The following is a 246,668-nucleotide window of genomic DNA, read 5'->3' as shown; positions in this document are numbered from 1 at the left end:
CTGGGCTGCGAGCACATATTGCCGGCTCATGCCCAGCTTTTCATCCACCAAACATCTGTCTTAAGCCCTCACTGTTCCTCAATCATAACCTGATGTTTCTTTTGTAACAGACCTCCCAATTTCTCTGTTTTAGCTGGTTTAGTTGTTTTTTGTTGTTTAGAAGGACAAATGTCTAAGAAATCACTTTTTTTTTAATCAAGTTGTGCAACCTTGATAAAGTACATGTCTTACTATACACAGCGCTACCTCCTTGTGACTTTGAATGAAGAACTGGACAATGCTAAAGGATTAATCTCTTTTTGGCATGATTTCTCCAATGTCATTCAGGCTAACACACACAGGAGTGCACATGCAGTCACATGCCCTATATTGCTTGACAAGCTTTTGCTGGAGTTTTACTGAGCACATCTTCCTTTTTTGCTTTTAAGGTGTGCTCATCCCCGACAATGCTGTATCAAAAAAGTAGAAGCAGAATATGACTGAGCTAAACAGATCACCACACCAAAACTCCTCCAATCCCTGTAGGCAAAAGCTGAGGAAGCAGTGCAAACTCTGGGCTGAGGCCATGAGCGCTCTGCAGAGACTCGTGCTCCCATGGGGCAATGACTTGTGTTGACCACAGTTCCTCAAGTGGTCCTTCATTGCCAGGACTGGTGTCCTGGGCAGCGCTGGCACAGCTGCTTGCATGGCCAAGCAGTGAACCAGGTGAGGAAAGCAAGATCTGCTTTTCCCACCAGATTGATTTCCTGAGCTGTACTTCATGGCCACATAAACACCTGGCTAAGCAAAGCATTGCGGTGATGTGGAGCTGGAAGTGAGTAGTCAAGGGGCTAGAGGGTCAAGAGCTACCTAAGGCCATCTAAATAACACCAAATTTGTCACCAAATATGAAGCCACACAATCTGCTACACAATCTGCCACACCATACCATGCTAAACTTTCAAGAGCAGTTCTACAGCCTGAATTACAGACCAGAAGCACACAGGAAGCGCAGACAAATGGTGGAGCTCTGGTATCCTGTGCCAAACCAATTAAGCAGTCAGGCCCACTGGTAAAATTGTCTGGAAAGAAAACAGCTTTGTGCCCTTCCTGAGTACGGCACAAAGAGAACTGGGTATACTGCAGGGCTGGAAGGAGACCCAAGCCAGCACACTGCGGCGTGCTGGCTACACTGATTTCTGTCCCCTTGGTCTCCTTGGCTTTACAGCTGTAGAGGTCCCTGAATCACTTCCTAATAACTTTCTACTGAATGCTACAAAAACGAAACCTATGCAGTTTTTCTCTTGGTGATAGTGAAGCTTTTAAAACTTGGGCATCCAGAAATACAATTCTATTTTGTGCTGTGTTCTTTTCTGCTTGCAAGTGTGGTTTATGGTCATAGCAATGGTAGGAGAAGGATAGAACGTCCCTTATCTATTAACCACCAGCCTGCCATTATGAACACTAAGTGGCTTCCTGACTGCTTCAAAATAAAAAGCACCAGCAAATATTTAATGCTGTACAATAATTAGAAAAGTCTGGAATTGTCTCTTATTCATTAACCTTAATCATATCAACCTGTTCACATACATTAGCGTATCAAATGCCAAAAGCCTGCTGGGAACCCATCCCTTTGCCAGCTGGTATGTACTGTATTTGACCAGGACTTATTTTCGTATGGGAAGCAATGAAAGAACATCCACAGTGGTTTGACAAAAAACATGGAAACCAGCAAACACATCTGGAAGTTTCTGAGAACAAGCACACACACTGTGCGTTCATTTATTTTCCCACAAACAGGGAGATAGACAAGAGGATGTAGCCTGTGAAAGCCATGCTTATCTAGGACAGTATCATTGGGGCATCGTATTATATTACTGCAGAGAAAGCACATGTACTTCCAGTTTTCACCAGGGAGAGCAGCTGTTAGTCTTGAATGCACGGAGTGAGCCACATAGATTGACAAGGAATTTTGTTACCAAATGTTCATCACCCCTTGAAGAAGTTATGTGCTTTGCTGCACAGTGGTATAATTTTTTTTTTTTTCTACAGAAAGTGGAAAAAATTCAGTATCGTGGAGGAGCAGATCAGCAAGCAAGGAGCCCGGAGTTGTGCCCACAGATGGCCTCTGCACCCCTGATGGGGGAGAGGGAAAGGGGCCACGTTATTGCTGCCTGGCTTTGTACCCGTGCTCTGAGCCACATGGGTGCTATTACCCTGTTGCATGCCTTCCCTTCCCACAGCTGAATCATTTTGTGAACTGAAAATGGAGTAAATTCTACATTAGAAACTTTGTCATAAGACACAGCATTGGTAAAAGACAAGTGGCATGCCACATAATTTTATCACTGCATTTCAGTCTAAGGTTAAATTTAAACACATGTACTTAAATTTTCTAACTCTCACCCTTCTGGTCTTGCCTCTTCTAGCCTGGCCTGCTGGTTTTGCTCTTGACCAATATGCCAGCAGCTATTTCCCTTCGATTGCTGCTTTTTCCCTGGGTAGGTGAAGTGAGGTCTCTCTTAGCGCTGAATTCTGCACTAAATAAAACTGTCTTTTCAATAATGAATCTTTCACATTGTCTCAGGGGCCACGCACGCAATTAAGAACAATATGAAATTTAATTAACACAGGATAATAATAAGGGTATGAATGTCACAGCGAACTCTGAGTGAATACAGACCCCAACAGTAAATGGTTTGGGAACTGGAGTGAAAGCCAGCTGCTAACACTCAGGTCCCAGACACCCAAGTGGCATTTCAACACCTGACCTCAAGTATCAACATACTGGAAAGGAAGAAAAGATGACTGCCAAGCAATTAGAACCCAAAGGCTGCAGATCTTTATAAGGTAATGCTAAAACAGGGAGTTATACCCACAGGTGGTGATGGAGGAAGTGGAGTCCAGGCACCGAGTGCTCTGAATGCCTGCAGCCTGCCTGAGGCACCACCTGTGGGGGCACTACAGGTCACATCCAAGGAACACTGCTCAAAGGGTGCTCCTGTACTAGTCACTATGATGGTAACAGGCATGTCCTTTAAACTGCAAAATTCACTTCTGGTCACATAAGGTGTTATCTATCTTGCCAGTCTATCCTATGGATGTCTGTATCCAGACCGTACCCTGCAGTCCTGAAGCACCCCCAGACGTTGTTTAGGAACCCCAAAGAGTACACATTAAATAGCATCACAAGTACGATTTGTATTATCAAAACAAACAGGCTACTACAAAATAAAAAAGTAGTGGAACACAGAAAGGAAAAAAACGACTGGCTGCAACCTGTGTTTCCATTAGGGGAAAACACTTGCTGAGATTTAGATAAATCTTCGTTACAAAATCCAAGTACAAAGGTAGACATCTGAAATGTGGTTAAAGTATTTCCATCCCCTTGCTTCTCCTGCCTTTTCCCCTCTCCCCAAGGAGCCAGCACAGCTCTGGCAGTTCACACTGGCTGAGAAATGGGCTTCTATTCCTTAGACTGCAGTCATGTGCGTGCGTCTCCTCATTTAAGCTCTTCCATTCTGTTTCTCTCAGAGGCTGAGAAATCTGCTTTTGGGGAGAAAAAAAAAAAGTGGGGAAGCTCATTAGCAATTTGTTTAGAATTTGAATGTCAGCGTAGTCACTTACATCTAAGTGACTGAAAAATATATGCGAGTCCTCTGACTTTCAGCAAGAAATCCAGCGTTCTAACATCAGAATGAACAATATAATTACTGTGTGTATAAAGACATATTGGTCTTCGTATAATGAGGTATTCAAATCTGCTCTACTTGAATCAGATCACAGAGATATATTAAACACACATGGCGAAAGAATTCAGTGTAAGGGTAACCATGTGTTCTGCCAAGTCTTTCTATGCATGAATGGGCTGCCAGGGCACCATAGGCTACAGACAAAGTACAGGAGAGCTGTGTTCAGAGGTAGGGAAATGAGGTTGCAAAGGTATTTCCTCTTCATTCCCTCGAACATGCGAGTGTCTCCCATTCTTCTTCCTCTTTCACAGGCTGGTGCACCTCAGAAGCAATTCCACCAGAATTTACTGTAACATTACTGTATCATGGTTTCTTGGTACGGTTTATTACTGTGTATTTATAGCACCCGAGAGTGAGCTGGCTGCCTGAGAGGGGTAGCGATTGCAAAGGCTATTCTCAGTTTCAGTTGCAGAATTGTTTTCACAAGTTCGCAACATTCTGGAAAACATGCCTCCTTTTCCAGCATCGCTGCAGCTATTTTCAAGCGGAGGTGCTTGAACTTGCTGGCTAGCAGCAGCGTGTGTGTGTGCCTGATAGGTGCTGAGGATTGATTGACACATCAGAAAGCCGAGGCTTGGGCCCCTTGCTGTGCCTGAGATCATGTAATACTGTGTACAATCAGGAGCAACCATTGTCAAAGCATAAGACGTCAATTTTTTGGCAGTGTTATTTCAACATCCAGATACTATGAAAAACATGGTAAGATGAAAACAGTAGCTGTTTTGCTTACTCGTAGAATTGTCTAAGCGTGGATACCACAGCAGATTGAGTTACGCCCAGCTGCCAAAACAGACACGGGGAACGTTTCTGTGGGCCACAGAAAAGTCTGAGTGCCAAAGCATGCCATTCCTTGGGTGGCTGAGCTCCTGCAGAGACCTTGGTGTGACAGATGAGAAAAACAAAGTGAATCAAGGCCATGATTTCAGTCTCTACCGCTCACGAGTGAGTGTGTGGTTATATGGACAAGTTTCTCTCCTGGGAGTGCTGACTGATTTTAAAGGAAATGTCTTGCTTTTCGTTCCCAGGGCATGTGTGTCATACATGACATATTAAACGTACTTTTCTGTGGGTACCGGTGCTCGTATGCTGGTTGGGTACATGGGTATCTTCAGAGGATGCTTCTCTTTTCCATGAGTTGACGAGGCCAGAATTTCAGGGTGGCAGGAGCAAGCTGGGAAGGCAGGAAGAGTCCAGTCCTTGCTCCTCCCTTGGCAGCCACCGTGACTGCATTCTGCAGAGCACTTACCAAGATGAGGATGGCAATTCACACAGAAGAGAGGTTCTGGGGAGAAAGCACCGCTTCATGTGGCTGCCAGTGATACAAACCTGGGAAGAGATTTATCAGAAGCCTGGCCATTTTTAGGAAGTGAGAACTCGCTGTTTCGAAGCAGAAAAGAGAGTGAGACCTATCTATCTCTTCAGGGAACCACAGCTGCCAGAAGGAAAGGTGTCAGATAGATGTGGTTACCAAACCCAATTTTTTAGAGGCTTCACTGGTAGCTGGGGAAGGGGAGAAGAGGTGGAAAAGATTTAATGGGAATTGCGTGTGCACAACAGCTCTTAGAATAAAGCTCAGGCTTTGTTTTTTATTTCACTTAGAGATAGACTGTAGAGTTTACTTTTGCAGAATCAGTGAGGTAAAGATGCGTTTCTAGAAAAAAATAAACCATGGATGGTTCCTATCCTCTTTTGTTGCATACAACTCTTTCAAGTCTGTGTGAGGTTTCAAATACTAAGCCAAGATTCAAATGCCAAGCTCAGTTTATAATTCATGTTTAAGTTAATAGCTCAAACGTAGAGCTAGACTGCTGCAAGAACCTTTTTTCACAGCAGTGTTCTAATATTGGGATCAGCTATAACCCCTTCAGTGGATGGAAGTCTTACACCCTGTTTTATTCTGAAAAAGACATGTCCTGGCTTTTTAAAAGCAAATGTAGTAACATCTAGTTAGCACAATGGTAGATTTCTTCTTTCCAGGGTATGAGGCTTCCTTTTAGATTCAAAAAATGTATATCTGAAGGGTGTGAAAAATCAAAAAGAGACAAATAAGCAGATAGTTAAGCTGGATAGATATATTGACTTCATCACACAATGTCTGGCTAAAAATTCCCTTTTATCATTATGAGAGTCAGTTCATATCCTCACCCTGTGGAAGTGGTTAGCTTTTAATTCATTCAAGAGATGCTATCAAAAAAGAGGGAGTTATTTTTTATAAACCCAAACCCAAAATAATACTGCTAAACAATACATAATTCATATCTCTTCAGAATTCTGAATGTGGTCAGAAATAAATAGCAGCACAGGCATTTAAGAGCTATTCTCATTGAAAAATGTAATTAATTGGTGTTATCCACAAAATATTTCTTTAAGGGGGGAGCAGTGTTGCTTTAATTACAAGTAATTGTTCTCAAAATCATGCAGTTCATAAGTTTTGCAGGCTAGACAGTGATTATGCATCAATACACTAATCTATCACCTTCATTATTTTAGTCATCTGGGTGTGATCACCAAACTTTGGAGTGTAACCCAGACAAGAAACCAGACATATCTCATTCTTTTATTCTTTCCAAATTGGGTTGTTTTAAAAGAAAAAAAAATTGCAGTGGTGATGCAAATTTCAATGCTTTTGTTTCAAATGAAGAATGTAAATCAAATTAAGTTCCTCTTTGTACATTATTAGATGATGACAATGGAAAGGATGTTCTTGTGACTGCATGATGGCCTGGGGGGCTCAGGACACCCCAATATTTCTGCATTCTGCCACAGACTGTCTTTGTGGACAGAAGATTTCACTTTTTACATTTTGTACAGACTGCCTAGTGAGTGTACCAGGAACCAGCTACTGGAGACCAAGCAGGCTGACCAGTCCACTGCTCTCTTCATCTTAGACACCATAGTGGTGTGATTCTCCCACTGGCCACCTTTTGGTCGTCTGCCACCATAGAATAATCAGCAAATCTCCCAACTCGGGAATGCAGGGAGCCTTAAACCATTAATGTTTGCACAGCCTAATACATGATATATTGAAATGAAAGTAGCTACCTAACTGCAACTTATTGTCATTACTATTATTGTTATTATTATTACTAGATGAATGCAGAGCTGAGTTTGTTATTAATTGAGGTACCGCTCATCCCAGCCTTTAGTCATCCCTACCCGACATGCCACATAAGCACCCATGTAAATCAAAGTTAAGCAGAGGATTACGTGCTGTCCTGCATAAAGATGGCTTAAGTACATGTTTCCTGAATCAGGGCATAAGCTGTTATTTTACTACCGTCTCTGCAGTACTGCTTTTTCTACCTCATTATAATGAGAGGATGCTTGCATAAATTCCTTATATTGACACACAAGACTATGCTTGTCTCCCTGAGAATTTGGAGATTTCTTTCCTTTTCCCCCAAATTAATAAGTGCTGTCACCTGCATCGCTAAACACCAATTTGCTGCTTACCACTAACAAGACCTCCACGTAATGTAGCTAACAGTAGTATTTCAAAAATAGAGCTCTCCTGTTCCCAGCATGTCTGACAAGAATACATTAGAGGCACCTGTCCCTGGCACCAATATTTTGTTTTCTTCTCTATGTGGAAAGGAAGAAATGTAAAGCACTGAAATTTTCCTTGAAAGCAAAGCAAATGTGAACACAGGAATCTCTTTTCCCATCCTGCATCCCATCTTTCAATCCTCTCCAGCTGTAGGGAAGTTTTCAAAAGTAAGTAAACATTAGAAACATATCCACTTGGGTAAAGATCTAAAGTTATCTCTTTCTTAATGATTTTCATTTTAAAACCATCAGGTAGTAGGACATTTTTTTAATTACATTTGAAACTATGAGACTGGCTCTGCGCTCACCAAGTCAAAGACATAAATACTGCAAATATACCAGAAATATCAGCAATCTTTAAACAAGTCCATCATACCTGTTAGCTTCCCAGGTCAAGACCAGTCACCATGGTACAATAGAAACTCAGGACTAGTAAAATCTAGATGTTCGCCACCTCAAAGGGTGTGATGCTTCTGTATGCTTCGTTTGGACTGCAACAGCGGTTCTGTAGACTGTGGGATGGTCTCTTTCAGCCCTTAGCTTCAGACATTTGTCCTGTATACCTTGACACCTGAGGCAGATTCCTTGGATCCCTTCAATGTCAATAGAAGGAAACGGGTGTTTTGAAGACTCAATACATCTGGTCAAATGCAGATGTCAGCCCTAGCTGATGATGAAAAGGTACCTCCTAGAAATGCTTATTTCTCTGTATTGACTTCAAAAGAAGCCTTAAGTGATGTAAACATCTTGGATGGAAACATCTGTGTCCCGTTAGATGAATCCCAAGATGCTGGGTGCTCATACGCATTCCCAGACTTCACAGGTCCGCTCAGCTTCTGCTACGCTCTACCTTTCATCCATTGGCATTAGTTTTATTTGGATGTCTTCTATTAGAAAACTGATTTGTGCTTCTATCCCTGTGACAAAGATAGTGTAAGCTGACAAAGTACATTCATGCAATGAATGTCTCTCCTGTTTAGGGCAGTTTGTAAATGCTTTTCAGTTTTCCCTAGCACTTGAGCAGCAGATTTAAATAATCCTAGACATGGATTTAATGCTAGATCAGACTCAGTGAAGTTCCTATTAAAAATTATCTTAAAAATGTCCACTGACCAAGAAGGAAACCGGGTTGAGTCTCTTAAGTGTGCCATCATGAAGCCAACCAAGGCAGTGCTGTAAATCAGTAATACTAATTTCAATGAAACCCATTGACAGTAATTGAGAATATAGATGTAAAATAGTTTCCTTTCTTACTCACCTGAGAAATTAAACATGCTATAGGAGAGAAGGGAATACCCAAACAGCACATTTGTGGTTTTTTCCCTGTAATTTATTGGTGTTGCTGTCATGTGAAAAGACAGATAATATTGCCTCATCCTCCTTACGATTTATATGGGATTTCAAGTAGGATTTCTTGTCTTGTTCAATGTTCATTCTCAGCCCAACCCTCTGTTCAAATAATCATGGAATCATAGAATCATTTAGGTTGGAAAAAGACCTTTAAGGTCATCGAGTCCAACCGTTAACCTAGCACTGCCAAGTTCACCACCAAACCATGTCCCTAAATGCCACATCTATGTGTCTTTCATATACCTCCAGGGATGGTGATGCAACCGCTTCCCTGGGCAGCCTGTTCCATTTGTAAGAAGCAGCAGCAAAATATACTGAATAATCAAAGCTTTCAAGAAGATAACTCTTGCTGCGATTGTTTACCCAGATTTGATTCTATTTCTTCATACATGTCTCTGCTTAGCTTTTTAGTAGGATTTCCATATACCTGGCTTTCAAGCACCTGGCAGTCCTAAGACACTGCACAAACCTCGCAGAAGTAGCTCAGATAATTCCTTATAAGGTAAGTGTGTAACAGAGTGATCTCAGTCTGAAGTTTCCTTCTTGCTTGTTTTCTTGACTAAGAATCTAAATGCTGTTTGAAAAAGCTGCCCCTTTTTAATGAGAAGTTCACTTTATAAATAAAAAGGTTGTATCCATTGCTTTTACCAGGTTAGTCATCTTCTGAATATTTCATCTGCTTCTAGATCATGTAGTAATAAGGAATAAAGGCACTTTATGGACCTGATTTTCCAAACACTTACCTCACTGTACACCAGAAGTAACTCCCCTGTAGTCGTTAGGTCTGATTTCTCTCATACTTCATTCTTGCCTGGCTTCCAAAAAACAGGGGTGTGGGGAGGGGGTGTGTGTCTGGGTTGGGTAGCTCTTCTGTCCCTTTCCTCCTCAGGCTGATTTAAGCTGTGGCTTACAACAGTGTTGCCATCCTTGGGGATAACACCGGTGGAAAACGGCAGCAAGCGTCAGAAGTCCCAAGCCTTGGAGAGTCCCTTTTTTAACTTATGTACATGTTTTATGGTTACATGAAGTCTCATTAAGAAAAAAACTCTGCATCTTGAAATTAACACTATTTTGGTCCATCATCTTTTGTGTTCACATTTGTTAAAGAAAACAGGTTGACTCTTCACAAAAATGTTAGTTGGCTGGGAAAAAAAAAAGCAGCAGTGAAGTGACACTTTGACTATAATTAAAAACTTTTCAGTTGATTTAACAGTTCACTTTAGGCATTTTTTGAGCTATGGAAATAGCAGTGCTTTTAAGATAATGAACATTGTATGACTGCTAATGAAATCCACATATACATACATACATACACACATATGCGGTCTTCATGCTACGCATTTATCCATCTATATATGCTCCATACATATCCCTACATATATGCTCCTCTTCAGTTTACTTAAAAAGAAATCAAATGTGCAGGGAAGCGCATTTTTCAAATGTGGCTCTAATTGTCTTTTGTGCATGTTCATTACTGACTGTTTACAGAACCTGTTTGGAATGGCTTTACAGCAATAGAGAGAGTAACATACCTTCATTGTTTATAAAATGACAGCTCCTAATGGACCGTATTAGGTTTAACACAAACTATTAAATCCTTTTCATTAAATTATTCTGCGCTCCATTTTGGAACCTTGTTAGCTCTGGGAAGTAGGTGCAAACTCCTAAGGAAACACGAGCACACATTGAGACTATTATAGATAATGTTTATTAAATAAGCCTCTGAGGATGTTTTTCTTGGGTTGCTCTCAAGCATTTTGAAGGAGTCATGTTCCATGTTTGAGGTCCCATGTTTCTTCCTCTTAAACTATGAGCAGCTGTAGCACATGACCTACTTCTGTAGAACCCTGTAATGATTTCCTTCCTTCAGTGGCTTCAGGAGTCCCTCTTCTGCCCTGTGAAAAAAGGGACAAATATTTTAATCCAAGCAAAATGCTAAAGCAGGTTTTGTTGGTTTCAGGGAAGAAACTCAATACAGCTACATCACCGAGCGTAGGCCTCAAATTGGAACCATCTGGCCTGCAGAAGCACCATGAGATCTTTGGGGAAGGCATGGATATTTTTGCCTTGGGCTGTAACTCATACACCTGCAGAAGGGGTAGCCATGTTGGCAGACAAGCTGAACTCGTACAGCAATACAAGCCTTCTCTCACAGTGCTGTGGCAGTGCTGGAGTTTGGAAATTACCCTGACATGTTTAATAAATGTAATCACTGTACTGCATGCTCTCCAGATAGCAAATATTCAGCTGCACTCACTGTTAAGTTCATTCAGACAGGTCTGCACTCCAAAGCCCATGTCTTTGTGCCCTTCTTGCACAGACAGCCCCTTTGAAGGCAAAATAAGGACAAGGGAAGGAAGACGGTAAGCACAAAAACATGTATTACATCTTCAGGCTCCCTCTTGCAGGCGGTAGTCTCATGTGATATTCATGTGAACGGGATTAGATTGAGAAGAGATTCTTGTTGGTAAATATTACAGCTCTTTGGGAACACAGAAAGGTAAAAGAATGCAGGTGTCAGTGCAATCAGAAATAATCTATCCTCCTCGGTGGGACTTCTAGGATGCAGAAAGAGAGAAAAGCCACACGCAGACTCTGAAGGTCATGACTCTAGAAACTGTCAGAAAGAGGTGGTGTCTGAGCCCAGTCAGAAAATGAAAATGCACATCACAGAAGCAGGAGGACATATATCTTTTGACTGGAACATTATTAAACAATTAGGATCACAGGTTTTCCCGGAGCTCTGCACAGCACCCGGCTTTCTGCCTGCAGTCTGGTGGATGGCAGAGCAAAAGAGCAGAACGTGACATTTGCACCTTTGTGATCTGTAGTGGCGAATGCTATTTTGCACCTGCAAATTTGTGCCCTGACCCTACGGGCGCTCTTCAGACAAAACTCCAAGCGGTCCCTCGGGGCTAAAAGGTTAAGGCCCGCACAGCTGGACATCAATACCGTTATTCTCCCTTCAGTGATGGAATGTACACGGCATCCTAGGCAGAATTTCTGATGCTAGGCTAGAAAGCATCACTGCTCACATCATGCAGCAGATATGGTGGAGGGGAGCAGGTTTTCCCCAGCCTTCTCCCTCTGCCTAGAAACAGTGTTGACTGTATCAGTCTTTCCATTGGGAAAGTTTATACCCTGAATCTCAATCTGTAGTTTCCCATACTCCTAAAGGAGTTCAAAGAGAACATTTTGGCCCAACTCTGCTTTCAATGTACTCTATATTGCTAGCATCTGGAGTCATGTACGTGGGCTATCCCAATCCTGAGCCAGGGAATAAAACAGACAGAATGTGCACAAGATTGCAGTCTAGTCCTGTGAGATGCAGTATCCTAAGCACTGCTGGCTCCTGTTGTCTTCTCTTTAGGAGATGCTGAAGTGTTTTCAGAGCCAGATCCTGAAGCTGACTTTCTAATTGTTTCTCTGAGAGCTAGATTGGAGCAAGGATAAAGGAAGACTATGTACAGTGTGTAAAAAATCAAAGTCTCTAACTCTCCTATCCTGCACCCCTCTGTAAATGAGAAGCAGCTTGACAGAAGCCAACAGACCAGTGCCAGGGTAAAACAGATGATGAAGAGAACAAAAGCAAAGTTTTTTTTTTTTGAGATCCATAGAGACATTATGGAGATTTTGTGGACAGTCAACTAAATATAACAGGAATAAAGGTGCAGCTGTCTCAAAGTATAGCGCTCTGAAATGGCCTCCTCAGTTCCCAACTCAGTCCTGCCTGACTTTGGAAAGGAAATTGGACTTTAGCTACTGACACATAAGAACAATGGGATACAGTATGTATTGCCAGAGACAAACCTCCTTCTGCAATTGTATTTGATTTGCCTTTGCTTTTCACCATACGTTGGTTCACCTCACCTCACAGCAACTCCTCACTGCTGCTCACACATCCAGCCAAAGTAGTTTTGCCTAATACACACCTCCAACAGTTTCCAGCATGGTTTCAGCAACAAGATGAGAGTTAATGAGGCTCAACACACTTCCTACCGAACTTTATGGGGAAAACCCCTTGAGTGAGAGCAGGAAATCCATCTTGTAAGAGTTACAATGTGGTCTCAGTTCCTCAGCTAGAAGCTGAAGAGAATATTGATATTTTTCAAGATATCAAATACTAAATGTGAGGTTTCCCCAGCCAAATTTCCCTTTGGTTCAATGGGGAAATTTTTCATTTCAGTGTCATTTAGATTTCCAAAATAATTTATTATATACGTCAAGAATATTGAAAATTTCCTGAAGCCAGATTCTGCTGCCTCTATTTATGCAGGCTGTGTACAGGCAATCCCACTGCTGCTACGAAAAAAAGTGCTATTTGCTATGAGGGAGTGTGGGTAGAATCAGACCCTTCCTAAAGCCTTCTGAAAGATGGGGAAATGCAAAAGGGCCCATGTTTCAGTAAGTGCATTCTGACAAATAACTAAACCACCTTGTGATCCCAAACAGCAAACCAGGGCCTTGCTGAATGCCTGTTACAAACAGAAATTTCTTCATCGCATTCTGGGAATAACAACAAAAAAAAGAAAGCAAAAAAGGGAAACCTTTACGAGGGGAGAGCAAATGCAGCTGTGAACCTGGGAGGCCAGGTAAAAGGATATGCAAGCACATAAAGAGTAAAGTACTTTCCCTTAGCAAGTTTTTTCAGTCATCTGGCTCTTCCCGCTTTCCCCGCCCCAGTCCCGGGGGTGATGGTCCCTACAGCACACTTTTCCAGACACACACCAAACCCAACACACGCGCTGTAGCTGCAAGCCAAATGTCTGCTTCCAGATGTGCCTGCTGGCCCCAGCAGGGCTGCTCCCCCATCCCACAGCCCATGACCCCAGGTTGGCAGCTAAACTTTCCTGGGGTACCCAACAAATAAGTGACTGCCCAAATCCTGATCTTTCCTTAGCTCTGCCCCTGCTATGGTTTCTAACAAACACTGGAAAGATGTTCCTTATTTCCATCACATTTCACAGAGCTGACTGTCCCATCCTTGTCCAGACATGGGTGTTTTCTTCCCGTGGCAGCCATGGTACAGGACAGGAGAGAGAAGATCCATTTTAGACACAGGTCCCATCCCTGCACACAGCCAGGATATGGCCAGAATGTGCATCCAAATCCAGAAGCTGGCGAGCACTCCGGGGCCCCATGCTTTAGATGTTGTTCAAGTGCTGCTAGAGGAGTCATGCGTATGCAGTTTACAGAAACGCAGCTTTTTTATGAGATACTTTTCCCTTTCCATCAGTGAAGGCAATAGAGAGCTCTTTCTCCTTTGGAGCTTCAGGCCGTGGAGTTCATTTTGAAATGCGCGCAGCCTTCTAAGATTGACGGAATTCCAGCTATTGATTTCCTTGACTTGCTCATAAGTTAATATTTACCATAAACATCTCAATGAGAAAACAAAATAATAAAAAAAGTCATTTTCAAAACGGCAGAAGCTGGGGAGATAATGAAAAAGGCAAAACTTTAAACGTTATCTTAAAAAGCATTAAACCTTCCTTCCCTTTTTTTAACCAGTGGTAAAAAGAAAATATGAAAAAAAAACCCTCCCCAAAACCAAAAGGGTGATAAGCAGCTTTTATTGTTGAGTTCATTACTATGATTATTTTGGGAAAACAGACATTTTTCTCTTAATTTGTGAGCCAGAAATGAGCTCTTTGGAGGCTATCTCCTTCAAAATGACTGCACAAAGATGATTTTGCTAGAAAATTCCAGCTGGTTCAGCCATATCCATATGCCTGAGAAGCTTGATGATGGCTCGACTAACTCTCAGCTGCCCTCACCAATGCACAGCCAAGACCAGGATCTCCCAGGAGGCAGCATCCCACCAGCTGCAGCACAGCAAGCAGAGGATGCAATGGGCTGGGGTGCCATGAGCAAAGGCAAGCGGGGGTGTTGGCTGTGACGAAGGGCTGTGTCAAGGCAGCCTGACTGGTTGTCAGTGTCGGGGGACAGACTCACTCCCCTCCAGGCTGTGGAAACCGAGGCAGAGCTTGCAGCCCCAATGCAGGCTTCACTATTCTGCCAGCTGAGGGTCCCGTGCTTAGTTGTCACCACACTGCCCTGGAAATGGCAGTGAACGTAACTCTCTCCTTTCCCCTCTCCCCAGCCCCGTGCTGGGGAGAGCTGCTGACAAGCTCACTGGCGGTGAGGGCAACTCATGAAAGAAAACACAGAACCGACAGAAAACCGAAATGCACATGGCGGGGAATAATATTTCATTTGTGTGGTAGCAGCCCTGCGCGAGCAGTGTAAATAAAGCAGGTCACTGAGACGTGAATATACCACTGTTTATAAATACTAGCCCTTCTGCCTGGAGACGTGCGTGAGGAGAGCTGGACACTCGTGAGGTCACCCTGCCATATTTTATGATTTGCATAAATCATGTCAACACCGTTAGTAGGAGCGGCGGGCAAACGGGGCTGCATGAAGCGAGCCATTCAGCCTCCTGTCACAGGTCTTAAAACAGGTAGAAGCTGTTAACAGGCCCACCAAATCTCTTAAAATGCAGAGGGGATGAGGGATAATCCAGCTGGGGAAGCAAGGTATGCCCCCACCCTCCGTGTCTCAGCTGACAGAGGCCTTCCTGGGCTCTGAGGAGCAGAAAGCCAGCCAAAAATAGGGTGCTGGAAAAGCCCAGGAGCTAAACTTGTTATTAACATTCACCTTCACAGAGGGTAGTGTGTGCCACTAAGCAACTGCTCTTATGGAGAAAATGCCTGAACTGCCTGGTGAAAAAAATGCCCCATGGTTGCTGCGTGCAGGACCCTTCCTCCCCTTATTTACCAAGCCCGTGGAAAATTTCATTTTTTCTGCAGAGGAATCAATATTCTGGGACTAAATGGAAGCCCCTTAGTACGTTTGCCTTGCATCCCAGTGCCTGTGGTTTGGGGGCCAGAGAGGAAGGCAGAGCAACACACAGCTTCCCATGGATTTCATTCGACTCCCTGGGAGCTCCATGTCTAAGCAGGATCACACGATACAAGGCCAATGCTGCAGCTAAGGACAAAAGTGGCAGAGACAAACAGTTTTCTTTTTCCTTGCCACTTCACAACCATGTACCGCTACAGGGTTGTCCTAATTTCGGAGGACAGTAGTTCCTTTTGGTCCAAGTCGCCCAGTTCTGGAGACAGATGATGCCGTCAGGGTGGGTGCATGAAACACTGAGGATCTGGCTCGCAGTCTTTAACAGCTCTAATAACATGTAATTATGTAAAATAATTGTAAAAATTACAATTATACATGAATCATGTATAATTATGCAAAAGAAATGTAAAAAATATAAAAGCAGTACAAAATCCTTATGATACATTGCTGGTATATGGACATGTACTATTCACTACTCTTAAATGCAAGTTGATTTAGAAGTATTACTGTGACCATAAATCAACTGTGTTCTGTGCGATTCCTGTTGATCTACAGCTGTGACACGTTCTCAGAGAAGAACAGATGTAAATATTAGAGAAAATTGGGAAGTGTTCTGGGAAATGTTTTTCAGTGGAAAATGTGGATTTGTCAAAATCAAAGCCTTAGGGAGGAGAGGGGATTTTTTAATGAATATGCCATATTCAAATTGGAAAATGTTTTTTAAAATGATCAAAATATCCTCTTTCTATACTTTCAAAAGAAAAGATGTAATATTTAGACTGAAAGTAAGCTTCTGTTTTAAATAAGTAAATTTACACCAAAAACAACGGTAAAAACCCCTTAAGTCAAAATACTTCAAGGATTACCAAAGACCAACATTTCAAAACTAACTTCTTTTTGATCCAATATAAAATCCTGTATTGTATTCTTTATATTCATTTTTTTTCAAGATTTGCACTTTTGGGGCCAATCTGAGACAGGCAGAGTTCTTGCAGTTACGCAAAATATGGTAAGAGCAGAAAACCATTTTCTTTCACCTCTGTTGATCTGTAAAAATGTGCCTTCCGCAGACCCCAGACAGATCATGCAGCTCTAGTACCTCCTCCAGAGAAGTTTTCACCAAGCTGGAAATGGGAGGATCCTGGTCCTGCAGTGCTAGACCTCTCCACCCCTGGGGGCCAGCAGATAATCCCTGCTCTGCTTCCCCAGTCTCATTTGGACCCCAGGAAAAGCTTTTTTTCCTAAAGGAGAAATGTGGAGGTGCCCTGCAGCTAGTGCCTTCCCCGTCTACATAGAGGTGACACCATGGTAGGGTTGCTCCCTTGCATGGGGAGTGACCTCTGCATCCTAGTCAGGTCAAGGTCATGGCTTGAAGAAGCAGGTACCTGTTACTTGAAACAAAGCCCTGATTGAAAAATAAAAGATTTGGTTTTTTGATACTGTGCCTTCCTGACGGTGACTTTTCAGGGGCAATTAAATGCTAAGCATCGGTCTGTTAAATTTAGTGGCAATTTCAGACGTCGGCAGCATCAAGTCAAGGACAATTTCAATTTCAGGGCAGCTTTTATTTCATGTGTTGAAACTGAGAGTGCTTTCTGTCGAAGAGCAGCTTTTGTTTGAAATAATATAGCCCAGCCTGTTTCTCTGTGGCCCTGATCCTGCATCTCAGAAAGGACCTCACTCACAGCCAGAATCCTACTGAAAATCAGGTGTGTTCAGCGGGGAGACTGAAGTGCTGCCCTACACACAGACTGGGACTTTCTGTGCATGCCTGTCTCAGTGTGGGAAGGGTTATTAGGATCCAGGGGGTTTCTCCCACAAAGTCCCCCAACTCTGACCCACTGGCGAGACCCTTCGGGAGAAGAGTCATCTGCAGGATTCAGCTTCGGATGCAGACGTGGATCAGAGCTCCAGTGGTTTACAAAGGAATTTTATTTCAGGCATGTCATTCGGTTCCCTGCGAGAGAGGGTGTGCATGCCCACTCGTACATGCTTGTGTAGCTGTACTTCATCTCTCTACAGGGAAGAGCTTCCCTGAGCTGCCTTCCTTAAGACTCAGGTTTTATATTACCAGGTAAATTTCGTTTCAGCTTTATTTGCATGGAGCAAGAGTGACATTCTGTGGCCAGTTAGATTTATGGCAGCATTCTCTCGCTCTTTTTTCCCCTCCCATAAATACCTCAGGGTATAAAACATCCTCTGACAGTCTTTTGTTTTGTTTGTGGCTTCTATCATGCTTTGTGAGAAATAAAAATAGAGGAATTCTCAAACACATTTCTGTGGCTTAAAATCCTTAGGGACTGCTTTACCACGAATTCCTGACAAATTCAGATGTCTATGTACTGATTATTATTTTATGAGAGCAATGTCTGATCGTAATGTAAGTAACCAGAAGCATGAAGAGACTACGGCACGTTCCTCGGGCTCTGCTCTAGCTGGCTCAGCCCGTTGTACTTGGAAGGGATGAGGAAGCCATGTTCCAAAACCCCGTAAAAAAATAAAGCAGAGCACTGTTTAAAACAAAGCAGTGGGCTTTTTAAGCATTTACGTGCTCCAGATAATACACCAACGACACTAAATTGAACTCATTTAGCTGTAAACATGATAATACATTTGACAGTTTCCAGCAGTAAAACACCAGACAGTCCATGCTGAGAAGAAAAGAAAAAATATGCAAGGAGCAAAGCTCATCACAAGAGTAGCCACAAAAGGGCCAACGGGGAAAAAAGTGCCCAACAAAACTTCTGCATTTTTCAGTGGTTTGGAGTCATAACTCAGCTCAGACACACATGGCACCAAAAGCAACCTGCCCAGTTTAAACAGTGGAGAGCAGGCACTGGAGTTTATGTTGTTCCCCTGTTTATTAAAAACGGATGGGAGCACTTGACAGAAAAATCAAACTTCTGGTCACGGCTCATTAATCTCTGTTGTATCTGTCAGATATGTGTGTCTAGAGTTTCAACAAGGCTCTAGAATCGAGATTACTGCTGAGCTCTGTTTTTCTCTCTAATTTTGAATGAGGGAAAATGCTGCCAATCACCCTAGATGAGAGGGGAGCATGGGGCCATTGCCACAGCCCTTTGCAGTGGGCATATCCTTGCCCCATGGTTTGGACCTGATTTCAGAGGCAGTGACATCTCTCTCCCCTCCTCACCACAACCTGAGTTTTGGCTGGCTGCCTCCCCTCCCACTCCCCTGAAAACCAGACTCAGTGCTTGCCACCGAAGTGTATCCCAGTCGGTGTTAAGGTGATGACAGGGCAATCTGTAACGGTGGTGGTGGATGCTCCTTCATCCCTGGATTCTGCTCTCACACGAAAGTGTTAATCGTGTTAATCCACTGAAGACAGTGGAGCTCCTCCAGTGTAAAACCAGGGTAAGTGATGGGCTCAGCAGGCCTTGAGTGGGCTCAGCAGGACTGAGACGAATATGGTATGAAACAATTAGCTGCAGATGGTATAGGAATCTCGTTTTCTGGAAATACAGATTTTGCCTCAAGATCTTTCTATATATATTGGATTTGTCAAACTGATAATGACTTGAACATTTGGAGAGAGGATAACCCACTGCAGGGCCAGATGCAGCTGTGATGGGGAGGATGGAGGATGTATATTAGCCCCAAAATGTGGCTGTTTCCCCATCATGTCACCATGCCAATCCATGATAGTGGGAGGATGGACAAGGCCCTGAGCAGAGCAAGGCAGGAGAGCTCACCCGCTGCCTCCCCTTATGCCATCACTTTCCTTATTTGCTTTGGACATTGCTCATTTTGTTTGTTCGTTCTTTTCTTCTTCCCTTTCTTCCTTTTTTAATTATCAGTGATAGTGTTTGCAGAGCTAGAAAAAATGCCAGGCATTTTGAGGATGAGGCACAAGATTTAGCTCCTGCTTCACTTGAGTGCAAAGCAGGCAGCTGTGAGCAGACATTTCCAGCTCCGTCAGTCAGAGGACAGGCTGGGGACTCCTTTTAATCCTGATACCACTAGCAAGTCTTCAGATGCAGACAGTGGATTCATGCAGCACAAATATAGACACAGACAGAAAAATAACAAAGAAGATCTGATGCTTTACAACTGCAGGTACACCACAAAAAGGCAGTCTGACCCTCACTGCTTACAAACTGTAAACGGCAATAGCGGGACCGTGTAAAAGGCGTGTTTGCCAGCTCCCTTCTCAACGAAACACATGGGGTTTCCCTCGAGGGGATGTCTCTCCTGCCTGCCAAAGTCTGCCCTCAAGATCAGCCTTGCCTGCTGCGCCAACTGCAGGCTTGCAGGCATGGCTGCTGGGTGGCGCGTCAGATCATACGTTAAGCCGTATTCCCGGGGATGCCCAGGCATGCTGGAGAGCCCGCCTGCGTGGCAGTCAGCTGGACTGCGAGCGGGCAGTAGGCAAATGGCAAAAAGCAGAGCTTACCCTTCTCTGTGCTGCAGCTCACCATTTCTGAGAAGTGCAGGCATAGCTCTATGTTTCAACTGTAGCAGAGCTTGCCCATGCAGAACATTTCCCGAGAACCATCCTGAAGACCAGTTTTATAAAGTTTGACCTATTAAGAAACAGAATGTCCTATTAGATCTTAATGGACAGGGTGAATCCAGCTGCCCGCTAATCTACCTGCAGTGTGGCAGACTCTTTTAATCCCAAGGGTAAATTCCCATTGTCATAATGTTAGCTCCTATCACTTAGAATATTTTTCCAGTGGGGTTTTAGGAATCTGGATTATTGGGCCTCTTGATCTGTTCATTTTTGCAGACATGTGAGCAGCTACACGAGCTGGTATAACCTGCTGTTGCTCAGAGAAGCCTGTGCAGCTATATATATATTTGCAGCATTTCTGAAGTTTCTCTGTATTTAACACTTAATTTTTTTCAATAAAGTGTAAGTGACGTAGGAGACATTTTCAACAGTCACATCAGCACTTAAGCCCAGATCCTTTAAGCTATTCAAATACTTAAGATATATATACCTCAGTGGAAGTGTTTCAGACACCTCGGCGGGTTAGATGAGTAGCTTCCACTGAAATCTGCCCCCAGTTCCAGCTTCCCCTCAGTTGCTTAAGTTGTTCCTTTGGGATTTAGATATTGAGGTGACAGGTACCTAAAATACACAATAGCTGGATGACATGCCTAAGGTGAAGATGGGTGTTTGAACACTGTGGGATGCAAGATCAACTTTAGCTGAGTGACAGCTCAGGAAAAGGCCATCTCCTGGCCACAAATAGCCCTGGAGGAAAATTGTCAGGCAGTAAGTGCTGACAGCGACCCTCGAGGGTGTGAAATTTCTTATGCTGATACACAAGACACGGCACAGGGAAAATCTCCACACTAGTCAGCTTTTTGGGAGCTGAGCTGTAGAAATGAGCCTCTTAACAGAGAGCACTGAAGGTCAGCTTGGACATAACTGGGAGCAGAGAAGGGACCCACACACCAACCTGACAGAAACACAGATCTGTTTCATTGAAATAGAGAGTGGGGGCATTTTTAATGGCAACCTGTGAGGGACCTGGACTCTGTCCTCCAAAAAGCTGGTGCAGCTGCTGCCAGGCAGGCAATAGCTGAGCATCCTTGTTGGGCTGCATCACCTCCTAACTCTGTGCATCAGTCAAAGAAAGCTACAAACTATGAACCCAGGATTTGTTATCTTCTTCCATCCTTTTGCGTGCTAGCTTTTTTTCCAGAAGACACAGAGAAACCTGAGGTTACAGACCTGCTCCAACTCTACTCCTGTCTCCAGGACACAGAAGATACAGCAGAGCTTGTGTCCCTCACTCCATGGTGTGGCAGCAGCACTTCTTTTCTTCTCGAAAAGACTGTTGGATTGGAAAATCCAAAAAAGAATCGTTTGGATTGGAAGGGACCTTTAAAGGTCATCTAGTTGGATCCCGCTGCAACGAGAAGCCAGGAAGTTTCCTTGGGTTATGTCACTTGGTACTGCTGTGTACCACAAATACCATTTCTAAGCAGCTACCATGTCCTTTGCCTTCATGGTTTCCTTTCTGCTCTCTATTGCTCATAATTTTTTTGCATGCATCTGTTACTTGAACAAAATAATATATTTTCAAGTGTGTAAATATTCAAAAATAAGCTACTTGTAGTTTGCTGGGCATTTTAGTGGAAAGCAATTATAGATGTTTTTATGCTTAGCAAAATATGGCTGAAGATGTTATCTGCTTTGAACTGCAAAACCAGAAAGTACTACAAACCTTTTTGTTATATGAGACAATGCGTCACTGAATAAAGAATCTTTTTATGAAGGGAAGGCTAAAAAAACCCAATGATATTATATTCAGTTATACTGAAACTGCAACCTTTCCTTCTGCATCTCTGCTTCTACCATCAGCCATATAAAGCCCTTCTTACCACAGAATATATCAACTGCAGGTCTCCAGTTAACTCATGTGTGAAATGTGCTTGATACCAAATGAATGGATGATCATAAAAACAGCGTTGCTTTTTCCTGGAAACAAAAAAACAGTGGTGATATGTATTGCTTCTGTTTTCAGCCAAAGACTATAGTACCAGATGGCTAACACAACCGTAACAGCTAGCTGCATCTGGATTAAAAAGTTTGGATGGTGTGAGCTAATCTTTAAAAAATGCCAGATAACTTTTATTATCTTTTTAAATCATGTTACTGCTCTGTGTATTTCCTGCTCATGCCATCCTAGAACTGCTCAAACATATCTTAGACATGTTCATTAAGCATCACTGAACTGAACGAAAGGCTAGTAACTATCTTTGTCAAGTCAGAGGTCAGGTTTTGGGATATGATCCAGGAACCACTGAAGGCAAGGGAAGATGTCTCACTGATGCCTGTGGCCTTTGAACTAGGAGCCTAGTGGTTATTTCCCCTTGTGCACATTTATTACAGCTGCAGATGAAACTTACACTGGTTATGGAAAAGAATAGAGAAGACAACTTGTCTCTTTAGATAAAATGACTTGGCTTTTCATACTTAAATGTACTTTTTCCCATGAAAGCAAAGATGTTTGGGTAACAATGTTTGGCTAGCTGTGTAACCTGAATACTGAACAGACGGAGAAGAAATAAATCTTTTTGCTCTATATGATTATGAGATACCCAAACCAATATTTTGTAGGGAGGCCCTGGGCTTAGCTACAGATGCTTGCATTGCAACAGTCAGATATTGTTTCAAATTACTTTTAATTCAGTATCTTTCAGAATCAGCTAGAAATGAAATTCATACACTTTTGGGAGAGCTGTTGGCAAGGGCTTTGAGGAAGAAAGCACTTTGATTTTGTGACAGCAAGATCAAAATCTGTGGGTACAGAGGGGACTTACTTCTCCTCAGAGACTGTGCCATGGTACCAGACAAGATTCTGAGTGCTAGCTCTTGGGCTGGCTTTGTTTTTCTTTCCCCTCCCATTTTCTTTCCTGTAATGGTAGCAGTGTAGCTTAAAAATTCCACTATTTCCCACCCTAATCTTTGCCACAGGTCCCAGACACTTGATGGGAAGAGGCTCACAATTACTAAGTGTTTTGTGATGTCACAAGCATTCAAGTATTTTTGACGTGGGAACATTGACATAACTGCATGACTCACTCAGCCAGGACAGAAAAGAGAACAGCCTTGCAGTGCCTTATGCTGCTTCTTGAACGCTGGCTATCTTAATGGGGTCAGCGGTGGCATTTGTCTTGAAAACCATCCAGTAAGGAGGGAAGTTCTCACACAGTATTCCTCACAGATGGTGAGACCTGCCAGCAGTTTTACGGCTCAGCAGTGAATGGCTCTGCAGCTGTACGGGCATACCTGCTGGAAGGCTGCCTGAGTGATACAGCCAACATGTGCGTCAACAAAACCCGGCGCCGCTGGTGGGTTCCTTTGTTTAATCTTCTTCCAGCAAACAAAAAGTGACTTGGCTTCAAAACAATGGGAGGGAGGGAGAAAAATAAGGGGAGAGGGTGCTACTGAAAGATTTAGTTAAAGTCTATTCTTCTCTGGTATTTCTCAGAGTAGGGGTCAATGGTTTAAGTACAACAGGCTTGATTCACCGCCTAGATGAAGCAGATGGGGCAGATCACCAGGCAGCAGCTTCCAAATAAAAGCTGCGGAGGGCAGCTTTAACTTTTCTCGCAAACCAAAGGGCCATTACAATAGTGAGAAAGTGGGACCTGACCCTACCCACCCTTCACTTCCATCTGCTCCGGAGAATTCTTTGTACAGCATTTGGGTTGGAAGGGCGACCTGAACCAGCCCTCTCCTCCTCTGCCAGCGGCCTGGAGATCCAGTACAGGAACTGGCAGACAGTCTTCCTGCACAGGGGAGTACAGTGATTGGCTAAGTCTTATACTCTCACCTGGAGCCCACACTATACTGCAAAATGAGGTGCTGCATCAACAAATCACAAAAGACGCTCTTGCCTAAAAGAGGAGACAGACTAAGCATGAAACTAGAGTCATGCGTGGGAACACAGATATTGATAGGAAAACACAAAGGAAGAGTGAGCTGCCATTGTCCAGAACTGTGCTCAGGAGCCAGCTGCTTGATTGCCTCTACGTGTGCCGCAGGCATCGTGATGCTTTCAAAGCAGCGCATGAGGTCAGTTCACAGACATGTGCTGGGAGTTCCTCCCAAGAGAAATCTTGAGTGAAAGGATGGAAGTGTTTATTTGGAAGTGTGATAAGTGGGCAGTAACTGTGGTTTCATGGGACAATTAAATGCAAGAGTCAACATACTGGCAGTGCTGATAGGTCAAGTAGGAATAGACAGTGAAGAACCAGGAAAATGGAAACAAGCAGTTTAAATCAGTTGCAATATAGCAACCAAGACGGGAACCAGAAGAGAGAAGCAAAAAGTCAAGCTGCAGTATAAAAGAATTAATTTTTCAGCAGAAGTAAAAATGTATCTCCATGGCACTCAGCTTTCCATGATTTGACTGTGATGCTTGCACAATTATTATCCAAGACTCCTTTCCCTTCTCAAGTCTGGAGTAGACCCTAAGAAATCCCTCAGTGACCCCATAAAAGGCGTACCTGGAGTTAACATACACAGACAACTACTTCTGATTGAAGTTTTTAGCATCAGTGGTCTCTGAGCATCACTATTAGTCTACAGAGAAGTCTATGTTATGTACCTTTTCTAGATTTTTAGACCCTGACTCTGAGCTACTAGCACCCCATGTTGTTTCCCAAGCTTTTCTAAAGCTTGACTTATGAGTATGCATAGGCATAACAACATGCAGATCTGATGAAAGGGTACTGTACAGATTTTTGTCCCTTGTACAGAAAAGTGTGAATACATTTTTCCATGTTTCTTTGGGCACATATATTATTAGACAGATAGACAAAGAAATAAATCATTCCACATACTGTATGTCCAGAATATTCCACTGCCAGTAGTTATCTGCATTCCTGTAGTAATATTAATTTTTTTATTTGCTGATTCATAATCTTTTCAGTTCTTTCACACCATCATCCGTTTGTTTCTCGATTCTCTGAATAAGCACAGCATAACTGATGTTGGTAAGTCCAACATCTACCATTGCCTTTGCTTTCAGCCATGAAATTTCCTAGACATGAAACCAAAGCACTCTTCTGCACACGCTGAACAGCTTTGCTCTCATACATCACAAGCTAAGCAGTTTGTTCCCACATAGTTCGGTGCTCTACTAATCCAGAAGAAAACTACACTCACCCAAGACCAAAAGGATTCTAATTTGGGACTTCTTTTTTCCATGGGAATTATATATGGACCAGACTACAGATATTCAGCCACAATGCAGAAAAAGTGCAACCAACATATACAGGCCAGGAAAAGAGAACAATGACGGAGGAGTCTAATTCTGTGCCCCAGGGACAAGAGGGATTCCATGACCAGGCAAAGTAATTATTTCTGCCTTCTGCCCTGCCTGTGCACCTTATCATCAGTTCGTAATTCTTCAATTATCCCTGGATTGTTGTGATGAAACCTTGACTATTTTGACTTTAATTACTTTGAAGAAATGGGTCAGAATGCATGTGTGACAGATAACAAGGCGTAACAATAAAAGCAATAAAAAATGCAGAAGGCGCTAGTTGTGCAATATAGTGCCATTAACATATCACACCAGAAATCTTACTTTTGGAATTTCCTAAGGTAATTTTAACCATAGAGTCTTCACATTACATTAAAAGTCCTCCTTGTATAACACCCAGGGTCGGGTCAGCAAGTGTAGCAGGAATTGAAACGTGGGCTTCTGGGTTGAGTTAATCTCCGCTGCCTGACCTTAAAGATGGCAGTCAGGAGAGGCACAGAGTGCCGGCGTGGGCTACAACAGCATAGCCTTTCCTTGTTTGCTACTCACACCCTTATTTTCACAGGAGAAAAGGAAGATCAACAGGCCTGAAGGAAATTGGATATAAGTGTTCCTGGACTCAAAATAAAATAATAAGACTTATTTTGAGTATTAAGACACATATGTATACACGGGGGTTGAGAGTGAGGAAAAGAAAAATACTCAGCATGGGTGTTAAGGAGAGAAAAACCGTGTCTGCTTTGACGGTTAGTATTTGGTGCCCTCTTCTGCACCCATACATATTTTTAAAGTTCTTTAGAATCAGGAGAAGAGCATCTGTCTGTCGTCCATTTCTACATAGCAGTGCTTTGCTGCTAAGGGCAAGGGGTCATCCTAGCAGATGTCAGCCATCGTGGTGATGGGAAAAGCAGAATCTTTTTTTAGGTGAGAGGAATGACTTTGTTAATAGAGAATAGAAGGCTGTGAATAGAAATTAAAAAATATTTAACTGAGATTTCATTTATGACATCTAAATTATTATATTAATAGAAGTACATTGTATTTTGATTGTGACTGAATAAGAAACATACCATGTATATAAGGTATATAATCAGTTTAATCACACGCTGATCCCAGGACAATCTCATCCCAACATTTTATGAAATTACAAATAACATATAGTGCACACAATTCTTCATAGTAATTTAAATGTCACTTTGCTAAATGAACTTGAAGACAGATTTGCACTTCTTGAATGCAGAATCATTTCAATATTAATTTCTATTTTTTCCATTACCGAAAGATAATTTTATGCTAGAATTTCAAATACTTAAATCCAAAAGGTTCACTAATTCTGCTCTTAGCTTTTGAGTTTCAGCAGTACCAAATTCAATTGGAAAGCTTGTTAACTACCTTTATCTTTCTACCTTGAACTTGTATCTGCAGATGCACAAAGCATTGCAAATGTCTTACAGCAGTTCTCTACCAGTCTGCCACAGTCTGAGCAGCTCTTGTTTTCTGCAGGATTATTCATTTTTTTGAAAAGGGATGATACAGAGGTTATCATTGTGCCAGCTCATAGCTCCTCCACTGAGAACTGAAGAGAGCAATATCTAAATCATAGATGTTGTTAAGATCATGACAAGCCTCAGGTTCCCGTATGGCAGTCCACCTGAACTCCTGACCCAGGGCAGGGTTGCTCAGAAACATCATCTGAGCAAGAAGCAGAAGACTGAGGTCTGGTTTTACCCTTCCAGGTATGTCTCTGTTCCTGTTTATTGCTGGTTGACTTCATGAGAAGAAATCCATTTGACATTTTAAGATTTACTTTCTTGGATACATAGGTTTGAGCAGCTGCTGCTAACCTCCCCTACAGTTTTGAAGCCAGTTTGTTTTCAGTCAAGCTAAACCTTAGAGCCAAAACTGTCAAACTTGGGTGACTACATCAACATAGAGACATGAAAGCAATTGGCCAGATTTTTGAGGATGAAAAACATTCAGAGTTTGCATCAACTCAGCACCTCCAAAACTCACGCCATTCATTTAAGTGATTCCTATTTGGAAAGGCTGGCTAGTATTTTCAATTTCCTTCAACAATGAACTGCCATGCTTACTAATCTGTTCTGCAAACTGTTACCTTCTTCCATTTTTTTAACTTTGGGGAAGGGAAGGTAAGTCTTTAATGTAATTACTAAGTTTTATACGTATGTCAGAGGATAGGTAGAATGGGGTATGTCATAGAACAAGGCTCAGGAAAATATGTAGACTGTCACTCTGAGCAGACACCTGACCTCAAAAGCACGTGCAGACATGCTGCACCCAGGGAGCTCATCCCAAATCTGACATATTATTGTCGCTAAGCAGATACTAGAAGATCTGCATCTTATTGTGCGGGAGTGCAAATCCCAAATGAAGGAACGTCTCTGCAAAGCTAACTTTAGCTTAAATGTTGCCCAAGTTTAACTCATACATAGGATCCTAACTTCAGCATGGTGAAGCCTGTAGCTAACTGGCTGGCCCACTAATGGATGCAGTCTGACAATTGATCTCCCTGTAGCAGGGACATATGTTTGCTCCGTGGGAAAACTTCAAGGATATACAGTCCTTCAGTGCCTTCTGCTCATCTAAAGAGGTCACCCTTTTCTTATAAGCAATTAATCGGGGATGTTTTGGTTTTTTCCTGTTTTCCAGCTTGCTCCAGTAAAGATACCCATAGGATGTCCATCCACAACTCTCAGTATTACATACAAGCATAGTGTGGGCAAAACAAACTTAAGCGTTATTTCAGTGTGGTTACTTTCATGCAAACAGAGCTAATACAAACACTGTAATTCAAGCATGGATAATTCATGTTAACTCTTCACTGAAGACACATCCATCAGTGGTACACAGAAAGTGATTTTATCCTTGCTTTGTTTTCACTTAGGTTGCTAATTAAGAGAAGTTAATCTAAACAAGTTTGAACTGGATTCAAAGTATCATCCTCAGGGATTTTTTTTTTCTTGTTTACATAGATCAAATACAATTAATTGATGTAGACTTTTGTAATTTTTCTGGTGACGACAAGATCAAGTGCAGTAGCAAATGAGCAAAGACTGCAAAAATGGGTTCCAAAGCTTACTGCACCTCACTTTGTGGCGTCTTACACTTTTGTATCATATGACTACTTACAGCTAAGTGGAGCTGGCCATCCAACAAAGGGACCAGTCAGGTCACTGAAATATGGAGTTGCCCTTTGCTTGTATTTGGATAATTCTGATGGATAAAATGTTGTTCAACATTACTCTGGAATGACATCAAACATTTTGCCTCCATACACAAAAAATTGCAGTCTAGACCGAGAGGAGGTTTTCAGCATCCTTGTTTTCTTCTCAATTTTGCAGAAAATTCTCTGCGAATTCATTATTAAATAAAGGCATTTAAAAAAACTAAACCAAACCTGCACTTTAAACTCAAAGAAGGATGAAGCCCCAGTGGAAAGAGGAAAGAGATTTTCTTCCTTTTACTGCCGTACCTACAGTTTTTGAAGGTGATTAACTGTTGTATGCTCTAATATTAAAAGGATTTTTTTAAAGGCATTTTATTGGGAGGATTCCTGATTTAAAGAGGTGCTTCAGGAAGTAATCAGCTGTTTTACTATCCTGTTTAGATAGCTACCTCTCTGCCACTGTAAGCTCTAGTAATATTCGTATCAGTATAAGCAATGTTATGGCACACAATCTCAGGATAAACTGTGTGGAAAGTGGCTTCTAACACTGAATCATCTACATAGCAAAAATATATGCCATTAATAGAATATACTTAGAAAGACAACAAACAAATATCACAGGTAGGCTGCCTAGGAGAAACAGGCTTTATCACTATGTCATCATCATATTCCTCCAACCTAATATAACAAAAATAACTTTGATCAGTCTGTTAAGAACATGATTTCAGAATAAAAACACTTGGATCTCTTTTTTCAGCGTCAGTCTATGAACATCAGATCAACTGCTTCAGCCTTTAAACTGCTTGCCTCATGTCACACTGCATCAACCAAAACAAGCAGAGGAGCTTTTGCTAGAAGTCTCTTGTTTAAAAAGGACTCTTGCAGGGGGTGAATTTCAGAGGAGCTTCCCCGAGCCTGGAAAATGTTCCCTGTACCAATGAGTTTATCCAGGGGTGTTTTTTTGTTTGAGTCTGTCCATGCAGATTTCAGAAGCCAGTTGTTCTACCAGGTTTGACAACAAGGCTCTGAAAAACCCCACTTTTAACTCTAAACATCACCTAATACATCCAGAACCTAAAAACTCTAGCAATGTCCTCAGTTCAAAGGTCATGAGGAAACCACTGTGACCTGCTACCTAAGGCAGCTCAGCACCAATCAAAACACCATTGGTTCCTGAGGAGAAACAGCTTAATTAATCTAATTCTGAATCGATAGTATTCTGCTTAAATATACTGATAAAAGGATTGAGCCCAAGAGCCAAAGTGTTGAGTAGTTGTATCCTGAGAAAATAACTCAGATCTTACCTGAATAGGATGACTCTGGAAGTGTGTGCTGCCACCTGGCTCCTCAGATATCAGGGCAAATCTCACCTCACCCAGTGTCAACCACCTCTGCACCTCAAGGGAAAGAGTCATCCCTTCTAAACCCAGGCCATTAGCCTGCAGCATAAGGAGATTATCTCCCAGCAAAGGCAATATTTGCACAGGGACCTCAGGGTCATCATGAAAGGGTATCTAGTCAGTAGAGGTTTTCTCCTAAATATGCCTGAAGACAGGGCATAAAAGATCACACGCCTTGCTCTATGTCTACTTCAGCAAAGGGCAGGAGAGAAGTGGGCAGAAGGCCAGGAAGGTCTGGACTGGGATGGAGAAGGAAGGAAAGAATGCCTGAGGGAACTAGACAAGGAAGCACTGCTCTTTGCCATGCAGACCACAGGACCACACTTGGTGGGTTTGGTTTTGCCAGTACTCATCCCCTAGCAGAGCAGCAGGCAACTTAAACCTCGGCTGCATTTTGGGGCTGAAGCAATGTCAGGTTATGCCACAGTGCCTCGCTACACTGCATGCAGTCCTGACGGGTTCACCTGAGACCTGCTACACTGTTCTGGAAGCTGCTACTTGCTTCAGTGATGCAAGTGATTCTTGGGACTCTGTTACTGAGCCATACACACACACACACACAGACACACACAGAGTATATATACAGGCTGTATACTAATAAATTAAACAGTGTCAGGGAAAGTTCCTGGGCAGGGGAAGTCCATCAGCTATACTACAAAATTACACTGTTAGAATACTTTCAGGCACAGCTTTGGTCTGTGCCAAATAGGACTTTGCCAAGCATAGTTCAAGAGTTAGTGCAGCCCTGGCACCACTTCCAGCAGGTGGTTTGGATGTGGTTGCCCTTTGCTGAAGGGTAAGAACTAGTTGCAAGCCAATTTGTGACAGTTGGTCTCAATGCCAGAACAGGGCCCCAGGATGCTTTGCCTACCACCAAACACAGCCTTACGCCTGCCAACTGAAAACATACTCGGCCTCTGCAGAAATTCAGGACCAGATGTGAGACGTTGTTCCCCAAAGGTCTGCAGACACTGACAGAGTGGATGGTGAGCCAGAACACTTCACTCAGAACTCCAGGGCACTCTCTGACATGTCTCTGGAGAGCAATACCTCATGCATGTGTGCTGCTATTAGCCTGAGTTACATTTCAGTGAGGTAAGCATTCCTTTTGGTGGCTACGAGAAATGGAAATGGAAGCATCACAGAGCATGGGACTGCTGCTGTTGTAGGCAATATGAAAATTAAAAGGATTACACATCTTTCCACTTAGGTGTTCATTTCCATAGTTGTAATTTTCAGATGAGAGGGTATGTCCTGCTGCAGTCCCAGTAAACAAATATATGACTGTTAATAAATATATAAATAAATATATACTGTGGCCCATATAAAGTACAAATCATGTGCCTTACTACTATGCAATAAACCTCCTGGATTGCTTTAATTTAATTAATCAATGCATAGGAAGATTTTTATTTTAACATCAACTCACTCCTTAACTATTAGAGCTCACTCCCTGGAGAGAAATATCCCCAGTTATCGTAATTACTATATAGTTCAGCCTCTGCAAATTTTACACCATGCATTTAACTTTTGGTTTCATAAAATGTGAAGTGCAAAGTACGCACGATGTGCCTCCCCACACAACTTTATAGTAGCATTACCTACTTCCTAGCTTTGCACACTTTTTGTACTTCTGACATGGAATTACACAAACACTAGCCATTCTTCTCTGTTACCAAAGTAAGGGAAAGCATTTGTTTGCTTCAAAAACACTTGCTATAAACCACTCCTCCATTGTGGTAGCCATTCAAAAACTGCACACTCAATTCTTAGAAAAATTCCCAGCAAAATTCCTGAAATCATCACAACAGGTCAGTTTGTGAACCTTTCTTTCAGGGCTGACGTATAAAACTTCTCAGACAAAACTCTTCTGTCTATAGATAGATTAATTCAACTTGCCTGACTTTCTTCTCATTTATTTTTAAGAGGTAGGAGCTACCCCTGTTAGAATGGTACTGACATACTAGGACTGTAGGACTGCTCCCAGCAATAGCAATGTATTATCTAATTTCCAAGAAAGAATGGTTTCTCTGCAGCTTCTAAGTGGCAGCCTGATTGGCAAATTAGTTATTCAAGAGATTCACTTTCCGAATATACTTGTTCTCCTATTTTTTCTTTCAGAAGTCTTTCTAGATATTTACTTGAGGAAAGATCAGGATAGATCATTGCTTGAAACTTGAAGATAACCTTGCCACTTGAAACACTGCATTGCATTTTTTAATTAAATACAATTTATCTGTATCCGGTACTTTTGATATTAGATGCTTTGAAGCCCTGGTTAAGCAACCTGAGGATGTATTCAAGAAACTGTTTCTGTGCATTTATGAATAAGAGCTTTTATTATCAGTCTTCTTTATTTAGGTGTTTTGGATACACACCATAGCTTCCTTCCTGCCACAGGCTTCTGTCCCACCATCATCATCTGTTTATTTTTACTCCTAAATGCATATTTGGAATTGTGACCTAAGAGAAAGCCTATTTTGTTAACGTGCTTCTCTGTTCTACTTCACTCAGTTATATTCCTTTTATTTCTGTATCTTCACCTTCATTTATTTAGATATTGACTTAGAAATTCTTTAAATCTTAACAAAGAGAAAAACCAGACATCTTTATTGGTTTGTGTTAGAACTACTCATAATGTACTATACATACCATTGCAATAAAATATATTTAAAAATCAGATTTTGATCTAAATCACAAAAATCTACCATAAATAGGGCCATAACAGCTTGTTAGCAGACAGTGAGAATATTGCTGTGGCACAAAGGTTTCTAGGTTTTTCCAAAGACAAATTAAACAATGAGATAGTGGTATTAAAAGGAAGAATCTTCAGATATAGAATATGGACGAAGGTTCAAGAACATGGATTTGCTTGCAGCTACTCAAAATATTATCATATTCCAACAGTAATGTTTTTATAGATTAAAATCGTAAGTATAACTGGCAGTCTAAGGAGAAGTTATTTAGAGAAGATAACCATCTTATAAAATTGGTTTTGATTCTTTGAAACATTTGGCTTCCATCTGCTACAAATTATAAAGCAAGCACAGAATAGGTACAAAAGACAGAATATTAATTACTCTTTTTATTCTTGTCTTTGATTTATGGATATGAGCTTACTCGTGTTAGCATAAATGAATGCTATATATGTTGGTGTAATGATCATATTTAAGTAGAAATAAGACACTTCCCTGTCCACTCCATTTTTTTGGGTCAGTTTGTTCAGACATCTTTACTAGGGTTCAAAGAGGCTGCAAGCTGCATATACATAACTTCAAAGTGTAAATCAATTACTTATTGGCCAGCACCCACAAAAGGTTGCTAGAGCTTAACACTTAAACACTAGTGTGCTTGCCACCCTGACAAGCCACCTGATGACTCTCTACTGGCCAGACAGGCATCAGTTGTGGGGGGAAAGGCTGATTTCCAGGGCTCCTGAGGATGGTCCCTCAGTGTGGCAGAGATGCCATCTTCTACTGCAAGCTGAAAGTCCATAGCCTGAAAAAGTTCCATGAGCTGATCCTGGAAATGCTTAGGATGTGGTTTTGAAATCTCTTCTTGAATTCACCTCTTGAAATGGCGTGCATCGCATTAATAGTGTGTGCCATTAAAGGCAACAGCTTTGTTTACTAGGTGAGAAGCTCTTTAAAGAAATATGGCAGTCTTTGCTCAGTTCTGAAATGAATGTCAACAGAATTTCAAGTTCTAAAATGAATTTCAAGAGAACAGAATCTCCCCATTTTTGCAAGTATGTTCAGTCAACTATTCTCTGCCTTCATTAATGGTATCTGTTTTTCTCAGGGGAGATAACTGTTCTTCAGCTTCTGTTCGCAATTCCAATGCTTCAGGTTCAAAAAAATGCAGTTTTTAATGTTCAATTTTATTATAATCTTCCACTCTACATTTCTGTTAATTTGCTTCACTGACCTTAAACTTAACTTCTGAAGATTCCTAAATCTTATTTTTTTTCTGAATACCATATTTACTACCAGTAACAGCAGTGCCATTACTCAGTGAGAGTGACAAGTTGTTCTGTGTATTCTAACAGCTAAAACACATACATTACCATCATCTAGAACTCAACCTTAACTGAGAGACTTACCAAATATTGCAAAGAAGGTCTGAGAGTTTGTTAAGGTCCTCTAATATTTGAAAAGAGAACAATCATTCAGATATGTTGATTCATTTTGCCAGATTTGTTCTACTACTGGAGTGAAGAAGGGAAATATTTATCATCTAATTTCCAGTGTGAACATGAGAAGATGAAAATTTGCTTTCTCTTAAGAATTTCAAACAATTCCAATTTTGTACATCAAGTATTTGCATTAATCTGAGAAGACTAATGTGTGTTTGTGAACATTCTCAAAATAATTGGAATGTGCTTGACTATTACATACTGGCAGAGTATAAAAACCTCTTTAAATAGACCTAAATAAACAATTTAAAGTAACAATTAACATATAATTTGCAGAAAATTTAAAGGGAAAAAGTTAAAATAAATTTTGTTTTCAGAACCCTGGTCTTCATTACGAGGCCAATTGTTTGCAGGCTCCAATAAGGTGTTTACAAAGTGACCTGAGTACTATCCTGAGTGCACTTTAGCAAGTAATTCCTCATTTAATTTCATGTTCTTCAGTGTATAGTCCATTGTTTGAAATGGCACTGAGACAAATCCCTCACCAGAAAGATTTATTTATAAGTAACGTACACATCTGTAATTCTTAAAACACTCTATCAGTTTGACTAAGAGAGATCATTATCAGGTCAAGATGAAGGAATAGCCTTGACAAGATAGGAGGGAAAATGTCCGTATCAAGACAAGAATAATAGCCCTATCAAGAAAAGTGGTAGGAAAAGGATAGATCCAGGCGTGTAAGGAATATCTCTGCCAGCTGTATCTCTCAATCCTTTACTTTGATGTCAAGAAAAAGTAGTTCTAATGCAGGAACAATAACCAAATACCTAACCATGAAGGAACTCCTTCAATATTATTCACAGGAGTGAAGTTACTCGTTTGTTTGAGCATTTTCAGAATCAGAGCTTTTATGACAAATGCATCTAAAACCAGTATTTTCCCCCTGAAGACTGACAACATTAGCAGTTTGTCAGGAAAGTACATTTAAAAATAAAAGTAACCTTTCTTAATCATTCTGCTGTTTAGACCTCACACACGCAATGATACTTGTCTGTAATGGGATTGAAGTCCTGCTCTTAACAGTTGCTGGTCCCAGAACTGCTAAACACATGGTCATCTTTTGTTCTCCTATTTTAGCAGAATGAAAATCCAAGGAAAATGAACATATAAAAGCTACCTAGCCAGGACCTGATCCAGCAGCCACAAGATCAGAGTCATACATTCCACAGACTCAGGCAAATCCAATCAGTAAAGTCAAGCCTGTATAGGCAGATGAGTAAAGTATGGAGCTATCCCTGAAGCATATGAAAGAGCAAAACACCAAATGATGTCAGCTATTGCAGACAAGTAAGTAAACTTGCCTTCAAGTTCTGTTTCAGTGCTAGATTTATAAGAATGTAGAGGAAAGGGTACTGATAGGAGAGTCACACAGACATACAGAAGGGAGGCAAAGAAAAAAAAAAGTCTATCCTATTGATCCCACAAGAGTTACATGTAATTGGCTCCTCTACACTTTTATTTTTAGTGTATGAAACTGCATTTTAAAATTTTGAATAGTATCATATTTTCCCTGACAACTCCACTCTAAAGAAGATCTTTTTCTGAAGGTTCCTTGCATTAAAAAAATGTGTATCTCTTTCCATATTTGCTCAGAACCTCTAGATTCCAACATAAACTTTTGATGAAATTCCTGTTTGATTCTCTCTTTTTAATGTATCCGGAAGACTGGAAAACTAGCAAACACATCCCAAGGGACAGTGAAGTCCTCTGCCAAGAGATATTTAACAAGCTTTTTTATTTTGCCTTGCTTTTACTTAAGTAAATTGAAATAATTTAATATGATCTGTTTTAATCACATTGTATATATATCTAAGCACATATTGACCTTTCCATATACCTTTATAAATGACTGAGAAGGCTTGGCCAAAGAGACTAAATGTCTGGCATCCTTTAAAATAAGCTGGAGCCTACTTACCTCCATAAGGTTCACAATAATTTGCTGCCAGCCAACCATGTCCAGCTGGATTGTGGCAGCATGTTATAAATGACACGACTTGTGTCATCGATAAGTAAGTACATCTGTCAGTTTGTGACTATGCTTAGAGAAGTTGGAGATTCCTTCTCTTTTTTTCCTCCGAAATCTGCAAACTTTCTCTCCCCTGTTTTGCCTCCCTTTTTGAAACAGAACTAAATCATAATCTGAGAAATACAGTTGTTTGCTGCAGATGTTCAAATTTAGGCTGACATGCAGTATTAGATTCTCACATGTAAGGAGGTGATGATTCAGGCAGTTTCTACTGATACTTATAATAATCTTAATTATGTGTGCTATTTCACAAGTTAGCTCCAGACTGCATCATTTGCCCTCTTAAGCGCTTTCTTTCATGACTGAAAATGGCAGAGCAAGAGATGTCAAAACAGAGACTGCCTTTCTACCTGCAGGTCAGATGGTTGAGAAAAGAAAGCATTCAATAGCATTTCCTATTCTTCTAAGGATTATTTCCCGCAGTTGCAACTTGGCCTAAAGTGGTCAGTGGTTGACAGGCTCTCCAGGCTAGCATAAAACGCCTGGAGGCGGAACTATTTTCCAGGCACCAGCCTAGTTCTTGGAGAGCAGAGCACTACTTCTGCATTCAGGTTAGCTCTTCTTGCACTGATGTTCAAATGCTAAAGAAGCTTCCTGTGCTTACCTCCCCCTCCAACCATACCCACACAGGACTGCTGTGGACTAAGCTCTTCTTCTTGTGCAGTAGAACAACAGGAAGGAATCTTTTCCAGGTGTCACACTGACTGGGTCTTCAGGTATTGGCACTCACAGGGTAGACTGTAGGTAGTGCCTCGTTGCTGCAGTAAGATAAAAGCCAAAAAGAATGATCAATTCTTTTCTCAGAACATCGGGGGAAGACATCTGTATTATGTTAGATACTTGGTTTTGCTGGGCGCTTTATAGTCTTGACATAGATTCAATACAGGCACATGAATTTCTTGTTTCTGTAAAGAGTCCTACAGCAAGAAACTGCAGATTACTTTATTATTTGAATATAATGGTCAGAAAGTAACAGCAGTACTTGGTTTTTTTTTCTTAATCCAGATTCTATTTGTCATTCTCTTTCCTTTTTATTTCTGTGAAAGATGCACCGTATGTATTTCTTTAGACCACCTGTGGAAGCCCTGATGACTCAGAAGCTTCAGCTGCTATGGCTGTTTTAAAACCTGAAATCTTTTAAGTCATACTTTCTTGTGTTTCATTATTCACAGACTGGTTCAAAGCCTGCTAAAGTTAAAGATTCCTTTTCAGCTCTCAATTGGCTAGTATTTTGGTCATAATTTTCATTTTAAGGGAAGAAGAAATTTAATTCTGAATAACCATTCTGTCCTCTTTAGAGCATCTCCAAGAAGTATGGAAAAGTGTTAGGTGCTGGATCTGCCATTTCCTGAGCTCCAAAGACACAGAAAGGACCACTTTTATTCTTTAACTTTATAGCTCCCATCCAGCTTTCAGCACATGAACGCAGTCTCCTGCCAGAGTAGCTTGTGGCCAAGGTGACTACATCCTTAACAACGGGCCTCCTCAGCAGGAGTAACTTAGTGTCTGGGACCACAGCACTCTACGGGATAGTGCTTAGTCATTGACTGTCAGGCACCCTGCATGAATTTTAATTCAGCAGGAAAGACATGAGGCCACAGGAAGGTGCGTCCCAGCCTTAAAACCAAAATGGAGCTTGCAGTCTGACAAAGATACAGATGGAGTTCACAACCTCCAGCAGCATCCATAAACTGTACGTTGCCAAACTCCATGCATTGTCCCAGGAGGACACGCTCTGAGATGCATTTTTGTTATCTGCAAGGCAGACAGGACTTACAGTGTCTACTCTCTATCTAAACATGAATCTTGGGAAGAATACACATTTTGAAAAACTACTTTTTTCTTCTATTTATTCTGAATATATGTATGTCTCCAGTACTTAGAAAAAATCAATAATGAAAAGTTTATAAATCTGAACAGGTTCAGTAATGGGAATAGCAATAAATTTCCTTCTGTGTGATGAAGAGATAAAACTACTACTGCTTTGTGTCTATGGATGGGGGAGATAATTTGTATTTCTGGTTCTATTTTTGGCTGTTCCAAGCAGCCCTGCCATACAGGGAAGGTGGCCCTAATCAGTGCTGATGTGACTCCATCAAGGTCACTCCATCTCTAGGCCAGTCCTTAGGCCTCTTTGACTTAGCAGTATAGGCACAACTTCTGGATATAATGTCAGCTCTGACTCAAAGTTGCTGCTAGAATCAGTAATGACATTAGTCTTAATTATACAGATACAAAAAAGTCTGATGCAAACCCTAGCGTAAAGAACAGCTCAAAATGATTCTATTATTGAAATACTGAATCAGCAATAGCAACAGAGATAAACATATGGAGGCAAAGCGTATGGTAGACAAATGACAAAGATACATTACATAGTCTAAAAGCACTTGCCAACTAAAAATAGGCCCAGACACTGCACTTGGATCTCTTTGGGCTGACTCTGGCATCCATGTGGAATAAAACTATCTTCAGATGCCTCCACATTACAACCATACAAGTTCTCTTTCTTTCTGTTTGTAAATTCAATGGGGGTTACTTGACCACATAAATTATGGCAGAGCTGGAATATAATACTGCAGAAAAGAATGCTCCCCAAAATGCCTTGCAGTGCTCAATGATAGCCGTAAGCTGTGGAAAACTCCCCCAACCAACAACCCTCAGACTGTGAAGAAAAGACAAAACAGATGCACGGCTGTGATCCAAAGTACAGTGAAGAACTGGGTAACATCTTCTTTCATGGAGAAGGAAAGCTGTAGGAAGGAACAAAACAAGGGGCACTGCTTTACAAGCAAAGATATCTGGCTATTTTTGATTTATCTTTACTAACTCTGTGCTCAATCCAAAGCCAAAGCACTTAACTATAAAACGAAATATGATACCTCTGTATTTGGTGTTGTCATGTAAATTTGTTTTATATTTGATAAATACTGTTGGAATAATGATTCTTAAAATCTCTCTCACAGCAGAATTGGTTGACAGCCACCTAAGTGCTGTGCCTTTTATAGTGTATCATAATTGACAACCCTTAGGTAGCTAGAGTATGCAGTCTATGAAATGGAGCGTGCTTGCTCTACGTTTGAAGAAAAGTAGGTGCAATGAAATGGTTCTTATTACTAGCTTTTTAAAACAAAATTTATGTGTGTGCATTTACGAAAGCATGACTTCTGGATATATCAGCCTCAAGCCTTTCAATAGTGATGAAAAAGATCAATGCAGAACAATTTCTATGTCAAAAAGCACACACAAGCCATAAAGTATATATAAATTACTTAACTGGAACAGAGTTAAAATACTGCTGAATTCTCCACATTTTTAACATGCATTTTGTTTTTCCCAAACACATACTGATCAGCTTCTGAAACACAAAGCTTTTTGTCAAGCCACCCTTCTCCAGTGCTCTCCCTAGCCAAGAACTCGTTTGTTGTTGAACACTGGACTCAGGTGTTCCTAAATTTCTCTGGGTCTAACGAGAATCCAGACAATGCCCCTGGCTAGGCTTTGAGTAATGTTCTCAGCATGTGGATGCTCTGCCTAGCATCCTCAGGCTCTGCCACCCAACCACGCAGTCCCTGGACAAGCACTGGTGATTGCTGTCCCTTTTTTTGGCACAGGTGCCCCAGAACGTCAGCCAAAATACTTACAGCCTGAGGAAGAAAGGCACAGGGGAAACAGAACAGAAAATAGTTTATAAGAATAAGTTTAGTTTAGAATTCAAAACCAAATGTACTCTTATTTCTGTTTAGGGAAAACACTGAAAAACGTAGGCATCTCTTCAGAAGTGGATTTAATTATGGCATCCTGAGAAGTTTTAATTTTCCTACAACTATGTGCTTTGTCTTCTGGTTCACGGAGTCCCACCCTCTCTGCTGCTGGTTAGCTTGTTCTGTCGCATGGCAGCAGATCCTGCTAGATTCTCCATGAAGTCCTTGCCCTCTTCTCCTGTGCAAGTTTTTTGTATGTGGAAGCCTAAGATACTGCCTTCAGCTCACTGCAGGTCAGAAGACTTCATCAGGGAAACACCTCTGTACATTTGCCCTGCCTTTCTACTCTTCTGTAAGCACCTATCATTAGCCACTGGTAGAATGAAGCCATCACACTCAATGGACCTTTGGTCTGACCCAGTACTGCCATCCTTGCCACCTTCTTGTCTGCATCTATGGGGCAGTGAGCTGGAGATACATCTCCATCAGTGCCACTGGGATACCTGTTCCTCAGGCAACTGGTTTTCACATTACCCATACCAGTAACCTGAACTCATGCTATCTACAAATCTACATTACGAAAGGATACCCGAAATCTCACTGCAGGACTGTCCGCATGTAGGCTGGTAATGTAAGCAATCAGCAAATTTGGACTGAAGCTCAGTCTTAGGTTTGTGTTCAAGAATTTGCATATACTACAGATGTGCCCCTCAGGCTGTCCCCTGACCGATGCACATGGCAGGCTCAGCCTGGTTTCCTTATTTCACATTCAGTGACTTTTCATTTCAGAAACCTCAGGGCCCACACAAAAGCACCATTTTCTTAATGTCAGGCCATCCTTCAAAGACAGCACTCCAAAACTTTTATCATCCCAAATTATATGCTTACCCTCATTACCTAAGTCTTAAAACAAAAGCAGGTAATGTGCTGCAGGCAACAGTCCCCAGTATGTGATTGCATAGAGCACAACGAACAAGTTACATGACTATATGGGTAATTAGGTTCACAATTTGAGCAAATCCCCAGAGCTGAACGTTGCCCAGCTGGGCTCAAAAAGGACATTCCTGCCACACAAGAGACTAAAGATCCACAGAGGGCTTAGCAAAGCATTGGGGTAGTTTGCATGGATTAGGTAAGCATCTACTGTCTGTCAACTAAATGCAGAGATAGAAAAAGTCCTTTGGAGTTAATCTTGGGGTAAGTAGATTAAACACGGTTTTCTTGCATTTCCCTCCACCTCTGTCTCAAACTTCTGACAGAGATATGGGATGCAGGTGGTTGAGCATGTAAATAACTTCCGTTCATTTTTCTCTTACCTTGGCTTGTGCTAAAAACTGATTTTGAACTGGCAAACCCAGATTCCTGCCACTTGAGCAGAAGTGGCAATCTTTCCACTAGAAGGAATCTTTTTGGGACACATTAGCCATGCCCACTGTGGAAGTACATTTTCTTCAAAGCATCCCAAGTAATAACTACAAGCACTAGTTCTTGGCTATACAATGTCTAGAAACCAGTCACTGAGGCATCTCTGCACAAGTGTCTTCCAGCGACAAGCAAGCCCAACTAAATTTGGCAGCAGCAGGATGGCTGGGAAATACACCTGGTACTTGTGCAAAAATCTTCCATCTCGAAGGGGCAGCCATTAATTTCTAAGGGCTGACGACTCTAAAGATCCAAGACACACAACATGGCCCTTGTCGTTAAATGGCTGGACTCCACATTATACTAAGGTCTCCATTCAGCAATTCATGAGAATAATTTGTAACTTTAGACTGAAACCATGGACTATATGAACTGTCACATCACTGAAAACGTGCTGCAGACTGAAAAAGCATTTAGGATTTTTTCACAGTAGGCGTAAGAATAGATAGATTTAGGGGGTCAAGGGAGTTGGATTTACATCAACCAGTTTCCAAGTGTAAGTGGAGGATATTTTATAGGTGGCCCTGCTCCTCAAGTTCAATTGACAATTAATTACATGTGGGAAATGAAAACTGCTCACTCTAGCGGTGCTTTGTTTCTGTAGAGCTGGCAGGGGTGAGAGGTAACAATTGTTCAGCATGGTGAGGATGGTGCTCTGCTGCTGAACAAAGCCAAGTCATGGGGTGACAGATGGCAGATGAGATTCACCACAGGCCTTGAGGAGGCTGTACCATCTCTGGTGTTCTCCATCTCTTTCAGCTCTGCTGGCTGCTCCTGGAAGTAGGTCAGTGGGACTGTGACCTTAACCCAACCCCCTTTTTTGCTTTCAGAGAAATAGCTGAGAACCAAATGCCATCCCTATGCACCCTGTGAGTGAAAGTGCAGCTGCGGTTCCCAGCTCTTGTCCAGGTGTGCACAGGAGAGACACTCCACTGCTCTCCTTTGGTGTAGTGTTCATTGCATTCCCTTGCACGCATCCATGTCAATAAAGCTACTGACATTTTCATTTTCACAGTTGGTAACTGCAAGAATAAACGCACCTTTCCAGGTGGCTTCTACTCAACATCCCCACATGGATGACTTCCCTTGCCCATGGCCAATTTTCTTATACGCTCTTTCACATCCCAGGGAGGAAATCATACTCACGTCTGCATGGGGTGAGGCGAGAGCCACTTGTGAAAAAGTGAAAAGAAAAACCAACCAGGAAAAGCAGAGATTCACTTCTAGAACTTCCTCTCAAATAATAACTGTTCCTAAAGAGAAGGTCCCAATACATCTAAGGTAGAACTTTTAAAATTAAGTTTTTAATTAATTTCCACATTTTCTGTGCTAGAAAACACTACTGCCAAAATCCAGTCACCTCTAAGGGTATATACTATGCAACTCAGGGAAATGATGAAAACTGTCAAGCTCTCAGGGTTCAGCATCTAGATTTTATTATCACCGTGGGAGGTGAAAGCACTGATACCAGCCCCCCCTCAGCAAGTGACAACTGCTGCATCTCTAAAAAAATGTCATTTTTTCCATGCCCCCCCCCGCCCCCAGTGCTAGGGTGAAATATGCTTTCTGCTACAACTCTCCAGACATGTTGCAATTTCCAACCCTACCTGCTGGAACAGGAGCCTTGGTTTTTAGTCTTTTCTTTCAGAGTGGGGTTCACCAGAGCAGAGTCCACCTCAGGTGACTGGCACACGCCCGGCGCCTGCCACTGACCTCGTCCACAGTACGACCATAATGCCAATTGTGAACCACCATTTTAGAGATCAGGCCGAACGCTAACAGTGCTGATGTGTTTTACCTTTTAAATACATTCCGATACCGCGGCCGCGGCCCTCTCCCCCGCGGCCGCGGCCCGGCCACAGCGCCGAGCGGCTGCGGCGCCGGGCGGGCCGGGCGGCGCGAGGCAGGGCGGGGGGGGCAGTGCGCAGGCGCGGCTCTCGGCCCCGCCCCTCTGGCCCCGCCCGCCAATCGGTGGCGCCGGGCCCTGCCGCGCCGTGCCCTCCGCTGGCGGCCGGGGCGGCGTGTCGCGGCCATGGCGGCCGCCGTGGGGCGCGTGCTGCGGCTGGGCGGCCGGTGGAGCGTGGCGGCGCCGGGCGGGCCGCGCGCCCAGGTGAGAGCCGAGCCGGGCCGGGCCGGGCCCCTTCCCCGCCGCCCAGCGAGCGAGCGGGTGCCGCCTGCGTTGTGCCCTGCGGCTCCTCCCGCGGCCACCGCAGGCGGGCGGGAAGGGGGAAGGTGGGGTGGGGGAGGGCGGGGAGTTGTCTGTGTCCCTGCCGGGGTGACCCCGCGCTCGGCTCGGAGGCGCCGGTTGGGCCGGGATGTGGCGGCGGCCCGGTCCTCGAGGCAGCGGCCTGTGCGCGGGGCCGGCGCGGCGGCGCTGGCGGGCGGGTCAGCCTCCCGGGCGCCGCCGTTACTTCTCGCGGAAGCGTGGTTATGCCCTGACGTGTTTATAGCGCTAGAATTAACAGTCATCTCGAGACCGCAGCCAACGCAGAAATCGGGTACCTTGGCATGGTAGTTTTTGAGGTTGATGATCTCGACTGGTGTTTGGTCAGCAGGTGAGTAGGGAATGAAGCCTCCCAGTTCCCGCATGGAGAGAGAGAGAAACGAGCACCGGGAGTGCGGTGACTTCTGACCGACCGGCGTTGCCTGTCTGCTTCGGGAGGTACCGGTGTTCGGCCGGTCACCGCTCAGTTAAAAAGCGTAGCTGCTGCCAGTGTTGTGGGCAGCCACTGTGTCCGTGCGGTGGTATTTCATACACATGTATATCAATTTAATCAGTGACCAGCAAGTGGATAGATAAAAAGGTGTGCTCGTGACACTTTATAGTTACAAAGTAATTCAGGAGAATAAGGGCCGAAGACCTGTTGGGTGGCTGAACTCAACCAAACCGTGGGGTCACAGAAGGTAGATGCAGTAAGGAAATGAGAGGTAATGCTGGAAGGAACAATCTGAGCTGTTTATATTGGTTACTTCTAGGTTAACTTTACCCATTTAGGGATACAGATCTGGTGCTTGTGCGGGTAGTACTCTCTGCATCGCTCAGAAGTACACACGCCTAAGTTGTGCAGAATGAGAAAGAGAATAGGGCTGAAAATGTGCAAATGCTTGATTTCGTTCTCGGTTGGAATAGTTTATGTTACTTTGGTTGTCCTGCATCGAAGGTATGGTTATGATGGTAGCTTCATTTTCCTGGCTAGGCATCTGCTTGAGTTTGAGCTGAAAATGATTTGTGTTGTAAGTAAGGAAATGATCTCGGAGGAGGAGTCACTGTACAAGGTAGGGCTGGAAGGGGCTTTGAGAGATCATTTATCTACTCCTCCTGCCCCCAGGGATGGGATCAGTACCTAAGCCTATAGCTATATACAAATAATCTAACTGTGAACTAAGGGATATGAAGGGAACAAATGGCAGGCAAGGGCTCGGGAAACTTAAGAGACTGTTCTTTTCGTTAGGTGTGGTTAACCTGTGGAAGTATTCAATGAGGATATTCAGTATACCAAGCAGTTGTGTGAATACAAAAAGCAACGTAAGGAACTTGGAAGAAAATTCCAATGAGGACTGTTAAAAACAAGATATCAGCATGTCTTTGAATCACAGATTGCTGGAAACTGGGGAAGTGTCCTGGGAAAATTACTACTACTTCTTTCTCCTCTCCTTCTGCCCATGCCTGGCTGCTGTTGAGGACAGGGCAATAAGTTGATGTACCCTTGTTCTGACCTGCTGTAACTGTTTCTTATATTAAGCATTTACCTGTCCTTACTGTTAAGGAACTTCTTATGATGCCTATCTTAAAAATCTCTTGTTTAGGTCATTACTTCTTGGCTATCTTAGTGGGGGAAACAGTTTAATTTCTTGCCTTTTTTTTTTTTTTTTTTTTTTTTGCATTTGAAAGTGTCTGGTGTTGAGAGAGGAAATGGGAGAGAAGCTTCGTAATTCCAGTTCCCTTAGCTTTGACTGAGCAACAGGTTTAGTTTCTTATTATTCTAATAAGCAAACTGCAGAGATTTAGCACAATTTATAAAGAAAAAAAAAAGATCTGGCTTAGTTACTGTCAGTCACTTCCAATGTGTTTGAATAGCTGTTCTCAACAGAGGAGTACAGAGTGCCATACATGCTGTTTAATTTGATTGGGTTGGGTATTTTCTCTAAATCACTGTGGATGGTATATGTACTGATATCAAAAGAAGATGATAGAACTTTGGTGATGGTCTTTCAGGACTACATACTTGGAATAGAGTAGCTTTTTCCTGCAGTTGTTACTAAGCTAAAGTCGAAGAGCCTGTTAATATTTGATTCCTTGTGCTTCAGAACAACTGGATCTAAATTATGTTCCCTGTTATGCACCTCTGACACTTGCCATGTATCTATAAATTTACTATCTTTTATTTCCATAGTACACAGTATAAGCAAAACTTAATACATAGGTTTGGTCAAATATGCACAGAAAGTAGAATTTTTCTGGGTGGGGAAATGCCGTTTTACAGTTAACCTCTCAAGAGACTTCATTTTGAGAAGTTTTTTCTGATGAAGTACTTTTTGAAATTAAGTATAAAGATAATATAAAATCAGTTAAGCATATTTGCTGACACCTTGTCATACTTTCTGATGTGTTTTACAAAATCCTTCTTAAAACATAAACCTGATACTGGCTTACCTAATTAGTTTGTAGGCTGAATGGAATCTGAGATTCCGTAAATACTGGTCTAAACACCGGAAAGCCACAACTTGTCCACTGAACAAAAAGTAATTCTTTAGAAACTGGAGATGGGTCCACGCATTGACATTCTGTATGATTGCTACATAATAGGTATTTTTTCTTGTGCAACAAGTGACTAGAAGGCCAGTGTTTGTATCTTCGATGTCTACTGGGTTAAGTAGCAGTAGCTGTGCCAGTAATCAGGGCAGCTGTAGTCCTGCATGCTTTTGTGGTTAAACACCTCCAGCTCTGTGTCTCCTAGGGAAGCTTTATTCCAAAGATAACTTTTTAGTACAGATTTTTTTGTGTGCTGCGTGGCTTTGGAAGAGGAGATGGTTGAAGCCTGCCAGCTTAGAGCATGGAAGCAGCATGAAAATGGTGAAACTGCATGCCTGCCACATCGTTTGGTGTTGTCCTCAATCTGTGTAACTATGTCATGTTGTGAAAGAGGCAACGTTTATTCTTAAATTCAACCCTCCTGTCTCCAATTCTTCTTTCCTCCCATTCCAAAAGTACAGACATCTCGAGTCTTCTGTTAGTGATACGTGTTGATTTTATATGCATATGACTCCAAAATGGCAAAATGAACAGGAGGAGTAAACAGACAAGTCCTAGTTCTTTCTCTTCTTGGAAAAAATAGGCCACAGAAGTTGAAGTTGTCTGAAAATGCTTGCTTTTTTTTTTCTATGGCAAATTTTAGATAAGCTGATTTTCTATAAATTTACGGTCACCCTGGAAAATCAGGATTTGCCAAGCTAGGTTGCTCAGGAAGAAGTCAGGAGGTGAGACAATACCAAGGAGTTGGGTGCAGAAGTAAAGGCTTTCCTTTCCCCTCTATCCTGGTGGAAGAGGCTGTTATTTCAGGAGTACTGTTAATAAACATTATTATTTAAGTAATGATGAGGCTTCTGTCTGCAGTAATGCTTTAGGAAATATGTAGAAGTGAATGCAAACCTTTATGGTTTCCTCTAGAAAGTAGAGGAGCGTGCTTTCTTGTTTGACTGAAATGCCAGAAGCATCTAGCTGTGCTTTGCAGTTCTTGCCTGTACCACCCATGAAACAGTACTCTTATCCCAGAAGAGGTACCCAATACAATAGATATTAATTTGCATAAGAGGCTGTTTTCTAATTATGAACAGTTTGTGTGTCCAGGGACTTTTGATTAGTGACGAATTGAAACTAGGGAAGAATATGAATAGCTTGAGGGAAGGAGGACAAAAATGAGAAAATTACAATAGAAATTGACAGGAATAAAAGAAAGCAATCTTTAACTTTAAAGTATTCTGTTTAAAGCATAGCAGAGAGAAAGCAATTTTGGACCAAGTAATAAGGAATCATATGTTCATTAACATGAATTACAAATAATTAGTTACTATTAAGACAAGTAAGACAGAAGATGAATTGAATTCTTTCCCGAGGAGTGACTAGGAGAGAAGAATAGGGAATATGCAGATACCTCTGCTTTCCTTACTGCTTTCTAAGGAAATCATCAGAGCCTTGGCTGTGGAAAATGTGTAAATTTAAATTTTTGATTATTTTTCTTTTAATTCTGCATATGTCAATGTAACTTCACAGAAAACATGAATATAAAAAAAAGAAGGGGCAAACCAGGACTAGCATTGCATATGATACATATAAACTTTGGAGAAAATAAAGCAACAACAGGCTCTTCAGCAACAAATTCTGTCTTGGAGATGTTTTTAAATCTTTTCTGGCAGAAGTATTGGTTACTTTTCTGAGGTATGTGCCTTGGGGGGGCATATCTTTATATCAGGGTGTAAAAGCATAGAGGGTCAGTTCTTTCCATCTCGTGTGACCTCGTTATTCAGGGATTACCTTACCTGCTATATCAAACCTTACTGAATTCACAGAACCTATCCTGCAGCACAGGTATGTGGTGTGCATAGGTTTAAGGCAGGCTATTGTCGTCTTTATTCCAAATCGAAATTTTAGGTGGGGTTGTCAGATTTTGTATATTAAGCCTGAGACAATCGTGGACGGGTAAATGGATCCTGAATAGCTTTACACTTGCTTACGTGCAGCCAATTAGATGCATTGGACCAGCCAGCCTATCCTGGGCTGTCAGATGTCCAAAATACCACCTAGGCTCTGCAAAAGTATAAGAAAAGCTGTGTTTTATTTCCTGTTCACGTAGGAGTTGAAAGTGTAATACAGAATACCCAAAGCTTCTAGTCACAGGAGAAGTTCATGTAAGCTAACTCATGTTGCCAACAGAAGGTGGAAGTTTGATCTGCTGTAGTGTTTATCTTGCAAATATATCCGTGTAATCTTGTTTTGATGAGTTGTGTGTTTGTATCACTGCGGTTATAAATGGGTTTGAAGATTACTGTTGTATTAGTTACAGGAAGACAGCAAGTTTTTTATGCTATTCATACTAGCTTAACTTAGAATGGTAAAATCCATCAAAATGGTGAGCATGTCTAAATAGTGGTCTGGAGAAGACACTTTGCATGACATGGGCATTTAATAATTTCAAATACTAGCTTTATTCTGTTCCTTTAGAATAAGAACCCTAACTAGTTCACTTTGTTGCGTGTGTTTGGGTTTTAATGTTTGGCTAAAGGTAGACTGAGGCTGCAGCTCCAGGAGCAGCAAAGGCAATTTAATAATTTGCTGAAAGAAAGGAAAGAGAGGACTCTCCCTCTGCTTCCTTGCTCAGGGTTGTGTGGTTCAGCCGTCTTCTCGTGTCAGCTTTGGCTCTCCTCAGAGCCTTCTCTGAACTGCTCAGACTTACCCGCTCAGCTGAGAACTGGCCACTTGTTGGAAGTCAGTGTTCTGCCACATGTAGGGAGCTGAGCTGGCTTGCAGAAGAGTCCAAGTGCCAGAGCTGGCACAGGGTGAGTGAAGGGAGTGGAGCAAAGAGTGCTGGTAGGTGTGGGCTGTGAGATGGGCTCGCTCTGCCTTGTGAAACTGCACTGGCTGCCTACAAAGGCAAGCTGTGGCACGTTGGAGGGGCTGGAGAGAGGTGTTTTGAGGTACTATCTGGCAAATAGAACTGGGCATTTTTCTAATTCAGAATTGATTATTTTTCTGTCTCTGCTTTTGTCCCACACATACTTTTTTTTTTCTTGTGATTCCCGCTCTGCCCCTGCCCACAGAAGACCACACAAATAATCAGCTCTCATTCAGTTAAATAATTAAGCTGCAGAGGACTTTAATACTGATGTTGGAGAGACAAAATAGTGCATAATTTTGGCACTAGGCCAGCCTTGGGACATTACAGCTCTGTCAGTGAAGCTCCTGTTTGTCTGGCAGAGGGTTTGGTTGAAATTCGTCACCTTAACTACTGATTGTCTTGAGAGAAATAAAACCAAACCTGTATCCCACAAAGATCAAAAGGTAACTGTCCCCTGAGTTATGATTTCTGAGCTGGAACGATGCTCAGTAGTATTTGCTGGTGAGATCTACCGTCCTATTTTTCTAATTGTTCTGCCTGAGATGGTGAAATAGCTTAAGGAACCATTCTGGCATTGTGAACTCCCTCGCCTTTCCAGAGCCTTTAGCAGTATTTGTGCAGCCATATGCTCCTGAAAGCCATTAGAGAGCTACCCCACAGATTCTGTTCGTACTTTGTATGGGATGCTTTTAGATGAAGGCAAAATCTGCTTATGTGCTGCTAGATTTTTATTTTCTTTCAAGACTGCATTTGTTGATCAGTGCTGTTTTGCTGGGTGTTCCCAAAATGAAACTACGTTTCTTTCCATCAGAAAAATCTTCTGAATTAATTGTAATGTGTGAAAATGTTCAACTTTTAGAATGTATTTATCTCTATGGTCATTAATCAATTGGAAGTAAACGGTTTCATGAGTAATACTGCCTTTTGAATACTGTGTTGAATCTTCTTACAGGTATGAGTGGCTTGTTGTACTATTCATTTTATTTAGAGCTCACTGTGCCAAAAATATAAAATAAATCTCTCGCTTTTCTTTTTTCTTTTTTGTTAGACATTAAGGCTAATCTATACCACTACAGCAATGCAGAGGAAAAATGTAGGAGCCTCAGGACCTGAAAAGTACACGGAGGCATTTATTAAAAAACAGATTGAAGAGTTCAACCTAGGAAAGAGACATTTAGCCAACATGATGGGAGAAGATCCAGAAACTTTTACCCAAGAGGATATTGATGTAAGTACAGTTGCTCTGTTGGAGAAGTAATTTACTATAGAGTTTCAGATATTGAAAGCACTTTACTTCAGCATGAGCTCTTCAGCTCTTTGTGAATTTTAATCAAATTGTCAGAATAAGAAAGAATACTACTATACATTGAAAACATTGCAACTGTGACTCTGAATAGAGATTCTACCCCTGCTACCATGTAAGGTCAGACATCACAGTATAGAGCTGTATACCGTATCTTGCTAAAGCACAGTAGGTTCTTTTAAAAAGTACTAATGGATAATCCTGTTGATCTGAGGTTGTAAGAGGCACTGTAAAGGCTTATGTAGCACTTCAAAATGTTTACCCACAGTTTGACCTGCTGTGTATATTTAGGTCAGGTTTTCTTGTATGATACTGTGGTTGCTAGTAATGCAAATTAAACTTTATAGGATGTTTTACAACTCCCACTCTGGTTTAGGTTAGAGATTTTAATATAGACGTGAATTTAAGCTCATATCGGTAGCTTCAAACGTAGTATTTTATTGCAGTTTCCTGACAACTGACAGATGGGTGGCTTCCTCTTTCTCTGTGTCATTTAGGCTCATGTATAGAAACGTTCCCTTTCACTCAGAAAAATGTTTTGTTGCATGGATTTTTTTAATGTCCCACATGGTCTTCACTTCTGTCATTTCTATCTTATTTTATCACACGGCAGAGGTAGGGAGGAGAAATGTCATTTGGTGACATTCATTCTTAGGTGAAGCTGTGTGAAGTCTCATGGCTGAAGCTTTTTCTGTGCAGCAGCTATGCTATTACTATAGCCATGGCAGCACAGTGTATCAGCAGAGCCCTTAGGGTAGACATAGTAATGGTATGTGCGAAAAGAGGAGTGCATGGTTTAGTTTTTTGAGGGTGAGGAGATTGTTGCCTCTCAGTGGCAAAAGTCTGTCAGCATAGCTGAGTCCACATAAGAGGTCTTGACAGCGTGCTTATGCCAAGACAGACCTACATCTGTAGGTGGTGATACAGGCTGATTTCAAACATATTTGACAGGCTTCAAAACTTAAGTTCTGAAAACTTCTCTGAAAATAGACAGCAAAGTAGAGAAGAGACACACAGTTAATGGGCTGCTGAGAAAAACTCTGAAATGAGACTTGAGTTTTATCAGGTATCAGAAAATCCGTAAGGGAAGCTTCACTGCAAGTCACAAATCCATAGGAAGCCAAGCTTTGTGAGTACAAAGCTATGCACTGATATTTCGACTGCTTCTGTTCAGAGTCATAGATAGCACTTTGCTCTTCTACAGACAGGTGCCAATGCAGGGACCCTTCCAGCTCTCAGGGTAGGGTGGATAAAGTCCTGTCAACAGCAGAAGTATTCACTGAGGCATCTGAGCCAGCTGTATTAGCAGCCTGTTTCTGTATACTGGCTTTCTTATTTCTGTGGAGACTACAGAATTTCCTTTTCCTGTATTTTTCAGATGTGCTTTTCTGAACTTTAATGACCTTTATCTTTTTGAGTTACTTTCTTGTAAAGTATTCGTGCAGAGACCTGCCACCAGAATACCTCCCATATTAGTACAGGATGATGATGCTAATAGTTCAGTTTGTTTGCCTGAAAGGTTACTGGTAGGTGAATGCGTTAATCTTTAGTCTGGCATCCTTCTGTGACAGGGTCTAGTGGGAAGCTTATAGCAAGACTGCAAGAAATGGAAAATGACCGTATCAAAGCAGTGGTTTCTTCCTTATGAATCCACAGCACTATGATTGTTTGCACAAAATTAACTGAGCTCCATCATTAGTAAAAGCAGATTCATTCTGGAAGTCAGTTCTTACAAATGCAGTGCAGGTGACAGATATGGGACTGCTTTGCAGACTCCTGTTTCTGAAAAGGTGGAGAAGTGGAGCCAAAAGAGTAGTGTTTTGTTTGGTGATACCAAATATCTGTGGTACATGTTTGATTTCTTCATATTCCATCAGGTGTTGGAAAATAATTAGTGTGTAATGGTGTCTGCTATGCATAATTAAATTTCTGTTATAAAAATATAAAAGCTGCTTAAGCACTGGCAGGGGAATTATCAAGCTTTACATTTCGAACAGTAATAATTCTTTCTGATGAGTGCTTATATACCTCCATGTCTTATACTGTTAATCAGTCTGTGCAGTCTGTTTCAGAAGCAGACATCAGAATTCTGTCCTTCAGTGGAATTTTAGGAATAGTTTAATAAAAGCTAAACCTTGTGGAGTTTTAAACAGGAAAGTAAGTTGACTTACTTGCTAATCCTCCTGGATGTTGTGGAAGCAGAATTGCCTCTTACTGATGCTTTTATTTAGGAATGAAAAGTTAAGCTGTGCATTACAACTGTGTTTCTGGGGGAGAAAAAACAATCCAGCAAATTGATATATAACTCTGCAGAAGTCTTCCAATTGCTTTTTAATTGATATTACAGACCTCGCTCTGAAGCTAGGATGTTTTATTCTCCTATGTGTGAATATGTGCTATGAAGTTTTTCTAATTGATTTGGTTTGCCCATTACATTTGATGTATCATTTTTCACAATATTTCATAATTTGTGCTCATTTCTAATGAACAGAGTCGTTAGGACAGGCATGTCTAAGTACAACTGACAGCTAACATTAGGTGCCAGATGCAGTTTATAAAGCTATGTAGAACTGTAGAGAACAGTTTAAATAAATTAGCACCTGTACATTAGTCTCACTTGCTGGTAATTTATAAGCGAATCAGTAGAGATGACATTTAGGTAAGTCATTGATCAAGTTAACAGCTGCATTCCCACTGCCCAGCTGGGATACCTAATTAATAGAGATTGCAGTCCTGACCTAGTGCTTCTCCCGGTTGAGTCTGTAATCCTTTTATTTTGTGATTTAAGTTTAACTTACGGTTGTAGTAAACAGCCCACCTTAATTTTCCACTGTCAGTTCTGTGATATTCTACTTTAAACCCCAGAAATCTAAGTAAGATTAATACAAGCGTCTTAATCTTCATGACCTATTTATATGCCAGTATTTTTATTATTCATTTTTATGCAGTCACTAAATGCTCTCCCAGATATGAGCTCATCATAAAGCAATACTCTTTTTTTTTTTCTTTTTTTTTTTTTCTCTAAGAGTTAGTAAAACTCAAAAGCTAGAGGTCTTGCTAATTTTCTCTTGTCTGCCTTGGGACCTACTAGATTGTTGTCAAGAAGATGTAGGAATTTGAATCTAAAATATATGTTTATCTTCCATAGTATATATATTGTTGCAAAAGTAGCAGTAAGGTGGTTAACTATGAAAACGTTAAATGCGCAAAAACTTCATTCCTCATAGGGTATGGTTTCTTTCAGTGAATTAAGACTACTTTAATGGAAAATAGGTTGTATTCAGTTGCTTTTAAAAGTGGCTCAGCACATCTGATTTCTAAATAACATTCAGATTTTAGCAATACAAACTGTTAGAAATGAGTGAATATGGAAACGTCAGAAATGTTATTCAGAACAAAATATGTTTCTGAACTTGATTTCTGCAAGAAGAGTGCATTGTCCAGCATTGTCCTTACAAGAAATATTGGATTTTGTATTGTTTTTTAAATAGCTGACTAGAATGCTTTTTTCAATTCCATGCCACCCCCCCCCCCCAGTGTAGCCAAACTGCATCAATATTTTCTTACTTCTGCATCAAAATCCATCTGAACTGATGACTGCTGTATTTCTTTTTTTCCTTGTATAATACCGTTCAGTGTTTTGAAAAGTTGCAATGAAGACAGAAATAATAACTGCTACTTTCAAAAGTTTTTTTGCTTTTTTTTTCCCTGTGCAGGCTCTGGAAAAATACATTAATTTTTGTTTTGAAAATTATTAGTATAAAAATAATGCAATATTAAAAAGCGATTATTTTTTTTCATATGATGCTAGTGGTTGGTCTTTTTTCTTTTTAAGTGATGAGGTTAAAATGATCCATTATTGTGAACTTGAAACTTTTTTCTGTCCAAGCTAGTATTCAACAGGGATGAATGATTGGGGTGGTTTCAATAAATTTTAGTTAGTTGTTAGAGGAGGATTTTGTTTTACAAGGTAATCTTAGGTGTGTCGCTGTTTGTTGTTTTTTTTTTTTTTTTTTTTTGTGTGTGTGTGTGTGCCTGTTAACCTTTTCTGTCTTGTAAAGTCTGAAATGGTTGGTTGGTTTTTTTATTTTTATTATTCAACACTTCACTTCCCATTTTTGTCTCATTCATTCCTGGTTCTTCCCCAAATACTCTGAATTTTGGATGCTGGAAACTTGATACTGCTAGTGTGGTTAGAAGGAAAAAGAGATGTTCCAGCAAACATCTCAGTCAGAAATGCTGAAGTGCAGTGGCTGAATAACATGATTCAAGAGGCAAGGTTTAAGAAGGCTTTTGCGTGACGAAGTTGAGCAGAAGCTGAAATGGCTATTGCTCAGATGTGTGATAACTGAGCAGCAGTGACACAGAATCATCAACAATGTTTTGATGTAATAAAAGGACATTTTGATGTAATTATGTACTGACAGCATCTCTGCCTATAGAAATGGTCACTCTCCCAGCAGTTATGGCAAGCTTAGAAACTAAACTGTTATGGCATAAAGTGTCACTTCCACCTCAGTGTTTTCATGATTGAAGTCTTGTGTATATCTAAAAAGGAATAAGCAGGATTCTTGAGCCCTCTGCCAGAAGGGATCTGTTGCAAGGGAACCCCAGGGTGGGGGTGTTTTCATCCCCCTCCCCGCCTCCACCTTTCCTTCTTTTCTACACAATACCTTTCCTCACAGGACATTACTTAGATATGTATCTTTGCACGTGATTTCAGCAATGAAAATTAGTGGAATGTTTTTGTGTTTGAGCTGTAGATCCAACAAAAGTGTGGGAAGACGCTTGGGCAAGATCAGTTTGCCCTGCCAAACCTTTCCCACTTACGGCGGGTTACTGAAGGACTGAACTGGCGCAGTCTCCTTCCCCTATCCCAGTACGACTTGGTCAACTCTATATTTGAATTAAGATACTGAATTCTTAATTTCTCAAGACATTAGAAAAAAAAATAATAAAAAATAAAGGTAACCCTTACTGACCCAGCTGAATTTGTTTGATTCAGAGTTAGTCTCTGATGTTTGAGAAAGTGAGCAAATAAAACCTAGGCAGGGAAGGAGGATCAGAAGTCAGTGTGTGCAACACGCACAGCGAAGAGGGAAAATAAAGGCGTGGCAGGTTTGCTGAATTTGCATGACATGCCACATGCAGTGCTGGACAGATTATTTAATGAATTGGTTTGCATGTTTGAAGGACTGCCAGATAGGATTTTTTTTTTTTTTAATAGGGATGGAAGCTTGTTCTGTTCTTATTATTCCAACTGGCTTGAATTTAAACTTAGAGCTGCAAGTGAAAGACATTGTAGTCCTGTGCGCAGTATATTGAATCATCTGGTCCCTGAACTAGTGATGATATAACAGGATTTCTTTTAGTTTGCTACAGTAATGTTAAGTTTACCAATGCGGTTTAAGAAATGTCTGATGTCAATTATCATGTTACTAACATATATTCATTATGATCTGCTATTTTGAAAGGTGTGACTACTGGGTATTTTTTTTCCTGCATGGATCAACAGTGGAGTTTAAAAACAAACATTCTTTTCAAATCCTGAAAGGAAATAGCTCCGTTTTTTTGTGTGGTTTTTTTTTGTTTTTTTTTTTTTATAGTAACTCTTAGCAGAAGCAGGCTGTACCTATTCCACCTTTTTTCCGTAGCTTATGTAATTATTTTTGGAAACACGAATGTGTTACTAGGTACCAGGATTTTTAATTGTGTTTCTGCTGAAAATAATGATGGATATTTGTTTTTTAGAAAGTTGTGTTTTATTTCAAAAGACAGTGGCAACAGTGTGACTTAACAAATAGAATTATGAAATAGCATCCCAGACCCTGTGGAGGCTAGTGGGATGAATGAATCTTGTATAGCTGAAATGATGGCCTGAAGACAGTAGTTCTTGGTCATATTAAGAAGTATTCCTTCTCTCATCTAGACTTCAAGTCAAATTAAGCACTAGAAGAAGGATATGGGCCATAACCCTTAAGCTGAAAGCCACTCCTGGAATGGAAAACTGCAGTTAAATCTAAAAGGTTTCTTGGGAACTTTACTGCTAGCATTTAAACCTTGATTATAAAGTTTTAAGAGGACATTCACCTGCTTTTCCTGTGTTCAGGAAAACGCAGAATGTGCAGTTAAATCTCTACGGAATTTTGACTTGAGACATGGAGATTCCTGAAAGGAAACCTGTGTTCCAAATCTGAAGACATTGTCAGATTTCAGGAAAATATTTAATGGTTATTTGTCCTCCAATTGCAGTTTGGAGAGATGAATTCTGATGTCATTTCCTAAGTTTGATCCACCATCTTATTTTATTGCTACTACATGTGGGTGTTGAGAATTACAGTTTCTCTGAAATACCCCTTTTCTACAAAATTGAAACATTTGCATAGACAAAAGCAGGTTCTAAAATAAAGTTTCCAAGAGGCAGACTGACTTGCTATGTAGTTGCTAAAAGTACAGTCTGAGGACATGGCTATTTAAAATTATTAAGAAACTTCTGAATAAAGTTGAACTGGAGTCTGTTGCATCCCAGGATAGCTCCTAATGGGGTGTAAAGACAAATACCTCATCCTTTGTTACATCTCCATAAAAAGGTAGAAGGCAGGAAGACTCTTGTTTCTTTCCATTTTGGAACAATGAAAAAGTGAACTTACACAGTGAACTGTTACTCTTTGGCTAGTTGTCATGTGGAGAGCTGATAGTAGACGGTAGGGTTTGTTTGTGCTTTAGTGTGAAAGACATGATATACACTCAAGCAATAGAAAATAAACTTTATAGAAGTAGAAGGTCTCAGATGGCAGCCATTCTCTTCATTAGAAATGTTAAATTGTTATATTTAGCTTTTATTAAGGTGTCATAGTTACTAACTATTTTGACTGAGATTCTGGAAATGCTTGTATAAAGACTACGTCTTAAGTACACACACAGTCAGTCTCAGTATCCTGTAATAAATTCTTTTAATATATTATATAAGGTGTTTGTTTAACATCATTTGGTTTGCAGCAGATTTCTCTATTGTCATCATAATTAATCCCCATTTGTTCGTAAATAGGTGTTCACCTACTGCGTGTATGCATAAAATGCCCATTGACTAACAAATGGGAATATAGTAGTCACTAAGAGAAACAAAATTACCATTTCATAAAATCAAGTTAAGCCTTTTGTTTGCTTCAGAATTCTCAAAATTTCTCTTCAGGATGCCAGTGGGGGATTAATGAAAGTAATAGGTTAGGTCTTTTTACACGCCATGCATATTAAATCAGTTGAAGCACTGACAAACCACTCCATGTCCATGGAAAAAATTATCAGCAAGTAATAGCCCTGAGGTAGCCTAACCAACAAAGAACTGTTCTTCTTAAAGAGAAGATTTTTAAACTCTGATTTTATTTTAATTCTACTTTTCTGTACTGTCTAATGGAAATATAAATGAGACCACTGCCAGAGGGGTTTATTCAGTTAGTCCATGTTACTGTACAAGAACAAGATTTCGATCTTGAGCTCTACTACCCAGTGTCTGAAGTTGGCTATGCTTGCCAGACTCTTACATCTGGGGATTTTTGATGGCTAGCATTTTCTGTTTTGTTCTTAAAAACAAATGGAAACAAAGGCATATTTTTGCTTTATTAAATTATGTTTTGGTTATGTTGAAGAGGGAGAGTATGTTGATGTTGAACAAAAATGCATGTTACTGGGCTTAACCTTTTACGGTGCTTTGCCTTGCACTTTGCCAGAATGATTTGGAATTTTGGTATACCTGCTTTATTTGTTGGAGGCAAATAATACTAACTTTATGCATCGTAGTGGTAGCTATTGGTTAAATAAAAGAAAATTATGTACCTTAAACGTAGTGAAGACAGTGGTAAACAATGAGTGTGTAATGAATGCGATGTGCTTTGCTAAATTGTTTTAGCAAACCCTTGGGCATCTAAGCAGAAGAAAGATGGCATTTAAGAGTCTCTTTCCTGAGCAGTTAGTTCAAGTTCAGCAAAGACTGTAGTGATTCACAGTTGTTTTCAAATGCACTGATCAATGAAATGCTTATTTAGGCTATGTAAAATATCTTCTACTGCCACAACAAACGTTGCTTTTAGACTTGAGGAAACTGCATCTGTATAAATTGGGATTCTAAATGTAAAACTCTGCTTTGTCCAGATGCCTTAAATAAAATTTCCATGCTTGGTCTCTCAGTAAGCACTGTTAACAAGCACTGGTATTTTCAGAAAGATAAATGTTGTGATTTCCTCCAAAAGTTGGAGCACTTGAAATTTCAGGGGAAAATCACTGTGTATAAAGGTGGTCTTTGCAACTGAGTAGTTTTGGTAAGTTATGATAAATGCATACCATAAAAACTTAACTTTGCAGAAGAAAGTTCACTCATTCTCATATAGAGTATAGCCTTCAGAATGAGGTTTTTACTTTAGGTGAGGATTTCTGAGAAAATCATCTGCTTTTCTTTTCAGGACAGCACATATGCGGCACTCTTCCTTACTGATTTAGTTACCTACTGTACCAAAGTTATGCTGGTTTTCTCTACAAGAAAGTACTTAATAAATATTTTGGTGATGATTTTGTTGGAAAAAATTACATATATGGGTCTCTCATTTTGTTTTCAGAAAGCTATTGCCTATCTCTTTCCTTCTGGCTTATTTGACAAGCGAGCCAGGCCCATGATGAAGGTAGGATTTTTTTGGTTGCATTTCTGAATAGTTGTAGCATGATATTTTAAGTAACTTTTTCCTTTTGTTGATGTTTGTTTATTTATTTGCAGCATCCCTCTGAAATTTTTCCAGAGCAGAGAAGTAAGTGTTCATAGATTGTTCTTTTTTATTATAATTTCTAAGTATTAGAACTTCTGCATATGTAGAATTCCTTATTTTCACAGATTTACTTTTTCCCCCCATGTTCCTAATAACTGCTAAGACATGAGCCATAGAGCCTGATCTGATATTCTGGTTTTTAGGCTAAAGGACACTGCTGGATTCTGGAATAGCAGTGGTCTTTTCAGACATCTTGTTAACTGACTATAAATAAATGTTTTTCATTGTTTAAAAAAAAACATAATAGGTAGGGTGATGTGCAGAATCTGTTGAAGTCATGGGAAAACCTTTTGTTGAATTCAGTAGCTTTTTGTCAGAGCTGTCTATCACAGCCATAAAATATTCATTAATACTATTTTAAACCAAAAGTTTTCCTGGTAACTTCATTGTTCTGAAAGCTTAAAAATTACAGTTTTGAAATTGCCAGTTGAGGATGTAAGTAAGATGAGTTGAAACTCTCCCGATCATGTCTCAGTTTTGACCTGAAAATCCTAACTCTCCACTGATGTCCACACTGTCTTTGATCTTGCTCCTGAGACACCATATTAAGCCCCAGTTGTCACTGATATGCCACGGTGTTGGTCAGTGAGAACTTCACTGAAATTGCCAAATTAATTTTACACAGAATACTTAAAAGATACATTAAAACCTGTTGTCCACTTTTGAGTCATGTTTAATATGAACTAGTGGCGTGGGTGTGAAATTCTGCATTCGCTGAGCTATCAAGTTCAAGATGGGCATTTTTGATTTATCAGCAAAATCTTACAGTGTTTTGTCCTTCCTTTTCATGTTCCTGGAATTAATTGATACTTAATATTTTTGGTGCTTTGTGTATCTTTTAGAAAGTTGTCTAAATTATCTAAAATTTTGGAATTCCAGCTTTCAAATGGTATCATGCATTATTTTCTAACTTCAAAGTATTGTGAAGTACAAAGTAGAAAATGAAAGGGTGGGAGAGCATTAGTCATTATGCAGTTTTAAAATCCAAGGGCTGTTTTATGGCAGATTTGGGCTACTATTCTGTATGCTTTCAGGACTAAAAAATTCTTTGAAATACCAGTTGTGTCCTGAGGAGTGTAAGAGCTAATTAGTATAAATATGTATCTTTGCATTTACATCTAAAAATAACACTTTCAATAAGTATCACTTTTAAGGCAGTTTTGCCTTGTCTATGCGTTATGTCTTTGATAACTGTGAAGTACAAACCCCATAAATTTATCCTTCAGAATGTTCTCTGAACAGCAATTTCAACAAAATATGCTTTCACAGCTGCATTACATGGAAATTCACACATTCCACTAGTAGTATGTGTGGGTAAAATCTCTCTGTATTCCTTCTGTTCTAGTAAGTTTTGCATCTTTACATTCAACTTCTGTTGTATTATGTCTTAACATTCCAATGCAATACATACTGTGCTTATCAGACAGGTTATTGGAGTCTTTTGTCTTTGTAGCTTACAGATAGCTTCATTTGAGCTTCACTGGATAAAACGGCTGGGAGTTTCTCTATAGTTCACTTTGTAAAAAGCTCTCAGATTTTTATTTTTGTCACTTAATTTGTAAAAAAAATCTTTGTTGTGTTATACTTGTTGGATTTTTTTTCCCCCCCAAAGTTGAAATTTATTTGTCCTTAAATAACACTTTTTAATGAATAAAATAAATGGGATATGCTGAATTATATGGAATGTATGTTTTCTTGCTGAACTAATTATGTAAACTACAGCGTAGATCTTTGTATTTAAATATCCCAAACGTATCGACATGAACAAGTCCTAAAATTACCCAAGTACTGAAAGCGTTATGTTACCTGCAAAAGACAATTGTACAAATACTTAGTTTAGTTTAGATACATTATACTACTGAAAAATTTGCTGTGGGCTTAAAGCGCTGTTTTCCAGAGCTATTGACCTTTCATCTTCCACAATCATCGTGTAGATTTCAGTTGTCTCTTAATTTGTATGTCATGTTCTAAAATGGATGCTTCTATCTCTAATATCAACTATGCAGTGTTTGAAAGTTTAAGATGTACATGAGGGATTCCCTCATGCTAAATTATATTTAGAAATATTATATTAAATATTTGGTTATAATTGCACATGGAGATTGGTTTTTAACAAGGTAGTCTAAATCATTAGATTTCCAGACAGGCTGAATACCTGCAAAATGCCTTTGTTCTCTGATATTTAAAGAGGTAATCAGTATTATGAAAGAGGTTTATAACTGCAATTAAATACAAGGGATTTTTTTAATGAGTGTATATTGCTTTCTTGTCTAATCTTGCTTTTCATTAGAAATCCAGTGGGGAGAAGATGGCCGACCATTTCACTTTCTCTTTTATACTGGCAAGCAATCATATTACTCGTTAATGCATGTAAGTATGTTATAAATCTGTAATAAATAATGTTAGCTCCCAGTCAAGTACATATTATTCTAGAGATGCATATCAGGAGTTCGTGAGTTTACTCATGTTTTCTCAGTAGGCCATAGTATCACCACTGAAGCTACGTGAAACGTATTTTTATGTCACAATATCCATTATTAGGGGCATTTTTATGTCACGTGTAAGAGAATGTATTCTCTTACATAACAGCAACAGTTCTTGCTTTATTTGTTGCTTTGCTTTACAGTTTTGGCTATGGACTGGGTTTGAATAGTCCGCACACTTACTTGTAGGCTGTATATGGCTAGTAGCAGAGAACGTGTATGTAACTAAAATGAGTAGTTCTAGAAGAATTTGTTTTAGAATAAAAAATAGGAGTCTCTTTTCCCTTGAAGGGCAAAGCTATATGAAATGTTATTTGTGCTGACATTTAGTGTGAAGAAAATTTGCATTTAAACTGCTTAATTGATTTTTCTTAGACTGTTTCATTCATGCAAACTTAAGGCTTTTTCTGAAATGTAGGGTTCCAGGGAGTAAAGGATCCACATCTGTTTACCTTTATGAAGAAACACTGTATCTAATAGAACATCACTAGACCTGGTCTTAACATGGATTATGAACAGGCGTTTCATATCTATGCCCATCAATGGTGCAAGCGTTATCTACCTCTTTGGAGGAGTTTATGGAAAGATGTGCATGTTTGTTATGTGTACTTACAGAAGACAAAAGCATTAATAATGTATGTAGAAATATTTAATTGGACAATCATGTCAGATTTTGTTTCCTCATTAGGTAGTCTTTACTTAGTTCTATGGTTAGTCTGTTTTCAAAAAAAATAGTAATTTTATATTACCAAATTCAGTGCACAGCTTTACTGAGTATAATGTTTTTATTTGAATCATCTGATACTTATCTTGTTCTGTGTACCCAAAGGACAAAATCACCACTTGTCAGGTACATTTATTTCTTTAGGAGAATAAAAAACAATGCCACCCCCCCCTTTTTTTTGTTGGTTTTTTTTTTGTTGACCTTGGGCAAATGAGCTTCTTGCCCTGGCAGAAATGAAATGAATGATAAATGTAGAGTGTGTCTTTGCTGAGTAATGGAGCTGCAGCATAGGCTTTCCACAGAGGTTTTCTCCTGCACAGCCTGAGGCAGCCCGAGGACCCCTGCTGTTCATTTAAATAGGTATGTCAAATCTGCCTCGAAACGCCGCTGGTTTGATCTGTGGTAATATTTGTGAAGGTTCCATATGGACTTGAGCCCCCTGCAGTGCTAAGAAATAATGTACAACGCTTCATGGTGCAGACGCAAATTTTCTCTGAAAAAGGATGCAATGCTGCGTTTTAGCTGTCGGAGAGGATGATGGAGCTGACGCGCTAGGCCTGTCAACTTGTTACACGGATGGGTTGCACGCAGCAAGGCTGTGGAAAATCTGTGCCTTTTAACTTTTCTACTTAATCACGGTTGTAGCATTGCCTTTAGACTGTATGCTACATTAATTCTCTTCCTGCCTTCTGCCTTTCATCCCAAGTTTCACGGAAAAAAGTAAAGCATGCAGGTCTTGTAGAGGAGCCTTATCAAACAGCTGTCATCTGACAAGCCATTTGCATTTGTTTTGGCTGAAACAGAGCAACCCAAGGGCAAGATGTTTTGTTGCATTCCATCATAATGAAGAAATTACAAATTTTACAAGGAGCACAAGTTTATTTTTAGCTCTTACTAGCAGTTAGAAAGAGCATGCAAGCTTGCCTCAGAAATCTCTAAAAGAATAGTGTGCGTCTTGTTTCTAATAGTGTGGCAACCACCTTCAGACAAATGGGTTTGACAAATGCATTTTTCATTAGTACAGGATACTTGAGCATTCTTTGACTGTTTCTGAATATTTTTGTTAAATAGGCTTCTATAAACCTAAATCCGCTAAGTGAGGTTTAACAGGGTTTTTTTTAGTCAGCCAAATAAAAGCAGAAATCTGCATGAAATTCCCAACATTGTTTTAACCTCTTATTAGACTAATGTGTATTTAACAAAATGTATTTTGAAGTCTCAAAGCTAATTAATTTGGCTAGGGAAATAAAAGGGTTGTGTGTTAATACAGTCTAGTGTAAGTAATCGATCCCATTTGAGGATGTCCTTTAAATTGCTGCATTAAGTCTAATAAATCGGATAAACGTAATATTTAGCTTAAACTTGTATGCCATTAATTACTACATAGACTCATGTGGAACTTTAATTTTACTAGCAATTAATAATATAACTGGTCACAGCATTATTTGTTTAGTTATGCTAATAATCCACATACTAAAAATTGTATATTTGTATGTATTATAACTGCCAATATATATTTTGTTATGCCTTGAATATGAAATTAACTTTCATAAAGGATATTTGCTTTATACTCCATTGTGGTCTTTGTTCTGCCTGTTGAATAAAGTTTAGCTGTAGAGAAAAAGACAATTTATTTTTCATCTGATACACAGAAGAATGTTTATTGCATGAAACACCATTTCAAAAATGTTTGACTATCATTTAACTTAAAAGTTTTTCAGAGTAATATATTTTTGTAATGTGCAGAACAAGACGAAACAGTCTCTTCATAACGTTGTGTCTAGCAAAATAGTAATGTTTTGTAACTGTGCTTCTTGCACTGTTTTAGAAATACCAGGTTGTAGATCAGAGGTAAATGCTCTAACAATAGAGCATTTTAACTCTTAAAAAAGCAAAACCTAAAAACGCCCAAAGTATATGCTGAAGTCAAAACCACATAAAAAGCAAAGAAAAATGCAAACTGTTACATAAAATGTGGGCTCTGCAGCATATTTTAACTAAAACGTTGGGGTTTTTTTCCCTGTAAGAATTTCTTCTTCTAGGCTTCCATTTGCTAATTTCTTCCCTACATTTTTAATGCAGGGTAAAATGAGAATACTATGTTTTTAATTTTAAAAGAGAGCATCCTTGCAGAGATCTGAAATTTGATCTCTCTATTAGAAATGGAAGCATTTCAGTACGTAGCCAATCTTGTAAAATCAGCTATTTTGATTGTGTAATAGCTGAGTTTACAAGACACACAGATGTGTACATTCATGAATTGGACTATTGAATCCTGAAGTGATTAGTAAAATCTTCACCTGCCAGCTTTGAAAGAGCGAGTGTGTCTTCAGAAGCTTTCTCTAGCTGTTAGGGAGTAAAGATTTGTCAGATAAATTAGTGGGCATTACATGCGATTCCTGATTTTGCAAAGGCTTATCCACATACTTTTCTTCATACGTGAGTGGTTCTTTTAGTCTGTTGACTTAATCTCTATACAAAGATTAAATACATGCATTAATTTTTTTTTAATACTTCAGACCAAAATTTTATTTCATAAGAGATGCAAGTCCACTTTCATTGCCAGAAATATGCAAGAAATTATATTTAGTGTTTCTCTTAAACTTGGGATGTATTTTAGAATACTACTTTTTAATGTCACTTGCCTTCATCTGTGTAAAGAGTTCTTTGTGTGAATGGACATCATTACTGAAATTTAGCCAGAACAGTATAAAGAGATTGTTTTAATTCTAAGAAGTGCACATTCTTAGAACTTCAACAGGCTATGGAGCATTGATGTTCTTTGGGAATACCTAGGGAAGGTCTTCAGGAAAATCTTACTGTTCCAGCTGTTGTAAAGCTTTCTTTGCTGTTGTAACAGTGAGTTTCTGAGGCTAAAAACCAGTGGGTGGCAACGCAAGTTTCATTTGTCTGTGTTTATCATCTGTTTCTGAATATGATGACAAAATCCTTAGGTCTTCCTTTGATTTGCGTTGTGTTACCTGAAAATACTTCAGTTTCTCTTTAGAAGCAATTCAAACTATAGTCAGTCCGTCTGGAGGTACCAGCTGTGGTTCAGTCCCCCTGCCCTTTTTTAAAGAACTGCGACATAGTTGTGTTTTTGCTGAGCTCCTGGTTCACGTATTTTTTGCTGACTGTTCCAATACATAAATGTATATGCCAGAGTGTCGTGAAGATGATGGGTATTTGTGAGAAAGCAGACGAGACTGCTTTTGCCAGGTGGGAAGGTGACGCTGTGCCTTAGGAAGGCAAGAGGTAAGCTGAGAGGCTAGCAGTGAAGTGAAAAAGCTCCTTAGACATTTGTAAGACCTAGTAACACAGTGCCTCTTCTCATCATCTTAACACCAAAATACCGTCGTCGTGCCTGGTTTGACTTCCAAATGCAGAAACTTGTGGATCTCATGGTAATCTGTAAGCCTAAAACTCGCTTGGTGTAAGGCACGCCTCATGGCTGGTGCTTTTAATATATAGTTAATAATTTCTGCAGCCTGATAGCTCTGAATGGAGCCATTTAGTGATGTGACATGAACCTTGTCCAAAGTAGTGCTACCATATCTTGTTATCTTAGAGACCTACAGATATATTTGTGAGGCCTGGAAATATTTGAAAATATGTTTTGTTGTGCTCTTTTCGATGATGTTTTCCATGCTTGAAGGTAATTTTTCCTAGCTTCAATCTGATGCAGATGTGTCTGTCAAAAAATAAAGGATTTCTGAAAAGCATACTACTATAATACACGAAGAGTTCTGCTGTCTCAAAAATGGATGATTTTGTACTTCAGGATTTTATACTGTAGAGTTGTTCCAAAAATACTTCTGTTTCATTGTGCTGTTAAAAACATAACCAGTGACCTGCATGAAAGACTTTAGTGAATTGTCCCCATTTAAATGCTTTGAGTGCAGCTCAGATAATGATCTGTTCTTAGTTCATACGCTTTAAGTACAAATATTTTTAGTAATGTGTGGGTGTATTTTTGTATTAGTGGATAAATCAGCTTGAACAGTAGGTGTTTATAAATAAGCAAGGGGCTTTTGTTCATTTTTTTTTTTTAAATGTAAACTATTGCAGAAATTTCGTTGCATCCTGTTGCAAATCCCGGTATTACATTAAGAACTGGTATGTCATTGGTTAATTTCTGACAATACAGAGCTGTCTCACATTTCTTCTTTTACTGTCTTTTGTAAGTAATACAAAGAAAAAAACCCCAACCATTGTTTCTTGTCCCTACCAATTCTTATCCTAGTTTCTAGTATTTGGTAAAACTCATTATATTAATAAGGTATATGAAAGTTATTATAAGCTTGCTATTTTCACTTGTTAATGGAAGTAAATTATTTGGTATATAAGTACTTTGCTGTAGTATAACAATCCTGTTTTGTTTCAGTATAATTTATAATTATTTCTCTAAATGCTGCTATTTAACTTGTGATTTGAATCACGGTTGTAATTCAGAATATTAGATGTTATATTTTAGAACCAAATAGTTCAGAAAGTGTCTGAACTGAAAACCTGAAAATAAAAGTGGGTTTCTTCTGTAATACTTACTTTGTGTGACTTTTTGGAATATTTTTTCCTTTTGGTTTTCTGAAGTGGTAAATCGGTATCACAGCATTGTTTGAAAATAATAGCATAGCTAAGAATTTTGAGAAAATTGTTTTACTCTGAATGTTCAGTATTTTTTTAATATATTTATAATGTTTGAAAGAACAAAAAGTCTGATTATGGTAAATGTACAACTATGTGTGGCCCTATAGACATGCCTGGGCAAGAGGGAGTTCTGACTGATAGAGACCACTAATAAAGCTGATACTCTAAATGTACAAAAATCTAACTAAATGAAATTATTTATAGTCTTTAAACCTTGTCAGTATTTTGAAGAAGGCAAGCTAAAATGAGAATGGACTGATGAAATTACTGTACAGTATGTTTTAGAGTTACATCAGTTATAAAAATGTAGTTGCTCTTCTCTATACAGTTGAGAATTTTTTATTTACAAGCACATGTAAGAAGGCAACAAACACTGTTGAAGAAGAATACTAGAATTCAAAATTATTTACTTTGCATATGACAATATTATATACACTGTCTAAAGGTTTGTTGGTTTAGATTTAACTTGTGATTTTTTTTTATCATCAGAGTTCTGCTTGTTTTCTGACTTCTGCATCTTAAGTGTTGGAGAGCAAAACCACATAAACGTGCATTTTAAATAACCAAATTTTAAATGCATTTTCCCATTTAATATTTAATACTTTATACGTTTTAGGAAACATATGAAAAATTGCTGAATGTTCAGAAATATGAAGACCAACTGACTGCTCAAGACCTTCCTCCTCAGAAGGAAAAAAGGTAAACTTCCAGTTAAAATTAATACTCATACAAATCTTCTTAAAATGCTTCAGTATGTTGTTTTGCCACTTCTTGTGGTTCCTTGCCTTGCCTGGCTTTTATTCCACAAGCACATTTTCAGACGCTCCTTATTCCTTGTCTAATACTTGCATGGTAATTCCAGGTTGAAAAGTCTTACCTTTAGTATGTACGTGTGGAGTCCTTGCTTCTCCCTGCTAGAACAGGGAAACCCCACCTATTTATCTTGTTCTTTAATCTCTCCCTGCTCTTTTCAATATTCTGTCTTATATAAAAGTTCCTAAGTATGATTTGAAAATAAGTAGAGAATATCCAGAATTCTACGTTGCTGTATATGAAGTTTTCTAATTATTTCTTTATTAAAGGCTTTTAAAAAAGGAGGTAAACTCTCTATAAGAAAACGAGGCCTTTAAATTGCCAAATAAGTTGTTGGAAAATTCCTAAGGCCTAAAGCTGAGCTCTCTTAATAGTCTTTCATTAATTAGTTCTTGAATATTTTTACTTACCAATATTTAACTTGAAGAGTATCAAAATACTTAATTTCACTATTTTTCTTCTAATGCCTTTGAACAGCTAAATTGAAAACTGTAGTAATCTTAGAAAAGTTTATTTGGTTGGATTTGTTTAAATATCACCATTATTAGTATTTGAATTTAGTTTCTCCTTTTTGTCCTCTTACACTTCTCTGGTATGCACAGCAAGCTCTTTAGCTACTCAGCCGCTGAACAGAAAAGTGATGTGTCAACCAGAAGCAGCTATGGGAGATGCTACACTACTTTCTTAGTGCATACAGTCGGGATTGTCTTTGAAATGGGTATATGCTTTAAGAAGGGTTTGCTTCTCTTAGACTGTATCTTTGATTTTTCTATTTTGAGATATTTTACAAGGATTTTAATGATAGGTTAGCATATTAAATTAAGCAAGTCTTTAAAAGAAACGGTTACAGCTAGGAAGTTTTGATTTTGGCTTTTGCTGCTTTTCCGTGTAGTTACTTTTTCACTGTCCAAGTTGTTTTTATCTTTGTTCTTGCTGTGTATTTTCTAGCCAGATTTATGTGCTGTTACAGTTGCACATCATGTTGGTTTGTCATTTCTTAATTTCAGCCATTTGTTATTTGTGTTAGGAAGAGAAAGGATTAATTTACTGAGATTATTTCAATTTCTTAAATATCACGAAGAAACATGAACTTCTGTTATAAAGTGTCCTATGACCCACAGAATGTTTTATTGTAGATTCATGTTAGCTTCTGAGCAGACGAGAAAAAATAAATTTAGTTGCTTGGTGTATGCTGCTGAAAAACAACCTGACTCCTTACAGAGCTCAGCCAGTGGATTTACTGATGTGAAAAATGACCTAAAGCTAGTCAGAGACGAAAGGTTTTTTCCTGTTAGCTTTGTAAAAGCTCAGAGAATTTAAAGGATTTTTGAGACTTATTTTCCACACTAGATATGGTACTTCCTCTCAGATTAGCCTGGATAATTTCTCTCCAAAGTGTATGTAGTGGGTGGGTAGGGCTGGTCGCCAACCACCCCACGCTCCCCAAATTATCTATTTTGGATACATTTTGTAGTATTAGCTAGGGTGAGGACCTGATCTTGAACTACTTTATTCAGAGCTTTTCACATGTGAAAAAATTTGTTGACTTCACTGGAAGTAGCAATATGTAAATGTAAGTATATACTTGAGTCTGTCAGGTTTAGAAGCTTTTTAAAATTACTGTTAAAACCAGCATTGTTTCTAAATAAATGTTTCTTGTGCCCTGACTCAGGAAAGCATTAAAATACATACTTAAGAAGTACTACTTAAAATCACCTTCAGAAGGAGTGCTTTTCTGAATCACAGCTTCCTTAATGCTGCTGAAAACGTTCATTAAGATAGTTTCTAAATAACCTGAAGAAGTAAGAAACTAGTTACAGCTTTGCCTTAAATTTACCTGATAATGTTGACATATATATTTATGGTGGCATTCTGTTTAGTTGATCACTCCGTATCATACATATTTCACAAAGATTTTCAAGCATTGGTTTTCCTTTGTGTATAGCATCTCTGTATGAGGCTGTTTTCTTAGGAATTTCTGCTTTTGTTATCAGTGCAGATTCTGTGCTAAACAGGTGAAGGTTACAAATAGACAGAATACAGTACGTCATTCCTGCATTAGTTCTTTGACTGTGCTTACTGCTAGTACTGCCTGCTGCTAGTGGAGTTTTTTGTATTGATCGGAAAAGTAAAGACGAGGCAAAATTGTGCTACTTGAGAATCTGATTTTAAGGTTCTGCCTTTCATTTTGTTCTTTGCTGCTTGTAAACCAATTTTTTTCCTAGCCTTTTAAAACTAAGTCCGAAGTTGTGGGGAAGGTTGCTTACTATTATGGTATTACTTTAGTTTTATGATATTACTTTAGTTCAATCTGGGACCTCAGTAATATGAATAATGCATAACTGATACTTGTAACTTTCATGTGGTTAACTCAATACATGGTTACTGTCCCTTTCAAAAGACAGATCTTTTAAAATCAACATAGGCCTTCTCATGTTTGCTATAGGGATGTGCTCTGTATTCATTTGTAATGGAAAACTTATTTCTGAACGAAGACTGACTGCATGTGTGGTCCTTTGTGATGTAATTCTAATTGCATGGTTAATTAAAGGGAGAATATATGTGGTATTTTAAACAGAAACCTGGCTGGCAACAGATGGCTGACTAAGATTGAATTGGAAGAAATGTTGTTAGAAAAACTGTCAGATGATGATGTAAGTAATTGATCTTTCTAACCTTAAGGAGGCTTGTGTCTTTAAAAATACGGACTCTGGATGCATTTTTGGGTACTGAAAAGGTACTTTGTAGAAGCAGGTGCTCCTCAAAAGAATTGTCATCCTTCTCATAAAGTCTGTATATGCTGACAGCACTGTCACGTTCATCATGTCTTGAAAAGTGACCCGTGTCACTTTTTTTAATCTGGCACAGTACAGATCTATTAAGGGGTTTACATTGTTACTAAGATTAGTTTTTCTTCTGGTGATGTTGTGCGACCTAGATCACTTGTTCCTTGCCATCTATTTATGTAGTCAGGAATGGAGTATAGTAACAGTTTAATAGAAATAAATATTTATTTATTCTAGTTACAGATGAAAACCAGACAGAGCTAGAAACTCTGTTGCTTATTGTAGATATGGGGTATATGTTCAAGGTGGGAAACACAATGGATCTGTGTAATGCTAAACCTGCACGCAGTTTCTAATTATTTAATCTGAAGAAGGACATGATAATGATGGAAAAGTCACATAGAAGGCTTATAAGAAAAAGGACTCCTTATTTCTGATGATTTTAGAATCAAATACCAGAAACAAGATGCAAAGCTACATAGATCTGTGGTCTGATACAGGTATCTGTTGTTATATTCTCCTTGAACGTTAATATGGTGGGAGAGAGGATGGTTTTGCAGTTTCCCTGGTAGCTGCAAACTCTTTATCACTATCTAAGTTTGGAGTCCTTCTTTACATGGATCTTTGGGAATAAAACTATTTATCCTGATAGTTGTATGCTTTTTTCTCAGTCAGAGCTTTCTCCTACAGTCCCCCAAATAGCATCAGATTTTGTAACAGCAGGTTCAGTCTGTGTGGCCAGCTTCAGTTTTCTTTTGAAAGTTTAAGCTTGAATATGATAGTACCAGAGAATATAACACTATTTGAGCATCCCAAGTATTTCCTCACCTAGAAACAGTGTTCTTCAATCTCTTCTGTCCTGTGGACAGCATCATTGCAAAAATAGCATAGCAGCAGCAAGCATGCCCTTTGCTCAGTTGACATTCAGAACAGTAACACGTGATGGCTTCCTTGTCTATGGGCGATGTGAAAAGGTCTTGAGCAGATTGTGGCCTGTAAGTGTAAGTTAGAAATCACTGTTGTAAATTCTCCATCCTGGTATACCCAGGAGACTTCCTTTATCTTCCTTGTAGGGGAAACAGTTAGGACTTCAGTGTTTTCGGTAGCTCCTGCATTTGGAATGGCTGTTCTTCCTTTCAGAGTGCCAGGAACTGGTCTAGTTGTATGACCAAACAGCTTGGAGTTCTTCACTGCTTGTTTTTTGTACGCTCTACATCTGTAAAAGTAGACCGCAGTGCACTTTAAAAAACCCCTAACAAACAAAAAACCTCAATCCAACCCAAAAAGCTACAAAAAAAACCCCAAACCCTTGTACGTACTGGCCTCGCATGTAAAACCACAAAGCCTTGTTCTATAGAAACAAATGTTTAAATCTGTTTGAAATGTCTTGATATGAGCTACCAGTCTTACCTGCTCAAATTCTTGTATTTTGCCATTGCAACAATTTTCTGATTTTCTGTGGTGTTTGCATTATTAAACAAAATCAGAGCTATTGATATTTTTTCTTCTTTGCACTCTGCAAGTGAAGACTGTTGGAAGCTTTCTTCATCTATAGCCTCTAAAGTTTTTAAATTTTTGTGTTTTTCAGTTTATGCTCTTCAAAGGCTTTACCATGCATATGTGTCTTGTCACTAGACAAAAGTAGCTTTCCACATGATGTCAGAGTTCCAGGGGCTATTGCTAGGTTACAAGAAAAGTATTAATTTTGTGCAGAAGACTCTGGTCAGAGAGAGAAGAAAAAGTAGTTTTAATAACTTGTAAGTAAAGAAAACTTCAAAAATAAGGTTATGTGAAAAATCCATTTTAGATGATTGCATACCTTTATATCCAGTGGCCAGCTGCCTAGTGCTCCTGCCAGTAACGCTTCATAACGGGACATCCCAGCTTTTAGTACAAATGGGTTAACACAGTGGTGTTTACTTTTTAATCACGTGTTGAAGAACTTTGGAGGGGGGTGCAAGGGGGAAGGAGAACCACACAGTAGCAAAGGATAATTTATTTCAAGAGGTTGCCCTTTAAGTCAAGTATCTCTTGAATTTTTAAATAGCTTGATTGTTCAGTTTTAAAGGAAATCATAAACATTAAAGTAACTCAGCTTGAACAGCCAAAGATAGATAGATAGGTATTTCCTGTATATATTATGAAATATAATCATTTAAGAGGTTCAGTTTAGTGAAATAAAATTATTTCCAAGTCAATGAACATGCTGACTTACTGAAAATGAGGTGAAAAATCTTTTCCTTTTGCCATTTTATTAAAACAAAAGAGTGAAGACTCTCCTCAATATTTTCTTTTCAAAAGCGAAATGAACTTCATTCTAATGTAATAATACTGTATTACAGAGGGGTTGGTTATGCTTTGAATTAAAGTTTCATTGTTGCCTGAAGACAGAACTAGGTATCTTTAGTCACACAGAAAATGATGCATCTGCATGCTGTTCTTAAATCAGCATGTAGGTGCAAAAGTGTCATCTTGTCAGAAATCATAAAAAAAATGAAATAAGAGAGATAAACTTTCTATTTCTGTATAATTTAAGCAAATGCAATTACACTTGCATCCTTTAATGAAGTCTTGTTGTCTACAGTATTCAAGATTTATTCAGCTCCTACAAAAATTGATGATGTTGCCATGTAGTGACATCGAGGAGAGTTATTTGCAAAAGTTTACCAGAGAAGTTCCTATTCAGTTACAAAAGGTAGCTATTGAGCCCTTGAAGTATGACGAGCGAGGAGTGGCCTTCAGCACTGGTGAAGGTAATAATTTTTAGTTGTTTGGTAATAATGCAGAATTTTTCGTCTTCATGCTACTTTCTAATAGTATACACAACATTGCTGAATCTGTCAGTACTTCATTTTATGTGCTTATGTGTATGTTATATGTATAACTGTTAATTATGTTATGGCGTACTAAGTTATGACATGGCCTGGTAACAAAGTGGAAGTTTTTGGCACAGTCTATCAACTGTTAGTTTTTATCTGTATTTCTATACAGCAGTACCTCTGTAAAGCGGACCATGTTGTGCTGTGTATTGTAGGATACAAAAAGACTGTCATTACTGGCAGGAGTTGAGTGTTGAACATAAGGGTTGGAGGACTAGGGGAGCACGAACACATATGGAGAATTCCGTGGATGTAACAGTGTCATTGCTTAAAGTGGCATGCTGAGGCCACTAAGTAACCGTTATCATAACTTTTGTAGGGAGTCCTGCAAAGGAGAATTTCGAAGGTGCAAAGAACAAATACCAAGGCATTTGGATATTTACAGACAGTATGGGATAACGCAAAGAGGGAATTCATAGGTGGTTATTCTTTTTTAACAAGTGGACAGAGCATTTGAGACAGAGACAAGAATTGGTCATTGGTACTGAGGTGGAGAAGATGCTGGAGAAAAACCATGAAGGTCTCTGTACTTTCTAAACACAGTCTGCTTACGTTTTCAGTGGAGGATCACACAGTGGAAGAATATGATCTACGATATGAGTGATTGCCTAGAAAAAGTAACACAGCAACACACTTACAGGAAAGTCTGACTTTGTGGATGAATATACACTTTATGCTGCACATTTAAGAGGAATCTTAGAGATGACATGTATTCTTAAGCAGCAGGCAGCAGCTGAGGATAAGAACAAAAGTTGCAGAGAATTTGAGGACAAGGTGGCTAGAGAGCTCCATTCTAGCTGGGTTGGCTTCAAGATGCTGTGACAAGGAGATGTGAGAGCACCTAACTGGGACTTAATCCACACTGGGTTTCAGTAGAGTCTTCGGAACAGTAGTTATTGAGGTTTGCTAAACATGCACCCCATGTTATGTAAGAAAAGCCACCAGATTTTATAAGTTCAAGAACAGTCTTGTGTCCCATCACCCCCCTAAATTAAGAAAACTGTCCAATTTGATTCATAATTTATCAGAACGATTGCTTCCTTTGTGCTACAGAAGATTGGTCTTAGGCTTTAGCACAGTTTAACTTGAAGCTAATGCACTTAGGTAACTGTAAGTAGTAATTTCTGAGGAAACTATGCTAAATGATGCATAGGCATTACTTATGCCAGTATAATTAAAGTGTTAACCTTTTCCATGTGAATATTCTTAAACTTCTGGACCTTTGTATGATTTTATAAAGTATTTTAATGTTATTGGAAATTGTACTTAGGATAAACATAGGAATTCAGCAAACTGTTTATTTTCATATACAGTGACGTCACCAGGTCAATAGAGAGTTCTGATCTACTGAAGTTTTGGGAGGTAGAGTGTTACCTCTCATCTTCTCCCAACACACATTTTCCCCCTGCTTAATAGACTTCTGTTGTTGTTGTTGTTGTTACCTCAGCCTCCAAAAAGAAACAGCTGGTACTCTATGAAAGTGTTGAGATTTGCTTTAATTCTTGGGCACTTGAAGTTCTGTAGAATATGGAAACCTCATAACAGATTGGTTTTAATTCCTTTAAGGTGTAAGAAAAACAGCAAGAGCTACTGCAGTAGTTTATGACAACGGGACCGGAAAAATTACAGTGAATGGAATAGACATTTTACATTACTTCCCAGTGTTGCAGGACAGGTGAGAGCACCATGAAATGCTGTATTCTTCTCTGTACTTAAATTATTCCAGCAAAAGTCATGTCATGCAATTATATTTTGGTGCTGTGTTCCACAGAGTTGATGCTATATTCTAGTTTCTGTATAACATACTGTTATATGAAAATTGGTCTTGCTTTTTAATTTTTTAAATTTTATATTTTTTTTTTTTTTTAGAGAACAGTTGTTGTTCCCTTTCCAGTTTCTTGATAGAATTGGAAAACATGATATGGTTTGCACAGTCTCTGGTGGAGGAAGATCCGCACAAGCTGGAGCAATACGTTTAGCCTCTGCAAAAGCATTAAGGAGTTTTGTGACTGAAAAGGAGGTGGAATTCATGAGGCAAGGTAGGAATTGAAATTATTTCAGTGTTTCTTAATGTGTTTCTGGTAATTAACAGAATTAATAGAAGGATCATTAAGGATCAGATAGTGCAAATTTGAGTAAATAATCCCAATGAAACCTTGTATAATGCATGGAAGGGTTCTGCATTTATTTATAAATTGTTTTCACTTGTTTCCTAGCATCCTTTGCGCACATTTTGGATGACTTCTTGAGCATTTTTCCATCTGTTCACGACCTGTCTTGGCTGTATTAACCATATTGCCTCAACATAGAATCACAAAACATGAATGTGTATTCTCTAACAAATAAATGTGGATCAGGCATTAGTGAGCTGTAAGATACTAACATTGTATTTTGTTTTACTTGGTTAGTTGCATCTTGATCATGTTTAAAGAAGTTTTATTCTTGAACATAAACTAGATGCTAGAGAGTTAGCATTGAAGGGGTTAGTAATGAGCAGAAACATTATGTACAGTTAGCCAGACGGAAGGAGCTTCTTTCCTCTCTTGCTTTATTTAGGGTTTCCAAGTTACCTAGGATAAGATAGAACTTACTTGGGTAACTGCAGTGTTTGCTGCTTCTCTGTGATTAGATGCCATACTTCTTTCACCAAATAGAGAATTATGAACAGTGAGCTTTTAACTGTGCTCTTCCTGGACTAGTAGGGAGCATACCTGCATGTATTACTGGCAGAACAGCTATGGTTTTTTTTTTTTTTTACTCTATTGCCATCCATGGAAGTAAAGCTATCTTCGTGCTAGTATCTTTGAAACAAGTTTCTTTGATTTTTCAGTACTGACAAGTATGACTTGCTAGGAATACCCCTGTAAACTGACATTGTAATGAGTTGGCTATCTGTGATGAGATCAGCATAATTCTGAATGTGTTTTGGACACTGCCAAATATATTTCGGAAACACTTAAGTCCACTTCAGAGCAGTGGTCTCCAAAGTGGGATGTGTGCACCCCAGTGTTGCACAAGATGATCCATTGGAGTGCAGGAAGAAAATGTTACAATTGCACTACTGTATGAGATTTATAAATAAATAAATACACATACGTTGTGGGTGCGTGCTTAAAATTTTCACTGGTAGGGGCTACTGACCAAAAATGTTTGGAGTCTGCTGCTGTAAAGGCTTAAGTAATATAGATATAAAACAATGTGGGATTTTCTTAGTGGTTTGTGAAGTAAAATGTGAAGAAAGTTCATTTACTGAAGAAAAGTTAAAATATTAGAGGATCTGATAAAATTCCTTTTGTGTTTTGTACTGAACCCTTATGCTTCTAGATGTTACCGTTCCTATGCAAAGTTATTGGCTGCCTTGAATCCCACACATGTAGTATGTCTGTAATATCAACTAAAACCAGTAAACAAACGGGTGCTTTTCTGTGTTTTGTAGCTGGACTGCTAACGCTTGACCCACGTGTGAAGGAACGAAAAAAGCCTGGTCAAGAGGGAGCCAGACGGAAATTCACTTGGAAAAAGCGTTAAGTTTGAGTATTTAAAGAATGTCAGAATGCTACCAGAATTTCAAACGTACTGATTTATGATTTAAAACTGTCGCATAAATATATTTAGTAATAAAGACTTTTTCCATTATAACTACTGTGCTTTCTCTGTTTAAAAAGCAACAACTTTCTTTAAATTTATTTAAAATTGTGGAAAATTATGGTGTGATTTGCCAAATGCTGAATCTAGAAGAGCAGCTCGAATGCCGATGTTGCATCTTAGCTCCACTGAAGTCAATAATAATTTATGAAACTGTTGGTATATTATAACTTCTAAAAATCAGTCTATTTGTTTAGTGACTTGACTATCTAAATCCTGGAATTAGACAGCTCCTAACCAGGTATTTGGACAACTTTGACATGCCTCCCTTTCTGCCTCACAGGTATCTGAGGATAAGTGACAACTTCCCACCTAAGCCGTGGAGGAGTTGAGAAACTAGTGAGAACGGTACTGACAATTGAGGGGATGTTGAGAGAGGAACAGTCACAGAGGATAACCTTTGCCTGTGGAATCTCTTGTCTCCAGGATGCCTCCCTAGGTTAAGTGGGGAGTGATTCAGAGCGAGTATTTAAATTTAGGTGCTCTGAATCACCCTCTGGAGGAGTTGGTTTTTCTCTGCTTCTTCCAAATGCAGAAAGAGCTGAAGGGATTAGGCTGAAGTTAATCTTTTAGAATACGCTTCTCCACCCCTTAAATCTCAAGGGGCCTGATCAGGGAGGCGTGTTCTGAATATGGCTAATGCACAAAGATAGCATTGGATTCTTTGCCAAATACAGTCATAACTTGTCTTTTTTAAAATCAGAAGCAGGAGGTGATGACAGTGCTGCCCACCTCCTGTCTATAATTGTAGCCTTCCAAAATAGATTAGTGGTTACAGCACTCACCCAAAAGCACAAGGTTTTGGTTTATTGCCAACTTCCTTCCTGGGACAGAGGTCAGATACATAGAGGTTCCAAGGAAGAGCGTATCCTTCATCTTCCCCGTAGGAACTGGGCTACAGCAAAAAAGAGTATAAGGTTCATCTTGCCAGGAGAAAGCAAGAAAAAGAATTCAACTCTAGTTTTAACAACAGGACACATTCCAACTTTCTGTTAATTTGGAAGACTTCTGTACTTGGAATTCTTCTTCCCCAGCCGCATTTTCTAAGTGCTAGAGTACCTGCCCTGCTGCTTATTTGCTGTAGGTTATACCAAAAGTATTAATGCCTCAGAGGTAACAAAAGGTGCTAGTAAGATCACCGCAGGTGATAACTATGGGTGAATTGTATGGTGGTCATTTTGCCAGGCATCATTGAAGAGCAGGCAGCGAGTAAATGGACCTCTTGAACTGAGTAGAACAGCAAAGGTCAGAAACTGGGTATGCATCCTTGACTGATGTGTTGCTGATTCCTTACTCCCCAGTGCCACTCTGTACTGCTTTTTACCTCGTTTCATGAGAATACTCAGTAAATTCAGTATTCAGTACTCGGTAAACTTGAGCAAGATTTCTCATTGCTGAGGTAGTTTGTCTTAGTCAAAATACATGAGACTACAACTACCTGAAAGGAGGTTGTAGCGAGGGGGATGTCGGTTCTCTTTTTCCCAAGGAAAAAGTGATTAGAGGAAACTGCCTCAAGTTGTGCCGGGGAGATTCAGATTGGACATTAGGAAAAACTTCTTTACTGAAAGGGTGGTCAAGCATTGGAACAGGCAGCTCAGGGAAGTGGTGGAGTCACCATCCCTGGAGGTATTTAAAAGATTTGTAATTTAGTGCTTGGGGACATGGTTTAGTGGTGAACTTGGCAGTGCTGGGTTGACGGTTGGACTCAATAATGAGGGGCTTTTTCAACCTAAATGATTCTATGATTCTGTTGTGCTTGCAACGGACCAAGTCTTGTATCATGTTTTAAAAAATTTAACGTTTTACCTTCCAAAAAAGTATGGGCACAGCCTCTGGTGTTTACAGCCAGCAAAAACTTTAGGTAGGGTAAAGTTTTAGAATTTATCCCTGATTTTTAGGGAAGTCCCTAGAAATACTAGTTAATGCTGTGGAACTAGGTCACTTGCTTCATAGCTACTCGCTCAGCCTTCCAAGTAACTCTGAAACTGATCCAAAAGAAGCATTTTGAAAATAAAAAAACCAGAATTGTACATATTTTTTGCATTTTTCACTTGTATGACATTCTTCTTCATCTGCAGTACATGTCAACGTTTAGGAGTTGAAATAGTTGTGTTAAGAAGGACTGTTTCCGTCGTGTTAAAGCTCATCAGAAGGTGAGACTGCCATTTTTTTCCCACTCATTTGGATGGACCCTTCAGAACTGAAGTATCTTATGGGAGAACCAAGTAAGGAAATTTCATTGGGGTTGTTAATTTTGGGTTGTGACAGCGGCACATAGTAGAACTGGCTTACCGGTTTGAATATTCTGTTTTAACTCTTCTGTTCCTCTTATGCCCTTGCATTCCCAGGGTTATTGAAAGAAGCAGCCCTGAACACTACCTACTAACTGTGTCCAAGCCAGGTTTCTCAGATCTCAATTTTCAACCACTTGTGGTGTGGACCACCTTATCTTGCCAACAAGATTTCAGAAAAGCATCCTGGATGTGACAGGTGCTTATACTTAAATATTTAAAATACTTTCTGAATGTGGGCAAAAAGACATAAGCCTTCTGTGCTTTCTGATGGCTGTATGTGGTGATTCATCCAGGCTTTTTTTTTTTCTTCATCCACGATGTTAATGTTTTGCTTTGAGTTAAGGTGCCAAAATTGTCTCTTAAGTCAAGTGGAATATATCTATGCTGTTGATTTCTGGTGATTGTCACATTTCTTCAGTGTGAGGAAACCAGTCAGTCAGAAGTTAAAGCTGTAAGGATGTTTCTGTTTTGTATTAATGCTGCTGTGTTACCACGAGATGGAGCAGTTTGCAATCGAATGAAACGAGCTATTTCCAGAAGTGATATATATATACTTGGGAGAGAAATGATGATGAATCTTCCTTATAAATAGTGATTTTTATAACAGCAGATTAATATGGAAATAAGTGAAAAGTTAGATTCAGATTGTCTTTTCAGGATTTTTTTCTCCTGATTGAGAAACAAATTTTAGTGAGAAATAATAAATGTCAGTTAATGCTAGTTTTCTAGTAGCTAGTAATCTAATACCAGTGTATAGGTAATACTTACAATGTTATTCTAAGAAATGCCAGCTGATGTGTGAAGCTTGGAAATGATATGGTAGCATTTTACCAGTTGTCACAAAGGTAAAGTCACAGAATCACAGAATGGTTTGGGTTGGAAGGGGCCTTCAAAGATATCTAGTCTATCCTCCCTGCCATGGGCAGGGACACCTTCCACCAGACCAGGTTGCTCAGAGCCCCATCCAGCCTGGCCTTGGACACTGCCAGGGATGGGATGTCCACAATTTCTCTGGGTAGCTTGCTCCAGTGTCTCGCCACCCTCATTGTTAAGAATTTGTCTTATGTCTAACCTAAACCTACCCTTAATGTTCTCGTATTAATCATATATATAACTAATACATATAATTATTTAGATAAAATGCCAGAAAGTGGTTTTGGCTAAGGGGAGGGGGATTTGTTACTGAAACTGCATTTTCATCTGTACAGTTTCATAAAATCCTTGTGCATATAGAAATTAATTTTCACAGTATTCTCTGATATTGTATATAGATAAGAATTCATGGGCTGGGATGAGAAGCAAATGTATGTTTTTATGCTCTGCCAGCACCCAGTGGGTATTGGTTTGTAGTACCTTACTAAATGTCCTGCAAAACTTGTGGACACAAATCACTGCTCACATACTGTGTACCTGCCCACATAGACAAAGCAGTGTGGGAGAGGAATAAAAGATGGAAACAAATGGGCAATAATGAGTTTAGACCTTATATTGCTTAGCATCCACCCTCGGCCACTGTGTCAGTAATCACTTTAACTGTTTTCAGTATTGAATAACTGAATATTGAAGTCTTTTGGGTGGGCAATTCCAATCCCACCTGCCGTTTCTCTTCTAGTTGCCAGCCATGTCAGCAGTAGTGGTTGTTCCTCTGCTTGGCTGGCAACTTGCTCATTTTGAGGGGAAGAAAGCCTTGGGTGCTCCACAGAGGAGGTTTGTATTTCAACACACTAAATCTTTAAGGCATTCAAGATTGTTTCAATAAATGTCATATTCAGATGCTGACAATACTGACATAAATCACATAAACAGAGTGGTGTGTGCTTGCCACAGTACATTATGGAAGCAATTTCAGGCTAACGTGATTAGCAGGAGATACAAGATGATACCCTAATACATTCTTCTGAAAGTACCAGGTTTTGTCTGAGACCAAAAAATGTAAATTCTCCTCAGTTCCAAGACTGGGCGCCGATACCTTCCTGCTTGTCTGATTACACTTTCCCTTAGTAACTGCTGTTTCTTGTAAGACACAATGATGCCAAGACAAAGGTGATCGCACCAGCAGTACCAGGGCAGAAGTGATTAAAAAACCCCTGCAGCTGATCTTGGTACAGTCCTTATTTCAAATCCCAGAGCAGCCCTGCAGGATCCGGGTTGGTGGCACCTCTAAAACTTTGACCTTATATACCTTATGCCTTGAGTGCTGGGTTGCATATAGGAGTGGCAGCTGTAATGCTTTTTAGCTAGTGGAGATACCAACAGGATTTTTTTTTTTTTTTTTTGGTTTAAATTTGTGTTTGTATAATGTAACAGAGGTGTTAGAGGAAAATATGGTGCAGAGCAAGAGCAGCCTAGATTATTCATTGTCAACAATAAGAATATTGTTATACACTGCATAACAGAGGAAGAAGTCATTGCTTTGTAAAGGCCCTTGTGACTTACATACTGCTTTCCACGCTTGGGCTGAGCCCCATGTACCTGTCACCGCAAGTATAAGGTTAGCCAGCAAAATCCCCACAGAGAGCTTTTATGCGGGAGCACCAGTGCCTGAGAAGGCATACTGATAATGCCACGTGAGGCAAAACATCTGCTTCATTCAGCTTCACCTCAAAAAAACTGCAAGCACATGGTTACACAATAGCCTCCCTGCTCAGCTCACCTAGAAAACCATAGGGCAGCTGGGTTGTCGGGATCTTCCAACTTTCTGCTGCGTGCCACCTTTCACGCTCAGCCCGAGCTGGGCATCCCCATCTCAGTCAGCAGCTTTGGGGACAGCTAAGGAAACGCCACCAGCAACTGCTGCAGTGGTGCATTGCAGAGCCAGGCTTGGTGCTGGTGTGTTTGTGGTCTGCGTGTAGTGCAAGAGAGAAGCAAGACTCTGAAAGATCTTGGTGAGGCTGCTGAGTTCTGCTTGGCTAAAGCGAGGGCTGCCCCTGCTCGTATAGATCCGATAGACATCTAGGATCTGTTATTTAGTAAAAGTTCGCCTGCAGATTGCACCCACCTGCAAGGTAGACAGCAATTTGGTTTTCTCTTCACTCAGTTAATTCCTAGGAATTAAAAGCTTGTTCTGTAGCGAGACCTTGATGTGAGCACTGACATCTCTTGGATGCTTTTGAGTGAAGGCCACAGGCGTCTCTCCTGTATCTTTCACCTTGGAGAGCTCTCTGGTAGCTGTTGCTTCTGCTAGGAGAACTGATAAGACATACAGGTTTAACAGTCAGCTTCCCTCATAGAGTTTCTTTCCCTGTGAAAAAATCACTTTGAGACCTATTCTAAATCCTCCCCCTGCAACATTACTTCCAAACTGCGTTTAATTTCAGAGGTTAAGCAAACAGGCAGATTATTTTCTTCTCTGAAGTGCATGCTTCTAAGGCTGAAGGACTCCTTTCTACTCAAGTTGCGAAGAACACTTAATGATTTTATTTTACTAAGGCAAAATGAGAAAGGAAAATGATATTTAGAAAATTTCATTAGAAAAACGTTTGCTGCTTTGTTTCTGTAACAGCAAGGTTACTGGGTAATCTCTGCCTTAACTCATTGGGGATAGCTGATTGCATCAGGTGTGCTGATGGAGCCGATATTGATGGGCTTGAGCGTGCAAAGCATACACATTGCCCTCTGGAAGCCACAAGACGGTTCAGACCAGGAATGTGCAAAAACAGCTGCCCCAAAAAGTGTATCCCAAGGTACAAAACAAAAACTAGGCAGGAGGCAGAACTGCTCAGAGCAGCAGCAGAGAGTCAAGGGCAACTAACCCTGCTAGAGCACCAAGCCAACCCTGACAGCTGCTGAAGGCTGGGGAGCTCCTAGGAGAGGAGCCAGCTTAAGCAGTTAATCACTGCTCTGTGCGGAAGCTGTGGCACCGACCGATGCTGTGATGGTGTCCAGCACTTCAGCTCTTCGGGATGTCACCCTTTGTTCACAAGGGATGGGGGTCCTGGATCTCCCCCAGAAGCTGGGTGGGAGGCAGGCAGCTGGTCTGCCCTCAGGTGGGGAAGGGCTTCACTGAGGGAAGGAGGAACTGCTGGCCGGACCTCTCACACCTTGCATGGGCAGGGGATGTGCCCCTTCCCTACAGCAATGTGGCCGATTCAGATTCTGTCATGTGCCAATAAAAAAGGGGACACCGCCAGTGTTTCATAATGCACTGTGAGTTTGGTTTTACCTTAAGGAGTTTATAATTTATAAATATAAAGCTTTACTTTAGCATAAAGTTTATCAGATGTTTAACATCAAAAGTCAAGACTTCATTCGCTGCCTGAATTTGGCATAAATCTGATTGGTTTCTTTTGTAGAAAGCCAATTTAGGAATCAATTATATATTGTAATGGGCGTGAAAACAGCTCCTCTTTGGTCATTGTAGTAGATTACAGCTTGTAGTCTGACATCACTTAACTGTGTAGCAAATTGTCTGAAAATGAAAACTCCTATTAGGACACTTAAAAAAAACTCTTTCAAAATGACTACTTAACAGCCATTAAAGCATCTTCATAGAAATGTCACTACCCTCGTTACATCTGTACCTTTGGTTAGTTTCTTTCCCCCTTTCCAATTTTCTCCCAGCATCTTGCAGCTTGCCTATTATTTGGATGTATAATTAGAAATCCATTATTATGTTTTATGGAGATGTAAAGAGCAGGAAGAAAGCTGCGTAACTACTTTTTACATGCAGCATGCAAATTATCCACCTTGTGTATTTTGGCTCTGAATGTTCCGCAGATGTAGTTTCATTTCCCTTGGATCTCTGTTTACCCATTTTTATTGCTAGTCATCAAGTATAGCAGCAGAAAAAAATCAAAATAGGAGGGGGAAGGGACCTTCCCATAGAAGCAGCTTAACATGCCCCCATTACAGAGTGGTATCGACATTAATGTGCTTCACCTACACAGTTCTGTGCGTGGCCATTATTTATAATAGACAACCATGGAAATGGTAGGGGTAATCAAGATTGCATGAGAAAATGGTCACTGCCAAAGCTGAGTAGTTGGGAAAAATACTTTGAAGGAATTAAATGTTTTATTCAGATACTATGTGGACTGAGAAAGGATGCAAGATGGGGCTTTGACCGTACCTCACGGCTCAGAAAGAGCAAATTCCTCTTTCCTCGGCCTGACTCTTCCAGCTGACGTTTGTTCTGGTCTTGCCTAAGGATAATATCCCACTGTGTGATCCACTCGGGACCTGATCCAAAGGCAGTGTAAATCTTATGGACTTCATGGCCCTTTTCATCTGGCCCGTATGTTTTTATGGATTAAAGATCTGACCTTTTATCTGCTGTGAAACCCCATGGATGCATATAGCACAGTGCAGTTTATGGGTTGCACTCGTGCCGTGGCTTCTTCAGAATTGTCAGTCTACCAGAGAGAAAACAGGGTGGAGGTTAATCCCTTTTCCCTCTCACTCCCACCAGACAGAAACGTCCCAAGTCAAGAGGTTCCTCCAGTTTGTGATGAGAAAGGTCCAGTGGGGCTCCTAAAGCTGGCAAACCCCCTGGAGCTATGACCACCCCTTTCAGTGCGGCATTAAATGCTGAATGCCTTGAGAGAGCTGCAAGCTTTGCCATGCCTTTTGGAGGTCCTTGTTGGATCCCTGCCGGCGTTTCCCCAGGTGACAGGATGCCTTTTGCGTGGAGATAAGTCTCAGTGCAATGGCCTTAAAGCAAAGATTACTTACAGCTAGTGTTGGACATTGAGTCTGATGTAAGTTAAGTGTATGGAAATGGCTCTTGGAGAGAGTATAAAAGCACATTTTTTTGGGGTGTGTGTGGTGTGTATGAGGAGGGTGCCAGTGTCTGAGAAGGAGCTGGCTTCACAGGAGAGAAAGAGCCTCTTTAATGGACATCTGGCAGAGCTGTGATACGGGAGTTATGAATGCACATAGTACATGGTGGTGTTTTGTGGTTTAGTGGCTCAGTGTAAGTTTCTGAATATTAAATTTTAATTTACCTAGTAGGTATGCATTTTAAAAAATACTGTTTTTCCTGAATACTATTTTATCTAATTCCTTTAGTGACTGACTGGACAAAACCAGATACAACATCTCTACAGTATATAGATTTTTCTCCCATTCTGAATTGCTGCTGGTTTTACTTAGCTTTTAATTTCATGTAACTGGCAAAATAATACATTGCCTAAGAGTGTCAGTCTCTTTTAGTCATGGTAAAAGTAAGAAAAAGATTCTGGTCAACCAGAGATCACCACTTGATAATAAAGTAGTATTTGATCAGTGTATTATATGCATATATATATACACCCACACATATGCATCCAGGTATTACACACATATATTGTATGTATTAGAACAAGGGAAGATAGTTTATTCTTTCTGATAAAAAAGCCAAAAAACTTTAATTTCCTCAGCTAATTTGATAACTATGCTATAGTTATGACTTAGGGAAGTCATAAAGCTATAAAGACTGGAACAAGTCAAATATTGCAGTTAAGAAGTTCTTATGGTGCTGGGATAGGACATGGGAAATAGCTCCTCTTCCTTTGCAGAGCTCATAATGTGACTACAGAGAAACAGCTTACTGCCTCACCACGAGCTGCAGTCATCTGGTAACACCTGGAGAGTGGGAATGCCACTGGGTGTCTATTTAGCTCTTGGTCTTTCTGACCATGTCCAAGTTTTCACTCGAGAATCCAAATAAGAGAGCACTAATGCCTGGCACCCTGACCTTGTCTGTCCATCCTTATGGCTGCTGCCCTCATGCTGTGTCCGGAGCCAAGTCCTTCTGTCCAGTAGCACCGGAGATGCTGCTCTCAGAGAAGAACAGCACTGCCTCCTTATCTGCCCTGAGGTGGCCACCAGCTCTCCAAGGGCTCCCTCCATTCAACAGGCTTTTGGGACTTCCTGAACCTAATATGGCTACGCAACTTTTAGCTGGTGGTCAAAACTGGCCTGTGGCTTTCTGGAATTGCAGATGAAACAGAAAGGAGAAAAGGTGGGGCGGGAGAGCAGGTCAGACCTCCTGTCTCTGCTGCTGTTAGCAATGCTGGAGAAGTATGATGAGTGACCGCTGCTTTGGGGTGGCAGCAGTCCTTCCTCAAAAATGAGTGATCCTTTATGTCTTCACCTCCTCCTTGATGGCAGCACGCTGGCTCTCCAGCAGCCTCGTGTGCGTGCAAGAGGTGGTAATGCTACGGCCGGTTTGTTGCACCGAGATGTTTCCTCCCACAGGTGATGCACTCACTGTGCCTAAGCCCAAGGTGTCCTGCTCACCAGGTGGAAGAGGGAGGCTTGGTCCCAGCTGGAGGTCTGCCACAGTTATTCCCAGGGATGACCAAAGAGCAACTAGGCTGTGTTTTTGCAAACCTACATACATTTTCCATCTTAGACAAAGAGGTTTGCTGTGATGTTTTAGCCTTGCTTGAAGGAGAGGGTGAGATCTGAAGGCATTGAGGTTATTGCGTGCCTATCACCATGGCTGACAACAGCTGTATCTAAACCTGTGGCTGGGGTCTTAGGTCAGCATTGGTGCAGTTCGGCCAGGTATGGACCAGAATGTCTCCAGCTCAGTCCTGTCTCATTTATGGGTTGTGTCTTGCAGGTCCAACAGCTGTAGAAACTTTTTTTAATCGCTGGTTTAAGAAGATATATCTCTGGATACATCCAGGGGGTAGGTCTGCTGAGGAAGCAGGTGCCAGTTTTCCATAGTTACTTTTAAGAGCCAAATTGCACTTTAGTGCTGATTTTTAGTTTTAAGGCAATATTGAGAATTTAAAAACCCTTCTTTTTTTTATTTTTTTTTAATTTTTTTTTTATTTGATCCAGCTGGAGCTTGTACTTCCTCTTTAACTTTTTCTTTTATTATTTAAAATCCTTAATTATCTGAGACAAAATTGGTAAGGAAATCTGCAGAATCTAGGGATTCCACAGAGCTCTCTCTATAAACACTCAGGCTATTCACTGTTGCCAAATAGACATGTGCCAACTCTGAAACACCCACCCACTCCCTCCTTCTGCTGCAGCAAACTAATAAGTGCATTGATTACATTCATTTAAAGAAAAACACTGCTCTTTTAATCTTTACATTCCGCGTGCTTTAGATTTGTGATTACGAGAGATATCCTGTTTATCACACATCATGTGGTGAAAAAGCTACTTGACACACCTCAACGCATTAGATATTTTAAAAGAATATTTTATAGGGTACCAGCAAGTGGTAGTAGAAGATAATTAGCATTTCCTGCAAGCTGTTGTTGTACTATTCGCAAGATGAATGAGAGGTCTCTTAAATGTGATTTTTGTAAAGGTCCCTTAAATGCCTTCAATCCCCCCAAACAAAAATGTTCATATGCATCTCTTCCTTCTCGCTCCTCTCCCTGCTTTCCCCCCTCAACCCCCCCACCCCCCTTGCAAATATGGAAGAACTTTGTTATAAAGATATGAGACAACCACATGATGCCTATTCTGTTGCTCTATAGAAATTAATTGTTAAGAATGACAATTATATATTTATATATCGGTGCATGTATATAGACATATATAAAGGCAAATACGAAATCGTATGTTTGCGTGAATGTGCATTGATAAAATACTTAATACATACTTAAGCCAAGCCTGAAACCCACCTTTTTAAAGAGTTGAGCAACTTTTTTGATTTCAAGACTGGCAGGAATATCCCAAGTTAGGTGCAAAATCCTTTCCGAATGCCCCATGCAGGTGTATGTATGCATGTACATAGACAAGTTTGCTCCCTCCCAGCGGACCATTGTGGAAGTGACCCACCATAGCCCATGGCTATAGAGCAGGCCACTGGTGCTCCCCAGGGTCTGCCCCCAGCCAAGTGTCCCAGAGATGCTGGTGCAGGGAGGAGAGGTGGGCAAGCCCCCATGGGGCAGCTGGTGCTGGTTACCACCTCCGAGCAGCTAAGAAATGAGCAACAAACTCATACCAAATCTGTGGAATACTTGGCTCAAAATCCGTCTCTGGGCCTGTCTGAATTTACAGCAGTGAATTTTGGATCACGGTGTTCATTGTGGGGAAGCTGCAGTGATGTTCTGGCCACGGTACTGCCCGTACCCCTCACGGCAGCCGGCAGTGCCAGTCCTGGTTTCCAAAGCTGCCGAGGCTCCCAATCGTGCAGAGAGGCTTCTACAGCCTCTTGAAATATGCCTCAAATCTAGTATCTGGGACAGGTTCTTGAGGTATTTACTACTGAGTGAGTTCAGGTATCCAAGCAGGACCCCTGCCTGGGGTATAACATTTTACTTGTCCTTGTTTAGGGCCGCTCTCCCACTCACGCCCCGTGGGAGCAGTCCCCCGCTCCCGCAGCAGCCCAGCCAGTCCCCGGCTGAGACCACGCTGAGGAACACAAGAGCCACAGGAGGTAAAATCGGCTGATGACGAATCCACAGCCTGTGTTTACTTCTGAAGAGAAAGGTTGGCTTCACCCTCCTAGCCCAGCTCTCCCGGTTTCTTTGCAATGCAATGGTGATGCCATTATAGCATTGACATTTAAAGCATCAGTTGGTAATAGCCGCCGTAATCCAAAGCCAGCCGCGAGTTTTTAACGGGGATTTCAGAGAGGAGCCAGGAAGTGCTGGACAGAGCGGCTCTGTGGAAACACAGCTTGCTGCCCAAACTTGTTCTCAGGAACGATATGTAGTGCAGTCTGCATGCCAAATCCAGCGGGACTGGGGAAACAGCACAGGGCTGTGGGCTGAGTAAGAGGAGATAAGAGGGAGGCCCTTCTGCAAGTGTTATACATGAATACAAATTAATAACAGAAAAGATGCTCTGCAAATCAGTGAGAAAAGTAACTATGCAGCTGCCAGTGGGCCTTAAATACTTGATTCTGGAGGCTCTGAGGGAGGCTCCGGGGGAGGGTGCTGCAGGTGAGGCAGAGTGTGAAGGGAGGCACCCCGGAGGTACTGTCTGCTGCTTGCTCTGGCATTAAACTGACAGATTTGGGGTGGGGGATGGGAAGGGTGTTGATTTGTTAAATGAGGGAAAATACCCAGAACCTAAGTAGTGAACCAGTATCCTGACTCAGTCCCCTCTCTTGAAATTACACACTTCTGAAGAGGTTCGATGGCAGGACACCAGGCACGTTTGCTAACCAGCAGCGTCCCACAGCAGTGCTGGTAACAGTGTTGGGCATGATAAGGCCGTGCTTATTTTCCCAGTCTCAGTACTTCACATCCCTGAAGCTCCCAACCAGACCTTCAGCTGGTAGTGCCCCCTGAGAGGTCGCCAAGGGATTAAATCATCGGGAGCAATACAGAGGGACGTTGGCTGTAGGTTCCCTGGCATCCATCTCTGCAGCACGTCTGCACCTAAGCACCATCTTGTTCTGGCTCTGACAGTACAGCTTGGCTTTTCTTCACAGAAAGGAGAGAGTACCTGCAGGTAGCGGAGAAATCTATTGGATTCTGACTTGTCTTTGCTACTGAACTTCAGAACTTGGGATTCTGAACTCAATACTGTGTGCTATGGTGACCGTATAGAGGCTTGTGCATCTGTAAAACCAGTCACCATAACCCAAATAACTTGCGGGTGTGAGGTGGTGTGAGTTCTTACAACTCAGCCTGCTCATTCCTGGCCTGGAGCGCAACCTGTAGGATTAAAATTTGTTTGAGGTCGGAAGTCCTGTTTCCATACCATACAACTGCTATGGCTGAAGTCAGATTGATGTTTCCTCGGTTTCTCATTGATTGTGCCAGTGCCTGCTCGTATTTCTCACTATAACCATAGATCCTCAGTCACGGATTCCTTTTGGTAGTTACCTTTAATGCAAGTATTTATTATAGGCCAAAGCCACAAATACTTCTAAAAAAATGTGTCTTTTTCCCCTTCGTTCTGTTGGCCTATACATTACTAATGTAGACCGAATCTTTCAGTTAAACCCAGCTAAATATAGTTATTAGAATAAAAGTGTTTGGTTTGGTTTTTTTTTTTTTTTTCATTCCGTGTATGTGCAGTCTCTATAGCTTTTCTAGTAGACTTTTAAAGGCGGCATTGACTAAGAATTCTTCCTAATATTTTGACTGCTAACTAGGTTTTTTCCCCTTAGAATAGCTTTTCTAATGGAACAATTCAGAAAAAGCACTATCATCATATCATAATGTACTGTGACAAGAGCTGTTCAGCTTTACATTTTGGCATTTAATGTATTCTCAGCTCTTCACTGTGTCTGGCAAGGGTAACTTCAAGCAGCTGATGTTACAAAGCAGTTGAAAAAATTTTTGTAGTAAGAGATTTAGGACAAATTGTAGCCAATCTTCTCTTGCTGTTTTTCAAATGTTTTTAACGTGTGTGTTTCTGTCTGGCATCTTCCAGCAGAAGCAGAAGACACCAGCTGAAGACTCCTATGATTCACATCTGCAAAGTTTCCACAGACTTTCCAAGATGTAGTAGAGATTGCCTCTGGCCTTGGAAAGAAGGGAGCGACTAGCTCACACAGAAACCCAAAATATACAGAAATCAAGGCTCACAGTAGAGGGATTTTGGTTGTAAAACTTAGTTTGCTTCCAGAAACTTAATTGTGTTTCTGTCCAAATATGAACTACTTTGTTATGGGCTCGGATATATGTCACAAATAAAGAACTTGTAAAGCTAAAGAATCCCCTGAATTTTCAGGTGCTGGTGAGATGCTCTCTGTAGGGCTCAGTAAAAATTGTAAAAGCATTTATCTGAGTCTGAAGACCTTGGAAATAATTGAAAATATAAATTTGTGCTGTAGAAGCTTGTTCCTTTTGCCACATTTTTGTTGCCGTTCCTGTTGAGACTTTCTGCTGCAGTGATCCTTACAGGAAGGATTCCCAGAAGGCCTGAAACCTTTCAGATCATGTTGCTTATACGTTTTCTTTACTTGACAGAACAATGTGCAATAGCTGACCTTGCCCAGAGCAATATCATTAAAGCTAAACAAGATGACACTTGTACTGTGTCTTGGTCAGGAGCTGTCTAAAGCACTTTCTGAGTTCTTGTGGAACAAGAGGAAAAATTCTGGGCAATTGAAATACATGTGGTGATCACCAAATAGCGTTTCTTATTTTAACATGAATTTATGCATCTATTAATACGCATGTTTGAAATGAAAAGAATTTGAGTGTTTCACAGCTCAGAAACTCATCTTCAAATTTTTATTTAGCTTACAGGAGATGACGTTCAGACTTGGATATTTTGAAGAACTTTTGTTCAAGGATCTACTAATATGTTCTGGTCTAACATCTGTGCTTGTCAGGTGGCCAGCGGAGGTCCGTCAGGATGTTTTATCCCTCATGTCAGATATGGGAGAATAGATGGAGCCTCACTGGTGTTAGCTACCAACTAGCAACTGCACTTCAGTCAAGGTGAATGGGGAGCTGGTTAAGGGCTGGCAAAGGCCAGTGGGGAAGGGGAGTGCACAACAATCTTTTGGATTGAACATGAGAAGACAAAGATGAATTTTTGACAGACAGTAAACCTGGTCATCCTTTTTTCCCTTTACTCAGGAAGGAACTCGGCACGCTTTACGTACAGCCATTCACACAGCTTTTGTGTCCACATGCCTAGTTGGGGAAATATTTTAAAGCCATCTTCTTTTCACCTTCTTCTCCCCAGCGCCCCTGAGTCCCTGCTTCAGGGGCTTATGCAACTACCGCCTCTGTTATGATGCTTGTGCCATCCAGTGATCTAGTGAATTGTAACTGTCGATTTAAGGAGTGAGATGGTGCAACACGTGAATGAAACCATGCAGACAGCATGGGAAGTACCCCATTCTGGGCAGGGTTTTCCTTGGTGGAGCTCTTTTACTTTGGTTCTCCTTCGTGCTTGCACAGGATGGATAGCACCGAGGAGGACGAATCACCTCATGAGCAGGATTATTCTCCTTTCTGGATCACCTTTTCTCATGATGTAGTGTCTGTTGTGTATTTTTTCCCGTACACGAGAGCTTTACTAGGCTGGAGTGCCATTGAGAGCACACCTCCCGCCCTGGAGATCGTAGTCAACACAGATGGCTCTTTGTTGCTAAGTGTACGTGAGTGCTAAATTGAATGTGCACTCTTGTCTAATATTTAACAAAGCACATTGAGTTAATGACTAATGTTTCATTATTGCAGGAAGCTTTTAGTACCAAAAGGTTAAGTGGTTCATTTGAATATTGCCCGAGTATCTTTGCCCTGTCAGCGGTTTTTTTCTTCCCCTAAAGTTAATTTGCTATTGTTGTGATCATGTCTGACAAGTGGTGGGTAAAAGCAAAGACAAGTTATGGGGGTCTGTTTCCATGACATAATTTTGCTGTTATTTAGCAAGTTGGATTTTACTTAGCTGAGCATCTAACCTGCATGGACCTTTATTCAGGGATAAAAAGCCAGTTTTGAGCATAGGCCATCTTCTGCTGGGAATTATTTGCATCAGAGGCAAAGGACTTGCAGGGGAAGTGATAGATAAGTGGACAAAGTTAATGGAGCTACCAGAAGAGACTTGCTATGCATTCACACAGGTAGAGGGGCGGGCTTAGGAATTACTGTTCAATATAAAATTTCAGTGGCTAAGTACCAGTAAAGCACCATGGAAACAAGTTTCTGCTACAGTGACATTAATGATATAAAGTGCTTGTGATGTGGTCATAAAATTGGAAAAAAGACAAAAAAGCTTCTACATTATTTTGGTTATGCTGAACCCTCAATGAGTTTTTTCAACAAAAAGCAGATTTCTAGTTCACCACATCTTTTCTCTGTTTAGTTTGTCGAGAAGCGGAACACACATGCACTTTCCAGTATGGGAGCAGTTTGTGAAGTTGGCTTCTGAACCTTGCAGGAACAGCATGGCTGTTGCAAATAATTAGCCTTTTTTTTCCCCCTCTAGTCACTGTAGTGACTTTGCCACCCTATGGCAGTGTGTAATGCTAAACGTTCACCTGTGCCTTTGTAGCACTGGCGTTTTTAGCTTAACTGCTTCTCAGGTCTCTGTGTGCTCCAGTTGTCTTTTGAATAGATTTGGATACTTTTTATTCTGAATCTTCAATTAAAAATATTTTTTGCGTTTGATTAACGAGAACCCCTTATAGCTTCACCTCTCTGGAGAAGAGATTTAGCTTAGTACAGCAATGCTATTGCTGAGAAAAAAGCAATTGAGAGGCTTTGCATTCAAGGTAGAGGGCGTGGGATTTTTTTTTTTAACTAGTTTATTATTACAGTTTCTATATAAAATCTTAAAATTGGTCAAGGGGCAAGCTTCTTTTTTCTAAATCATCTAAATTATTTTTTCTAAATTTTTCTAAAGCCATCTAAATTAAGGTGATTGTTTAAGGAAGACTTGCTTGCAACTGAATCTGAAATGCTGATATATTCAGGTACCTGCTGGTTATATGTTATTGTTTGATACGTAAGATAGAAATGAAGCTTCTTTGCAGCTTTCAATTTCAACAAATCTGATCTTCCTTACACATTGGTAGGGAGAATATCCAGGAGCTAGACGGAGAACAACTATGTCTGTGCACTAGTATGGGGGATCTACATTAACCGTCATCAATTAATTTGACATACTTAGTCTTAGCACCAGCATGTTTAAAGTTCTTCTAAAGATACTTCTGTGGGCCTTCGGGTAGCCCATTAGGTGTCCTTGCGATGAAGTGATGCTACTGTCCAGAAACGTGTTTCTGCAGTGTTAGAGTTAATGGAGAACTATTTACTAAACTCCTTCTTCCCCCAGAAACAAATACGATTTTCTATTTGTTTAATTTATAGTCTGAAGCTGGAAATGTTCCCTCAAATGGTTCTCAATAGCTCCCTATGTATCTTTTAAGCACAGTAAGTGGCTTCAAAATCCACTTCGCATTTTTCATGTTTCAGGAGCCCAGAGAATTTTGAGGTGAAAAATGTTCTCTTCAATTGCTCAAAGTATTTGAAAGGATTACTCTCTACAGGGAAAATCAGACTGCTCTTATGCCAAAGACCTTCTCAGGTCCAGATCTTTCTTTCCCTTAAGGCAATGTCTCCATGACCATTGTCAAAGTACTGTAATAACATGTGATTCTCTATGCATCTCAGCGCTGAGATCCTGTAAAAGAATCAGCCTCTTATTATGAGTTTAGACCAAAAATAGGCATGAGGAAGTGTTTTTGTAAATGTGCTGTAATTAATCCAAAGGCATTATTCTCTAAGACCTATTGAACAAGATCTTATGGGATTGACTTCATCTCACTCCTTGTTCAGTATCATCTGGGGGTTTTTGGTAATAATTTTTCCTGCCTTGTTATATCAGTAGATCCCTGATTCTGGTGGCATCTTGTCACCTCTGACACCAAGAAGAAAAGCACATGATTTAGCAAACCTCCTCAGAGTGGGGCATTTTGCAGTGGGCTAGGCTGCCAGGCAAAGCACGTGAACACAAATCGAACTGAGCACCATGGCGAGTGCATACCTTGAACCAAGACACTGCGTGCTATTTAAACAACTAGGAACTAACGTTCCTTCACACCCTCAGGACAGCTTCAGGAGAGACACCAAGGAAGGGGTGACCAAAAGGTACACCCACAGTGGAGTACACACCTCTGCCCCAGTGATGTAAAACCAAATGCTCATTTCAACAGACACCTCACATTTCAATAGACTGCCACAACAGACAGATAACTCTGGAGATTGTGGCTCAGGGATGCAGCGGCACTTGCACCAGGGCAGCAGCTGTTCCTGGATGCAGGCAATGAGGGGTGAGAAAGTTTATTTTATCATGCCGGTTGCTCCCTGTACTATGTGGGGCCAGATGATGCTGCGCTGAAGCAGCGCTGGAGTCTGTTTACACCACGGATCTGAAAACATTCACCCATTGGCACTTTTCCGTACAAGTTGACAGGGGAGGAATTTTTTTGCTAAATTTGTGTCAAAAGCCAACACTTTCATGCCTCCGCAGGTTTTTGCAATGCTCAACTCCATGTACCCTGCAGAAAAAAAGTGTCTGTGTTGTGTCTCATCCTCTGAAACAGGTTTCCTCAGGCTTTTTAGTCTTTTCATGTCTTTTAAACTGTGAAGAGCCCAAAAGATTGAAGGACACCTCAGAAGCCACTAAGGCTTCTCTTGCGTGAAAGGAGACTCTCTGAGCCTTGCAATGTGATCCACGCCTTCACCTTGCACTCACAAAATAGGGAATTTTGCAGTGCTAAGTAGCTATGTATAGTTATCTACTATAGTGGGTTTCCATAAGTTTACCTCTCTGGGATCTGAATCAATGTAATGCTCTTCCCAGAGCCTTTCTGGTTTGAAAGTGCACTGCTTATGGCTTGTTGTAGATGTTTTCTGCCATCCTGGGGTGTATCTGAAGTTTGCTAAACAGCTTTTAATTTTGGCTGTTTCCACACCTAGGAGGTTGATATACTAAACTCAAAATTTTGAAAAGAAAATTAAAAGAACTAATGAGCCAGTGCATTTTTTGGCCGAATAACTATGACAGTGGAGGTTTCTAATGAAGAGTGTGAAAGGTGAGAACACCCGGGACAGACACAGTTTGTTTAAGCCAGGGTAGAGACATGTATCATAGAATCACAGAATGGTTTGGGTTGGAAGCGACCTTAAAGATCACCTAGTCCAACCCCCCTGCCATGGGCAGGAACACCTTCCACTACACCAGGTTGCTCAGAGCCCCATCCAGCCTGGCCTTGGACACTGCCAGGGATGGGGCATCCACAGCTTCTCCAGGCAACCTGTGCCAGTGTCTAGTCACTCCAAGACAGACAAAATGTGCTCATCAGGAGACCCTTCAGCTTATATGTAACCAACAAAGAAAATCAGGGAAAATGTCCTAATGTGAGTTGTTATTGGGGAAAAAGAGGTCTAAAGACAATATGGGAAACTTACCTTCTATGTGAATCAAAGTAGGCTTCCGTGGTAGCCTGGGGTGGATTTTGGCTTCTCCAGTGCTAAAATTGTGTGGCCTCAGCAGCTCCAGGTTCACTCATGTTTTCTTTCTTGGCTTCAGTTACTGCAGAGATGCAATAGCCATTATATGTGGTGGGTACTGTGCATTTTCAAGGTATTAAAACTGTCCTGTAAGGATGGCTGCCCCACTTTGGTTTTGCTCTGGCATGTGTTGGGTACATAAGGTTTTAATGCTGTGACTACAGAAGACTTGTCCTTACTTATGCAGAAGCTCATAGGAGCTGCCAGCATCTCCACCACGCTCTCTAAAACAAACGCAGCACTAGCTGCCTGGCAGCATCTCACAAAGCCAAGGGGCTTGCACGTGGTGGACCCCCATCTCCCAGAGAGTCAGGATGACACATTGGCTGGCTAAAACTGCGCGCTTACAGCAGGTCAAGCCTCAGCCATATTCTGAAGAACTAGAAGCATTTTGGTCATTGATTGGCTGTACAGACCTAACCCCCAAACTTATCCGAAGTAAATACAGCAAGCTGCCTTAAACTGCTAACCTGAAAGCAAAGACAGCATCCTTCCCTTTTATGCGCATCAGGGTGCTACCAATTGTTTTTGCAAGAAAGGAACTGGAAAAGGTCAGTGGCGCAGTGAAGCTGCCGTGTCAGTTGTTGCAAGGCTGGCTAACACTCCTTTGCCTGCTGCTTTCACCATTGCAGTCATGCTTGATTTTCCACAGGCATATGTCTAGCAGTACCCTGCTGAGTTTTGTCTCTTACCATATGCTTCTCCCCTTCAAGCACAGCGTTTCCTATAGGAGCTGTATCTCGTGCCTATTTCTAATTACGCTGTTTCAGTGGCTTTTTCTGGTAGCAGGCGATGGCCCGGGCTGCTGTGGGCAAAGGTGCTGCCCGGCGCACATGGGGCAGGGCTGGTGGTGCTGGCTGCTGCTGGCTATCGCCATCGCTGCTCTGCAGCCAGGCGAGCATCCTGCTCACTCGGTCGCTTCAGCAGATGTGCATGATTAATGGATTATTTACCTTGTGCTGCCTGATTATTATTTTTTCTGCCTCTAACCTTTTCACTTTTACAAATTTATTTTGACTTTGAAATTCTGGGGATTCCACTTATAACCTTTATGTTTATTGGTGAAGTAGCTATTATTAGACTGTTTTCTCCCCTCTTTCTAATTCTGGAGTTTAATTATATTTTTCCTTCTGCCTTTTGGTACAGGTGCAGTAATTAAATGGCATTAAGTCTGTTTCACGATCATTAAGGAGGCTCATTATTGTCCTTTTTGTATACCTTTGAAGTTGTAAATAAGTCACCTTTCTAATGAATCTGCCTGGTGAAACTTTGACATATCACTGAGGTACTGCCGCCAGGGCTGTATGAAGAAAGGTCCTGGGTTAGGTATTCACCCCGGCCCTTTCCAGCAACCAGCACAGAGGGGTTGGAGTGAAAAGAGGGCTGCGGCATTTTGAGAGTGCCACAGAGGGCTTGCCGGCGGGATGAGCCAAGGGGAGGGAGGGGGGAAGGCAGGGAGGGGAGCAGCAGGACAAAGATTGCATTTGGCTCTGAGGAGCATCACTCTCCAAGCCCCAGGGGCCTGTGTGGGTGTCTCCAGCCAGAAAGGCAGTCCTAAGAGCTGAGTGGGCACTGGGGGGTAGGTGCATAATCTTATTTTTCTTCTGCCTTTGCTTTTCTTTCACCCAGGCTTTTGTTCCTTTCCCCATTCTGCCAGGCCCCTCCAGCCTTATCTCTGCATTTTTTATGTCGTTTTTATAATGTATCTGCTAAGGCACATTGTACTGATTCCTTCCTTAGTTCTCCTTTGGAGCGTTTCTCCCTCTCCCTGCCTTTTTGATTGCTCGCGCAGGCTGACCAGGCACAGGCATTCCTGGCTCTCTTGCTCTGTTGTAGCTGTTCTCCTGCATTCTCCCTGTAAAAGCCAATCTGAATTGTGCTGAACCTTAAATAATAAATATAACTACGTCAAACACTGAAATTATTCAGGTACAAGTTTGTTTTTAAACTCAGGCTTGTGATCTCAGGCCACTTGGATGAAACCCCTGACATTTTCTGTGGGTGTGGGTTTATTTCAGTGTTTCTAAAGTACTATTAATCGGAGAATGTAATGTGACCTTTTTTAAAACCGTTTAAGGGGTGAAACACTAGATGTCATATTGATGCAGTGTGCATAATTTCAGAAAGGGTGAATTAATCAGCTTTATGTGATGGGTGTGCGGGAATGGAGCTTGCATGTATACAGCCCATACACTTTAAAATAATGTGATGTGAGATAGCAAACACAATAGAAATGTCCCAGAGGCAAACCAGGGTAAGGAACAGGGAGGAAGAAGGGCTTCTTGGCAGCATAACTCTGCAGTGTTAGTGCTCTTTCCAGGGCTAGCTAAGTCTGGAAATTTATTCTCCATGATTACACTAGAAGAAAAATATACCCATCTTTTAGAAGGCATATACACAGGTTTTAAAATTTTCCTGTAAAGAAGCACATCGAGCAACAGGTGCGGACCTGAATAAAAGTTGCCTCCGTGTGGTACACACTCTTTATGCCCGGAGAGGTAAAGCTGCCAGTCTTTTTTCAGACTGTGTGGATTTGTTCGGTACCTTCACTGGTACCATCAGAACAAGAAGAAACGTGTTGCTGCCAAGGCCAGGATGGGTAATTCAATGGAGCAAACGGGTTAAGTGCAAGAACAGTTGTCTGGGGGCATCACCAAATAGGCTGAATGCTGCAAGCTAATCTTTGGGTTTTTTATACTGTTGTTATTGTTCTGCTGTAGGGCACATGGGACTCTGAAGTTTGTACCAGTCTGTGGTGCATCTCTGTCGGTATGCTCTAAGGGCAGCATATGTATTGTATGGGTCTCCCCTTGGGTGCCCTGCCTCCCACCTGCTGTTGGACTTGGATGAAAGAACTCCACTGGAAAAGGCCGAGCGAAGGACTGCCTTGTGAACAGCACATTTTGCTGCCCAGCTGATGACACGGTACAGTTGCCTCCGACTTACATGCCCACCACAGTGCTGGAGCTGGTTCTCGCTCTCCGCAGCACCAGGGACCCACAGTGGGCGAAGTTACACTGCCCGGGTGTCGGGGCTTAACCCCGGCCGGCAACCCAGCCCCACGCAGCCGCTCACCCACCGCCCCTCACCCAGAGGGATGGGGAGGAGAATCAGAAAGGAACGTAAAACTCGGGGGTTGAGATAAGTACAATTTAACAGGTAAAGCAAAAGCCCCGCACGCAAGTAAAGCAAAACAAGAATGAATGAGACTCACTCACCGCTTCCCATGGGCAGGCAGGTGTTCGGCCATCCCCAGGGAAGCCGGGCTCCATCACGCGTAACAGTTACTCGGGAAGACAAACACCGTAATGCCGAATGTTCCCCACCTTCCTTCTTCTTCCCCCAGCTTATATACTCTGCATGGCGTCCCATGGTATGGAATATCCCTTTGGCTAGTTCGGGTCACCTGCCCTGGCTGTGTCCCCTCCCAATGTCCTGTGCCTCCCAGCAGGGGGGAAACCAAAAAGTCCCTGACTTAGGATAAACATCACCCAGCAACAACTACAAACATCAGTGTGCTACCAGCATTGTTCTCACACCAAATCCAAACCACAGCACTGCACCAGCTACTAAGAAGAAAATTAACTCCATCCCAGCTGAAACCAGGACACCAGGACTGACACATTTATGGGCACTGCCTGCTTTCGTGACGGAGCAGTTATTCAGCAAGAGCACGGTTTTAGCACTGCCACCATCACTTCACTGGTAGAGCACGACAGCATTCAAAGAGAAATGAGGTCCTCTTACTTCAGGTAGTTTTCTTCCCCTTAAATGTTACAAAGAACAGGAAAAAAAGCTCTTTGCATGCCAGAGCATTCCCAGTGCTCTGACAGCAGGAGGGCAGTTGTACAAAGCAACAACAGGTAATGATGCATAAAATGAGCATATCAAAGTTGCTGGTTTTTTAAATGATTTCCATTGCTGGGACTACCTGAACAAGACATTTTATAAGTTTTCTGTGATGGATCTGACTCTACACTGCAGGGAACACAAAACACTTAGGTGTCATGTTATACCAGAACTGAAGTATTTAGATAAGACATGATGAAAAACCAGGGATCGCATGTATATTTACTTCCGCCTCCCTCAGCTTACCTCCACTGGAGATGGGGATCAGCCTGAATGGGCTGAGAACCCTACAGCCCACAAAATTTGTTGCCCCAAACTGGCAAAAACTTCACCCTCAAAATATTAGGCTAAAGAGAAAAAAAATAAAAAAGGTTGCTTTCTTTAGGAAAATGTATGAAACAAACTACCCAAACAGGCTGGGTAGCTTTAGCATTCTAATGTTATGTTGCTGGCATGAAAGAAATGAGAAATTTCAGATGAAGTTGTCACCTCTGTTACCAAATGTTACTGGCTATTCTGTCACCCTGCTGCCAGGGTCTCAGGCTGATTCCAGAGGGTCTTGGACATAAGAAACGAGGAGCACAGCTCCTCCTGCATGTTTGCCAAATATGCATTGTGCTCTGGTGGGGAGGGGTCATTGGTTTAAGGTTTTGGAGATGAGGAAGAATGAAAATGAATTTGAAGGTACCTCACAAATATTATTTCTGTGAAAAGAGTTCAGCAATTAAGCACTGTCAGTCTTCACCCCATTCCTCTCAGCCCAAATCTTGCTACCAGAGAATAAAATAAAGCAAAACTTACAGCAGGTTCAGCTCCATTTCCTTCAGCTCAGAAGACAAGGATGTTTCCAGGATTCACAATTTTTGATTCAAGAGATCTTGCCTAAAAGTTTTATTTTGCACGAAATCAGTACCTGCTACTTATTATATGTCCACATGCAGCAGGGCTGCCCCTTGGCTCCCTCAGACTTCTGCAGATAGAACTGGACAGAATTTGGCAGGACTGCTTACGAATCCTTTCAGACTCAGTATTAAAACAGTAAGTTGACTTTATAGCCATTGTTCCCTAGTAAAAGCATTAAAGGCAACATTTCACCATAGAGACTTCATTAAAATAGTGGGTGTATGAAAAAGTTTCAACACAAAAAGCTGTCAAGCTAAGAGACCTTGAATTCTTGTGTTAGAGCACAGCTTTGCTCTTTATTTAATGTGACATTGTTTAATAAAGTCAGGAACTGTAGAGGAATGAAGCTGGGTTAATTATCATTGATAATATACAGCTGTGGGCTGGCTTCAGGGGCGGCGGGTTGGCCGATGTAGATAAGGTGCAGCTGTGGCTGGTTCTGTTAAGGGGATGGGAGCCAGTGAAGGGAGAGCAGCTGGGGAAGAAGAAAGAGCGGGCCCTGGATGAGGTGAGATGAGGAGAAGGGAGCAGAGGGACTGTATGAAGAGTGTGTTGGTATGAGATGGTAAAAAGACCTTGTTGCAGCTTGATAGTTTGGAGAGTGCTGCAACAAGGAACCTCTGTTTATTTCTGGTTTGTCGTGTGTCGTCCCCCCCCCCCCCCCCCCCCCCCCCCCCCCCCCCCCCAGCATTTTACTAAAGCTTAATATCAAACTGCACAAAGTTTTGATACAAGTCTGGAGGGGAAAAGTGGCCAAACAGGGCCAGAGGGAGCTCCCTGGACAGGGCACAGCCTGCAGCACCCAGAGCCACGCAGCAATTCAGCCAGGGAAGACACCTGGAGAACAAGGTGCAGCCAAGCAAGGAAGCAAGCGAGCAGGCTGGCCGGGGACAGTGGGAGCAGGTGGGTACAGCACAGACTGGCAGCCTGAGAGCAGGAGCAGCGGGGCTTACCCCAGTGGAGCAAGAGGGGGCTTTGCAGTTAAGGAAGCCACTGGAGTCTGTTCTGAAGCCTAACTTGAAGTGAAAACCTGACCTGATAAGATGCAAGGTGAGGGATTTGCTTGCAAACTTTTGAAACTTTCTCTCTACCAAACTCATGAGCTGCTTCTATTTTAAAATTGTTCTAGCTCGTGATTTCCCTGAACCTCGGCTTTCGCATTCAGAGCCCTTTTTGTGCTTTTCAGGGTATTCGCTTTGAAAAAAAGCCCTGGCAGACCTTCTTTTTGGCTGCTTTTGAATCCTGGCATGGCATGGCTTCAGTCAAGAAAGTCTCTCCATTTTTTCCTTCCACAGAGGAAAGTTACCAGCACAAGTGATGATTTGTACAAAACATTACACACACTTGTAAGTGACCTGGTAAGTGCAGAGTATCAAAGTATCAATAATTAATAGCAGCTTAACAAAAGACTTCCTCTGTCCTTGGGATTGAGATTTCTTTAGTTTGTAGTTTTTTGGTTTGACCATCGCGTTTCTGTGGCCATTCAGCACTACAGAATGAGCAACTGCTGTCAGAAATACTCCTGGCGCACTGACTGGAGTATCTAAGGGGCATGTACTGAGTGGCTGCTATCCAGAACAAGAGCTCTCAGGAAGCTTTTGAAGGAGGATCACTAAACCTGCTTGACAAATCAGCATGTCACAATAGGCCACAGAGATGCTTTGAAATATGATGAGTTAAAACCTAAAGATGGATCAAACAAGTACAGACACAAAACCCTTCTTTCCACTTGACAAATATAAATCCCCAGTGCATAACATTTTTTAAGAAAGCGGACAGAAATCCACCCTGTGCTCCTCCCTGCTCATCTTCTACTGCTTGTGGTTCAAGTAGAAAAAAACGTACTTTTGTCAAACTCTGGCAGCTTTCTGGCATGACACCACAGAGTAACCTTGTATGTTACAGGGACTAAAGGGATTGAACCGTCTTTGCATGCAGCCTGTGACTTTCAACCAGGTACAAAGAACTCGCATGTTATTTGAATATACTGCTCCAGGTCAAAGAAGTACCAAGCAGACACTCATGAAGCTGTTATCAGTAGCTTGTTATTTTCTAGGTTTCCCTGTTTAGTCAGTCCTCCTGTAATATCTGAAAAAAGCCCCAAACAATTCCTTCAAATTATATGCACCTTTTAGCCATTTATGCACCACAGACTCTTGTGGATGCTTATGCAATACATTCCTGTGGCAAAGAGCTGACAAGAAGATATCTGGACCCTTCCCAATCTGGTTTCAAGCTTGTCAGCATTGGTCTAAAATAAGACAACTAACCTGACACAGGCTGAACCCTGCTTTGAGTTGGGCTTGGACAACACTGCCTCTGGAGAATACAGCGAGCCTAAATTTTTCTAGGATTTTAAGATTTTGCGATGGTCAGGTCCCACTCAGTGCAAGTACCATGTCGACAAGGCAGTATCTTCAGGGGGTTATTGGCAATTACAGGCAACGGTAATGTTGTTCATGACTGTTATTGGATTTTTAGGTGCTATTATTATCAGCCTCGTTACCTACTGAAAACCTGCTGTGTGTTCAGCCATCAGCTTTCTGTTGGCAACCTCGGCCTCTTTGACCCTATGTTGTCTTGCAGCTACGGTTGTTGCAGTGAACTGGACCTCTGGGGCACATTTCTGCCAAAACTCGGCTATGCTCTATTGATTATTTGTCTTGGAAGGAGTGCCATCTGGATGATTAGTGTGGACCATTTTCTAAACACTGTCTAGAGGCAACACTAGCTGAAATCCCACCGTGCCAAAGTCACAGCTGCTTTCTCTTTTAATGCTTTCTGCATTGCCTTTCCTCCGCCGACTGGATGGATGGTTGGGGAAATGTAAACCAGGGTTCTCCAGGGTGTATTTCCTGCTGGCTGAGCTAACAAAGTGATGCTTGTTGCAGTTAAATTTTTCATTCCTTTCAGCATCATGCTGCACTCCAACCTTTGCATCCCAAACACCGTCTGGAAGAGCGTTCTGAGCACCCACCATGTCCACTGCCTATGCTTCAGCCAAAGGAACAAACTTGACCTCATGGGGCTGTAGAAACCTTGCCAAGTTAATGTAGACCAGAACTTCAAGAGCTCTTCACTATAGTTCCCACTTTGCTTGTTGGATTTTTACCCTACCAGCTCCCCAGCTACGCAGTGCACAACCTTTGGCATCCAGTAGATCCCTGGACCATTGTTAGCGCCTGTGCTGCCTGGATGAAGGCTTACCCTGTCGGCTACTATCCGAGCACCAAGATGCTTTAAATGGCTGAGCTTAGGCATAAGACAGCCAGGATTCTCCCCAGAGTGCCTGAACAAGGAAAAATAATACAACCTATGCTTCTGATGAGAGCCACTCAGCCGTCCAAGCAGCGGTTTCAGAGAAGTAGCTGAAAATCAGGGCAGAACCAGCCAAACTGCACAAATGCTTCTGCATCTTTCCTTCTGATCACCCCCTGAGTTTTTAATGCACAAACCAAACTGGAAAATGAACATGTTCCCATTTGTTATTTGGTTTTGAGACATCAAATGAAACAACAGTGCAATACTGTCACAACCACACTCACAATTAAACCCAGGCTGACTGAATGGCACGTGCCTACTGCTCAGTAGCCTTTACAGTATTATTTCTTTATATAAACATACTTTCAGCTAAAGAATGCAGCAACAAAACAACAGGTGAAAATATTGTTTGCACAAACTTCAAACAAGCAGCAAGTCCTGATGATTAAACAGCATATGCAAAGAACCAAGTTATTTTTAGCACAAGAGCAGTAAAATACCGAGGTGACAGATTAGTTCATACTAAAATTAAACTACACTTTCAGTGAGGTCTGCCCATTTCATAAGTTTGCCAGGATAAGCATCACATCCACAAGCTACATGTGAGAGAATAGAGGGATGTAGCAGGCAAAGGACATACCACCCCTTCATGATGCATAGGCCCATGCCAATACATAAACCTAGCAGTGACCACTTCTCCCCTGCCCAATTACTGCCACATTCTCCTTGAATTCCTTCCAGTGATGGTTTTCCGGGGCCAAAAGACATTAAATCTCATTACCCAAAGGCAACTGCTTGCCTGCGCTTTCTAGCCAGCATCCTCAGTACGTTTTGGTCATGTACAGCATTTCCCCTATAACATGAGCAGGGAAGATTCAGGGAGAAGAGATCCAAAGACATGTAGAGGGGGGCTGGAGACCAGCTGAATTAGGTCACACTTGCATGTCCTAAACACACATTCCTCCCTTTTCCGCACTGGTCGTTTGCATTCCTCCCTTGCTGCCTGCCCCCGGAGATAACAGGTTTCCTTGGTTTATCGCAGCCTCCTTACCACCCTCCCTTTCCTGGTGTTTTCTCATCAGCAGGTCCTATAGTGCCACTGTGGTGGCCCTGGCCTTTGCTGCTGGAAGTGGGAAGAGGAGGACACCTAGCCCTGTGGCCCTGCAGCTTGCTCCGAGCCAGGGCCATGACTCCTGAGCAAGGAGGATGATGAGGAATGCTGGCTCCCTGCTGTAGAGTATATAAGCCCCATGCTTATTTTTACATTGCAGGGATATAGCAATCCTCCTTTCCTGGGGACACGGGCTAGGCTCTGGCAGTAACTTTGCTTTTGTCCTCCTAAGGTTGAATTAGGGATCTCTAGTAATAAAAATAAACACCGTCCAACCTTGGTAACACTCGCATCTTTTGTTTTCTCTAAATTTTTGGTTTTACTAGAGTGCCCCAGTGGAGAAGCTGCAGATAAAGCTCACTTTCTACCTGGTCCCTGAGGCCTCTGCAAACAGCATCCCCTTTCACTGCTCTCAGCTACCAGCCTACGCTCCCAGCTCAAGCCTGGTCCCGCTTCCAGGTCTTCTTGAAATGTTTTAGTACTTCTGTTCGCATTGCTCCAGGATGTCCACACACCTGTCACTGCCCAGACCTGCCATGTAACTTCCAGCTTTCATCAGGAAAGGGATTGCTTTAGCTGCAGAGGCAGATCACGATCTTCCAAATCTGTCATGGCAGTATCTGCTTTGACCCAAATCTGTAAAAAACATGATTCAATCAAGGAAGAGGTAAAAACAAAGCAAAAACTTCTTCCCCAAAGTAAAATTCACTGGTTTAAGAACTCCTGTTTATCTCCATTAACACTGCACTTTCTTATTTCAGTCTTTTCATCTGATCAGCTCTGTCAGTCACCCAGATGAATCCTCTATTTACTGCTGAAGACTTTTTCTCCTTCACTTGCCCATTCACATCCCAGTTTATATATCTAGGAATGAACGACAAACATAATTAAAAGGTTTTTTTATTAAAAATCAACATATTTATACATTTGTACATTCCAGATACTGCTGTATATGTTCACCAATATAACCATTAAGTCAGAAAGCATTAACGGTACAGATTTCCATCTGAACAGATTTACTGCAGGGGAACTCCAGTTTTATAATCAATCAGACATTACAGAATGCCATTAACTTTTCCCTTTAAAAGTAGCAGCATAATTAATTATCAGTGTTCACAAGGCATAAGCCCTAAAGTGTTGTACAGCAAAAGAAAAATTAATTAGTAAATATAGGCAATAGGAGGAGAGCTCACAATGAAAACGTTATTAGTTGCTGCCTATCATAAACAGTAGGATGTTAATAAAACAGCTGTGCTGAATGGAGACTGCAGCAAATTGGGAAGACTAATAAAATAAAGAAGTTATTTCTTGATACAAGTGTATTTTTTTTTAATGCCATTCAGGATAGGAGTCCTACAACAAACAGACCTTGTTATAAAGATTCAGCAGAGCGAGGATAACGCTTGTGTGTTCAAACATGTGATCAAGGTCTTGGAAAACACCACATACTCCACTGTTATCACCACATTTCCGCAGCTGACATTATCAGGGGTTTCATGTGGTGACATTTCACAAAGTGACATTTTATTGAACAGATGCACTTGAGTCCACCTAGAACTCGAAAGATTTACATACATGTTAATTAAGTGGTAGAAGAGTGACGTTAGTCAGGCAAAAAAGGTTGGAAATGTTTTGGAGATGGGAACCGAGCGAGAAGCTCTCATTGTAACCTGGCCTCCCACGCACACCTGAGCCACCCCAGTACGGGCTGCCTGAAGAAGTCAGTCTGCAAGCACTGCGCTGTGCTCTGTGTAACAAAAACCAAGGGCTTGTTTTCTCCAGGCTTTGACAACAGTGTTTTTGTAATGCTATCAGTGTGATAACTTATCCTTTTAAATCACAGAAATGAAGATCTAACTGAATTCATTCTCATAAACGTACAGTCATTAATCTTATTTTGAGCAGAGTTCCAGTCCGGGCAATTTTTTCTCATTAGTATTTTTCTTCTTTTTGACTTAGAGAGGGGTAAAACTGCATATGATGACATACATATGTCACAGGAAATCTTCACGTGACGAAGTGTGGAGATATAAAAGAGCAGAAAAGGGTTTAACAAGTGCTTTTTATATGTATCAGCAACTGTAATGGAGTCAGAGCTGCAATATTTTTGTAATTAGAAGATACGTGTTAAGCAAATGTGCCTCTCTCTGCAAAAGTATTTGTGTGAAACTAATCTCATTTATTATGTCCTGAGTCACAGTCACACTCTCACATTAAAAAACCCCAACAATCTGCACTACTGTTTTGGTTTTCACACATACAAAGTTGGAGAAGACTCACTGGAAAAATAAAAAGTGAGAGACAAACAAATAATTTAGCAGGGTTGAATAAAAGAATTATTCTGACAGAATATCCTCTCTCCAAGGGCAGGTCTAAGAAACCACATTCCCTAACTGGAGAGAAAAAGATTGCATCAAGCTTAAACTCCCAGAACCTGTTTAGTTTCCGAACCACTAGTATGGTCAAAAAAATATTCCTCTTTCCTGCTCCTCTCCCTTCGTGTATCCAGTCAGCAATTAATAATCAGATTAACATTAATTCCCTCCTTGCTGCTGCAGCCATACCAGAAGAACTTACCACAGCAACAATGCTGTCCTGGGACTTCAGGTACGTAAAACAAGAATTAGCAAACTGACGGCGCCAAAATAAGAGGAAGGAACTCAGGTTCTCCAGTGCGCAGTTCTCTTACCCAGGGGGTGCTGCAGTTGTCCTGCCTAAGGAAATTTGAATGCAAACCTTTCATAAATTTCCTGGTGATAAAGTACAGGATACCACGCACGCGCCACTGATGCAGGCTGTCATCTCCTCTGGTCAAGTATTATCCCAACTGCTCAAATGCTGTATGCACACTGCAAAAGCATCCCCCACCTGCCACCTCCCTGCTGAGCTCTTGCTCTACACCTCTGTCTCACATTAGTTTTTTTTTTTTGCTTTTTCTTTTTGTTACCATGGAACTTCCCTACTAATTCATCCAAATGAGTTCTAGTATAAAATTTAACAAAGAAACAGGTAAAAACGCATGAATCAAATGTCAGTATTTTCCCAGTACACATTTCTGGGGGGCTCAAAAAATTAGATCCTCCAACTTAAAATATTCATCACCCTTTTTGTCATCTATGATTGCAAATATGCTAACTTGCATTATTCCAATTTCTGTATTTGCTCTGTATGTACAATTGTTATTACTGCTGCATTTTAGCCAAGGTAAAAATCTGAAAAAAATATCAAATATTAGTAAAGAATTATTTAATCTTTTACAGATAGACCTTTTCATGCAGTAACAACTAAGAACTTTTCTTGTGGTCTGGAACAATATGACCTCTATTCCATTGCAACACTAGTTGACAAGACTAAGTTAATCACTACCTAGTTGCTAGAATTAGTCTTAATAATGGAGAGTGGTCTTTGCTTTATTACCTCCTTATTACGTAGGAACAAAGAGCATACTGAGGACGCTTACACCAAAAGAAAGTATTTCTTATGAATTGCATGCTGCTGTACAGAAAAGGCTTATCAGATCTTTGTAAAATCACTTCCTCTATCAGCAAGTATTTTGAGGACAGGATTTGTCTATGTATTCATTGCCAGTTGTGTACACAATGTCTGAAGACAATGAATACAAGATACAGAAGAATGTGCTCATACCAGTGCCACAGGAGAATCGCTCATGCCAAAATTAAGTCAGAAATAGCCACTTTTGCCTTTTTTGAAGGTGCCTTCTACCAAACGCGGCTCACATCTTAGAAAGCGCTACAAAGTTCCTTACTTGGATGTTACTTATTTTTTAAAACCCATCACAACAGCTATACTTTTCTAATTTCAAACTCGGGAAAGAGAAAGATTCAAAGACAAACAAATGGATGGGTTTTTTAGATGTTTTTTTTTTCCCCCTGGATGTAGTCTGGTTGACCCTTCCTGGAGACACCCCTATGCTCACAAGGCTCTTTCATAAGCCAGACTTTCCGTAACAGGAGATCTCTCTAGACTGCATCTAGAAGATACCATGCATTTGGAATGCTGAAACAGTGAGCAGCTGTACTAACTCAACTGCATGCAGGTCAGTAAGCTTGGTATTAATTAAGAGCTTTACAAAATTAAAAGAATTGCTTTGACTTTGAAATAGTTAACTTCTATTTAAAGTTGTCATTTTTGAACCTCTTTGTGGGAAGCTGCTTCTTTTAAACTGACTGCTTTAAAATGGTTAAATAGCAATGTGAATAATTATCAGAGCAGTTAAGTGAAGGGTTTGTGTTGTTTGAAAAACATTAGTTTACAGAGCGTTTTGTAGAATATAACAAATTCAGTACCCCTGTAGCGCACCTTTGTAGATTTCTTCCCAATTATACCTTCTTTCCGTGATTTTGATTGCACAGTCATTCACATATACTAAAACTTTGTGGTGTTCCAATCTGCCCAGGTTATGTTACAGCAAACATCTAGCACATAACCTGCACACTTATGTATCAGCTACCTCTTTATCCTCCAAAGAATCTCTAGAATGATAGAAGATCAATTTATTCAACTGTATGTACAGTATATTTGCATATTAATAAATAAATCAATATTAAAGTCTCTTCCCCCATATAAAAATGACTACAGTCTGACCAGACAATCTGACTTTGTTTTTTCTTTCTTCCAAGTACAACTGTGTAACTGAGGCGATCAGTTTCCACTCAGTTTATTACAGTTAACTGTAGGAGCAGAAACCCAACAGACCAGTGCTTATACTTAAATTCTACATGTTGGCGGGGTGGGGAGCAGGTAGAAGTACTAAAAAGTGCATCAACAATTTGTAGAGCAAAAATCAAGTCCATAACATGATCCTGGGGAAGTGAATCCAGCCCAAAAGAGAACATGCTGCAGCAAACATAACCAACACACATTTTTGTCTTGATAGTAAGCTGCATGATGCCAGTCTTGTTATGTAATGTTCCAAGAATTCCAACTCCAATGGATGCCATCTCCACCTCCACAAATTTATCAACACCACAATCAGTGCAAAGTGACATTTCTTAAAATAACTGTTTGCCTTGTCTCTGTAACATTCATCCTTACTGTGAAGAAAAGGCCTGTTTTCTAACTGTTTCTTACTATGTACAGAAGAGCCTGTATTTGCACCTCTCAGTTTCTGGTAGTGAATTTTCTTTTCTATCTACATTCATTAGAAATCAAAAAAGATAAGTGGCAATATTTCGTATTTACTTGGAAGTCTTCCCATTAACCCAAGGACTAGCTGTTCATCTTGATTTATACCTAAAGTAGCTGCACTTCGTTCTTTTTTCCAGCCCGCTTTCAATGGGGTATATATAAAGTCATGTGAACCTGTGGGACCAGAACATATTTCAAGTCTGATTGCCGGAGCTGGAAGAGTGTTGAGTCATGTTTGAATTCAGATGTCTATTCGCAGCACAGTGTGTGTGGACCAAACCTCCATTTGGGTATCTTATAAACACAGGTTCACAGAAAGGATTTTGGCACACCTGACAGATCTTTTTGTCTGAAAGAAGAATTGGGGTTCCTTTTTGTTTAACCTAAAGAGAAGGAAAAAACATCCAAACATGAATCCAGCAAGAAAGGAATGGAAATTACAAGGCATATAATTTCAGCTGTACCAAATGGACAAACCTGGTCAATAATAGAGGTAGAAGAAAAGACAGCTTGAACAATTTAACTTGAATTCAATTTCCATATTCATACTCGTTCATCTTCATGCTTCGTCTTAGGTACTGCTTCCCCGCTCCACACCTTTTTTTCCCCCACTTGTTTAATAAAATAAAGCACTCACACATTTAATGCAACTGAAAACCTGATGCAGCTTGCTAAACAAGGTCACAGGACAACTTCACAGCAAACAGCACTGATGGATTTTTATTCCACAGAGATTCTGCTGGATATACCATTGTTAAAACTAAATGGATTCAAGGGTATGCCAGGAGCTTTAAGCAACAGAGTTCTAGCTAGGAATAGAAGAAAGCTTCACAATTGAATTTACCTCTAACAAAAGCTACCAAGAAGCTTCAACGCTAAGTGAGGGGTAAACTTTTTTGCAAATTCTGACAGGTCTCAATCCTAGTGAAAAAATGCTAACTCACATTTCGTAAAGTTTCTGCAATAACTTTGTTAATCTGTAAATCCCAGATTCACTTTCATTCAGCCCAGAAGTTCACCAAAATTGTTCCTATTTCAAGGCCCCCCCCCCTTCCTTTTTGTTTCCCAGAGAAAGCATAAAATTAAGTTTGAGTCTAGTAGTCATGGCAAAACCCTAATAAATAGAGCAAGTAAAATTGCCAAGGACATGAAGACAACTTTGTCCTAGTTCTTCAAACTTCTTCTGATTATTAGACATCAAAGGACTTAATTGCAAAGCTTCAAAGTGCCTCTGTTTAAAAAACAAAAACAAACAAACAAAAAAAAACAGACTCAAAAACCAACCAACAACCTACCTTCTCGTATTTGTAGATTAAATTTTCAGCTTGTGCTAACCCAAGTGCAGTCTGAGTCATTCTTTTTGTATGAATGCTTTGCCTCACTGCTCCAGACAGGAACGGGGAGAGGAGCTGCACTGACCAGCTATCAGGCACCATCTGCAAGACTAGAGCTGCATCAAATTCAGCTGCGTGGTTATTCAAGAGATCCACAGCAGCCATGACTAGTGCACAATCCGAAGTGCCTGGACTTAGATACACTGACAGCAGCATATGGAAGAGCCTCTGTCTGTACTGCATGCCTCTGTTCTCAGAGTTCCACATACAGTATTCCTCAGCAGCATGGAAGTCCTTTAACTCATGGACAAGGATATGCAAAGCCTTCTCATGCTCTTCTAGTTTTCCATATAGAATTGCACTTTCCATATGAAGGTCTGTGCCCTGGATTTTGTCTGTTGAACAAGAAACAAGGCAATATTTGCTCAGTACAGAAGACAACTACTCCCTCTCCCAGCGTCAATGCAATCAAGCCCACAGAACTCAACTCCTGCTATTATTGCTGGCAGCTATGAAGGGCACAGATGTTTGTAAGTACAAGAATGCCTAGATATATGGAAACACATCTCTAACAAAAAGCATCATAAAATATGAAAACAACAAATTGCTCAGTGATAAAACAAGCACCACTGACATTTTTAAATTCCAGCATGTCAGTCTCACACATTTCTGTGCACACTGCTACCATGTATGATAAACCATAAGATGAAGCCGCACTACTTTAACCTCTGCTTCTCCAATACAGTAGAAAATTACAGAACAGTTTAATGTCCATAAGATCAAACAGTACTTCCCTTTAACAAAAGGGCACTACAAACCCTTAATCCAGTCTGACAGTTTTAACTGTCAGCAACAGGCAGGAGGAATGGCAAGTTCATCTGGCATTTCAAGATAAAGTAATAAATCCTCTATTTATTGTAAAGGTGATAACGATTTGGCATAGGCCTCTGTAAAAGGATGAAAATACAATGTTTTCCTCCCAAAATATTTTGGTTATCAAGGAGGAACACACTAGCACCTTCACATAAGATATACATTGTCATATAAGAAATCTTGTGTTTTGGAGTACATGGATTCAAGAGAATAATCCGTCTTGTAATTCTTGCCCTTAAAAATTTGGCTAAAAATTAAAAGATGAAAAAGAGCAAGAGTTTCAATGACTGTGACTTGTACTTTATCTGTCTTATCACATTTTGCTGACTGAAAAGGCAAGGGACATAAAAAGTTGGTAAATCATTTTAGTTGCTACTCAGCTATTTTTATTTCCACATCCACTGGATTCTTCCACTGAATATCAGAAAAACATTTCATATCTTTCAGTACAACAAATCATTTCCATTTCACCCACTGTTCCAGTGGATGAAATATTAAAAATTAGCTATTGTAAGCACTGGCCAAGGAAAAAAGATTAGCTCAACTGTTGCTTGCCTTATACCAACAGTAAGACACATGTTGCACTCTTCACTCAAACAAATGCTCATATTTTTGTTTAGCATCAGCCCCACCTTTTGGGGTAAGAGTGGATTATGGACAACAAACAAGTCCTTGGCAATCAGATTCCTCAAAGTTTCACTTCAGTTCACTCAGAAACAGACGGCTTAACAATTAAACTTGCAAATCTTCCATTTGCAAAAAGTTTTCACAAGTTACATGCTCATCATTAGAAGCTGACTATAAATTAACAAGATAATTGTATGAAGATATTTTTTCTAGCTACTTACGGTATTCTGTCTTCGGTGTAGTGGCAAGCATACTGTTGTACCTCACAAGCTATGGGAGATCAAAGACAGTACTAACAGATAAGCTTGCTAAATTAACTTGTGTCTGTTAGAAATATAGATGGTAAGCCTATCAACCAAATATACCTAGAAACCTCAGATCCTTTAGTTTTCTATCCTTATGAGGGCTTTATTTTGCTTCCTGCTGGCACTGACATACAGCATTTGTAACAGACAACATGCATCTTACCCAAAATAAAGTGAATTCTATAAAGATCGGATTTCTGAAGAAGGCTGCGTAGTTTAAACAGCAGTTCAGTTGTTTCTGTACAATTATCTGTGGTCACAGATTTTAGCTGAAGTATTGCCTCCAGGTACAAGACAGCTAGATGAGTATGGTACTTTTCTTTCTACAGATGAAAAGAACAATGTTAGCTCAGTTTACAAAAACAACTGATTCTCCCTACCAATAACAGTGATAAATATTTACAGGATTACACAGAACTGTGTTTTAATTAATTTATTTAATTCAAAATAATCAGAAAGTCTTTTGTTCATACTGATAGACAACTTATTCAGACCAGCTTTACAAAATATACCTATAGTATGTGATTCTCCATTTCATTAATACAGATATTTAAAAAATGTAGATATGGAACAAAACTTATTTAAAGTGAGGAGCGGTTTAGGAATAAAAAAGCTCTATAAATATATTTTCTTGTGCAAAGATTTCCTTTCAAAAGTTCACCTAATGCAAGTCAATGTAGTAAAGCAGACCTCTCTCCTCTGAGTACAAGTATGTCTTTACTGTCTTCTTCTTTTGTTTCCCTTGTAAAATGAGTAACTTAGATCTAATACATCCTTCCTCAGACCCAGGTATGTTTTTATTTCTGCAATAAAATTTAAGAAAGCCACCAGAGGCAGACAAGCACTATGAAGGCTCAGTGGCTGTGTATTATCCACTACCCAATAATCATCAAAACAAGCTGATTTGACTGTTTGAAACATTCGAACTAAAGCATTCACAATAAACCAGTACTTTCTAAAATCCAAATCAATTTATAATCCAGCCTACTAGGAGGCAGAGTAGATTATTTTTGTTACAAATATTCTACTAGGCACTATGTTTAACTCAAAAAGTTTGTTTGAAAATATTCATGGCATCAAAAACTAGTACTTTCATCTGTCATGGTATCACACCTTGACATATTTGCAATAGCAGCAGAGGGAAACCACAGATCTAGCTTGTGTGTTTGAAGAATGTAGGTTAGTGAACTGGTCATCAGTTCTGCAGAGTTCTTTCAATGTTCATTTCCTTGCTTTATTTACAAGTTGAAGTGCTTGTGTGCTCCTATACTTAAAATGCCTCATATCCAAGTACCATACGTTTGGCTGCTTCTGTATTGTGCTTAAAACCCCAAGGGTAGAACAGACTGTCGCTTATGACTTGTGAACACATCTTTTGAACATTCAGCATCTAGAGTGGTTTGGAATTCTAGAGTGAGAGGTGCATTCTACCATTAATTGCTCAAATCTCTCCAGGAGGACAGAATGAAACATATCTACTTGTAAAATACTGAATTAGGAACTTTTGTATATTGCTGCCATAGTGCAATAGGATTAGCAGTTGCTCAACCATTTTTCTATAAACTTATCAGATGGAGGTTTGATCCTCATCAGTGAAACAGAAAAGTATGAAGTAATCAGACATAAAAAAAACCTTTGAGGGGAAGTAATTGCCTTGCCATCCCAAGACCTGAAAAGTTAAAAATCATGCAGGTATCTGCTCCTCATCTTCTACTTTAATTTTAAAACCACTCCTACCCTACTCTAAGTACATCTGAAAGCCTTCAAATTACACTTATTTCTTCTGGACTGGCTTTTCTCAGAGTTGTGCATCAGTCTGTGTTCTGAATTCTATGCTTATTTTTAATATTCTCGTAGGACTCACCTCTATTTTTCTTTCCAATACTAGATGTTCTAGATATTTAACACGTGCTTTAGGATATTTGTTAAGGCAACTGATGATATCATCTGGATTAATGTTGTTTTTCTCCTGTTCTTCCACAGGCCTTTTAGTGAAAATCTGTATGCCAACCTAGAAAGAGTTAATTGCATTTAGGAATTTAGTGACAACCATTTTATTACCTTTTTATTTTACATACTTATTTAACAGCACTATCAGATTAGTTTGTACATTATTCAGGAAGATAAACACCACAACCCCCTGCTCAATACCACCAAGATTACTATGTGGTGATTATTGTGACCTCACTCACTCCTTTCTCCATTACCTCAATTTGTAGTCTATACATTATCCAGCCTATAAACCTTGTGGTATATAGACTTCTATAATGACCAACCAAAAGTTTAGGAATCTGTCATTGCATGTAACAAATGAGCTTTAAATTAATACAAATTAGGCAGTGAGAAGTTCCAACAGCACAGACTGTCTGATACAGTGTCGGGCATCCTGTTTAACAGAACACCATACTAATGGATGTTACAAAATAATTTTTTAAGTTTTGGTGGATTAAGTTAATTCTTGTAGCAATGAGATTTTGTCTTGAATGAAGGCAATGTATTCCACATCATAGTGTACATAGTTATCACCCATCCATGGAATCCTTTTAAAAAAGACACAGCAGCAACAGTTAACCTGTTAGGTGAACTTTAAAAATTTTTTTAAGATCTGAAAATTATCTTGCTTAATATGAAGAAAACCAGAAGACATGTTGTATCTTTCATTGTACAGAATGATCTAAACTTGTTTTCAGAAGAGAGGCAGCCATCATGAGCACTTGTTAATAGAGGAATTTAAAAGAATTGAGAAACCTGGAAGTTTTCTTCTGTTGATCACTATTTAACTGGCATTAAATGTTCTGCAAAAACAGTCCAATTAACTATCAAGATGGAACAATGTTAATGAACACCCAAACAACACTGCAGGGAAATACTGATGTTCTGTGAAAAGCACCCCAAACACAAACCTCTTCGTTTTTTTGTAAAACCCATTCAGAGTATTTCCACACAAGATCTTGGTCTGAGCAGAATGTAAGGAAGTCTACTATATATTCATAGAGATCTGACCGTGTAGAATCTTGAATGTCCCCATCAACTATTTTCACCCATAACTGCAACAAAAACACACACACAGATGAAAGTGCTTAAAACATGTTCTAGCTCTTCCAACTCAAAATTTATGTGCACTACTAGAAGACTTAGTATTAGCTATTGGTACTTGTGGAAATAGACAGAGCTCCTAAGAACAGCAGTTGCAAGGGACCTCACTGGTCACTAAATTTATGCCTTCTCGAGCTTCTCTTGCACATGCCATATTCAATTAATTCAGACCTCCGTATCATGTGAGTTCTCATTCTGAGAGTAATTGGCCGAATACTTCGGGAAGAGGTACACCAAAGTGTCCCCAAAGGGATCACTAGCCCAGCTGAAACCCACAGATCTTACAGAAAGTTTTCACTGTCCATCATCACATCAGGAAATAAGCTCTCAGTTGCTGACAGTGTCTGCCATCAGATTACAATACTGCTTTGCTGTGTATATACAGACTAATCGGCACTGGATATGTTCCTGAAGTCCCTCAAACACCTTTTAAAGTGCTCTCTTGATTTTAGTCCTCCTGTCCATCTTTTAAAAGAGGACAAACACCTGTTCCGGTATACACAGTTTTGCTTTAAAATAGCATGCAAGCATCTAAATAGCTGTCATCTTCAGTAAGCTCTTCAGGTTTTTCCACATCTAGCACATACTAATTTATTCCAGGAAGTCTTAGCATAAGCTTCTCATATACACACATCACTACTTTTCAAACAAATTAGCATCTCGGATTTTCATCTTGGAGGTAAACTGGTATTTTGGAATGGTTTACAGACGACACTAAAAGCTTTACTCTAACCTGAAGTGCTGCAGTATCCTGACCGTTGTAGTGATACAGGAGACCAAGAGCAAAATACCTGCATAAAAAGAGAAAATATTAAAATCACTAGATCTTTCCTACTAATTTTATTATGGTTTGAGTAGCACAGAATATAATAAGTAATTGCTTACACAATATGTACACGGCCATGTCTGCACTTGAACAAGTGTTTGTAGGCTCTTTTTCAGAATAAAAGGAGAGAAGTTCTGTCCTAGAAATGTGTCTGTTTCTCTAAGGCAGTTTGTAGCTCCAACTTAAGCAAAGCATGTGTCAAATTAGAGATGATTCCTATGCCATTCTTTGAATTTTATATACAGACATAACACACAGCTCCAAATAATAAATATTCCTCCAACAGTTAATCAGGTATCATTAAATCTAATCTTTATGATGCTTTTATTTAAAACTCTGTTTTACTACTAGAAATGGTTTTTTTTTTCTTTACTGCAGCGTGAAATCAAGTCAGGCAAGGATGGGCTTTGTACAGTGCCATTACAGAGGCTTTTTGTGTACTGTAACAAAAATACAGCTAAAGTTCTGTGATGACCGCTCTCATGGAACAATGTTCTACTATTCACATTTGCAAAAAGTTTGCCATGCAAACCATAGTTACCAAGAGAATTTAACAATGCAACTGAAATAAATGAAATTACCCTAAATTTAACCACAATTAAAAGATTCTACCTTACTACTGTAGTTGCTATACTGCATCACACAGTTTAAAGATTAAAAGAAATTAAATCAAAGACTTGATGATGATGGCAACTGGAGTTTGTGTTTTACACATTTACTATCTAGTGTTTCCTGCTTTATGACAGTCAATTCTCCACCTGCTGGCACTTCCAATCTGAAGTAATTTGCAGTCACCTTAAGCAACCTCCTTTTGGTGAATCAGTGGGAGCACAGAAAGTATGCAATTCAAAAGTAAGATCCCTTTCCCCGAATAAGCAACTACAGTTTTAAAGCCATTAGCTGGTTAATAGCTTCTACCTAAGGTAGTGCATGCTTTAAGGCACCTTTTCATTCTGAGTACTACTACTGCATCCATTCAACTGTCACGTTGTCACAAGGATGAACAAATCATTTTCCATGTCCCTCTCCTCCCCCCCGCCCCAATTTGTACCAATCCTTTATTTGTGTGTTGGACACAGAAACTTTCAGGGAAAACTCTGTATATACCAGCATAAGACAGAATGCATTTCCTTTACCTCAGACTGTCAATTAATACCTTTTCACCATTGTTAAATGCCAACAAGTCAGACCAAACTGTTTTTTGGACCTGAAAACACAGAAACTGCAAGGATATGAACACGTTGCTCTAGAAGCCAATGGCATTTAAGACAATTTTGCCTCTGGTCACACTCAAAAAATCCACTCACTTTTTGTGTTTTTCCAGCCAGGCAGCACTATCTGTTAAAAGACAGAAGTTCTCCGAAACTAGCAGATCCAGCAGGCTTTCATGATTTGCCTCCGCATATAGTTTGAGTAAAGCTGTGTCAATATCTTCCTTGTAGCCGTTTGCAACCTCAGTGCTACGGACTTCATTCAAGTAACTCATGAGGAATCGTTTGCATTTTGTCATCTTCTCCTGGTCCCCTTGGGTCAGCTGGTTTAGATCCGCATACTCATGCAGAGGGGGATGAGACCGTATAAATGAAGAGGAAGTAGGCAACAGGAAGGGGTAGAGAGAGATCAGCTCCCGGACATCAAGCTGGCCGCTTCTGCAATTACAGTGTCAAACTAGATGAGGCAAAAAGAAAGAAAAAGTATACATAGGCACAAAAAAATAACATACTGGGAATGTGTGCTCACATATGCTTTGATTCAGGACACCAACAGGTTGTCAGTTTCTGAAAGTTATTGCCTTCTATGCCAGAGAAAATATACTCAGAACAAATTTTTGGACTTATTTTTTTGCTAATTCCATCCATACTTATTTACCATTCTTTTTCTTCCTCTAGACACTGAAAACATCAAGAATTCAGAGACTGGCCAGCCATTTGCTTTTGACATCCCACATCTGTTCTGTGGCATATACAAAAATCAGCTGAATAGCCTTACTGCAGTTCCCAGAACTGTCCTGGGTGTCATACATACAATATGGGAGCTAGTCTTCTGATGGAGGCAAAAAAACCCCCAGAGAGTGGGAATCCTTTCAAGCAAGCCACAAAGACTGTGCAAGTGTAATTCTGCAGAAAAGAGCAACTTCCTGTAGAAAACTAAAGATTTCAGAACACGTGGTTGGATGACGAGAACATTTTCTCCAACCCCGAAATGCACCACATTCCTCCTTCGGCTCACTTCTTAAGGAGGTTCTGAAAAGGAACCATGGATACTGATCATGCATCCATCTAACAAATAAATAGTAGTCTATTGTACAGGCATAGGTCTTGGGTGTACATCTATGTATGGTATTATGGAGTGACTTTTCCACTTTACACGTGAAGGGCATCTATACTTTATTCAGGAGCAAGTTGTAACATAGATATACTACACAAAACATTTTTCTTTCATCCTAGATTGAGGAAATTCCTCAAGCATATGAAGAATGCTTGTTGTAAGAAAAGAATAAAACAAGAATTTTTTTCATACATAGCAAAAAACTCCCTAGTTTTCACAGCTAGAATGATTCTTCTTCCCAGGCCTTGCTTTAGAAGAAGGACTTCTATTTCAATTCACCATCAAAGCCGTTATGTAGCATTCATCTTTAAAGATGAGCATCCCTGAAACGCAGGATACTGTTGCTGACAAAAATAAAAATAAACTGACAGTTCTCTAAAAGAAACCCTGGTTAGTTACTATTTTGTGGCAAATGAAACTTCTAAAAAATAATTCTTATCTGTTCAGTGATCAGCAACCTCAAAAAGACTTTCTCTTCACAATCTTGATTAGAAAGAATTCCAAAAAGAAACAAGAAACCATGGAATTAGATAGAACAGCAGATTTCTGTAGGCAATAAAGAGTGAAAGATGCTCACAAGCAGGCTCATTCCTTCCCTATTGCTGTAAAGTAACTAAAGCAGTGGGGCATGCCCTAAGTTGTTCACTTCTTGCCAGTTCCAAAACCATCCAGGAAATATGAACTAGCAGGAAGCATTACTATGGCAACACCTATCTAGAACTTTTTTTTTTTTTTTAAATAAGTATTGTCCTTTGGCTACAAAAAACCATACCAGAAGAATGAAATTCTGGGAGAGAGCAGCAACAACAAATTTAAAAGCAGCGAGTATCTTGTCCTAGAACCTAGAGACTGCAAGGCATGGGAACAGGAACATGAACAATAGAGGACCACAACAGATAAAAATCTGAACATGGGAAGCCTTCCCATGCAAAGCAGTTTGAATAGCATGTTTTTCCAATTCATATACAGACCTCCTACTGCCTAAAACCTCTACGCTAGAAAAGTCAGCCTCTAACCAAGAGTCAAGTGTTCATGTCTACTTCGCAGATTTCTGCAGTTGAAATTTCCTTTTAATCCCTCTTTTCAGGCTTGACACTTGTTTTTGAAATTCTTTAGATTACATTATGGTGAAACTCACAAATAGACAAGGACTTCTTTTAAGAGGCAGAATAACCAAGTAGCAGCAAATTCTGTCAGTGGTGTGACCTAATGGTTCCACGAGTATTTGGGCTTTCAGTATGAATTTGTTACAGTAATCTAACTGCAGCTTTGGCTAGTCCAACTACTCATGAAAGTTTAAGACCTGAGGATGACGAGATAAAATACTTTACAAAGGTGTATTATACTAGAAAGTTAATCCCATTTAAAGAAAGATTACATGCAAGATTATTTTTTCCTCTCCAGTGTTCTTCACTGATTTCTTTAGAACAACAGCTAACTCATAACTTGAATAACATTAACAGGCTACTCAAAATTAGTGCAGAAGCAAGGCATCTTGATAAATCTGCAGAAATTCAAGTACAAACACTGGCTCCCTTGCTGACCATGCTGTCAAGTATTTGGGCATGGCCTAAGTTTGAGATGGAGACTATGACTGTGGAGACAGATGAAGAAGTTAAAACCGCCATGTTTAACAAGCCCATTTTAGTAAGTTTTAAAACATCTTCCAACTGCTACAGTAGTTTCTACAACCTTTCAACTTACCATCCAACTTTTCCTAGGTAAGGAAGTAGTAAACTGCTTCAACTCTGAACTTCACAGATTTTGGCCTTAATGACCATCTGTTTCCAAAAGAAGAATCAAAGCCAACTTCCAACCCAGGCTAGCCCAAACCTGGGGCTGTGAATCACCTGTAGTTTTCTCAGCAGGTCTGACTCAAGCTCATGTTGTACAGCTTTGCTCTTCCCACAGGCAATGGTAATAAGCAAGCAAGCAGCCTCCTTAAAAGCACAGTATCATCCAGCATAAACTCCTTCAGAAAAATACCGAACACTGTAACAATGATCCCACCTGCATGAATAGTTAACATTCATCTCAAGGCTTACGGCTTCTGGGATCTGTGGATGTTTTGTGGCTCCTTCCACCACATTTGGAGGAAACAGTTTAGGAGCAGCTACAAAAAATGTCATCTCTCTTGAAAAACAAACATTTGAGTCTTCACCTTCTAATACCTCAGGTTTAGCAAAATATAGCTAACAACTTATCACAAATCAGAAAACAGGCCCTTAAGACAAGTCAAGCTGTCAATCAAAATGAAATTGTCTCTTAACATTAATTCTGCATTAGGTCTTTTGGGGCTTCACATACACAAACAATGCAACAGGCAGAATCTACAAGTTTTCAGGAAATTTAAGTCTAAATTCAGACCCTTAAATTGATGGATGTCAGAGATGTCAAAGCAGCCTACATGATTTAGCTGTTTTGCCTAGATCCCATGGTTGTAATCAAAGCTTATATTGAAGCACATTTAAGATGCAAATCTCATACTAAGTCCTACTTCTTATGTCTCCAGGTATAAGTACCAGCAAGTTTTTAACTTTTTCAGCGTAGGAGAGACTTTAGCTGTAAGTCTGTATATAGCCTTTCCCAGGTGAGACAACACTATGAAAAGAGTTAACATTTTGATTTGTTAGAGAACAACAAAGTTTAGACAAGTTCCAGAATCTGACATGCCAGATTGTAAGCAATATCTAACCAGTGAAAGGACGTAACCAAACACACTGGAGAGAAATGGTTTCACTGTGAAAGCTACCAATGTCTCAGCAAGACATCTAGAATTCAGCAAATGGCCTGCTAAACATCACTATTTGGTCTAACTGTATGCGAGCCTCTAATGACAGCGATATGAAATAGCAAAAGCATCACACAGAAATCACAACTATATAACGCAATCACAATTCTGTTATTGCTGTACAGAATTTGTCAGACCAAAGAAGCCCTACTGTGACAGCTAGGTTAACAGATCCAGCTGAAGAAAGTTCTCCTCCCTCTGTTGAACTATTTGAGTTTCAATAAAACTACTACTTCCTTCCTTTTTGTCAGTGTTCTTCAGTATTCAGAAGTATCAGCATAACCAAAAGGAACTTAGCGGGAAAGTATTCCTCTTAAAAGTTTTAGTATTTAAGAACTATGAAGTTAAGTGTAAGATATAATCGTATCTTGACAAGGTTACCCAAGGAGGCTAACTGAATCAAGAAAACCAGATCATTTGTCCAATATAATAATTTCCCCTGCTAGCCTGTAACTGACAGATATTTTCTGAGGAGTAAGACAATCTCACTTCATATTTGGCCAAAAGTAGGTTCATGTCACACCAAGTTCTTGGAGGTACTGCTGCCACTCAGCTTCACTGCTAAATTAATCTTCGCTTGGGCCTGAAAGTTATGAGACTGAGTTATTTCTGACTAACACTAGCTTGAAACACCTGCAGAGCAATACACAGGGATGGGAGGAAGTGTTTGCATAGATTGCCATTATCTTTCCCACTTTTCCTCTGAGCATCGGTAGTCTAAAATGAACAAGATTGTTTAAGTGTTTATTGGAGCATAATCAGGTATTACTTGAACTCTGTGTGTTCACCAGGGCTAAAAATCAGGGAACCTGCATTTCGTAGGGACTGTTTCAGAGTCACCAAAATACTCTGAAGAGCTTACTTGTGGCTGGCCAGAAGAAAAGCACAGAAAACTTATCTTTGCTTTCTTCCCCCAGCAGACTTCAGCAATTCATGGACAGTTTGCTCTGCTTTGGAGTTGCAGCTCATAGAGGAAGGCAACATCTGGGATGCCACCTCAGCTCCAAAATGCATGGCTGGACAGCACATTTCCTTTGTGAAGCATGTTTCGCTTTCTATAGAGGAGCTCCCACAATCCTGATCATTAAAGCTCATTTATCAGATGGACTGCTAGTTGAATGGAGGCTGCATAACTGAGCGTGGTTTCTTCCCCCACAACGTGCTGGAACTCACCGCAGGACACAGTTCCCCTTTTTCACTGCTTTTAAAAGATCCTTGGGCCACCACCAGTGAGGCGGGGCCCCCAGACTAGATCCCACAGGGAATTATTGCCAGGCAGGGTGGACTAAAGGGATAGAAATAAAGGTGAAGTGTCAGCCATAATCAAAACAGCTGCAGAGCTATGCAAGTCTGGCTACCTAACCACACCTAGACAATGAAAACGTTATAGCCAGTACAACCTCAACAAGCTATTTTACCAAAGCTGGACAAACTGAAAAAAAAAATAATGAATAAAGTCCATTGGAAAGCCACACCTAACGGCTTTGTGGGAATATCTTAAAGATTCCTAACCATGTACAGCTTGTACTTCTACTTCAGATACAAAACACAGCAGCAATTCAGTTCTAGAGTTTGGAAGATTTCAGGGAGGAAGAAGATTGCAAGTTGCTCATTAATGCCTAAAATTCTAATGCAATATAGAAAGTGGTTGTGGCCAAAACAAGTTGCCACTAAATGCTGTCCAAGCCTTTCCTGTCATTCTCTAATCTTCACTCAGTGTACACTACCCATTCAAGCCCCATGTCTGCCATTATCCCGGTGAGCAGGAGACAAAACGGCAAAGTCCTTCCTCAACAGTAACACTCCCCACCCCAAAGCTTTACTTGCCTTGACACGCTTCCATAAACCCAAGGACAACTTTTTTCTTATACTGTACACACAATATATAGCAAAATGTCTAACCTTATTCCTATCCACAGACTCTAAACTGATTTAAAGAGAATTTCACCAGATTAAGAAGGAGAGTTATGTTATGTGGTCAGCATGGATTACACTAACTCTGGACAGTGCCCCATCACAAAATGAGGCATGGCTAGCAGAAATGAATGATCAGGTAAAATAACGAGCAGCATTTTTTTAATGAAAGTGGAGTACCAAGGTCAATTTGTAAAGAAGTGACTGCTGAAACAGCTAAATCGGGAAGGTTAGTACAGATTTCAAGAACAAATAAACTGTCCCCTGGCAAAAGCCTAGCAGAACAAGTGTTAAAACAGTATCAGCATCCTCAAAAAAAATTAGTGCAATGTATCAATAATATTTAAATTGTAACTTTTTGTCAAAAAGTTTTTTCTTCTTAAGAAGAAAAAAAAAAAAGGAACCAGGCAATGTTCTTATTGTAAATCACAGCACAGGCTCAATAATAAAGCCTTGACCTTCATGGGCATAAAGTAAAAAAAAGTCTCCACACATACAACACTCAAACTATAGGATTACAGCCTTAATGCTACTGGATGTTGGCATACCAAAAAAAATCAGTTGCATTAACTCTTCAGTATTAAAGTTCTTTCAATGTTACTCTGTTCTTATCCCCCCCCGCCCCAAAACTATAACAGTGAACTCACATCTGCATCAAAAAACATTGAAGCGACTAAGTCTTTAAAACTGCAGAAGACTAACTCCTTATTTAAAGAGGATAAATAAATAAATTTCTTGTCACACAATTACCTGAAGAGTTCTTTTGCTTCAAGGAACTGAAGCTGTGCAAACTGTATAAAACCTGCTTGCTGCAGGATTCGTTTGTACATTACCTATGAAAGAGAAGGGGGGGAAAAAGGTTTATTATGTTTGTAAGAATTTATTTACACAGTGCTAGTCACTACTGCATTAACTACCTGCCAAAAAACCTGAACATATGATCTTCAACCAGACCTGTCAAATTACATGCAAAATAAGCCTTCATCCTCTACATTTTGAATTGTATGTACTTGAATATACCAAATATGCTGCCTGGACTCAGTTTCTTACACAGAAGTATGTGAACACAAAACTTCACGAATGCTTACTAAAACCAAAGTCAACGAACAGCAAGTTTAAGTTTTCTTATTCAAATAATGACTTATCTGACAGTCTGACAGCCTGAAATTTTTGCCTGTGGTATTTCCAAATACAAAACCAAAAGGTTATCTTTGACATTCCCCATGATTCAGCAGGCATTAAAAAAAAAAAAAAAAAAAAAAAGATTTAAATCAAGAGTGGTCCCACTGGACCACACACAGCCAATCTTCTCCCCACCTCATCCCACTTCTGCAGCAACCTTGCTGGTGATTCTTATAGTTTCATCCCCCGCTCACGACCATATTTCTGACTTTCTGCCAGTGTGGGGTTTTTGTTTTGGTTTGTTTTTTTTACAAGTAAGAGTACTTCCAAAACAGTTCAAATTATCCAACATGCAGCACACTATGCAATATACATAAAAATACAGTTAAAAAGAGGAGCACAAGTGAACCATATGAAAAGCTATGTATTATGAAGTTTTAGTGTTAAGGTCAAGCCTAGACAGAAAACAGTTAACAAGAAGTTCACTAGAAGAACAACACAAAACTACGTTAAACGCTAGGTACTTATTTGATCTGAAGAGTCAATTAGTTACCATGAGATTAAAAGAAACTTGTGCTCAGAATATTTCCAACAGCAAAAGAGAATTACTAAAACCAAGGAACCTAAACTGTGCCCTGCAAAGCATCCACCCTTTGTGATAACACCGGGATTTTGCAAATACGCCTAGCTACATCCACACACCCTCACGTTTTCCCTTCAACTTTCTCATGAATATACAGCTTTCTAATGTTTATCAGTGTACATGAATGCTGTTATCAATAACAGACTCCTATTTTCAATGAAAACACCCAGAGAAACTGCAATCGTTCGCAACATAGTCCAAGCAGGAATTGCTAAAGTGTCAGGCCTCAAATAGGGTAGAGACTGATACTCTAATTCATGATTTTTCATCTTGATAAAGATTGTAGACTTACTAAGAGAAAAGCCTGCTTAAATCCATTTAGTCTGTGCATGCTTTACTAATAGTACCTTAAGGAAATACTTAGTCTTGATCATTAGCAAGCCATTAAAACCTATTGATTTGAAAGGTTGTGGGACTTTTCATGTATCCCCAGTGTGGGGGACAGAAAGGGAAGCAGAGGGAAATGCTACCTGGCACCCCTTTTCAGACAAATGTAACAAAATAAAAATAAACAAACAATACTTCATGACATCTTTATATTAATTAATGTTACTATGCTTTACATCCAAGTCTACTAATTCAAAATATACCTAAGTAAAGCTAAAAGGCAATTTAATTACAGTAATAAAGTAAAACTACCCGAGATCATCAAGTCATAAAATATCCAAAATATTTTGTATTTACAACTGTGTTACTATATCAATAAACGGTAATCTGAACTGATGAATACCCAACCCGTCACATTCTCAAAGATGCTGGTAAAGGACTTCATCTGCAACTATCTGCATTTTGCAGGGCCAGAAAAACCTCAAAATCTGGCCTCAGGCTTTCCACTGAGGGTTGAAGTAGAAGACTTTTCTCGACCTGCTAACTAGTATCAAAAGTAGGTGGCTGGTTTGGGTTTTGTGTTTTTTTTTAAGTCTGTTTTCAATCTTTGCAATGGAGCAATCACTAATATTTACTATCTTTATGATTATTGTTATATATTTTATAAATATATATTTATATAATATATAATTATATATTAATATTACTAATGTTTAGTGAATTTGGAGATTGGAATTAAGTTTGAATTCATCCAAGACACTGAAAATACTGCTTTAATTGTAGAGCTTAGTCTGTACGGCAATCTTTTCAACCAGAAGTTGAAAAGAGCTTGTTGACAGTAAGAGGTATAGGCCCAAGGAATCAGTTTTAAATTTGAACTGATTAAGTGGTATTCACTTTCATTTAAATGTTGACATATCTTCACTTGTCCCTTAAAGTCACACAACAAAAACTATGTAGAATATCTACAGATAGACTTCCCAACTTTTAATAATGCAGTGATGGGACAGGGAGTATCCAAGCTGATTTTTAGGCAAGAGAAACACCAGATATTAAGATGTCCTGTGGTAAAGTTTATGGAAGCAACAGAGTGGAGTTGCTGTGGAAAATTCAGTCTTCTCCTTCCCAGAGGCTTTTAAAAAGCAGCTAGACCTATATGCCAAAAAAAATTAAACTGTATATGGTTATGATAGAAAAAACATCTTGAGTTCTTCCAGACCCGTTTGCCAGAATACTGCAATATGCTTCTTTTAAAAAGGTACTAAGTTACACCCAATCAACATTCAATATCCTGTTTATTCTCCTATCATTTTTGAAGGGCCACCATAGGACCTGAAGTGCTTTAGGGAAATTCTATGTTGTTGACTGAATTCACATTAAAAAACTAGCTAAAAAAATATGAAATAAGATTGTATTAATTCATATCTGAAAAAGCACTAGGAAACAGAAAGATAACTGCTGATGCTGTGATAGCTACAGTGAAGCCTTAGCTCCCCCAACTGCTAGGAAAATCCTTTCTAAAATGGTCAAATTTACCAACTAGATTGCCAAAAAGATTTTTTCTAGAAAGTTACTTCGACTTCTAGTCATGTTTGGGTGCAGTTAGTATGCTTTTTGAAACTAAAACAGAACAAGAAGGAAGGGAAAAAAAAAAAAAAAAAAAAAGAAAAAAAGAGATACCTATGCAAGATGTGTGTCAATCTAACCAAGGTCTTCACTACCATCAACCATGATTTCTGCAAACTTCAGTTGTCCTGAAAAATTAATAAGTAGTATTCAGTCATTTCATGGTAGCATGGTAGAAAGGCCTTTGTATTCTTCTACCAAAAGTGATATCCAGCAAAGCCATCTCCTTGCAATACTTCAGCTTAGTGTTTTTTACCTAGCTAGTTTTTTACCTTACTAGTAAGTCTTGATGCTCAAAGAGAAAAGAATTTTCATCTAATACAGCAGAGAGAAATTTGCCACCTGCAGGGCCCACAGGTTAAAACAACTAATCCATGACCTACTTCTTTCCAATAACTAAATATTGGCTGTACAAATAATTCTGGGAGTATAGTACTTTACTGTTTCAATCCCACTATCATTCTGCATTACCAGCACACACACACACATATATATTTATGCTGATATAATACTGTTGATATAAAGAGAGAGAGCACGCACCTGTGTATGCATGCAATGACAACGAAGTATTGAACTGTAGGAAAAAACCTGACGTTGTCAAGAGCTATCCTACAATGCCATGACTGAGTTCAAGTCACACATAAGATGGCAACAGCCATTGCAAACTGCAGGAATTAAAGCAGTGTGTGGAAAAGGGGGCACTATACCACGTGTACCAGGCAATTACTATCACTCTTCTGTATGTATAAATTATAGTGGCTGGATAAAGTGTCTTAATGCCAAACCTACACATTCCTCCCTACTGCTCATATAAAATGGCAAAATAAGGCCTTCAAAGTGTCAGCTACTCAAGAATCAGTAAAGCTTGAAAATAGATATCTTAAGATATCTGTTAGAAGATACCTGTTATTTATCTGCCTAATAACTATTACCTGAAGATCTCTCTTAGACAGGATTTAGAAACAAGTGACTATGATCAGTTAAAATATGCCAAAAAAATGCTGCAAAAGACATATGTAAAGCATGTGATTTGGTTGAACTCTATCAGCAAGACTACAGTAAAAAAAATTCTGATGTGCTTGTAACAAACCTGTAACGACAGCATTAAGTGTCAGAGGCACATTAGAAAGCAAGCTCAACATGGTCAGTTTCCAACTACAGATAAGCTCTGAAAAATTGGACTAACAACTACTCAACCAAGTTGAGTCATTTTAATATGAAACAGTAGGAGCCTCCAATTTAAGCTGGTTAATATCAGTTTGCAAATACAGCCCAGAACTAGAACAGGCTATTCTGCTTGCAAGTACTGTTTCCTGTTTTTCAGCTGTAGCACCGACTCAAAAGTATCTGAACACCCTTAGAAGTACATTAAGGTAGCAAGAATTTACAATAATCTTGGTAACAGTAACTTCAGGAAGACAGACATCATGCACATATGATACATGTGAACAGAAAGTAACTTATCCTAGACACAGAAAAATCCTAACTGCAAGAAAAATTAGGAGGAATGAGATTCTACATATTGTCTTTTAGATAATGAATTACAGTTCATTCTGTGGCAAAACACAAAGACATCCTCACAGTAAATCTACATAAACTGGAAAGAAATAATTGAAGAATTAGAGGTCATCATACATAGAAGAAACTAATTAGATCATGCAACCTGTCCTCACAGCAAGATTTTAGTTTGTTTCTTTAAACAGATTGCAAAGGGAAAGTTGGAAACAAAGATGCAAAGCAAAACATGCTGGAAACTGAACTATGTATTTGCCTGAATACTTTTCAGCTGCAAGTACTTCCAGATAGTTGTACCTTAGCAAAAGGATGGAAACAGTTTTCTCACCAAGTTTTTTACTTCTAGCAGCCTCCCAGCTGTTCATTCAACAGAGGAGTTAATGATCACAATGAAAACTCATACAAATATAATTTAATTTAATGACTGCTTTTCAAGGGCCTTGACCAAATTTTAAATGGCAGGGTATTTAAAACATCTTGCAGTTAATATAAAGTAAAAAAATCCTGCTGGACTGAACCATTTTGGACCACTCCAATTCTGTAATTTCCAGTCATGTTCCAAACTTTACATCTTCCTAAACAAACTGAAAGTAATGCAACACATACTATTTTGATGGCACCAAATGCTCCAAAGTACATTAAATGAACCAGATTTTCTGCAGGTTACAGATCAAATTTTGCCTTTACAAAAGAAAAAAAACTAAGTCAAATATTCATTCACCTTCTTGGTGAGTAGATTTCATGCTATTTTTCCAAGTTTCAGTCTCTAAATGACAAATAGGAATAGCAGAAAATATATATTGTAATTTAAACCAGAGGTAGAAGGAAATGAGTACAATTCTCTAACAAATACTCTAAATCAAAGAGTTACTAAGATACTTTGCCACATGAAAATCTTAAATATTCAATTACACACTAGTACAAGAACTACTTGTATGAGTTTGGAAGTAGGACATATTTGCTTTAGACTTCCCATCACTTAACTTCAAAGTTGTACTACTGTGGCATTTAGGACATGGTGAGAATAGCCAATAAAAAAGTAAAACTTAAAATTTCCAATTTGAAATGAAGTATACTTTTTTAAAGAGCAATAGCAAATAACAACTGAATCTAGTCCTAAGGATGCATTGCAGCAGATTTTCTATCATTAGTTTATCAGTTTTGTTTTCAATTTTTCCAAGTTACACACTTGAAAAAAAACAACACAAAAACCCCAGCAGAACAGCAGCATTATCACAGCCTTTACAAGCACAAGCCAATTCAGCAGCACATCTATTTCCTCAGGCTGAAACCATAAAAGGTATTTGATTTCTCTTCAATGTAAATTCCTTCTCCACCCTCTCTTGGTACACATGGCCCCACTGTGAAATTTATATTTTCATGAAAATTAAAGGAAGGACAGACCTGAAATTTCTCTTTTGGAATATTCCTTCGAGCTCCTTTTGCTAGAACAAGGGCTTCTTCCACTCTGTGGCTAGCTAGAAGATCCTGAATCTGTTTTTCCAAAGGTAGCGGCACCAAGATATACACACCCTTGTTAGTAGCAACAATCACCTTTCCTGGGTAGAGCAGACAGACACATTCAGTTTATATTTTCTACAGAAAAAACACATTTCAGAAATAAGCTTTAAGACTTACTATTTAAGATACAAGAACCTGAACAGTGATAAAATAAAAAAATCGTATTTGTTGTTACCATATTTACTAGCTAGTGTAGTTCACTTGTAAATTGCACCTCAGAAATACAGAGATAATGGTAAACATTTATTTACAGCAGACTTTATCCCTCTCTGAGTAAACGAAACTGGCTATAGTCTCTCATGATGAGCTAAGCTGTAAAAGCCACCACTGAAACTATTGCCCACACTCCACAGAATAGGGACTTTTAACTACCAGATATTTCCACATGCTTACATCAGAAAATTGTAAGCTGTACATCAAAGGCAGCAAGCAATGCACATTTCTTGTTGTTCATATCGTACTGAACAACAAAAAACTGAACACAAAGTTCATAGTGCTACAGTTTGTAGGTCTCCTGGAAAAAAATAGCAACACAATGTATTTGATATTTCAGAATTCTTAATTGAAAAACAGGTCAAAAGAATTTTTTGTACTTTTTGTTTAATAATTTTTATGAAATATTCCATTTGAAACCTCTCACACAGATATTTCAGAAAGAAATACAAAATAACAATTTTTAAAATGTTAGAATTCTGTCAGGAGAGCAACAGAGAAATACCTCTAGCTCACAGTTACTGACTCATAGCATAATACTGCTCCTTTGAAAGGAATAATCAAGTTACAAGAAAAACCTCTAACCCCACAGACTCCTACCAACAATTAAGTTGACAATTAAAGCATATTTAATGAACACACACTCTGTTAGAATTTTGGATGTGGAATTACATTTTGTGGAATTTTGGATTACTACAGTTTTCCTATCATAATTGGCAGATATCTAATCAGGAAAGCATTTGCAACAAAAGTTTCAACAGTTGATGTGCTTGATAGATACTCTGTTTAAAAAACAAACTGAAGTGACTGTGCCCACAGCAGTGGCTGTTCCAGAATTACTGATGCAAAAAAGTGCCCTTTTTAATACCTTCGAAGTCCTGTAGAATGTGACCTTCTTTAAAAGGCAGGGTTTGCTTTTGCTGCTGGTCCAGCATGCTGTGCACCGTAATGAATTCATCATCAAGAGCAACCACGTAAGGAAAGCACAAAGCTGCTCCAATCACGTTCTCTGACCAGTGCACAGGGGCACGCTGTGAAATGCCATCTACAGTTGCAAACATGCCTACAAAAGGAAAAAACAAAGCCTGAGGCTTGTGCTAGTTGAAGACTGTTGTTTTCCCAACATGAAGCATGGGTACCAAGGTGCAGAAATAAAAAGTCTCAGATGAACAGATGCAGTATCAGGTGGCATGACAACAGCACATCACACCTCCTTTGACCTTACAGGCCTGTTGGTTGAATTTTTTTTTTCCTTCTCCTTTACCACAAAAACAGGTGACACCAAAAACTGAAACAAGAATACTGAAACTAGCCAGAATTATTCAAGTTTAGTAAGTTTCAGATTTTTTTTTAGTAAGAATTATGCCATGTAGTTTGAATTAATTTCAACACACTAATATTTACTGAGACCCAGTTTTCAAACAATACAGCCTTAGTAGGAGCCACAGATCTGCAGTGCCTGACCTATCTGGCAGTACAAACATATTTGTTCCTTGTAGTGTCAAATGTCTAACAAGCATTTTAGTTGACAGAATAATTTACTACTTCACTTTTGCTACAGCAAAGTTTTCACAGAACAAGGGTCCAGCTCTTTGGGATGATTCACTTCCTGTGAGGTATCTGTGTTTTCAATAATTTGAAAGAAAATGCAGAAGTTGCATACAAAGCACATCTTCCCAAAAGCCAAGCACAGACTAAAGATTTTTTAATATCCCAATGATAACCTCCTATGCTGTCTTCAAAATAACCATATGAAATCTTCAGTTAATTTGTGGTTTTCATTGCCGCTATCTTTCCTCCTGTCTATCCTGCCCTCCTCCTTTCTAGCTCAAAGCTTTCTAGCTTTCAAGTCAAGGTTTGACTTGCTTTTGGACCACGTCGCTGGTTCTATTTACGCTACTTGGTATTCCCCAGCTCTTCCCAAGACATTAATTGAAGAAAAACTCCAGTCAAAGTTTTCAGGCCTAGTTCAGTAAACCTTTGCCAGCTGAGCCATACTGAAGCACGTTACAAACTTCTGTTCTAAATATGAATGCATACCCCTTAAAAACAGTACTCTCAGGCCATTAAAAAGACATGCCCATGAAAACTGTTCTTCAGCAGGAATGAGCTACTTGACAGCTGGCAGAGTAAGTCTGAGCTCTAAAGGACAGAGGAGATTAAAAGATTATGTTATTCAATTTACAAAATCTCTTCCAAACAGAGGATAATGAGGCAAGGGTAGCTGATTATGAAAACCATGTTGGAATTAAAAAAAAAAAAAAAAAGGAAAAAAAACCCTGAGGGTTGTAGGTTTCTACAGAATTACAATGTAGAGACTAAGCTTCTGGATCCTTTATAGCAGCTTTGAAATGATCAGCCCTTTCCCTTGACTAAGGGTGCAATACATAATTAAAACTTCAACATCTGACTTGGCAAGTAACATTACTTGCTTTTTCACTATAATGATCAGCTTTTCAATCAGAGCACCTCACAGAAAATACTTTTTTTGGCCGTTATATGTAATTCCCATTTTACTCTATAGATCTTGATATTCTTAGGGATTAGAAGTGGAATTTTATGCCAGGCAGGCTGCACTATCCATTTTTAATGCCTTCCAGTTGTTACTCTGTGCTATAAACCCATGTCAAAAAGTGTGAGAAAACTTGAGTTAAATACATACTAAGCAGTAGTAAACGCAGGGATAATATTTGAGATATTCATTCTTAGAATTTTCTATTTCTCTGACAGTCTCAGAAAAATAAAACCCCCTGATTTTAATTTTTTTTTTTTTTAAATGACAGAGCTCCTTTTAGGTAATTTAAAAAAAAATCCTTTACGGTAGTGAAAGGGTATGCTGAGCAGTGCATAGTACTTTTCCAAGTCAGTGTCTCTTTACATCCCTCTGCCCTCAGCAGCTAGTGCTTCTGTGATAGAATGATACATTTTCTGCCTTCATCCAGCTCTCACCTAAACATAACAATAAAGAAGACAACTACAATCAGAAACCATGGCCTTTTTATAGTACAGGAATGTGTTTGAAGAAACTGATGATGAAACCATTAATCAATTCTGTATTAAAAATATGTATGCTATCCAGAGGTTACAGGTTACTCAGAACGCAGCTACAGTTTTCAGCTTCAGGAGATCTAGAAATTTATAGAATCATAAGAATAATTTAAGTCAGAAGGGGTTTCTGAAGGACACTCAGTCCAGCCCACCACCCCTTAAGAGCAGGACCAACTTAGACCAGGTTACTCACAACTCTGTGCAACAGATTATAGATTTCATTTTAAAACAAAAAGCTTCTTAGAGAAAATACCTGTAAAAATTGAAATAAAAATTCTTTATTGTTATTACTTGCCTAAAAAGGAATACAAAAACTTTCAGCTATCGCAGAAGTTGACAGCATGAAGACTACTACAAGTGAGTGAAAACAAGAAGGGATCATGCTGGTTCTGTTGACTACCCTGCTTTATGCAGTGTGGTCGGCTATGAAAAGGGGCACTGCATAACCTGTGAATCATTCTGCTTAGTACCTCTGCACTTGTTCTAAGTGACAAGAGTCAGTTCTCCAACTCCGTTTGTAGTCTACCCAATCACTATAAAACTGTTCAAACCATGCACCACTAAGTTTATTCTGGAAAAGCAAAATGAATAAACTAAAACTAGGTATTTAAAATTTGTATTTTTTTTATTCATTAAAGTCATGGAATAGTTGAAACAGGAAGGAAACTTTGGAGACTGTCCAGCCTGACATCCCTGCTCAAAGAAGGGTCAACTGTAACAGGTTGCTTGAGATCTTGCCCAGTCAGGTTTTGAGTACCTCTAAGAACAGACTCCACACCCTCTCCAAGACTTGTTTCCTGGTTTGGCCACCATCACAACAAGGAATTTGTTTTCTTATGTTTACATAGAATTTCCTGTATTTCAGTTTGCACTGACTGCCTCTCATCCTTTCCCCTGGATACAATACCACTGAGCAGTATCTGACTTTGTCTTCTTTACCACCCCCCATACATGTTAGCAAGATCTCTGCAAACATTTTCTTCTTCAGACTAAACAGTCCCAGCTTTCTCAGCCTCCCCACATATGAGGTGCTCCTATTTTTCTGGTCCTTTTCCTATCTCCTGTCTTTCTGGTCCTTCAGTGGATCTACTCCAGTACGTCCATATGATTTCAGAGAGGCCAGAACTGGACCCAGCACTCAAACGTGGTCTCACTAGGACCGAGTGGAAAAAATGCCTCTCTTCTCAACCTGCTGGTAGCAATTGTCCTAATAGAGTAATTTAGGTTGGAAAAGACCCTTAAGATCATTGAGTTCAACTGTTAACCTTGCACTACCACGTCCACCACTAAATGCAGCCCAATAGGCTGTTGGACAACTTTGCCACAAGGCCACACTGTTGGTTCATGGTCACCTTGCCCCTCAGAGCCCCAAGGTCCCTGGTCAGGAAAGGTACCTTTCCAGTCGGTCAGCTCCCAGCCTGTACTGGTTCATGGGGTTGTCCCTCCCTAGGTGCAGGACTTCACATTTCCCTTTACTGAACTTCATGAAATTCCTGTCAGTTTTCTCCAACCTGTCAAAGTCCCTCTGAATGGTCACACAATTCCCGAGTGTATTAACCACTCCTCCCACATCTGCAAATTTGCTGAAGGTGAACTCTACCCCAACATCTGTATTAATGAAGATGTTACTACTGACCTCACATTGGCCCCCGGCAATACACAAGTAGCAACTGACCTCCCATGGTGCATCCCATCAAGTCCCACAGATTTGTCTGTCCAGTCTATTTAAGTGTTCCATAACCTGATCCTTCTCTACTGAGGACAGGTTTTTGTTGCTCCAAATTTTCTCACCGGTCCTAGGGGCTAAGGATTCCTGAAGGAAGATCATACCAGTAACAACTGAGGTAAAGGCAGTATTAAGCACCTCGGCTTTTTGCATACCCTTTAGCATCAGGTCCCCAACCCCATTCAGCAGTGGGCATCCATTAGCCTTCCTTTGCTGCTGATACGCTTGTAGAAGCTTTTTTTGTCACCCTTCATGGTGCTCAGCAGAACCAATGCTAGATGGACTCTGGCCTCCCTAACCCTATCCCCACATGCTTGGACAGTGTCTCTATGTTGCTCTGAGGTCACCTGGTCCTGCTCTCTCTTCACTTGCTTCCTTTTTATATTTCAGTTTAGTCAAGAGCTGCCTGTTCATTAATGCAGGCTTCCTGCCACCTCTGCTTCTTTTCCTGCTCATTGGCATGGGCCATTCCTGAATTTGGAAGAGACAGCCCTTCTCTCCAGGCCCATATCCTGTGGAATTCTTTTAAGCAGGTCCCTGAACAAAAGTCTGCTGTCCTGAAAATTAGGCTTGTGTCTTTTTGCCTTGTTCCCTTCTCTCAGGATTCTGAACTTCACCATCTCACAGACACTGCAGCAAGGCTGCTGGCCTGACCTTCACATTCCTAGCCAGGTTCAACAAAGCACATCCCTTCATCAGCTCCTCAGTTACCATCACTGCACTCCAGAAATCTCCTGGACTGCTTGCGCCCTGCTGTGTTGCCCCTCTAGCAGGTAGTGAAGTGGTTCAAGTGCCCCCCAAGAACCAGGGCCTGCAAATGCAGGTTTCTTCCTGTCATCTGGAGGGGGCTTTACCTACATCATCTTCCTGATAAGGTGGTCTGCAGCAGGCACTCATCATGTCACAACCCACGTTAATCTGATCTGCCCTCTAACCCTAATCCATAAACTCTCAGCTGCGTCCTCCTTTGTCCCATGGCACACCACCATATCTTCCTACTGCTCTCATGTAAAGGGCAACCTCTCATCTCTGCTGTTAACACATTGCTGTGCTAATTTCCCAGAAAAAGCGAGAAAGGTTTCAGCATCATGTTGTTTTGTATAAACAGCTTTGTGCCCATGGGCCTGAAGCAGGGCCTCTTCAGCGCTGTTTGTTGAATACAAAGTCTCTCATCCACATCATCCTGCACTCTGTTTCCCAACTCAGACTATCATCACCATTCCTCATTTCAATCTTCCTCACCAGGTTGGTCAGCCTGTTGGCAAAAATGCTTTTGCCTCACTTGGCCTGGTGAATCCCATCTCTTCCTTAAATAGGGATCCATAGTTATAAAAGCCAAATCCCTCATCACCAGAAGCTGTGCAATCCGTTGGTGACCTGCACAATCCACCCACTCTTCCTCAAGCTGTTCTTCATCACTGGCAGGACTGATAAGTAAACCTGCATCTCCAACATGAGAGTCTCCCACTACTATTACTTGTGAATCCCTGCTGGTGCTACTGCATTGTACAGGCTCAGATGATTTGTTGGAAAGAGCTTCCTGTTTCTCATCTGCTACTGTGAGCACTGAACATATTCTATAGATGCAAATCTGTGGGCAGAGAAGGAGAGTTCTTCCTTTTATGAGAAGTCACAAGTTTCCAGCCTTCATCATCACAGAACAAGCAGAGACTCAGCCTGCCCTTCCCTCAGTACAGCTGGGGGTTCAGTCCTGGGTCCTGCAAAGAATTCAACTTTTTTGTCACCTCTGATGCCATGCACTCTGCTGACCTCCTCCTGCATCTCCTTTACTTGGCAAAAGAAATCTTCAACCAAGCACTCATCTCCTACAGGCAGTTTTGGGACAGTTGCCCCAGCTCGTGCGAGGAAGCATGCCCTGTGCCAATATGCAAGAACTGTTTGCTGCAATTTTAAAAGCTTAAAGCCTCTGTATGGCAGTACATCTGATTGGAAACATGCAACAAGAGCTTTATGGAATGAAAAACTAAATTTTGGTAAGCATCGTTTCATACATAAAGAATTGATTTTCCATTCTGAATGAACTACTTACTGGCCAAAATGCAGATGCATCAAAACCAAAGTTCCTCCTCTCTTTTGAAAGAATAAGCTATATACTAACTGCAATTAGAGCCGACAAAGTATTGAATGGATAAGCCTATGGATCAACTATGAGCAGTTCTTACAGTCAGTTTTAAATGCGAAGAGTCTGGGTAACAAAAAAGGTTGCATATCCAAAGAAACTCAAAGATGTTTTACTTCATGATTACTGTTTTAAGTAGTTGCTTTCTGCCATTCTGAATTCCAGTCTTAATTCAAAAGCAAGTTAACCTAAATAAATGTCACTTCAAGTGCTATTAAGCCAAATACATTAATGCAGAATACATCCACCTCAGTAAAAAAGGCTGAACTTGGCACAGGTGCTCTAACAAGTGCCAAATGAACGTGCCTTAACCAGTAAGATGTACAAAAGCAAACCAAAATTAGAATATTTACACTAAGCCTTTTCAAGTCTGTTCATCTTACAGCAGAGGCCTACCTCAAATGTCAAGATGCGCAATGCTTATGTATTATAACAGTGCACAACCATCTTCACAACTTCAGACAAGTGTTAAAAACATGAAGAATTTTACCAAGGAAGCAGAGCAAGATGGGTAATACTAGTCAAAAGAACAGTGGTGAGGGAATAGAGAACAGATAATTAAAAAAAGTAAAATCCACAAGCTGTATTAGACAAGGAGGAACTATACAATCCATAGCAAGCAGTCTTCTAAGGTTTCTGAGCTAGCGCAAGATACGACTTCGCCTGTATTATGAAGAAAAGGGAAGTTTATAACATGTTTAGAGCTGCAGAAGTGCATTTGCTTAAGATACCACATGCCTGATATTCTAACTCCAGAACAATCTACTTAAACAAGGACGCTGGATTTTTTGAGTAAAGGTCTTACTGTACATCTCTCTTCCGGAACACCAGATAAAAGCAAAAAGAATAAATATAATTCTGCTTTTTGACTAAATACAATTATGCTTTTGAAAGTATAACTATTCTTCTTAAAAAAAGGAATGAACCACTTTAATAGAATCTGGTTTGACCAGACAAAGATTGAAGCAAGTATAGGATCTCCTTAGAAACATGTCAAAAGGGAATAATTTTGGACAGTCAATTCACAATTTTTAACTTTCATAGCACTCCTAAAATGGTTAATGTCCACAAATAAACGTCCACATTTTAACCAACTAAGAGTTTTAACAGGAAGTGGGCAACCAAGAAGACTTACAAAAGCCCTATGCCTGAAAAAAGCAAGTTCATCTTAGAACATCTTTGATTTCATAAACTGATGCTGTACTTTCAAGAAAAACTGGTGAGTTGATGTACATCTCACATTCTGGTCACAAGACAAACCAAATATAAACAACAATGCACTCTGACTTTTTTTTTTTTTAATTTATATTAAAAAGCCCAAACCCATGCAGATCTCTGAATTAAGGACCTAAATAGTTGGGATTTTTGTGTCATGCTATTCCTAATGCGTCAGGGAAGATACATGCACTGCATCGTCTAAATCGAGAGTCATATGGCAAACAGCATGAAAGCATTCTGCCTGTTGTCTGTCAACTCTGGGTTATTGCAGCTTTTCCAAAAAAAGCTCAAGATTACTGACCTCACAGCATATTGTTGATTTAGACAGACTACAGCAGCAGTAGTCTATACAATCATCATCATTCTATTAGACACGAGCGTTATTTCACGTGGTCTAATTTTGGTTTTGCAGTACTTAATCTATCATTTTCTGTAATACAGAGCTGAAAAATACTATTAAAAAATTAAGCAAATGGGAGCATAAAACCTGGGTAGTATCTGATAACATCTACATCTGAGACAGTTTACTTCTACAGGAGTTAGAATACAGTAATAGTGTTTACTTCCACTTACATTTCCTACTAGCACTGTAGTACAACACACTTATTTGTAAACCTGTTACCATCCATAAAACGGACTTTGCATGAAGTCCTCTGAATAGCAACTGAGGAAAAAAATTAAGTGGCCTATGCTAATTTGACAATATTACAGCAGCATGGGGCTCCTCAAATCTAGTCCGGCTGGTCACTACAGAGAGGCTATCAGCCTCTGAAGTTTACTTGCTAACAACCAATTTTTTCACTCTGGGCTACAATACTACTGTTAGCTGTCTATACAGAAACAAAGCTGTCTACAGACACGATTAAATTACAAATAATGACATTTTTGTGCATTAAAAAAAGTAGGAGTTATAGTAATACTTACTACCAAAAATTTACCATCTACCTTTCTATCTCAACGTTCCAGTATAGTCCTGTGAAGAAAATTACCATTATTGTGCACAACACTTCATTTGTTAATCTTTGCTTTGCAAACTGGGAGAAACTGAGAGAGAAGGTAAAAAACTTGCAAAAAAATTTACAATCCTTAGTCTCACCTAGGCCTCCGGGGCCAGCCAACAGAAACTCTTGTCTGCCTATCCTTTTCACAATTGGCCGTTTCTCATCACTGCAATAAGGAAACAGATCCTGCGAGACGCCAGTATTATAATTCAAAATGATATACTGTGTAGTAAGTGCAAGACATAAGTAATAACCATCTACAGCCACAGCACAGGGTTGCTCTGGAGTAAACACTTCCTTCACTATCTGGACTCTGTCTTCAAACACCATGAACATTTGAATGGTCCGCCGCTTGACCGAGATAATGCAGACTTCGACACAGAAAGGATCCCCACTCACAGGGTTTTCATTTAATGCAAATGTCACAGCTCCTTTGATTCTAGCGCCACTGGGGACAGGTTCCAAGTTCATCATGTTAACTAGTGTTATCGTGTTGTCGCAAAGCACAAGAAGCCTGGTGAGGGCGGAGGCTGCTTTCAACTCACTCACAGGCTTCTTCAAGCCCAGGTATTTATGCAGTTGCTTTGTAGCAGCAAAAGCTATTTTTCCAGCTGTTGATATCTTTTCATCCAAAAGAAAGTGATAGATAAAGCAGTCATTGGTTCCAATATAGAGGTTCTTTCCACAACACTCAATGCATTCGATGTTGATGTAATTTTTCTCTCCCATTAACATCTCCCGCTCAACAGCAGAAACAAGCTTGAAAGCTTTAACACTCATTGTGTCTTCTGGGTGATCTGATTAAAGAGGAAAAAAACAAACAAACCACTTTTATCTCCATACAAATAATCAAATAGCAGAGGCAGCAATTTAACATTCACCAATACAAAACCTTCATTGGTGTACTTTTTAATAGTTTATACTCTATTTCCAATCTGATCACACAAGCCAGAATGAACACATTAGTAACTGCAGAAATGAACCGTATGCTTCCGTGTCAAGTCTATTCCGAAACAGATTCACAACAGCACCCAGCTATTTTGAAGTGATGCTTTCTCCACATGTAACCAGCATATTATTGGTGCTCTCAGACACTCTGGCACTACAAGTGTTTCCTGCCAGCACTTAGTGATTTATAAACCTGTCATGCACATGTACAGCTTTCTATCACCTGTACATGAAAATATACGAACTTTAGTTCTCAGATTAGAGAAGTCACATTTAATTTAGTGCTACAAGTTCACATTTCATGTTGCTTTAAACTCAATTTAGGCCTATTGATACATAGTCTCAGTGAAATATGATAGGTATATTCCAGTTTAACACATAATTTACATTCCTTATTCTCCAGCAATCAGAAATCTGTAACTTCCAAGCCACTTCAATAATTATTCAAGCTATCGTCCAACTCATAATAAAAGCTGTTGGATTGTGGTTGTTGTTGGGCTGTTGGTGTTTGGTTTTTTTTTAATATTTGCAGTGTCTGTTTTATTCAGTGCTACTTACACATTCTTTGTATCAGACTATATGCACCAGCAATTATAAAGCACATTCACACAGTTAATTTGGAAGCACGGTCCATAAAGCATTCATTAAGCTCAAGATGCAGTATCACAGAAATTAAAGAGTTTCTGGTCTCTACTCTCACAAACATTGCAGAAGTCTGTCTTTAAGTGATAAGAAGCACTTCTAATATTAATTCTACTTTAACTATACCTACCCTTTTGCAATGAAGCCCCATCAGGGAACAGATGCAATTTATGAAGCAATTAATAGTGTTTTAAAAACAGCCCATGTAATTTTACTGTACTCCAGACTTGTGTTATTTTTACAAGAACCAGCAGACAGCTGTGCTCAACACTCCAAAGAAAAGCAGATGAGAAACTGCTGACCTTGTTTAATCACCTTTTAATTTGTCACGACTGGTTTGTAACAGCCATTTAGCCAACACAGAGGAGGACACAACACTAAACATCCTGAATGGATTTAAGAAATAGCACACACAATTACTTCTAGTCCACATATACAGTAGAGATATAAAACACCAAATGAAATTTCTGTGGACCAACAAAGACCAACATCAACAAAATGCTCTTGTGAACAATCCTGGAACTAAACACAGTAAAAAAGAATTTAGTTTCCAATTTTTACATCTAAAAGGCCCCTTTGCTTTTGCAAGAGAACATTGAAAACCATGGCAAAGATTTCCAAAACAGAGTAAGAAAAGGCAAGGTACACAACTCACAAGTAACCACTAAATAAAATTTTGTCAAAGGGTATAGCTAGAAGCAAACCATGCTACCAAGAGATAGTAGTGATCTTTTATGCCAAGAACTCCCTATTTTTTTCAAAAGTTCAAAAGATTTTAGTTTGGGCTTCCATGCCATTTTCAAATTGCATCCTCACCTGTGGTGTAAATTAGCGTTCTGCCCTTCAACAAAACCACCCTGACCCAGGAAATATTAGAGAAATAGCCTATGGCAAAAAGATAATGCAAGACCCTGACAACAGAGCCAGCCATGTTCTCCTCCAACATTACTGAAAGAAACACAGTGTATTAAGTTAGAGAGGGCTGCCAAAAAAGCCTCAACCATTTTTAAGAGCCCTGTGTAGCCTGAAGTGATAAACTATCACCTGGAAAGGTTTGGCAGCTTTCATACCTGAAGCTATCAACAACTTAAAGTTTCTGTAGTCCAGGGTAAAAATGTTAACCTATGCTATTGGGAGAACTACAGAATTTCGCTCTTGACCATCATGTATTAAAAACCTCCAAAAAACTTACTAAATGAAGTAGATGAAAAGTGAAAGTGTAAAGAAATCAAGAGATACATAATCCCTGAGCAGAAAGAAGAAACTAATAACACACTACTACCACGTAAGAATGACACCAATTAAATTAAACATCCATGCTAGAAAAAAAGCTGTGTAAAAAAGTTTTAAGTATAACCAATGTTGTTACGCATAATCTGCATGTGGTTTTTCTTTTACATTTACTTTGCTGTCATTTATAAGAGCTTAGGGGCTTATGCTCACTACAAATAAACAGGTTCTGCAGAACATTCTGTTCCTTTAAAGTGCAAAAGGCCACCCCAGAGCTACAAACGGAAGCCAGTAAGATACTTCTTAGTTGTTCAGGCCTCCGGAAAACATTATAATGGGGGAGGCCTGCTATCAAAAAAAAATTAAAAAAATCAATAGGCAAGCACATTATCAGTCTGCTAAATTTCACTTTCTTAAGGGCACCAATAAATCCCGCTTGTGCTTAGTTCCGGTAAAGAGTGGAAAACAGCTCTCCCTCACCTTTGTTAAGTAACACCTTGCTCTGCATTTATGTTTTGTTCATTCGCTGCTGCCCTGCAAACCAGCATCCTACTTACCCTGCCTCTGCACTGCTCCTTCACGCTCACACACGTACTCCTACACCCTGCGCAATTAACCCCGTGCGAGCTACAATTAACCTCTGGGTACGATCCCACAGACCCGAGGTGCTGGGCCGCGCTAGCCCCGGGAGCGCGGGGATGCCCGCACGGCGGAACGCCCGCACCCTGCCCAGCCGCCGCACGGCGGCAGAAGCGGCGCCGCTCACCGCACCCCTGTCCCTTCACACGCCCGCAGCCCCACCGGGCGGCGGAAACCAGGCCCGGCAGTAGCCAGCCCCGCGGCCCCCGGCGCGCCCGCCTCCGCCCCAGCAGGCGACAGAGCCTCTCCTCCCGCTCGCCCTCCCCCAGCACCTGCCACCGCCACACCGGGAGCCGGGCCCGCCGCTTCGAGGCCTTGCGGTGCCACTGCCGGCGGCCGGGCCCGGGCCGGGCGCCGCCTCAGGCCGCGCTGTCAGCGCCCAGGCCTCCCGGCGCGCTGCGATCCGCCGGCGGGCGGGGGGACGCGCCGCTTCCGGTGTCGCACAGGGCCCGCCCTGCGCTAGCGTCACCGGTTCCCGGAGGGGCGGGGAGCGGACAGGGAGAGGAGCCGCCTCACCCCGCCGGGCCGCGGCTCTTCCGGTCACGCGGGGCAGAGCGCCCGGCGCCGACGGCGGGGGGCGGAGCCTCAATGAGCACCGCCCTCCGGGGGGTGTGGCTGGGGCCGAGCGGTGGGCGCTGGGGAAGGGCTTCTGGCGGCTGAGGGCGCTTACGGCCCCGGCCCTCGGCACCGTGCCCCTGTGTCTCTCCTGTGATGGCGAGCCCCTTCTCCGGGCGCCGCGCTCCAGCCGGCCCCCTGCGGGCTGAGACGGGCGCGCTGAGGGCGAGGGGTCGCGCCCACGGAGCGGGAGATACGCCTGCCAGCGCTGCCGAGGGCGCCACAGCAGCCGGAGAGATCCCTTTGTTATCGCCCAATGCTGTAGTTATGCCCCGGGGAGCAGTTACAGAGCAGGTCCAAAGGATATGTACAAGGGATGAACGCCGGTGGAAAGAGCAGCTCTTCCGAGAAAAATCATGGAACGCCCGTAGCGGTGGGTGGTTTGGGAGGGGACGAGGGGAGCACAAGGAAACGAATCGCATGAAATGCCAGAGGGCACTTTTGAGAACGCTGTACGAAGTATCAAGAAAAGTTACATTGCATGCATGTACGCTTCAGTGGTTTTTAAAGATTCAGAATTTTTGAATCCGTACTCTTAGAAGCGCCCCATATACACAGCAATAACATTACACGCGTAGTCATATATATGCGACTTGTTCCGTGTGCGCACTACCTGTTGCCTGCGCCTTTTAATTTTATAAAATACATCCGGTACTTCTAAGTACATTGCAATTTTATGTCGTAAAGACATGGCTAATTTATTAGTGTAATCATCTGTAATTCCCTATTCTGTTTGTAAGCATGTAAGCAGGTCATTAACTCAAATGAGCAAGTAGCTATTTCGCCTCGGAATTACAACAGAACCTTCGCTATTGCAGATCGAGGAGTGTTAATTGGCAGTTACCACTTTTATGCGCAAGATTTAGTTCCTGTTTAATGCGGCAGCGAAGCTCCCGCGGGCGGTGGCACGAACGTGTTGTGCTTCTGCAGGCTGGCAGAGCTTGCAGTAAGGTACATTCGTTTCCCTCATTCAACAGCACAGGCCGCCTCCCGCTACAAACGCGACGCGAAAGACCGGAACGGCCGCTCCGGAAACCCGTTCCCAGTCGCTCCGTGCTCGCTGGCCCGGCCCGGCCCGGCCCGGCCGCGCAGGGCCAGCCGCTCCGCGACGAGCAAACAGGACAGATGCCCGCCAGCCTGCCGCGCCGCGCTGGCGTCACTTCCGGCGCGTCACTTCCCGCGCGAGCCCCCGCCCCGCGCGCCCCGCGCGGCATTGTGGGAGGCCGGAAAGGGGTCGCCGGGGGAAGAAGATGGCGGCGCAGGGAAGGGGCCGGGTGGGCGGTGGCAAGGAGGAGCGCGGGTCGGGGCGCCCGGAGTCGGAGCTGCTGCTGCACCCGGAGCTGCTCTCGGAGGAGTTCCTGCTGCTCACACTGGAGCAGGTGCGCCCGGGCGCCGCCGGGGAGCGAGCCTGCCCCGGAGCAGCGGCCCCTGAGGCGGGGCGGGGGGTGTGTGGCGCCCGTCCCGCCCGGCGGGAAGGGGGGCTCCGGGGCCGGCCGCCCTGCTTGTTGTGCCCCTCTCTCCGCGTTAGACCTACCCCGTTTGTTTCTCTGCTTTACTACGCGGGGAAACTCCTACCCCTCGCCGCCCCTCCCCTCTCCCCCCGCCCTCCGTTACCTACACGGAAAGTTTTCTTCCAGTGCTCCTGCGGTTTCCAGTACCGCCTTTAACGGGTGCGCAAGGAGCGTTCAGGAAAAACAAAACCTAAGTCGATGCCCTGTAGGCTAGGTACTTGCTTAGAGGAGGTCCGTAGCCTGAGAGATGTTTGCAGAGGGGCTGTGTTTGAACACTGTAGTTGCTAAAGAATAATTTACCTAGATTAGCATGTCTGTGGGACAGTGTTTGCATGCAGTAAAATTTTCTGTGGAAAGATGATATTTACCCTGTTGTTGTTCCGTTCGTACCTAATGAATTAAGGGAATGCATCCTATGTAATTAGTCAAGCTACGACTTAAGTATTCGTAATAGAAAAAAAAAAATAGTTTGAAAGTGAGTTATAAGCAGTTTTGGACCATATGGAGCTTCAGTTGGTGTGATTTGGAATACCTATTACAGCTTTGCCTGAGAATTGTAGGTGCATGAAACAATACTAATCAGAGTTTTAGGTTTTTGTATGAGCTTGCTGAATTTTGGTATGCTCTTGTCCATGTAGTTTATGTGGACAAAACCGTACGGGTTTAGTCATGAATTGTTGCCAGCACCTGTAGTGGCAGAGACTTGACCCGCTTTCAGTGACCTCTAGTTTGTAGAAAGTTAGTGGATTTTTTTTGTCTTTCAATAGATTTGGCAGGAGGTACCAAGAAGTTTTGTTTTGACAGCCCTGTACATTACTAGAAAGAAAACTGGTCTTCTGTTATAACCGACAGTATCTGGAAATTTCCCTTTGCAATTTATTCTTTGGGAACTGAGGAAGGAAGCGCAGCTCTATATTTGTAAGTTTAAACAGTGTTGTGGTCTAGCTGCCTTTTTTTTGGACATTGTAAGAGCAGCTCTGGTGTCGTAATTGGATTCAGGGAAGTGTGTTTAAGAGTGCATGAAAACATCAGTCATCCTTTTGTGTTTTTTTTCTCTACTACTTTTATTGGGGAAGATTACAGGGTTTTGGTTAGGGAAGGGCTGCAGGTTGACCTGTGTGGGCAGAGGCGATGAACCAGTACTGGTTGCAGCTGGATCCAGCTGTCTCCGACACGGTTGAAAACAGCCCTTCACACACCAAAATTTCAAGCAGAGGAGCTCATGGCACCTGTGTGGAATTCACTTAACAAAGAGCAGCGGCCACCAGGGGCAGGAGACACAAAAGGGTGCACAAAAAGAGGCATGTGAAGAGATAGGCATGTGAAGAGATGCGCTTGCAGCTAGTGGAAAAAGAAACCACTATGCTCCGACCCAAACATCGCACATTTCCTATTGCCTCACTGAAGGGAGGGACTGAGTGTAATCCACACAGAAAACAAGGGAAGTTGGCAGTAGGAAGACTGAAGACCAGCCTGTCATTGGCAAGGGGCAGTTCATGGCATCTCCATGCCGGTCACCCCTGCAGCCCCCTCGCTTCTGAAATCCTCGCGTTGATGCCCAATACGCTACATTGGAAGTGGCTTTTGAAAAAAAGAAGTTATGCCACTAAGATGCTTGTGCTTTGAATTTGTCATAATAATAACTTTTTTTCCTGTTCCCACAGAAGAATATACTAGTTGAAAATGACGTAAAGATGGACAAAGATGGTCTCACTGATCTGTATATTCAACATGCCATTCCCCTGCCTCAGCGTGACCTACCAAAAAGTAGATGGGGGAAAATGATGGAAAAGAAGAGACAGGAAAATGAGTTGAAAAGTGGGAATAAAAGGTAACTTAGCTTTTATTGCACTAGTTTGGAGAATTTAGGACAGTGCATTTAGTTTAATCTTTGTTTGCGTGATTAATGAAACTTGTATGGACGTTGTTACAGTTTACAGAGAGTGCTGTGTCAAGTCTTCTGTGTCAGAAGTGTTAGATTCTACTACTGCAATAATAGGAAAAAGGGGAAGGTAATCTTTTTTTGTCATCCAGATGTTATTAATAGTATGTAGCTTATAGTGCTGCTTTTCATAGAATGGTTTGGGTTGGAAAGGACCTTTAAAGGTCATCTAGTCCAAACTCCCTGCAGTGAACAGGGACACCTTCCACTAGGGCAGGTTGCTCAGAGCCCCTTCCAACCTGACCCTGAACATTTGCAGGCATGGGGCATCTACCACCTGTCTGGGAAACCTGTGCCAGTGTTTCACCATCCTCATCATAAAAGATTTCTTTCTTATACCTAGTCTAAATCTACCTGCTTTTAGTCTGAAACCATTACCCCTTGTCCTGTCACAACAGGCCCTGCTAAAAAGTCTGTCCCCATCTTTCATATAAGTCCGCTTTAAGTACTGAAAGGTTGCAGTCAGGTCTCCCCAGAGCCTTCTTCAGGCTGAACAATCCCAACTCAGCCTTTTGCTCATAGGAGAGGTGTTCCATCCCTCAGACCATCTTTGTGGCCCTCCTCTGGACCCACTCCAACAGGTCCATGTCTTTCTTGTGCTGAGGACCCCAGAGCTGGATGCAGCACTGCAGGTGGGGTCTCACCGGACCAGAGCAGAGGGGCAGAATCACCTCCCTCGGTCTGCTGGCTGCGCTGCTTTTGATACAGCCCAGGATACGGTTGGCTTTCTGGGCTGCGAGCACACATTGCTGGCTCGTGTCCAGCTTTTCATCCACCGGTACCCGCAAGTCCTCGGCAGGGCAGCTCTCAACCCCTTCATCCCCCAGCCTGTATTGATACTGGGTTATTGGTACATTTCAATACATTTTCATATACATTTTCTAATGAAAAAAGATTATTTTCGTTTTAACTATGGAAGTGTTAAGTAATAATAATATTTATAGTGTTTAAGAAAAGTACCAAAAGCATGTTTAATTATGCTTGCGGCCTGGACAGGGATGATCTCCTCTAGAATCAAGGGTGTACACCGCAGCAATTTTGTGTGTCTAATTCAAAACTAGCATCTGCTTTCTGAAAGAAACATTCTGCCCTATTTTTAAAATCTTTCTGTTTGTATTTGATGAGAAAGCAAAATCTTCCCCAAAAGTTTATTTTGCTGAATCTTTTCTCCTCCTAACCTTATCTCTGCCCAGGACTTTGACTTTGGTGTGTGATGTGCATGAGTGGCATTCTAGTTTAGCTTCAGCAGTAAATCCTAAGGAACAGTGGATGGAAATTCTCATTATAGTTTTCCAGTATTACAGTTGGTTGATTTTATTAGTCTGTTTTAGCTTTACTGAGGTTTCTAACAGGGAAGAGCTGTCAAATGATTTTGTTTTTATTGTTTTAGAATTTTAGCAGTGGCTAGGACACTGCATTGTTATGTTGTGGTTTTGTTTTTCCCATGTGCCTTGGTTTCTTTGCAACTTGAGGATGAAAGCCTGAGGTTAGTGTTAGAAAAACAACAGTTTTTTTATTATTCAGAAATAGGTGCAAAAGAATTTTTTATCAAAGAAATAAAGATAGCAGGCTGGATATTTTTAGAGGAGGCGGTAGTGTTAATTTTTAGATGGGAGAATGACTTCATCCAGAGTTTATATATAGAATAAGTTTAGGGGCTTTTATTTTGGCACACTAGCACTCAATAATGGTTAAACCTATGCAGTATTTGTTGGGAAAACAGTAAGTAAAAGTAGATATGTTTAATCTGCCAGCCTGCTTTTCTTTACCAGTTGCTCTTGGCACTTAACATCTAGCATGCTAGGTCTTTTGCTCTGCTTAGACAGTTTTAAGATTTTCCAGCAGTTAACTATTTTTGCTTATATTACATCTTTCATACTCTACAAATATGCTGGCAAAATACTGTCTTGGAAAGTTAGTCTCTTACTGCTAGTATTACTAACCCGAGAGAAATGGGAGAAGTAGTCTTTCAGCACCTTCAGTAAGTAAAAGCTGCACAGAGAAAACTTCAGTTTCAGTATATTGACAGAAAGAATCAAAGAAGTTCAATTATCTTTTTGGATGTTAAAATATTACACTTTTCTTCATAGTTGTGTGTACCACTTAAGCAGAACTGGCACAGTGCTGTTGTGCAGAGGAGGAAGTAAAAGTGGTTACTTTGGTATCATGAGGCTGTAAGTTATGTGCAAGTCAGAGATGGGAGCTAAGTGTGCTGTTAGTTTGGTTTAGAAGTCAGCTAAACTGGTTGATGTATGAACAAAGAACTTTCTGATGAGTTCCTCTGTGGGAAGCACAGCTTTACAGTGGATGCTGGAATTAATATGAGGCTTCACAGTTCAGTGTGTGTTTGCGTGCCTCTAGCAGTTGCAGATAAGAGGTGAAAACATTGAAATTTGTCTGTATTGAATATCCTGTTCAGTTTTACTGCTGGTGGTTGATGGCATGTCCTGAAAGACTTACTGTATATCAGCTGAGCTGCAGTAACGTGTTAGGCCTCAGTAATACAATCAAATATTTGAGGTCACAGATGTTGGCTTATACATTTTGTTACTGAATATTTGAGTTTGCAGACAATCATACCAAATAAACCCAAATGCAGTCTATCAGACTTCAGACGTTTCAGAAAGCATTTGTGTTCAGTGACAGTTAATTTTGTAGATCTGTAAGACAGGCTTGCCTGCTGGAAGAAGGAGGATGGTGTGAATCTCAAAATATGTATGTAGTTTCTGAATTGCCACCGAGTCTGAAGGCTCTCACCTGCAAACTCTTAGTATCCAGGAACCCTGTGGTCATACATGCTCAGAGCTGTGGCTGTAGTAGAGCTGATCATTTCTCCTTAGTCACCTTAGAGGCCACTTCAGCATCCTCTGAGAACTCTGATGTGCTGATAGTAGTGGAGGTCAGTGTAAAACATGATACTTCTGACCAGTTTCAGACATTCACAGAAGAGATGATCACCTGTTCGTTTTGGTAACAGGTGAATATTTAGGATAATCAGGGGGTGGGAGCTAAAACCTACACTCCTGTCTGGTTTTAGGGTGCTGCCTTAAGTGCCAGGCTAAGCTAGATAAGGATAGGAGCATTTTGCATTAAATTGTCCTCATAGTCTAGAGCTGCTCAGAGGCCATCCTTACTACACGAGTAATCATGTGAAACAGTGGAAAGCCGGATTGCTCATGTAGAGAAGGTTGTATTTTTTACCATGCACTACAAGGTAAATGGCAGGATTAGAGCATGCCCCCTACATCCAGCATGGCTCAAAGTGTGACTAGAACATTTCTCTAGGATGTAGATGTGCATTGAAACGTAGGTTTCATAGAGAGCGCCCTGCAGGAGGGGACACAGTCCCAAAATTCTTCTTTTCAGCTGTCAGCTAGCATCGGTGTCCTCCCTCAGAAGAGTGCTAGCTAATGTGAATCCTACTCTGAAGCTTTTAAGCTGCCTGTACTCTTTGTATAAAAAAAGTGAGCGTCACACCCAAGGTTCTATGCTGTGAGCCATGTATCTAAAAATTAGATATGACAGTTCTTGATGGTACAGCATCCAAATTTCTTTTGGAACTTTCCCAAAATGTTTCTCTGGGAATGTTGTCTGTATTAAAGCATGCGGTCATTTGTACAAGTGCGACAAGCCTAAAATTCAGTTTAGAATAGGTGACAAACCTCCTAGAACTGTGGTTAGTTCCTGACTTGCCAGTCTTCACCAAGCTGAATTTTAAAAAAAACACAACAAACTCCGTAGGAAAAGCAGACTTCTTGTTGAGGAAGGTGACTGAAGAAATGCATAAAATAATTTCTTTCATATAGTTTTTTAACTACCTTTCCGAAAAGGCTGCTGGGGAATGTGTTCCTTGTCAGGAGTGTTGAATAAATTCCTGGACAAAGTGAGCAGAAAGTATGATGATTTATTTTTGAAGTGTCTTAGCAGCTTTTTAGGCTTTTTAAGCAAAATTATACTCCCTAATTTAATGGATATGTTAAATGCTACTGTTGTTTCAGTAGTATTTAACTGAAACAACATGCCTGACTGAACACTCCCGGTCGTGGAAACTAGTCTCATTTTGTAGAAGCTCTCCTAGAAACCACATTTACTGTAGATATAAGCCAAAGAGTCTTATCTCTTGACAAGTCCCAAACAAATTGAAGGTCTCTTTTTGTCTCTCTCAGTTCCAGGAACCCAATGAATAGAAAAAGAGGAGGATTATGTGACATACATACATTGTTGTGAACAGATGGTAATGTAGAAGCAAACCTGAGTAAGAGCTGAACTTTCTCTTGCTCTATAAGCTCTTAAATTGTGACTTCTTTCTTTTTTTTTTAAAGAAACCCCTGGTCTTGACAGAAATTGTGCAAGCAATGTGTAATTTCTTAATATGTGAGGTTTATCAGCAACTACTGATTTAATGTTGTTCCAAGTCAAACAAATGGATTCCCTGCTTGTGGCTTGTTTTAAAGAATGTTGAGATACCCAACATCAATATTGTCAAATTCATTAATTACAAATTAATGAATATATTTAATTGTTGAAAACTTTATTCCTCTGTTTAATATGAGATGATTAAACAGCAACTGTGTACTGAAAACTGAAGTTTCTCAGCAGGAATACTATATAACTTAATGGTTATTTGGTTTTACTGTTTGTTAAATCTGCGCTTCGCAGACACTTTCTCTTTGCCATTCTTGAGCAGTGCTTTTTTAAAACTCTGAATTCATGTAGAGTAAGCTATGATAACTTTGTGTTTGATTTTTTGGCAATCAGGATGTTTTCTGATGCTACTGTTTTGATATTAGCTTGATAGTATTCCTTTTTCATTAACCAGTTGTTATTAAATTGGCCAGCTCTGACTACAAATAGGCTTAAAGGCACAAACTATGAAAAAAAAGTAGTCATTAAATCAGCTTAGCGTTCCTGCTCAGAGACAGCTTATTTCAAAAACAGATAGGCTTTTTTTGCTTAATGTTTTTATTCTTTGTCTAACAGTCTTTTAGACTACCTTAACATGATGATTTTGAATAAGAGTGGAAACAGGGAGATTAGAAGCACAAGAATATTAGATGCTGTTCTTGTAGGTAAGGTGGCACACACTTGCTCAAATACTCACCTTTTGAAATACTTAACAGCTATTACGTCTTTAGTTACTCTGTAATAGCTACAGTGGTATAAGCACACAGTCTTTGGTCATAAAACTGTAGTTGTCTGCCTAGAAAGTTCCTTACACAATCCTCTCTGAGGAACAGTGTTCCTCACGCAACTTCCTTCCCACTTTCCATTTTGGAAGCAATTTCTGTTGCTTAAGTTTGGAGCAGCTAAAAGTTTAAGGTTAGTGTTTTGGGATGTATTTCTACTTTAGGCAAAGTAATTTTCATTTTCACTACTCATGTCTTGGATATATGCTATTTTTGGATCATCTAGCTTGTGTTTCTGAGAATTTTACAATTTGTATTTTCAGTGTTGGAACGGTGGAAGGTTTAAGGAAACGACCATTAATTGTATTTGATGGCAATTCAACAAGTACAAGCATAAAGGTGAAGAAGACAGAGAATGGAGCTGCTGATCGCCTAAAACCTCCTCCAGCTGGAAGCACCACCAACACTGTTAGAAGATTATCAATTCCTTCAAATGCCTCAACATACATTTCAGCCTCCAGTTTATCAGAGGACGCTAAGCTTGGAGTGAGGAATAATGAGGCCAAGCAGAACAGTATTTCAAAGACTAACAGCAGTGTGTTGGCTAGTCTGAAGGTGTACCCTTTGTCTCCAGTAGCAGGAACTACTGTTGTGAAGTTAAAGAGAGCTGTCCCAAAAGAAGAATCTGATTTGCCGGTATGTATGTTCAGCATCTTGTTTTGCAGGTTTGTGGTTTTTTGGTTTTTTTTTGTTTTTTTTTCTTTTAAATTGAAACTTACAGGAGCCAAACTCTTGGAAGAGTTTTCAGGATTATTTTGTTTTGGAGTAACAGCAGAGTCTTTGTTTAGAAACAGGCAAAAGAGTAGCTAGTTTGGGAAAGATGAGAAGGAAAGAAATTAAGTACTTGTCCATGGGAAACTTCTGTGTAAGAGAGGCAGCTTTGTAGAAAAAAAACATGAATGTAATTTTAAAATTACTAAGTAAGTAGTACTTCAGGTGGTGCTGGTAGCAGTCAAATAAAACACAAAATAAATCCTCCTGATAGGTCCGAGGGAGAGAACAAGTATTGTAGAACAGCATGAACAGCCTTAAAGGGAGGATGAGTGGTCTGTTTTCTGTAGTAGGGAAGAAAAAAATGGAATGATAACATTTGTAACAGTCACACTTGAACGGTTGAGTAGGAAAAGATTTGATTTGTCAAAGTGAAGGAAGAGTTGTTACAGGAACTGAAGTGAGATGCTGAGAGCTGTAGAATATATCCTTAGAGGAAGAATGCCATCTGTTTTAGATCTCACATAGGAGTTGGCAAGCTAGAGGAAGGAACTGGATGTGAAAATCTGGAGAGCTGCCCAGATTGTGGGTCTGAATGGGAAGCCATAACAACAAACCATACTATTTGAAGTGAGAGGCCAAAGGTCAAGTGCTCGTTTTGAGCCATGGTGATCTTAATCAGGTACTTGGGCTTCTATAAGATCATAAGAAAGACATGCTGAGGCCTTGAACAGAAGGGCATTGTTCTCGGGTAGAAGACTGATGACTGAGCTGTTAGCTAAAAAGGATAGTTGCCTTCTTTCTACAAGTTAGATTCAGCTGCAAACAAATTTTCTGTAGAGAACTGTATTATACATGGTGGCAGAATGAAGCTGATGAGCCTAAGTGATGAGAGAAGAGCTAGGGCAGGATACCTGAATTCGGCAGGGCCTATCTTTGAAAGTGTAGGTAAGGGCGCTGAGTGTAGCTGCCAGTTGGGGAGAACGGTAGGACAGTGGTTGTTTTTGACAGAGGTGTCATTAGTCTTTAAGGGCTTGTCAGTGAGCAAGGAACAAGGGGCCATCTCTTCAAAACATGCCACGGGGTAGGGATAAGTCTGATATTTGTGTTGTATTCCTTCATGATACAAATAAAGGAAATTTCACGTTTCCACTGGAATGTGAGAATATCTGGAATGAGCCTGGGTGTCAAAGGAAGAAATATCTGTTCTCAGCTGAACTGCAGAGGGAGCTTTAGATGTGCCGTGTGCAATTACATTGATTACAGTTTTCTTAGGACACCAGACCTAACATCTGTTTTCTCAATATTGCCTCATGAAAAGCTTTCTATTAATATATTTTTTAATATCTTTTAATGAAAGAATGCAGGTGCTATCCTTGCTGCATGGGTTGGTATGTTCCATCCAACTTCTGTTAAACATGAGCACCTAAACACGGGGCTGTTCTGAAAGGCAGCTCTAGCAACTTTTACAAGAGTCATGGCTGAGGGCCTGAATCAAATGTATGCTGGAGAGGCGTGTTTCCTACTACCAGTTGTTATTACTAATTTATTTTAATATTTAGAACTCTTCCAAGTACTGGTCAGATCTACAGAGCTTTTGAAACTTTAGTATACACCTTACACAGCTTTTTATATTTAATTTAAATGTCTTGTAGCCACAATGATGAACACTTTTAAGTGACACTGTATGACTGACACTCAGAAGCTATGACCTCTGACACTTGACTTTCTACCTTAGCCACAGTTTTTTGTTCAAGTTAATACTGGTAAGTTCAGTTATGCCTTGGTTAATGTCGGTCAGACACGTTTGAAGTTAGGCAGATGTGTTATATGGATGTTACTTTACTGTCTGAGATTAAAGAACATGGCGTTGAATAATAAGTGATGCAGCCAGGAAGAATTGATACACTTGGCAGATGGCTGTAGGGTGTAAAGCCTGATACATTTCAGTATAATGACAGTAATGACAATTGCCTTTTCAAGCAAGTGACTGTTCTTTGACTTCCAAGAAAAACTGAAGTTCTCGCGCTGAACAGCATAGAACTATCCCTCTGATCTTTGGGTCTAACTCCCTTAAGCCTTCCAGTAGCTGCAATCCGCAGGATTGCTGTAAATAAACTGAAACTCTTTAAGAAGAGAGATCTCTAGATTGTGCTCCCCAAACCACAGTGTTGCAGAATGTTCTTGAAAACTCATTTACCTGTCTTTACTCTGCTTGTGTGAACTACTAAAGCTCTAGTTTCTCAGACTTTTTTCTTATTTTAGGTGGTGAAAGGGGATTATTTCACTACAATGTCCCATTGTTTTACTTTGGGATTGCATGATTTTTTTCTGGTTTCTTGGGGCAGCGCTTGAAAGATTAGTTCATCTGAGGCTTTGGCAATTATTTCACCTTTTTATACATGTCATTATAAGTAAAGACCAACTTTCCTTCTTTTTCTAATGTTTTTACCCTTTGACAGAAGTAAATTGTTCTCAGAGTTGTATGTTTGTTTTTTTCTTATACAATCCCATTTCAACTTTAAGAAGGCAATCTGAAATAACTTTAGAAGTATGTTTTGAGACTCCAATATATACCTGTTTCTAAGCTGCAAACCTGAAAGATAACTAATTGTAGGATTAAGAAAACCCAAAAGACGTATGTGATTTGCAGGTCGTTAAATTCATTGGCTTTATTTTTCTCGAGGAGTTCTGTGATATTTAACTTTCTCCACGAGATGGCAATAGAAAGCTGTTGTAGTAGCATATAGCTGAGTACAGCAGTAGTCAGTACTGGATTTGAATATGGCAGGTTAATTACTAACTTCTACTTGCACAGTATATCTGGGAATATTTATATGTTTTCTTGTTTTCCAGAATGACCTAAAGCCTACAGAAGCAAAGAAGAAAATCCAGCATGTCACATGGCCATGATGCTCTAATGGTGCTTGAAACATAAATGTTACTTCCATATTTTCAAACAGATAAGTCATATTTAAACAGTTTAAGTACAATTCTTTTTAAACCTTACAGGGATTCAGATTGCTGTGAAGTTCTAACAAATTTAAAACTTCCCTGTTGTAAAGCTGGAGTCGTTATCACCAGTCACCTTAAGAGTGTCTACTCTTGTACACCAAGTAGTTCATTACTTCTTTGAAAGGTGGTAATATTACAATATACTACCCCCCCTTTTAGTTTTCAAGATTATTGTAGTTCATCTCCTGCATGTCACTATGATTCACACATATAAATATTTCTTCTTTTTTTTTTTTTTTTTTATTTCTGTAAGATTATTTTTTTCCCACTTCTGGTTAAATAGGTAAAATAGCTATTGAGATCCGGAGTGATCCCATGAGCCTTCTTGGCTTCAAAAAGATAATTCATTTAGATGAGAAAACTGACCATTCTGCTGATAAGATAGTCTGAGACAAATTTTTTCCCTTTTTGTTGCACAGAACGGGGTGAGGAATCTACATTGCAAGTTAGATTGGTAATAAGAGATGAACTATTTTAACAGCATTACTTCAAATTGAAGTTTCTCTTGTTGACACATGAAATAAGAAATGCACAGATGGAAGTATGTTATTAGACTGTTTGATTTGAATCTTTGAGAGGAAGTAGTGAATGAATTAGTGCCATGTTCTCTTAAATACACAGGCATATTTTATACATGCGTAAGTGTAAAAATGTGCCGATGTAGCAAATTTGCTTGTTTTCCTGGTTACAGTCATGCTTATGACAGGGAAAATCTCTGGAATGCAGGCCAGTACTTTCTCGACTTACTAACAATTGGAGAGGGACAGGGATAGGAAGACAAAGTAGTACCTTGAGACCTTTAGCTTATGTGGTTGCATTCTGAAAAAAAACAACCACCTGTTTTCCCTTCTTTCAATAATTGAAGATGGATGTTGGTTTTCTGTGAAACTTGGTGTCTCATCTGGATTATTGGTAGTGCCTTATAAGGCACAAATCCAATTAAGTTGATGGAGACATTTCTATTAAAACTCAGCGGCTCACGGTGGAGCCAATTTAGATTCATTTTAGATATGGATGGTAAATAATAACACTCTCAGACTTAGTAAAACAAAAAAAGAATCAACCTCTGAATCCACTTAGTTAACCCACTAAAAGAAGCTGTCAGTAGTGATCTGAAAGCTTGTTTACATTTTTAACATTGGTTGAAACCAAAACCTGTAGCTTAATTCATTACTGACAGAAGTTTTTCATTCACTGTTAAGACATAAAAGGCACTTCTCGGATGCTGTAGAATGGTAAGAATGTGTTTTGAAATAGTGTGCCGTTTCCCTTTTACTAAACACTTGTGCAGTTTTTGTACTTGAGTACAGCAGACTTTAATGCAATGTACATTTTGTATGTAAAGAGTTGTCTTTTAAGTAGCCTTATCCTATTTAAATAAATTTAATTAAAAGCAAAGAAAGTAGTGCTGACTTGTTTTTGTGATGTAATTAAGCTTGTTCATTTTATACAGCTATATTTCAGTGGACTTGAAGAGATCAGAACTTAAGAAAAAGCTTACAGGGTAAAAGGCTCAGTAGCTACTTTGAAGTTTTAGCAGCGGTTAGTATCGTGTGAAGTGCTGGTCTTTGCACTAGTGTAACAGTCTGATATGAGTTCTGTTTTGTGGGTGGCTTCTTGGCAGTGGGTTTGACTCTAAGCTGTGTTTTGTTGCACTTCTAGTTGGTAGAAGCATGTTTGTGTTGGTATGTGTTAAGGAGCGATATGCAGAACTGTACTGGAATAATAGCATGATGCTGCTATCGCATGGTAGCCGTCCTGTTTTGAGGCCGGTATGCATTCCAGCCCTGTCATGTTTCACCTGCCTTTCTCCAGAGCTCGGACTGTTTTGCTGTCTGTTGTAGCGCTTGGGGGGCAGGGTGCAAGCTATGCTGCTCATACTACCTTCCACTACCCCCTTAGCTAATAGTAACCCTTCTCTCAGCAAAGTATTAGAGCAGAGCTGCTATGTGCTGGGGGTTTGCCAGACTGCAGAGGAGAGAGTAGGTGAGGTGCTTGCCCTCCTCTGGGAGGTGTGAATGTAAGAGGGATATTTGTGGCTATTCTTTACTACAGCCTTCATCATAGAATGAAGTCACCGATAGGATTTATTCAGTCAGTGAGATCTGATTAGTACGGTGTGCATTCAAAAATGTCATCCAGCCAAGTTCTTCAAATGGTGCACAGTGAACCAAATCTGATCTGATGCACCTGTTTAGCTTGTTGAATTAATGAGAGGGGAATGAACTGTGAACACTTTACGTTTGGTACAGAAAGAGACAAATCCAAGAGTGGTGGCAGGAACTAGGAGCAAACTTTCCCTACCCAGTTATACACAGAGTAAGTATATTCCTAATTCTTATTTCCACATCTGAAGATTCCTGTTGGAATTGTGACATGTTATTTTCCTCCTTTTGCTGGATACAAAGGAGTTCCACCTGGAAGGTGTACCAGGATCGTATATTGCATAACATAGCCATATTTATTGAATTTTGTTTTGGTAAGAGAGTTACATTCCTTTGGGTTGTTTCCTCTTGATTTTATTGTCCTGCCAGCATGCTGTTGCTGACAGTTGCCTTTGCAGCAAATGTAGCAGAAATGATGCTGGAGCAAAGGGTATTACGTATTGCAATACAGAATAAAATTAAAGCATGCTCTAGTACAGAAATTAAACTTTTTTTGCAAAAATAAATGTCTTTTGAGTTGCCTTGACCTCCTTGCTTGCTGAGGAGAACAATATTTTGGTTTTGAGTTTAGAGCCTATGAACACACTTTTATCAGCTGCAGTTGATTCAGTATTTCCACACAGTTTAGTTTTGCTGATAATTTCCCCACTGATTTCAGTTAGTAGAAGACTATGTTGTATAAGCAGGGCCCATATGAGGATTGTCTAAACTCCACAGTTCCGTAATGACTGGGTGCAAAAAGGGTTATGTTTCTGTGGCTCTTACGTTGTGTTTCTTCAGACTGTGAAAGCATTTTATTTGTAAATATCTAATGTAAATAAAATTAAACAGCAATCAAGAGTTTTGTTTTAAATGATTTTATTTTGAAAAATACAATGTGCAGTGTAATGTTGACTAACTGTAATACACTGTCAATCAGAACTTGTACTTCACACAATGGTCAGCTAGTCATGCAATAAAATATGTACCTGTTATGAAGCACTCCCACTTCAACTGTTTTATCATTATCTCTTTATGGCATGGCACAAAGCCTTGTATGCTGAAACACCCTCTACGTTCGCAGTCTTTCTACACACTTGACGCACACACTAAGCACATAGCTCAAGAACACTGAGGCGAGACCACAGGCTTTTTGAAACTGAATGGCATTTGCCATTGATTTCAATGGGCTGAGGTTTTCACCCTGAATATCCATCTATATGAATGTATTGTGTGTGGCCATTGTAATCCTTGAACTGTATCACTTATTTGTAACTGGAATATTTAGTGGAAGGAAAAAAAAACCCAACCAACCAAAAAGAGTATGTTATGTCAGTAACACCAAAATGGTTTTACATCTCAGGTTTTGCATTAGTTTTGGTTAGCTGTAGAAATCTTAAACACCAACACTGCTACTAGAGATTTTAAAGTTGCTTTCCCTCCAGATTCGGAGAGTTTGAAGAAAAAGGTAAGTAACGTTAATGGTACAGCGAAACACAGAGTGGCAAAGCTAGTTCCGAACATCCGTGTATTTCAGACTATATATTGCAAGCACAGCTTTCCTTCCTCTCCCCACCTCATATTTTGAGCTTTAAATATCTTTTCCACATTCAGGGCAAAGGATGTCATCCCTTTCTGTGAGGAAGCCGCGACCCACTAATGAGAGAGAGCACTTCTTACAGTTGAAGCAATCATTATGCCACTGCCGCTCTTCGAAGGAGATGTACTTGGTTCCTCCGAGTCCTGTTTGAAAACCAAAAGCATTCTGTTAGAAGAAGAGAATAGCATGTTAGCCATCAGTGACACTATTTCAGACTCCTGTCTTGGATTGCTATGGAGATCTGACATGTAGCAGTGAAAAAATGCCATTGTGTCAAATCTGTTGTTGCTGTGCTAATTTTGCCATCATTCTTCTGTAGCAGGTAATATTTTCATCCTCAAATAGTTCTGTTGCTTTCAGCTGAGTTAGGGAACTATGGCAGAAATGAACTTTCAAGGGATGGCACTACGATCTACAGCAGAAGGAAAGGAAAACAACTGCCCCTGAACAGAAGTGTGATGTTTTTTTACAGAATGTTTTATGGTGCCTGAGTAAGTTAATTTTGTTCTTTAAAAATGTATTTAGACCATTAAAAATGCAGACTGCAAAAAGCATTCAAGAGTTTGCGGCTATGGAGGTTATTGTAAGGGGTATCAAAGTTGTACAGGAAAAAAAGGGACAGATGCCTTGTATAGTAATTATTTTTTGCTTAACCTCAGAAATGATAAGCGAGTTGAATACAATACAGTGGAATGATTTAGCTGAGCATAACGTTTACCTCATGAGAGGGGATTTGTTTTTGTTTTGCCTTTAGTAGCAACATTTTGAAAAAAACCCACCCCAGTTTATGATAGAAAGGACTGCAATATTCAAAAGAGAAATCCCTCTTTCACCTGAACAGAAAACTGTATCTGTAGTGCGCACTAACTTCTAGGAGCTATGCAATCAAGCGTATGTTTGTGAGGACAGGCACAAGGGTAGAGCAAAAACAAGAGAGAAAGTGGCCCAGATATAACTCAGATTTGCAGTCTTGGACTGTATAGACCATGCTCTTAAATGCTGAATGCTTCATAGAGAAGGTTATAGTTTTATGCTAAGTGTTTCATAATAAAGCTCTAAGCAGTTGCTGCTTTTTCAGTGCTTTTGTACTGGAAAGCAGTATCTAAAAGCCTTGTGATTCTCAGTTGCTATCCTGAAAAGTCAGGGAAGAAATGTACTGTGCTACAGCATAAACAAACCAGTTAGATGCTTTCTGCTGGTGAAGGGACTGTTGTTGCTGAGGTCAGCGATCCCTCTAATGAGTGCATGTGGAATGACGTACAGAGCGTGCATATCTTACTACGTGCATAGCTCTGTTACTGTGTCCACCATGTTCCGTGAAAATCAGGTGAAAAGGAGGAAACATCAAATTAAGGACACCTTCCATTTCCTTTTGTTGGGCGCTTGAAAGGCATTGTAAGTATTAAACTTCACATGTCTTGAAATGTACTGTCTTGAGTGTCTCAAGTTATTCAGAATGAACTAGTGAACCATTTTTAACATTAGAGAGAGTTAATAAAAAAAAAAACCAAAATTTAAAGGCACTGGCCACAAGAGACCTACCACTGATTGGGTTTGTGCATCCAGCACACTTTTTGGCGTAGAGGTTGCAGAAGCAGCTCAGGCAATAGGCAAACTCATCCCTGGAAGTAAAGCGTTGTCCAGACAATTGCTTCTTGCATCCAGTACAAACGAAGCACTCCTTGTGCCACGGCTGCTCCCGGTATGTAACGCCTCCTGTAGTGATAGCCTGTTTTATGGAAAGTAAGTCAGAAAGTGTTTTCTTGAGGGTGGGAGGTTTGTGTCTTAATTTGGCAGAGAAAGTGATGAGAATTTTGTGGATGGAAGGAAGGAAAGAAGGCCTAACAACAGCAAAATCATCATTTTGGCTGGAGTTGGCCTTGAGAAAAGCATGCAAGTGACTTTTTATAATTTTCCAATTTATACAAAGAGGCCCCATAGTAAAAGTACTTTATTCTCCATATATTGTATAATCTAACTCTCAATTGTCCGCTTGGTTTTTAAAGATAGTCTTTCTGTGTTGTTTTCACATGCATTTGCTAGGATTCGTCTCATCTGTGTTCCTTCATCTGTCCCATTTTTTAATGGTGAGGGAACTGTCTTATGTGTTTCAACTTCCCTGTTACTTTCCTTGGCAAAGACTGTTTTATTTCCAGTTTTAGTTGAAGTTTTTGCTTTGAGCTTCTCCAGACTTCGGGGATTTTCTCTTAACGTTGCTTGCAGAACCAGCTTGCCTCATGTTAGACAAACTGAACTTTTTTTGATCATTTGAGTATTCTTGAGAAGGGTGTAAAATTGGACAGTTTAATTTTTCTTCCTTTCTTCCCTGAAGGGAGGCACCCTGGAAATCAGGCTTGTACATGATCGTGCTACCTAATATGTGTATTTATCTGTGTCTTTGCTTGTTTCCCAGGTATTTTTGAGTCTGTTCTCAAATTTGGTTAAAATTGGACATTATACAGAGTTTTTGAGATGGAGAAACTCTTAGAAGCTTTAGAAACTTGATAAGATGGATGGATGGATGGATAGGAGGTAGCGAAGGTAATTAAGTATAGTTTAGGTCAAAGGCTGAAAGAGAAATTTAGCCTTTACCTGTTTTGTTTTTTCCTGTGCAGCAGCAAAGATGCATTCGTTTCTGGCCAGCTAGTATGTCTGACCAGACTCCAGCTTTGACTGAAAGTGCAAAGGAGCAGGTAGCACACATGGAAGAAAATCTGGGTCATGTGGGCACAGGTGGTGGCTGGCTGGATGCAGAGGGCAAAGGGAGATAGGCAGGAAACGGTGACAGTGGGAAAGGGGATTTACTGTGGATATCGCCATAGTTTTGATTGTCTTTGCCTATGCATATATCCATAGGAAACTGGGATTTGTTAGTTCCATAAGTGATGAGGAGATTATTTTTAGGGAAGAAATGAAAAAAAAAAAATATCAGTGCCTGTGTATAGAATTTAGGAAATTCACAAATAAAAGATCCTTATCCTAGAAAGTCGTATTCCTAAGCATATTGCATTTACTAGTGTTTATTTCAGGAAGAGCATTTGCTCTGTGTAAAGCTTATCTCTCTGTCTTGAACTTCATTAGAATATTAAAAAACTATCAGTGTTAGCTCATCTTCCTTCCAGTTGAAATGTTCAGGTATATGATATATGATGGATTATATTGGAGTGAGGTTATTCCACTTCAGAGGTTTGGTCTTGTTTTGATTTGAAATGTATTCTCTGTATGGTTTCAATACAAAGGGGTCTTTAACCCTGTGTAAGAGAATTCTCATGGTAGTAAATACTGTGCCTGATGTGGGATGGGAACTGAAACTATATCATCGCTTAGAACCAGTTGATTCTGCATCTTGTAACACACATGGAAAAATAAGGTATTTATCTACATGGACATAAAATGGGATGGACTTGAATCCCTTACGTTTTAAATAAATAAAATAAGAGCACTACCTTCTTGCACTGGACGCACTGCATGGCAAACTGCTTTTCATAGCAGGGTACGCAAAAGTTTTGATTGTCCTTAGGGATGAAACTCTTCGTTCCAATAGGCTGTTGGCAGCGGTAGCAGATAAAGCAGGTCTCGTGCCAGCTGTTGCCCTTGTATTCCATCTTCCGAGTACCTGTAATGAAACCAGAGCACCAAGTGAACTTCTGGCTGAGTCAGATGCATTTTGTAGCTCCTGTTTGCCTGACGGGTGCCTGTCAGTCAATAAGCAGTGCAGCTATGAGCTAGGGGCTATTTCATGTTCCTACCAGCTTTGCATGGTATTGGGTACCACTTTAAGTTTTTGGAGAGTGATTGGTTGTTCTCCTATAGAGATGAGAAACATTTACTGCTAATCATGAAGGTTTAGGACACCTTTTTGTGGTGTAATAATAATGAATTCTAATGCACAGGAAGATTCTAGAGAATTCGCAAGGTACCAATAAAAGCTGCTGTTAGTGCTGAGTGAAGGTAAGGCCATTCCTTGTTTAAGTTTGACTTAGTTCACTCAAAGTCCTTTTTATTTCTTTTTCAGACAGATGCAAGATACCCGGTTAATTCCTGGCAAGCTTCTTGCCTCCCTTTCCCAATAAAGCATAGTCACTGCCTGAGACAAAGGATTATTTCGTGTCTGCTCTGGGACCTTGTTCCTATCCTTGTGGAGGTCCACTATAAATTTGCAATGCTTTCCAGCTCTGTAATACCTGTCCTAAATGTTTTTCTGTCTCTTGAAACTTTCAGTAAGAAAGAAGCTTTCTCTCTGTGTTCAGTTGTATTTAAACCATAGTTGCAATGTGAAAGGAAAGAAAAATCTTTAAGCAATCGTTTGCTGAAAAGCAGAAATTGGTACGGACGTTATGAGCCGAAGGTACCTGTCTAGAATGAAGTTTTAGGGTACAGATACTGTACTTTGCAGATTCAGTCCACTGCTGACAGGTGGACTATGAGCCTTTCCAGGAAATTGAAGATATGGACAAATTTCTTTGCACACTATATAATTTCCTATGTACCAGTTTGAGTCAGAATATTTGATGGTGGCCAGAAGGGAAAATAAACAAAAGATGATCCTACTGTTCTGCATTACTCTTGAAGCCTGTAGCAACAAACATGATATCAAATGCTTGGAAGGCTGACAAGCTGATCATGTTGGCTAATGATGAAGAACCACACAAACTCCTTTGATGCCAACTTTCCCCACCCCCATTACTGCAGGGTGAAGTTTTACCATTTTTCCCTTCTTGAGTATTAATTCCTCTTTGTTTACTTAGTTGCATGTTTTTCTTCTTTTTTTTTTTTTTATCTCATTAAATTCTGCCCAGAGGCATACTTCAGGATTTTTGTAAATTTTTGTTTGAAGAATTGACTTGCAGGCGTGTATTAAGTGAACTGTTAATTTTTCTGCCTGATGCTTACATGTTTGAATATTTCTGTTCCATTTTATTAATAGACACCTCTTAAGAATTATGTTCCCCTGTGCTGGTGACTTTATCATACCAAGGAACCAATAAGTCAGTCCTTGAAGGGATGATATTCTGGAAAATGGAGATGTGGATAATTTGTTTTGAATAATCTAGAGTTTTATTTTGACATTTTTAGCTTTTCTGCCTTTGAGATTGTGTTTTCACTGAAACTCAAGGCAGGGGGAGCGCTGTTTTGTTAGCTGCTGGACTGAAGTCAGTGGGAGTTTAGTTTGCAGAAGGACTGAAAGATCAAGCTTGTAATTACTTTAGTATTTAATGGGCATGTCATGATAAAGCTTTATTAAATCTAAATTGTACATTTAGTGCAGCAAAGCAAAGGGCAAGTGTAGCATTAACAGTCCCCATAAAGGGTATCCAACCACTTGCTGGTTCTTTCAAAATGAATTATGTTTCAGTTGGTGATCACAGTGCTCTGGTGTAGCTGCTGTACTAACATGGTGTGCTGTGTAAGTAGAAAATACATGCTGTATGTATTGCTCTCTGAATGTGGTGATATCACAGCTATCCTGAGTAAGCAGCTAAAGATCAGTTGGTGGTTATAAAGCTTCATAAAAATTGATTTCTTCTATTTCAGATTATAAGAGAAGAGGGGATTCTCTCGGTCGCTGAATCCAGCATCCATTACTATATATCAGTCTATAGCCGGCATAATAGGCAAAAAGAGATCCATTTGGTAAATAAACTCCCTGATTATGGGGGTGAATTTGATGAACAATCTTAAAAAGATATAAATTTAGGAAATCCCAGCTTTAAAACTAGCACTGGCTATTCCCAAACATTTTGGTTATTAATGCTGTGTCAGTAAAAGCAGGTACACATGGAGTAATACAAGGAGATGGCTAAACTCCGTCATGAATGGATAGGGCCATTGGCTTTTAAATATCATTGTTGTTTCTATTTATACATCCTATTTCATCACCAGTCCCTCATTTTTACACCTTGGGTGCCCAATGTTGTAGTTTTCAGCTTTTGTCTAAGGTGACCAATGCTAGAATCAGCCAAGGAAAAATTTTACTGGAAAAAGTAACTAGTAATCGTTATTGAGCATGTACATGGATTCTTCAAATTGCCTTTTAATATTTTATTTCTGGACCAATATTCCTTCCGCTTCCAGCCCTCAAATGAGAATGCTATAGTATTGACATGAGCCGATGAGGTTTTAGCAATCTATTACTATAACCTTGTGTTTCATGTTGAAAAAGAAAATAGCTCTTTCATGTTTCTTCATATCTTTGTGCTCAAGAAAGACCTTAGAGGCATGTTGACTGATTTTTCATTTTTGTGAGAGAAACTAAATTTAGAGTAATTACATAAAAAGCTAAATAGTTAAGTAAGCTGTTAAATTTGCAAGGTACTGCTCTTCTTCAAGAAGTGGAAGCCAGTCAAGACAGAGTACAAAGTTGGGATTGGACAAAAAGATCAGTTTTGGTTGTCCAGCCATCAAAAGCCTTTTAATGAATACTTTGTGGAAAATTATAAATCCCACTAATAATAATGCTAAATTAAATAAATACTAATTTTCAAGAGTAATCCACTTCATATGAATAACTGTTCTGTCATGATCCATTATGAAAATTACATATTCTGGTCATGGAAGTGACTCAGACTGTACCATCAACTGAATTTTACAGAGTTCACCATGACTTAGTAGAGATAGTGAAGGAAAAACATTTGTCACAAATGTTGCTGAGTTTATGCTTGATATTTAGCCTAATCTTTTCTTAGTCCTAAAAGTGAGCATCCTAACCTGGCATAATAGTCTTCTTGCACTCATTACATTTGGAAGAGTATTCATTGGAGTAGCAATCAGTACAAAGTAGATGTTCCTCTTTTGCAGCAAAAGGTTTGTCCACCAATGAATTCTTGCACTGGAAGCAGTGGAAACAGGTTTCATGCCAGTGGCGGTCCTTGTAAGACAGATCCTGTAGAAATCCAAAACCACAGAGTAAGCGGAATGAACAGTTTGGACAACTGGAAGCTCAGAGAATGCAATCACGTCCCAGTCTGAACCACAGCCAGGAGCTGAGGCTAATTTGCACAGCTCAAGACAACAAAATGTTCTGATGAAGGTGAACTCATTTTGCTATGATAACCAAGCTCATGACAGCTGTCGACCCTTTTTCAGTTCAAGGTAACCTTCATTTTTTGTATGCGGCAGAGGAACAACTAGTTTCATTTAGGTATTTCCTCTGAGAATAAAGCCCCATTTTGGGGTCAGATTAAAATTTGTTAACCTTATAGGTAAAATAGACTTCCCCTATCTGTCTTAGCTATTGCTGGTGTAGGTCATTTCATAGCTGTTCACTCTTGGACGGAAATCCTTTTCCCAAACACTTCCTGGTATTTATTCAGCTAAACAGGTTTACACCACGGTTGGAAGTGATCTGATCTCTGTTCCTTATTTTTTTAACTGTGACATTTTTTACCAAATCTTGTGTTTTGGTTTACCTATGCTTCAAATGTGGGTCAGACTAGAAGATGGGAGACCATATTGTACCTGCAGCCAGTGATTCAAAACACTCTGGCCAAGGGATCAACATGGGCATCTAAGTATTCAAAATACTCTCTGCAGTGGTACTTTTTATTATTTAAAGAAACAGTCTTTTTAAAACTTGTGACCTAAAGGGATGGATTGTGCCTTTTAAAATTTAAATTAAGGTGGCCTAATCATACAACACTTTGTATTTGGACTTCAAACAAAATGGAGCTTAGATCATTACAAGAAAAGGTGTCTACCCCAAAATATGTAGGCTTCAGTTGGAGGTGTGAGTGTGAGGGGGCTAGTTTTGCCATGAATGGGGAGTATGAAAATTCACTAGAAATAAATTCTCAGATTTTAGCTCAAGATTCACTATGTGTTAATTACAAGCACTGAATTAATCTGCTTAAATGAAGGAAAGAATGGCTTGTGGAGTATCAGATTTTTAAACTGTGAAAACTGAAGCATCGCAAAATCTTCAAACAGAATCTGGCCTAAGCTGCTCTGTCAGTCAGTACAGTCACAGGTAACTCCAGATGTGCAACCGTAGCCCAGAGCAAACAACAGATTCTAGGGATTTAGGTTAACCTAAAATAACAGCACATTAGGTCTGCAGGAGCCTTGTTCTCATAAATAGCTAACAGGACACCCTGAAATAGTTTCACCTAGCTCAACTGATATGTGATAACTTGTTAAACTATAGTAACTTCACTCACAATGTGACCATGCAATTAGGAATTTTTGTTTGGGCATCTGCGCTACTCACCTAAATGTCTTAAATCACCGTGAGTAACAGTTGGTATCCAATGTGTCTTTCATCTCTGAGATTCCATTCTGTGATAGAGTATCTAAGGCTCCTGCTTGCAACTTTCAGACAGTTGTTTATTCTCATCTATTCACTTCAGCTAACTCCTTTTGAAACAACACGCTTCTGACTGCAAAATTTTAATCTTTTCTAATGGCAAAATAATAAAAAAAATCTTCAGAGGTTGCTTAGATTTTTTTCTCCTTAAATGAAATCGAATATTCTAAATCTGATCTCAGAGGGGAATACTATTTTCAACAGAAAAATACAACATACAGCCAACAGAGTTTTCCAAGATGTGAAGTTTGCCTGCTGGAAAATAGAATGACAACAGATCTGGTTTTCTTGCTCTTATAGCAGAAGTTATAAGAACTTTTTTCCCCCGTTCACTGTCTTTCTCCTCTTTTTGCAATGTTCTGCAAGCTATATTTTATCTCCAAAATTCATATTCTGATATCTCCTTTTGTTCTGCCTTATTTCATCAATGAAATTATACCCTGGAGAAGGTTTGTGCCTTTTAGAAGAGGAGTAATGAAGATGAGGATGAGGGGTCAATGATGAAAGGTTTGATCCTTGAGCCAGTTATGATGGCGGCTTGTATAGACAGTAGCTGAGTAGGTGGAAGTAGCAGGTATTTCATCACGACAAAGCGATGAAGCCCAGTGACAACCCAAAGTACCCAAGATACAGACTGACTTGAATAATCTTTAGCTACATTGGATGATTATAACAGATACAGTCATCGAATGTAGAGGGTGTCTAGGATGTCTGGCTTTGACATGCCTGCAGCAGAATATTAGACCAATGAAATGGATATTGCTTTCTTTCTATGAAACTCTTACATCTTAAGCAAAGAAGTCCATGGTACTGATGAAATAGTTTCTGCATCATGATTGTTCTTAGGTCAGTGTAATAAAGTCACTGAAAATAAGGTCTGGTCTGTTTCAGTGTGCCGTGTATCTAACCAGAGTCTTTGGCTTGTGCATAAGCTGTGGATGTATTAGTCTGGAACAGATTCTGCTCTACACTGGAGAAGCTGCATGTGCAAAACTGACTTCCAGCTTGTCTGCCTGTCAGGCTGGTCCTCAGTTAAGCTGAAATAGCATTAGGTTTACTCTAGGCATGTGAGCTCGGTTATGCTAGCTGATTGTAACCCAAATAAATCTGAGGGTACAAGTGATAAAAAACTAATTCTTGTTTATTGCATGGATTTCCAGGAAGGGATGAAAAAGAAAATTACTGTTGTGGACTTGGAACTGGAGTGTATCCTTAAAATATTGACAAGCGTGACTTCTCAGCCACTTTATGCAACTCAGTGGAAATGAATCCCTGGTGCTGCATATTTTAACTGTAGCTTTTAATGCAGCCTCTCTGTTGCCTAAAAGAAATAGAGTGACTTTTGCCATCTATCTGTGTGTCTGTCTATGAAAACTGACAGCCATGTGCTTTTGTTAGATAAAGCACGCATAATCACAGGTAAGAGACTTGTTAGGTAAAGGACAGGCAAGAGACTGAAGAATTACCATAGATTGACATGTGAGAAGTAGAACAGTGTTTACATATATAGAGATGCATGCACACAGGTGCTTGTGGACATGGTCTGTCCTGTGCGAGTGTTTTGCAGTTGAAGTGCAGAGAGCACCAGACCAATTCCAGTTGTGGTGCTGGTGAAAAGAGGAGGGGAGAGAGGCAATGCCTGTCCCTGCAGCGCTGTGGTAAAGAGTGGGGCAGAATTTGCAGGGAGAACTATTTAACACTTCATTCAGTTACTTTTCTTCTGAGCATGGAAAATAATCCTTCCCTTACATGGTTTCATTTGAAGATAAAAATGGCCAAATTAGCAATTGCTGAAACTACTCAGATTTCAATGGGGGCTTTTCTCGGCCTCAGCTCAGAATTTCAGCTCAGTGTTCCTTGGGACAACCAAATGAATAATGGATTTTTCTCATACAGATACCAGAGAGTGTGCCAAGTGGAGATCCTTTGTACACATTCAGATGACTCTTAAGAATATGGTGCAAGCAAAATTTAATGCAGATCCTATTTGTATCCAAAACTGTTTAATCTCGCCATTATGTACTTCGCAAGCAATTTTATTTTCACTTATTTTTATGATGTCAGCCCCCCCCCCCCGCAATAAAACTTTGTCAAGATAACTGTTTTCAATTGGCAAGATCACATTTTATAGCTCCTTTATAGCTCTGTGTGGTTTTGATCCAGCACGGTTTATTTGCCCTTTAGAATGGGGCTGCAGATGACTTTTTAAAAAAATAGAAAAGTGTTTGTTTTTTTTAAACTAGAAGAACCCCAAGACTGATGTAACGAAGTAATTGGGTTAAGCAAAGACTCCTCATATCCTGCAACTATATTGTCTTCTACTCTGGCTTTATAAGTCTAAGTAAACTTAAGCCATTATGTATTATCTTTACTCCTGAACTGGTTTTCAATAGGGACCCAACAGGAAGAAGAAGATTAGAGACCTTATTACCAGAAAAGTAACCAAATATGTTCATGAATGAAGACTACATCATACTTTTTTACTTGCCACAATGCTCTTTTCAGAAGGTTGAGCAGAGGAAATGGGATATGCCAACAAAACGCTGTACAGATTTTAGCCATGCACACCCTGTGGCAAAACACTTATCTATGTTAGAGTGGCACATACTTGTCAAAAGCATGTTTAGAAAAGGTGAAAACAAGTGATATTGTGCTGAACCCAGCCCCTTAGGGATTTCAGAAGAGATGAAGATACCTGCCTCTTTTACCATTCCATTTCACAACTTGTCTGATCGTCAGTAACGCACTGAAAAAGTGTTGCAACTCAGGGCTTAAACATTACAAATTAGAAAAATTAGTATTTTCTCCCTTTCCTGATCCACGTTACTAGAAGCTTTGTTTTTTGTTTACTTTATATGTAAGACTGTCCCTTTTGATTCATTTTTGGCCTATGTGCTGGCATAGTATCTTTATCTCACAATTCACTTTCCATTTCTTTCTCACATTTTACAGAGAGAGTTTTCACCCCTCCTGCCTGCCAATGGCAACTTGTGAACTACATTTTACACTGGATTACTGTAGGTATTTCCTGTATTTGTGATGGTTTCTATACCATAAGGTCTGCAAGGAAACTATTAAAAAAGCTAAAGAACATAGTGGATGGATTCCTAGAAAGAACCATGAAACCGCAGAGGTGGAGATATGGTGAGCATTCATCTGGGATGTAGGCGACTAAATGACAATTCTTTTTAGGAAGAATAAATTGCTACTAGAACCTGTTGGTATATGGATAATGTGTAACAGCTGTGAGGGAAATAGCATTGTGTTTTTCTACTGCCTGCCAGTGCCTCCTGCCACTCAGTATATGAAGCTTTTAATTTGTCTGTGAAAGTTTCATAAACATCAGCTAGAAATGTTTGCAGCTAACAAAATGGCCGAAGTCCAAAAGTGTCATTCAGAGTTTTTTCGGTGGGAAAAAGAACATTTACAATAAAGAACAAATTAGTTATTACTCAGTTACATTCACAGCTACCCATAAATTACCATAGAAAGTGAAGCAACTTCTCCCCTGATTTGAATTCAAAGAAAGCTTCTCTTCAGGACAGTGGTTTTGTGGGCTCTCTGTGCCGTACTAAAACACAAGGTGAAAATCTGGCATCAGTTAGATCCTCTCAGAGCCCAGTGCTGCCAAAGTTGGGGTATTGCCAGTGTCTCAGCAGGCTTAAGTTCAACTCAGATGAGCTGATGCTATGCAGTAGTGTCACAGAGGGAGAGCTGGCTCTCCTCTTGCCAACACCTGTTTTACCTTGGTGTAACCCTTTCAGCGATAGGAGGGTTGCTTTTAATTGGGAGGGCTGGTAGGAGGGAAATTAAGAGCATCTCGGCTGCAGCTGGGTCTTCACTTCAGCTCTTCTCAGTGTAGAGCAACAGCAGTGGCTAAGAAGGGACTTGCAAAGGAGGATCTGAGGTGATAGCTACATTGAGCTTTTCAAGTTGCAATGTGGGTGTGAGGGTGGGTGCCCCTGCCAGATGTAGAGGCCTGGATGTGACCCTTTCTGATAACACTGTCACGTCGTTAGGTTTTAGTTCCAAATTTCACAGCTGGATAAAGGCTATGTCAGAACATACAAATAAATATGGAGTACATTTTGTACATGCAGTAAACATACTGGTTTTATTCCCAAACACAGTACATTTTATCTTCTTTGCTCAGGGGGAAATGCAAATGCAATGTGTAAAAATATATCAAAATACATACACATATGTCTGTGTATGTGTATATATGTATATTTCTTGTGTGTTCAAATACCTATGTACATATACAGTTTAATGAAGGGCAGAATCATGATTTTGGGTGGCTTTGTGTTTTATGGCTGAATTATGCTCAGTCATACGGTGCACAGGCTTCAGTTGAAATTTATCTTGTGGTTGAGGCATTTATAAGGGCTCTCTCAAATGTATTTTCTAGCATCTATTACTGTCATTGAAAAATTACTCTTGTTTTCCTCTCAGTGGGAATGTTAATACGACCTCTTTTTCTACCCAACCACATATTTTTTTTTGCCATATATAAAATATTCTCATATTGCAGATAATTAGGGGCTTTTTTCCCCCTATCCACTATTAGAGTGTCTTGCTTAAAAGTACGGAAGAGCTGTATATCAGATAACACCCACACTCCCTAAATCCATAAATCTGGGTTGAAAAGTTCAGTCTGATTAATTCCTGAATACTTTGTCCGAGATTTGTTGAAGCCAGTCCAAGTTTTTAAATTCTTGAATATCAACACATGGAAATATCTTCTCAGGGGATTAGAAAGAGACCTTAAAACAAAAGCACATTCTGGAATGGGGCAGAAATATTTTGCTTTTTCAGGTCAGGCCAGCTGTATCTCTTCTCTAATCTGATTATTTATAAGCTGTAGAAAAGCTGGAAGTTTTATACCTTCTTACAGATTATTGCCAGTTCCCTGTCATGATGGTGAAACGTTCTCACCTTTTTAAGGCTTCTGAAAGGGGCTTTCCTACTGATTTGCCAATAGAGTGGGATAGATCAATTCGGAAGATACAAGACATTTGTTTTTCCAATCTGAGTAAATATATATTTTTATCTCTCTGAATGAGCAATAGAGTGGCATCATCAGTAATAGAGACTAACAGGTGCTTCTAGAGGTACGGATCAGCAATGTAGGAAATCAAACGGCAGACCTCCTCGTACCAGTCAAGAACCACACGGCCATGCAATGCCAATTGGTGTTCTAGTGCAAACTCATTCTATCAGTGAAGCTCCTGGCCAACTTTGAACAGGTCAATTTTGTACAAGGAGGATGTCTATTGAATGAAGTCTGTCTCTAGCCATTCAACAGACACTTCAGCGGATGGCTTAAATATCATCTGTCTTCATTCAGCAGCATAAAACTGGGATGAACTCCAGTTGTTTTGGTTAATTTGAAAGAAATGCAGGTGGTCGCACCTGATTTGTACCAGGTAGGTGTTCCCATGTGGTGCAGTGGTGCATAGCTCAAGCAAGTAAGTCCTCAGCTCCGTCGGCTCCAATCTTTAGTTAGACTCCAGTGTCATCATGCTGCATTTAAAAGGTCAATTATTCTAACTCTGTTCTGACTTACTACTTGGATCAGCACTAGCCAGATTTTTGTGGCCCATGAGTTGGCACCTTTTCTTGAATGTGTCTTGCCTTTTGATGACAACTGAGTTGTGGTCACGGCAAAGCCAGCAGTGGCTTAGCTCCCTCTGGCACAAAGGTAGGCAAAATCAGCTTCTGCCACCTTTCCAGGTCCCAGCTGGCCCCAAGGACAGTCAGACTCTCCTAGCGAGTTAGAGATATTTTCTAACATCAGATCAACCTATGCCTTATGGGAAGAAAAAGGCATTCTTCTATTTCTATTAAAATGCCTGGTAAAGAAGGGTTTGCCAAGTGAGGTGGTGAAAAGCAGATACAGGGGTTCAGAAAGCATGCTCTCCCACCAAGTGAAACCCCTAGGTAGCTGTTGAGCTGGATCCTTCCAGGTGGTAGCACAATGTCTCAGAGCTGTGTATCCAGGCTACTCTGTCAAGATTTCTGTAACAAGATACAAATCTGACATACCTTGCAGTCAGCACCAATTGTTTTTTTGCATTCCTCGCAGGTGTTAGAGTAAAGGTTTTCATAGCATTTCACACAGTAGGGGCTGTCCTCCCTCAGGATGTACTTCTTACCAAACAGGGACTCTTTGCAGTAGTGGCAGTCAAAGCGTTCAGTCATGTTGGTGTCTGGAGTCCAGCTGTCCTGTCATGAAGACAGAAATAGGCGCATGTCAGATTGAGATACACTTGACCCAATCCCCCAGGAAACGTTTATCACCTCCGGTTTATCACTTGTATCTCAATTTGAATTCAACATTCAGTCAGATAAATGAACAACAGGAAGAAACTGGATTATAAATTTTGCAGTGTTGGTTAATGGCAATAGCCCATCTACTTTAGCCATCCACTGGTGTGTCTTTGACCAAAGCTAGTGTTAGAGATGAGAGGAAGGAGTAAATCCTGAGTCAGAAGAATTCACATGAGATTTGTGAATGGGATTTGACCAATAGGTCCAAAGCAAGAAGCTGTCTCTGTAGGGCATGGAGGGAGCCAAGTACGTTAACAGGATGAGCCAGCTAATCTTCAGAGGGAACAACGTCTCCATAAAACAATACAAAGGTTTGCATTGCTGGTAGACTTTAGTCATGCGCAGGCTATCGCGCAGCATTGTTATGTGCTTCTATTCCTTTCTTCTCTGCATTTTCAGTGATCTGATGTCTGGCAATCATTGCCCTGCAGCGAGACACCAACCCTCCATATCTGTGTACGTGTGGGACTATGAGCACTGTTAGCAGCTGGAGATGTGGGGTTGGTGATGGTGTATCTGATTCCTCTCTGATGCAGCTGAATGAGTTATCCAACAGCTCTAGTGTACTGGGACACAAATGGGAGCTAGATACCCTTGTTCAGATAAATGTCAAGTGATGTTTATGGAAGGGGAAAAACAAGTAGAAGAAACTGCAAATGATGCTTGTCTAAATTTGGGACAGCTGCTGTTTGCTTCTCAGGTCTTGTTAGGTCTCCAGCATTTTCTGGATGCACACACAAGTAAAGATCACACAAATACCTTTAATTACCTGCATGAATGTTCATTGTTGCCTGGGACAATTTATTTTGTGTTTCATTGGAGTCATTAGGTTCTTTCTTAACCTGAGGTTTGCAGCATGTGTTGCACCTGAAATCTGTTTGGAGGTTACAGCTGGAGCAGGGCATAGCTGCCTGCTTAGGAAGGGGAATTTCCCAGGCAGAAACCACATTCCACTTGGACTGCACAATCTTCACTGCCTGCCAGGCCTCATCTCCTCTTTAAACTGCATTTGATCTATAAAGCCTTAAATGTTTTTGGGTACTAATGGCTTAAGTAGCTACCTCTGTCTTTCACACATAAGTGACATTTACAGCAGCTGTTATCCTTTTGCCAATTTCATCTCTCAGATTTAAACACAAAGTTGTTACTTGCTTAGTGTTCTTGGCATAGGTTGCTGGATTCTGGAGTTTGTCCTCTCCTAGTGGTGGGAGTCACCCTTAGGACATTCTGAAATCCTGAGATCTCTGAAATCCAGAGTTCTCCTACAGGTTTTCGGGTTTTATTATTCTCTTTTGTTCCCCACAGCTGGGGTTTGATTAAGGTTTTAGGGCAGTCCGAGTGAGCAAAGTTTGTTTTGATGGCCAGAATTTTTTTTCTTTTTTAATGCTCATTCAACTGCTGAATTGTGTGGTGCATAGTGCTTTTATATGTGTGAAGTGGGTAATTGATGGCTCAGCTTCTGGGAAGTCTTTTGAACTCCGAATAACTACTAAAGAAGAAAAAGACACAAGCTACCAAACCCCAAAATGTGCTTGAAAGAAAAATCCTGACAGCTGGTAATCTGTGCTACTGACAACCCAGAAGGAATAGCAGCCCCCCTGCTTTGACCTTACAGATGCTTTAGGAACTAATTAACTTTCTTACCCCCAAAGGGAGCTAGGAGTGTGCTAGGTGTTTTTTGTCCTTAAGGAGTAGAGGGTACAGGCTGAGGGCTGACCTGCTGGAAGGCAGCTCTACAGACAAGGACCAGGGAGTTCTGGTGGACCCCAAGCTGCCCGGGAGCCAGCAGTGTGTCCCCATGGCCAAGGCCAGTGGCACCCTGGGGTGCATGAGGAGCAGCGTGGCCAGCAGGTCGAGGGAGGTGATCCTCCCCCTCTGCTCTGCCCTGGTGAGGCCGCACCTGGAGTGCTGGGTCCGGTGCTGGGCTCCCCAGTTCCAGAGGGACAGGGAACTACTGGGGAGGGTCCAGTGGAGGGCTACAGGGGTGATGAGGGAATGGAGCATCTCCCTCGTGAGAAAAGGCTGAGAGACCTGGGGCTGCTTAGTGTGGAGAAGACCGAGGGGCGATCTTACCAATGCGTACAAATGTCTTAAGGGTGAATGTCAAGAGGACGGGGCCTGGCTCTTCTCAGTGGTGCCCAGTGACAGGACAAGGGGCAATGGCACAAACTGCAACATAGAAAGTTCCACCTGAACGTGAGGAAGAACTCCTTTACCTTGAGGGTGACGGAGCCCTGGGACAGGCTGCCCAGAGGGGCTGTGCAGTCTCCTTCTCTGGGGACATTCAAAACCCGCCTGGACAGGACTCTGTGCAACCTGCTGTGGGTGACCCTGCTGTAGCAGGGGCTTGGACTGGGTGATCTGCAGAGATGCCTTCCAACCCTGACCTTCCCGTGATTCTGTGGTAGGGACTGACAACAAGAAGACAGAAAGTAAGAAGACTTATGCTGGAGAGAGAAGCAAATGACTCCTCAAAGTTCCCCTCTAGCCCGTCTCCAACAGCAGTGGCTAGCAATGAAAGTGTAAGGGAGGAGAACAGGGACAGTACAGTGACCTTTCCTTAATAACTGCAGCTTATGTTATTTCTGTAAATATCTGCTCTATGAAGACACCTCAGGGGCAGCTCTGGGTGGGGTTTGAGGCACAACTCCAGAGATCTGGGAAATCAAATGACAAGGAAAGAAAGTTCCCAAGATCTGTATTTTGGTTTTAGTTGTGTGAATCTTTTATTGGATCTAATTTCAGATCCAATATCTCTTAAAGTTAAGAATTCAAGTTCATGTGGTTTCATTCAGAAATCTGGAATTCAGGGTGAAACATCCCAGACTCCAGGCTGTTTAGATCTGGGCCTTGGAATGGATCTCACAATCTACTATGTGATATTTTGAGGATATTTGACACAGGGTGGTGATGGTGGTGATGTTCTTCTCTGGAGAGAATTAAATGTAAAGTAATCACGGGGCCTATCTGTTGAAAAATTAGCAGGAACATCAAACGAATGAGTTCACTGTTGGCTTACAAACAAGGAATGCAAAATCATACTGAGCAATATTTTTGCCTGTCACTTTGTACACATGGTCCTTTACATTGTCAGTCTGTTGGTTCCTGTCATATATATAAAAAAAAATGTGTTTAGCTTAGGGCAGGTTTTATGCCCTGCTTTGGGCTTCAAGAAAAAATTACCAAAAGACTTGCACATGCACAGTGGTGGATGGACACAAACTGCAATTCAACCTTCTTGCCATTCATTTATTTCTTCCCCTTGTGTTTGATACTTGTTAACAGTAAAGCTTTGTGGGCCAGAGGGTCATCTTTATTGCACCTCCTTGTGGTATGACAAGGTCTTTAGATATTATTGCAGTAGAAATTCTATACTTAAGCTTTTTTGAGGTCGCCTTCAACATTATCATGAAGGAGAAACTGATTTTTCTGCCATACAGTCTTCTTCCTACAGCATTAGGCATAACAAGTACATCTCCAAAAGGAAAAGAGCTTTCCATTGCATGCCCAGAAAAGAAGTTACAGCTTATGCCAAATGTTAGCACTACCCACGTTGTGTCTTCCAGGAAGTAAGAATTGGCATGAAAATTACCAAAAAGTTAATAGGCTGACTTAAAAAATATGCTTCTTTCCTCTTCTTCCCCTGTTTGTGCAAACAGTTTCATTTTACTTGCAGTAATTAAGTTATCATATTACCTCGTAAAAACTAGGGCTCGTAATGTTATTAAGAAAGCATCCAGATTTCCCCTATCCCATGACACTATTGGCTGCTGGAAAAGGGAACTAGCTGATCCAGAACTTGTCTCCTTTTTCAGCCATGCCTGCAAGCCTAAGAAGAGATGTTCTGTACATTTCTTATTTCAACCCCTCTTAGGGGGCGTTGAACACAGAGGTATAGATGCACACACACAAGAGAGACAAATAAGCCAAGGGAAACTGTCTAAAAAATGTAGGAGTTGTTTAGTTTATTCAGTGAGGTGAAGCTCTGAACTCTTGTTGTAGCAGTCTGGAGACACAGAATTAAGTCCCTGTAGATGCCAAAGGGGGACTTGCTGTTGGCCTCTGTTAGGTCAAAAGGGCTGGGGCTCTACCTGTACCTCTGGAACAGGATGTTCTGTTTAACACCTGTGCAGGAATTAAAAGGGCTTCGGAGACAACACTTCTTCCCCCAAGATGTGCACACATTTCTCCCAACTGACTTTTTTCCAGAAAAACTGTGCACATGGAGAACTTTTTATCTGTTTTTTTTCTTTCCCCTGAGAAAGAACTCCAGTGACATAAGCCATACAGGTCTAGGGTGTTTGGAAACAATTTATATTAATGTTCCAAAGGCTAAAATGCGAAGATCTATGATATCTTTTGCAACTATGAACTAACAGTTCAGACTATGCTGGTTTTTCTGGCAAGAGGTGATTATTTTCCCGTAACTTAGCAGCTACTGCCACATTCATTATCTATCATATCGTTGCAGCAACTGCAAGCCATGTGCCATGCAAGGGGAGGGGGGGGAAACTCGTTTTGTTTCTTTTTGATTTACTTTAGGAAAAGAAGAAATGACTATTTGCGGGTAGCAATGACTAGGCAGGGTGGGGGAAGTTACGTGTAGTCAGAATCCACCTGAACTCCAGTGTGTGGAAGTTAGCTGGTGTAGATGCACACCATGGACTCCCAAAGCAATACTGTGTGTTTAGATTTACTAAACAAATTAAGGGGTGGTAGCCTTCTTTCTTTGGCTGGCCAGGTATAGCTTATGCTCTGCTTCATGGGATGAGCACCCACAGACACTGTTATGATAGAGCAGAGGGAAAGCAAAGGGAACCTGAGTCCTTGGAGGTCTTGCTGGCCATAGGGCAGGTGTTGCCTCTTCGAGTTGCTTGGATCCCTGACCCCCAAGAGTGGGCTCTTGGCCATGGGGAGCCAAGCCAGCTGATGCAGAACAGCCAAGTCTCCCTCTGTGGGCCGCAGAAGGACATTTGCTTCCTTACACTAAAGATGGCCAATGCGAAGCTAACCATGCACTGAGAGGCAAGTGATGCACAGCTCACCCTGCAGGAAGCCCAGCCAGCCACTCTTCCCTTCCACATGCCCTCTGTCCCTGCCAGCGGCTACTGGGGTACCACTGCATGAAGGTGCATTTCTTGAGTAAAGAGAGGAAAAGGGGAATACATTTACAAGGTTTTTGAGATGCTGAAGCTTATTACTATAACCATTGTTCATACCAGCATCTTTCTGTAGGTTCTTAAATAGGGGAGACGTGATTACTGCAGGGAACAAGGGGTAACCTGGATCCCGTGATCTGGGGTTTATGCTAAGCTTGTAAATGAGACAGTTTTGCTTAGACAGGTGTGGCTGCACTCTTTCTTTTAAATTTTTAAGTTGAGAAGAAAGCGGAAGCCTTTTTCTCTTGCCGCTGCTATGCAAAAGCAATCCTGTAGCAAGCCCACTGAAAGAATTTGGTACGCTGTCTTCCAGAAATCAAGGCCCTTATGATATGTTACTCCTCTCACAGAACTGCCCAAAAAAGCTTTTCCAGTGTCTACATCAAGGTTAGGATATTAGAAGCATCTAATTACAGAGGTGTTAATTGCTGTTTCTGAAGTTTTTAAGCTCAGAGCAGATATTCATAGATCTCCTAGAAGCTCCCAGGCAAAAGCCACAAAAACTTGGTTTGATATTTGAACATAATAGTAATAATAAAAAAACAATACAAATCAAACCCAAGTAAGAAAACCCTCTTCCTAAATATCACATTCAGACCTTTCTATATACATGCTAAACATTAAAAACTATTTTTAAAAAATCGCTAGTTTTTAATGGCCTTCTTAAAATTACCTTAAAGCATTGTTCAGAATCACAGATAGGTTTTTCCAGAGACGCAGCTTCCTTGTGCATGGTTGACTTATTTTGCTTAAGGTATAACATTCTGATGTCTCTTTTTGAGTACTTTAGAGCAATTTTCTGAGAAGACTGCATTAACGTGTGCAGATAACCAAAGCATACCTGGTTCCTGTCTGGATTGCACAGTCAGCCTATCATAAATTGGAAAGTGGATGGTCTGCTATTTAAGAAACAAACCAGAAAATGTTTCTTGTGTGGTAAGGTTCCTCATGCTCCTGGCTAAAGTAATCCCAGTTATAGTAATGGAGAGAGAACACTCTAGCTGTGGTTTCTGTGTGGTTTGTTGTGTTTGGCAGTCAATAAAGATCTGCTCCAGTTCAGAGCCACTCCAACAGTGGTAGAGCAAGCACCAGTGGTAGTAACTACAGATGCCACAGAATGAGCACTGACGCTTTGAAAGTGTACCCCACGCAATTTACACTACGATTATCCGAGGTTGATACTGAAATGACTGGAGGATGTATGGTCTTACCAACATTCCTGCTTACATTTCAATTACAAAAGGAGTCTATTGAAATTACATGGAGCATGACTCTTGAATCTAACATAGCAAGGAAGAGCACAGTTCAGGCGGAAAGGCTTGCTCTTATTTTCTATTTTAAAGCCTTTTGAAACTGCTGTCTTCCTTCTTTCTCTTGCAAAATAAACAAAAGCTTACTCAAAGAGACAGACTAAATACTTGATATTACTTAAGCATAGAAATTTGTATGTCTAATAAGAACATTTGAGCAGATAACAGAAAATGATAGAGGAGAAAAATAGTACAAGATTAATAAATCCAATTGTTATCTCTGGCCCTACCCTACAAAAATAATGTATAAGCTAAATGACTGCAGACACTAAACTCTAATGGTAAAGTTTGTTTTTCCAGAAAAGGATTGCTTTCTCTTATTGACAAGAACACTGTTAATCCCAGAGAAATTAGACCCTAAGATAAAAATATCCAGAAAGTGCCACGTGCTACTGTGCAGTGACATTTCTGAATTCTATATTTTTGACATCCTGCGTACTACTATAAAGGGCACAAAACCAGAACAGTGTCCCTGTTCTGATATTCTGTTTCCTTCTTTCTAGAACCAGATATTCTGTTTCCTTCTTTCTAGAAAGGATAGAAGCAAAACTGGGAGGTTCCTATGGAGGAAGAATGCTTTGTTATTTGTCCTGGCTTCTAGCAGAACAGCTCTGGGTCTCTCTGTCTGATTCTGTTTACAGAGGCAAGACCACAATTCCCCCTTCTGTCTAAGATAATTGGTATGCATGGTGATTTGGAGAAGCAGTTAATGTACGTCTTACAGCTGCTGTATAAAACTACTGTAGCAGTGAATCCCTCAGAGCTGTGAGGAATTCATACTTCTGTGCTCGGCTGCTGTGCCGTCACCTTTCCAAAATGTGGCAAAGGAAGCTACGTAAACCTTAGAATTACCTGCTCAGTTGGAAACATCTTAGCAAAATACATTGGGTACACCTGGGAGAAACTGGTTTGGTCCAATTTGTTTGCTGGGGTTTGGGGCTGGAGACTGAACACAGAAAGCAAAGACATCAGCTATTAATGTTAAGTCAAATACCTGTGGTGCATAAGAGATGCAGGAGCAAGCACAGAAAGACACAGGGAAGCTGGGGATATGGACACTGTCAATCTTTTTTATTTTTTGTGAGATTTTTCTAACTGAAGAAGGAAGATGTTGGGTCCGCTATGCACAGCATAGTATGGAGGGGGGCAGTCCCTCAGAGGTGGGATTCTGTACTCTGAAGATACTTGCGGTCTAAATCTCAAGAGTGCTTCAAAGCAATGACAAAACAGAGATATGTAAATGCTTACAGGTATTTTATGTTTTTATGCAACTTGCTACTTTTCTTATGCAACATGAAGTAAAGAGTGGTGGGTTTTGAGCCCTTGTGCCTGTGCTTGCTGAGGGTTTAGAGCTATCTCCCACCACAAAAAGTGCAACCTTGCTCTGCTGTGGCTGGTAGATTTGTAACTTTAAAGTCGAAAATCTGCTGTGAAAGGGAGAGATGAATCTTCTTTTGTCAGTGTTATGCTCGCCTACATTCCTCCTATATCATATTACTATATGTACCGTAGCCATTTAGCATCCTAGTTAATATTATCCAACAAAATTAGGACTGTAACTTTTTCACCTGGCATGAGTATTTTGATGTTCAGCCTTAAAAGAAGCCTGTAGTGGTTTTTAATCAAACTCTGTCTATATATATAGCTAATTAGTATTGTTAAAATGTTAATGCTTCAGTGGCTGTCAATGTATCCAAGATTTATTTCCATGAAACCTGTCATTACCCTGCCATTTCACACCCTCACGTGGGGTGAATCTGCATCACAAATAACCGTGCATATGTAAATGAAACATTAAAATTACACCATTAGAATTAATCAGTCTAAAAATGCAAATTACAAGATCCCCAATCTCTGAAGCAGTACCCGAGTGAGGGAAGGTGACTGCCTACAACACTACGCCATCCGGAGTTTCTCTGAAGTTGCTCAGGACCAATTTATTCATCAGAGGAACACAAAAGAGCCTCAGACCTCCATGTAACTAGTCTGTGGGGACCTTGAAAGGGTGGCAGCATGCTGGCCAGCAGCAACAGGCATTACTTCAGTTTTCAGCTTGATTTTCATGGAGAGGTAGCCATTTTTTCTGGCTGACAGTGTTAACATTTATCCAACTGTCCCTTAATTCTGAATGTCCTGACCCCTGTGAGGTGAGTCAAGGAGGTGAGGGCAACAGCAGGTAAGATACTGCTTGGCTCTCAGGATCAGGGCTCCATGCCCTGGAGAACTGAGCCGGAGGCACTTGTGTAAATGAATGAGCCTTTCTCATCCTTTTCTTTTGGGATAAAAGCTTGGATTTGTAGTGCAGTGCAGCAGAAACTGTCACCAGCACTTACGATTGCAGGAGCTGTGTTTTGTCACCAACTTTTTTGGGTGTTTTGGCTCCTGATGTTTAAAGCACGATGGGATCCTGGAGGACTGGGTTGTGTGTGATCGAAGAAGTTGTCTGATTTTTTCCTAACGCAAAGGGTGCCAGCTGGGAGCACTGGTGTCTGTATGGACAGAAAAGATGTGGTTTCAGGGAAAGGGCTTCCCTAGACTTCCTTAAGAAACCATATAATTGTAGGTAGGAAACAGGATTTTATGTGCACCTGAGTATTTAGTAGGGAATGACCATTACATGCTCTTCATGGCAGGAGCTTTGCATATACAAACAATATCCAACACACAGCAGCAGTATAGCTACTGCAATGTGATAAAAGTGATCTTACAAAAATCAGTGATATTTTTCTCTAAATCTCAACCTGGAAGTGAATACTTGGTGCTTGCATGCGTAGCACTGCTGATTCCCATGGAAGCACATATGGCAGAATGGTGAGAACCAAAAATAAGTATATTCTACCCCAACACTTCTGCCATCTTAAGATCTTCTAAGCTTTATCAAAAGACCTCAAGAGCTGGTCCATGCCTTTGCCTCAGTCCTGCTAGTCAGATGGAGATGTCAGGAGGGAACCCCAGGTAATTGTCACAAGCATGATTTTTCAGCAATAGTGGTTTGCACCCTTTCAGCTGCCCCACTCACCTCAACCACATGTTGGCTCAGAAGCCGAAGATCATTGTCTATGTTATGGCTAGAGTAAAAGATAGTTTTATTAGTCCTCTGGTCAAATTTTGGATACAATAGCACCACTGTGGCAGTGTTAGGAACTGAGTTTTCAATAAATACAGTACCTCATATCCTTTTTTTAAAAAATTTTTCTCCAAATGTGATCAAGAATATATACAGACTATTGACGAAGTTTAGAGTGCATCCTTTCCCAGTTTTATGTACAGGAGCAGTAAACAGACAGAAATTTTTATAAAATTAAAAAGAAATAGACTATTATTCTGCCTTCCAAATCCAAATGCCTGAAGCAATAATTTTCAAAGTCTACCATCTGGCTGATAAAAGGCACAGAAGATTTTAGCCAGAAAGCAGAGTCTCATAAATTTACGAACTGATGAAAATAGGGTTCATAGCAGAAACCAAATGGTAACCTTAGTTATAGCATTCCTTCACATTCAGATGTATGTGAGTATGTAATAACATACAGCCTTCCGCTGGTCCCTTCTAGGACAATTGCTGTTTAAGACAGCGTACAAATGTGTATAGCCAACAATAGATGTTATAGCTACTGACCGTGGCAATCTCGGTGTCAATCAGCAATCTTAGCTAATATATCTCTAGATAGGAGTCGGGGGAGTAGCAATAACAGACTGACTGACTGCTGCTGGTATATAGGTTTTACAAGGTTTGCTTCCTTGTGTCTATGTGTGTGTCTCTGTACACAGCAAAGCTGAAATATGCAGGTATCTGGTGAACTAAATAAAAGCCGTATCCTTTTGGGGAAGTAGACAGTTCAAACAGTCATTAATGCAGACAATGGAAGTTAGTATTTCCTTTATTATGTACACAGAGAAATCCATGTTAGACAGCATACATTAAAGACCTGGGTTATTGTGGTTGCACACGCATGCACACAGAGAGAAGTATGACAAAGAATTGAGAGCTATTAATTGGGATTTGTGTTCTAATTTATTCTCTCCATGTAAAAAGAAGAACTATGATGCTGATGGCTCCCCATTTTTCCTGTACACAATCTGTCTACAGTGTTTGCCTGCAAAGAGGAAAGGCTACCTTTGTTTCATGTGCATCTGCTCTTGCTACAGTGCAAAAATGCTCCTTTGTTGTGCTCGGCAGCAGGAGTGTGCACAGAGGTGTAAGGAATCTAAGACCCCAGCTTCTACTTTTTATCCCCTCCCCAGTGGATTACACGCGCGGCACAATACAGTAATTAAAAATAGTTACACATGAAATGACCCTGCACCTCATCAGCTTGCTGATGTGTCACTTTAAAGACGGACATGCAGCAGTAATTGCTCTGATAAGAAATTTGTCTTTTTCTCCTCTTCGCACCCCTTGCTGTGTGCTCAGGAGAAAGGGGGACCGGCAATACCTCTCCTCACAGCCTTACCCAACAACCCACTGGGGCACTAAACAACCCTCTCCTCCTCTCTGCACCCTTTGTTTAAAGCGACACCTTCAAAGATCTATTCCGTGGGTAGTGGGGAGGGAGGGGAAAAAAAGGGTTACTTACTTACAGAGCAGTAGCGGGCAGTTAATGTCACCTCCTGGACCAGGGACAGGGGGTCACATCCATTAACAAATGTGTAAAGAGCACACCGGCCTGCCTGCAGAAGAGAGCTGTACAGCTAGCCGGGCTTTCTACTGCCTGTGAAGAGTGGCTCTTCTGATTTCAGCTCTGCAGTCAGTGTTGTGTGGAAGGAGGCTGCTGCTGCCTTCCCCAGCCTAGTGAAACCCCTCTCTATCATTTTACCATATAAGGAGACAAAAGCATCGGAGACACTCATTCTTTTAGGCGCTCTGCAGCTGGCATTCGACACTTTCTCTATTCCAAGGGTGTCGATACTTCCCCCTCCTAAACATCTTGTCTTTCTTGGCCCCCTTCCTAAAATAAGGCTCCCCCTCCCTTCCTCCAGCCTTTGTTTCTCTAAACCCCCGATGCTTATTAATAACATAGCTTTGCTAAACCCGAGGGATCGTGCTTTCCAGAAGGAAAGGTTTTACAGCAGCTCAGACCCGAACGTTTGTAAGGCTCTTCACCTGGCTGAGAGAATGAAGTACTTGGTTAAAACTGGTATGAGGTTTTATTTGCTTTGGCTGTTTTGCCTGCTGCCACTCAGTGCCTTGCCCAGAGAAGAGTGGAACAAGCCGTCTCTCTTCTCCCTGGTGGAGAGGTGCACATTTTTACGAGGCACAAGTGTGCAGGCATTTCTTTAGGAGTGTTCAGAGCCCATTCTTCTTTCTCTCCGCCCTTCTTTCTTTCCGAGTCCCCCCATAGTGAGGAGGAAAAAGAAGAAAAGCAGGGGAAATCAATGAAACCAACGCCTCCCCCCCTTGCGTAAGAGAGAGCCAAAGGAACAGATTGCCCCAGCACAGACTCGGGACCCAGTGGAGAGCCCTGCCAGCGGGCACATGTTAAGGAGAGGGGGAACCATTCATCCCCCTATAATCAGGAACCATTTTTTCTGCTACAAAATCCAATTTCATCTATCAACCATCCTGGCAGAAACACATTCTGCTAATCAAAACAGTGAGGGTCCTGGGAAACCTCCCAGAGGGAAGAATTTGGGTCAAAAGCATGAGGGAGATGTCTGCTTTCTGCCGCTTGAGGGATAGGGTGGGGAGGCATTTCAGGGTAACCACTCAATCATGACTGGGGCTTGCCAAAGGGAGGTACTTTGATTTAAATGCTTTCAACCTTAAAAGAAACCAGTAGAGCAAAAATGTAAAGCCTATTAGCCCTAGACAGTGTTGCTGTTGGTTTGCATCCAGATGATGCAAGGTAGCCCAGTGTCCTTTTGTGTTGGACACTGGGTCCTGGCACGTGTCTGGGCGGTGCTGTAGGTGTGCATATGTGTTAGCTAAGGGTTTCTCCTGAAAACCAAACTTATGCCAGAACCCTGACCTGCACTTACTGTCCTCTTGTGCACCCAAACGGTAGTTAGGTATGGAATAGGGATGAAATGTGTTAGTCAGTCATCAAATTTTAGGATCATTTAGGTTGGAAAAGACCTTTAAGATCATCAAGTCCAACTGTTAACCCAGGACTATCAACTCCACCACTAAACACATCCCTAAGCACTGCATCTACACATTTTTTGAACACCTCCAAGGATGGTGATTCCACCATGTCCCTGGGCAGCCTGTTCCAATGCTTAGCAACCTTTTCAGTGAAGAAATTTTTCCCAATATGCAAACTAAACCTCCCCTGGAGCAACTTGAGGCCATTTCCTCTTGTCCTGTCACCTGCTACTTAGGAGAAAAGACCAACCGCTACCTTGCTACGACCTCCTTTTGTGTGGTTGTAGAGAGGGATAAGATCTCACCTGAGTCCTCTCTCCAGGCTAAACAACCCCAGTTCCCTCAGCCGCTCCGCATAAGACTTGTTCTTTAGACCCTTTACTGGCTTTGTTGCCCTCCTCTGGACACGCTCCAGCACCTTGTCCTGGTTTCAGCTGGGACAGAGTTAGCTATCTTAGTAGCTGGTGCAGTGCGGCTCTGATGTGAGAACAATGTTGATAGATCACTGATGTTTTTAGTTGTTGCTGGGTGATGTTTATACTAAATTAAGGACTTTTTAGTTTCTTGGGCCCTGCCAGCGAGAGGGCTGGAGGGGCACGGGACATTGGGAGGGGACATAGCCAGGGCAGGTGACCCGAACTAGCCAAAGGGATATTCCATACCATGGGACGCCATGCAGAGTATATAAGCTGGGGGAAGAAGAAGAAGGAAGGTGGGGAACATTCGGCATTACGGTGTTTGTCTTCCCGAGTAACTGTTACGCGTGATGGAGCCCGGCTTCCCTGGGGATGGCCGAACACCTGCCTGCCCATGGGAAGCGGTGAGTGAGTCTCATTCATTCTTGTTTTGCTTTGCTTGCGTGCGGGGCTTTTGCTTTACCTATTAAATTGTTCTTATCTCAACCCCCGAGTTTTACGTTCCTTTCTGATTCTCCTCCCCATCCCTCTGGGTGAGGGGTGGTGGGTGAACGGCTGCGTGGGGCTGGGTTGCCGGCCAGGTTAAACCATGACACAGCTCTGCATCCCCCTTGCAGTGAGGGGCCCAAACCTGAACACAGGATTCGAGGTGCAGCCTCACCAGTGCCCAGTACAGGGGGACAATCACTGCCCTGGTCCTGCTGGCCACACCGTTTGGGATACAAGCCAGGATGCTGTTGGCCTTCTTGGCCACCTGGGCACACTGGCGGCTCATGTTCATTCAGCTGGCTGTCAACCAGCACCCCCAGTCTCAGTGCTATTCCAAATCTACAAAAGCACAGACAGAATAAAATGATGGGGAAAGGCCATTCCTAGTTCTTCTATCAGAAGCAAAATCTCTTTCACAGATGTGAGTTATTTCTATGATCAGCAATTTCCATGGGTCCATCTGTTTATTGCTGCAGCCTTTGCAGTTGCATTTTCAAAACACAGGCATTGTGCCCTGAAGGACGGACTATGGATGTAGGGGATTAACAAGGATGATTCTGTGGCAATTAAAGCTTATTTAAATCAAAGACACTGCACTCCCCAGCCACATGTCCCTGGCTCCTCCCTTGCATTTGCACTGGCACTGGAAGGTGTGTTAAACCAGACAGTGAGCAGCTTTCATGAGCCGTTGAGCTACCATGGAACTGCAGTTATGTCCTCAGAGAGCTGCTAGCTGGGTTTCCAGCCCCATCACTGGCTTGCTGGATGCCCTTGGAGAACACATTGCATCTTTCTGTTCTTTAGTTTCACTGTCTGTAAATAGAGAGCTCAGGATAGCCAAACTCTTGTGTGAGTTGTCAGCAAATTTACAAAGGACTCCTTAGAGCATCATAATACTACTACTACTACTGATATTTCTTTCTTTTAGCTTAAACTATTACACAATGACCACAATAATAATTTATTTCCAACTTAGTTACAGTTCTTACCTCAGTTCTGATTTAGAAATGGATGTAAAGAAAAATGGGCCCTGAAGGTGATTAGATTTGGGCTATTTGAGTCAGTTTATTTCCAAACCTTTCTAAAACAAATTAAATATTCTACATTTTTTTCCATTTTTTTCAATTTCCTTATTTTCATTTCCCTGTCTGTCCATTGACAACCACTGCAGCAACTCTGCCAGAGATTTTTTGATGTGACCTGCTGGAAAACAAGACAAGTGTTTTCCAGAATTGCAAGTTGAAATATATACTGGTTTCAGCTGAAATGGTTTAGTTTAACTGTTGCAGATCATGGGTTGGCTTTAAGAAAGTAAGGTCATTTTTGTCTGATTTAATCTAACATCTCTGACTCCTTGAAGGCAGAAAAGCCCGTGCCAATTTAAAACCTGATGATCTGTGGGCTCACTATGGGACTTGATGCTCAGCAGCCACATCAAGTCTGCATGGAGCTGTGAAAGGGATGAGGGAGAGTTACCAGGCAGCTCCTTCCTCATCCCATGATGTGGTGTATGCATTCCATCAGACACAACCAGGGAAGGCAAAAGGAACCTCTGACCTCATCCTCCTTCAGTAAGTCCACTTCACCTTTTTATCTACCAAGTAAATATTTATCTGTGATTGGCAAAACCCCACACATCCTCTTTCCCACCAGCATCAAATCCGCCAGGGGTGAGTGGAAGAAAACGAGATTTCCTTAATTGTCGGGGAGATGGGGAGGAAAAAGCAGGGTTTTTTTTTTTCCACTGGCATATTTAATGTTTAAGTAACTGAGCCACCCTTCTCCACCCCAGCCCCTCCACCCCCCACCCCCCCTTGCTTCTCTGATCAACCCAGCACAGATCAGCAATCTTCAAGGCTTCATAGGAGAAAATGCAAGGAAATCAGGGAACAATGTTTCTGAAAGGGTGCTTAAATTTAAGGTTGAAAATTCAAGTACTGTTCAGTACCATCCTGTGACTTAGAAATGTACTCTGTGGCTTATATATGTAGCATTTATGTAGCATATATTGCTTGTTCTTCAGTGGCCTGTGTGCTTTAATGGGTTTAATTCTACATGGAGAATGCCATACCTCACATATGGGAAACAAGATGGGAAAAGTATCATTTTCATAGCAGGACTTTTCAATGATTTTACTAATCCTTCAGAAATCTCACTTCAGCTACTGGGTTGATGCTGGAATAACTACAGTTTCAGCACTGATCTTTTCTGGCTGAAGAGAATGAATAAAGAAAAATAGTGGAAAGAGGCAGCTGGAAGTGGAATATTTCTATTTCCCCCAGTTTGACTCACAGAGGAGTTTAGTGTCTCTGAGAGGGCAGGGGAGGTGGAAAGTTACACTTTTAGGTTTGAAAATGGCTAAGCTACTGACTGATTCCTTCCACCATTATTTTATCCTGGAAACTGTTTATTTACTTTATCAGAATTCAACTAATCCCCTTTCTGATGCTGGAACCTGTGTAACACAAGCTTTCATTGAATATGAGAGGGTGCATTTAGGAGAACTGCTGTTTTTGGCACTGCTGCTTAGGAAGTAGTGTAGACTCATGCAGACATTGCATTTTAGTTCATTAAAGCTAAAATAACAGCCAAGCAATATTAAATCTTCCTGAAATTTCATTCTCATAAGATGTTCTTAGATAGGTAGTTTTCCCCAAGCATATGAGGAATCTGCAAAGGGTAAAAAGATTTTCTTTAATGTGCATTTTCTCTCCCCGTTCAGTCTCCTAGTCACAAGGCTTTTTGCAATATTCTGATCTTCCTTTCTTCTCCTGGGTGACTCGATACTCAAGTAGAAATACTCAGCAGGTAAGAAATATCAGAGTTGCACAGATTCTGATGAAGGAATTATGGATACCTTTGGACAATACATTAAAACCACTGCAGCCAAGGCAGATAGGGAACTTAACATGAAGTGAAAGTCTGTCCACTTTGGGTTGATGCAAGACTTCTTTTATTTTTGGAAGGATGTTTAGCCTAAATCAGTATAAAATGCTTAGTGTTTTAGAAACTCCAGTCGAATCTGGAAAAAAAAGTTTCTATGTTTCCTTTTGTAATGTGTTTGAATAATTTTCACATACAGCCTTAAACTGTTTTCTTCAGTGAATTTATAGAAAGGTGCCATGGCTCAGTAGCACTGGGGAACTTCTGGTTTTGTATATGAAAAGTTGTCTTCTGAAGGGTAATATATTGTTATGTCGTAAGATAGATGACATGATTCAAATTCAAGGGTGTTTCTGTGACAGCATGGTCTGGGATGGAGCTGAAAGCAGTTTAGACCATTATGGTCTAATTAGACCCTTGGACAAGGATTTTGTTCAGTTTTTGAAGTTAGTCAGGACCTTGTTTTCTATCCAGTTAGCCCCAGTTTCATTCAGAGAAATCTATCTCTTGAAAGAGATGCCTCAAGGGGAATGTGGCAGTGAGACGCTGGTCAACAATGCCACTGTCTGTGTAATTGCTCCTATGCCCCTTTGTCCATGGACAGTTGAGATGTAGAGATGGTTTGCAATGGATGACCCAGGCAGAAAGACAGCCATGTCCCTGCTGCTGCTGCTTTCCTTTATTTCAGCTGGGCAGATAAACAGCTCTTGACACTGATGAGTGGTGGAGCATGAATTGAAGGGAGAACAGGGGAGAAGAGCTGTGGTGCTCAAGGAGGGAGCAGACAGCACACCAGAGGAAACTTCAAGGAGCAAGCCAGAGTTTTAAGGAACTGGTATCTGCTGAGGAAAATCTCTCTTGGTGACAGCTGGGTTTTCAACAGCTTGGAAGGCTGAGGCACCATGTTACAGGACTGACAAGTCCTTCACTGGACAAGCATCATCATGATCAGAGCCACCCCAGGTCCTCACAGATTAAAAGAAGCCCAAAAAGCCATTGCAGGATAAAGGCAACGCATCAAACAATTCCCCAAGCAGCAGGTGTCTGTACCATGTGGGCCAGCTACTCTGGAGAGCTTTCACTAGGCTGCTGAGCAAGTGAAGATGAAACCATGAAGAGCTGTAATGAAGCCAGTGGAAAGCAACAGTTCTTGTGGAATGTAGTCTTTTCCTTCCCTGCTTTCCCCAACGTTCTTTCTCCTTCTTTCGGCTTGCTAGGAAACAGATGGTGCCTCTACTTTTAAGGAAACAGAGTGAAACATTTTGATCTTTGCTGTCCCCACACCTCTTTGGACTCTAGGCATTCCCTAAGCCCATCAGCTCCACAGTTTGTTCATCTGAAACCAGGGACAGAGAGCTTGGTGTCACATCTTTGGAAGTGCTTTGGGATCCACAGACAACTTCTAACAAGAGGTGAATGGTCTTTGGAAGCTATGATTCTAAATGATGATAGTGCTGAGAGCTATGTGGAAAAGCTGTTGCTTCTTTCCTTTCCTCTGGATTCAGTTTGATTGCCATGTGGGCGCCTGACTATGACAGATGGGAAGAGGCTTTTGGGTTCCCTACCCCTACGGGTGGAACATGGGATGTCAAATTACTACAGCTTGCAGTAATTGCTGGTCTTCTGAACTGGCAAATACTACCCCTTAATTTAGGGTTTTATTCATTTCAGGGTAATCATGATTTATGGCTCCCTGTTTCAGACACATGAAACACTGTGATTGTTCCAAAAAACGAATTACTCTGTGTTTCTGATAGCACGAGACATGCAATTCTGTACAAAATAGTTCACATTCCCTGCAGCGTTCCCAGCACGCTCCAGTGTTTTATGCAAAGTCCCCTTTCCAGAATCCTCCCCCTCCCACTGCCCCACTGCTCATAGCTTCTTCTCCAAAACTTTACTTCTGTGTGAATAATTTTCTTCTTCTCCCCATGACGCTTTTTCTGCCCGCATCCTTGACATTTTTTCTGACCCTCTTGAAATAGCCAACAGCAACATTTGTAACTACCATTCTCCCTTATCAGCTAGGCAGAGTCCCCGTGAGCTTCTCAGTAGAGAGGTTTGTAAAATGGGGCAGTTGACAGACACCTCAAGAACTTTATCTAACTCATTCCCAAGGCAGGAGTGACAACATCCAACTCATTTTTTGTCTAATTTGCCCTCAAGGATTAGCATTAGGACTCAACAACCTCCAAAATCAAATGAGCATAAGTTTTTTCAGTATAACAGAAATGTGAAAAGGCAGAAAGAAAGAAGAGATTGAGACTAGAGTTTTCAGTTTAACATTCATGCCTGTAAAGGATGACTAGTGTGAGGCAGAACCTGTAATTTGCAGGTATTCGTATCACGCCATAGCAGTATGAGAAATGCTGAACAGAAGGGTTCTTCCAACTTGTTTCCTTGTTCTTGGGGACTAAGAAGTGTCTTGGGGAAAAAAGTGAGAATAGTCTGTAATGATATCTCTTCATAATACTCTCCCAGCCTCCAACAACTTTTGGCTCAAGGATTTCTCAACCTGGAGGCAGTATCCATACTGAATATCACTTCCATGAACTCGCATAGTTCCCTCCTGATCCCCTGAAAGGAAATTCAGAGTTTCCTGGAACAGGTAGCTCTATGTTGTTAAAGAACCATCTCCTTGTGTTCATTTTGAACATATTACCTCATCTGATGCCTCTTAGGTCTTACATTTTCAAAGATAATGAGCAACTGATCTTTATTCATATGCTACAGGCTGTTCACGTCTTTGTCAATCTTTATCATATGTCCCCTCAGCCATCTCTCTACTAGGCTGGAGAATCCCAGCCTACCTAGTCACTGTATGAAAGCCACTCCCCATGTTTTATCATCCTTTCCCAAACTGTTTCCAATATGGCATTTTGCTTTTTCAGATGAAGTGGCCAGAACTTTAACATTCTATTTGCTTTTTGGCTGTTTTTGACACTAAGTAGGTTTTTTTTGTAAACCTATATAACCCCCAAATTTCACACCCAGGTGGTCAGTTCAGAACCATTACTTTATAGCTAAAGTTCCGTTTTTCCCCACATGTGATGCTTCATGCTTATCTACATTCAGTTTAAGATGCTGTTCCAGTGCCTACTCATCCTGTTGCCTAAGAGGCTTCTGTTTCTCAGTCTTAGAATTTCCACTAATAATCTCCTGTTAATCTCCCTTTACTGTAAGAACTGCCTGCTTATCTTTCAACTGATTTCATGCAATACATGCAAAGATTTTTCCTCTTATCCTGTGCTGCTGACCTGTTTTTAAGGGATTTTGGTGAGGGCCCTTGTTGAGTACATGGAAAAGCACAAATATGCAGATCTCCTGTATCTGTATGTTTATCGTCTTACAGGAACCCAATGGATTTGTAGTGCGTGATTTCTATTTACAAAGCTGTATTGAATTTCTCCCAATGTATCATTTTTATCGATCTTCTCTATTGTGTGTAGTAATTTCTACTAAATTGATTAGTGGAAATTAATCAAACTTACCAAACTGTAATTCCCCCAGTTTCTCTTGGAACCATTTAAAAAGGTTGGCACTGTATTAGCGACTTTCAGGTGCTCAGTTCTAAGCACATTTTAAATAAAAGGCCATGCACTATTATTGTTTCAGCTAATTCATCCTTGAGTCCCTTCAGATCTTCAGTGAACACCATCTGATTCTAACATTTTCTTCCTATTAATTTTGTTTATTTGTTCCATACCTCTTCTACAGACATTTCAGCTTGAAATAGACCTTCTGACAATCCCCATAAGGAAGTGTTCTGCTGCAGGAAACGCTTCAAGTTCCTCACAGCAAACACAGGAGTGAAAAAAATTATTTAGCTTTTTCTGTTACAGCCATGTCTTCCCTGAGGATTCTTTTTGTACCCTGGTTATTTATTGGCACTATCATTCCTCAAACCTTTCAACTTGCCTAGCGTTCAAAAGACATACGGTTGTAAATCACTTCCCAGATTACTTCAGCCTTGTAATATTTTGATGTAATTAGAAACAGTCACCCTCTCCAATCTGAATGTGATTGGGGACATCCTGTTTTGCAGAAAGATCCTTCTGTATGGCAACAGTTATTTTTCTGCTCAACTACTGTTTGTATATACTACAGATAAACTGAGAGGGTCTGAGACATAGGCTCAGACATATATTATGGTTGAAAATATGAGCTTAGATCGCACTTTGAAGTAGAGTCCTTGCCGTTGATCCTCTTAGGCCTGTGCTTACTTTGAACTCTGTAAGTGCTCAGGCCCTTTAAATAATAGGATTAAAGTAATCATTTAGTTGCTGATGTGAATTTCATGTCTAACACTTCACATAGAGCTGAAAAAATATACCATGCATTGTTAGCCTGATAGATGTATGGATTGTGTTTGTCCCTACCAAGTTTATATTCACATGGCTGTCTAGTGGAGTTGCTGTCTTAATGTGAATGAAATTCAAATGTTGTAAAATTAAATAAAGGCTTGTAACAATGGCTTGCCTTGAAGATAATGTGTCTCATGTTGGAAGGTAAGTAATTTTTTTGAATTGTTAGAGAGGAGTCAGAAATAACAGTATGAAGCAGCGCTAGTCCTTTCATTTATCCCTACTGGCTAACTGTAAAGTCTAGTGAGTCCTTGCTGGATTGCCACAATACAAATGCCTTACACGACTGAGCACTGTCCGCATGGCTGGATGCTCCCCCAAGAGCTGGTCCACAGTGATGCTGACTTTTCCTTATATCAAGAAGGATTTCCAGGAATGCAGACTCCTCATTTGTAATGAAGAGTTCCTAACACTTGGATGTCCAGAAAAAAAATGCAGGGAAAGGGCTGGTTTGTCTGTCAGCAGACACAGCACTGGCAGGCAGAAGAAACTTCACTTGCAGGAGAGGGCAGAGGAAGACCTGGGAGGAAGGCAGGCTGCTCTGCTTGGGTGCCGTGCCCACGCTGCTTCTCCTGCCAGCTTTCTCTGCGAGCATGCCTCAGACCCAGAGCTCTGTGCTATTTCCTTTAGTAATCGGCGCATCGACCCTGCATTTGCATTTGTAAGCGCAGGGGGAAAAGGCAGGAAAGGGGGCTTGGCTGTAGGTGCTTGGGCAGGTATCCAGGTTGAGCCTGTTCACAAATCTTCTCACAGCAACTGGCACTACCCACAACTACCTGCACAACCGAGGACATGAGAGACAGAATGTCCACACGACAGAGAGAGGAATGGCTAGGACAAAGGGAAGACCGTGCACTGACCCAAATGATCCCCAGGATGCAGGCTGGGTGCTCCTGCTCATGGTGGTGGGAGAGGGTGGTGTGGCCACACCACTTCTTTGTGTGCATTTTGACACTGGAAACAAAGTGAGGGCTGCTGAAAAGAAACGGATGGATGAACAAACTTCCCTTGCATATTGCAATCTCCTTGCAGCCTCCTTGTGCCCACGACAGGGACATCTTCTCAGGGGTGACCTCATCACCCATTCCTGTGGGGGCCACTTCCTGCCTTCCCTGCCTCCATTTATACCAGTAGCTTGTGTTGGCCCAAACATAGCAGAGGATGGTCCACACTGTTCAACTCTAAGTGCAGCCCCTGGTCTGGTTGAGCCCAAAGCCCCCATCACCCTCCCAAAGGGTCTCTGGCATGGCCCAAGACTGGCCTGCTCAAAGGACTGCTCCTAACAAAAGGGTGGATGTGTGCATCTCATTTTGCCTGGTAAGACAGTGTAACTGTGTGGACATCAGCTGTGCCAATACTAGTTGGTCTCAGGACCAATATTTTGTTATAAATCAAAATGTTTCTGAGACAGAACTAGCTAACAGAGAAACATGACAGTAAATCAGATCAACCTATTTTCCACAAGGTTGTCCTTAGAAATCCTGTTCCTAAGATGTCTGTGGTTTGGTTGATGTTGTCTGTTCTTCTATCTCACACACCATTTGTTCCTCAGGATCAGGAGAAAGCCTTTTTGGCCCACTCTAGTCCTTTCTTGAATCTTTTGCTGCTTGTAGTTCTGTGGTCCCTTGGTCTTCAGACCTGATAGAGCATGGACCTAAGATTCTTGAAACAGACAGTTTTGTTGTTTGTTTTTCAACTGTGTGCAAAGGTGCCAACATCTGCACCAACTGCCTTCCTGAATTCTGTCTGCCTAAAGATCTTAAGCAGAACTGTATGTCTTTGTACTGTGCACACCATATACTATGTTCATGTAATCAAGTCCATATAATGATACCCTCTTCTCAGCCACCAGTATTCCACAGCAACAAATAACTGTATCTAAGACACTAATTGCACTAATAAATCTAGATCCTCCTTAGGTTATGAATCTGCAAGTTATTGAACTGCAAGACTTAAGTAAGGTGACACTACAAATAACACCATGGCTTGATTCAAGGTTGTGAATCGTTAGGTAGACAAAGAAATGTGAATATTATTACTGTGAAGTTCAGAAATGCTTCTGCAGCCAATCTTAGAGGTGTCAGAGTAAAACTTACTGAATTTGATGAGACGAAGGGTGAAACAGTTTACAAATGAATGACCTTGGTAGCAGTCCTGATAAGAAGTTCCAATTGCCTTTTATAATAGGTTATTTATAATGATTGAATATTTTCCCACTGATTGCCTAACTAACAAACTTACATAAGCACCTTCCATTAACAGTGAAAGCTCTGTTCTTTTTCTCATTTTAAATGGTTAGTCTAAAATGTGAGACACCAGTGTCCTAGCTGGCTGATTATCATTGTTACCACAGTCACACTGATGTTTTTTGGAAGCAGTTAAGTAAAAATAACTGGAATACAAGTCTAACTTACAGCATCAGATCAGGAAAGTACAGTCTCATGCAAAATCTCTTTCCACTCAAGTTTTCTACAAAAGACAATTTTTCCATTGCAATCTCAAATTTTTCAAAGACCTTCAACTTTGCGCTAAGAAGTGCATTGAATTGAAACTTTTTGAGGTAATGTTGGTTGGAAAGACTATTGCCGTTACAAAATTTCAAACAGGTTTGTGTAATTTTCTGCCTGCAGATGAGAATGGATGGTCTAGAAAACCATCATTCTTCAGTCCCATCTCCCAAGTTTCTACTCTTTTTCATAATCCTTAATTTCTAAATAAAATCTTTCACATCATTTTGTTCTGAAAGGCAAAGTCATTTCTGCAGACTATTGCTCTCTGTCACAGCCCTACCAAGCAAGGAAAAATTCCTAATGAAATATTTCCACTTCCTACAAGGGTTCTTGTTTCCACCACAAGCACTTCCCATTCATCTGATGTGCTCCTTCTGTGCCTTGAGTCCCACTTCACACTTGCAAGCAAAGTTTCAGGAGGATAGCCTTGGTTCACCTCATGAATCTCCAGAGAATGCCCCAGAACATATCAATACATGAAAACCAATACAAGAAGCAAAAATGACCAAGGAGAAAAATGAGAAGTAAGCTCAAACCAGTTCTTTTTCCAGAGTCTACATTACTAAAGTACCCCGGTTTATAAAAGCGGAAAGGAGGGGAGAGTTTGCAGGTAGTAGTTATGGATTTTGATAATAAAGTCTATTCTTTGATCAATTAAATGCTCTGTGTAATATTTGCAAATAACCTATAGTAGCATCCAACTCACCCCATTTTAACTGACCAAATGTTAGCTGACCCAAACAAGTCATCCATGATCCCGCTACAGTGGATGGAGAAAAAGGGGTGCTTGCGAGGGGCGATTTGTTAGACACCTGTTGAGGATGGAATGAATTTCCCTATAAATGTGCTTTTCCTTCCACATCGAATCTAGAGGGAATCCAGCTGTCTAGGTCAGACAGACTCCTGACCTTGGATAGCTAAAGCATGGCAGGTTTGTCCAGGAAGAATTCACACACCTGAATTCAGCCACTGTCTTTCCCCCTACCTAATTGAGCAGAACTGGACACGTTGCTCATGTTGGCTAGAAGATTTTTTAGGCAGATGAAAGGAAGAGAGAGTAGAGTCTCTTTCCAAGACTTACTTGTTGGAGCGCTGGGTCACTGCAGCCCTGATCTGGGTCTCATAGCCTGCCAATCCTCGCCACACTTCAGCACTTGAGCCTTCCCTCACATCTGGCCCTTGCTCCTGCTTTCTGAATTAGGAAAAAGTGCTGCTTGTCTCCCCTAAAAGGATGTTGAGAAAAGAAATACTTGACGATATGAAATGCAGGCCATATGAGTACATAACACACAGTGTGCTTAACCTGTGCTTATGTGAATTCTTGAGCTGGGGCTTGCACCCAGAAGTTGAAACCCACAACAAATAGTTTATTCTGATAGCTTCCTCTTGTTTACTGTTCTGTACCAGGAGTGCCATGTTAAACAGTGTTGACACAGCTCTCTTTTTATATTATTATAATTGTCCTAACCCCTTGAGTGTCCTGCTGCCTTCTGCACCCAACACCAGAGGCTGTGGGGCATATTGCAGTCAATGGATTTCATGCATAGGAAATTAGGTTACTCAGCATTTAAAAAATCAGACAAATAACAGAATAACGGGCTTCTGTGTTGTGGCATCTGTAGATTGCAAGTATGCCTGGTTTTGTATGGTAATCTCTAGGCATGCTGGGCTTTGCTTCCCTAGCTGCAGACTACCAAAAAGGAGCACTGGTCAATGTTACCTACTTCCCTCCAACAGAAAGCATGCAAATTTCTAGTGAGACTTTGGTGAAAATCCTTTAAGATTGACAGGGAATATGCTGATCTGAAAGTCCACTGGCTTTGTTTGTGAAGTGTGTGAAACGATTTCTGACCCCATGTCTGTGCCCATTCTACTTCCATGACAACATGGTTTTATAAAGTACTTATTTTCCTATTTTAAAGGAGAGTTTTCCTCTGGTTTGTTGTGGTATGGAAGTTTCACAGAGACAGCAGGAAAAATGTTATAAAAGGGAACCTGTACAACTGTCTTCACACAAAACATTACCAAAACTATAAAGGGAAATGGGGAAAATACTTTTTATTCTAGCTCTTTCAGTTTCACTACTTCTTGGTGGCATGTGTTAATGGTAGCCAGTAAATCAACCTGCAGCAGAAACATGTTGAGTTTTATGAAGTTGATGGATCCCTTGAAAACCTGTATGGTAGTGCTCCTTCCATGTTTATGTCAGAATGAGCTGAGGAAAACCAGACAGAATTGCTCCAACCGCTTTCAGAAAAACTAGGACTCTGTATAATATGACCTATGCTTCTCAAAGCTAATCAGCATTAGATGATGAACGTTGTTGAAACAGCCTGAGATTTATCAGCATGAAACTGTACTCACTGTGATATAAAGCCAAAGATAAAATGTTGCAGCCAGTAATAATTCATTTCACTGAAAAACAACTGTGTCGGAATGCCTGTGCTCTGGTTAGACAATACACAGCTACAGAAAAAGGAAAACTGGTAAGAAAAAAATGTGAAAACGTGCTTTGGTGGTGCCAATCCGCACAAGTGTGGCATTATTAAAGTTAGAAGGAAAAGGAGGAGATGTGAGCTTTGCTACTAACATCAGTGGATGTTTCTGAGAAAACTACCATTGATTTAAGGGGGCCAAGATTTCACCCCCAAATCAGTATTCACATTCCCTTCCTCCTCTGGTTTTCTTCCTTGTAAAATGGCCTTTTACATTTTCTCTATTAAAGAAGTGTTTGAATGAGTCTGCCCCCTCCCAGCCTCTTGCCAGCTGCTATCAAAGGTCTGCCTTGTTCTGATGGCTTGCTGTTTGGAAGGGAAAAAGTAAAGTTATTCATCCATTAATCATATTTTCAAATGCTAGGTAAGAACAAAGTATTATTGTTGGAAAGACTGCCCTTAGAATGGGTTCAGTTTGGGAACAGACTTCGGGTCTTTTTGTTTTATTTAACTTTTAAATTCAAATCCAGTGAAAAATCCCTGCATTAGTATGTATGTTCCTCTATTTTTTCAAGGTAAAGATCTTTGGCCAACATATATATTTTTTAAAAATCCATAATGTTTTGCTGCACATGACTGGAATGCTGCTTCTGCTTCTTGTTTTTAAGAGGGAATACTGTTAATACAGCAGTGGTGATACTTCAATACTAAGTGCAGAACCAGAACAATTTTGTTATTTTTATTGTTTTAGCCTGAGGCTTGGATGATAGACAAAGAATCTGAGGACATGAGAAAATTTCTAGTATGGGAGAAGTGGGACTACTCTATAAAAAAATATTAGTTTTGTACACAATTTCTTTATTGCACAATTTAGTGTGGAAGCACATCAGTTTAGCTTAATAGGAAGATCTTGGCAAAAACAGACCAAATGGAACAGTGGGTCCAGCTAAGGCAGCTGCCAGTTCCCACTGGTGGCTTGCTAAAAGTCAGTGCTGCACTCTCTGGTAGGACCGCTACCTCTAGGCTCCAACCAACACACAAAACTCATCTCACCAGTGCTAGGGAGCAGGAAATTGGAGCTCTGTGCAGATCTGAGCAGAGCAGACCACGGTCTAGCAGCAAGACTGTTAATGCTGGAGAACAGAGAGACATGTGGAGACACCAGCTGCGATGTCTGAAGACATTAAGCCTCCCAAGGCTTCCATGCAGGGACAGTAAGCCTCAAGATAAAACAGGAGTGTGTGCAGATGATTTGGTATTTTACATTCCTTTCTTCTTCCACTGAAGTTATGTGCTGTTCTTCACATGAAAGGTGGGGCAAGCTTGTTCCTAGGTGTGCTATGTTGGCACTATCTAAGCCTGCACCAGCATAAGCTTGGAGAACTCAGCCAGACAAGACATACTAACTGAGGTTTTTCACCATGGCAGCAGGTCCCCATCACAGGTGAGGCTGGACACATGTGGGCACCCTCAGAGGCCATGTCTGTACTTATAAATTGAACAGGACCACAGGATGCTCCCGGGCATTGAGACTCAGTCAACCGTGCTGGTTTGTTGTCCAGATGCCTGCTAAGGCTTTCCCATCTGGGGATGGCTTGGGAGCAAATCCTGTCCCTAGGACATGTTTTGGATGTGGCCACTTGATTTCAGAGGCCAGGAGTCAGTAATGGCCTGGGCATGGCCCCAGGGATGATTCAGTTCCACCTGAACATGAGGAAGAACTCCTTTACCTTGAGGGTGACGGAGCCCTGGGACAGGCTGCCCAGAGGGGCTGTGCAGTCTCCTTCTCTGGGGACATTCAAAACCCGCCTGGACACGACTCTGTGCAACCTGCTGTGGGTGACCCTGCTGTAGCAGGGGCTTGGACTGGATGATCTGCAGAGATGCCTTCCAACCCTGACCTTCCCGTGATTCTCTGATCTCCTGCAGGAGCGTTGCCAGGCGTATTGCATGCACTGCCATGACAGAGCCCAAGAGACAGCCCTGGGACCGGACCCAACATCTCCATGTCCACTGATCTGATCAGCACCTCGTGTAAACACCCACCAGAGTAAACAAACTCTGATGCAAAATGTGATAGCTTTATTCTCAGGCTAAAAGTAAGCAAATATTTCTTACCTTTGTGTCATGATCCTTGGATTAAAAAGCCTTTTGTTGTAAGAACGTTTAAAGTAAAAATGCATGTATAAATGCATCCAAACAAATGTACGCACATGCACAAACAATCTTCTTTTTCCAAAGAGGTCTTTTATTGGCTTCATTTGAAAATTAATGCTCTCATGAGATGAGGTTAAAAGTAATTTAAAGTAACAATAGCTTGATAATTAGCGTTTGGCAGTTATTGCTCATGCTATTTTACAGGCTAGTTCTGACAAATTCCTGCTTTGACACCCAGTTGTGTTTCAGTGCTTTTTCCCTTTTCCCACAGCTGCTGTAATCGATAGCAAGTAATTGTTTAAAACATGAAATCAGCAAGCATCTCCTGTAATTTCCCTTCCTTTCTTTCATGGCCATTAGGAAATGGTCTGAAAGAGGGGGGGGAAAGTAAAATGTTCCCTCTGTTCTCTTTTTTTCACTATCTATTCATTTTCCAAATATTCATCATAAAGAAGAAAATGCTGATAGAGGGAAAAAAACCCCACAAACCTAATCAAAAGCTTTCTGCCTGAAGCCATTCAGTTTGCTATTCAAACCAGGAAAGTGTCTATAGTTAGACATGGTTGTGTTCCTTGAGAACACGAAAACATGACAGCATATTATTAGTGCAGAAACTAAAGAGCAGCTGTTAGTTAGCACCTGGTTCCCAACAGCAGACTGGAAATACAAAAAGAGACACTCTGTGTGTGCACTGGCAGCAAGAAGGGAACAAACATCTTAAAATCCACTCTTCCCCTAAGAAAGCAGTGCTCCCTTCATGATGTCTACACAAAGCCTTGAGAAATCATTGCAAAGGGAAGGTGAAAGGGAGAAAAATGCCCCAAGGACAGTGAAAACCAAAACAAGGCACTGTCTTACCTTGCTGCAGCTCGGCACTGCCTCTGCTTGTGAGCCTGTGAACGAGAGAGGACGGGGACAGGCTCGCTGCTTTATTGGATCGCCCAAATTGTGTGTCTAGTAATTAGACAGTTAGGCATTCTTGCTTTGGGTGAGCTATAAATATAATACCTCCAAAGTACCAGCCATCGGCAGGAGATAAGGACCACAGCATCCCTGTGCTACCAGCCTTTTAAGGCATCACAGCTAGAGCAGCACGAGGCCCCCGATGGAAAAGGCTGCCATGCTCCGGAGCAGACCCGGCCCTTTGCTGTGCTCCATTTGGGAGTGCTTGATCTTAAAATACACTCACCTGCTGCAGAGAGGTCCTGCGAGGGACCCAAAGGAGCTGGCAGTATTTCAGGGCTTGATATTTTGGCTAAGCTATGAGCAACTCTAATTTCTCAATCACATTATCTGTCAGGGCTCTGGGATTGACAGAAACACCCTAGGAAATGCCAGCTGCTCTGCAGATGTAAGAGACTCCAGCTCCCCTTCGTCTGTCTGTCTGTCCCTTGCAGGTGTGCAGCCTTGTTGCAGGGGAGCCTGTGCCTCGTGTCCTGCCTTGTTTTACCCCTGCATTACATTGTGTGGGGAGCGGTAGTGTCAGTGCTACCATTTCACAGCAAAAAAGACAGCAACTTTAGAGACTGGCTTGAAGTCATGGAATAAACGTGCATAGGCATTGGGGCCGTAGCTCAGGAGCGAGCTCTCTGCCAGGTGTGATGTTGGGTGAAGGGAACACTGGTACGTGGAAGGAGCAAGAGATTAGAGGTGGAACAAAGCTCCTCCAGCAGCTCCTGTAGGCAGTGTCTCACTGGCTCTGGAAGAAAACCTGTTGGAGCAAAGCTCAGTGCGGCAGTGGGGTTACAGCCTGCCTACCTCTTTGGGGCCATCTGCATTTCAGTGTACTTCTGCAGGGAAGGTTGCAGCAGAGGCATGGTCCTTAATACAAAGCTGAACTATTTTAAACATTTTTATTTTTTTTTTAGGAAAGGAAAAGGAAAACCTCTCTTCAAGTGAGGGAGATGTAAAAAATTAGCATCAAGTAGCCTCCACATGCAAGCAAATGACCCTGCATAGCAGCATACATCTCTGAAGAAATACTGTGCTGTTGAACTGAGGCTGCCTCTTGTTCCTTCTCCTGGCTGAAGCAGGAGTACTTGCTGAGGGATTTGATTTCTTTGCTGGATTTACTTCTTAGTTGCATGGTTCTGAAGAGCCCCTATTCCCTTTATCTCCCTCTTCTCCCTCTTCTCTGCAGAGTGCTGGCTGAGCAATAGTCTTTAGGAGACAGTGTCAACTCCCAGCTTGTCTCTGAGCAGTTAGTTTGGATAGCAAGCATGGGTCAAGCCATGGAGACTGGATACTAACATGAACTGTGTGCCAAGCTTTCTGACATGACAAGCTGATTTATGGTTTGACATGGAGCCCAGTCAGGTTTTATGGTTTTAACTCCAAACCAATGAGGGGCTGGCATCTGAAGGGCTCATCCTAACATAAAAAAGCTCATAACTGCACGTCCTCTGTCCCTGCCAAGCAACATGATTTGACAGCCTGAGTCAAGTCTCTTGAACAAATGACTTTCACACATCTCCTCTTGTGCATGCAAAAATGCCCAGCTTCCAAGCACTGTGGACAAGGAGTATAGGCTAGAGACTTAGGTTAGGGAGAGAGATATCCCAGATTCCTGATGAAAATACTGTTCATTCTAGAACTAGAGACCTTTTGCCACATGTTCCTTTAGCTACTGTGTAAACAGCCCTTTCACATTTCCCAGAACAATAAACAGTTATGAAAAGCTGTATAAGCAGCAAAAATGTTGTAGTTAGGACATACGTTTGGACAGTTCTGGAAAGCCTCAACCTTTTCCTTTTAGCTAATTTTTTTGTTTGCATGATTCAAAGGTCCAAGTGGTGTTGTAGAAACAACCTGGATAAAAAATGGTTGTCCCTTGCTCCGGTCCAGGATGTCCTGGGCACTAATGCCATGTTTAATCCTCAGGTGTCAGCCTGATTACAGAGCACATTTGGATTTGGTGTAAACATCAAGCAGCTGGGGACCAGCTTGGGGTAAACGTGGCCTCCCAGCACACTTCATCTAACTATTTGGGAACGTCCGTTACAGATCTGTAATCAGCAAACATTACCACTTTTCTCTCTGAAAAAAATCAAATGACCTACAAAGCTGTTGTCCCCGCACTGTCCCTCTAATTAAACTGTCCCAGTTTCATGTCAAGTATTGCTTTGCTCGTTGATGGGGAAAGGAGGGCTCCTTGAGAATGGGCGCCATAGGGAGGCTAAAGCATCTATGACGAGTCAGGCTGCTGGGCCTGATCCTGTGCTCCCCACAGCAGGTGACAGCTGAGCGGCTCCGCTGAGACAGGCAGGGAAATGCTCCCATGGTCATGGCACAAGCACCTCTGAGATACAGAGCAGTGCCAGGCCAATGATGGAGCAGAAGTATTCCTGCGGATGTTGTCAGAAACAGAGACATCTCCAGGCTTCTCAGCTTTATAGTGGCATCAGAATTTAGCCTTTTAAAAAGAGGGACGGAGGCTGAAGCGCTCTGGCCCAAAGCAGCAGTGGCACCACGGGCCCCTTTGCCATCTCCACTCCATGGATCTGCAGCACTGGTGCCAGCCCTGCTGCTCCCGTGACTGAGGCACTGGCAGGAAGGAAAACAGGAATTTAAGCCAATTCTTTATTCCAAGGTGATGGGAGGTGCATGTGCTAGAAGAGCTGCTCTAGAATCATAGAATCACAGGATCATTTAGGTTGGAAAGGACCTTTAAGAAATTTGCAAAGGAAATGCTGCAAGCTTTAAAGCATGGCTCCCTGTGGAAACCATACCAAGGTCCTGTTACCCATTCCTTACACTGAGCTTAGAAGCTTTGCCACTGACCCCTCACAATCAGGATTTGCCTTGCCATTCTCTGCAAGTCACAGAAGATGCTACAGTGTGGGCATCTGAGAAGGATGTAAATCTTCAGGACAGCTTTAACAAATAAAAAAATCTCACTAGCTTGCACTGGTACTGCCTTTTCTAAATGAAGACCTCTATTGACAGATATTCATGGGAATCTGACCTTGCTGTCCTGACATTTGTGTTCATGGTGGGTAGCACAGGATTAAAACTGTGTTATGAGGTTGTTGAGCCTTTAATCTAATTTGGAGGATTTAGAGGTAGGTTCTGTACCTATGATAATGACTGCCAGAGACTTAGCAGCAGAGCCAGAAGGGAAGAGGGAGCCTGTGGAGATTTTGCTGGTAGTCAATATTTTGCAAACACTTCACACTCAGGCCCTTGCGGTGAGGAAGATGGGATTAGCATTCGCTGTTGAGAACTAGGGACTTGGCTGCGCTAACAAGCCATCAGCCTGCCTGCTTCTTCTAGCCCTTTGCAGTCACAGGTCACACCAGTACCTTCCAAACTTGCCCTTAGAGACCCAAACCCAGCCACCCTGCACCTGGAGGAAGAGCATGCACAAAGGCTGACCCTCCTGCAGACCTGGGGGCATACAGCCTTTCACCAGGAGGCACATGGTGTTTCAGGATCACCTTTAGACTTCCCATGCATGTGAAAATGCTTGCGGCAGGCAGCACTTGGGCTCTAGCAGCAGCAGCCTCGGGGGTACCCGTGACAGTCCCCTGGGGACGGAGGGACACCTGGAGCATCCCAACCCCAGCTCCCTCCCAGTGGGTGTCTGTCCTGGCTGCCACCACCATGCCCAGGCTCTGGAGCATGAGCGGGGTGGAAGTGCCTTCAGATGAAGCAGCAAAGCATGTGTGATTTCCAAGGGCCTCATGTCTGCCCGGCTTGCCTTCCTGCCCTATGTTTTGAGCTGAAGCTCCAAGAAGGTGTCATCACTGCAGATACATGCAGACTTGCGAGCAGGCTGAAATGCTCAGAGCCCTGTGACCTCTGTGTTCTCCATGGGTGCTGTCATCGGTGGTTCACCTCACCTACTTTTTGCCATCAAAAGCTGGCATCTGGTGTAAGCTGGTTATCTGCATGCTTGTTTTGCTGGGTGGGGGTGCATATCTCCCACTGCTGACTACAGGGAGAGAGGAGATGACTCATACCAGACAGCTAACTTCTGGTGACTGAAGTTATGTGAAATGTGCCTCACTCAGCCTGAGATGCCCCTGCTGTGTGTAGTGTACCACAAAAATGCCTGTGTCAGGCCAGATGTAGGTTAGCCTAGCCCATTTTCTCGCCTCTAGCAATGGCCAGTAGTTCATGCTTGGGAATATATATTCCCAAAAACAGGCTCCTGAATTCCCACAGGTTTTAGTTTGGGGACTCTGAGACAGAAGCAAACTATATTTAATGACCTTGATGGATTTTTTTTTTTCCTTTATTTCCATAAGTTTCTCCAGCTCTTTCTGAACCCAAATGCTCAGTGGTGCCATGCCCACTCCCTGCAGCTTGCGCCTCCCAGGCCTGGGGGGGCTGGCAGAGGCTTGGAGCACAGGCAGCAGCTCTTCCCCTAGCACAAACAATACCACATTTGGGTAAACGATGCAGATGAGCCTTAGTCTGAAAATTCAGACACCCAACTCCCCAAAACCTCTAAAACCAAACTTTGCAAGGAAAACCTAGGGAGCTTTCCCCTTTCTCCCCCTCTCCATCCCCCGTCCTGCTCACACTAAGGGAGACAAATCCAGTCCCCAGTCTGCTCTGCTGCCTTTCTGCCCTACTTACGGTCTCAGGGTTTGCTTTGGAAACGTGGGGACACAGCACTGACAAATGCCCTGTGTAAAGAGAGGACTGGATGGTGCCTTTTTATCCAGAGGGAGCTCTGGATATATTTTCAGAGTGCAAACAAGGTTGGATAAGCAGGAATAATTTCTTCTGCACTCTTCCATTTATCTGCCTGGCAAATGTTACAGCTCACAAAAGGCCACCACTCTTAGCAGCTGTTCCGTGGCCTCACCTCTGCCCTTTCCCATTTTGGCTGAAATACTCTTTCACTCTGCTGGTTTTGGATCATGCTGAGACTTCTCCAGTCCAAAACTAAATCTACCCTCATAATCCACCAAACTAAGTCCTGATAAAGCTAAGCGGGCTTCATTTAACAACAAGCTGAGATAAAACTATTTGTGGGTGCAGTGACAAAGGGATCCAACTGATCTCCTGAGTTTAAAGCAGATGAGAGAAGCAAGCCCAGTAACATTGAATTTCAGTGCCCCATTTGCACTCTTACCTGCCTGTTGGAATTAATGTCTTTACCCTACTGGAGCTAACTCCGCCAGTGAGTATGAGTACATGTACAAAAGACACTTTCAGGATTCTTTTTAGGAGAGAGATATTTTCTCATGAGATAACTGTTATCTGAGAGAAGTAAAGTGCTGTGACCCAAGCAGCAAGAGTCAGGAATTGCCACCGGCAAGATTAAGCAAGAGCTCAGTGTGTTTCACCTGCTGCCAAATACAAGGGTGCTTGTATGGGTAAGGAATTTCAGCCTAAGTGGTTTTATTTTGGCATGCATAAGAGACTAAAGCAGACTTTTGTAATAGAAGCTGCAGATTGCCTTAAGCGTAGGTGTAATCGCCAGCCTGGCCATAATAAGTAATAATAATCCCAGCTTTGGCATTAATTCATTTTGTGACCTTGGACATGACACTCACATCCATGTTATCAAACCTGGCAAGTGCATGCAAGTCCCAATGAAGGACAGAGGAGCTGCAAGCGCCAAGCACTGTAAAAAAAATCAAATTAAGCTCCCTGGGGCTCAGGTTTCCCACTTATAGGGGAAACTATGAGAGAGATCATTGCTGAGAATAAGATCTGAAAAATACAGTGAAATCATAAAAAATTCCCCAATCCTTAGCAGACTAAGAATTTCCCAGACCTCCACAGACATTAGAAGGATCTTTCTGACAGGAGCACAGTTCCCAGCCAAAAAGCCCCAAGATCAGCTGTGACAGCCTTTTCCCTACATCTTCTGCCTCAGGCTTCATGCTTGACAGGGGGCACATGATCTCAAGTGATGGTGCTCTGGCAGCCCAAAATTATCCTGTTTGCATACACTACACCACAATCGATAAGCTGCTCTTAAGACATATTCAGTGTAAAACTAGTATGAGGTTATACTACCTTCACAGGCATTTCCCAAAACAGTGCAGAAATAGAAATTAAGATAGTGCAGCTGGTAGTGGTGATAAATCTAAAATCTTACGCAAAATGTTTAAGCCTTGTATCGTCTTTGCACACTGTGGAATAGGGCACTGCCCCCCCTTTTTGGCATTGCCTTGGTGTAAGCCTGGTGGCTCACATTAGCCTGCTGAAGGCCCTCGTGTGCAATCTGAAACAAGCCCAACAATATTAAAAAGTGATGTTTATAAAGAGCAGCTGTTGGTGTTATGGTGTACATCCTTCCCCTGGAGACTTAATCAGCTGCATAACTAGTAACTCGATCTTTGCTAGTGGTTTGTTGCCTTGCTGATAGAAGTGCAGCCCAGGGCTACCATATACCTTTTAGGCCATTTAGCACAATGAGAAAAATTTCACTGCAAAGCCTAGATTAGCCTCGATGCCAAGTGCCAAAATTAATATCAAACCTGACACCTACTGTTTCCCCTTACCATGATCCTGTATGTGACTACGATGAACCTCAAATGCTTGTTTTCTCTCTTTGTTGAGCCACTGATTTGCCTCTTTTCTCATCCATAATATAAAAATTCTCCAGCTGATTGTATTAATACCTTATTTTTTTCAGTGATGCCTTTTGTGAGAACTCACAGTGATTTTGCTGGTGGCTGAGAAAGCTGTGTATATTAAAACTGGCACCCTGATTTTATGGCCAAGTTCGACAGAGAATGTGACATTCACCGGGGGGACAGCTCTTTATGGTACCTCAGTTAAACAGAGCTACTTCTATAATCACCAGAGCTGCTCAGATTTTTCAAAAATTATTCAAAGATAAATAATCAGTGCTATGACCATACATTAACTTGAAAGTCTTGACAGACATGTTTAGCCATTAAGTTGCTGAAGCACAGAAATCAAACCCAAGGCATGCTGAACAAGGAAGCGATGTGTCTTTGCTATGTGTGCCTTGTCAGCTGAGACTAGCTAAATTGTTAGTTGCACACTGGTCAAAACACACAAAGAGCTCTCTGATTTTCAGATTGCTGGGAAAAAACCCACAGTGCCTTTTTCATGCTTTAAAAAGATACATTCAATATAGCTGAAGGATAGTGAGATTAGAGCCTTTATCATGCAAAATCTGCAGTCTGTTTTTGCACATATCCTGACAATGAATTTGCTGATCTTTTTCTGATCGCCACCTGTATGCCTCATAAAACCATTATCCAATGGAATACCAGACCATCTTAGCACTACCATAATTTTCTTTGTGTTTCTTTCCATGTTCCACCGTCTCTTCTCCCCTCGTCTGTTATGCTGGCACGCCACATCTCTCCCCTGCTTCCTTTCTGCCCCGGGCACCTGTGGTGTCAGCAGCATGGTCTGCCAGCCTCCTCTCTCCACTCAAGCCACGTACCCCACAAGCTAATCCTGTCAGTCCCTGGCTCCTTAGCATCCTTGCCACTGCTTCTTTCCCTGCAAGGATTAATAGATGTTTCCTCAAAACATCTGCATTTTCCCCCCTCCACCTCATTTCCCACATTCCCTCGTTTAACTTTATGCCCCTACAGCACATTATTCCTCTTCTTTTGCAGCTGACAAATGTTCTTGCATTATTCCTCATACATCAAGCCCTGCACAAGCATGTGCGTCTGGCACCATGTGGGCAGGGCATGCCAAACCAAGATGAGAGCTGAAGCCATCTGTTGCAGCTGTTGTTTTATGGCTTCTCCGCCATGCTGGAGCACGCCCCTGCCTCGCAAGCAGGAGTCTTGTGGAAAGCAGTTCAAATCAATAAATCACCCAGACACGCAAGGTATGCCCAGCACCAGCAATAAGGGCAGCTGCTGAGTGTAACCCAAGCATCTTTTGGAAAACACTCCTGTAAACAAATCTGCCATTTAGGTTTTGGGCACAAACATTAAATATTCTGGGGAACTCCCTGCCAAGATGGAGACGAGAGGTTCACACCTCTCTTTGATCTGTGCTTGCACTAAAATTGGCGCCTGCTCAGCAGACAGCAGTGCTTTTTTCTAGCTTTTAGGAAGAATGTGCTCCTTTGCAAAGACGCATGAAGAAGAAGGCATTTATCCGAGTTGCTGCATGAGCCGTGGACGTCACCCATGGTTCGCAATTGAGCTTGGGCCTGAAGAGGTTCAATAGTTGCCAAACCTAAAGTATAAAAAGAAAGGCCTCCTGGCATTGAAGAACCTAGAACAAAGGGAGATGAACAAGTAGAAAGAAAGAGATGTTGTTATCTCTGCCTTGCATGCTGAAATGCTTTTAGGGCATTCAACTCTGTGCATCATCACACCAAATCCTAAAATGACACTAGATCCCAGACCTGTGGGCTCTCTGGCTCTGACCCTACTTTGGTCCTGATCTATCATTGTGTGCAGGAAAGGCTCTGGAGACAACTTTGTCTTCTAGAGATCAAGTTTTTAGAAAAACAAATATTGGATTTTATAGAAGTACAATAATTTCATTAATAAAATCTAACAGGTAGGGGGAGGTTGTATCTTAAAAAAAAGAAAAATCTGACTGCTGCAGAAGAAGTGTGAATCTCTATTTGCAGTTGGGTACCAAAACAGTAGAGGGTGTCTGCTTCTCTGCAAAGCTGCAGGACATTTTTAGGATGGCTTGTGCAAAGCCATGGAAGAACACTGGCAGGAGCCCACCTGGGCACTTAACCAGCTCAGCTGCCCTTTTCATTCCCCTGGTTTATGGCACCCAGACCTGACCTGAAATGATTAAGGACTCAAAGCTGAGCTCTGTGATGGGCCCTTCCCATGAAGCCTCTCACTGCTCCGTCCCAGCAGGAGAAACCCCTCACTCCCAACCTCTGTTGCAGCTGCACTTTAGGGCTGCCAGACCAGGAGGGGATACTCTGCAGTCATAGCCATCTGCCATCAAATGTCATGTAAAGTTGCTTCCCTGTCTATAAAAGAAGGTGACACCACTTTCATTACACATGCTGCAGGGCACTGCAGCTCAGGGGAGGAGGAAGAGGAGGAAAGTGTGGCAGGGGATGCCCAGAGTATCCCAGAAACACAGCTCCCAAGGTCCCCTTTCTGGCACAGCTGAGTTAAAGGCCTGAACAGAGAAGCCTTTCAAATGTGTGACCTACTGCTGCTATGATGGAAAGTGATTTGCACCATCTCTCAATGTGACTGTAAACAACAGAGCATTTCTGCTCCTTTTCAAACATGGTATCATGCTAGCAGCTCAAATTGCTCAGCTTTTTCTTGGTAGCCCGATAGATTTGAATGCCAGAATCTTACCAAGGACAATCCTACTGCATAACACCGGCCAACCAGCAGCGCTTGTGCAAAGTGAAATAACCTGAGGGTCGAAATCATTCTTCACAGGGGTGAGATCAGGTTAATGTCAGACAATGCAAGATCATTCCTCCTGATGTTAATGTGACAGCAGGTATGTAGGTATGCCTACAGCCCTTAAAAAGAAGTTAAAACTTTCCATCAGTGCCCAATTTTGGAAGTTTGCGAGTAAGGATGGGCACTAGCATTGCATATGAAATTTAAATACAGTGACTGCTTGCTGTAAAGCATTGGCTAACATGGATCCTGGATTTGGGAAAACAGATGGAAAAAAACCCCATGTTAATAGAATACAGAGTATGATAAATGACTTTTGGTTTTAAAGTTTTCCAAAAATCTCTCATCCAGTACATCCATACCTTCAAAGGAAGAATATACCCTCATGGTGTATTGCAGGGGCGTTGCTCATGCCAAGCATGTTTATGTCATTGTCAGCCTGAAATAATTTGCTTACCCTTAATTCTTGTCTCAATGAAGCCAGATCTAACTCACTACATGCATTATCACCATTTATATGTTTATATCTACTATGATTATTAGCTTATGCATATATATGACCTGCTGCTTTGAGTGTATAAAGAATTAATGCACGGATGCTTGAATCCTGCTCTGCCTTGGAGAAACTTCCCTTCACAGTCAGCATACATTTAGGTAAGCACCAGGATGGTGATATTTTTCCTCTGTCTGTTCCCCTGGGCAGAAGATCCCACCTATCCAGAAGGCACCAACAGTTCCAAGGCCAGGTAATGGCATGAGCGGGCGAGATGTGAAGGGGACCTGAAACATTCCAGGGGAGAAGAGAGATGTGCAAGGACGTACATATCTCTGAATCAACATCCCTTCAATGAAATACATGTTCTGGACCAGGCTTTGCTTAAAGACAAGTTTCCAGCTGAAAGGTATGTAAGCATGCTGAGAGTGTTTAAACTGGATAAAACAGAGAACAGAGTTAGCATAATGTCTGCAGCTGTAAGTTTTCTTTTATTTCTGCACAGCTGCCTCTAAATAAGGAGATCATACTGCTGATCTTTGGATTCCTGAGTAAATTCATTCCTTACTTTATCTTCAAGACTGTCTGGTGGTAGGAGTGATTTAAGGATAACTGGCAAACCACCTTCATTCCATTCCCAAAGAAACGATGATTCAGTAAAGGGGGGTGTTGGACAGTTCTCCAAGAAAAGATACAAAGCCAGAGGTAGCCAGATGTTCTTCCTTGAGCTGCATGGGACATTTTGAAAGTTGATAATGAGCCTTGGAAGGGAAGCGTTGTGTCCCATGCCCCCCCCAGACACACACGCAGAGCACATCCCCTGTCACATGGATCAGCACAAAGAGGAATCACTGCATTTGTTGGCACAGCCAGCACTCACACAAACATAAACAGCACAGACAGCCTCATCCTGTTCCCCCTCTCTGGGGCATCAGGATTAAAGTCCACTCTGAGGATATATGCACAATGTATTTATGGGTCATTTCAGGAGCTGGTCTTAAGACACTCTGTCGTCTAGTTGGCACCTAGCTCCTGGTCTCCTCCACCTGCTGGCATTTGGACCTATGAGCCCCAGAGGTTTGTGATCCCCCTCTGGGTGCTGGTAGTCTCTAATCCTACTAGTCTGGTGTGAAGCTTGGTAGCACTCACACAAAATGACTCAGGACAGAGCACGCACCCTCACAGAAGCCAGTTAGAAACAGGATTTAGTGGCAATACAGGATAGATGGTGGTGATGAAGCACAGGACTCAGTCAAGCAACTATACACTCAACTGGGCCCTTTTATCTCCTTTGCCCCTCTATTTCCTCATATTTGTTATTCCCTCAGTTCATCATGATGCCTCTGTTTTTCCACCTCTGGTCCTTCCTGTAAGCATCCCTTACTGATTCTCACAGTCCCCTGAAAACCTCCCATTGAGAAATTTTATACTATCCTCAAATTCTTCTTCCTATGCAGACCACGCTAAATTCTGCATCCTGTTAGGCAGCACCTCCCTTTCCTATGCATGGCTCTTTGTCCCATTTGGCTGTCCCGTCATGGGGTGTTTCACACTGGTAATGGTCTAATCCTCCTCCTTTGGTAGTTGTATGGAGTTGCTGATTCAGCGGGCCATATTTTCACTGCTCAGGTCATTAGACTGCCTCCATCTGTCACTGATCCTTCCTAGTCTCACTGCTTGCTGTGGTTGCCCTTTAGTCACATAACACACAGAAACCTAATGTTGCTCTTTGGGTGGCTAGTATACGTAAAGGCCAAGCAGAACTTCCCATAGAATGCCGTGCTGTCTTGGTGCACCCGACTGCACAGACAATGTCTAAACCATGTAAAAATAATTTTTAGTAAAGAGGAATAGCTGTATTTCCAGCTCTCCTTGCATGTTTAAGACAAAGTTTCCACAAGTGATCTTTGTGGCTTCCATCTTGGAGCCTCCAACTTGAAATGTATGAAAGGAGCTTCATTCCTAGAGGACTCAGCTGCCAATGAAATTCAGCCCGCTGAAAGCTTCATCTTCACACAGAGCAGAGTCTATCCCCTTCCCTGAAAGCACAAGTGCCATGTTTACCCTTACCATCTCTGCCTCAGATACTCCTGGAACTGAAATAACCCCAGTTTCCATAATTTAATTAAACTATCAGTTTGAAATGCCTGAGCATTGTCTTGAGACTGTGTGGAAAATATGAGTACAGATAATTGCGTTAGCTAGGAATAACAAGACAGCTTGCAGTGTAAGATGAGAAAGGATGACGTTCGGTGTGATCCAAGCTGACAAATCCTGAGATTATGGCATTAGGCTGGTCCTGTTGTGGACTGCAGAAGAACTGAGATAAATGTTTCTTTTAAAATGGGCATCCAAGGGCGTGTTCCAAATAATTTGTTTCCCCTTAGTGTGACTGTGTGCATTCCCTTAATACCCACTATTGTGCTTGACACTGCTTGAGCAAAGCCATATGTAAGAGGAAAAGCATAAGAGCAGGACTTACTGTTGGCAACATCTAGATCACGGAGATGCTTGGAGACTAACCACAGCTAAAGAGGCTTTGGCCCATTTTATTTCTACTTAGATGGCTTTTTTCTTTATTGACATCGTATTTATTGGCACATCACTCAGACTGAAGAGTTTTCTCATGAGGATGAGGAGAGATGTAAGGTTGCATCATGGCACCTGCACAACTCTTTGCCTCTGAAAAAAACCAACAGGTTTATCAATCTACTGTATCTCAGGTGGGGGCTATGTGCATGGTTTCCTCTGGGCTTTGCGCTTTGCTTTTGCAGCAGAGAAACCTGTGGCAGGGCTGTAGCAACAGCCTTCTGCTCCTTCCTCCTGGCCACTTCAGCCCTACTGAGAGCTCTCCCCATCCTCAGTCCCTCATGGCAACTCCTGCCCAGGCAGATGGGTGTTGCAGCAGGTCTGATGTTTGGAGGGATGCAGCTGGAGGTGTCCATTAGTTGGAAGAAAGCAGCACTGTTATGCTTGCTTATCCCTTATCAAAATACTTTAAATAAAGGACCATAATGCTTGGTGGTTTTATTAACATAAATTAGAAAGAGCCTCTGCCAAGAGACCGAGACGTTATGGCAGCTAATTAGTAGAAAAGCCATTAAAAGACATTTTATCTTAGAAGTAGCAAGGTGTGAAAATTTGTTTTGTTTGTAAGGCTTATTGGTTGTGCGATGTCAGTTCCAAGGCCAGGTTGTAAAGCAGGGCTGCTTAAGGTAATCATTAAAAAGTAAAAATCTTGATTTTCCAACTGTTTTGAAGATGCTGGTTTTAGGGGGTGTGTTACTGTTAAATGTATCTGTGTGCTTCTAAACCAAAAAAGAACCAGTAAAGAAACAAATGTGAGACTTGTGTTTCACATCAGCAGCCCGGCTGATAGGGCTTTCACACTGGGAGCCTGCTCTCTGGGATTTCTCAAAAATCAAAAAGCAAAGCTTAGTTCAGCCAGAACACAAACCAGAGCATTAATAGGCTCAGTTTGGTCCAGGTCCAGACTAAATAAGAGCATGGCTCACGTCAGACCAAATCAAACCGATCTTTCCTGGAGCTTGCTCCCCAGCCCCTGCGATAGTCACAAGGACTGTGATGGGTTTGTAAATTCTGCTGTTGAATCTATAGGCTCAGTGGTCACTGTGTTATCTGGTGCTGTTGCACTGACCGCTGGTCACTTTCTGCCACCCATGGCAGTGTCTGCCCAGCGTGGCTCTGGGGAGAGGACATCTGTGATTCTGCGACATCTGAGCATGGCTCTGCAACCTCGTCCTGCCCCAGCACCCCCCACTTTCCCTGGCCCTTTGGGAGCCCTGGCTGCCAGCTGGGTTGCAGATCGTGTTTCTCTGCAGGAGCTCCTTCTGCTCTGTTTCAGCTGCCTGCCGGGCCCTGTCGCCAAAGGCCCTGCAGGCTATTCTTCTTAGAAATCACAACACCAAAAAGAATGTAACATTAAAAATAATCCAGGAATTAGAATATGAGCTGCTGTGGGGAAGAAAAACCCAACTAAACAACAAAAATACCCCAGCAAAACCCCAAACGCCACAATATCTTATTTCTGTCTGCCTGAACTACTTTCCTGGATCTTTCCAGGGGGAAAAATCAGTTTATTTTTTCCTCCTTCCAGGCTGTTGTGTAGCTTTTGGGCATGATCCAAACTCCACTGAAGTCAATGGATAGTTTTCAAGGTCTCTCAATCAAGTTTTGAATGCATGGTGGTAAAAAGTGTGAGTATCCTGCCTTACACTCAAGGTGGAAACACACATGTCCTACAAGTGTTGCACGTTAGTGCTCTGTAAGTAGTCCTCTCCCTTCCCCTGTTTCTCCAGCACATGCAAAGGTCTCTGGTGATATGGTAGTTGAACATCTTCTCAGAAAGGAAGACAAGTCTGGCTTCCTTCTAGCGATGAAGCTGCTATTGGCAATGGAGTTGCACATCACAGGAGTGGTCCTTCTCCTGGTCCTTGACTGCATAATGTCACACAGAGCCCTGTGGCAGTGACTCTGCAACTGCATGACACTTTACCTGGTAACACTGTAGGTCTCTGGATAATGTACCATCAGCTTCGGGTCAGGTTGAAGAACACACATCTCTGCAAATAGTCACCAAACCATCCTTATGGCCCAGGCCATTTGTATTTTAAATGGTTAACCTTTAAATTACATACTTCGATAAGCGAACAACCTTAGATAGCAAACCTTTGGTGGCAGCCTAATAGATGAGACATTGGCTGATGCCACAGACAGATAAACTTCTGCAGATTTGAGTGCCTAGCGATGTGAGCCCTTGTACCAAGGCTATTAACAAGGCCAGGTAAGGATCTGGCCATAAATCTATGCCTGTCCCACATTCAGACAGACAGCGCTAGAGGCTGAGGTGATGAGAACTGTTTTAAACCCTCTGATTCATTCCAAGTACTGTGAGTTAGACCAGGTCTGCTTCCCAGACCTTACTTTGCAAATGGTTGAGGTGAAAGCTGAAGACTTACCAGTGACTTTATAAGCTCTGTTTGGTACAGTTTATGCCAGGCACAGCTCAGGGTGAGATTTGCCAAGGCCTCTCACCAGGCTTTTTCACAAAGGCACTGGATCTCGTAGCAAAAAATACATACTCCCCTCCTCACCGTTTTGTAATGAAAATGAACATCACATAGCTATAAGGATAACCCCATATCAAACCACTACTTGTTATAGTAGCTTGAAGTAGTGCCTCAGAATTTAAATTTCTGATACTCTTCACATTTCCCCGAAGTTGTTTTTTCATTAACTTCTTTTTTCTAAGCTGTTACAGCTTCCTGAGAAATTCAGGGTCTCTGTGGCTTCCTCCAGCTTTCGTCTTCCTGGCCATGAGACTCACTGAATACCACAGAGCCACAGAAAAGCAGGGCTGAACCCTCTGCCCCTGGGCAAGATCAACTGCAAACATACCATTTCTGACAGATGTCCTGACAAAATGTTAGCTTGTTCTTAAACACCTGTAGGACCTATGTGATATTCAGCAGCCTTCCTGAAGTGTTTCAGCACTTTTTACTCATGCCTGACTCAAGCCTTTAGCTCAGTCCATCACTAAAAGCTCATCAGTCCTTCTGTTGTCAGTGGAGGCTCTGGAGGCTGCTGACCAGAGGAGGCTCAGGCAGGAGCACACATCCTGGCCAGGTTAGGTTAGGCAATATGAACACCCTGCTATGTGCATTTCTGTAGTGTACCAAACTGATTTGGAACAAAACTCTTCTAAGGATCTTCTCCCGACCCCCATGGTGTGGTAAAGGCCAAAGGGGTGAAGCACATCCGGTCAGTTGTGCCACAGGTACTCAGAGAGGTTTACCAGTTGTAGCACCACAGGTGGAGATATGCAAAGACAAGCAAGAAGAATATTTTTTTTTCTCCATGAAAGCTGTTTGTCAAAATTCCTGTTCTTGGTACCAGTTATTATGAAAGCTGCCCATAAACGCACACCACAGCACACCAGAAAATGAGTCTGATCCCGGGCCAGTCCTCAGTCACCTTACATCTCCCCTTCCTGCTATCGGAGTCTGGGCTGTTGTGACCTCTGCATTGTATGGCAGAAGAATCATTGTCCTTTTCTCACTACAGCATTAATGCTGGCCGTTTCAGACAAAGTAACCATGATTTCTTTGTAGACTAGTTAACCACACCTGCATCATTGTGACAGAGGTGGAAAAAAGTATTTCCTAAGCAAAGATTTTGCAGTCAACTCGCTGGGGTACTACAATCTCCCAACAAGCTGGCAGCAGCATACACAACCACACTGAGCTGAATATTTCATAATGTCAAATAATTTTGTGTGCCTAAACAATCTTCAAAATAAAAACATTTTGTCAGCCTGTAGGTGTACCCAGACAAGTGAGATGATAACTGTGGAAATGATGTCAGTCCCCTGGGGAATGGTCTGTTTCTCCATAGTGTCATAGTACAAAAAGCCTCTGGCTCAGGCAGTGTCCCCAGCTTTGTTTAGGATCACTGCTGTGTACTCAAGGAAAAGCTCTTGGTTTGGATTGTCTGAGGGGGTTTATTTTTTTCAATTATTATTTCACTACGTAGACTGTACATGTTTTTATAGCCTACACAGACTTTGCAGTTGATCTTAAAAATATGTAGAGCTGGTTTTTTTTTCTTTAAAATGCAGTCACTTTTAGGGGCTCTGCACTGTACAGCACAGTAAACAAACAGTTAAGACTGTGGGGCAGCGAGCCTGCTGCAGGCAGCTCATTCTGCATTGACTAATTATTGTTATTATTATTGTTGCCACTATTGCTATTATTATCAAAACTGCTAACAAAGGTAATAAATACAGCAGCTGTTTTAGGTTAGCCTCTAACAGCATCTCCCTTTTTAGCGGAGCAAGGTCCTTGCTGAAACTGCTTCCATCTGCAAAAGATTATTCTGAACCACTTCTTCCATCAGGCTCACAACAAGCACTTTCCAGATACTCTAGCTCACCAGACACTCCTTGGAAATGTCAGATATGTCTTTTGTGAAGAGCTCCTATTTTAAATAATATATTAATATTTCAAGCAAATACTTGGCAAGCCTCCAGATTTTGCCAGTGGGTCCTAGCATCTTTGGAAAAAAAGATTTATGGGCAGTGCTGGTGATGGAGGGGTGGACACTGGGCATGTAAAAAGCATACTTTGTGGTTTTAGTGACGCATGAATTATAATCACAGATGGTAGTGGGGTGCATTCCAGTCACTGTGACAAAGATAAAAGGCAAGGTGAAGATTTGCATTACTAATTATGGGAGCTTGGTGTTCAACTATGCAATGCTGCTGTGGGTAGATTGTCTTTCAGAAAAGTACTGTTACATTAGCTGTCCCGCAAAACATCCACTCGGTCATTTTAGCATACAGGTAGTGTGACGTGGCAGAAGTACTACTTGTTGTGCAGGTGTGACTGGAGCGCAGGGCACTTGGGGGTTGCTCCCTGTGCTCCCCAGGTAAGTCATGTTTTACTGCAGAGCCTCCATGGAGCAGGGACACGTGTAGCTGCCCAAGAAAGAGGGTCTCAGCCATCCTGCTCCATCCAGGGTGAAACTCCGTATAGGTATGAGTCCTCTCCTTCCTGCTCTTTATGCCTTTCTCTTCTCCCTCTCCCTTCACTCCAGATTACAGTCCACCCAGTTTTAATGTGTCATCTGCCAGGCACCTTTTACCTTACTATTATCAGAGGGGTTAGACAACTATTGCCTTGCCCTGGTCTTGGCTTACTCACAAACTCCTTCCCCAGTAAGCTGAAAGTGGTGTCTTTCAAATTTTTGTCTGGGTTTTTTTGTTTGTTTTTTTTTTTCATCCAGATTCGTTGCTAGATCTGGCATGATGGCAGAAACAGAACTGTGGGAACAGGGAAAGAGGGTGGCTTTATAAACTGGGTCCTGCAACAGGGCCGCCACATGTGGAAAGCATTGCCCTCGTCAGCAAAGTGATGGGCTAAAGGGAGCCCTTTGCCCCCACACCCCCACCTCTGCTGGGTAAGTGTAAAACCCGCATTGTCCCTGAGTGTTTCAAATACAGGGGGAGTCTCTGGCTTCAGCCTGAGGTTATTCTTCAGCTGCCAGATACCCAAGTGGATTTTTCGTGGTGTAAGTTTGTGTACTGCAGTAGTTTTATTTCCTGGAATGTAAAGTCAGATACACACCTATACAGAAGGGAGGGTACCAGCTGAGGGCACATAGATGTTACAGCTTAAACATCTGCATCTGAGTGGTGAGCTACCTCAGGCACCACGTACAGCCTGTGGAGTCCAGAGCACCATTCAGCTTACCTGAAAGTATGAGGACATCCTCACTTGTTTAAACAGTGATGACTGCTAAAGTAAGACAACCCCCCCAGCTATTAGCTGTAAAGACTAGTTCAGAAAAAGAGTCCAAGTCAGCCTTCAGTTGGAAATCAACCCCTGGTTTCTTCTGAGTTAGTAAAGATTGTCTTCAGGGCGGAATTCGGAGAGGGAGAAGGGCAGGAGAGCCCGTCTGTGATTCAAAGATACCTTTTTCAATTTTTCCCTTTTCCTACTCAGTGCTTTTCACACATCTGTAGCAGCACAGCACCAAAGAAACTACAACACCACCTCCTAAAATGAAGCTAATGCTGGGCTGGGCTGACAGAGGCTTGCAGAAGAAGGTTTTAAAGCAGAGCTGTTTCAAGCATGCTAGCAGATGGCAGGTTATTTGCATGTCAGAAAACACTCCTGGTGGAGATAAGCAACCATAAACACCCACTCTTTGCAAGCCTGCTTTCATGCTCAAAGAAACCTGACGCTCAGCCATGTGGAGGAATCATTTCTTTCCTCTCCGTAGCAGAAAGTTCACTGAAATGGAAAGCAGCTCTTACAGCTGAGTACTCCAACTGGAATTATTAAGTATTATTTAATAGCTGGCAAAATGATGTATTCACTTTATCTGTTATCATGTAAATACTTTGTACTAAATGCACTAAACCATCTTTTGCAAGATTAGATTGGATTAGACACGTACTATAAAAATTACTCTTAATGAAAATGTTTAGGTCTGAAAGAGGATTTAAATATTATTTTCTATCACTTTAGGGCCTTTGTGTAAAGGAGAATCTGGTCCTTTATGTTTAAATGGTTTAAAGCATCCAGCTTAAACCGCATTACTCAGGAACTTCCATGTTGCCATTAATAACCCACTCTTAATTTGAAGTACAGAGGAAGAATAGTAATCAAAACCTGAATTTCCAGGCATTTTCTAATTCAAACCTATCTCTCTTTCCTATATTAAAAGATGAGATTTATACGCTAAGTTAACAGACTCTTAAAACAAGGCACTAAAAGCAGAGGTTATAAAGCATATATTTTACCTGAGCTGCCTCAGGGAGTCCTTCTACATCACACGCTTGCCTGGGCTGAGTTAATCAGGATTTAACAGGAAAATACTGCCACAAGCGTACCAGACCGGCAGGCACGGCTCCCTGCAAGGATGCCCTCCCTCCGCACCGCGTCATTGCTGTCCCTGCAGACAGCGGTGGCCTCTCTCCCCACTGCGGATCACCCAGCCCCAGCCAGGTGCCCTGCGGCTCCCCCGCAGTTTCTCCTGCTGCAAGGGTGGCCGAGCCTGATCTCTGGGGCAGGAGAAGGTCCTGCCTTTGGGGAGGGTAGCTCCTGAAGCCAGGTCTGGTTGGAAGTCAGGTGCATCACCTGTGGGACTCACAGGGAGGCTGTTCTGGATGTCATCTTCTTCTCCAGCTCACCTCTCCCGAGCCGGAGCTGTGTTTTGTGTTACGCAGCCCCTTGCAGTGGGAATTTTGTAAATAGCGTTGTAGCTGTCAGGTGGACAGACTGCACCAGGGACAGACGTTTCCTCACGGAGGCCATCGCTGTCCCGGGCCCTCCTTCTCCACCCTCTCTTTGAGATTAAACCTGCACCTTCCCCTTGCCGGTGGAGTGGGCAAGAGGTGCAAGCAGTCAGCCTGGCGGGGTGAGGGAGGTGGGAGGGAAAGACTTCAGTCTGCAGGACAAGAGGCCCACTGTATCCTTGCCCAACCCCACTGCCCCTCCGGGATCAGCTCCCAGTCCTGGCTTTCGAGCCTGTAACAGACAGCCACAGGAAGAGACCTAAACCTGTGCTCAGCTCCGAGAATCTGAGAACTGTACATGCTCATGACATGTCTCAGGCAGAATGGACATTAGCACATGTTTAAATCTTTTCCTGACCCAGGGGTCTTAAGCACATGCTCAGACTTTAGGGATTGGTTCCAGGGAAATCGGTTTTGTAATTTGGAAGCTGCTTCCCAGCACAACTTGTGCGTTTGCTCTCCTTGAGTTATCAGTACTCAGCCTGAGGACGTGTCAGGTACAAGTTTGGGGTGGTCTGAAAGATGCAATTGGAGGGAGCTGCTGAGATGTTCCCATTTGGCCACAGCCCTTTTCCTTTCAGAACAGAGGGAGGTGGCTTTCTGCAGTGAGGCGATGCTCCTGGCTGGAGCGTTTCAGCCCAGCTCGGGAGGGCATGATCCTGCCTCCTCAGTCAGAGCAGCACTGCTGTGTCTCCCCCCCCTCACCCATGGGCACACATCACAGTTAAAGGTGATTTAACAACCCTCAGGCCTCTGCCAGATTTTCAGCCTTTTACTGGGGAATCTTGGCACCTTCAGTACATTTTATTTTGAAAGCAATTAAACGACTTCCACCTATATGCTTAGGTGATTTTAAAATGTATTTTTACGTTATCTGAATGGTGAGTTAATATTGTACAAGATTTCATATTCAGGAAAATAAGCCTGCATTTTTCACCAGCCATTAGCCCTGCAACACCTAGCTCCCCAGAGCTATGAGACCATTTTAGAAGCAGACAGCCAGGTGGCAAGCCTGGCTCTTGCAGAGGGAGCCGCCTGCACGCCTCTCCTCTGTAACCCTGTTAAGGCATCGCAGGTAGGGAACAAGCGTTACATAAATTATTTTCACCTGCACAGCAAAAAGGCTGATGTTCCCCACTTGTTTGTTTGCTGGTGAAACATGGGTTGGTTTGGGGAATTTCAGCTGTGGGGCAGCCCGTATGTGGAGAATTATGTGGGATCTGTGTTTCAGCTCTCTGTGTTTTATTTTTGCTTTTTTCTTCATTTCACAGAAGTTCATTGAGAATACTGGAGTACCTGAGGGAGTTTTGGAACTCATTTTGGATCGTTTCTCAGTCCCTTTTGATCTGGACACGTGGTCCAGATGTCATCAGTCCGACCCAGTGATCCAAAAAAATCCCAAAGCATCTTCTCGGGGCTTGCCTTATGTACCTCTCCTTGATCTACTTATTTGCTGTGCACTGTACAGCTCTGCTCCTGCCTGCAAAGGTGCCTCCTTTCCCAGGGCTTAAGTCTGGGCGTTAGAGCCAGCCACCGACGGTTGACGGCTGAGTCCCTGCCCTTACAAACCTCTCCTCTGTGTGAGAGCCAGCCCTCTGCTGCTGGTGGCTCTCTCCTGCTGGAGAAGCTCATTTTGGTTCCACCACCATAGGTCTTCTATCAGGGGTGGGTAGCACAAGAGAGCAGAAAACCTAGGCTGCGTGAGCTGAGCATGGGTCATGATGGTAAAAAATGTGGTGGGGAAGTGCCTGTTTCAGAAATAGGAGCTGAGCACATCTAGTAGCCTATAAATAAACAGCTCTGGGGCCCAGGCTTTCAGACACATGTATGTGTCACAGAAATGCCTGTTACAGCTCTTCAGCACTTCAAAACTGAAGTTATAGCTACAGGCACATGATGGGGAGCAAGAGTGTGAGGAGACCCGAGATGTATAGCAGGTCACATATGGCATTTGTAAATTATGATAGAGCAGCTTCACCCCCACAGACAAATGGAAGAGCTTGTGGGAGGCTGCCTGTGACCCTGGTCTAACCTGTCAGGCTACACCTGTCTTTCTTTGGGCCAACAGGTACTGCTTCTTCAGGTGGCAGCTGTAACCTGGTCTGTGTCCAGTAATCTGCTACCCCCTAACTGCCTCTGTCGCCCTGCCTCCTGCACGCAGAAACACAGCCCTGGGCACTCCCAGTGACCAGCTGCCTAAGGGATCAATCCCGGTCCATGACTATCAAATAAAGAAAAAGGGGTGGATTAAATTGTCAGTTAAAAAATGCAGTGAAGGTGTGACCGTGGCATTTGTCAGCTCAGTCTGTCTCACGTGGAGATAAGCAGTATAGGTACAAGGTAGCTTGAAGGTTAGATGAACTGCCAGTGCTTAATTTCTCCAGGGATGTGCTCTAGATGAAGCTGTACTCTGTGCTGGCAGTCTCGCCTGCCGCTGTGTAAGAAGATGGCTGGTTGAAGCAAGTAGGGGCATGTGGGCTCATGTAAGCATTGCACCTTAGCCTTGAATGAAGACACACTGTGAGGAATTGCTACCTCAAAGGCTTGTATATCTTATTTGTGCAAGCCTGGACACCTCTACCTGGTATATCTCGTCTTCCCAAACAGGAAAGCTTTGAGGAGGCTTTCCTGAGGTAATTAATGTGCCTTTTTCCAGTCTCCTAAATCCATTCCTTTGCTCACTCACAAGTTCATTTTCCTTCACAGCATTCACAGGTGGCAAATCTAGTGGATCTTTCCAGCACGGTGTGTGTTGCCCTGGATAACTCTGCCCACGGGCATGCCTCTGTCAGCAAAGCCCACTCCATCTCTCCTCCTGTTTGAGCCCCCAGACGCTCAGCCCCACTACCACAACAGAGCACAGCTGGCTCAGCTGGGCTGATACAGCTCCACCTGAGCCTGTACTGAGAGAACCGAGCCACCTCAAAATACTCTTAAAAAAAAATAAAATAACCCAACCAGTTCCCTTGCTTGGTTCAGCGTGGGTTCCCCACAAGCAAACGTAGCAGCGCAAGTGAAGTGGAAACGTGGCATCAGACATCACTGGTGAAGGTCGGGCAGTTGGTAGGTGAATGGCCACAGAAAGAAAATTTGTGGTGCAGAAAGCTGCCCGCACCATGGGAAGCTGTCACGGTCAGGAGGTTTCGGCTAAGTCTCTGAGTTTGCAGCCATCCACTCCCAAGAGATCAGAAGGAAAAACAACATGGCAGGTTAACGGAGGTGGCCAGAACATTTTGAGCATGGCTCGTATCTGTGGGCTTTTCCCCGAAAAGTTTCTTGTCTAGTGTATCTCTAACGCTACACCTCAGATCACCATTATCTGCTGAGGGAAGGTGGTCAGATGACTAAAATAAACAGGAGAGCTCACCAGAAGCCTTCTGCTGCATTTGACTTGTAACATGATTCTCATTTCACCTTTTTGCTCTTCATAAGAGGGCGTACAATCTGCCAGAGAGACTCAAGTAACAAGAAAAGTTTAGTCTCGTGATTAAGTAGAACAAAGTATTGGGATTAACCTGTGCATGGGGAGCAATACTATTTTGAGTGCAGTTTGGGAGAGTGCTTGGTCAGTTAACAGATAAGTCAGTCACTGGACAAGCTTTCAGGTGAAGCTCTGACATGTTCTTCAGAAGGGAATCATGAGGTCTGTATGGAAGGAGGAAACCACACACCCCGGGAAAGAATGCAGGGTTTTCCCTCTAAAGTCTTTCCCTCATAATTTTAACCAAGGCACATAACAGGAGACATTTTTTAAATGAATGCAAATCACAGGATTACTACAGAGGGGTGGTTATCCCCAGCTTAAAACGTGGAACAGCCTGGCATTTAACTGTGCTGTGAGATTTCGAGCACTGCTGGTTTTGCACGGCACCCAGCACAACTGAGCCATTGACCTGACCAGCTCCTGAGTGCCAGAGCAATTAAAAACTGTTATTTCAAAATAAATGTGGCTATTGCTTTTAAGAGGATTGCAATTAGCATAGATTATTTCAGCTTAGACTCTTGTACTGTGGAAAACCTCCTGAAATAAAATTTTTTAATGCTGAAGAATAATTATGAGACTTATGAATCTTTGCTTAAAAATTTCCCTGTTAGCCAGTTAAAGGATGCTAATGCTCCTTATTTACACCTTCAATATCTCATGCTTTCATATACTGGCGAATGTAGAGGGCTACCATTAAGCTGTGAAATGTCTTTGTGCAGACCAGGGTCTGCCAGGCAGGACCTCTGGAAGCAGGGGATCACTATCCCATTTCACGTCCTAACCAACTCAGTCTAGGGAAGTGTACCACTGTGGTCCCAGCCTATTCTGGTTACCATCACGGTCTCTGAACAGCTGGCTATTACTTATCCTCACGGTCAAGCCTTTTGAAGCCCTCCACAGGGTCAAGAAGTCAAGACTTCTAGTTGCCAAAAGTGAAGCAAATAAAAGGCAAGTCCGGAACGGTGAACCTCCTCCCAAAGTGCCTGCAAGCCCATGTGAACGAGCAGAGAGTAAAGCGGTCCCTTTTCACTGAGTTCATCCTGGAGACAGGCTCTGCCATGCTATTCCCCCGTATTTTATGGCAGCTCCCTCAGCATGACAGCAGGGGACTTTGGCCCCTGAAATCCCTTCCTTACTACTGCTGCTGACCTCGGGGCTGCTCGTGCAGAGCCAAACTTTGTTGTCCCTCCGCAGGAGCTGAGTTTCTGAGAAAGCTCTCTGCTGCCTATCAGCCCCTCTTCAGAGGTGATGAATTGCTGCTGATAGTCCTCTTCAAGTGAGCCAAACAAACCAGGAGGAGCTGTGTAAGGCTTTGACATTGATTAAGGCGCATGGTAGGGTTGTTATCCACTGTCATGTGTATGTCATTAGCTATTAATTAAGCTAAGTAACAGATAAACATTGGCTTTAGGAGCCATTCCCAGGCATTAAGAGTTTGCTCTTACTGTACATCCATACAATAGCATCTGTGGAAAGCAAGTTAAGTAGCTCTTAATTTCTCTGGATGTATGTGTTAAACAGTGTTGGCTCTTAATTTTAGAGAATGTCATCTTGCTTCTGGCATGGCTGAAATTTTATGCCATGTTGTTTTTAGGAACCTGTCCACTGTCAATCTACACCAATGATGGCAACTAAAGCTGTCTGGGAGTCATCTGGGAGTCTGAAAAGGGTTTCCAGGAAAATCCTTGGTAGGATGATATAGTGCATTATTTGAGTTGGTGCTGGACGACCTTCTTGGCTCTGAAGCCAAATGCCTAGTTTGACTGGCATGGGCTTCCCCAACAGTCACTGCTCCTCACCCTTCCTGCGGTGCCTGTGATGGCTCCCAGCAGTCCCTAGGCTGCAGGAACCCATAGGAAACATGCTGGACTCATGCACGTGCCTGCACGAGCACCTTCCAGCCCAGCTGCCTGTTACTCTGATGCTCATCCATTGTGTCCAGTCCCCAAGTGCAGAGGTGCCCATGGCAGCAGCAACTGAGCCAGGACATGTGGGTGGCAGTGCTAGCGCTGCCTGGACTCACTTACCAGTGTGGCTGTCACTCAGACCTCTGCTAATGTGCCCATGCCTCTGCACATCCATCCCAGTAGTTAGCAGGTGGTTTGAGTCATTTTGGCTGGTGAGACATCACCACATGATCCATCTTCTTGTGTCCAGCCATGAAGATGTATCCCTAGGCACTCCCTAGCAGAGGGACTGGCTTTCCCTGGCTTTCTGCGGCTGTGTCACTGGGGTCCCTTCTGGTACCGCTGACCATTACTCTAACGCCTAAAGGTTAAGCATCTCTTTTCAGACCATGCTGTTGCTCTTCACTGAGACATCAACACCAAAGGCAGGCAGAGGGATCTTGGCCCCAGAAGCAGGAAAGTTTCCTGTTTTCTGCCTTTTAGACAGCAGCCTCAGCAAGCGTTAGTTGAGTTTAGCGTGTATTTTTGACATAGACATTCTTGGAAAATTCCAAATCTGCAAAATTTGCAGAAAGCGTTCTATGGAAAGGAAATAGCTGCTGATTCAAAATGACGGTGTGTATGCAAGTAGGAGCTGCATTTCTCAGGAGCCAACAGAGGATAAAGCCATTATTTTAAACCTGAGTAAAACTGGAAAAGGATGGAATAAGACCTACCTTTAGTTACATATCATCACAAAACACATCCTAGTGATGCTTCAAAGGAAAATTTCATCTGTGTCTTCCTTATTCTCTACTGTCATGTACTTTCTGTACTAATTACTAAATGTTCCTGGAAGTCTGAAAATAAAAATATTAAATACTTTGATTCTTCAGACATGACTTCTCTATTCCTTTGCATTCCCTATGCTTTATTCTAAGCATGTACAGTCAGTTGTTTTATATGTTTAGCCAAAATAATACTTAAACAAAGAAAATGTTTTTAACATTGTTCCTAATGGACACCTTAATATCTATTGTTATGGTAGATTCAAGATATCAGATTTTGTAAGGTACTAGGTTTTGAAACCTTGGTGCTCTGAAGATCCTCGAGTCCAGAATATGAAACAGGTGGAGCTATAGCTTTCATCTCAAAGGGATTTAACATAAGTAATGTTCAGGGTTGAGTTTTCTCAGACTGTGCCTTCTCACCTCAAAGACAGAGAAGTGTTTTCTATCTTTGTCTATCATGAAAGAAATTCAAGCTGTATTATGTCTTTGTGGATGTCCCATCTAAGACTCACCAGATGCAGCAGTGCTCGCTCAAGTCTAGCGAAGGCTCAGCAGTAGCCACAAAACACTTTGTGGCACAGGTTTTGCATTAGAAGTGAAGGAATGAACTTCCAGCTTTGCGGGGTACATCACTGCTAAGGCTCACCCATCTCCTCCGCCACTTTGCTAATAGGGCCCTGGAAAGCAATACCCCTGGAAGGGTTTTGAAAATCCAAAGTAGCTTTTGCTGTTTTGCTAGATAAATATGAGGCTTTGATTTAACGTATCTGTGCCTGTCTCAGCGTATGGTACCCAACCACCACTCATCTCCCTAGCTTTGCCTAGACTCTCCCTCTTAAACAATCCCTTTTTAGAGTGTCTTGCTTTGTGCCAGGCACTTTGTTTGCCATCCGCCTGAGCAGATGGAAGTGTGCATGCCTCTAACAAATGTGACCTTGTTAGGCTGTTTGTCCTTCATGTCTGAGTGAGAAAAAGATGTAAAACGTTACACCCACTACCTTCCAGAGAGTGAAGAGACTCAAATGGCGTGCGTCGCTGTGAGGTGTCTCTTGGTAATGCTGCCTTGATATGATCAACATTGCAGCTACTGCTTTTCGGCATCTTGGTGCTGTTATAAAGCGTATGTTCACCCGCTCACGCACACACCAACGCTTGCTCTCTCTTCACCTCCTGGAAATCACACCTGGGGGCTAAACGTGGTGCACTGGGGAGCAGCCGTGGCACAGTGCATGGTATCAGTGGCTGTCCTTTTGGCAGTTGTTAAAAGGGAACTTGAGAGATAAGCACAAAAATAGAAAGGTAATGTGTGAATGGAAACAGAGGATAAATAGACGTTTGTGCATAGTTTTGATCTGTGACTTGATCCTAACAGAAAGTTCTAAAAAATGACTGCAGTCTACTTTGCCTGCACCACATTTTGCTGTGGTGAAAGTGGGATTTGTCTCACTTTATACAAGAAAGATTCAAGTCTAAAGTCTGTGGGCATGACCAAAGAAGTGAAGCATCAGCCTCCAGAGGGCAATTCATCTGACCTCCCTTAGATGCTTACTTGTCCTTTGGAGCAGCCTATTCATTCCTAGAAAAAGACACTCTCAGCCCTCGAGAGCTCCAGGCAGTTGCCCACAGAGAGCTGTTTAGTGCCACTGGATGTACCCTGGGGTCTCTGCGACACCTGTATAGAACAGGAGGGAGGACACAGGAGCTGGAGGTGACCTGTGCTGTTGTTGTTGTGGCTGCCTGGGGTACCCCAGGGCACCACACAGTGCACGAACCACTTCTGTGTGGGCAGCTGAATGAACTCCTCAGCTTGCAGGTCCTTATACCAGGGATGGTGAATCTTTCTACAAATACCTCAAATAACAACACTCAGCTCATTGCCTTAAAAAGAATAAAAAATGTTCCTGTTATAACTCCATGAACTGCAAGCAGCCATGCCCCACCCCTGCTCCTCTGCCAAAATGTGCTACAGGGCTGAATGCGAGGACCAAGAACTGTTCCCAGCATGAATCACAGCTGAGGGCAACATTTCAGTGCCTTACAAGTTCCCTTCCCACCATAAGCATGTCTTTAGTGGAAGAGTGTTGCAAAGCGACAAGGGAATCCAGGAAAAATGCTGCAGAGCTGTGAGGCTGGGGAGTGTTGGCAGTGAGCAAGGAAGGGGGTGCAATTCTGTTCAGTCTATCCTAAGCCTTCTCTCCCTTCCTCCACACTTCTGCCTAACTTCCAAACACTCTTCATCTACTGCTGGCATCTCTTTCTGAGTTCTGTGGCTGCTGCATATGAGGGAAGGAAGAATATGCAATTAGAATATACTAAGGTATTATTAGGGATAAATAGAAATTTTCATCTCTATATTCACATAAGATGCAGCTGGCACTACAAGTATTTGAAATGAAATAAATCTAGGCCCTTTCAGCACATTTAAGACTGCTGAAGCCTGACAACGGGCAGCAGAATGACTTGGCTTTAATCCTCTGCCCTTCATCATCGGTGGCAGGATCCCACCGATGCAGTGAGATAAGGATTGAGCTACCAAAAGCTTCACGTCTGTTTTCCAGACCGGGCAGTGTGGGTGACTGATAGCAGCTCTTAAGAAGTATTAGCTCACTGAGCAGTTGTTAGCAATAGACAAGCAAGGCTTGAAAGACAGCCTAAAAATCAGAAACAAGTTAGCACTCAGGACAACTTAAAAGCAGCTACCGATAGCCCGTATCTCTCCTTTGTTCAGGGTGGCGAGGAGGCTGCCAGCTAAAAGCGTGTTCTCTCCTTTTAGGGTGTAAGTCCCTGCTGTCGGCAAATTGTTTTCATGTTTGGTAAACCAGCCAGCTTGTGACCTATTAGTTACTGACAAGTGAAGAGGGTACTCTTCTATCCTTGGGACAATAATAAAAAAATAATAGGCCAGATTCTCAAATCTGATCTGGCACTTCTGCGGTGTTCAGGAGATGAAAAGGAGCTGGCACACTTCCAGGTGCAAAACGGCCAGCCAAAAATGCCTCTCCCGGTCACCCCACCTCACAGGGAGAGCAAAAATTGAGAAGAAGCAGGTAGAGATTTGCCCCGTGTAGAGCTAAGCTTAACCCAGGTCACTGCATCAGTGTAAGGGAGGTGTCTTAACCCACAGCCTGGGAACAGGCTGCTGAGATAACCCAGCTGGCCTCACCCTGGTAGCCCTCATTTTCTGGATCAACCCAGAGCAGGCTGTAGGTCAATCAAATTACTCTGATTACAGCTTTCTGCCAAGCAGCTTTTCTCGAAACAGTCCGTGGAGGTGCAGGGCTGTGCCTGAGGAGGGGAGAAGAGAGGTTATCAGCACTTTCTGAGTTACATTTCAGCAGGAGCAGAAAAGGAAGTGAAAAGCTGTTTGGAGCTCCTCGATTCTTTTCTCATTGCTCTTGACCCACAAGAAAATTGTAAACTGCTGCTTTTCCTTCCTTCCTGCTTGGAAACGCCTCTCCTGAAAGGGGTACGAGATTTCCATCCTCCTCCTTAGTTGCTCTCCCCATAGCCGAGGAAGGAAAGGCAGCCCCAGAGACACCAGGAGGTGTCTCCAGGCTTCGCTGTTGCTCCAGAGAGGAAAGAAACATCTTTCCTGGCAAGGAAAAGGTTGGCAGTGTTAATCATTGCCAATGCCAAGCGTTAAGGAAACGACAAACAATGAGACAGATTTCAACAGACTAGAGATTAAAAGCAGCGCCTCTGGCTTGTGTTGATGTCCTCCTGGTACTGGAGCTTGTGATGCAAGGAAAGGTTGGGTGTGAGTGGGAAGGGAAGGATTAGATGTTACTTTACAGGCTTTCTTTACCTATCACAAGGCTCAGTCCCCTGTCTTCAGGATCTGGAGCTGGAAGTGAAAGATCAAATATTATTTAACCATTGAACAAAACAATAAACATGCACCACCATCAAAGCACAACGTGTACTGGCCTTTCTCTCCTAAAGGAGTTTCTGAAGAAGACATCATCTCTACCACAACTAAGACCTGAGAGAAGCATGCAGTCTTGCAATAGAAATGTCTCAGTTTTAGATTTTGTGGCTGTGTAGACTCTTGCTTTCTTTGGCCACAACCTGGGAATCACAAATCTTCCCTACAGGTTTGATATACTCTACTTGTAGATTAGGTTAGTCCAAAATTTTCCTTCCAAATTATTTTTGGTGAAAACAAACGTAACATGTTTTTTTCCAATTAAATATTTTATTTCTGAAATTAATGTTTCATTTATTGAGAAAACAATTTAAATGAATTGAAAACTTGACCCTGGGACCTTATGAAAGCTGTGGTTCAGTGGTTCTCCTCCCCCAGCTTGATTCCTGCCCTGCCCCACTGCTTGCTCGGTGAGCCTGCTGTGTGTGGAAAGGATGGGGATGTGAGAGAGCTAACAAACAGTCACTGCAGGGGCATTTCTAAAATACCTTGTTCTTGGTTGTTTGGTTTTTTGTTTGTTTGTTTGTTTTGGGTTTTTTTTTTTCTTTAAATAAAAAATTATAACCTAGAGGTTTCTGTTCTTTTTTTCAGAAAATCAAATTTTCCTTGCAAAGTGAGGGCGAAGCATCCATTTTCTACTCAGCTGGTACAAACTATTTTTGCACCTGTGCCATTTGGCACTAGATACAGTTATTATATATCTGTATTGCCATAGTGCCTAGGAGCCCTGACAGAGACCAGAAACTCATGCAAACCAGAACAACATTTCTTTTGTGAAGCTGAGGTAACAGATTTTTAGCTGACAAATAACAAATCCCTACATTTGTTTGACAAAACCCTTTATCTGTAAGATAATAAATCTGAAAAAAATGCCAGTATATATGTGCAACATGTACAACAGATACAACTAGAAGTAGAGACTTTTTTAGCAATTAGAAACCAGAGCAAAGTCCTGCTGTTCTATATAAATACAAAATGGAAAAGTAGCTGTTAATTACTTTGTGTTAGATTCAGCATTATCAAATAATGCATAAGCTCAAATGGAAACCTCTCCTTTTTTGGGGGGCATTCTGTGTGGATTCTCTTGTGTCTAATGAGGAGACCACCTCAACCCTACGTGCTTCTAGGGTTTTGTATCTTTAGCTAGCTGCTTATTTTTGTGACTCTTGTAGAAAAAAAAATATTTGTATTTGAGAGCACTACCCTTCCAGCAATGTATATGGAAATTATCAAGGGGCTTCAGTGGTTGTTGAGTGACATACACACACATAGTATGACTGGACAGAAGGACATCTGCAGTGATGCACCTAACAAGCTGCTCTCCTTTGAAAGTTCTTCAGAGTTTTGCAGAGTCCAGCTGCCTCAAAACCTTACCTGTCTATCAAATTAAATAGGAAAAGCATTTGGAAGGTAAGTTCCTTTTTTTGCCTTCATGCTGTCATTTCAAAACCTTCCCTAGAACCAGCTCTAGTGTTTTAAAGAAAGTCCCATGTGGGAAGGGAATGTTGATATAGTGCTGAGCAAGACCAGGAACAGCATGGGAGGCTGTCTGCCAGGTTTTGCTTCATCATTCCGAAATTTAGTTCTGAGGGAGTTGTGAGTCACTTTCATGGATATAAAAGTAGAAAATTCATACAAACCCAAGGAGAGCTATGGGCTTGTATTTCCAGTTCTCTGCTGGCTGCTCAGCTCTGCTTTTCTTGCCTGCTTCTCCATCTCATCCTTGGAATTTCTCAGCTGTCTGCTCAGTAATTGTTTGGTTTATGCCCACAGCCTTGCTAGTTTTGTCACTCAGATGCTGCAGGCAAAACAAGCATGCTGATGTCCAGAGAAGAAAAGGGAGGGTGGGTGGATCAGATCATACCTCTGCCACATTCATACCTGTGCCGTGGCTGACCTGCTAAATTGACCGGAGGTGTCTGCCCACTGGGTGCCCCAGACAGTCCCAGCCACCCCAGAGGAGGTCTGTTATCTCCTGACAGTGTTTGGGAGGGAGGTGAGGAGGAAAAAGAGGAGTCTTCAGGCAGAAGAGAAAATGAAATGGGAGATTTGCCTGTCTCTGAGGTTAATGGCCTTCAATGGCAAATGTTAAGGCAAGCCCAGACAGGATTCCTATCTCTCATTCAACTGTTGGGAAGCGGGTGGGTGGGAGGGGTGGGGGGCTGGGGGAAGAGAGAGAGAATTAATTTGATATGGTTGTTTCTGGTCCTTGAGTAAGGACGAGTCAGTAGTTCCCAGAGCAGATGCAGATGGGTTAGGCAGCAGTGTGGGCAGTGTTGGTCAGACACTCATGAGCCATCAACAGATCCCAGATCTCTTCCCTGATCAGATTGTGGCCAAGACAAAAGACACATCTACCCCAACATTCAGTTTTCCTCTACCATTGCAGAAGACACTAGTTCCCAGCCTGTTTGACTTCAGAGGAAGAAGCGTTTGACCCTACTCATTGCCCGTTCAGGTAACAGTGTAAAGGCCTCCTCTGGTTTTGACATCTATTAAAAATAAATAAGTTAAATGGTCACACAGACTGTGATTTATGGTAAAACTTTGACTGCTGTGCAGAGCTTTGCTGTATCATGGGAGAGAATAAGGAGACTGCTCTTGGCCTTTTCTTTTTAAATTCATAAGGGAGGATAGGTAGGAGTTTTTTCCTTCATCTGCAGAAGCGATTTAAATTACTACACTGGGAAAAAAAATTCTATATAAAGAATGTTTCACTGAACCACTGGACCATATGATTTGTTTTCTTCTGCTTTTACTGAGTTTTCTTTCAGGTTACAAAGCATGGTAACTGAGCCTTTTTATTTCTTTCAGTTCTACTGATTTATCTTTTCCGTCTTCTTGCTTCTTCCAGAAAGCTTGCATAATAGTCAGTCGTCTGCACCACCTCGGCTAATTATACGACAATGCCGTAAGACTTTTGATGAGGGATAAGAAGTATGGTTAGGGCTTTCTTCTTAGCTGTTTCTGATGCTCAGTTTTGTACCTTCACTAACAAATTAGAGGGAATACACACAAAGGTCAGCATACAGTCTGGTTAAGTAAAATGACCAATGAACAACGCATTTAAGGTTTTCAAATGGTCCACAGGACTGAATTTTAGTCAGCAATTTCACTTAAGAAACAGTAGCTGATTGCAGATTAAGCTAAATGGGGGTCATAAAAATTTCTGTCATACCAGGGCTGCTCATTAGCCCTTGTGAAACAAAGAGTTTGATCCACCCACAACACTACCTCAGGTTATCCACCTGGGAAATGTACCCAGGGAATAAGCCTTCTGTACTACCAACGTAAATGGCCAAAACTACAGCTGCTTTCGAGAAGAGTGTTACAAAGCTACTGGTAATCAGGGTCTGACCGCATGTGCTGTTATTTAAAAAACAGTTTGCTTTTGCAGGGAGAAAACTGTAATGACATCTGGTTACAAGTCCAGTCATCTCGGTAATCTGCCTCCAAAAGTGACTGAAAATATATATGTAGAGATGAGTACAAGAACAGGAATCATCCCCCACAGTATATTCCCAGTATCCAAAAATGACTGTCATGTTGATTTTAAGAAAGAAAAGTATGGTATGTCTAAGCAATAAATGTAAAAATAATGTAAAAGGCTACAGGTAGCAAAGTTTAGAGCACTGCACTGTAGGAGTAGCAGTAATGACAATTTAGCAGGAAATACCACTTTGATCTGCAACTCTCTGTACTTCTGACCACAAATCATGAGAAGCCAAAAAAAAAAAAAAAAAAGAAGAGTCTGAGGAAGCCTGCTTAGGATGACGCATTTATAACATTTCTATAGGCCCATCTCCCCTACCTCCTCCTCATCCTATAGCTCGTTCCAACAACCAGCAGGCCATACCTAAGTGCCTGCCGGGTGGTGAACAGTGAGCATCATCCTCCTGTGCCTGCAGAGGGGCCACTTTCAAGTCAGCAAGTACACGTCCAGGAAAAACATCTTTTATTTTTATTTGTGTAACCACTGTCCTGTGGCCTCTTTTTTTGAAGTTTGTTGATGAGTCTTTCAACAGCTGTAAACCTCCAGATGTCTCTTATCTCAACTGCGAGAGCTTTCTGAACAGTTTTCCTAGCCTGCTTTTCTGTGGTTCGTAGCTCTGATGTGAACAATGTTTTCATGGGACAGAAAGTCACTTAGTGCAATCAGCTGGCCAGCGTTTTGTGGATCATTAGGCAGCCTAGCACAGTAGGATTGTTTGGAGGAACATAGGGCAAGCGGAGGGTACAATGATGGACATTTTTACTCTGGCATATCCTGAATCGTGAATGCTTGAATAATTTATGCTTACGCACAGATTCCTTGGTGAGAGGACAAAACAAAATCTGATAATGTTTCTTTTAAGCAAGTCTCAACAAAATCATAGCTCTTGCTTGCCAAATAATGAGGCTGCTGTTTTTCCTCTTTTTTTGAAGGCATTGTATGAATTTTTGTAGTCTTGGGTTATTGCCCTGGGGAATGGCCTATAATTTGAGTGACTGAACATACTGTCTTTGTTTTGACTTTGAATGGGGTTGGTTCTAAATAAAATTATGAATAACAAGAAAAAAACAGCAAACAAATAAGGAAGCGTCCATGTGACCAGCCCAGACAAGACTAGCCTTTTGTACCCAAGCAAATTGTGTGGTGGGAAGTAGATCTCTGCTCACATTGCAAATGACAATTAAAAATCCTCATGTTGACTGCAAACTTTGCATGCTCATCATGCTGACGGTTTGTGTGCTTCCTTACACTTTTCATGGTGGACTTTCTCAGGCAGCAGAGAAACCCCTGCCTGCAGTGGGAAGGTCATACAAGTTCAGACAAGGAAGATACACGAGACCTTCAGCATGGGTGAGCCATTGGAACCACCTACACAGAGGAGCAGGGGGCCCATGAAGGCATGCAGGCCACCACAGGCACATTCCCCTTCTGGAGGGGTGGGATGAAGATGGAGACCCAGGGCTAAGGACAAACTGCTTCTGCAAGAGAATCAGCAACAGGGTCTCTGGCAGTTGTGTGGGCACAGAGCTGCCCACGCAGTGAGACAGATTCACTTTTCCCAGTTGGCACATCCCAAATAATTTGTGGCTTGCCATCATTTCAGGGCTGTCAGTCAGACTGTCTTGGTCCGACTCCCCCCTCATCGGGCAGCTGGAGAGAGGCTGCACAAAGGGGTGCTCCTCTTGGGTGCTGCAGAGCATGCTGCTTGCCACCGCTGCGTGCCTCCCCACACAATATGGTATGCAGGCTGTCCATGTCCTCCAGGAAGGGACAGAGACCAAGAGATGGCTCCATACATGTTGTGGGCACCTTGAGAAAGAGTTTCCTGGCTTTTGTATCAAACCTGGCAGCTGCAGACAGAGCAGCTCCAGCAGCTCCCAAGCTGCAGATGCTTCTGGAACAGATGGCTGATATGAACAAATACTTAGGGGATTAAAAAAAATAACTCTGGTATAAAAAGAAATATTTATTTATTAACTTTGGTCAAGGCCTACAAACTTCAAGTTAATAAGATCTTTATCCCCGTTTTCTGCTTTAGAACTGATCCAGTTAGGGTTCATACCTTTTCTGGTTTAAACTGAATCCTGTGCTGTAAATCCTAACATGTAGGCGATGTGCTGATGTGTGGGAATGGAGGGATGAGCTAGAAATATAAATACCCTGAGAAGAATGCAAAAAAAGGGGGAAATACAAGGTAAAATGATAATTTAAATGACAAAAAAAAGCGCAATAATTTGGTTCAGATAAAGTAGGTAAGGAAAATACTTCAAATATAATTTTTATTTTTGTTATATCTCTTTGAAAACTGAAAGTGTTGGTAGCTGGCTGAAGATTCTGTGGGAAAACCTCCACATTTCAGCAGTGTTATCTTCTCAGTTTGTTCCTATGACTTCTGTGTACTGATGTTGTGACAACAGATCAGTTACAGCTATTCCAGTTTCCAATTGAATTTGGATTAATGGGTCATTTTAAGGTCTTCTCTAAATCAGCGTCATACTCCACATAAATTACATGTCATTCAGGGTATTTTGGAAGTAAATAAAATGTTTGCTAAAGCCCATACGTTGCTATAGACTTTTTTTAGCCGCATTGTGCCTTTGTCCTTTTTCCAATGGAAAATAGAGAAAAATATAGTCCAGGATACTGTACAAACTTTCTCTGTTTAGCTGTATGGTGTTAATATTTCATTTTAGTTCTTCACAGTGTATAAACTTGAAGCTCAGTGAAGTAAATGGGATAGCTGGAATTCTCAAACATAGCCACAAATCGTATTAGCACAGCAGGTCTGAAATGCTCCCTTGTGCATGAAACCTGCTATGCAAACGCAAAATAGTCACTTTGGGTTGAATGACATTTGCAACTTAGCAGTAAAAAATACTTGAAGAAAATGTTCTGTTTAAGCAAGTCTACTTTTTCCAGAAGGAGCCTGCTAAGTCACTTAAAACTTAACATTTGGGAGAGGAGAGAGAAAGCTAGCCAAGAGTGGTTCAAAACTGACGAGATGTCTTGGTGGAGTGCAAGAGTTGGGTTGTGACAACAGACAGGGCTGTTACGTGGCAACTGAGGAAAAGCAGGAGTGTGTTTAGCTTCCAGCAGCGCTAAAGTAAACAGGCAAGAGTGCGAGGCTGGATGAGGATGTGTATTTGTTTCACACTGGAAAGTGCTATCCGGGATATCTAAACACACTCCTAGAGCATGCTTTTCCAGCCAACACTTGACTTCCACATCCGTGCCCAGGTCTAATTCAGTCATATAAGCAACCCTATTCTAGCTGCTATAACATAGACACTATGTGGGATGAAATGCAGTCCATTTTTTAAATTAACTATCAGTCCCAGAGGCTCAAGAGTAGACACTGCAGTGACATTTAATGGACTTGACTAGATGGCTGTGACCTGCACTGTCTTTGTAGGACTGAATCCTCTATTCCATCCTAATGTGTAGAGGTAACAGATTTTAAAATCTGACCACCTCTCTCATCTGCTTCACAACAAAGGTCATAGTGTTGTAACCTTCTGGGGAAAAAAACAAACCAAACTAAACCCAAACCCAAACCAAACCAAAAAAACCAAACCCAAACCCAAAAAAAAGAAAAGAAAAAGAAAAAGAAAAAGAAAAAGAAAAAGAAAAAGAAAAAGAAAAAGAAAAAGAAAAAGAAAAAGAAAAAGAAAAAGAAAAAGAAAAAGAAAAAGAAAAAGAAAAAGAAAAAGAAAAAGAAAAAGAAAAAGAAAAAGAAAAAGAAAAAGAAAAAGGAAAGGAAAGGAAAGGAAAGGAAAGGAAAGGAAAGGAAAGGAAAGGAAAGGAAAGGAAAGGAAAGGAAAGGAAAGGAAAGGAAAGGAAAGGAAAGGAAAGGAAAGGAAAGGAAAGGAAAGGAAAGGAAAGGAAAGGAAAGGAAAGGAAAGGAAAGGAAAGGAAAGGAAAGGAAAGGAAAGGAAAGGAAAAGAAAAGAAAAGAAAAGAAAAAAGAAAAGAAAAGAAAAGAAAAGAAAAGAAAAAAGAAAAGAAAAGAAAAGAAAAGAAAAGAAAAAAGAAAAGAAAAGAAAAGAAAAAAGAAAAGAAAAGAAAAGAAAAGAAAAGAAAAAAGAAAAGAAAAGAAAAGAAAAGAAAAGAAAAAAGAAAAGAAAAGAAAAGAAAAGAAAAAAGAAAAGAAAAGAAAAGAAAAGAAAAAAGAAAAGAAAAGAAAAGAAAAGAAAAGAAAAGAAAAGAAAAGAAAAGAAAAGAAAAGAAAAGAAAAGAAAAGAAAAGAAAAGAAAAGAAAAGAAAAGAAAAGAAAAGAAAAGAAAAGAAAGGAAAAGAAAAGAAAAGAAAGGAATAAGTAGTTTCCCCAGAAAGATTTGCCCTTACTCAGAGACACCTAATGATAGCAAATACAGTATCTTCCAGCAACTAACAGCCTCACAGCTGAAAATATCTGCCATTGCTTCTGGTTTGAATGCACTTGGATTTAACTTCCAGACATTAAGACTTCCCCCCCCCCCCCCCCCCCCCCCCCCCCCAGGAAATTACACAGAGAAACTTAATCTCCCTTCAGTCTGTTTTGAAGAATTAACAGTTTCTTCCTGTCTCCGAGTACACAGCAGTTTTTCCAGCCTTCAATTCATTCACTGCAGTCTCTGTAGCCTTTCAAGTCCCCTTGAAAATGGGGGCACCAAGAATTACGTGCTATTATCTATGTTGACAACAGAGCTAAATTTACCTCACTGCTCCTCAGATTATATACCCAAGATCTCAGCTGTTGGCACTGCCCTGGGCAACTGTTCTGGTCCTTGTATGCCATCACCTCTCAAGCTGCTGTATGGAGTCAATATTTCTGATAATATGGCTCCCCACCCTGCAGGGTTGGCCCAGCTCTTTTCCAGCTGTGGTCCTTTGAGGTGTGATTCCCACTTAGAGTCGTATCCAGGCATGTTTTGGCTGTGAGACCACATCTAATGATGGATACACCCAGAGGTGCTCGTGGATGCCCTAGGGTGGAGGTAGACACTAAGTCCAGCTTCATTCTGGATCACCATCCTTTCCTCACTGCTGTGCCTTTCTTCATCATACATACCTATTACTACAAATAATTTTATGTATGCTCTTGAATTTGAAGTGATGAGCAGAGTTCAACTCTAATGCAGATCCCTGTGGAACATGACTAGAAATGACTATGAATACCGTTTATGAATACCCATGGACAATTTTTGGTGTCTGTCATACAGACAGTTTAGGGCATCTAGTGTGCTATATTGATAGCAGTAGCCCTTGTGTCATGTAGAATTTCTTTAAGGAGAACCTAAGTATACTTCTGCTGTCAAGCTCCTTTATCTTACAAACTGGCAATCTCATCAAAAAGGGAAATCAGACTTTCTTTATGAACAGATCGATTTTCCATAAGGCCATGCAGATCAGCATTAATTAAATTCTCTGCCTTTGCTCCTTCTTTTATTTTCAGGGTCTTTTATTATTTTCTGTTTGCTAATGTTAATAATAATCAGGCTGAACAGCCAGAGCTAGTCTGCTGCTGACACAGAATCGGCACATTCCCACACTTCTGGGATTTGCATGGTGCTCCAAGACCTCTACAAAATTAGTATCAGAATAGTTGATATTGTTCTTTTGCTACCTCCAGTGCAAATTCTCACTGAACTATCATCTTAAATAGTTTGCCATCTCCCTCTAGCCATCGGCTGGTATCACAGCAAGTATTTTGCTCCTGGTAGAATTAAAATTCCTCTAGCAGTCTGTGACCCTGGTACAAGACAGGCGGTACTGCTTGTGAGCAGAGGCAGCTAGCACAGTACCAGCAGTGCACAAAGGCAAATGCTAAGGATTGCTGATAAGGACAGGTAAATAGCCCTAGGTGCTCTTCCAGCAGCCAGCCAGTGTATTTTCTCTTGTTTTGCTATACAGCTTATTTTCTAATTTGAATGAATTGTCTTTATATTCCCTACATTCACTTTTATACATATATACATAAGCGTATACACTCTCACACACGTCTATGCTCCCACTTTCACTATTAACAAATTACACTTGCAGAAGAGGCCCTTTTTAGCTACATCTAAGAAAACCTTTGGATATGCAGCTTCCATACCTGTCCATGCATTTTCCCCATACCGACCTAGCCAAGGTAATGCAAACCTGGTTTAACACAACTGATTAGCTGTCTGCCATTGCTGGCTAGTTCAGGGGGTGCATTCACACAATCCTCCTTTATTCCTCCCCACTGAATGGGTGCGAGTCCTTAGAACAATTTATCAGCAGCACCATGGAATATATTGATAAAGTAGATCCATCAATGGCTTGACTGTGCAGAGGTCTGTGTAAAAGGGAAAAGATGACTAGTAGATGATAGGAAGAATGCTGCTTACTTTATGCACTGCAATAATCTAATTAAAAGCATAAATTATTTTATACTTGTAGGCCAAACAGGCATACTGTAGAGAGCAAACGAGAGCATCTAAGATGGGCTTGCCATTTGGTGAGCGCACCATATGAAAGCATGTGTCACTCATTTAATTTAATGTATGATTAACAACTCCTGAACATGATTAGCACTTCTCTAATTGTGATTGATGTGTGAAATAGCTCAGGAGCCTTCCCACAAGTGCAGATTCATTGATTGCTAAAATGGAATAGCAAATATAGTTGATCATCAGCGACCCAGTATTTTGGAAAGTTCCAGAGACTCTTCCAGCAATGTCCCAGTAAATTTCTAATTACATCTGACATTAGTGGCTTTAACCATATCGCTGTTTTTTTTCAAAGCTGGCATTCAGCTCTGAGATGTTCTCCAACAGGTGGCCTTTAGCTAAACAGTTACCAAGTGACAGCAACATTCTGCCCCTGCACATAAAATACTAGGGATGTGACAGAGTCAGGAGACACCATAAAGTAAGAGAGAAAAGCATCTAGATGGATAAACTGTGGCTAGTTCTTTCCCCCCCCCCCTTGTTTTCTTTTTTTAAAATGAGCTTTTCTGACCTTTGCTCTTCTCTTAAAAAGCCTGGGTTTGCTCGCCCATTAGTTCACTTCAGCCTTTCTCCACGGGCATTTGGAAGGCAAATGCTGTGTTCATTTCTGTCCTTTCCAAAAGACTAGATGCTACAAGAAAAAATGTTTGATAGAGGGTCATTTCTCTTTTAAAAAATAAGCTTCTTAGTGCTCTTCAACATTTATAATATTTTTTTTTGGGGGGGGGCGCTGCTTGGTGGAGACAGTGTAGTTGTGTGACTTCATATCGTTGTATAAAACCTTGGGGTTTTTGTTTCATTAAGTTAAATCAAGGCTTTATGGGAGAAGAAGTGTACTTCCTTCACCTCTGCTGGGTTGCTTACACTCCTCAGTAGAGTTTTACAGAAATCGCCTTGGCTCCTCCGGCAGTGCTGTGTCCAGGAAAGCCAGCAGTGTTTCATGAGCAAGAGGAAAGGGGCGCAGTTCTTCCCTGGGGATGTAAAAGACAGTGGCCAGCTTTCCTGGGAAGCACAGTGCTGGCCATGAATTAAGTCTGAGAATCTGGAGAAGTCCCTCTTCCTTCACGGTGTGGAAAGCTCCTTGCTGAATGAGACTCACACCCTGGGTCTCCTGGGGTGGCTGCTGCCCGTTTTGGTACCCAGAGTGAGCCTGGGAAGGGGCTAGCAAACGCTCTGGGTTCAGACACACTACCCTTTCCTCTCAGGGAGGTTAAATTCATGTTTAAACCACAGCCAGGCTTGCCAGTGCCAACCAAGCGTGCCCCAGGGAGGCAGGGCTGCAGGGACAGCAACTCACCTGTGCTGGGGTTTTGGTTCCGTACCACGCAACATGCTGGGACCACAGAGCCCCCGGCCTGCCTTCAGTCTGGGCATATTTCCTCCCCACTGACAGGTTTTGAAATGAAATCTTCACACTCCGCTGGCAGGGAGGGCTGGAAACTGGTACATGGTGTGTGAGCTTCCAGCATCGTGTGGGAAGAAAGGGAGGAAAGAGAGTGGGGACAGGATGAAAGAGCCAGGTGTGGACCTTTTGCCTCTTTAGGCTTCAAAGTATTTCAGGCTTGCAAGCCAAAAAGTTAGGTTCAGCAACCACAGTGATAATACTATAAAGGAGCATTTATAACCGTGTATTTATGCTCCCATGGGTATTGCTTTAGCAGCATATAAGGCCTTTACACCATCCCTGGATGGTATTGTCTATTCAGACTAAACCCCTGCCTTACAGCCACGCTGCTTCTGTGACAACCAGCCCCAGGTGCCCGGCTGAAAGCAGAAGATATTGGTGAAGAAGGTAGAAGAGGGGACTGATGACGATGAAAGGAGAGGCAGATCTGCCCTCTTGTGTGCAAGGCATCTACTGCATCTTTTTCTAAATTAATCTGAAATTAATTTTCCTTGTAATAACAAATCAGGAAAATGCACAAATGGTTTGAGTGTTTTAAACCTTACCATAAAAAGAAGAACAAGAAAAAAAAGAATAAAGGCTGAGGTAATTTCTTCTCAGGAATTAGTTTGTAGATCCGAAGGTAGCAGACCAATGTGAATGGCCTGGCCAAGAGAAGCTGCTCTGAACACTTAGGCTATCAAACTAGAGACTATGAAAACACGAGTAGTACAGACACTCCAAGGAGGATAAATCTAATTGCAAGGGAAACTCAACCAGCTGCAAAATTATTACCCATTAAAAGTAAGCCTTTTTTTTTTTTTTTTTATGAGCGAGGAAAATAGCTTGAGAGTTTTCATCGCACTCATCACAGCAGTAAGGACCAAGAGAGAACATGTGGGCTGAGGCAAGCATGTTTTGCCAGCCTTAATTAAACCAGAGAGGGACACAGGGAAGCTGACTTCACAGGGCTGGTAAGGTCAGACCGAGCTTCCATGTTCTCTTCCTTCCAGCTGTTTTCTTCTGAAACTTCACAGCCAGTTGCCTTAGTCCCTCATCTTCCCAAATCCCATATATTAGACATGACACTATTAAGAAATTAGAAACCTGGGCTTCTCTGGACACCAAGATCAAAAGATCAGACCGTTGGCAAATAAAGAATGGAGCATGGGGTGTTCCCAGCGCAAAGCTCAGTCTGGTCCTGCCATGGCACTAGCAGGCCAAGCTGCCAGATCATAGCCTGCGGCTCATTTTCTGCTTGCAAGCAATTCAGTGACATCTGTTCAGAGGTGGAAAGAGCCCTAAACAAGGGTTTTCTCTGGATTGGTCTACTAGAAACATTCTCCCCCTCCCTGTCTTTTCTTCTTTTATTCCTTTTTTTTGACAATGGTTTAAAAAAAACAACAACAAACAAACAAAAAAGAAAAATAGCCAGGGCAGTACTACAGAGGAACCTGTCAGTAGACCATGGATTTGCAGATGAATAGGCCAATTTGGTGT

At 41.3% G+C, this 246,668-nt stretch overlaps 4 protein-coding genes and 1 long non-coding RNA gene across 23 annotated transcripts; 2 read left to right on the top strand and 3 right to left on the bottom strand.

Annotated features, from left to right (window-relative positions):
* Positions 1-10,316: 10,316 nt before the first annotated feature.
* Positions 10,317-43,060, bottom strand: LOC308059712. Of its 7 annotated transcripts, none has more exons than XR_013926379.1 (7): positions 42,776-43,020; positions 36,650-36,803; positions 21,843-21,939; positions 21,190-21,367; positions 20,450-20,580; positions 19,900-20,029; positions 10,317-10,522 (listed from the first exon to the last, which is right to left on the bottom strand). It is a non-coding gene; the product is annotated as an uncharacterized lncRNA (long non-coding RNA). The 7 variants fall into 7 exon arrangements; XR_013926381.1 differs by having other exon boundaries at positions 21,190-21,292; XR_013926376.1 differs by lacking the exon at positions 20,450-20,580 and having other exon boundaries at positions 21,190-21,292; positions 42,776-43,060.
* A 61-nt stretch (positions 43,061-43,121) lies between these two features.
* Positions 43,122-76,868, top strand: MRPS9 (mitochondrial ribosomal protein S9). The gene is made up of 11 exons (XM_080377469.1): positions 43,122-43,278; positions 49,830-50,009; positions 58,694-58,756; positions 58,849-58,879; positions 61,188-61,267; positions 67,368-67,450; positions 70,143-70,218; positions 72,935-73,103; positions 74,796-74,904; positions 75,099-75,268; positions 76,666-76,868. Exons 1-11 carry the CDS (start codon positions 43,201-43,203, stop codon positions 76,755-76,757), a joined length of 1,131 nt encoding a protein of 376 aa, XP_080233595.1. The 5' UTR covers positions 43,122-43,200; the 3' UTR covers positions 76,758-76,868.
* Positions 76,869-106,056: 29,188 nt separating this feature from the next.
* TGFBRAP1 (transforming growth factor beta receptor associated protein 1) lies at positions 106,057-144,654 on the bottom strand. 5 transcript variants are annotated; one of them, XM_080377410.1, is made up of 12 exons: positions 144,277-144,654; positions 140,610-141,311; positions 132,250-132,444; positions 131,052-131,206; positions 125,165-125,247; positions 118,689-119,030; positions 117,289-117,346; positions 116,363-116,506; positions 115,324-115,470; positions 113,623-113,782; positions 111,616-112,049; positions 106,057-110,703 (listed from the first exon to the last, which is right to left on the bottom strand). In XM_080377410.1, exons 2-12 carry the CDS (start codon positions 141,292-141,294, stop codon positions 110,515-110,517), a joined length of 2,592 nt encoding a protein of 863 aa, XP_080233536.1. In that variant the 5' UTR covers positions 141,295-141,311; positions 144,277-144,654; the 3' UTR covers positions 106,057-110,514. The 5 variants fall into 5 exon arrangements, with proteins under 5 accessions (XP_080233536.1, XP_080233532.1, XP_080233533.1 ...); XM_080377406.1 differs by having other exon boundaries at positions 144,246-144,419; XM_080377407.1 differs by lacking the exon at positions 144,277-144,654 and adding an exon at positions 142,235-144,221.
* Positions 144,655-144,668: 14 nt separating this feature from the next.
* Positions 144,669-160,838, top strand: LOC308059710 (ashwin). Of its 3 annotated transcripts, XR_013926375.1 has the most exons (6): positions 144,669-145,967; positions 147,764-147,930; positions 153,491-153,863; positions 156,795-156,861; positions 159,206-159,272; positions 160,712-160,838. XR_013926375.1 is itself a non-coding variant. In XM_080377482.1 (5 exons), exons 1-4 carry the CDS (start codon positions 145,839-145,841, stop codon positions 156,849-156,851), a joined length of 726 nt encoding a protein of 241 aa, XP_080233608.1. In that variant the 5' UTR covers positions 144,669-145,838; the 3' UTR covers positions 156,852-156,861; positions 160,712-160,838. The 3 variants fall into 3 exon arrangements, 2 of the variants coding, with proteins under 2 accessions (XP_080233608.1, XP_080233607.1); XM_080377482.1 differs by lacking the exon at positions 159,206-159,272; XM_080377481.1 differs by lacking the exons at positions 159,206-159,272; positions 160,712-160,838 and having other exon boundaries at positions 144,671-145,967; positions 156,795-158,365.
* On the bottom strand, positions 159,960-227,042 carry FHL2 (four and a half LIM domains 2). Of its 7 annotated transcripts, none has more exons than XM_080377476.1 (6): positions 223,257-227,042; positions 175,045-175,224; positions 167,406-167,580; positions 164,144-164,313; positions 162,240-162,426; positions 159,960-160,840 (listed from the first exon to the last, which is right to left on the bottom strand). In XM_080377476.1, exons 2-6 carry the CDS (start codon positions 175,198-175,200, stop codon positions 160,689-160,691), a joined length of 840 nt encoding a protein of 279 aa, XP_080233602.1. In that variant the 5' UTR covers positions 175,201-175,224; positions 223,257-227,042; the 3' UTR covers positions 159,960-160,688. The 7 variants fall into 7 exon arrangements, with proteins under 7 accessions (XP_080233602.1, XP_080233603.1, XP_080233601.1 ...); XM_080377477.1 differs by lacking the exon at positions 223,257-227,042 and adding an exon at positions 203,993-223,235; XM_080377475.1 differs by lacking the exon at positions 223,257-227,042 and adding an exon at positions 186,377-196,812.
* Positions 227,043-246,668: the final 19,626 nt, after the last annotated feature.

Source organism: Falco punctatus, assembly GCF_963210335.1.
Source record: "Falco punctatus genome assembly, chromosome: 2".
NCBI lineage: Eukaryota > Metazoa > Chordata > Aves > Falconiformes > Falconidae > Falco > Falco punctatus.
Note: the sequence above shows the minus strand (reverse complement) of the source record. Positions and strands in the feature narration are given on the sequence as shown.

What these genes read in the sequence shown, in the direction of transcription:
- MRPS9 (XM_080377469.1), top strand. Translation starts at nt 43,201, where the DNA reads ATGGCGGCCGCCGTGGGGCGCGTGCTGCGGCTGGGCGGCCGGTGGAGC. An exon ending in CATATTACTCGTTAATGCAT is followed by an intron (nt 61,268 to 67,367) that starts GTAAGTATGTTA and finishes TATACGTTTTAG; the next exon opens with GAAACATATGAAAAATTGCT. An exon ending in CCTCCTCAGAAGGAAAAAAG is followed by an intron (nt 67,451 to 70,142) that starts GTAAACTTCCAG and finishes TATTTTAAACAG; the next exon opens with AAACCTGGCTGGCAACAGAT.
- LOC308059710 (XM_080377482.1), top strand. Translation starts at nt 145,839, where the DNA reads ATGGCGGCGCAGGGAAGGGGCCGGGTGGGCGGTGGCAAGGAGGAGCGC. An exon ending in TTGAAAAGTGGGAATAAAAG is followed by an intron (nt 147,931 to 153,490) that starts GTAACTTAGCTT and finishes TTGTATTTTCAG; the next exon opens with TGTTGGAACGGTGGAAGGTT. An exon ending in AAGAAGAATCTGATTTGCCG is followed by an intron (nt 153,864 to 156,794) that starts GTATGTATGTTC and finishes CTTGTTTTCCAG; the next exon opens with AATGACCTAAAGCCTACAGA.
- TGFBRAP1 (XM_080377410.1), bottom strand. Translation starts at nt 141,294, where the DNA reads ATGAGTGTTAAAGCTTTCAAGCTTGTTTCTGCTGTTGAGCGGGAGATG. An exon ending in AGGATACTGCAGCACTTCAG is followed by an intron (nt 116,507 to 117,288) that starts GTTAGAGTAAAG and finishes TTTTTGTTGCAG; the next exon opens with TTATGGGTGAAAATAGTTGA. An exon ending in TAGAATTCACTTTATTTTGG is followed by an intron (nt 112,050 to 113,622) that starts GTAAGATGCATG and finishes CTTGTTCAACAG; the next exon opens with ACAAAATCCAGGGCACAGAC.
- FHL2 (XM_080377476.1), bottom strand. Translation starts at nt 175,200, where the DNA reads ATGACTGAACGCTTTGACTGCCACTACTGCAAAGAGTCCCTGTTTGGT. An exon ending in CAATTGGTGCTGACTGCAAG is followed by an intron (nt 167,581 to 175,044) that starts GTATGTCAGATT and finishes GGATTTCTACAG; the next exon opens with GATCTGTCTTACAAGGACCG. An exon ending in AGTGCGTCCAGTGCAAGAAG is followed by an intron (nt 162,427 to 164,143) that starts GTAGTGCTCTTA and finishes TCCATAAAACAG; the next exon opens with GCTATCACTACAGGAGGCGT.